Here is a 271030-nt window from a genome sequence, read left to right on the forward strand (position 1 = left end):
TGTAAATCTTTTATTCCAGCAATAAAGTCTGATGTCGAAAATATTTGAGAGAAATATCACGGATAACTTTGCAATCGTGTATCAGCTGTAATTATAGGTACTATGCTTTTATACATTTGTTTATATTGCAATCAATTTTAATGAAAAAAGTGCAAAATTCATACAGGTTTAGGCATTAACTATTCGCTATGAAATAACGGTCGATAATTCTTTATTACAAACATCATCCACTGCAGCAAAAAGTTTGAAAAACACGTAATATTCCTGCTCTTTTATGTGTGTTTAATTGCACATAACTTTTTTTTGTCAATAATCGTAGAACTTAATTTAATCTCAAATTGCAATTTTCAACTTTACGCGATCTCCTTCGCATAAAAAAATAAAAATCTGCTTAATACTTTTATATTCTCCTTTTCACAATCAGTTCAATGGAAGTAACTTTATTGTCCATATCCATAGAAATATATATGCATGTATATATTTCTATCTCTATTCTAAAATATATGGATCGGTGCATTAATAAAATGAAAAAATCAAGTATCGTTTGTGTAATTTATGAAAACTTGATTGCATGTCAAGCTATCTCGACTTTCATCCAAAACATTCAAGACAAAGGAGATGTAAGCTAACAATAAGCATGGATGGAAGAAGTTCTTCCTTTATTTAAGAAAACTTACAGGTGACGAATCGTAATCGATGAAGACAAATTCCTCTTCACGTGGAATCTTTCTTCTGGAGATTCGAAACAACGATAGGAGTCCGGAGAAACGAAAACTGATGTGCTAGCAAGAATAGTATGGATTTTCTATTGAATCGTCCTTCCAAGTATATAATTTTTCTATCATTAGAAACTGTTTCGTATAACTTATTTCATAACGGTGCGATGGTATGTATCAGTTTCCAACAGAGACAGTGATAAATCTGAGCCGTCGAAGTTTTCAAGTTCTAACAAGCACTAGAATTAAACGAAATTTTGATAAATACTTTCATGAAGATAAATAGAGACAACGATAGTACAATATAGCGGAAAAAAGAAATCTACAGTGATACAACTAAAGAAACCGAAAACAAAAAACGAAATACAAAATAGGAGGTCTCATTTTATATTCAGACGTGTATGTATCTACCTTTTCAGCGTTCGAAAAAAGTAAAAGCGCTTTGCTATGAATGCATATAAAATTCTTTATTGCTTGAATGCACATTTAAATATAAACATATAAATATGCATTTAAATAAAACCAATCATTTGCGTAAAGCATTTTCACGGAAATCAAAGAAATCTTTTCATCTGGATATGTCAAAATATTGCTGCGGAAACGATAATGAGACGTTTCAACGATTATCGAAATTTTCTGTGATGAAAATCTCAGCTGATCTTCGCGAATTCACGCATTCATAATTTGACGCGCTTCCAAAGCACAAGCAATCTGCAATCAACGTTTATTGTTAAACGAAGCAATGCGCGGCAATCGAAATGCATAAAATTTGACGTTCGAATCGAACGAAAACAAAGAAGTTGGAGAAACAATGAGTGAAAAGCAAAATAGAGAAAAATCAAACTGTATCCTCTCCTTCGATACAGTGCATCATCAAGTATTTCAACGGTACGTACGTGACAATGTTACGGATCGTACGCAATGGTGAAATGTAATCGCGCAATGTCGCTGCGAGAAGAAGCTAAAGGTCAGTTTTCACGGTGAAGGGAAATTAATCGGTCACTTATAGATAACTAGAGTCATGTAAAAATGATAAGCACCAAGAATAGCGTGAATTCTGGAGCACACTTCTTTAATAACATTTTTATATCAAATGCGATAAAGTATCTCACGAGATCGAGGATTTGTGTCGGAATTATAACTTACGTCGCAAACGTCTCGTCTCCGAATACGGAACTTATATACGGAACAAACTGTCGATTTACGAGTGACACAGTACGGATAACCGCGAATCAGAGAAAACACACGAAATCGCATAGAAACGGACGAACATCAAATTCACGGAACAAGTTGCATAGCTACCATGGATGGCGAAAAGAACTCGACTACCGGTTTTGGATTCGGCGAACAGAATTCTTGACAGTTCGAGGCTAGAGACGGTGTGACAGACTCAATGACACTTTCCGAAAGATAGAAAAGTATACACGAAGAACCTCGGACGGAATGTAATGGTACGCGCGCGTAGCGCCTGCTACGGAGGATGCGGTACCACTGAACGCTAAGGGGTTGCCGCTTCATAGGCGTCCCCGACTCGCTAGGGGCTGCTAACCGTGAGGCCAGCCAGGGTTGTCGGTAGTTGTAGTGGTGTGGTACTAACGTCGGTGGTGGTGGAAACGAGTATCGAAGAATCACACTGCACGGAGCCACCTGCCGATGCGTAACATGTACCAAAGTTTCGCTTGTCGAATCGTTATCTGTTTACACACAAAATATCGTCGTAGAAAATTGCTTGGAAAATACCGATTATCTCATTGTAAACGAGATGATCCACACTCATATATTGAATGCCGGATATTGTTGTTTTGTTTTTGGCACAGGATTAGTGTCTATATTATAAGATTTATCAACATATGTGATATTGTATCGATGTTCTTGTACTTTTAACGATTAACCCTTTGATGGTGTAATCAAATGACTAAGAATTCAGAATGAACGATTTAGAAAATAAGTGTTTATTTGTCGTCAACGTCATTTGGTGTCAAATACAAAGTATTTTTAATTCTCAATCTGACAATTTTCAGTCCTCATTCTCTTGCGTCGTTATTTTCAAAATTCATTTCTTCGTTCTCGCGGTTCATAACTCACAAGCGTACGTGCGATGATCAGATTGCACAAGTGCAAACAGTTTCCAGTTTTTCCCAATTTTCCATTTCTACTATTTTCTCCGGGTCTGTCTTTATCTATCTCAACTTTTGTCTTTCCTTTTCTAATACTATTTCACGTCTGGAATTGTTCCATTGCGACTCAGTAATTGCATCGGCACTGGAATCTTCGATTCTCCTGAATCTACGTCAGACTATTCCTTGATTTTTCTACTACGTCACTCTGTTACATGTACTTAGTTCATTACTACTGATCGTTATACAATTACGATATGTTCAGAAGTTAGACGTTATTAAAGATGGTGAACACGTTAAATGTTTCACTTTGTCTATTGTGTTTACGTGATAACAAATAATATATTAAAATATCAATCGATTGGATTAACCTTATCCAGATTAGATTAACATTCGCTGATTAGACATAAAATACATTTGTATATAAGATGTTAAATTAAAGTGTTCAATTTTATCAAAATGAGCAACGTTCAACGGTGAATTTCAAAGACTAAAAATGGATAATTATAAAAATAATTGTTGATAATTGTACATTCCCTTTGCCAACCATATGTGTTTAGTAAATAATTATTTATAAGCTCCCAAATAATTTTCCGCTTTTCCTGAACACTTATTTAGGTTATGTCACTTTTGAAATATATGCGCGATATATCTAGCCATACGCATATTTATATTTTAGTCAAACGTACCTTTATATTTCTAAACTTTCATAAATATATTTTAAAAAATAGTTTTTATGATTGACATTTTGCATAAATTGTTAACCAGCATCAAGGTCCCTTTGGCGCAGAGGATAGCGCGTTGGACTTCTAATCCAAAGGTCGCGGGTTCGATCCCCGCAAGGGATGATGTGTTTTGCATTCAGTAATAGAAAATTATCTTTCTGAATTGCTAGACACACTATATGTTTTTGAAAATGTCATCGTAAACAGTTTTAACTCACCCGTCGTAACTACATTCGTTCGTACAGCAGGTAGTAAATTTTATTTTATGTCTCAATCGATAAAATTACTTTTTAAAGAAACTTTTAGCATAAAATTGGAACGAGAATTCATACGTATTAATAACGATTCTCTTATATTCTCCTCAAACTTCAGAAGTTTTTCAACAATTTATGCTTTTCTCCTCCAAAAAGGGTAGATTATATTCATTGAAAGAAAAAGAATATTTTATTATACGAAAATTGAACCGAGGATTAGCATAAGCGGCAAACAATCTTGCGCTCGGTTTCCGAAACATACCTGCCATGTAGAAGAATTCGTATTTTATCTCCGGAACTTAATTTAAAACAAAATTCAGAGCACAATTTCCTACCTTTTCACATCCTTTATACGACGTCAGTGAGTGGAATCGAAAGGGAAAATGTGTGGGTGAAAGAACTGGAGTAGAGGTTTCCAGGTCAGGTTAAGAAGCACTCGTTATTGGACCGAAATATATAAACGTGTAAGGAAAGAATCAGATTTTATTGTGCTCAATAGCTACAAGAATCATTGTTAAATAAAGACCTAAGTATCTATTCGATATAGATGATATCTCACTTAAATCGAAGATTTTAATTATTTCTGCTGATGTTGAAGATGATAACAAGTAAGTTGTAAAGATTTAAATAATTTCGTTTATTTAATTCTTGGGATATCGTTGTTGATATTTTTTATGCGACGATTAACGATGAAACACTCTAAGAGATCGTAAATATGACTAATAATTTAACGCTACTTAAATTGTCCATAAATGCATTCAAATCTTCGCTCTAATAATAGATAGTTAATGAAATATGAGAAGCTGCATGCACGCAGGAAAAGTAAATCACAAAAGTGAACATTTTAATCGTTTTTAATCTCATTTCTCTGACAAATGGCACGAAGAGAGAGTAGGTGGATTTCATCGGTTCGCAACGGTTCTAACGCGACCATTCAATTTTCTCTCGGGAGGATGAAAAACGTGCGCGTAACGTTGTTAGTACGAAGTAGAAAATTTCATTTGGAACGGCGAGAAGTAACGCAATCACAAGCGTACGCGCCTCCAGGTTCGAAGGTAGGGTCGTAGGAACTTACCTGGTGGGTTCCGCGTGAGCCTATCAGAGGGATGGGTTTAAAGAGGCCGCGCAGCATAGCTTCGGCTAGCGTGTGCCTTGACGCGGAAAGCCGGTTAGTCGGTCTCAATCCTGTGTGTCGCTCGCATATACCGAAACGTTCCACTCCGCTTCGAAAGTCTATCCGTGCCTTTTCCGAACTTTCGCCAAATTTTCCTTCGACTCGATCGGTGAAACTTTGTACTAAGGAAACTTCTCTTCCACTAGAGAAGAAACCAGCGCCGTTGGTTTTGTTTGTCGTTAGTTGATCAATTTGTCTAACTAGTCGCGAACAAATCGTTTCTTCCTGTGAATTTTTCTGCGATCCAAAGTGCACGTGGATAGGATTTATAGCGATTATCTTGGAATTTGCGCATCAGAGGGTATGTTGATTTTCTTTCTACGCTAGTCCTAGAATAGCGCAAGCGCCTGTACAACAACGTATTAAGTGATTCGATTTGGTTTTGTAAACAGTCACCACGTGTGAACAACGCAGCTTGCGTATAAATAATTCCTTCTGAACTAGATCGGCATTTTTCTTTCAAGTTTCTTTTCGCTGCTATTACAATCGATTCTTGTCGCGCAGCTTATTGTCCGTATGTAAGTTAAACATTGTTTTCCATATACGTATGGGAGATATATTGCGTGTGTATGAAATTAATTGAATGTACTTATGACAAATATCGATTGTCAAATATCATTTGAATGATAGATAATTTTCATTCTAGTATAATATTAGATACAAGTGTAGAAAATAAATACGACGCAAGTGTAACGTAACTCTGGATTATGTTATCTTTCACGCTTTCAAGAACGTCCTATATGTCTTATATATGATACATGTACGTACATTCCATTAAATATGCGTAATTTAAAATTAATAATAAGTCGGTATCCATTTTCGAAAGTTTATTTCAAAGTATTATTACATTGTGCGAAATTCGATCTCAGCCTTCTATTTGACATCGTTCAACAATAGGTGTTTCGAACAATTACACGGACAAGTTACATCTCATGGAGTTTGAAAGAGCAGCTGTTTTCTGGGAACAAGCAAGCCGTAATTGTGAAACATATATATCAAAGTCAGTAACCAGATATTGTGTGAGTTAGATCTCACACCTTTTCACAATAGCTTTACGATAAGTAGATTATGTATACGCAATTATTTTTCCAAACTCAAAACCTTTTTGTTCATACTATCAGATCTACGTATGTGCAATTGATCTCTAAATGACTATCTTACAAAGCTAATGATTCTAGTAACAATAACTGTAATGATACAATTATATCAAAACATCAACAACAATGATATCAAAACATCTTACAGGAAAGTGTTTTCGGACTATTTGTTGATACACCATGTTAGCCGTATCGCGTCAAATCTAACAGAACCTTATACCAAATGCCTATTTACTTTAATTATTAGCTATTGAATTAATGGAAATATTCAGCAAGATAAAGCAATCTTATTATATACGACGTTCTTGCAAAGGAGATTTTTTACATACTTGTATCTTTCGTACTTTTGCTTTGCTTTGCAAAATAAGCATATCAGAGTATGGAAAGTTTCAACAATAGAAAATTAAGGAAGATGAAATTAATTGCACACGTGAGCTGCAACAATCAAACATCCTACGCGTACTTTTTCCCACCCTGTACGTAATATGCACTAACAATAGCAAGCTTGTTTCCTTTACATCTTCAGAGTTTTTACACTTACGATCCATTAGTATCGAAACGATAATGTTACATAGAATTGAATTCATTTGTATCGAACGCTAAACATCGATTTTGTAGACAGAATCATTCGTTGTCTTTTTTCTTGCTACAATATAATAAATATTGTGTAATATGTTCTATTGAAAGTTAATAGAAAATATGGACAATTCACGCGTGTATTAATCGTTGTGATTGGGCATGAAATAGCTGAATCGCGTGAGTAAATTTGGAGTGACCTAAATTGGCGTGCGAAGATTCCCAAAGAGTAATCAAGTCCCGCAAGAAAAAGCGAATTGAATGTACCGTTAATCCGCCATTAATTTTATTCCAAGTACTGTGTTACATCGTATGCAAATGCAATGTTTCGTGTGACTATTGAGATTTGCGCATCGTGAATCATTTTTTGTTGCAGAGTTCACTAGCTGTTACACACTGTGCAACGTAATATGTACGTTGTACAATGATAAATCGATCGACGTGTTAATTAATCACTGTACAACTCAATCAACGGGGAAAGCAATTCGAAGAATTGTGATTAATCGATATGAGTAGCCTCGTAAAAGTTTTATTTTCTAAATTACGATGATCAAAGTTAGTCGAGTGTAATTGTAAAGAAATCTGAATCACATTTGTTTGTTAAAATAACAGTGGCAATACTTTGTTGGGTAATTTCCAAACAATTCATATCCTTGTAAAGTAACGTTGAACAGCGAAAGCTCGACGAGCCAGTCATGGAGAAGGGATCAAAGAAAGAAGAGACGCAACAAGATACGACGAAAGTAAGAGATTATATCGCGAAGCTACGACGAAGTAGTCGCAATCGAGAATCGTATGACGAGATCGCAGAACTCGAAGCTGAGCTGCGAAGGGCGTACATTACGAAGGAGCTGCAAGCGCAAATCCTAGAAAGGGAGACCGAGCGTTACATCGAGAATGTACGGAAACAACAAGCCGCAGAACTGATGCGATTGGAACAGCAGGCGGTCCTCGAGGATGATCTTCGCCAAAGATCCGAGAGCCTCGAGAAGTCGGAAGATTACAGGAAAGAACTGACTATTCAGATGAAACGGAAAGAAGAAGAGAAGAGTTTGATGATGGAGGAAGCTCGCCACGAGAGAGAAGTCTTAACGGAAATGGATAGAATAAGAGAACAGCACGAAGAACTTAAAACGCTTGAGAGAAAAAACCAACTGGCTGAGACCTTAAGGCGAGAACGTTTAATTTTTCAGGAAATTAGGCAGATTCGCGAGGAAGAGGAGAGGGCAGCTGAGGCGGACAAACTTTACAAGGACGAAAAATATTTAAAGGAAATCGATGAAAGAGTTAAAAGAGTGAGAAACCTTTACGAAGAACAATTAAAAAGAAGGGAACGAACAACGAGTAAGATTGCCAACATACTGATAAATGCAGAAACTAGAAAAAAAGAGAGAGATATTTTGATAGACGAATTGATAGCTGAGGATGTAAAGTATGAGTCGTTGCTGAAAGAGGAAATGGAAAATATTCAAAGAAAGAGGATGAGAGAGGAATTGGCGGTTAATTTGAAAGAACAAATTGTTTTCACAGAACAGTGTAAGTTACGATATGTTGAGCAAGATAGAATGTTCGCAGAAGAAATTATGAGAAAAATTGTAGAGGATGAGAAAACTGCCAGACTGACTGCTGCGGCTAGACGTAGAATGCAGCTACAGTATCGAGAGGATTTGGCTCGATTGATCGAAGCCCGACGTAAGATTCGAGAAGAAGAGATTTTCAATACGCAGGAAACTGCTAAAGAAGAAAAGAGGCGCGAAAAAGCCAATCTAGAACGTATTAAAGAAGATAGAAAACGATTGTTGGAAAAGCACGCGTCGAATGTTGGTGACTTTATTAATAAAAGCGCTCTTTCTGAAGAGGAGCAAAAGATTATCGAACAATTCGCATAATTTCACGAGTTTTTAACTCATAACCTTTAGCTAACTAATCCTTAATTGTCAATTAATTAATAATGATTTACACAAATCGACAATCGTCCATAAGTTAAATGATATTATTGTCAGGAGAACTTAGTTCTACAGTTTGAAAGTTCTTGAATATTTAATAGAAGATAGAACAAATCTAGATCCCGGCACCTGTCGACAGGTGTTGCTAATTATTAAAATGTTTCACTTCCTTTGTGAGAGTTCGCCTGAGAAATCCAGAAAAAGCCAGATGCTTAGTTGCGTCGAATTTAGCACTATATCTGCAAGTATTTGATTCGTGTAAATTATTAAATTAACATTAGAAAATTTAATCTTGCCAAATCTATAAAAATGACGAGCGTGAATTTATTATGCAACAGGATAACAAAGAATGGAGTGTTCTGTTCTTTAAAAGAAAAGACGAAGAGAGCACATAAGTACCTACATATTGTCACAGAAAAAGATCGCGTTATGCGGACTTGAGAAGCGTCGTTTATGAATCTATTAAGTTAAGCTGTTGTAAGATCACTACATATGTTGCTACATAAGCAGGACTTGCTACCTGAAATTCATAGTTGTACGAAATACCGTCAAATAGAGATCTTAAATTCAAGCATCAAGTAGCGACGTAGATTAATATTATGACATCCAGGGCCGCACATAGAATTTTATGTGGTCTGACTGACCCAGATTTCAAATCCTTACTTTCTTAGATTTCTGTCACTTCGCATATCCAGATGCCTTGAAATATCTAGGTAAATTTTGACACCTGACCAACTTTACGATTTTTCTATATCGCGAAGACTACTATAAGTATTGTGCTTAAAAATGACTAGCATACATACATAGAAATAAACGAGGTCATTGTGACATATAATGTTCGGTATATTTTATAATTTTATCTTTTACATCTTATTTAACTAGTTAATTGGGTGTGACATGTATACTCGTCGTATGAAATAAAAAATTGCCATTTATTATAAAAACTCAAAATTTTAGTAAACAGTAATATAAATGACATTTAATGGCATGTTTCCTTTATACTTCCAGTAAACATATTATGTATTTTATAAAAAAGTTTGATTATTTGATTATGCGTATATCGGCTATTCTCAAAACTCTTTTGTGTTTTGTATCAGCTACACCATCAAAAGCAAATCCACTTCGAAGATGTGCCGTCTGCTCAAAAAATGGAATCCGTAAGGAGTCACGTTACTCGTACTCCACTTGCGAAGTTTCACTTTGTGCGGTACCTTGCTTTATAAAATACCATACTGAAATCAACTGAATTTCTTAGATCTTTTTTCTTTAATTTTTCTTGTTTATGAATTTTGTTATTTTCTGGCAATTTTTAAGTTTTTAATAGCAATACCTTTTTCAACGATGAATTGACAACTTTTTATTGAATGAAAATGTAATCCTTCCTCGTTCTGCTTTATTTTTGTCGTAAAATTTATAATAGGAGTATGTGCCCTGCGTTCGACCTGTATACTCGTCATTGCTTGATTTTAACTACGCACTCTGTAAGGGATTTTTAAAACTAAATTCCGCTGTTAACAGATTGCAATTTCGGGACTATGAAATATTACGAATGATTTTTCTGATTCATTTAATTTTATTACTATTAATATTATTATTATCCCTGATAATTATGAAGGGGGGGAGGGGGTGTACGTCTGTTTGAAGCAAACGCACAGAGTTAGTTAAAAGATTTCTGATTTGATTAACGAGATTAACGTCGTTTCGTGTTCGATGCGTAACTAGCGGAATGCAACCGTTTAAGTAACGACAGAAGCCGATTATCAAACGTAGACTGTTACGTTCTCCGTCTTCCGATTAATGCGCCCGATAAATCTTAAACACGACTGCGACTAAATTAAACTAGCTAGAGAACAAGCCGGTTTAAAGGTGATAGCAACGTCAATCGATTGCACAGTTTAGCAACCCAATCGATACCAAACGTGAGCGTGTATTTCCTTGAAATTGGGATTTGACGTTGGAAAACTCGATCAAAGGCTTATCGAAACGAATAGACTTTGAAATTTTGCCAAGCTTAGAAATGTCGAAGGACATTTCTTTTCATGAAATAATATAAATTGAAGAGAGTGTTAAAGAAAAGTAATTCGCAAGTGAGCAGATTTTGTAAGACTTGGAAGGAGAGGAAATAGTTTTCAATTATCCTCCGTACAAAAGGGAAATGAAACACTTTCAATGCTAAATGAAAGAATGATTATTTGATGCTTACTCGTAATGGTACACCGTTATTTCAATTTACTTGCACGTTACGTGTATCTTCGTTTTCTTCTTGCTTGGAGTGGAAGAATCAAGTTTCTTGATCGTTAAAAGCAATGGTAGATATCTCGTTAACGCCTTTTTTTCGCAACGTTAAATTATATAAGCTTACAGACTGCAAATATTCCTTTGTTTATTTAAAACGTTAAAAATATAAGTAGAAACACAAAAAGGTTTCGAACTAAAAATAGATATGTTTAACCAAATAGTGAAATAAGAGATGCGAGGGAAAGAAACAACTTTCATGAAACATATTTCTGGCTTTAGTGCGGTTAGTCTCTACGCACTGGAACGTATAACATCATAATCATTCAGAAGACAAAATTACGCGCAAAACGGTATGATGTAAATTAATTGTTTAAGAAATTTGTTAAAAATATCAAGATATCTATTTCAGATTATTCCAACGAATCTGCACATGGGCATAGAAACCTAACCAGTTCGTAAATATCGCCTTAAACTAGTTTCAAGTCGTGATATTTATATATGCAGAATGTAGAAACATTTAATCCTCTACTTTTCCGTTGAATGAACTTTGTTATGATTTTTAAAAAAATTGTAGTATAATTAATGTTTTCATAAAAAAATGATTATCTTACCACGTCCAATGCTTTCAATGCTTCAACATGTTTCTATTTACATACTCGCCATTGTACATGTGCAAACTATTTTTTCACTTTTTTTGAAATTATTATATAATGTTTTTTTAAACAGTAAATAAAGTAGAAATACGTGCATGAAGCATAGAATGACACGTGCAAGAAATACGTAATGGAGTACTGTTTCCACCTTCTTTGTAACATGTAATTTGTTATGGAAAATAATCCTTTTTTTTTTTTCTTTTATCAATTGACGATCGCGTGACAACCACAAACTCAACACGTTTCTAACAATTGACTGTTTTATGGCCTTGTATCGAGTATACTCCTCGTTGTAACGCTGCTCTTTCTTGTGCTGAGTAACTTCGTTTAGTTCTCCGGAAATAAATTGCCTTGGAAGCAGAATGCAAGAAGCGAGAAGTCAGAAGTGCTTCGTTTTTTCGCACTATGTAACTGTTTCTCTGGCTAAAACGATAGAAAAATCGGGAACGTTTTTCGAATCGTAGGACTCCAATTATCGCTTGTATTCAAGTTGTATATGGAAGAATGAAACGTTTAATCGTAAAATAAATATTGAAAATTTGCAATATTTATTATTAATATTTATCAATATTTATCATCAATATTTTTACACTTGACATTGCGATATACAACATTGTACTGTAACAAGTTATTACGTTGGAACAGAAAATGATTTATGCTATTTTCCGTTTGTACAATAACTTCTTTGACAGTGGCATTTAGAAAAGTGTGTATGTATATGTATACATATGTATGACGACTAGAAAGAAACCATTTGAAGGGTGTCTATGCAACACGTTGTACGACGTGCCGTGTAGCGGAGAACTTAATCCGATAAGCGAAACAAGCAAAAAGACGTTCCGCTTGCTTCTTAAACTTATAATCTTCAATAGTATAAATTTTACGTATTTTGAGATAAGAACGGTTGGAGATATACGCTTCCATATCGAGGCAATTGACTCTGCGTAGACATATATTATTTTCTGCTATACATAAATTCCCGATTTTTAATCTTCCAGTATACAAATTATACCTTAGGCGTCATTACGTTATTTTTTATATATAAAGTGCATAAATATGTAAAATACGTTAAATAATCATCGAAACTAGCGAAAGTAATATTATAAAATTAACGCGGCTACTATTTTTAGTTATTAATTAAAATAATAGAAGAATCACAACGAGATAGACGATTCATAATGATGGAATTTAAAGTATACAAACAAGTGCAAATATTTAAATCTTAGAGAAAACACTTCCATTATGGATTTCTTTTTTACCAATTTTTAAATAAAACTACTAAATAAATTGTTTGTCTTCTCTAATTTGTAAATCCAGTCACATGGCAAACAAGTACAAGTCGATTATTTAATTTGCCAACTTGAATTTATTAAATAAATTATAAAAGAGTTAGAAGAAAGAAACAGGTTCTAAATTACAAACAATTAACAACTTCAGTTTAAACATTGAACTTTCAACCAGGAAACAAGCCAGAACGAAGAAATTAATCGTCAGGTATGCTCGTGGCATGATTTATGAAACGATCACGATTTTTGAGGTCAAGGATTTCTTTTTATTGCTTACATATATCAACACTCCATCTCGGCAAAGGCAGTTAGTATGGCTTAGGTAGTTTTTAGAAATTCGTGGCTCGTCCTCGGTGACTTAAGGATATGTCGTAAATGAGGACTTTCCAAAGAGTAAGTTTGGTTGTAACGGTTCGATGACCGAAGAGTCAGACCTGGAGGAAGTTCCACACCGTTGCCAAACTTCGCCTACCGCTCACTATAGGGACCGTCTTCCTCCCTCTCTGAAAAGGGCTCTAAAAGTACTTGAAAAGGGGACAAACAAAACTCTTTTGATATAATCGGTAATTGCAATTTTTTAAATGTAGAGTAATCAACGTACACTGTTGGCCATAAGTATTTGAACACCTCGACCCTCTTGCACGATTGATTAATACTAATAACGTTACAAATTAGAAGATATAGGTGACTACTATTAATAAATTTTCTCACGCAGCCATAACGGGATAAAACTCGTTGGTATAAATTCATGAGACTTTTTAATTAATCGAATAAATAGTGTTTGTGTCGATATTTAATATTCTTTCGAAGATTTCAACTTTCATGAGAGATAAAATATTTTCATCGACATATGTAAAAGGAAAATGCTTTTATACGAAGAAATTAGTTTTCGTGCCATATAGCGATTCAGGAAGAATTACACTCTGTTCACTCGTGCCTCGTTGTATATCGTGTATCTTGTTATCTATTCAATCGCATGGTGACAAATAATATGGTGACAGGGCTCATCCATCGTAACGTTACAATCTTATTGTGTCCCATTGTGTCGAAGCTACAGAATACCAAGAACTGCTACTATAAGCTACATAGTTATTCGGTCGCTTATTCCGTCCGCTTTTACAGAAGATGGCTTTGTAATACCATAAGCTACTGTTATACATATCGCCGGTTTGATAGCGGAGTGACATGCGAGAATGACACGTAAGATGAGGTTTGCATGATAACGCTCGCCCACGCGTTTCGCAAGTGATATTAAAAAAGTTGCTTGCATTAAAACACGCAGTTTTATGCTGTTCGATATATTTACCCAAACTCTCTGCTAATGGCTATTATTACTAGACTATGAAGGTTTATGTAAATACATATTTTTGAAGAATGAAATCTACATAGCTTATTATGTGATTAGAAGGTTATCAAAATGTGCTCTTTATATTCCATTTTCTACATAATGATAAAGACATACGTGTCATATGTTGTAAACGAACAGATACATACGAATACATAAAGTGAAAGCATTCGGAATGGTAACAGGCGTTTATACTCCATTTGTGATGGAATCAATAGAATCCCAGTGCACACCTGACAACCAGCTGTTCTCGTCACGGTATCGTCATAGCCTTTCCTCGCATATAACTCACGTTCCCCATCATTCTCCGGGACACTGCATCGTGTACCAAGCCATGCATATCCTCGTAAATATTCTACTTCCTAACTTCTATAGAGGTCAAAATAGAACTGACGGTTAAACGGTTGTACACTCTTGAAACTGCAATGTATAACATCTGTAGCACATCATAATAGTACAAAATTTGATCGATGACCTCGTACATTCTGAATATCAAAAAATCTTTGTGAGTGATATTAATTAATCGGGATATAGATATAAATTGTTATATTCTTATTGTGTAAAACTGGCAAAACTTTTTCAGCTACCTAATAATACACGGTATCTATAAACACAATCGTAACGCGAAGTATGATTAATTATTTTTGTTTTACACTGTTTCCTAAACATGAATCGCATTGCACTCACGAAACACTATTTGCATTCATGTACTACATCGTATATCTAATTATGCGACGTCTACCATCTTAGCGATTTATACAGACACTCACACTCTCCTGGCTTCGTCTAGACCTCTCTGGATATATGTGCATTGTTGGTAGTTGTCGCAGTGGGCGAAGGAATGAACTTTCTCGTGCATAACATATGCAGATCAACCGACCATTATGGAAGGTTACTTAATGCATTTACGAATATTACTCATAACGTTTCTTGGTCGATTGTAACGCGTGGGTTTACTCACTGAAACCGCCCTGGCGCCTCTCTGTAAACGCAAACCGACGATCGATTCCAATTGCTTTTAATTGTAAGCGAACTATAGCTCTAGTATTACAGTCTATCATCTATCATCTATCACCGTTTTTTTTTTTCGAATAATGGCTAAAGCAATTCAAACACGCTTTACTACGCTTTACACTCTTAATTAACGATGCTTTGAATCGCGATATATGAGATTATGATAAACTAAACACTTTTATGCATTTATAATATGTAAAAGCAGATGAAATAAATTTCAGTCTAAGCTCTATTTCTCTAATTAATACTCATAAAAATATAAAAATACTAATATTTGTGACTTTTAATATAAAATCGAACCCTACATCGAGGTTCCGTGGTGTAGTGGTTATCACGTCTGCTTTACACGCAGAAGATCGCCGGTTCGATTCCGGTCGGAACCATTCTTTTTTCCTTTTTCATGCGTACGTATTTTGTGTATATGTATATCATGTTCCAAACATACTTTTTGATAATTTTACAAACAGATAATTTTAATTGAAAAAAGAATAAGCGAGTAATGCATACTTTAAAAGTTGCATTAACAGAGATTGTGAAATAAGGAAGAGAAACAAAAATAAAAAATATAAAAATGCTATAAAAATAAAAAATATAAAATAATACAAAAATAAAAAATATAAAAATAACATCAGATTTTATTTTATTATTTCAGATGTCAATGCAGCGAACAAATTAACGTAGGTTGAAATGTTGCTGTTATTGCTGTTGTCGCTATGAACGAGAGCCGGTGCTACATCGATTCGCCCGTGCTCGCTGAACATCAGCTATTCAACCGGAATGGGAAGGCACTCAGGTGTGATTATCATAAACGCAGCCTATACTACCGTATTATATTACGGGTTCGCGTTTAATTGCTCGCGACAAGAAGGGCGTCGACTATATACCGTACATTGATTTATCGTTCATAATTGAAGAGTAGAAATCTGGAACACTTTTCTCATCCCAGTCAAGGGGCAGCCGATTAATTTTTAGTTCATTATTCGTCAATTTTCTTCGCAACTTAGCGTGCTTTCAAATATATTCTTAAATGTGATCTCTACCAGTTTTATCACTGTTAATTGCTGCTTCGAATAAATAATACATTTCGCATATGTAACAACGACAATGAACTTTCATGGGCTGGTTGCTCCATCAGATTATTCAACAAATATGCAATGCTCTGTTAACATGTTTGAAAAAATTCGAGATTACTTCACGTAACATTTTAATCGCTTTTCCGTATAATTGCGCAAACACGAGGTTTGATCTAGCTAGATAAAGATGTTAGATTTCGGTTTAAAAGTTTATACGTTAATAATCGTTAACAATTTTTGAAAAAGCAGGGTCCTATACAACTGAACTAGTTTCTAAGTTTTGTTTAAAATAAGTTCAAAATGGTTATAATTTTTGTAAAATTTCTATAAGTTGTAGGAGCTTTGTTTATTTTATGACTAAAATTGAGAGAATGAAAGGTCTTTCAATCTGTTTCAAACAAAGAATTTTCGAGCAATTAAAGTATCAAAGACAATTAGAATTATATGTATATAAAGAGAAATAAAAATAAAATGTGCCAACATTTTCTAAATTTTAGTATTAATCTTTAACACCGAGATGAAACGTTCAAATGCGTAGAATATAACAAAGATTTATTTAAAACGAGAGATTTGGAATTATTACGCAATTATTACTTCGCGAATATGTCGAAAGGAAGTAGTTAAACACGATGAAACGTCTGAAGGCTAAGCAAACAAATCGTTTATATCGTAATTGGATAAATTATCTCCTAACATGCAATTACGACACGTCCAATTGAACAGGGAGAAAAGCAGCAATCGTTTTAATCGTTATATATACACAGCGCATTAAACAGCTTTGATTTCAGGGGATCGAAAAAAAGTGTGTTACTTTATACAACCGACTGTGGTGACGGAAAAGAAGATCTGGGACTCAAGCTTCAGCAACGATCAGTTTCTCTGGTAAGTTTAGTAACGTCTGTAAACTAATTACTATTATGTCTTCTTTACGAACAGGTAAGAAACAAGATGGGAATATGAAATTAATCTGACAAGGTTTTATTCTAACTATCTCGCAATTTTAGATCGACAATAATAGAAACACGAAAGAGACATTCGATTAACTCGTCGGATAGAAATATCCAGAAATAAATTGTTCCTCATGGGTAGTTGCCAGCTAATCCTAGATTAGGAATTGGCGTATCTAGTATCTCTCGTATGTCGCCTTCCGGGTCTACGAGGCTGGTAGAAGCTTCCATCCCTGGCAATGATTATATGTTTCTCGACTCATGATACTCCTTCTTCCCGAGCACACCCACGATCTTCGATGATTAACGAACGCGAAGACGACCCGTGGCGAACTAAGGCTGCTTTTAATTGCTTCAATTAACTACGTTGAAGCAGCACGATCCGCCAGTAGGAAGTATCGTAGTGCACTATCCCGACGTCACAAAGCACTGGCCTTCGCCAGTTATAACTTGACATTCTTTGTTCGTCGATACCTCGGGGGATATGTAAGATACTGTGACCATCGATAACGCTTTCTGTTCTATCTGCTGCATTTATGATTCGAAGAGTCGTCAAATACATAACCCATTTGCATTATATCGAATGACAAATCAATTGTGCTTTGAGGGAGACGCAATTATGATAAGATACAGCTATATTGCCAGAGAATCAACTATGGCTCATTTCATATCAACGGTTTAGATAAATCATCGAGAATAAACCAGGTTTTAGAAGTTTCATGGAAGCGAAAGATGAATTAATGCAACGATTGAATTAATTTCACAGAAGCTTGGCTTTTATTAGTCGCGTGTATGGAAAGATTACATCGATGTGCGCGATATCGGTAATCGGTAATTATTGTCTATTACTGACGATTATCCGAAATATCTGAAACATTATTCGCTTATATAATTTCCAATATAAACAAATACACATATATAAGATTGATAATATGTATCAAGACGGAGCTAATTTCCATAAGTAGACCTACTAGGAGCATCCCAAACAATGTAAATTCAACCTAACCCCAACTCATTTCTAATAATAGAATGAAAAATGTCCCATTAATGCGATGGATCTCGTTTGTACGTTGGTCATCGTATTGAGATGGATCGCCGAGTCGAACGGATTTCGTAATAAAGCTTCACAATCGGTCTGGGCTTGAACGCTTTAAGAGGGTCGATGTACCCGCGCATTATACGATCATCATGCGTACATATACATATGTGAAGTGTCTCCCTCACACGCCTGATACGCGTATAGTCGTGAGAATCCTTGAGCAAGTCAAGAAATCGTAATTCTCACGAGCCCTACAATCGGGCCTTTCGCGTAATTTCTCGGCTTGGGTTGCAGTCACACGCCATTTGCCTGAAGCAACTAGAACAGCAGACACGCATCTTTCTAAAGTTGTATTTAGAACCGCTTCGTTCCTCTTCTCGACATTGAATACGCATTAACCACGCTTTCATAACTTTCTATTGTACAACGTTTATTCAAGCCGACATAACTTACGTAGTGCACATGTATATTGACGTTATAAATACAATAAGTGAAGTTTTCAAAATGATTAACAGAAAATCGCCACTTTTTACTTTGCAGTTCCCATAGGCAGTAATTAACATGATTTGTAACAATTTATACGAGGGGAGCATAATCAATTAAAAATATTGTATAAATATGTTATAGAGTTTTAGCAATAATAATTTGTGAACTTCCGAAGGATATTGTATTTTATTTTTTTTCATAATCGTACAAGGGGAAGTTTTTTGGGAAGACATTATCGAAAAAATAATTATTTTATTACGATCGTAATTATCGTACGCACGCGATTATTCTCAGTGTTGAGATCTCATCACCTGTAAAAAATCTTCCAAGCATCACGAGTATTATCTTACTGCGAAGACTCACGAAGGACGTTGATCGTAACAGGAAAACCACGACCCTAGCGTGTAACGTGAAATATGTGGTCAAGAAATGATTCCACAAAACTGACATTTGGTTTTTTACATCTCTGAATATTTGCAAACGAAGTGCAATCTATACGTGTGATAAAGTTTACGACCCACATACATATTTAAAAGTCCCATTTTATCTAAACTCTAAATACATAAACTGAAGAAATCTGAATTCGTATTGCTGATATAAATCTAACTTTTTTCATTTCAGACTGCTCTACATACAGGAAGTGGAACGCAGCAGCAATATCTGGAACCAAGAATGGCGCAATTAGAAACCTTGGAAGCAAAGGTAATAAAATAAAGAAGATTTATATCGTTTAGTATATAAAGTGAAAATAAACTTTTTAAACTAAAATTACATACATAATACATATTTTATAATTTTGTTAATAATAATACACAGCGAATGCACAAAACAAAAACCTCCAAAGTACGAGGAACAAAATCTTAGGAAGAAATTGCATCTACAATGACCCCATTGCACAATAATTTACCAACTAATAATACATTAGTGAATTTACAAATTACAAGTTATAGATTATAGATTTTTTTTCATAATTTTAAAATTTTACTTACTTCTTTATGTAAAGGAATTTATTAATGCTGTAACTTGTAACTCGTAAAATTTGACTAATAATACTACTTCAATTACGCAGCAGAGTCCATGTTACTTAAAAAATTTTGTTTCGCTATTCTAGAATATGAAATTCTTGCTACGCCCAGGATCATTCTTTTTTACATTTTTTTTTCTTTTTGAAAGACTCGCGCAAAAAGGTAGGTATATGGAAGTCGTTTTTAACCGTAACATCCCGTCGGAAGAAACCGAAGGCGATGTTTCGCGGTTATTGGCGGGTCCGCAATAGCCCCCAGCTTTTTAAGGCTGTCCAACCAGTGATTTATATGCAGATGCATGGACCAAACTGTGTTTCGTTCAGGGCCCTTCACTCGAGTTTCGGACTGAGGGACCGTGCGCGCGCGGGTGCCATTAAAACTGCCCCGAGTCAGCACACAGATACCCAATAGCGCAGCATCCTCAAAAATTCTTTTTTTTAATTCCACTTATGTCGATAAAATCGTAGGGTTTTGTTCCATTATTAAATTCTTCTATCTTTATCTTTCGTGCGTATAATAATTTAACAGAAAATTAAGAAAGAGACAGAGCAGTGAAAAGATAATTTTCTTAAAACTTCTAAAATACATTTTAGTAAAACGTACACGTTACTTTTGATTAAATTTATATTTTTTGTTTTCCTACGATATAGGAATATAGAAATAAATATGTTACATACTACAACTGCCTCCTTAATTTTGATTCACTAAGATATATCTGTTAGAAGGAAAAATCATGTATCCATCCGTCATCATACACGAAACAACTGTGATCTTTTATCTCACCCTTCGGCGTTAGCAAGCATATTTTCTTAACTTTCTTAAGACGCGATTAATGTACGTTGTCAGATTCGTTGACTTCTTCGAGCATGCTACAAAAATCCATTCCGATGTTTACGCCCGAACAGACCAGCGCGAAGTCATGTTTTGCCATCTCAGAGGAAAAAAGCAAAAGCAAAAGAAAGAATGGACGAAAGAGTAAAAGAAAGAGAAAACAGAAGGAGCGTGCTGTGCACAGGGGGCTCGATATGAATAATGAAGAAGAACGTCGACTTGAAAAGGTTGCATCGACGTCGATAGGATATCTTCTTACCACGAGCCAAAAACGTTTTTCAGATACGTAATGATCTTTGTCGATGGAAAGAAGATTTTCGCATTGCTTCGTAACAATTTTTAGAACTTTCTATACAAAGCTCAAAGTTTGCGACGAATATTCTTTCGTAAAAGAAATCAATGACTCGAGGACAGTGAAGTAAATGTTTTTATGTCATTTATAAATCCATAAATAACAATGAAAGTTCTTAAAGTTGGTAATGGTAACAATAAAATTCTAAAAAGTAATACATATACCAAGTCTTTATACTTTACTGCTAAATTTGTAGCTCGCTACAGATTAAAGATTATTATAAAAATACAAAATGACGAGCAACATTTATTTTCACGAGAATGACAGAAAATAAACTAAAACACCATTTCATTGTTTCAATTTACCGCTAAATATAGTTTATTTGTAAATGTACTAATCTACTGGTCAAAGGTAGGCTTTAGTACGTCCTTGGGTTGAAAGACTCAGACAGATCTAGTCAGCCAGATTGCAGATCCTGGAGTCAGTGCCCTTTACTGTCTGAACAGCAATGCGCCAAGCAAGATTTCGTCTTCTTAAAACGTTGAAAACACTGCCTTTCACAAATTTCGCGCTCGAATAACTGTTTTCAGAGATAATAATTTAACTTTATTGGAAACAATGGAAGTAGCAGCAAGCGCAAGAAAACTGTACAATATTTTGATCAATGTAGAAATAGACACATATAATATTTATCGTTATAACAGATACGTGATGATCTCTGCAAATAAATTTTATTCCATCTATTAAATTTTATCTCTATGTTGTCATTTGCTATAATTAAAAGAATATTCAGTATTATATATGATATATATAATGGAAAAATCCTGCACTGTGCAAAACTGGAATTATACGAAGTGATTCGTATGATTTCAGAATTATGTCAGGAATTTTATTGTTTGCGATATATTTCAGGGAATTTGTTGATACTATCAGAACACATGGAAAAGATAAAGTAAACGCGAACACGCGCGCTATTCTTTGGGCGCAACTATTGTATCGTACAGTTGCAGAAGAGGGTGGCAGGATTATCTCGGAAATGCGGATCTTCCCCATGCAAATTCCGCAATAAATTTCCGCTTCCTCCGTGCACACCGCTATCATCCTCCTGCAATGTAACGTGTACAGCGCGCTTCCACACGGGAAAAAAATTCACGGAATGTTCGTACTGAGATCACCGTCCATCCGTTCCCACTTTTACTTCTCAACGGGGGAGAAGAAAGTGTTAGATTTGATACAACTCCTCGCTGCGTGTCTCTATTACCTCATTATTTCAAAAATGTTATGTGGCACTATTTTGTTACGTTATGAGTCACCGCGTAGTATACTTTCTCTCTCAGTTAAAACGTCTCATCTATCGTTTTGAACTTTGGAAAAAGTTTCGTGCCATTATTGCTTTTCTTTATCCAATTGAAAATATTTAGTTCTTATTTCCTAACTTTATCCGTATAACTTTGTTTAAAAAGGTGAAAAACACACGGAATTTTAGATATTTCAACATATCTTGTAAAATCAAGAAATGGTAGATAAGGACATATTCGCGATATATAAGATCATATATAAGATTCAGTAATTCATAGAGTCAGATATAAAAGGAAAGAAATAGTACATACGTACAAGTTCGTTAATTTATTTCATCGCTATCGACTGTTTGACACTATGGCATCATTGGAATATCATGTTTATGGAAAGCAAGTACTTCACGGCTTGCACCCAAAGCCTTGAACTCGGATTGCCTTTTGTTTTCTACCACATACAATACAACGTGCGTAGTTGCTTTGTTTGATTCTGTCAACCTTCACCAAAGACTAAAAAAAAACGAACCAATTGCAAAACGATAATAATAATATTTTCGTATCCTTACGCAGATTCAGGCATTATTTGAATAAAATATTTAAAATAATTGATTATTTATTAAAATAATATTGTAACACTGCGCACGTTAAAACTTTAAAACAAAAGGAATTCCTAAAGTATAATTCTCTAAGATAGGAATACTGGACATAAAAGTAGAAGTTTCGTAACAGTAGTTTTATGTATAATCAGCCGTCTACAGTTCCCTTTCCAAGAAAATAATTTCCGGTCTTGAAATAATACCATTCTTAGAAACGGTGTAACACTACGAATCAGAATAATAGCATTCTAGTTATCAAAACTGTTTGTACTTAATAATCTTATTTCCTCTAACTTTTTTAAAAGTTTGTAACTATAAATCGCATTTATGATTTTTTAAAATCGAACAAATGTACAGATACGAACACTAGACGGTACGTTTACTATTATACTTTTCACTACGTTAGAATTGTTTTACGTTTTTCTTCTTAAGGCATTGACGTATAATCTTCCGACTTAAAACGAAATAGGATCGCATGGAAAGTTTTATCCTATAACCGTGAATCTTTATGCCGTAAATCTTAGTTGGAGATAATCTCATGAGCGGACGGCGAGTAGCCGGCGCGAAAAAGGCCCAAGCGAACGAAGAACGTGCGAAGCGAAAGGTGACGGTTAGAAACCGTTTATCTTACCTGTGGATGAAAATAAATGCGCCAAGACTTAACAGAGTCTAAATTAACTTATTCAGTAACTTCATTACGCAAACGGAATTCTATAACAATCTTGCGGTGCTGTATATCTAAAAGTAAAAACGACACGAGCTAAATATGACATATTAAGTATCACAATTAATTTAAAAAATTTCAATGCTTTGATAAGAGGTGAAAATACAAGCAGAGCGCAAGGAATGTTTGGCAATGGCTACGGAGGATATCCGGTTAGTTGAATATTTTCTGCAAGCAAATCTAGTTGGTGGTCTCGTGTGGGACACACTGGGCGTGCAAGGTCTCGTATCGCATCCTTCTTTCTGGTTGCTGCGCAGTCAAGGCCGGCATTGACCTTCTCCGTGTTGTATGCCAGCAGGAGAGACCAAGTGCTGCTTTCTCAAGGACCATCGGCGTGCAGTACCGACGTGGAACTCCATTAAGATCGAGACATCCCGTTCCGACTATCGTCGCAAATCATAGATTTACTAGAGCGATAAATTTATATTTACACCGTCGCTGTTTTACACCCCGAGTTTCAACCACGTTCAAATCACATCCTTAGGCTAAAGAAATATTGATTCTACCATATTGTGAGTTTAGCTTCCGACTATTAGAATGAATTATTATTTGGAAGATCGAAAGATTAGACAAGACTCTGTTTCTTTTTGGAAATTTGTAACTGTTTATATGTGCGTGTAAAATACGATATCACGATTGTAATTAAGAATATCTGTTTGTCCTCAGATGGCCAGTATCGAAGTATCTTTGTCAACTACGCCAAGAAGAAAGAAAGGTGGAAGCATTTCCGGTGGAGTAATATCGCCAGCTGGTCATCGAAATAGAGATCATTATAAGGAGCTAGACGCTCTTCGAATTGCATTACGCGACAAGGAAAATATCATTCAAACGTAAGAAACGTTTCACGAATATATAATAGTATAGTACCGAACAAATGTTTTCCAATAATCGCTTCTTGCTGTAGCGTTCTGATTTTTTTATATCATTTGTAAGAAAACGTAAAGTTTCGATCGCTTAGAGCGATCGGCTGGCTTTCGTCACCCTCCGTCCGAAGAAGAGAAAGCAAAGACACTTGAGGGTGCAATAAATTAAGCCCGCCGCGTACTGAATCGTGCGCTGGCAGGCTGCAAGGAATTTGCGACTGCTACGCTTACGATATTCTTTCATCTTTTGTGCAATTGTCAGCTTTTTAAATAAATCTTAACGATTCAGTGACTGTGTTCTCTTCGGCATAAATAAATCTATGGAAAACATCAAATAACATTTCAAATATTTCGGTTTCGTTTCTATGGTTAAGTTTTAATTTGGTTTCACAGACTGAAAGGGCAACTGTGCAACACACTGAGCAACAGATTAGCTTTACGTAATGGTGCTCCACCTCTAACCGAGGCTGACAGAAAAGCAGCCGAAGAACGACTTCAAAGGTTGCGACGCGATGCGGATAATAAGCGGCTAGCGATAAAAAATTTGAAATTAGCGCTCGAACGACTAGATATTACAGAGTAAGTAGAAAACTTGAATGATTCTTGTGTTGTCAATCATCGATTACGCTAAATAAATATATTTATAAGTGTGTCAATTATTGAAAGATTAGATTGAAACAAAATTTATATTGGAATAATAGAGTAAATAAAAATGGGAAATAAATTGTGAAGTGACCGTATTGTATATAGAACCCTATATGGTCTAGTGGCTAGGGCACATGGCTTTCATTTAGAAGGCTTGGGTTCAGTTGCCCGTATAAAAAAAATTTTTTTTCTTTATTTATATATTCTTCTCGTTTATTTTATATGCAATTTGTATATCTTGCGAATAATTATACCGTTTATTATATTTGATTGTAATTATCTAGTAAAAAAATGTAACTTAATTAATCATTTTTATTCCAGTAATATCGATGTTCGAATTCAACAAGCTGAATTAGAATACAGACTTGGACGCGAAGAACTCGAGCTTTTAACTCTTCGCGAAGAAAGCAGAGCTTTACAGGCTGCTTTGGAATTGGCAGAGACCCAGGAGAAACAGAAAAATGATACAATATTTAGGTATCTGTCTTAAAGCAATAAATACTTTAAAAATGACAACTCGATAAAGATAAAGATATTATATCGAATTTGTACGATATATGTTATAACTAGGTAAAATATATTTAATCGTATCTTAAATATTATCATTGACCTTATTACATTAACGAAATTTTAGGCCATAATGATTATGAAATACGATAGAATAAAGTATCTTTGATATTTGATTTATAGTTGTATCTCTGGTTCTACGCAAGTTACGATCCATGCAGTGGAAGTTAGCGCAGATCCAAAAAGTCCCCGTTTTGGTGCTGGACCAAGAGAAGACACACCTGGCTTGTATGTCGATTGGGCAGTTGAAGATTCTGGATTATGCAAGGGAGACAGGTTTCGTACAGTACAATATTCCACATTTTATTCGATAACTATACTATACACTTAAACATAAATGATTACTAAACTGCGGATATCTGTGTTTATGAACACAACTAAACAGGTAGAGTCTAGCTAGAGATTTGTTTCATTTATTAAATATTATGTAACTAGTACCGTATTTTGAATATTTTATATATTTTCGCATATTATACGCAGTCATGGTGAAATTTATAAAAACAATTTAATAAGTAATTCAATAAAAAGTCACAAAGTGACTCATTATCTGTATAACGGTATATTATTGTAAACAGGATTCTTTTCCCTTTATCTTTAGTCCGGATACTGACGACTGGCGGTGAACACGGTCATAAAGTATGTTTTCTACGCTTAGCAATTAGCACGTAAAAGGAAAAACGATTATTTCTTCTCGCTGAATGAAAAGATCGTACAGAATAGATCATTTGATTTCATTTATAGTCTTCATGACAGAACACCTGTCGTTCGTAATAAATTGTAACATTTCTCCAAGAGAAAGCAAGCAAAACTGGGGTAATAAAATTACGATTTGTGATCAAAGAACAATGAGGAAGAAGATAGACAACGAAGAAAGTAAATAAAAAGTAAGGAATAGGAAGAAAGGTGAAGATTATTAAAAAAGGAAGCACATCAATACATATAAATATAACACATAACACCAACTGCTCACACTATGTAACCCAGCTATCATTGTCGAACAATAGTGCAATCTTGGCATTTGGTTCCCAACAGGTCACTGTAGCGTGAAGCAGCACCGGAAGTTCGCCGAGTGCCCTCGCTAATTGCACCTGCGGCTTCACATGACCCTATCCTTTATCCTCCTTCCCATTTTCATGTAGATTTTTTAGCAGCGTTTGTTACAACTCACACCGCTGTATTTTACATTCAGCCTTTTATACTTATTTAAATGTATAGTAGAAAATAGTATAAATGATCAAAATTGTTTTAAGTTTAATACCTTTCATGAATGATTCGCTTTGCTTTATTTTGTTCTTGATTAGAATTATATAATTATATAGGAATTATATAAATTCTCAAAGAGAATAAATTAGTCTTTTCGCCAAGTCTCAGTAGAATAAGTCAGCCCTTGCTTCGAAAACTGAAAAATTTCACCTAATTAAGCGTAATCACGCTCATGAAACTCGTACTTATCGGTCAACATTGTCTACAGAATCTTGGAAGTGAATGGAAAACTTGTGGTGGGAGCAGGCAGAAGCGATTTAGCAAGGCTGTTGGCCGTTGCACCCGATGCAGCGCAAATCGTGGTCCTTCGAAAAGGCGAATCCCTGGCAGCACTCCGCACTCTTCGATCTGATAACCTTAGGCTGACTCACAGGATCGGATATCTCGAGGAACAAGTCAGGGATCTTCTCGCACCAAGTAGAGCCGAGGTTCCTGCAGACCCTCCACCGACCCGTCAAGAACAAGTTCAGGTATACGAGAGGACGACAAATACATTATTCTTCTTAGTTGAAAGCATTGTACAAAAAGATATAATACATTATTCTATATGTTAGTCCATAGGTCTTTATCATTTCTTCACAACCCTATTATACAGGATGCGGCATTTAAATGAAAACAACTGTACAGTAGTTCACAAACTATTTGAATATTCTTTTAGAACAGTAAAAAATGTTTGTAAATTCAAAAGCACCCAATTTATTTCGACATTTTGCAACAACTAGAATTTAATCTTTATTACTTTTTTTTTAGGTTTTTCAAAAAGGACCACAGGTAACTGCGTTAGTTGCAAATCTTCCTGGCCTTAATGTACGGAATTCGATGGAATTACGGCAGAGTTTACCAACAGTAAGAAGCAGGCACAGTGACCATTCAAAACGTTCGCTAGACGTAAAAATCTCGAACGAATTCGACTCGTCATCGGCTAGCATTTTCAATGGTCATCACAAATCACGAAGTAAACAAAAACATCAAGGATTTCCATTAACCAGGTCAACTGCAAGCTTGGATTGCAAACAAACGCAGATACAATCGCAACTACAACGTAGAAGACCACCGCGCGTTGAATCAGCTTTGGAACATTTATCTAAGAATCGTAAAAATTCATCTCAAGTACAACCGTTAGACTTCGATTCCGAACCAACCTATTATCGATTACAGGTATTTTGTTAAATTTTAAATTATGATTGAAGTAACTAAACGGATGGATAACATTTTCTTTCGCAAACATATTACAATGATTATTTGAAAGAAACGAATGTCTGGTAGACCAGTGATTAGTTATTCGTGAAATTAGAATTATGATTTTCGTAGCTTAGGATTCTTTGTCATTTCAGGAGACTCAGTCGCGAGCGTCAGAAAACTCGGATATATCGGTAGTCTATAGCTCCCAAGAATCGAAATCTCGCCCAGCACCACCGAAAAAGCCACTTCGATTGTCTCTACATCGAGCAGCTAGTCTTCAATCCGTAGAAAGTGCACCACCATCTGCACACCATGAAATAGCTAAAAAACCGATGAAAAGAAGTCATAAAGGTGATCCGCCGGAGAAAGGCATTCGGACGGAAACAAATGGAGAAACAAGTAACCAAATGCAAGAATCGCATTCCAATCCACCTCAACCTCCGCCGAGGACACCTTCCAGAGCAGAGTCTTGTCAAAGTGCGTTACGATGGCCTTCCCCTAAGCCACGACCTCATTTAGCACCTGTCACTATGGAAAAATGGTGTTAAACAAAAAAAAATGTAAGGGAAGAAAGAACCATTATGATATGAATGATATTTCAAATATCGACGTACACTGCATATTATACATATTTTTATGTATTATCTGTTCAGTGTAACATGAATATTCGAGTAGTATTAACAACGAATCTTTTAAGATCTCTGTTATTATAGAAAAAAATTGGGGAACTTACGAAGATTTTTATACGATGCATTTGTAAATACAAAATGATATTTTTATGCTTTTTACCTGTACTTTAAGAAGACTGAATTGTTCTGGATTTATTCGTACGCTATTTTTATACGTATTTTTAAATTTTATGTTTAACTATATTGGCTGATAATGTTTCGTTGTATACATTCATTTCATGTACTATGGAATATAAATGTTCAAAGTAATCGATTACGTAAAAAAATTTCGCTTTATAAGTTAAACAAATATTTCGTACAAAGTACGTGAAACGTACATTTATACTCCCTAATTTATAAGTATTAGTTCTAAAAATATGAATCTTTTTTTATTTTTATGTGATTAAGATAGCTTTATATATATATATATGTATATCATTACGTGAACATCAAATCCAATTTTTTTTCATCAATTGCTAGTCGAAGTATATGTAGTATTAATTAAAATATTAAAATAATCATTTTTTTGAAAAAATAAAAATTTTATGTAATAGAAATATATAAATAGTTTTATTCTGTCAAATTACATATTCTTATCGTAGAATTCATTCTTATTTCTGCATAGTTCTTTGACAAAGTCTAGCAAGAAGACTGTTCATTTGTAGTAAACTATTAATTCCATCCACAATTCCTAGATGAGTTATTCCAATCTCCTAAAATGATAGTTCCAAATTTGTATTTTCATATCTATATTGATATAAAATATTCATTACATATTCATACACAATATAAATATATTTTAACTTACTTTTATAAAATCTAATTTTAATGGTTCTTCGATGGATAGATTTGTACAAACTCTGAATATATTACTGATCAAATCTTCTGCAGAATATCCCATTTTCCATAAATGTTCCATTATCTATAAACATTTATCAAAAAGGGCATTTTATATTCTTATGGTATGTTAAATGGAAGTTTTTAAAAAGCATAATATCTTACCCCATATGCTTTGGAAATTTTACCCTGTGTACATAATTCCAACATTTCTTTAACAAGTAATGGATGTGGTTCGTCACAGACTTTAAAAACATTCTCACTGTTTACATGTCCAAAACCATTATAAGTTGATTGTAAATTATTTAGAGCCTGTCTCATATCACCCTGTGCAGTAAATACTATTGCTTCTAAACCATCATCTGTATGTGAAACCTAGTTAATTCATTATATATATAGTGTTATTGCAATACATTTTCATTCAAATATTTAAATAAAAATACAACAATTTGTTAAAGATTGATCGTACATCTTCTTTCTGACAAACTTCAATAATCTTTGCTAAAATTTGCGCATCTGATAATTTTCCATATCTTAACATGGCACAGCGTGACTGTATTGGCTCGATAATTTTTTCACTTGTATTACAAGCTAGTGCAAACCTAGTTGTATTGCTATATATTTCCATTGTCCTACGTAATGCTTGTTGCGCACCATCAGTCATGCTATCAGCTTCATCCAGAATTATTATTTTGTGTTTTCCTTTTGCCAAATTTACCTGAATAAACATGGAATAAATGTTTGACGAAGAAAATTTAAACAGGATATATGAGGGGGTTTGATATAGTATCAAACATAGAAAAAATACTTACCCTCTTTTGGGCAAACATTTTAATTTTATTTCTGACAACATCTATTCCTCTCTCATTTGACGCATTTAATTCTAATACTGCTTCCTTAAACGCTGGTCCTAATAAAATACGTGCCAAACATAATATAGTTGTAGTTTTACCAACTCCCGGTGGACCAGCAATGATAATATTAGGACAGTTCCCATGTTCAGCAAATACCGACAATCTGGATACTGTGTCTTCATTACCAACAATGTCAGAAAATATTTGTGGTCGATACTTTTCAATCCTAAACAATTAATGACCTTCATTTATTAAATTACTTTGTTTGCATTTTAACTTCCTTTTCTATTACTCTATGAATATATAAATCAATTATGGAATAAAAACATAACCTCAAAATTTGTTAATTTCGAAATTATATATTTATTTATACTGACATACCATGGCAAATTGGCCGATTTCTTATCTTTTTCTTTATTTTTTATATTATAACCACTCGTCGATGGCACAGCTTCAATATTCATAGGTTCACCGACTGTATTCTCAACTCCCATCTTTAAACTTTAAGTTAAAATCGCGGGAAAAATCGACCAGTTCGTTTAAACATGGATAAAATAGGAATATAAAGTAACAAGTTTTGATCATTTTTGGGACAGTGCAAACAGGAGAGTTGCATTATCGATTAGTAATGATTCTTGATAATAGAGGAACAATACCTACGTACTAAGTTCTTAAAAATTTATATTCAAAATATTTCATTTACGGAAAGTATTTATTATCTAAAAATACTATAAGAGAAAGATAGAAGAAAATACATATAGTAGAAGGAAAGAAAGATATATAATGTAATTTTGCGATAATATTGACGGGGTAACAAAATACGACGCTATGCCTTAAGAGGTCGCGAGTATCGATCGAATTTTGCGCATCTAGTAAATTTTACGCGATCGTCTCTCTTTCACTATCGTTTTGTCGATGGCTTATGGAATGAGATTTCAATATGGCAGCCGTCGTGATATCTGCACGAGTCAGTATCGCGGAAATGTTTTGAACTCGTTGAGTAATCGCGACAACCGGTTGACGTACAACGCATAGGTTAGTAGGACGAAATGACATTTTGTTCTTGTATCAGCTTTCTTCATCGAATAGATCAGTTTGTGTCAGGAAACCGGGTTTTCGTGAGAATCGTTTTTCTCGTAAAGTTGGGCCGCTAAAGTATATAGTTTGGCCGCAGTATCGTTCCAATGCAGGCATAGGTTACCTCGGCATTTTCATTCCTTGAATCAAATTCAAACGCATATCACCTTAAATGGGAATCCGAAGCTCGTTTCGTTTAACCTGACGATGTATGTGCATGTAACATCATGTATGTTTTGCGATTGTATGCTTGATGTGTGTACGTTTTTCTCAGCGAGGCTACATGTATGCGTGTACGTGCCAGGTGTGTGGATGCTGTTGTCGATGCGTGTATATTCATGAAATGTTTAGAATTGTCGCTTATCTTTTCTTTTCGAACGGGACATTGGTTGAGTGTCGCGCGTGTTTAAACGTCAAGAAAGAAGACTCGTCGTGTGTGTTTTTGACACATCTCGCCATGCTGAATGGACAGCATGGTGTTGCGGCCCGCTACGTACCGAACAATTCACTTGGGAACGGCATTTGGTAAGTTAATATAACTTCTTCTGTGTCATTTTTCCCCTATCATCGTTCAGTCATCGAAATTTTTATGACAAGTGCTTTCTATTGTATCGTTCTTCGATATCATTTAACATCCCACTGTATTTTGAATATCAGCGCCATGAAATTTCTTCATTATTTTATTTAGAAACTAGTGTCATTCTTAATTACTTACGTTGAAAATTAAGGAATTCTATGAATTGCTTGTTAATGCAAATACGTAGTATACTACTTTTATTTCGACATACTCAGATAATCGTTTCCGGTTCTTCTTGATATTCGAAATATTTAATCGTGGGAAGGACATGATTCATTAAATTTTGCTAAGTTTGCGTCCTGCTAAATGCGATTCCATTTTTATTTGTTCAACATTTTTAAATTTTATACACACACGATATTTTACATAATTGATAATAATAGAAATTAAATTGTTATTAGTTTATTCAAAATCGACCACTTTATTTATCGCATGTTATTAAATTGTGACATATTCATAGCTAAAATCTGTGTATATATATTTATAGATATTGGACATCTATTGCTTATTGCGTAATCCGTTCCTAATTTATTTTACATTTAAGTAATATCATATGCATAAATCAAACAATGTAACATCCGTTGTGCTGTGATATAGATTTCATCATCTTACTTATTAGCATAAAATCTACTGAACGAATTTTATATGTGTATATATATATATATAAAGCAATAAATTACAATTTTCTTGCACAAAATGTTTGAAAAAGGTTTGTAGTACTTACGTTCTTCATTTTAATATACTCATTTATACAGTAATTTTACAATTAGTTTTAATTAACTAGACAACCACGTTCAGGAACATTGATGAATATTGATTTGAAAAAAGCAGACATATATGTATATACGTAGATAATAAAGCGCAGCTTCAGCATGTAAAGTATGCAAGCATACACAGTTACTTGAACGTATAACGCGTGTTATAAGTTTACATTAACACGTGTTATTGAATTCGATTATTTCCCACGATTGAAAGAGCATATTTATTATCTTTTGGGGATTCATTTTTGCACTAAATCCGTAACTATATTAAATAAATCTTAATTCAATACAATAGTTAGACTGCGGATGCTTATGCATTTTTTAATAATTTAATATTTAATTCAATTCGCGATATGAACTATTATTCAAACATTGTTTTTTTTTACGGTTATATCTTTAAATCTAAAAATCTATTTTTAAATTCGCTGTCTAAATATTAGGACAAAACGGTGTTACAATATTAGTATTAGAACAGATTCTACTGGTTATTTAAATTCTAAATTTGAACAACTATCAATCATTGGAAACGCGTAAATTCTCTTAATCCGACAGCTATTGTTTTCTTGTCTAACTTTCTGTAGTGCATCAGTATAATTATGGTTGATTTTATACATATTTGTTGCTAGAATTCGGTCTAGATTATATATATATATATACCTTTGAAGCACCTATTTTCTGCTTTTCGGCCCTGACATATTCGGTTGACGCATTCTGTAGATTACATCGAATAATTAGAGAATACGTACTGGTATCAGTCGTGGTCGGCTGTTTTTGGCCCGATCATTTATACTCTTTCTGAATTTACTAGACGCTAGAGAAATATTACAGTGTAAGAAATATTACGCATTAAATCTTCGCTACTGGCTTTTCGTTTCGGTTGGCCAATCGAATCCGCAAATATCAAATTATCCGATTTGTCTAGAGTATATCCGGTTTAAGTATCTACTGCGCAATTCAAAAGATTACGTTAATATTGGAATCTCTGGAAATATCGATAAAAAACAATTTAAACGTTTCAGTAAGTTTCTCGTATAAAATAAGGCAACTTCGGTGCATAACCTTTTTTTTTTGTATATGTGTATATGTTTATTTACTTTCTGGCTTCGCAGCCCGGAGACAAGGACTTGGCTTACACATTTCCAACTCGCACTCATTCCCATACAACCGCCACGGTACTCGCCATATCCAAAAACCCACACTCCCATCTCAAACACACATATCACCTTTCATATCTGATACTAAGAACATAACATTTTTTGTACTTTCAATAATCGCAGTCTAATCCTGCTGTGTCGTTTTGGTCATTCTCGATGCCTAAGAATTTGTCTGCTAAAATGAGATCACGATTAATGTAAAAATTAGGGCATCGCGATAGAGTTAAACCGATCGTACTGTATAAAACGCTATGGAAGAATTAGTTAATCATTCGTGAGAACACTTTTCAAATTGCACCGTTTGTTATCGTTATAATTGTCAAAAAGCGATACAGCGTATCTCTATTATGTTTTCGGATGCTTAGATTAGCGGATTGTTGATATCAGTTCGTAGAATTGAACTCGAGCCTTGCTGAATGCGCTTCAGAGAACATTTCTTAACTTCTGTTTGCGTTTAGACGGGATTACTGAAATCGTCAAACAGCGCCGATGGCGCAGTAATAAAGTAGCTTTGAAAAAATATGAAACGTGCATTAATATTTGTAACGATAATTCAGATGGATATAGCGAAAAAAATTGATATGCTTCGACACATGTCGAGTATAGTATCTAATTAGTATTGCATACATGAAATGCAAAGTATTTGGGAAAATTATCTTCAGATCGTTGCTCACTCTGAAAATGAATTGCTTCTTGAATATCCTTAATTCAAGAGCCTACACGTATTCCTAAGCGTAATCTCTTCAGTGTATTCCTGTAAAGCTTTTAAGCGAGTTATTATAAAAATATGTATTAATAATAATAGGTTTATGGGCCATTACGTTTAGAAAATATCAAGCCACTGTCTTTCATGCGTTCTTTCTTTTATATAAAAAACTTATCGTAATTATCAAAGTTGATAAAACAAGATGGATTGTGTGTCTTTTAACAACGTTATTCATTGCTTCTTGCGCATAGTTTTTCCGCAGTCTGTTTATTATGCAAACATAGAGATTTGCTGATGAATTAGTAGCAGAACTAATTTCAGAAACTGAACGCATTAAACAATAAAAACTTGCACATGACTCACACAGAACACTCGAGATGGAATATTGACGTGTAGGCGTATCATTGCATATTTTTTTTCATTTGTATCCAAATTTACCCACGTGTGAGATCATCATAGATATCATCAATTGAGAAACGAACAGAGCTTGAAATAGACATCTTTATTAAGTATATTTATTAATCCAACGACAGCTACGGTTCCGTTAACGCAACATTTCATTTACAATCTTTTTCTTGTTTAATTTACAGGATCGTTGAATTCTATTTTCTAACATTACGGTTATGACAGGAAGTTCCAAGGACTTGCTTGATATTATTTTGTTATCGCGTTTTTATTGGACGTTAAAATTGCGTCAAAAGATGCATTAGAATAGTTACGGAAACGGAGAATTTCTTTGCTCTATAAATAACAATTTATTGCGATTGCACTGTCTTTAGAATGTCTAGGCCCGTATCTAAAAGAGGAACTACGTACTGTACGGTGTTCTAAGAAGGGAGAATACTTAATAAATTTGGACCTCATTGTGTGCTAATTTTGCGAATCGGTATAGATGCATTTACTCCTGCAACTGACGTGAAACATATCAGAGTTTGAACATTTTATGGCTTTAACTGCTTTCTCTTTCTTAATTATTTGACTTAAATATATTTCAAATAGTTACAAATTAAAAAGTTGGAACAAGTTATTACAGAGATTAATGAAATTAAAAGTTCCCACACTGGTTAACGAGAATTTATGTACCTTGCATGTTGTTTTTATCTTGATATTTTTGATGAAAAGTTTCTTCCAACGAAGAAAGATATTTTCGCCGGTTAAATATCTTTTCGTGTCAAAAATTTCGCCATATATCTATGTTAAGAATCGTGGATCTTAATTACCGAAATAAATGTATAGGAACACTTGGATTACGCTTAGAATTGATATCAAAATAGTTTCAGATTTATTTAATATGTGATTTACAAGATATTCGCCGATATACATTTGCACGCGTCTCAGCACTTTCTTTGTCTCACCATCTTCTATACCACACTACTAACGAAACAGTTGCATTCATCTGTTTTTCGAGACGCTGTGCACGCACATACTCCACACACTCATACTCATATATGTGCGTCACTACTACGCGGCTAATCTAACGTAGTACATAAAATTACACATATCTCGATAATCTATTTTATTTGACAAACATTAATAGAGATTATAAAAATTCCAAGATAAGTATTTTTTTGCGGGAATACCAACTAAATTGTTACTTTTCGCTGATCACTAACGAAATTCCTGAAAAATAAAGATATTCGCGAATAGGTTGCGGATGTCTATGGGTTTGTGAAACGTTTAAATGAAATATACGTGATAGACAAAAATTGTATAAAATACAAAGTATTGCGTAAAATATCAAAAGCGCAGTATCTATTCGTTATGATGTTTAACACGTGGAATAAATCTCCGCGTTGTGGTTCCATTTCTCTAGTTTAGCATTTACAAAAATACTAATTTGCGTAAACATCCGCAGTCTATTTATAAAACGACGCACGATTAAAAATACGAATCTGCGACAAGCGCAGTCTCGCATCAAAACGATTGTAATTATCGCGAGAAACTTTCAGGAATCGCTTCTTTGCATCTCGCGCATTTTAAAAGAGCAAGCAATGAAGAGATGGTAACGAGCCAAGTGATGATATATTGTGCGATTGCTGTTACACAATCCTCTTCACCAAATCTATAGATCAACTGTCTTGGCACTATTTCGCACGGTGCCCTACCTACCTAGACCTTATTTTCATTGTGGTTCCCATTGAAAGTTTATACTTTTTAATCTTTTATGTAATATTCTTTATGGCTATTGTCCACAGCGATTCGCGAAAGTAATTTTAACACGATTATTAAAGTTGGAACGTATTTTATATGCGTATAACGTGGCTCGCAAAAGTATTTGAATGCTTCTGCGAATCTTATTAGAATATTTCATATTCTATTTTTATAAACTACTTTCATTTTTCCAGTTTTACATGGCAGATGAGGAAACAGCATTACGTATATGTATTGTAATAACGTAAATCCTTGGGGTAAATCAGACGATCGATTCTGGAAAATTTTATTTTGGGAATAATTTTGGGATAATACAAATTTTACCTGGAAAATCGAGAATCGTTCTTCTCTCGTAATCTATTCTATTCAGCAAATGACTGCCGGTAGAACAAGACAAAAATAAAAATGTCGCTTGTCGGGTAGTTTGAATTCTATAGAATTTACATATATATATATATATATATATATATATATATATATATATATTTGCACTTTAAACTTAAGTTTGTAATTAAGTTGTATTAAGTTTGTACACGTATTAGATAATTTTAAAACTTTTATCGCTTACACTGCTCTTCTTCTTTATCCGTAACGATACCAAAAAAAAAGAAAAAAAATGAGGTAGTTACGATATCTCACGACAATATTAAAGATGACGACGAAGTGAATGAATCTCCGCATCTCGACTGATAAAGATAAAGCGCACAAAGAACACAGACCACACCCTCGACCACACTGGAAAAGAAGAGAACCTATTCGTTCTCATTAATTGAAGAATCGCTGAGTGAATAGGTATAACTAACTCTCTAATTAAGAACGGATAATTTTAAGTAAGTGTGTGTGTGTGTGTGTGTGTGTGCATGGGTGCGCGCGTGTGTCAAAAGAAATTGTGCTGTGGTTGCACCTAAATGCCACGCACCCGACCTAGTACAATGCATATCTTTTCGCGCGAGTTCATCCCGAATGTAAGATAGAATTGGGAAATGTTGCAGAAGACTGCTAATGCGTTTCCAATTAATCATTCGGCTTCTAACCGTTTGTATAATTTCTTTGCAAATAACACGCAGTGGCTCGTAGAGATATTCGAATATCTGAACCAGGAAATTTCTAGCTAAGTTTATAGAAAGCAAAACTATTGCAATTCGTTTCTCATCTGTAATTTTATAATTGAAATACATATGGTGTATCTACCATCGGTCGAAATACAACAATTTAGAGCAAAGAGGAGTACTTTTCTTTCATAGAAGAAGGAAACAAGGGAAACAAGCTGTGTAAATAATAATAATCTTTGCGGTGTTGATATTTGCCAAGATGGATTTGAGGAAGTCCGCGATAAAACTGTTTTGTAGTTCTCATTATGTAGCTCTACTTAGTGCGCTAATATTCGCCACGCGAATTTTGAATCAACGTAACAGAATCAAGATTTTTGGTCGTAGAGTATCGTTACGATGCTATCGCAATAACGTGATTAAATGTTCGATTGCTGTTGGTTACGGCGAGCTGTGTCGTCCTTTACCCAACATTTGCTGCACGTGTTCCGTTAAAACAGGTAGCTTGCAATAAATTATTTTTATAATTATTTATATCTACCACCTTGACCTTTTTCTTGAATGGGAAGGCGATATGGTGGAGGAAGACTGCTTTATCTCTTGCATTACAAGGTTGTTTATTGGGTAAACATGCAATGTATATGCGGTCTCGTGCGTATATCATCGTAAAAATTTCAAACACGTCTGCTCCATAAAAACTTTAAACGATTAATATAACACGTCGAATTAGAAATGTGTCTTCGTGGAACGTACAACAAATAGGTATTTCTTTTCACGGTTGGTTATTTCTGTTATTAATTTGTGGCAGGTTCTCGAAAATTGCCAGTTTTTCTGTATGTAATAAATAATAAATAAATAAATAAGACTGACAGGTGAAATTCGGCAACTTGAAAACTCAACAAATTTTGCGACCTTTCATAAATGTAATTTATGTGATGCTAATAACGGTCTAATTTTTTTTCCTACTCAAAAACGATCTTAAGAGTGAAAACTCCGCCCCCATACCATAAAGAAATCTTAATTTTTGATATTATCGTGAATATCTAAGGAACTTTATAAGATACAGAAGAAAGTTAAATAAAAAATTGTATTCTTTCTTATAGCCTATATCGTGGGTGTGAAAAATTTTCAAAAGAAATTTCTTCCCCATAATCCACTTCCACCTATGATCTTTCGAAGGTTCAATTCTTGGTGTATTTTTTTCGCCCCCTCTTTATTTACACGATACAATAAATCCACGATATGTACGTGATATCTCACTTATTTTTAGACACGACTCATTCTCTCTACTTATTGTTAGTTGGATATTAGCGAGAAAATGCTACCGTAACCGTAACATTTATTTATATCCGACATATTTCAGGATAAGAAATACAGAACAAATTACGTCTATAATTTAATATAGTTAATATAATTTAATCAATATAAGTAATTTACATGAGCTGCAATAGCTACACAAGAGCTCACGAGCAGCGTTGTACGTTGTTTCAATTCATTTATTTATTCGTAAGGAGCTGCTCGAACAGTATCCATACGTGTGACAACACGAAATAAAACAGGGGGTAGTTTTTGAGAAAAACATTCATTTTTGAAAATTGTTCACATCAGCAATACAGATCATAAAGAATACTTCAACTTTTAATGTAACTTTTTTCCTATATCTTACACATATAATTTCTCAAATATTCAGGGTAATATGAAAAGACGAGATTTCTTTGGCGTTTGTTTTACCCCGTTTTTCTGCAGAAAGAAAACTGTTCCGTTATTAGCATCGCATGAGCTAAATTTCTGCACCGTCAAATTTGTTTGAATTTTCGAATCGCCGAACTTCCCTTTTAAATAATTCGTGGTTTTATCGGTACTCGGGGAGAAAATATTATGTTTCTAATTGCATGACGTAAAAGTAATGTGTCTATAGCAAAGAAACATGAATATAGACAGTGTAAATATTCCGGGGCGTGTCTAAACTCGTGCACGAAGCCTTTTCATAAGGAATCCACGAGAGAATAATTATCTCTTTCAAGAAAAATGAGTTTGTATATTTCTCAGAAATTCAGCGATTAAGTTACAAAAATGTATGATTAAAACACGTCGGTCTCTGTAGATATAATTTCTCGTTAGGTATACAACTTTCAGTATATCAATTAATCTTTTCACAATCTAATTGCACAGAATAATTATGACTTATACTTACTCTCTTAAATCCAATTAATTCGATACATACTGCAACAAATATGTAACTCTGCTAAAACGACCGCATCAACATTTAGGTAAATCGATATAGTAATAAAGTATAATAACAAACAAGGCTTATAGACATTGAACAGTTAAATTCTGTATATTAACTTCCATTCATTCTTATTTTTAACTGCTGCTTTCGTAATAAAATAACATTTCGAAGTATAAAGGGGAAATATTTAAGGCAGCTTTTTTGTCTCTATTATCATCGCGATAAAATATATTTTCACAGTACCGAACGCGAATAATTAAATGGAATGAATTCCAAGCTTCATCTGTGTCATATAACAGCAAATATTTCAAGAGATTTATTTCAATCATTTAACGTGATACCCTTCAGCACTCCAAATGAAGCATGACAACGTAATCGATATTTCACTACCACGATCTTTCTGTCTTTTTTTATTTTATTTCGAAAATACGTGTCGGGAACAACGAGAGTAACAACACTGCACAGTGCGAAATGTCAGCAATATAGCACGAAAAAATTCAATTTTGATAATGAACCGAATAATGATTGGTGAAAATATTTTTGAACATTTACCACACACGATCTTTACGTGTCATATAAAACGTATTAGAATATGCAAGTTACATTCTTTTGTTAACCATGGGAATAACCATCGTTACTCCCAGCATTCCTTAAATTTCCCATCTACCAAGCAGTTTGCTAATTGATCATAGGTCGGGATTTTGCCCTGATACGCGGTCATTTCAAAATTCATATTCATAATGAAATGACATAATCGGATGACTCTTCCCTTTTAAAATTTTATGCAAATACAATTTGAACCTGATAACTTTCTATAAATGAATCACTATAATTATAAATATATAATCTGCGCTCTAGCTGTCTTGCCTTTACTTTCAGCGACATTATTCCAATATCTATATTTTTTTCGTTTTATTAACAAACATTAAATATGTATCAACGTCTGGTCGAATATAGATCGTGCCGTATGTTACTGGAAAACCCATGAAACTATTGAAACAAAATCCGCAATCACTTAGTTGGCAACCCAATATAAAAAGTTCGTATCTCCTTAGCGCAATGTATAATTTTGCCTGGTTGGATCGCTGAAACGTCACTAAGAACTATCGGTTAGACGCGAATTACGAAAGAGCAGCAAATCGGACTTGGTCGCAGGTGGAAAATGTAGAAACGACAAATGATTATGCTTCACCTTGTACTTCTTCCGCGTATCTATATTCAGCCCATCCGGTCACTGTGTTCGCCACTATTGATCCATTACAGCTACGTGCAATGCTGGAACCAACTTTTACACGCGACAAGAAGGTAAAAACAAGCAAAAGTTACTCTTTTTTTCCTTTTATCGTGTTTGCACATTTTCCTTTCTCGGCTTTTCCTGTCACATCGTACCGCAAGAAACTGAGAAACATTGTCGACCGCAGATAATATCTGCGAAGCCAGCGACCACCGATATCGTTTACGATCGAGACATCGCTTCATCTTTTATAAATTGAAACGCTGAAAAAGTTATATCGATAGAGAGCTGATGTTTGCCGATGTTGACAGCCGTAAAAAAAAATGTCAGAAGAAAGTATCGCGTCTCTGGGTAGATAGTCGTTTCGGTTTTGATACTCTGAAGAACAATTTGTTGGAAGTAGAGAATTACGTATGCTAAATTAAATTCGTTTAACTGTTGTTCCCAGTAGAGAAAATTGAGAATGATTGTTACGCTTATCAGTTGATAAAGTTTCGTCTCTTTAATTGAAGAATTTACAGCAATAACGGGGTAGCAGGAAAATGTTTATCTCGCTTTACATAAAATGGAATATCCTAAAATGGAAGGTACCTGTTAAATTCAGCCCAAGGCATAATCGTTAAGACCGTTTGAATATTTTTCAGTGTCATAATGTTAAAACAACAAGGAATTTTTTTTCTTATTTTTACACTTATCGATGAAATTTTTATTTTGCTAGAACAAGCGTGCCACGTGAAAATTCCAAACGTTGTGGAAACAAAGTTGAACCACAATCAAACCAGTGTTTAACATCCAAAGGACAAAAGTTTAAAAATATCCAGTTGTAGCGAATTTCCGACCAGCTTAGGGAATATTTTCAAACTGATACACCCCTGTTCTTCTTCCTCGTTATATTGCACTGTAATTAATTTACAGGTCGATTCGATTCGGAAGAACACGAAAAGTAGTACTGCGAAAATAGCAGCACGAAACCGTAAAAGCGATTTTTCTAATTCAAACAATAGAATGTAAAAGTAAAATGTAGAGAAACGATAAAACCATAGACGATTGAAAGTTTGTATTAATACTATTATTTATTTCACCTATCTCGAAGCAAATTTTTCAAAATCCGGCCGAAGATTAAACATAAATTGCTTTTACGACTTGAACTGCATAACAGTAAACGCTTGTTAAAAAAAAAAAGAGTATGGCGTTGAAGGAAGATAGCAACACGAAGCGCGTTAGTACGATATTGATACTAATTTCATGAGTCCTTTGCCCTCGGCAACCGTTGTTGCCTGTTTTTCATTAACTCGGTAATTAAAAGCTGAATTCACGAGGAGAAATTTACGGTTACTTTATTTGCGTATGTATATTTTATATTTTTATATATGTATTTTACAGGAAAATTTACGGAATTTTTAACTTTCATAGCATAATTTTTCATTAGTGTAAAATTTCAAAGCTTATGTAAGAATAACAAATTTTTAGGTGGTTTTATAATTACGAGACACAGCGAATCCTCGCTAATGTAGCGTGCGCAAGGTGCGAAGCTTTTTACGAGCTGATGTATTTAGCGCTAGCTTGGTCACAGTCGCACGATTACTTCATGATTTCCGGCATACGCGATGACGCACAGAAACTGATTTGGAGAGTGTACGCCACCGGCCTACCTGTTGAGACGACGTACAAGTAATTTTAAACAGCGTTTTCATTGCGCTTTGTACGTCCGTCAAACAAACGGGACTCCGAGTTTCGATCCGATTACGCGTTTAGTTCAAATTGCGAAAACTATCTTTTAAAAGCTTGTCGAATTGCCTGTCGCTTCTGCGCGAAGATTACTCTTTCTTTCGTGCGTTTTTCTTTTTATTCTTATCTCATCGTTGTTGCCTCGACTCCCAATCTCGACTATAAACTCGTTAAACGCAATAAACTGAGCAACGCTGAAGGTTCACCTAATGTCAATTTATTTTTGCATAAATATTCGCGGTCTATCAATATTTAGTAAATTAATTAGTATCTGTAGGATGTTCGATATGCCTAACTTTATTTTGTCTTAAACCTCATGTGGATTAGTCGAGTTACCTGAATTCGAACAACTCGAGACCACTTTGTCAGTATCAACTTGTTAATTTATTAAACTTGAAATACATTTTCAAGTTATCCTTATTCTTAGTAGTTTTATAGCTTGGATTCGAGTAACTTGACCGATCTAACGAGTACTTTGTTACGAGCAGTACTTTTAGCAAAAATTCCCTTTGAACTTAAATGAAACGAAATAAATATTAATTCAATGAAACTTCTTTTCTTTTAATATCTATAGTTGCATATGGTTTCTTTATATTTATTAAATGCAAGGATTATTTGATTTATAGATACTATTATTTATCATTTTTATCTGTCGTGTACAAACAGAATGAGAGGAACCACAACGAAAATAAAGTAACGATTACCCTCGGTTCTATGGCTCGATCCAGTTCTCTTTGTTTTGCTTCCTAATTTCCTTAACCAATAACAAATTATACCTTCCTATTTGTACTTTCACGATGCATCTCTTTTCAGTACAGAAAGAAATATCTTTTTCTAGTGCCGATTATATTTTATTTATAGCTGTGTCGGTTAGAAGTATGTGATTTTCTTTGTTTACATTTTTTTATACGTTTACTTTAATTACTTAATGAATTTGTTTTTTATTAACTTCTCCTGTCTTTGTAATTGTATTCGATGAATATCCGTTCAAACGTATGTACATCGAGTGGAAGGTAATTCCACCGATTTTCATTCTTGGCGCATCTGCGAAATCTTAAAAAGGTCTTATTTCGAAAGAACAAGGTACTTAATCGATACTTGGTCCATTTTCTTGCAACGCCATCATGGTTCAGATTCTATAGAGTAGTGGATAACGTAGATGTCTGCAATACTGTCGCAAACTTACGTTATCGATTGTACTTAGTCTCGATTGTGTCTCTAGATGGTGCCACATATTTGAATTCAGGATTCAGGGTTGCCTCGTAAAATTTCAATGTCTCGTTACCTCACTACGTATTTCTTTATTACTAATTTCTCTTTTCCTCAAAATACACATCTCGTTCTTGTCATAATTCGATGAAAATTAAATTTCTACAGTATGCGATGTATGTTAAATATTGCTTTCGTATTTTATGCGGCGATTTTGTAATATTTGAAGAAAGAAAGAAAAACGGACAAAGTGTCGTTAAGATTACAGTAGAAGAACAAAGAAACGAAATATTAAGGCAAGCTTCAGTTTAATATATATGTGTGTATATATATTCATGCGCACGACTTGGTGAAAACGACGAAAAGGTAGAAAAAGAAAACGGAAGTTGGCAAATACGAACGTTGCAGATATAATGTTATTGATTCTGGAAGTATTAGCTGTCCCGTTCCCAAAAAATAAAAACGAGAGAAAGGTGACCCGAAACATGCGAAACTCTGGAAGCTTATAATTTCATTCATTTTGAAAACATTTTATCTCGCGCACATATACCTACATTTAAGTTTATATATTTGCTACGTTTGTTTTTAAATCCTTCGCAGGCAGGCATATTTTTTTATACTCTGTGGGCAAACTGGATCGCTTAACCTCGTCTCTGACTTTTTTATTTTTATAGGCTTTCAAAAAATGTACGAAAGTTCCGAAATATTTTAATATTTATCTTCCTACTACATTATACAGGCGTTCGTTAACTTAAAATGTTCGAAACTTTTTTCGATACAGATAAAAATTCAGGAAAGAAATTTAAGAGTGAACTTTTTTTTTCATTTAATTGACCTAGTTTTACCGTTAACGTAGTTAACGATATTTTTTTACGTTCGTCGTTTATGATATGTGAAGGGTTTAATCGAAAAGAAACGTTTGTTGAAATTTCGTTTCAGACAGTTTTCACAACGCGATAAATTTCATTTTATTTCTACTCTCTCTTCCTTCCTCGAAAGGATTTCCATCATTTTATGTTTTCAGAGCATGCATGAAAGTTTCAGAATTTTCTTTTGCTTACTTAAAAGGTGACATTTTTTCCCCAACGAAATAATTATTCACGTAGCGCAAGAGACGCGCGTTTCCCATACAAATGAGCCATCGCTCCGTTATTGGCATAGAGTACATAGAAAATATGATTAGTATGATGGGATAATGTCTAAAGGAAGTTATTAAACATAATTACTTGCAGCTTCCAAATAGAATACACAACCGGCCACGCATAAGGCGTGGTATTTCAAGACGTGATATTTCGCTTGCGCTATTTAATTTATATCGTTGCGTTCCTGAACAAATTTACAGTTTCAGTCGCTTCCCACGGAACGGGATATTTCGCCGGGTCGTGGAACATTTTTGTAATTGACGATACAGCGAATTTAACATAACTAACAAGAATGTATTACATATTTAACGAAGTCCAGGAGCGAAGAAATAAATAACACAAATAAATGTCTCGAACCGTTTAAGATAGACGAGGTTTAAATATCTAGTATGTTTTACTGGCCAAATCGCTAAGGTCTATCATATATTAACAAGTATAGACAGTTTTATGCCTTTCAGTGTAAGCTCTAATGTATGCTTGAAGGATATACATTGATGTTAACTCTACACGTTTTTATACTCTGTGTCTGCAATTTTTTTTTTTTTTTTTTCTATTATGATTTATTTTCGCTCGCACGAGCATAAATCGCTATTGTACGACGGAGAAAAGGGACGAAACAAGAAATATAAATACCATTTTTTTTTTTATCTCTATAGTAACAAATCAGCGAAACAAAATTTTACTGCATTTCAGAATTCTACAGAACGTACTTTTGTGTTTCGAATAAACCTGAATGTTTGTTTCCTATTAACCTCTTAAAGATAAAACTAAGCAAAGACAAATTTTGTTCAATTCTGATTCACGTCGTAGACACATTCGAAGTAATCAATATACATTTTTATCTTTTTCTTTCGGATAACGTCTAGAGACGATAATTAAAACGTGAAATACGTTATTACGCGTATTATGTTTTAATTAAAAATTTATCTCTTAACGCGAGAATGCTTACTCTTATCTCATCGTTTCTTTACTTCGCATTTGAAGTGCAATTTAATACTTGCTCTAGGTAGATGATGTAATTGTTTATTTACATTCTGTAGTTATTCGTGTATCATAACTATTACTATCGAGTTCCATCTAGGATCGAAGAATTTGAAGAGATATTTGCTTGGCTTCGAATAGAATCTATAAATCACTCTGTTCGTGATAAAATCCACAGCCACAGAAGTTCCAAGCAACTGCGGAATTGAAAACAAGCAGAAGTCATTTTAAAGTATAAGTATTTTTAATGTCTACTAAGCAAACAAATACTAAAGTCTCAATTTTTAGAACACTCGATAGGATGTTTTCTTCTGCAGATATAATCCGTAGAAAATCTTACCGATTCTTTAATTGTAACTATTTTGGAATTCCTTCGATCGAAAAATAGCATGATCTAACGCTCCATTATTTAACGTGAAAACGTGTAATAGTTACAACATTCGATTAATATTATATTATTGTAATGTTAAATTAAATTAATATTATAGTATTATCGGTATGGTTTAAATATATTTATGCATTTTCCATTCTGTTGGACAGTTGCGTAATCTCGTGGGAATACGAATTTTTCACAAGCGAATAGCGTGGATTTTTTTTATTCCTGCACCTGTTAAATTGATCTAACTTTGACTATGCAATTTTTCGTTTGAAAATTCAATATTTCGGCTTTTTTCCAGTTGGAAATCATGTTTTTACAAATTTCATTGCACCTCTTCCATCATCCAATCCCAGGCCGAATCATAACGATTTCTCTGTACATTTATCAGTTTAGTATCTGCGCTTGCTTTCGCAAATTATGAAAATAATACGAAATAAATTTGATTAACGATTGAATCTCTCTTCATCCGTAAAAATAACTTTTCGCAATTTTGCAGAATATTATTTTTGAATAAAATTCGGATAAAGATAAGAACATTTTATGGAAACTGTAAATAAGTCTTTTTATACTTGATAGGATTAATAAATATGATCTAACTATTTACATGCAATCGGGAAAGAATTCGAAACTTCTCTTAAAATAGCAGAGATTCTATAAGAAGTTACAGCTTCAAGTCGGTCCGTACTTTTTCATTTACATGTATAGCTTCTGGATTTCTTAGTAAATCGTAAATTGTATCATGGCTCTGATATAAACTGTGTGAAATTCTTTAAACAGAATGCTTTTCACTCTTTGACTGTATTTCATCCTCGATTAATATTTCTTTCTTCTCCATTTTTATTCGACATTAAAATTTTATAAAACGAACGAAACCAAATTCGCTGTCGATGGTATTACGAATTAAAATATTGAAGTGGTTATTAAATTAATTACTGGAATGCATAAAAATCTATATAATATCAGTTTGCTTATGTCATAGAATAAATAAAAGGTAGCAGAGGTATCTACCTGTGGGAATCGGAGATTTAATCAAACTTTTTTCGATGACCCGCACCAAAAACGAATGAGATATAAAAGACAAACGAACGACATTCGAGACTTTCGAATCCATCGGCAACGAATCACAAGGACAGTTTCTAGTAGTGATTAAATTGTTCGCTAATGGAAATTAAAATTTTTATCTTTCTTTTTTAGAAGGTATTATCAACGAATTTCTAAGATTCTCTCAATAAAATGAATTTCCCAAACGCAACTTCGTTTAAACTGTTCTTATTGTTTATTTATATGCAAATACTGTATTTTTCAATTATTGTTTCAATAACATTGGCGATTAAAGCTGACTCTTCAATTTATAGTTATAGAAAAAATATTAGCGATCGAATCGTGGCATCTCCACAAACACCTAATCGCGAATATCAGAATTGAGATTTTTAATGATAAATGTTTAATCGAGCACGCGAGATTACCCCTTTAATTTGTCATCGACGGATTACGCCAGGCTTCAACATCACTCCCTGCTGTTCGTGCTGATTCATCAAAACAAAGTATAGGGCTGACTCCACAGAACCTTAACCGCGGAAAAATCTGATTATGTGTCCGAGAACTACTACATTTGTTACTCGAACGTATTCCGAGTTTATTAAAAAATAACGGTTTTACTCGTCACTAATTTTACTATAAGCGATCATTATACACGTTACAATCAATTTACATTGCGACTTAACTCATCTTCGCCGTTTAATCTACCCGCAAACAAAGCTAACGCGCTGAATGCTGCCTAAGAGGAATGAGTCGATTGGTACACAGCCAGCTGCTGCGCTATCTGACACATCGATGTCTTTTCGCAATAGATTAGACTTCGCGTTAAAGGGCTAACCTTGGACCATCCAAAGATAGATAAAGTGATTTCTTCCACGAGTAATTATAAAAAGTACAGACTTCTCCAGATGATATTAACAGTTTGTATCTTTACCTGCTAACCTCTTCAAAGAAAAAGTTCCATACAATGGAGAATTTATTCGCTGTGTAAGAAACCTTTTCTTTTAGAACATCGATAGATAGACACCAGTTCCGATAGGAACTGAACAGTTTAAAATAAAAAATTTTTATGTCGGATTTTTATGAAGAATCTCAATTCTTTATAAATGGCAGCAGTTTGGCAAAATTGAAAATTTTGAAGAAATTGAAAATTGAACAGAACAAAATTGTCTACCACAGAAACAGTCAACCTTAAACATTTCTAAAAATCAAATAATCCAAATATAAAAAGAAAATTGTTATATCGTTGTGTCGTAGAACCTCTGATATTTTAGTTACGCTTTGACGAGTATACTGTAAAGAAGTTATAAGGCAAAGTTGGCAGAAGCGTGGCACCTTCGACATATCAGATTGTCGATTAGAAATTAATACATCGATGAAGGAATCGTGCATCGAAGGCTTGATCCTTGATTGCTGGTTCTCGTCGCGCTGCCCGCATTGCGTCGGATTGCCCTCACGCCGGCGCCTTGCACCCTTTGCTTTTCTGCTGCCGATTCGGCCTTCTCTTCATCCCCTCCTTTCATCCTTTTCGTCGACAACGCCCCTTCCATTGCGTCCTCTACGCAGCCAAGATGCTCGTTAAGCGTTTCATCCTTGCAGATGCTTTCATATTTGGCAATATCGAGTATTTCAAATATTTCAGCCACCGATCCATTTCTTTACCGCTCGTACGAATACTGTTTATTCATACCGTCCAGTATCCACGGAAATATTATTACTGTTACGTCTCATCTATTTGTCAGATGATCAGCAAAATAGAATTATACAAAATTTTATATAGCTATTGAATTTTATTCAATTTGTTTTACCTATATATAGTAAACTTATCGATACCTATGTCAGTCTTACGAAAAGTTTACTTTTTATTTATCGTTCGAATGAAAAATTGAAATTATTAATTTTCGTCGCGATTAATTTGATATACAACTCCTTAAGAAATTTCGGAAATCCGAAGAAATATAAGAATATAATATTCTTACCGTAATTGTAGGTTTGACGACGTAAATGATCTCACAAGGAAGATTAATTTTGCATACGTTATATCTTCCATCTTTCTCACCGAAGCTAAAACAGGCTAAACGTTAATTTCGTTTTATACTCGACGAAAAGTTTACTACGCGAAACTATAGTTAACGTTACTCAGTGTAATTAAACTTCAATTATACCACATTGCCGCGTTTTTACGTCCTATTTGGGCGTGGGTTGTAAGTACTTACTTTCATCGCTTTGGTTTGTATTAGGCGTCGTTAATGAAACAGTTGATAAATTACTCCTCGAACTGAAATTTCAAAGAACTTGCGTTAAATTTCATTTATCGAATGTCCAGATTTCCGTGAAAATAATAGAACGTTATTTTGCAATATATCTCTCTTTATATCTATATGTCGTTCGTTAATGTTTGAATAAAAATCGACTATAATTAACTAGGCTTTTTAAGTGTTTACTTCCGTCTTACTTCATGGTCGAAAACTGGAGATTCTTCGATAGGCGGTTGAACGGAAAATTTGCTAAGTAAGGCCAATTTAAAAGACTCTTTGAGGTACGACAACCATTTTTAACGAGCTAAAATAGTTTGTTCTAAAATTCGACTAATCTAAAAGCGTTCATAATTATATCTATGAGAAACTGATCATTAGTCTGAGAATCTCTATTTAACGTCAGACATATAATAAATAATAAAAACCAACATTAATTGTAAAAAGAAGACTGCAGGTTTTCTTCATTTTCATTAAATTGTGATTTTTCTTTTCACGTTCAGTCTCATTCTCCGTGTCCCTCGCTTAGATTATTTCCAAGAATTGGGGACGATGACGAAGCCGATATTAACGGGACATCATTGTAATTCTGTTCAGACAAACACCGCTACATGCAGACATTACAATGACCATGCATGCGTTATAGCTTATCGGTCATTTTCATTAAGAATGCTTTGTTTGACTGACACGGTACGTATCTGAAGCTGTCAAAACACAAACAGTTTGACCAAGTTAGCTTTAGCAGTCAGCTGCGTGAACGAACCAAAAGAGACAATCAATGGCGAGGGAAATACGACGCCTTGCGTTCTATAATACAGGGTGTTTTACCCTCAATCGAATAACTGAACGTCTCTCTGGAATATTTTTAAATTACTTCAATCGATACTGAGAAACAGTTTTAAAACAGTCTGAGCGGTGTCAAAGGAGAGATATTGTGGAAAAATAATTTCTTTTAACACATTCGCCGCTGCTACACTTGTAGCTGCACATTCTCCTTTGTCACAGAAGCAAAGACGATCTTAAAACAAATGAAAGAAGACCTTGGAAGGACAATTTTCTTCGTAAAATTCTTCCTTCCAAACCATTTAGGCGTTAAACGTTTCCCAGTATCATTAAAAATAAGGAGAGATACTTAATTGTTCCCTTAAGGATGACAAATCCTATTTATATGATATAACATTATATAGAACATCTAGAAATCCTTCGCGTTATAGCGGGGTATCGAACGCGATCGTACGATAACTTTGTTCGAACGAAATTGTCACGATAGCGTTAGAAACCCACAGAATGGCGCTATAAACCAGCCTTAATTCGAACGCTCCTTTGAGGTACCATAAACTAGCATCATCACTTTTCAGATCGATATAATATTTTATTAACGAAACTCTACCAGGTGAACACAACGCTGGTTAAACACTTTGTAGTCCAAGCGTAAGTGATCGTAATGGTGCTACAGTGCATCCTCGAGCGCATAGGGAATAAATGAGTGGATGAGTTACTGTCATCGTTTCCTCCTTTGCTTCGTGCTATAGTCATACTCCACGTCTGAAAAAGCCAGACGCGATTCAATTAATAACATCGGTGAAATTTTACGAGTCACAAGTTACGTGTTACAGAAAAGATCCTGATACACATATACGAAAAGAGTTTGAGTATAAGAATGTACGCGTTTGAAACAATCAGAGTTACGATCGAAAGAGACGACAAAAATTTCGAGCGATATGATTTGGTTTGGTAAAAAATAAAAATGCAGACCGTCTAAGGTTTCGTTCATTTACTTTTGATTCTCAAAGGAAAAATCGAATAAGAGGCTGCTCTGTCGGGTACAATAAATCTCAAACCACACAGGCATTTCCGCCGACGACGATTTATTTCATGGCAATTTACTTTATCCCGTGTGTTCGTCCAACCATGTGCCGTCACGGTCACAGCCACAAAATTAGAGCCCTTCGCTTGATGCTTCACTCGATTACAGAACCAGTGACTTTTTCTCTTTTAAATATTTCCCAGCGTAGTCACGTGCATTCGGTACACGCCTCTCCTCATCATATACGTATAAAAATAATTCTATCCGACTCTTTCTTCTCTCCCGATAGCTTTTACGCTGTGGAATTTAAAATTTACGAGAAAACTAATTAAGCCATACAAATACGAAATGGCTTTAGCGTACATATAGGATTACATATACACGTGTTCGTAATTAATATACGTTGGCCTGTAAAAATATCCGAGCAAACAGTTTTCGTACTCCTTTCCGTAAAAATGAAAACTAAAAGAATTTTAATTTATCCCAGCTAAGCTTGAGTAAATTTTATTTCGAATAAAGATAACAAATGGCAATTTGAAGCAACGAGTCATTTCGACTATATACTTTGATTTATGAATAGTGCTATTGAAACAGTGTAATCAGAAATATACCTTTAATACTGTAAGCAAGATTCACAACATCCGACATTCATCCTTTCATAATAAAGGTACAAATAAATGATAAGCCTGGACGTAATAGAGAATTGGGGAAAATGGGGAAGAGGAATATGGCCTAAAACAGTGAATTTGAGATATTATGTATTCTCTTGGTTATCCAGTAACGAAGGAGTATTTATAATTTATAAATGTAAATTAAAGAATTAAATAGATGAAATTCTTTTCGTAATGGCCGGACAAGTCGACACTGATATAGATTCTTATATAAATTCTTTCCCTTATACCAGTTTTAAAAATAATTTGCGAGAATATTACTGCCTAGAGTCTTAGCCAACGAAGACAGTATTAGAAAATGGTTTTAGGAACTTAATACTTATATAATATATCGCGGTGTTGGAAACTTTATTAAGAATTGGATTATTTCATCTATAATAAGTACAAATAATTAATATTTAATAAAGTTTATACTTTTCATTTGATTAAAACTTAAGCTGAACTATTTCATGTAACTGTACAATTGGAGAAAATTGCGTAATTAATCCTTTTCTGGATTTGCAAGGAGATAGAAGAGAAAATGAGCAGTCGTCACAGTAGAGTTCTCCATTGTGCGCCCGGCACTTTTATGAACTAGAATGAGATCGTAGCAAAGAACTTTATTGAATTTAAATGAATTCATTTATATGCTAATTGACGAGGGAGTGTAAGCTAAGACTGAAGTTGCTGGAATTTCGGGTGTCTAAAAGAATCTTTAAAAAATTATTACACGCAACCTGAAATTTAGTAGCTTAATTCTTAATTCTCTAGTTGTATAATAATTTTATGAGTTCCATACGTCCACTATAACTTTTCGAAGATTTGTTTTTAAGATTTGCAGGCCAGAACGTTAAGTGATTTTATGGGATGATTCAGCGCTGACAGCGTTCGAGCCTCTCACAATCAGCGGTTCGATGAAACACATAATTTTAGCTGCCTAATGTTTTGGCACACATTGCTAACATGGTTTCTGACACGATCGAGAATTTCGAACTATTTTCGAATAAAAGCAGATTGTTCATAGTTTTATATCTTGGAGAATTTGAAACTAGTCTGTCAAGGTTTCGGTCATTTTTGTTCCCCTAGTTTTCGTGTTCTACCACTCTCAGAACGTGTTGTATCCTCAAGGTTTCAGATAAAACCATTCGACTGTTATTTGAAATATTTTTCAGTATCATCGACAATTTCAAAACTATTCGTGATGTTGGATGGATTTAAATGAAATACCCTGTATCTTCGGCATAATTTTAGTATAATTTTAAACAATCTGTGAAAGTATTGGTCTTTGCATAGTTTTACTAAAAAAGTTAATCGAACACGCCATGGGAAAATATTTCTATACAGATCTCTGTATAATTTTACAAATTGAAAAATAAACTTCGATTCAACTGAATTTCAGTTGAAATTACTCGTTGGCACTAATTAACTAGTTATCGAAGCACGTTAAGATAATTTGTCACTGTACGGCATGTCGCGTACGTTTCCTTCCGGTATTGGAATCGATTTCGGAGTTTAATTAACGAAGCTAGTTTGAATTCGGCTACAATTGATCTTGCCATGTATCACGGCCGTAACGACAGTCTTTTAACGAATAAAATTATAGCAAAGAATTTTTTAAAACCGCAACCAACTTCTGCGATTCGTCGTCTGAATGTACAACTAGATGCAGTGTGTATTTTAAGTATGAAATGGAGAAACATGTGATTGCAAAATATGTGGAAAAGAGTCAGCATGTCAGCTACCTTACCGTTGTAAAAAGCTAGCGGAAAGAGGAACATATCCGCACGAGTGGTTCCATCAGTGAGCAGCGCTTTGCTGTGTAATACGCGAGATTTTTCATGAAAGAGCACGTACTACGTCTAATCTGAGGAGCGTTAGATGGAGTGATAGTTGATGACCAACGAACGAGTGTTTTGCTTATGGTAAATTAAAAGCATACCGCAGTGTATACACGTGTGCTATCTATGCGGAGTTTAAATTAATATAATCTAGTCTAACCATCTACATAGCTAGATACTTTGGCCTAATTTCAATTTGTCACTCCTCAAGTTTTTTGAGGAATATCCATGTCACTTTCTAAAGTAATTCTACGAAATTGAAAATATTTATATCGTTAATTTGCAAGAAAAAAGTGACACAGTTGGACATCTATTCCCTAATCTAATCTGTTCCATTTTTATTTCGTTTCACAAGTTATAATTAAATTGCGGATTTTTATGAAAACTCATATTTTTATAAATATGATTTGAAAAATGGATGCTTCGATACATCGGATATTTTACATACTTTGTTTGTTTCAGGTGTGCGGCTCAATACTGGCAGAATACGCGCAGAGAACCCAATAAGGTAGGAGATCGTGCAATTTAATATTTCAAACTTTTCGTCATAATAATTGCACTTCATAATTTAATATTTAAGTACGATATATATGCGAGCGTGAAGTTGCAAAATATTTTACGCCGTCGTGTAAAATTTATTTATTTCATGCATACAAAATTTTCTACACACGCATAATAATCGTTCATAATCGTTAATCGACATATATTCAAAGACTAAAAATAACATACACATGCAAGGTGACTTTATTAATTGTGATAGTGTAAAACCACCGGAGAATTTTCAACTTTTGTACAGTTAAACTCTTAAAAGCTACTATTGTAATTTCATTTTATATAAATATTAATTATAAGTATGTAAAATATTAAAGTATGTTCCTTCTTTTAATGAAAATATAATACGATTCGTATAACTGTGAATTAATTTTATATAAATTTTTCTAAATATTCTTTGTTTTAATATAAAGCTTCGTTTAGTACAGAAAGCTGTTATAACGGAAGTTAGCATCTTGTGCTCGCTATGCATTTGACCAATAAGAGGTCAAGCAGCTCAATTTTTCGATTAATCGCTCTCACTGATCTGATTTATAAGTCCTTAGTTACCTTGGTAGCAAATACGTCATAACTTCACTACGTGTAGACTGTAGACACGTCATTGAGACGTAAAAGGATATTGATTTCTTAGTTCTCTTGTAACTGTGGCACATCAAAATCCAAATGTTATAATGAATTAATTCTCGCCTCTATTCACCGTAACCGCATCGTCACATTTGTACACATCATATCCAGAACTAACGTCATTCCACATGATGTTTACACGCATACCTGGATATGAATGCTGGGTACCTAATGAGGACATGTGCGATTGAGTTTATGTCTCTAAAACAAAATATACAGACGTAGAATAAACAGTTAAGTGAAAAGTATTGATTTCAACGTAATGATAATAATAATTTAACGACTCAATTCAGTTAAGATTGAAATTTTCTTGCTTTATGAAATTATATATTTTGCTCTTTAGTACGTAGTAGTAAATACAAAGTTACTTTTTCACATTTTCCATATTCTGTGTGAAACATGGAAAGCAAGATAATATAATATAATATAAGATAGTATAATATTCATAATACAGAGGAATGGGTGTGTATGTATAATGTATATATGTTAAAACATGTATATGAAATTAATGATAAACCACCGAAAGATGAAACGGCGCATATGCAGATTGCATAAAAGAATTATTCGATACACATTTGTAACAAATATATGTTGATAGGATGTGAGTAATAGAATAGAAATGGTCGTTTCAGAATGATTAATCTTCACAATGTTTGCACGACGTATTTCGAAGAAATAGAGCATACACGAAGTAACAAACGACAAGTTTCAAGAAAATTGGTCGATTTGAAAACAAAGTTTTCGACAACATCAAATGATACTAATTTGTCTTGTCGTGCGTTCGTTACCCGATTTTGTGACAAGTTTTATAAGACAGATATTCTGTTGACTACATCCTCCGTAAATGTTTCCATTCTACTTATTTTTACTCCTCCGCGTTCCGCGCCATTCAAACGTATACGTAATAGCGAAACGTGAAAGAGAGACGAATTCTCGTGCACAAGATCACCATAGCTATTCTAACACATCTACGTGTGTAATCCTATAATCGAGTAAAATGTATAAGCCCAATTATTTTCAATTCACTTGTCTGTATCTGTTTGAAAGCAATTTGACATTCAAGTTGACCACTTGATCGATTACTATTGTGTCCTTTTCAATTATACTCAAAACGTTAAAGATATAAGAAAAGCGAAGGAAAAAATTGGAATGACACGTTGATACTAACGTTAAGTGGAAAAGTTTTAATCGTACTCTTGTATAATTAGTCTGAATATATTTTCTTCTTTATGACACGTTGCATAACTTTCTTTTCATGATTTAGTGTAGCTCGAAACTAGGACAAAGAAGTTCTTTCACACGTCTAGAAATATAACAAATATTTTGGATGCTTGTTATAATTAGATCGCGGGTTTTTATGCATTTATGATAAATTTGAAGATGCATATTTTTTTTTAAATTGCATTTTTAAATTTTTTTAAATTGCATTTTAAATGCATTTTTTTTAAAATTGTATTCATAAAAATGTAAAATTACATATACGTATCAAATGTGAAGATACAATATCGGCATTGTAATTATGTTTTGCGCGTTTTTAGTTGGTCGTCTTTCATTAATTAGAACAACCACTAATGTTCTTCTGATTGTCTGGAATTATTTATAGCACCTTTGTTAGGAACGATATATCGTTCCCTTTTGTTCCTGCTCGTTGTATAGTCTTTATTCGCGGAGAAGGAATAATGACGATAGAAAATTCGATTTGTTTCTCGAGCAACGAGGAAAAAGGTTGAGTAGAAGGAGAAAAGAGCCGCCGGTGTAAAGGTTAGGAATATGTCCGATGAGCGGCTCTTCGTGAAATAGTAAGCTAGGCACGAAGTTTGCCATCTCGTTTCGCCTCGTTTTTTGCCATTGTGCGCGCGTCACTTTCCTCGACTTGCCGGCGAAACGCTCATTGTTGTCTGAGCTTTTTCTCGTAACCTTTGTGGAGGGCGGCCGGTGTACATAAGCATGTAGCACACTCCCTATAAGTATAATACGTGCAATCTTTCTGCTACGTAGCCCTCTCTGTGTTCTGCCTTCCTTTTATGTCCTGTCACCTCTGCCTACACCCCTCTATCCTTCTTTTAGGCCCAACGTTCATCCTGTAAACCATCGAGTACGAGCCAGAGGTAGAGAGAGGTCTCCAGGTGGGCGGAGATCGATAGAACCGCGACCCAGCTTTACCCTAGCAGGCCGGGGAACCTGGTACTACTAGTTTCCGCGATTCCTATGTACGCGATCTTCGTGTGTACACTTATATTACCCTTCATGAGTATTTCGACACTTCCAAATTATTGCAAATATACATATATACAATAATACATATTTTGATCTAATTTTGGTCCCTGACCTCATCTTAGCTAGTTATACGTATTCTTGGTAGATGTTGACAGATAGTGGTATGTCGTATCGACGAAAACAACAATTCATATCTATTAGTATAAATAAAGAGACGATTGGTTGAATGTGAATAAAACTTAAAGGATTCATAATAGAAGCGATTCTTGTTAAAAATTCCATGACTTTAGATCTCTGTTCAACGTTGCTTCGTCCGAATGTTTCTAGTCACATCCTAAAAGTTTATACATATTTTATGAAGCCTTAACTATTCATTGCGGGTATACGTAAGACTAGAGCGATACAAATATATTTCTTATTTCAGCTTTTTAGTAGATCATTTTATTCCAGTTATAAGAAGAAGTAAAGAATTAACAGTAGAGAAAATATGGGGGAGAAAATACCAATCTTCTGATCAAATTGTACCAGGTGTTCAAATATTTATGATAGTCTACACATATACAACCGTAACAACGATGTGTTACAAAATATAATTAGTGTTTCATACGCGATTTGCTTTCTTAACCACCCTTCTGTTATGCTCTGCAAAATACAGCTTTGTTTTTGTTCTTAACCAATTGTGTTATGTTTTACCGACGATTTTTTTCTACGTTTATTTACATCTTTACAACTCCGATCTTCCTATCGTTTAATGATTTCTTTAGATCGAAAGAAACTTTGTTTCTTATCGAACTGATAGAAGTAAAAATTGTAATCAGAACTCAAACTATTCGAAATAAAACTTAATGTTTGAAAAAAATATTTTGCTGTGTTTTAGCAATTTTGAGCTATTAAACCGGTTTAATTTAATATAATAATTAAGGGTTCGTTTTTCTTTTTTTGGAAAAGGTATATTTGTTTCTGCAATAACTTCCGTACCCAATTGCAGCGATTTTCTCGAATACTCACGTTTGTATCAAAATTATTATCACCCCTTCATAAAAATTTAATAATACTTTGGTACAATTAAATAATTCGGTTAGAAATAATTTTAATGAAAGAAATATAGCTATAGGTCGCCACGATTTCACGCACTACTTCGTCCCTATTTACACGAATCGAGAATATTCTTAATAAAAAACGTCCTCTTGAGCACGATCCTGGTCACCTCGCATGTTACTATAAAAGATAAAAACGAAAATATTTTATATTGTGATATTAAAACTAGAGCGCGCTATAATTATCTAAAACTTTTAAGAGAAACTAAATTATAGTAGCTTTGTGAAATTATATTTGTTACTATTTAGTATATAATACAAAATGTCTTTCTTCTCAATTTGCATAAGTCATTTAAGCATGCAAGAAGTTTACATTATGTAGAATAAAAGAAGAAGAAACATATTTCATGTTGTGTGACGTTTGTCCGTTTTAGAACAGTACCTACCACGAATGGGAAGTTGGCGAAACAGGAAATGTTATTGTACATACAACCACCATCCTTCGTTTGTATTCTACGAGACTTTGCTGTTAAAATATTTACATTGCGCGCAATTGGTGCTGTTGTGTTTGGATATGCTAAAAGACTTAAGACCAGGTTTTAAAATAAAAATACGGTCGCTATTTCAAATGATCGATATATACATCTATTTACAATACTGTGACGATCATGAAAATATAAATACAACTGACTAAATATACGGCGATAGATCGATTACTTTAATATTATAATTGTTTTATCAAAAATCTTTTTGTTTAGCTATTTCGTTAATATTTACAAATATTGACTCAATTCGGATTAACGATCGAAACGTGTTTAAGAATTAAAAGATTCGATGATATTTACACCACTTGCTTTTAAGATTTTAACTCGACATTCTCTTGTATTTCACATGCCTCGTTTATATCGTACAATTTTAACATTTGTCACAACGTCGATTTCACGAAATTTCATTAAGCTACCAGGCTGCTACTACCGATTTGCCTAACGTGTGAATCATGTAATTAATATTTCTGCTTGATATGCAAAGTTTCTGCAGTTGTAGCAGCTGTCTTGGTAATTTAATCAACAATTACGTACGCTCTGTGTCACTCCCTAGTAACATTTAAAGTAACGTAACGGTAAGTGCAGTTATACAGAATGTTTTAGAATTAGTGATATGGACCGAAACGAAGTTGCATCACGATCATTCTATGTGAGAAAATTGATCAAAAATGTGGAGTGACATTTTTCGTGTAGAAATTTTTTCAAATAAATTTAATTTGTAACAGTTTTACTTCGCCAAATTCGACAAGAGAAACATTGATATATGCAAATGTTAAAAAATTGAAATTGTATAAGAACGAAAAAATTCTGAGATTTAATGGAGCATACAGTGTGTAAAACTTTATTAGAATGCACTATGGTTTACAATTATGTTCTGCGTATTGTACGTCTGTAAGCGTTCTTCAGGGTATTTCCATTTTTCAAACGTTCCAGTGTAAAAAGAATCTTCTCTTTGAGCGGTTCTCTACTCGTATTCAGCTCGCAGTACACAAGAAATTTGACTCCATAAGCAAAAATCCATCAATGTACGTCCAGGGATCATATTGGCTATTTTACCATAACGATCGATACAGCAGGGATATTGGTAACGTTTCTGAACACAAATGCAATAAAAAACTAGTCTATAGTGTACTCTAGTATCGATGAATTTTCAACATCGGTTTATTCAAGAACAAAAGAAGCATAAGTATCTTTGTACGAAAAGATGTTGCTTTATTAGTATTTTCAACTTGCCTTTTCATGTAGATTCATCCATTTTTAAATTATCATATAATATCAATTCGGAAACATCCTGTATATTATTCACTGGAGTAACTATACAAAAATAAAAAGAAGATAATAATCGTTATTAATCCTTAATAGTTACGATATCTGCAAATGTTGTCTGATAAACTGTGTCGAAAATGTCAAAATAAGAGCACTCTTGGGTTATTCTTCATTAGCGACACGCACGCACTTGCGTGACCACTAGAATGTAATTAACTTCACCTTTTTATTACACGCTCACACATATTTTTCGGTTTAAGGGCCGTAGCTTGCAGCCTATTTATTCTTTAACACCTTTTATAGTTCCTTAAACTTTTCACGCGTTACTTGAACATGGAAACATTACTTTGAATATTACCTTACGAAAATTTCGTTGAAATAATGGTAACATAACGAAGGATTAGAATTTCTTTTTAACAAATTAAAACATCTGTCACATTCTCCTGGGGATTAATATTACCAAAGACACTTGTGTATTTTTAGTAACTGCGAAAACAGAAGATTTGATGGTCATATTGACTGGTTTGGTAGCTGTAGCTTCGGTATCGAAAACTTGTATATATTTCGCTATACTTAAAGAATAATTTTGGACAGGTTTTGATGGTATCAGCCAGATGTCGTAAAACGTGCGATATATATGTAATATTATGCATATATTCACATTAGGATACGCCAAAGTGATATTAATGTTTTATGTAGAGACGTAACTGCTGGCTACAAAAATCGATAATTCTGGGTTTCGAGCTGTGTCGCGTGAGGTGCACTCGTTACACTATAACTATCATCAATCTCTCTTTTTTTCTTTCCATTTCAATCTGTTTTCTCCCCTTTCTTCCTCTGTCTCTCAGCTTCTTGCACAACCTAAAGGTAAAGTGTATGATGTTGGATATTTTTTTTAGTCTATTACATTGTCGTCTGATAAATTCTTCTTCGTTAGTAACGTTAGTATTTATACCAAATTAACCTAGGAAGTAATGTCCATTTTATGAACATTAAAACATATTAATTTGCTACAATCTTCCGCTACTTCGTTTAATCAGCTAATGCACGTTGCTTTCTATTACTTTCTCCCTACTAGTTCTCTATTCTGGGAGCTTTTTAATGTTAGTTTCATTAAAAAGGAATATGAGTTTTGATTTGAAAAGACCTTCGATGTATTCTGCTTTCACAAATGTGTCTATCTTTTATCCATTTAAATAATTTTACAACATCTTGGGAAACTGATAATTGGGATGTATCTGATAAATACAAAGAACGAGAAAGAGTTTTTCTAACCGAAGTTTTTAAACTGTATGAAGTTAACTTCCTATTTATTAATTTTCGTATCTTTTCTTTTTTCCTGTTCCAAGTTGTTTTACGTTTGTTCTACATTGTTCCAAAGCGTTATTTCAATATCATATTTAGTTTAGGAAATAATTCGAAAAAACTGTACCCAGTAAGACAGTGGACGCTTCTCTTCATTTTGACAGCAATAATATAGAGGGTTCTTTTTTTTGGAATATATGTACACCCTTGTATTCGTGTTCCGGTCTTCAAATTTTTTATTCTGGTTGTTCTACAGATGAACTGCTACTAAAAAAAAGAACCTTTTACTGTATACTATTGCTCAAAATAATGAGAAATGTCCAGTGTCTTATGTGTACAGTTTTTCCAAATTCGTACCTAAACTAAATAGGATATTGAAATAATATTTCACAACAATATTCAAAACAACTAGAATAATCCAGAACAACTATTACATGTTCGATTTTCAAGAAATAGGGAGCTGGTGAAATTTTCACTTGTTTGGAATTACTTCTGGGAATGTTTTTATTATTTTTATCATTTTAGGCATTTTCCGAGATAAATCATTATTTCTTTTTAAACGATGTATAACAAACATGTGTGTGTATATTTCGAAATGAACTTAATGGAGTTGTTGATATGTTCGCAAGGAGTACAACCGCCTCGAAATAGAAATATCCCTGAATTTATCATCCTAAATCCTACCATTCAGGTACTGAGTAACAGCAGCATGGTCATCCGCTTCGAAGTCAAAGTAAACATCTGTGTCACTTGATGAGCGCTTTCTAAAGACGGAATTAAAGGTTGCGACGGAAGAGGTGGATGAAAAGCAGCATAAGCCAATAAGAGATCAAGCAATATTCATTAACGAATTTACATTGTTGGTGAAAGTACACTGCTCAGAGTAATTAGAAGCTCGTTCTCCGATGTTACTTTGATTTTTATATCCATTTCTTGTATCTATTCATATTTTTTAACATTATGTTTCTTTCCCCCGATTAGCAATAACTTTCATTTTTAATACTTCGGTAATTTCATTAAAACACCGTAATAGACTTCCTTTTAACTAGAATTCCTCAGAGAACACTGGATATAAAAAGTAAAAACTCGATATAATTAATTGAAGTTTCATTTCGTACAAGCGAGATTGGATTACGTTTTATTCTTAGATTTAATAATTGGAAAAAAGTACACCGTAAGTACATCTAGGAAGAGGTTAAGTAATTCCATTTTAACGAGCAGATACTCCCACCGCAAAGTGATAAATTGATTGATATGCTCGATAATGATTTTTTGACACCATTCAATGCTCTTCTGTCGCGTGAAAAAGATCTCATGTCCAGATTTCCTTCTATGCGATGAATTATGTAGTGATTCATGTCTAACTTCGTATCAGAGAAACTCTCATTGAGTTACATTTCAATGGAAAATAATGATGTTATGTAAGAGAGAAAATGATAACGTGCAAATATAAAGTGAGATTAATAATATACAGCGTGGCTCTCATTTCTTTCCACAAAACCATGCAAGCCAAATTCTATGAGTAAAATAGTAGCATAATGCAATTTATCTAAAGTTTCCTAGTAAATTTTGTCACTTGTACTTCACAGACATTGAAGGATTAAATGATTGATGATCTACTATATTCGCTAAAATATTCTATAAAATTGTATGGTTCTGCAACGTAACGTGGAACTTATAAGCCCGCAAATCCTGTATATTTAGGTCAGCAAGCTCGTCCAATTTTCAAAATTTGAAATGAAAAATTTATTTCAGTGTAATTTGCGATTTTTTGTATAATCACTTACTTAGTATAACTTACTTTGTATCACAGTTTTATTATTTGGAAATAACCAGTTCGTTCTTATTTTTAACAATCAGAAATTATTACAAATCGTTAACTATAGGACAAAGCTTTTATTTTCTATAATCATGGTATATCTTTGCCAAAGAATATAACGATTTTAGCAAATATGAAAAATGAAAAATTAGTGTACACTAAACACGAATACCGAACGTCTTTAATAATTTTAAATTCTTAATGAACTTCTAAACCTTTAAAGTTACGAATTTACGATGAGTCTTAAAGGTTTTTGAAGTCTTAAAAGACTTAACGTTTTAAAGTCTTTTTAAAGAAAAGCTTATTCCGAAATCACTCGTTATTTTTTCCTTGTTCTTTTTATTCAAATATTTCTATTAATTGAACCTTCTAACTTTCGAAAGACATTAATTTGCTTGAAAAATTTTCACAATTGTAATGTTTAATTTTTATAATCGTGTTTCATGTAAACACAATTAATATTAAAGTGTCAGTGTTCTACTAAATGATTATAAAATCTTTAATGGATCGCAGTTAATTGCGTTAATCTCAACTCGGAGATTGAAATGGTTTCACCGGGTCAATAGAGATAATCGTAAATACGATCGATGTACGGGCCGCCACATTGATGAAGCGATAAGTGAAAATTCGTGCACTCGTTAAAACGTAGAAATTATACGATTAATATGACGTTATAGCGATTCCTCGCTCTAACAAATAATATTCGATATTCAATTAGATGGAAGCGTAATTTGAACATCATGTAAAAGAAAATAATTTATGAGTTTTACGAATGACGTGAGCGTATTTGCCAACCAAGAAAAGCACGTTTCAACGAGATGCATAAATTTATTAACGAGCTCGCGTGCTTCGACTAGTTGATGGAAAATTTCCATTGTGGAAATTGCGCACTGCGTCTTTCGTAGGAAAAAATTAAATCTTGCTGATTGGCCAACTCAACTGGAGAGAGTTACTTCCGAAAATGCACTAACGAGTTCTTTTTCACGATGAGCAGCCCACTCGTGCAATTATGGGCCGCGATTGGAGTCCTTGATCCTTTCTAGTCGATATGTCGCAAACAGTCTCTGGTCCAACCTAGAATAGGCAAACTACGATTCGCCTCGTAATGAGTAGCGCTGCTTGCTAACCAGTGACTGAATTTCAATGAAGTGACTAGAACGAAATTCTGTAGATATTATAGTTAAAGTATTTTACCTGAGCGGAATTATGAATCTTTTATTGAATACCTATTATTTCGATAAAGCTAAATTCGATAGAATGAAATTTTGTACATATGCATCTATTTACACATACAAAATAAAGTTTTTTATATTTAATCTGTTTTCTATCTGTGATTAATCGATTAAACAATTCCGACTTGAAATAGCGTTCAATACAACATCGAATTCGGGGAAAAAGACTTATTGTGGAAATTCATAAAATAAGAACGAATTGACAACAATGATCTTCTTTAATTGATATCCGACACTTGTACGCGTAGCAGCTAGTTAACGGTAAAAGTTTGATGATATTGGTGACCGTGTGACACGCGAAGGGATTTTAGTTGCCCTTTGAAATGCCGGGGGTCGCTGCAGGCATTATCCAACTTGCCGATCTTAATTTCTTCTTACGACGAGCGCGTCAAGGCTTTCACCTTCCTTGCAAGTGGATATACATAGGTATATTGTACGATCTCGTACGACACGCGACCTAAACTCGCGTTTCACCACGATAAACACGAAAATAACCGGATTGTACGCTACTCGATATGCATTTTTCGTGACGTCACGAGATTCATCTGTGCCTAAAACTTGGTACGTTCAACACATAACGTCTGCAATTAACATACACGTTTATACAACACAAGCTGCTACAGAAGCTTAAAATAATGAAGACGATCGATAATGTCAGGTTGTTATTGATTACGCACAATTTTAAAAGCCTGTTTCTCAATGGTGAATATATTGAGTTGAAAATCCTTGGTAGTGGAATTTAGGAATTTTCTATTCATTTTTTAAATATAAAAACTGCAATTACACGTTCTTTTTTTACTGTAGAATGTTTTATCGTTTGTGCAGAACCATAGTGTTGTAGCTATAGAACTTGCATAATTTAATGTCGTATCTGTGTTTCTTGTATTTCACACACTGTCTACATGTATGTCTACGACCCCACTGCGATGGAATTTATCGGTAATTCATCAATGCAAAGAATTTCACTTGAACTGTAGCACTTCTCGAAATTCTTGTTGAATTTATCGACAAACATTTGAACCTCATGTACGTATACGTTGTTACATTAACTCAGTTCAGTTCAAATATCTCCAGTATTTCAAGGAATAAACGAAAATATTGCAAAAATTCGTTTTATCGACCTGTGTCCGATATTAAGATTGACGATAATGGAATAGCAATTCCATAAATAAGAAAGATATGTTGATATTAAGGTCACTATAAATAAATATTTAAAAAGGAGTTTAATTGTTGTATCGATTTTCCTGTAAATAGAATTTAGCTAATAATTATGTAAATGGGAAATGTACGAATTCATTCCGAAAGTACGAGATTATTCGTATCGAATTGAAAAAATATTAAGTGAAAAATCGAGCGAAATCCGGAAAGTATTTTTCTTCGTACGAACGTTCTGGATTACGAAAGATCCAGATACGCGAGATGAAGGACTCGACTCGGTGTTTGATTGCGTCCAACGTACCTGACTCTTCCGGATGACCGACAGGTGCAGATCCATATTTATCTAAAAATTACAAGTAAGACGATTTTTATTTAAATAAACTAATACTATAATTATATGCTATTACATAGATATTTAAAAAATGCAATGCTACATTGAATAATTCCCTTCAGCGACTATGTCACGTTTCTTCCCGGTTTTGAAAGTTCTCCTTATAAGCACTGTTAGAAATCAGTTTTATCGAATTAATCGTTACGATCATTGGCTGAGACAAGCAACCGGTAGTCATCGGTAATTGTGGCCACTAGTCAGAACCACTGATGGTCACGAGTAACCAAGTCTGCGGACAACCTTAAGACAATGCATCATTGAACTACTTGCGATCCCTAGGCAGACCGCAGACGTAACCAATCATCGTAACCATTAATGGTCGCGATCGATTTTGTTTTGAGCACTGGTCACAACGACCAATATGATCGTAAATTGCAAAATCAGTTAACATAAACCGTAGGGGAACGTTAGTTATCGACAACAGACACTTACAAAGGTTTCTCATTGAAGATTGTTAGGAGAACAATCTCGCTGCTGGTGACAGCCGTGCATTCTTTGTCACATCAAGTTAAATGGTTTTTTAACTCCTGATAGTTTTGAAACAAATATAGAAATCGTTCTAAAACTTTTTATAGGATTGCACGTATTGTAGGTACTTAATTCGGAAAGTTCTATCTCACACGGAACTGTGAAGTTCTCATCTTAATTTCCTGTACAATGGAGCATTGCTCACCTCAATTACAACCAACTTGTTCGAAATTCAGCATCTTGTTCTTCTCTTTCACGTTTTACTGTACATTTCTGCAGCACAGTTATCCAGAAAATTTCTTCAGAAATTTCTCCAATCAGTTAATAATCATCGGCTTCTCGTAGTTCTTAGCGTCAAAGTTAGTTAATTTTAAATTAGGAACTTGCCAATTCATTTGAACATATTTAACTGTAACTTATTATTATTACTCTTAATAACAATAAGGTTTCTCGCAGAAATGGATCCATGCAGGCAATTATTTAACATTATACTCGCTTATCTTCCAGTTCGATCATTAATTTGACACAGAGGATGCTGAGAAAGCTGTGGTGCACTGTAATTGTTGTGATGTTCCGGTATGAGAGATTAATGGACTTGAGCGCAGAGTTGTAGAGAAAAATAGAATTCCTATATTATTATCAAGAGATACTTGATCGAAACTAAATTAAATATAATGTCACGGCAAAGGAAATAGTCAATTTAATCAAAGATTACAATAAATTGATAAAAGAAGACAGTAATTTAATAAAGAATAATTCCGTTAAGAATACATTGAATTTTGTAACTGCTAATGCCTCGCTTCTAAAAGAAATAATGTATTTTAAATCATGTGGAAAATTTTATTCTACTCCATTTTTCGCCGAAAGCAGAATGTACGCTGAGCAGCACAGCGGTCAAATGGCTTTGGCTTTCACGATAATAGCTGCAGGGGCTATTTCATCGCGATTTTTGACAGTAAAGGTATTGAAAGATACGTTAAGCACCAATAAATACAATAAGAAGAAGGTCAACTACAATAGACAGCTAAGCATCTAGCTAAAAAATGTAGAATACTTGGCACACTTTATATATGCGATTTTGCGTTAAAGTTTCCGTATTACTGGAACATTTATCTAACCTGGCCGATATTTTCTTATGGATTTAAATCATTTTGGAAAATCTCAACAAATTTGCACTCTCAATTTTGCAAAAAAAAGAAAAAAAAAAAAGAAAAAAAGAAAAAGAAAGAAAGGAAAGGAAAGCGTCATATAACAAAACTTTATTCCATATCTTCACGTGAACTCATGATCTTATCGATTTCATCGTGTTTACTACGACATCTCATATATGAGAATCTTATAAAAACTCAAAGATGTTCAATGATAGCAGAGCTATAAAAGTTTTATGTTCGCAAAGAAGATTTATTGGTTTAGAAGTATGTAGAGAAATGACAGTACGAATTTATCAGTAACGCAACAAGCACGGTCTTTGTTCGTTTTTCAACGCTTCAATTTGCAGAACGAACGGATGCGTATACTTCTTGTGGTTGCTCTCAAAGCCAAAATCACGCATACATGTTATAGACAAAACGCACAATTTTCTTCCCTTCTTTCAGAGAATATAAAGAGTGAGAAACAATAGCGACTCTGTCCCAGTCGATTTCAGTATCCATGACCTGATTACTCGTACCTCGTATTGACGTTACCTACAGTTTTCACTAACGAGTCGTTAATCGATATTAGTACCATTTTATCGTTTTAAATTCACAGCATTCGAACAAGCGGTCTACCAGCTCAAAGCTGACTCGCTTTAATCGGTACTCATTCAATAAAGATTTATTGCTACGTTAAATCCTCATGCACAAAGGTACATTCATTCCAAGAATTTGCGAATTCTTCGATCTTTAACAAAGAGTGAAAGGAGAATGTGTAATATTTCGAAATTTACTCGGAAGCGTATTTACATAAAAACACCCGCGTTTTAATTATATCACTGATTATGGGATTTTATATTTAATTCTGAGTGCATAAATGCTTTGTCAATTGCTTGTTTTACGCGACTGTATTATTTGTAAAACAAATTTAATAATTTAGTCATTTTCAAGTAATAAAAATTAATAACAGCAAGTAGATATAAAGATGTAACAAGAAGGAGTTATGAATAATTATACACGTGGATGACTAGTATAAATATTATCTGTGTACACGAAGAAAGAGCAATTTTCCAGGGTCGCTAGCTTTATCTATTTGTGTAAATGGAAAAACGCACTCCTAAATGTCAATACACTGTATGCGTTAAAAATTGAACGTCTATGTATCGTATACACTAAAAGATGAACTCGTTGTATCCATGAAAAGCATAGAAGTGAAAAATATAAAACGCGAAACCACGAATACTACACATTTGTCGTTCTTTGGCTACGTGCAGTTGGTGAACGGTTCCACGAACAGTACTTTGTTTTTTTCTGTGACTGTTCTCCCGCCAAGAAATCAGTGTATGAGAATTTAAAATAAAACTGTGCACGTAATGATGTAAACGGCGATGAGCACGTAACAGGAAGGAGAAAGATATAGAAAGGAGGAGAAGAAGGAAAAGAAGGTAACGAAGGAAGAAAACGGTAACGTAGCGAGCAGCGCCGTCGGTGGTGGATGCGGTAGAGGTTAGAATAGCGGTGGGTCGTGACGGTGGTGGAGGCCGCCGTTATGCTGTGGGTGGGATGCGCGAAGTTGGGACTGGGGGTTGGTGGGGAACGGACAAGGAAAAGGTGGGGGCCGGGTGGCAGCGGAGGCGGCTCGTTTAGCACGCAGGATCAGCTTCAGGGAGAACCTCGCTTCGTCTCTTTTACCTCGCGCTAGCTAGTAGCTCCGCCGCATTCGTACGTGCTACCAAAGACACGCGTTCGATAGAGTTGCGTATAGATCCATAGAGATTTCCTTCCAAATCGTTTCTGTGCGTCTATTTGTTCTTTCCCCTTCGTACTTTCTTCTCTTTACTCTTTCTCCTCTTTCCTCTATTTTACCTCTCGCTTTATCCATCCGTCTCTTTCGTTTACCTTTCTTCTTTTATGCTTTTCCATTCACTCGTCTACAATTACTTCTCCCTTTTCTTCTCCCTGTAATTCTGACTTTTTTTTTTATTATTATCAATCACTTTTCCTTTCTTCTCTCTCTCTCTTTCTCTCCCTCTCTCTCTTTGTCTGTCTGTCTCTTTCTCTGGCTGTAACGACACGTAAAATCAGGAATTATGGTTCGATCGCTGTAAGTGCGATCAATTTCTGTACGTATGAGCGTACAATGTCGATGAGTCGGAAGAAAGGACAACGAATACAGACAGGAAGCGAGAGTGTTCGTTGTGTGTCCTCGACGATGATCGTCACCTAGAGAAGCGAGTACGCACGCTCGTTCACGGAGAGACAAAAATGAGGCGCGTCAGGACGTTCGTCGGAACAATCGACGCCGATGTTGTTGTCGTTAACGTACCTTCACAGACGAGTACAAAGAGAATAGAGTGAGAAAAGGGGAGAGATAAAGAGAGAAGGGGTGGGGGTGGGGGAGAGGTGGCGTCTAAGCCGCGGAGTACTACGGTTTAGGTTTGGGGTAGGGCGCGATAGTGGTATGGTTCCCGTTGACGTTCGAGTGCCAGGCTAATTGCCTTTGAGACTTGTGTAATTGTTCTTGAAATGGCGAAAAAGTGAACGAACAGGGCTAGTCCCTGGTGAAAAGAAGGGAAGAAAAGACGAAGGAACAGAGATAAAGGAAACCTCGAGTGTACTCCTAGCACTTCTGCGAACAATTTCAGCTTCGAAGAATTCAGAATGTAGAACAATTCGGACTGTCGTAGTATCTAACGAAAATAGGGATGATTCTCGGTAAATTTGAATCTTATCTTTTCTTATTTTCTTCCTTTCTTTTGTACGGGACTCCTGATCGTCGGAACGTTAGATCGGAAAGAGGAGATTGCCTGACCGCGGCTTATCGACGATGCATAACCCTCCCGTACTCTGTTTCTCCTTATTCCGTCTGCCCTCGATGTCGTCGCACATTGCCATAAATACTATTCAAATTATCGAAATAATATAATTGCCTTTTTTTAATTGGTCGTTCACAGGATGCGTGAGTGTTTCGCGTTAGCCGAGTCGTCGGTAAATTATGCGTGTACATAGAGGATAGCGGAGGGGATAGGCGAGAAGAGTGGAGACCAAGTGTCGTAGAAACTAGAATTCGGTCGTGTGTTGTGAAAAAAAAGGTGGGTGTCTTTGAAAACTGCAGGAAAAAGCTACTCTTATCGGTTCGTCGGATTCGTTATTGCATTACTCACTGGCCACAGTTTCAATTCGCGTGCACGAGTTCGCGTATTTACGTACGTACTTTACCTACTTTACCGTTTTATCGTGTTATCTCCACAAGGGTCCGAAGTATCACGAAGGAGAGAAGCCTGGAATTGCCACGAAACAGCAACAAGGTCTCGTGCATCGTAAAACTGCCTACGTAGATCGTAGCCGGTAAGATGATTCAAATTATTTCCAACGGCTTGCAAAGCAACAGACTACAAGACGAACCTACCGCTTTAACGTACGAAATATCATCGGGTGAAACGAAAGTAATTGTGTGTTCATTCTATTGTTACTTTGGTTGCTTCGCCTAACCACTATTGTTTACCCAGGAAAGATCTGTATTTTTCATTATTTTTACAAAAGTATAAATTTGACGTTAATTAATTGTATATAAGGAAAATTGAATTGTGTGTAAGGAAAACAGTATTGATATAATACACATATCCATTTTATATTATCACGTATCTATGTTTTTATATTTATTGCCTCATTAAACATTTCTGTAATGAAATATGTTAGATAGAAATTGTCACCTATTCTCGTATCTAGCAATAAAAACTGATGTTATCGTACAAGAGATGCATTCGTATTATGAATATTTTATCGTCACGCATATGTATCGTAGCTTGTTTGAGTATTTCTCTACGAAGCATGCCTTTTTAAACAATCTTTTTTTTACTATGCAGATTGTTCCATGATTATGCATAATAATACCCTTTTACTTATAAGAGGGTGGCGACGAGCCTAAAGTGTATATTTGCTCGCAAAGCCGTTGCAGTTCTAGATAGATCGATATATTACTTTGAAGAAAGTCGAGGCGTTGCTAGTTTGATTATTGTAGTATAACCGAATTCTTAGAACTGTTGTCAGATACCACGAGAGAGATGCTTTGTATACTATATGTAATAATATGTATAATATATATATAATGGTATATATAATACCATTAAACAAAATATATCAAAAACGAATTATACTTAAGTGCAAACTTAATGTAAAAGCGATTTAAAAATATTCCTTCTGTTCAGTTCAATCTCCGGTACAACTTACAGTGCTTATCCTTGACATTCCAATCAGTTTCTATGCTATGAACTTTCGATACAGATGACTATCTGTCACAAATCGATCTTGAATAATTCATCCCGGCTTCGCAGTCAGGAACTGGGTACCTCTGAAATTACCGTCGTTCAGAGTTGCTTACAAAAACAGAGGGAAGCATAAGTGACTTTGATGGTGTTTCTGATTGTTTCGTACAGATTTACGATGAAAGTTTAATTCGGTCATAAACTTGAAAAATAAAACGATTACGTTAGAATAACAAAGTATTATTAGAATCAGCTAAATTTTAACATTTTAAAATTCATCTTGAACTTTAGGCAGAATAACCAAGCTTGTTTATGTAATGAGACATATATATATATATATATATAATAACGAAAAAATATGGTCAGGTTTACGATGAAAAGATACTAAAATTAGGATAATGACTCGAGTGACTCTGTGGTAGGATTGTTTGTGTCAGCGAGAAGGTAGCATACATATAAGAATTGTTATGAATCGTTTAATTGTCTTATGAGGAAATCACGAAACGACGGGCCTTTGCTGCTCGAACTATTTAAACTTGGGTAATGTGGTAGAAGCAATAAGACGATAACGATAAGATGATATCATCCTCAGCGGCATTATATTGAACATTTCGTCAATTCGATGGCAAAGTAATCCAGACTCGTGAACACCGTTTAATATGGTTTAATATCTGATCGAAATCGAATTGCTCGCCGAGCAAGAACTCTCCGCAAGAGCAAATCTCTCCCGATTTCTCCTGCCTCGAGAAAAGTAATCGGACACGTACGATATCGAATCAACCTAGATTATGGAAACTATTACCCAAAGTAATTGCGTCAAAAATGTTTGTTTAATATGTCCGTCCACCTAACAACTAACTTCGTCAGGTGAAATTTCTGATATAGATGAAAATGTCATATTTTTAATATTTTTCAAATCAAACGAGTGCCTCGTTCAATCCAAAAATAAAATTGTTACGAAAAAGAACACCTCGTGATATTTCTTGTATAGTATAAAGATTATCATTGAGACTGGCACAGAAAGAAATCTAGCAATTATGTAATACCGACCGGATTGGAATGGCATGACCAGTTTTACGCCTTCTTTGTTTGTATCAAGCACAACGTATTCCGAAGACGGTATACTTGAATATGTATAAATGCCATCGACATCGTTTCTGCCGCTCGTGTTCTAGATCACCTTTAACGTCCCGGTGCCATGGCGTCTATTAACGTTGAATAACGTCAACTTGTGCTCGTTGGTGAAACAAGCGAATGACTTCAATTAAAACATTACTTTTATAGAATAACTACAGATAAAATTAAGCGGCCTAAAAGAATCAATTAATGATCGATTCGCTAAGAGTTTGCGTTATTGTGTTAAGAATTTATTAATAAATGTCAATTATTTCACAAACAGAATACTTTTGGTAATTGTAAAAGACAGAAAATCTGCAATGCTTCATTTTGGTCAGTTTGGTATCTCAAAGTTAATGAAATATACATGTTAAATGTAGTCTAATCATCTTTTATCTAGAAATTTGTGTCTTTAGGTATACATAGAATCTTTCGTTTAAATATATAATGATCTATATACGTGTACATTCTAATACAAAATTGGTGAAAGGAACGTTGCTACGCGATTCAAAGTAATCTTAAAACATAAACCTGTTTTAACAAAGCGGATTCTTTGGTATTTAGATTGTGATTGATAGCAAGTACAGAATATGTATGTTTGTTCAGGAAAGACGTTTACTCTGGCGAAAAATCTTTTTATATTACCATGAAGTACCACGCGTTCTAAAGTTAGTCGATGTTCTCAAAGTCAAATCATAAGTCGCCTTTACAAAAATAGGTCGAATATAAGGGAGGATAACACCTATATGCGATCAAAAGCTGAACATTGTGCGCGATGTTGAACTAACGGCCACCCATTCATCGACATTTCTCGTCCTTTCTTGACATTTTCAGACCTTCTAAGAATGTTATGGAAATCTCGGTTGCCTTTCTTGAAAAGCAGCTCTACTTATCCATTACAACCAGTATTCAACGAATCGTGTGTTATACGAAATTATTCAGTTCATTAATGGTTCGAAATTTTGGGAGAGACAGTTATTTTCAAATCAAAAAAAAACTCACGATCACGAGTTCAGTTCTTATATTTTATGGTCCTATGTTTACATTTTTTCTTCTTATCTTTGCTCATAGAATAAAGAAGCCTAGTTTGACGGAAGAAAACTGGAACAGTTTATATATTGTAATATTGTTTTTGTTTTCATGTACTTTTATTTCCCATGTGAAAAACATTTTCTCATATTTGAACTTTAAAATTCCTTCCTTTTACCGAGAAAATGAAACATTGAAATTCTTTCTTATCTGTCTTTTTCACTCGATTTCCTTCTCAATTCCAGTCCTTTCATACTTTCTGAAAAGCTGCGCATTCGTGGATTCATTCACATACTTTTTTTCGATTCGGTAAAGAGTGATTCCTGCAGAAATATTCTTATTCTTGCAGAAATAACAAGTATCGAGCAATTAAATTTTCTTTTTTAAAGGGTTTAATATCTGTTACTGTCTTCATATTTATTATCCATCAACAGAAACAAGATCACAAATAAATGGCGAAATTAGTCATTCTATTTGACCTGCATATGTTCGAGCATACATGTACGGCTATACCGCTGAAAGGGTTAAACGTGACGTGAAAAATATGCGACCGCGGAACATGCTGGCAAAACCGCGTCACTGTCTGCAAACAGCACTGCTATACTACTTGTAACAAGGACCTATCTACGAACTCGGTGCATGTACCGAAGAGGTTTCTCCATTCTGACTCCAAATTGGCCATTATGCCAATTATGCGGTTAAAAAGTATCACGCGCGCGGAAAAAAATGCGGGCATATGGAAAGCGTATAAACATCCCTTCTTTTTTTGTCGTTAACAAACGATTTACATATTACAAATGATAGAGGCTGTATGGCGATAAAGGTTCCGCTGATAGAGAAATCTACTACACGATTTCAATTCTGTTAACTCTCTGATACTAGAAATCTGTTTGTTTTCTAAAAGAAAATTATCAGCGAGTATTTTTACTTTCCTAATCTTTTTTTTAAATCGACGTTTAATGTCACAAGTCACATGTACACGACAACGAAGATTGTATTAAACAGAGCTCTCTGCGTAATTTTCATTTTGTTAATTCCTAAAAATGTACGTTTGCATAAACAACCGTGCTATAGTAATTATTCGAAATAAATAGAAACGAGACTCAACTACTTTGAGTTAGGAGACACGAAATTGTTACGTACTGCGAAATAGACTGAGCGCGAGATAATTTATGTATTACACATAGATTTGTATTTCTTTGACAATTTTACGGGCTTCTATGATTACTTACCGAGGCGTTTGCGTGTTAAATCTCTGCTCGCACTTACAGTCACTTGATGTTTTTCCGCACCAAGGCTTCCCAGGTGTTTAGAAAAAAGCATATGCAGCTCGTAATGAGATTCGTAATTGCACTCTCCTAGAAAGCTAGTGCGTGTATCCAATTTTCGTTAATAATTGCGCGAACGTCATAAAGTACATAACAAACAAAATCGCCGGAAATTCAGACAGAAATATCGTTCCATTGACAAAGCACTTTTGTTAAACCTCTGAAATTTTAACCAGATTTAATGCGATATAATTTAGAACTTTTTATTGATTTTTTAACCTTGATTTATGCTCTATTAGTTTAATTGTATTTAATCCGGCAATTGTTCGTATCTCACTTTTTGAAAGTAGGTGGACAGAATTGAAACAACTAAAAGCTGTGTCTTTCTGGAAACATCAGATTCATAAATCTGGAGCTTGCGTACGTGCAGTGAATGAAATACTGTCCGAAAGAGAAAGCGATTGAAACTATCAAATAAATGTTTCTACAAGCAAAGTTTTGAGTTATTTTTAACCAGCTGGTTAAATGTCTAGTTCCTATACCGTATATACTACCTGTATTCAGTCGTAAATGAAAAATCTAAATAAACGTATAACATTACGAGGAACTATTTTAACAATTCATAGAAAATTATTTGAAGCATTGAGAGCAACGGGGTTAGTTTGCTCTTAACAGCTCATTTTATTACGTAGCTAATCAAAAATATTAATGTTTATGAAATATAAAGCGTTACAATATAAACATAAAATATGTGACAAATTTTTTATTATTTTTTTTATTTATTTCATACTAGAACAATTTAACTGTCTTGTGTGCTTCATAATTATACTGTAACATTTCACATTTCAAAAACTTTAGTTAGCCTAGTGCTACATTCTGGTTGGAAACTTATTGGGACAATATGTATACTGAAAACTTGGTGAAAATTGACAGCTCGAAGTAATATTGGCAGATATGACTTCGTGGGATTTTTATACTTTTTACGAGACACTCGAGGGTAAAACGGGGGTTATATAACGAAAAAGGGACGGGAGGAAGGGAAAGTCCCAAGAGAAACATTTGAGGAGGAACCATCCGATTCTGAGGAAATTCATGAACGTTGAGTTGACGACCCTAGTGAATGAAAACTATAAACAATACTATGAATATTACAAACGGTGATACATATCTACCAAATATGTTCTTGTAAATATTATATGATTGCAAAGGATAACCAAATTGATAATCAAACTGTCACCGTTTACTACTTTCTCAAAAATCATATCAATCAAGTAATGATTCAACAGATTCGATATCTTTTAACACTTGTAAAACAAATTTATAATTATCACAATTAATATTCTTAATTGAGCCAATGAAATTTACATCACTATAGCTTAGAGTTTTTCATGCGCTACACTGGAAAGATTCAAAACATTTTATATATTCGTATAAATATTTAAATTTATATTGTACATAGAAAAATATCACAAGAAGCTAGCCGTGTATTTTTTAGCACTAGATAGAATTCCACACGGAATCTGAGTTTCAGCCTGTATTATATAGAGTAAAGAGTATAGCCAGTGACGAAAATGGTTGCGTTCGCATTTGTACGAGTACACAAGAAAGAAAATACGGTATCGCGGACGTGTTGACATACTCATCAAAACCGTGAAAGGGTCGGAAGCTTGCGGATAAGCAATCTACAGGGAGTGTGTATCTACAAAAGGATCCGGGACACGTCTACATGGTGATTTTGTAAGATTTGAAACAACCGTTTCGAAGCTCGAAGATTTTCCAGAACGAGCTCCGGGATCTTTTATCGGAAAAAATTGTGATCAGTAAAATCTTATAGTTTGCGAGAACTAGTCTTGTTACCAACTTTAAATCCCACTTGGACCAACGAAAACGAGTAGAACGAGGCGTCGAAAGTTGCTATTACGTCTCACGAACGGCAGATTACATTTCTAATTTTAGAAAACATCTCGTCACATAATAGTTTTCGTCCAGAAAAATATCTTCAGTGTCCAATTTTCAATATTTTTAGAATCCAAGCATGGGTAATGTCTATAAAAAAACAGTTTTAGCCAGACTATGAAATCTATTTTCGTTAATTTTCAAAACATAAAAGTACTATTTTATACTTATTTCGAGTTGGAAAATAAGAGTGTAGTAGCACAGAAAGAAATCACAGCAACTTTCTGGATCATCTGACAGAGCAGTACAAAACCAAGTGCTCTTACATAAACAAGTGATAATTAAAGCGGTATATCACGATACTTTCATTAAAATACGTATTATATCCTAACAAAGGGAAACTTTAGTGTTCTATACCGAGAATCTTAATGCACATAGACGCTATATTGCAATGAGAGGAGGTGGTGCTCTCCCTCTCGCAATTGTTCGTGGCTCACTTCATTTCCTTATTCGCTCATCACTCTTTCTCTTTCCTTTTTTCTTTTTTCTCACTTTCACAGTTTCTCACCGCGAAAATTTAATAGAACAATGACTAACGAATCTCGCTATTTATGCCTCGATCTATTATTATATAACGCGTAATATAGCCCCCTTTTCTTTCTACACACTATTGGTAACGTTCGTACATTTGTGCAATCGTTGAACGTATCTAGAAAAGTCTTCTTCTGAAATACCATTTACAATCGTTAGTTTATACTGCTGTATGCACCAATACGACGAGTGGCTTTTGTTACACGATAATGCCTTTCTTACACCTCAATGGTTGTCTCTTCATTTTTGGTTTGCAAATCGATTACTGCCATCGACCATCGGTTTCCTCTTTCGAACTTATGTATAAATGTAGTCATGGAAAGAACTCGTTTTGAGGACGCGAAATTAAATAATAGCATAATGTATATAGTATATACCCTAAACAGTGAACAGTAAATTTTTCTCTATATGGCAACAGTCTGAGGACTTTTTGAGTGCACTGTATAATCCTATATAAAATAACGAGAGATGCATTAACTTGTATAATAAGGTCGTTCGTTTTTCACAAAGAAGGCTTTTAAATTTAAATTGGTAATAGAATCGCATTCATTTTTTGACATGGTTCGGAGGGGTAGGTACTCTACGAAGTTCACAGAAATATTAAAAAAGAATGCCATTGACAATTATTAAGAGATAGCAAATTAACTAATTGTTAACTAAGTAGATCTGGTATAAAAATAACGATCCTTATCGCTCTTAAAGGAATTGAAACAAACTTATCATACAACCTAATGTGAACTTGTCTGCATCGCGATGTTTTTTATTTGATACGTAGTTTATCGGAACGTTTTTCAGATGAATATTTTACAGTTTCCCACATGTCAAATCAAATTCGAATACACGTTCGATAAACACGTCCGCCCTATTTTTCAGTGGCTGTATCGATCTCGTCACCACTATCGATGAAACACAGAGTTCCGATAGCAAACTAACGAGTTTATTTTTAACGTAGTTGAAGAAGAACCTGCAGAGCGGCCGTGTGCATGCACTGTACCGGTAAATTATAGCGACTCCCGATGACTCTTAATTGGTTGAAACAAGTCGGTTTTGCGGTCGATCGATCGAAGGATACGATAAAACGATTCGGCTTGGAGTTTCCTAAGTAAAAACAATCGAGTTGTATCTTGTTTTATTTCTTCTTTTCCAGGTCGTTTAGTATCGTAAAAATAGCAAATTTTTTATTCCGAAGAATGAAAAATAACAAAAGCCAAGTATGTAGACACGATGCAGCGTGGCTCCTGCTCCGCTGCTTTCCTTTTAAAACTTTTCTGAAGCGTTGCACTCTTATTGTAGAAACTTCTCAACTTGACATCAACAAAATCCGTTGTTCATTCGTTTCTTTTACAAGGATGAATTAAAGAATTAAATTGCAGAGTTACACTGCCGAGAAATTGGTGCTTCCGACTCGGAGGAAATTGGAATATCTCGAAAGCTTCGCTTAAAAAACTTCTGCTATGAACAGATATACTTTTTGCACGTTAAAAGGGAAGCAATCGAGTTTGGTGGTAAAGTAATTTCACGTGTCGGTATAAAAGCATTCGAATCTATCCATCTGTGACTGTTGTCCTATATACAGAATTAAAAGTAGAACAATCCTATCAAATTGAAAACAAATTTGGCAACCAGATAAAATAAGATAAATAAAGTAAAAAGATGTCCTATTTTGAGTATAGTTTCCAATGCTGGTTACCTCGTACTATTATTTATTAAATTCGAAACTACGAAAAAACAAAATTTTATTTATACAAAATTTTATAGAGAAACAGATGAATATAGAAATTCAAGGAAGGCATTAAACTGTTTTTGTAGGTATTGATCCATAAATTTGTACCGTTAAATCGAGTGCAGTTCGATTGACCATAACGCGAAGCGAAGATTTCTATTAAACTGCGGGAAGTTTTTTATTTTCATACGGCAGCTTATCGATTACCGTTCAGCTTTGTTATCTACATGTGAATAGACCCAGGAAATGGGAATGGCGATACATGCTTCCCTGTAAAATAACGTGCAACTTGTCGAGTATGCCAATTTCTACATTGTTTCTCTCTTTACTGGCACAAAGAAAGCTGTTTAATTACTTCAAAATCTTGGGCAAATAATTTGTAAAATTTCCTGTATAACGAGAATACAGACAGATGGCAAAACGCAGATATAAGTTACTAAATGTTCTATTCTCTAAGCTAGAGAAGTCTTTTAGACTAGAACTCATCGATCACAACAAATTTTTATCAAAATGCCCGCTAAGATATAACATTTAACTTGAAACGTAACTTTTTGGGCGTGAAACTTGGTTAAGGATCGTAGAAACAATGTTCTTCAAAAACATCACCAAAAGAAGAAAACGTAACGAATGCTTCAATTCGATATCTTTATATTTTTAGAAATTCCAATAAAATACTCTAGAAGTTCGTTTTAAATAGCTTAACGTATCGGAAAATAGAAGCATAACTTCCTGTGAAGTATTTAGCTGTGAATATCCAGCTGTGGTATGCCACTCAAAAGTCATAGTGGGTTTACGCTGGGTTAAAGGTCGAGAGTTAAGAAAGTTATCTGTTCATCCATTGAGTTAGGAAACCAGAGGCCAAAGTAGAGTATGTCTCCAATCCAACGAGTATGTCTTCAATGCTATCCGATGTGACTTCCCACGATAGACCATGTTAGTGCAACGGTGGACATATCCATGATATGTCTGTTTATAATATCTAGTGCTTCACTGGAGCTACTGCTTGTATTGTAAGCGGTAGAAATTCATGTGACAAGACCCAATGTCGACGATACGTGTACTGACTATCAATGACTATTCTAGGTCTGATATTAATACATAATTTTATGATTTTTGTGGACGCCCGTAATACTAATTTGCCAGAAGTTTACATATATAAAGGATTTGTCTAAAGGATCGTTATTTACGCGTAGTTTATCATTTTGATTGTGTATTAGGGATCTTCTAAAAATATTAAAATGTTTCGTATCAAATAATGTTATCGTAAAGTTGTTATCGTTATCCATCATCTACTTGAACGATACTGCTCTTTTTTTTAACGTAATCGCTCAATATCTCAGTCTTTTCGTATTTTTATACTTTTTCTTTTTCCTTCGATATCAAATATCATCCACGTGTTAACGGATTTGATGGTATCTGGATTTAAGGCTACAGATATCTACATGTATATTGATTGCAGTTGCTGCGCGTCTGCGTGCGCCGGCCAATGCAGATCGCTGTCGCATCATTTCCTTTCCAGCTCAATCTATCTTTCGGGGGTTGGGCAATTGCTTTAAGAGTGAAAACCGGGGCTGTCGATCCTTTAGTATTTATGACTTTCCGCATTACCACCGTTCACTGCTTTGCTACAGGTCATTTTTATCCCAAACAGCTTGGTTCCGAGAATCTACAAATTGAAAAATCAATTACCGGCAACCATAAATCAACCGTGACCTTAGCTCACAAAATTTGGCGACTCTATTTACATGTCCCTATTTATCAGTTAAAAATAATTTTAATATAAATCGCGACTGTAGTTGGTGGAACATCGTATGTAAAAGACATTTTTGTTTAAACAATTTTCTGAAATTTCTGCATTTTCTTCAAGGCATGATTGCATCCCCTAAAATCGCATTATGACCCTGAAAAAAGTAGATTTGTGTTGCGGTTGACCTACTCTACTTGCACACAAAGTTTCGTACTTTTTTCAATTTCCGGGTTTCCTAACTGTCCTGTCTGATGCTAAATAATAATGCTGAGGCAATTACCGTGTATTTGCAACGAGGTAATAAGCAATGTGTTATCACTAGACTGTGGATGTTTTTCCGTTCAAATCTACATATATTTTTGTCAAAATGATTAAGAAGATTTAACAATAATAAATAAAGGTTTCACCTAGTGAATATTATAACATGTGTTTTCCTCTGGTAACCTGATAAATTACTTGGTAAATTAACTGTAGCGCTTGAATTTATTGTACTTTTTCTGGTAATCCTATTTTCTCTTTGAAGTAGTTCCAGTTAGCAGTGGAGATTTACAAAGCGACAACAAAGACTTTGCTGCTAATTGTCTGAATTTTACATGAATCTGATACCCTACAATTCAATAATTTAACTGTAGAGAATTAAATACCGCAAAATGGACGATACCGCTGAATTTAACGTTTCTAAATGTCTGTTATAATCGTATTAATTGCAGAGGTTATTTCAACATAAATGATTTCTACCCTGAGAAAATTAGGTTTGTGTCTCTCTATTGTTCCTTCCTGGATCTTCAGAAAACTGGTGCTAATACCACTCGTGTAGCTAGATTTATGAAAGTTCTTCTGTAAGAATAAAATAATGGATGTGTATATTATACAAACTCCTAGTCCCCAATCGATGAGATTGAAGTCAAACTTCAGGAGCGTGTATTACTTACCTCAACAAGTAAAAAAGTCTTAATGAATGTGGGTCGAAATATCATTAGTTTTGCAGTTACAACAGTTTTTATCAGTGAAGTATTACTTGCGTCTGACTACAGCATATGTTCAGTTCGGTCCATTTTAACACACACTTTAGTGTGTTTCTTTGTGAAAGCACACACACGTTGGAAGATTCCTAACTGTTTTCTCATTTGCAGCCAGCAGTTTCCGATTCTTTGTCTCAATTCGCTTACCAAAGTAAGTGGTTCACTGGACATTATATTTTTAAAATGTTCCCACAGATAAAAGTTTAGGAATTTGTACTATCGTTTATGAACCACAAAGAAAGTAACCCAGCTATTAAATTAGTTTAAAAAAAGATTCATTGAAAATAAGCGTCACTTGTTCGAAAAATAGCGTCAAAGTTCGCCATCCGAAAATATCTATAAATGACATCCTTTTTGTACGTTTTGAGGATTTTATATAAACCTACTTTATTGAATCTTATGCTCAAAATTCGCAAGTTTTCCGTGATTTATGGGACGGCAGTGTAAATCTGCTGAACATAGCAGCTATGTCATGGGCCTGACACGCCCAACCTACTTTTCACGAAGCTTAGTGTTCAAATGTTGTTTCTTACTTCTACAAAAGTAAGGAATGGTGCATAAACCATTTGTTGCCTACATTGGAGAGATAAGGGTTGCGACAAATCAAATAACGTACTTTCTAGGAAGCACAGATATGCTGCTTCTGTTAATCGATTTAGTAAAACGAGTGGCCCAAACAGTTAATCGCCGAACTTATGCTATTATAGGGTCATAGTCGAAAATGTTTTATAACATCGAAACGAACGATTAAATTACGGAATTTCTTGTAACGTTGCTTATCAGTAGTTCCTGTACGACTAGTCTCAGAGATTCATTAATATGGTCATATTCAATAGTTCCCTCGCAATAAGGATATTACTGCCCACTACTAGTCATTACAAGCTAGTATATATTAAGCTCCCAGAGGTACAACTACCAAAACCCATACACTACTCGGAATCGACAGTATATTATTGGTCAGCTAACATCCAAGACAAGGGATATACCAAAATATCTATATATCTTACAAAAAATATATTATACATCTATTTGCGCTGTAAGATATTTTTTACTATAAAAAATTTATTCATTCTTATTAATGAACAGCGTATATCGTATTCACGAATCAAATCGTATGATACGCGATCTTATAATGAATATTGCCCACTAAATTAATCTTGGGTAATTGGTTTGATCGGATGAGCGATGAACTGGTTTGATATGGAAGGTCCGATTTATCGACCATAAACTCCTCCATTCTGATGAGAATCCGAATGTGACTTACTAAATTATTCGAATTGATTTCTTGTGCGTGACTGGTTTCTTTTTGCGTTTTATTTCAGTGTTTGAATGTGAGATTCCTTGGCATATTTCGTTAGTTTTCTTTCTCTTTCTTTTTGCCTCTTATTCTGCTGATTCTCTTGCCTCTACTGCTCTTGATATCTCCTTAACATGCTTCAGATTCCCTCTCAATTTTCGTTTCTTGTCACATCCGTATGTCGCGTGTGCTGATAGACGAGAATCTTTATCTTTGTTCCTTTCATATCTTACTAGATATTGGTTTGCTTTCGAGGATTCAATGCCCCAATGAATTCTCTTTCTTGACTTTTATTTTCTTTGTACGATTTCTATATTATTGGTGTCTGAAGCATCTAACTCATTCAATAGGTACATCTTCGTCATTCGTTACTTTGCCATTAATTTTTATGCTTACGGAATTTCCTTTATGTCTATGATTATGCTGTTATGCATTCTTTTATCGATTATCTACAAACACGTGATCTGAGAATATCTACGATATGTCTATCGAACATAGAAGATATGAAAAATTCTGTGTCAGAAGTTTCATACAAAAAGCTCCTCAATTGTGAAAAATTGTTAAAATTTGAAAATATTATTAACATTAAATGTGAATCGAAGTAAACTATGTAAGATTATCATTTAAATAGAACATCACGTGCTATGTAAATGATGAGACGAAATTATATCCGAATACCTGACCCAACGTAAGGTACACGAAATTGTCATTTGAATAGAATATTACATAAAACGTGTTCAGTAACAATGTACAGTTGTCGTAATAATTTAACAATAATGGAACCATGAAAGTTCGTCTTATTAAGATCTACCTACTGGCTTGATTAACTTATTGTGTTCCTCTACTTTCCATCTACTGTTCTAATTTTACAATTTGTCGTCAAGAAATTCTCTAACATTTAGACAACCAAGATATGTATACGTATTCCCATGGAACGAAGAGACAGTGGATCGTGGAATACTTGATTTCCTTTGACACGTTTAAGCTTGTTTCTTTGGTTTACAGAGTTAAGATTGCAACGTCCATTTGACGCTTTAATCCACTTCACGATTCTCTTGGGTAGAAAATAGAGAACGAAAGACAAGAACAGCTGGAAGACAGTGAGACTCAAAGAGGACAAATAAAATTTGCCGGGAAATGTACTTAACCAATTAGTACTAACGATACTAAATTTTCAAAGAATCCAAGAGCCAAAAGCTGAGATTCTATCCCGAGAATGAAAATTGATAATATACGTGGCGAAACTAAAACCTGAAACTTGGAATTGTTAACTCCTTGCTCCATAATATCCACTCATACTCGCGACATAAAACTTTTACGACTTGAAAAGTACTCGTAGAAAATATCCTTGTCAACAAAATTTTCTTCGAAATTTTAATACGTCCGTTGTTTCTCAGATTATCACTTGTTTCTAAGTAATTTACGATCGCGTTTACTCAGCCATTCCCATTCATAAATTTTATACGCATCATTCTATAAAATTACTGTCATTATAAAGGTATATGAAACGGCATGGATAAATTCAAAAATTTTAAAAATTTGTTAAGCTTTAAAAACGTCCTTGATTTCGTTACACTTACTTAGTCTAAGACGACTGTCTTTGTGACTGAAACCAACGAAAGATTATGTCACTCGAGAATAGCGACTCGTCACGTTGATGGTAGCCAGACCGATAGGAAACAATGGGATTTCCTAACGGCTCTCTTCTCCACCGATTCGTCGATTTTCTTCTGTTCAACTATGGCGCAAACTGTGTCACTTTCCCTGCGTCCTTGTGTGCTGCTATAATACATACCAATGATACTCCCGGTATTATAAGCGCAGTAATACGGCCGTAGACGTGAATGTAATTGCCAATACGCGACGCTCTCAATGGTGACACGTTCATTGTTTACCGCTGTGATCCTTTTCTACGAATGATCGACGAACGATACGAAACATCAAGCCAGACTTGAACAATGCTTCTTTGTTGCTTTTTCAAACAAAAGCTTTTAAGCATTTGTGTTTACAAAGATTGATTGCTTTCTTATACTTTCTTCTCTGATAAATGCATACATTTTTATTGTCTTTTATGTAGATAAATATCTATAAGATGAATTATTAATTAAAAAATAGGTGGTCCATCATATCTAAGAAATTTGGATTAATAGCGTCGAATTAACTCGTCTTTATCGCCCAACAGGTTGAATAGACTCAGGGTCATTAAAAAATATCTTCTACCATCTAAAAATTCATGTCCACGACAACTATTCGATCTAGGATTTCTGTTATGGCGTAACGAAATTTTACACCAAATTTGGTTATATGTTGCTTGTTCGATTTTTATAAATTATATCAGACGTAGCTATGTGTAAGACAGGTAATTAATCTCTTAGGCAAGAGCTTAATCCAGTAAGTAGCCGAGGAAACGGGTGCAATTCAATTGACATAGATCGGTGTCGTCTTTACAGCGAGGTCTCCTGATGTGTGCGTTGTGTTAATTATGTCCTACATTTACTTCGCGTTACACGAGGCCTCATCGTTGGTCCGTCGTTGCACGAAGGACCTCCGATACGCGACGTGTTAGCGTGCCATTAAATCCTGCTAGAGTAGCGTAATCGTTATACGGTAGACATACGTATTTATGATAGATCTTCTCCTATATCTAATGAATAATAAGTATTTGTAACGAGTCTTTCCGATCTTTTTTTTTCTCATTCCCTAACTCTTTCGCAAGGACGAAACTGGTTGTTTATCGACCATTTTACCAACTAATATTTTTAACTGCTGCGTTGTGTGACGTATTCTAGTAGATCATGAGTTGTGCATGGCTAATATTTGCACGGCCATTGCTAACTAGAAGATCAGTAATTCGCAAACGTGAACATAATTTACGCGTTCAAGTCTCTTATTTATGAACAAACTGCGGATATTTATGCATTTATGATGATTTTGAATATGCGGAAATAAATAACGATCTGCACAGATGAAAAAATATCTGAAATAAAAATACGTATATTGCGATATTTTTTTTTTTTTTTTTTTTTAGTAAAAAATAAAGTATATTTTAAAATAGCGCACACTTATCTAATAGATACAAAATGAAGGTAATTCTCTGATGCCGCAGTTTATGACGCAAGCAGAAAATACACAGTTAACTGTCTGCCGGATTCTAATACCATTTTAAGATAGCCTAATTCTTAGGCAAGTCACGAGCTGCCCCAACTTCCTCTCTTCGGACGTGGAAAACGAAACTCTTTCAGCCGACGAATCAACTTGCCTTGAAGACTGCCTCTTTCTTAAAACTTTTTATTCGGATCGTGTATTGGCTACTCATTACGACATTATTTTACGTTTCTGTTCCTCTGCGGTTTTGCGCGTGCTTATGCTTTCAATGACGTTCTTTCTATATAAATACACTCATGGCAACTTCCTCTTTTTCTCTCTCGTTTACTTATTCATTTACATTGCTCCCTATTTACTCCCTAGGACACGTTTTCTATCTCTCTTCGTTTTTATGTTCCTTCTTTCTCCCTCGAGTATTTTCCAAAAGCTTTTACGACACAAGTTCGACAACGATAAAAATTCTATTATTAGTAATAATACAGAAGAAAATTACTAATTGGTAATAATAGTAGCACGCGTTATTCTTTGTTGTAGATTTCAAAATGGGTTGTTTCGGCAGCAAAGATAAGTTGAGCAAAGAGGATATGGATTTCCTTAAATCACACACAAGATACGATGAAGCAACTATAAAAGAATGGTACAAAGGATTCAAAGTAAGTGTACATTTATTTCATATTAACGTTATAGATTTATTCTTTCTACGTTTATCATTATGTATTAACGATAACAATATCATGTCCCTGTCTAATCTATACTTTAGGTTGTTACGTTTATCAACATTCTATCATGTATAATCTGTTATGCGCTCAAACATTTTACGAGCTATGAAAGTATCTATTGTTAGAAGTAAAAAACGAAGAAGAAAATATTAATAGAAACGTAAATCAATGAATCTTTGATCATTTATGCTATTGCGGCCATTATCGATCGCCAAATGAGAGCTATAGAAAGAATATGAAATATCTTTAAAGTTCGCTCTCTTAAACGGTTTATTGGGTATAAACTCGATTCTTGAAAGATTCTCTTCTTGTCCATCGAGCCAGCCCCTTGAGTATTTGCTCGAGTTTATTCAATCAGATAAAAATAAATAATCCGCATTAGTTTGGACTGAATAAGTTTTCATTGGCTTCTTCGAAAAGTGCATAGTCCTAGCCTTAATTGGACTTTAAACAAATTCTATCAATCCCGATCAAAATGTCCAATTCCTCGAAAAAGTTAATTGCTCGAAGTTTCTCGGATAGTTTAAACACTTCAAGCAAAACCCATACACGTGGTACGAACAAATTAAACTAAGCAAATTGTCCGTTACCGTTAGACATGTTTCAACCCATTCCATATACGTATACCTACCTATCTCACGCAAACTTTCTTGTTCCTCAATTGCAGTACTTGAGTTTTCCAATCGAAAATTAAATAAACGAGTTTTAGTAGTTTACATGTTCGATCCTCCTACTATTCTATCAGTAACGAGCAATTTCGTTCGAAAAGTGTAAAAGACTTTGGCCTCAGAGCTTTGTTGCATTCCCTCTCATTCTCTTCTCTTTCTCTCTTTTTCCCTCGTCCTGTAAATGCGTACGCGTACGCGTAACCACCAGGGAAAATCGGTTTTTCACACTCTATTTCCGTTTTTAGCAAAACCATCAACGTCGATATAACTGTAAAACATCGTCTAACTCAAACCATTTCACTGTTAGTGTATAATCTCTTTACAAAGAGTGAGAAACACCATTTAGTGCAAACGAATTCTGTATTTTTAAGCGACGAATTTGACTGTACCATTAGATTTGACAGAAATCTATTTGCTTGAATAACAATTACCAATTACGTTGGTTTTTCTTAGCGGATATTTTACCTATTTGTATGCAGATATACAAAAAAATTGATTTTGATTTATAAATTACCAAGTCGCAGAATATCTCTCGTACAAAGGAACCAGAAATACTTGACAGAAGATAGATCCAAAGATTATTCTACAATTATACATGTATAGCTCATACGTGTATTCGTCATATATATATATATATATATATATATATAGTAGAATCATTAAAAAGGACGATTAAAATGTTTTTTACACTAAGAGGATTTTAAAATAACTACATTGCTATGACATTTGCTTGCGTAACAAATAACACGTAAAGTGTTACTTAATTGCTCATCTCGACGCTAATTTCTAACTATATTATGCGCAAACAATTTATGTATACATTACGGAACGAATTGCGTATATAAATAAATTTCTGTACTTTTTTAAGAAAATTGCTTAAAATTAGTTATTTGACTTTCTAAGTAAAATGAGAAAAAATTATATCCTTGCAATCAATATGATAGTTTTGGTTTTGAAATAAAATTGCATAAGCATAACAATATTTTTCTAAATAAAGGTACACGCAGACACACAAACACTTGTTTTTCTTTACGTTATAGCAAGATTGCCCAAATGGTAGATTAACGCCAGCAAAATTTGTCGACATGTACAAAATGTTCTTCCCATCTGGCAATGCGGAAGAATTCTGCGACCATGTTTTCCGTACATTCGATATGGACAAAAATGGATACATCGATTTTAAGGTAAGATGAGATCTCCTCAAATTTATTTTTACTATTATGTTCCTTCGCGAATGGAGAAGTACGTCTTTCGTCGAGGATAATACATGCAAGTATATATGCTAAGAATAGGACTTGAACGCTTCTGATACCGCAGTTATTCTGCATGATTAAACTTTCTCACTTTTTAAATCGTTTTGGACTATGAACGTTCCGTTTCTAAAGAAATATTCTAGTTTCGATACTTCGCTGACTACCGTTTTTCTGAAAAGAATTACGCGATTTATCTTCATGCGTGGAGTGCAGAAGAGTTTGCGTTTATAAGCGAAGCAAGTAAGTCATTCTTATATAAAGTAGAAGATACAAAGCTGACGAATAGATTTGAGTAATGTTTATTGTACAATACAAAATTATCGTACACAAAATATTATTACAAGATTCGGTTTCATCTCCATTCATATTACAGAATATTCTAATTGTTCTTTCTGCTTAATCAACATCTGATACACCGATATTCTCAATTTTTTGCCACGATACACGTCGAATTTGATATTCCACACTGCGGCTCCCTTTATCTCTAAGATCGTTTAGGTGAAACTGAAATCTCTGGATCGCCATTGCATCAGACACAGTCGTGGACAAAACCATGGACAAGTGACATTAACAGTCCTTACTACGTAGTAGGAGGCAACGACAATTCTCTACATCCACGAAATGCCATGCTAACCACACATCCCTTATTCACATAGGTATGGCTTGCCTACCAATCTCTGAATACGCAAACACACTGAAAAATATTCAATACTCAACGAGTTCAGTAATTATTTTATAGAAAAGACATGTAAGAGGTGTACGACCAGTATTGAAGTTTTTCGCGAAGACGATATACAACTGATATTTTAGAGATTAAATAAATTCTCTCATCTTTCTTGGAGATAATAATTCTCGGTTTCGCTTCGAACGGTGAAAGACTGAAAAAGAAGTATACGAGTTTTATTAAATTCAAAAGAGTATAGAGCTAAAAGTTGCGATTCTTAATATACGAAAAGGAAAAAAGGTACATTTCAGTAAAATTCTGGTAGAATAAATGGTTACGAAATAACATCAACGACCTATCAACATTGCCGTCTGTAGCAAATACATCTGCAAATACAAAGGTCTTTAGAAAAGGCTACGCCAGTGATACATAGTATAGAGAAGTAGCCGATGGCAGAAATTTGCCAGAGGGGCCAGCACGTCGATGGGGTCAATACGAGAAGTGGAGACACTTCGGAGGTCAGGAAGAGCAAAGAGCCGACTCGCCCTCGACTTCGTTCTTTAAAACCCTCGCCGTTTGTCTACCTCAGGCGTCAGATGACCTAGTTCAACTTTACTATATCTTCAACGGCGATGCTCGAAATTCACTGCGAACCTGACGTAGAAGCGTCAAGGTATCCAAAGATTAGCGCATCCACTTTCTTAATACTGTATTCTTCCTTAAAAAGCTATTTTTTCTTTAACCTCGTGACCAGTCGTTCCATCTCTACTAGCTTCAGGGATATATCAGAAAATGTTTTTTCAACTTCTGACAATGAAAATAGACAGTTCTCAAAGTGAGATTATACGTCTCTTGAGCGTTAATTGTAAAAAATCTACTTTGATTGGTAGATGAACAGTGTCTTGAATAAGATCAAAGGATGGAGGAACGCTGCAGGGTCGAGCGATGTTCCTTACGCGAGTGAAACAAACATTTAACAAACTAAAAATATTGAATAGAGCGTTCTTTCGAGCCTCAAGAGAATTTATCGCACTTTACTATGTAATAATTTAGTTACCTTAGAAGCCAAGGATGATGTCCAGAACCTCGTTGAAATTGGACTGATATCTTGAGTCTACATTTATTTCTTGGAACTAAGAAACTATTGCCAATAACTTTTCTATCATCTACGAAGAGTTTCGAATTATTAACAGGACAACAGCGAGGAAAAAGAAATACGCGCACATCAATTGTATTACGAATTTCAAATGTACAGTTGTGCATATTTTATTATCAATATAAATCGTGTAACATGAAGTGTTATGAAGTCTACATTATTGCTCGCCGACAAGAAAATTAAATTGTGTTATTACACAGAAATAAAATGTCAGCATCAGTGACTACACGGATATTACCTACCTTTTATTACAGAAATCGTAATGTTTTATTGCAGGAATTTCTATTGGCCATCGATGTAACGTCTAGCGGGACGCCAGAAGAAAAACTAAAGTGGGCTTTCCGGATGTATGACGTTGATGGAAATGGCGTCATTGATATTCAAGAAATGACTAAGATCGTTCAGGTATTATGTGTTTCACATTAATATATATTTCTTTTCTAGCAGATAATAGCGAAATCTTTTTCCTTTTGTTTTACACTGGTCGTACGTTTACAGCTTAGAGATAAGATAGCGCAAAAAGACTACGTCACTTCACGTTAAATCGTTTAGTTTTTACGTCGATATCAATGAATTTTTCAAGATGAAATATGACACTAAATACAATTAAAAAGAGAGGTTCGCCGTCAGTTTGCCAATTTCAAATTCATTAAAAAAATAAAAAGCTTCGAATTTTCCAATTGTTGCCTATTTTTATGATAACGGGCTCTGCTTACGAACTTTCATCTCGAAAACGAAACAAAAATTAAACAGATTATATTTTTCTATTTCTAGGCAATATACGACATGCTCGGTGCATGCTCGAGCAACAGACCAGCAGACAGTGCAGAAGAGAGAGCGAAAAACATATTTGCAAGAATGGATGAAAATAATGACGGTCAACTTACCGAGGAGGAATTTTTGAAAGGTTGCCTTCAAGACGAAGAGCTTTCAAAAATGCTGGCCCCTTAATTCCCGTGTTTTGTTTCGGGATCGATTATTAATAGTACACTGTTGTCAAAAAACATTCGTAAAATACCAACCGACCGAGCAACAGCGATGAAAGCAATTTCAGATACATCTGTCTTTCATACGAAACGTATTTGTTGTAGAATTATACATACATATACAGACGCACGTATTCGTACGCGCCCGTACACATGCATACACGCACAAATACACGGACACGCGCGTGCGCGCGGATACATTGCAGCATTACAATGGTTAATACGAAAACCTGATAGAACACCTTTAATTCCCAGAATTGCAATTGGCAAAGAACAATAACTAAAGAATCGTTGTCTTTCTACGTTCTAATTTCGAGTCGAGTTACCGGAATCGAATAATTTCTCGAAAGAATTCGTCGACAGATTACTTTTTAAGGAATCGGATTTAAGTGCTGTGAACGCGAAAGGAGTCCACCCTTGATCTGAATTTACAACCGGTGATACGAAGGAACTCATACGTTGACTACTTGGAAAGTATCCAGCATTAGACATCCAAAAAATACCCAACTTCTCAACAAAAAAAAAAAACAAAAACAAAAAAAACACTTAGACTGTGAAGAGGACAACATCGGCAAGCAACGCTTTGCAATCATGACCATTTTAACATTTTATATAGTTGCAATTTCGTTGTCGGATGTAAACGCAAAAGAAATATTTCAATGAGATTGCATCGAGGAGTTTAAACTGATGCTTCCGCGGCAAGTACCTTAAGATTGACGTTTAAGGTGAACGTTAATTACTAGACGTAATTTGACAGGATTTTTCAATGTTTCGTGATCAAACGGTTCAGACAGTTGCTCTCCCTTTATAATTTGAACAACGACGACAAAGTGCTAGGACATTTCGTGAGTGATGGTAACACAACGAATTGCAAGAGAGTACTGTCGAATAGGTAGAACAAATTTTCAATCGAGGAATGCAGTTTTATATTGCACGATATACTTCAAATGGTACATTTCACACCCAAAAAGGTATGTCATATTAACTAGTCAATAGTTAACTGATTAACATTTTCATTGAAATTTTTCTCGATCTATCTGTATAGAGTGTCTGGCAATGAAGAAAATATTTTCCAGGGTGATCGTACGTTATAAAATACTATGAAACTTAGAAATAAACAAATTATATTTATATTTGCCGAATTACTAGGTTTCAAACATTATTTCGTTGGATATTCAAACTTCTATAATCAAACAATATTGTTTGCATTGTAATTTTGTTTCTGTTTTTAATTGCATTTTATTTGACAATATAAAATCATTCCTTCAAATTCTTCCTTTCAATCCTTTTTGTCAAACATTCTATACTTTTCAAAGATTTCACTGATATGTCTTATACCAGTCTAAATACCGTAGGTCCTGAATTTATTTTTTATTCATTCTACTAAGAATACATGCTACGCTATTTAAAATTTTCATGAGTGTCACTGTATAATTTCTCATATACGTATTATAGTGAGTGTATAAAATATACGCGCGTCGTCTAAAACTAGAAGATAAATACGAAACATTTAAGTTGGCAATGTATATGCGTGCAATATAACATGTCTACAAAGAATACTTAGTATTATTGTGTAATATGCATCAAGCACTACGTTCCTTAAAATTAGGGTAGTAATGGAATATATTCGACAGATAAAATCTATAGTTTAACGGAGATTAAGGAACTTCATGTTGAATAAAAAATATGTCAACGATGTTGTCCCTTTAAATTTACTTGCAATAATTTAAGATGAGGGCATATAGATAATAATACATTCATCAGCTGGTAATAAGGAGATATATTGTGAAAATTATAAAGTTTGTAACTCGTTAACTTCTTTGTGGTAAGGAAATATGGAAGCAAGGTAACCAGCTCTGAAATTTATACTACAACTGCTTACCAGCACGCATGCAATTTTTTGCTTTTTTCATTTCTAGGATCACGCGTAATAAGATGAAAATGCACGAGACGATTTTTCTCGAATCGGCAGCCAATCCGACATTCAGTTATTTATTGGCACGAAAATATAAATGATTTATAAATTTTATTTTCAATTTAATTTTTTAATGAATTTATACACGTTGGCCGGATCCGCAACTGAATCCCATAAAATTGCCTTGTGCATTTTTAGCTTAATTCCGCTTATCCTTTTATGCATCCATGTGATTTTTCAGTTTCGTAATAAACTTCGATTTTACGCTTAATGTAGCTCAATGGAAATCAAAAGTATACCCATAAGCAGATTAATAATTTTATACAAAATCTTCCGCTCGACAAAATTAACTGTACAATTTTTTACAAAATTTATTTCTTTTATTTCTAAACGAAATAAGAAAGCAGAAAGCAATTCGAACGAAAGGTATGGCGTTAATGAACTTTATCCATGGTATTTCATTATTATTTTGATTCCTTATTTTTGTTCTTCTTCTTTTTTACATCAGAGTTATCTGTGATTTTTAAAGCCTATAGATCATTCATTACTATTTAGATAGATGAAATAAAAAAATAATTTTTCTTCTTGAAAGAAAGGTTGCCGACACAATACTTGAGATTTTACGAATTTATATAAATCACGGGTAAAATATCGTTTCATTAGGATTTGCTCGGAAGGTTTGTAAACAAGAAGTAAGTAGGTATCTATGTACTAATATGCAGTTCGTGCAGTTGATGTAAACAAAAATCGCTCGCGTTATCCATATAGTTACATACATATTATGTATTGTATAGTAGACTAAGTACATATCATTGCCTCTTAAACGAAAATCGACCTGACGAAGTTTTCTTCGTGTTTTTACAACTTCGTGCTTCGATCATGCATACTACGATTTCAGTCAATTTTAAACGTGAACAAATTTTGTTCGTTAATACGATATTGGAGAAAAGATGCGACCTCACCCGCGCGCGCGCACACACTCCCAAAATCTTTAAATACATAATTATACGGAGTGAATATATTATTCATTCGCGGTATGATAAAAAAAAAGAATGATCTTTATTCATTCGTTGCAATTTATATAATCAGTGACATTCGTTCATTTAAATACATCGGCACAATATTGATTTTTTTAAAAATGTCCTCAAATGGTGGCATTGTCCATAAATAAACGTGATTTTGTATTGCATTATTTCATTTTGTTTCATACAAATTATAGTCGACTAATTACGTAACTAATTGTTTAAAATGATAAGACAGAAAAAGATGAATAGAAATAGGCAACTTTCGTATTATTATTAATTTATAGACATATTACAAGTATATGCATACATGTATCTTGAGATACTTTTCACGTTCTGTGTCCCTATTCGTGATCTTTTGCTTTGTCCCCAATAAATTGAAGGATAATGCGTAACAAAGCATCGCAATTCTCCTTAAATCGAAAGTGCAGCATTGACAATCGAAATAACAAGTTTCTTTATTGAAAGAGTCAATGGATATAGACGAAAAATTTTATAAAGCTTAAGAACAAACCCAAAGTGCATTATATATTACAAACACGTTGTTACATCTCAGTTTCCACCTTTGATTTTTGCAGCGTTCAATAATGAAAAATTAATTGCTCTCATAAAAGAATACATTAATAAAACCATCTAACTCTACGAGTAATCTGTTTTCTTCGTAAAGAAGTTATCTGTATTTTTTCATTTTTTCATGTTTTCTTGTACATACTGACATACGAAATACATTTTATAAGCCCACGTATAAAACATTTTATTAAACATCTTTGAATCTTGTCAATACGTACGAAATACGTACGTTAATACGTACGAAAGGGGCGTAACTCACCGGATAGTAAAAATATCACATTCAGTACGTACTCACATTTTATCTCCAATAAGTATTTTACTGAATTAATCTTAAGTTACAAAAGTTCAGTATATTTGTATGTCGTAACAATCCCAATAATTTCGTAATATGTGTCAAAGTTATTAAAACGACAATTACTGTTACATCAACGTAATATACGAAGTAACAACTCAATGAACAATGCTTAATCACTTTGATGGAATATTCTACCGTTAATATATACCCCATAGAGGGATATTTTATGAAATCTACTATGAAAAATATCCGAAAGTATAATCAATTGAAACTACGAATCTTTCAAGCTAAACATGAGAAATTCAAATGCAAGCGAAAAATTGAATTACCTACGCTATTTCACAAATCTATACTATTTTATATTTTTCTACGCCATCCATTCTATCCTCCCTATACATTCAATCACACTTCCAACCTGTTAAAAGGCACGCTTCTATCTTTTTTTTTTTTTACTAATAATTATCACTAGAATGCGGATTTCTATGCATTTGTGGGAAATTTAAAGGTGCAAGAAATGCACAGAATGCGCATGACAGGCAAAAATATATAAAATATTCAAGATACAATATTCTTCCATACAATTATAATATTTCGTAGGGGAAACAAAGCTTAGCTCCCATTTTTTAGTTGTATTCTTAAAAACATGGATTTTCATAAATATCAACAGTCTAATCACTCTTTCTACAACTTTTTGATAAATTACGCATTACAGCTATAAAACAAAACATTATAATACAAATATACTCTATGTATTGCGCGATAAAGAGATTCGTGACAGTCCTCGAATGACATGGTAGACATTTTTTATTTTCAGGCCTTCTTCGAAAGTTAGGATCACATGAATCCTTTCAAAAGAAATGTGGTTTAGACCAGTTTTGCTTTCAATGTATAAAATATCATTGTTGCTTTTAGCGGTGCGATAAAAGTGTCTTACGTGAAATGATTGCATTCAAAAGGGACATATTACGATATATAGAACGTATTCCTCTTCTTTTTTAAGTCTTTTAAATATATTTTAGGATAGGCAGCTTCTTTTATCATATAATCTATTTTTTTACAATATTATTGACGATATTATGACAAAATTTAGCAATGTATTTATGCTTATATCTTTACATTTTGTATAAATACTTTCATGTAATTTATGTATTCCACGAGACTAATCTCCCATATATCTATTAATAAAGATACATTGATACCAATATATGGATATGGGTATGAATATGGATATAGGGATAAATATATGATGATTATTGTAACATGTAAACCCTGACGAAAGTCGAACTCGTTTGTTCGTTGTGCTGCTCGTGTAATAATCCGTAAGCTGTTGAAACATTGAAGCGAGAATTTCAATTCGAATTATACTTTTAAATAAATGATTAATTTATTTAAAGAATCACCAATAAAATCCTGTTGTCATAATAATACGCGAAATATATTTCGTGACTTTCAATTGCTTTGTATGTAAACAAATTTTCAAAACACTACTCACAAATTTTATATTCTTATTCCAAAAATTCTTCTAATTGAATAAATATTTTAATGCTTTTCATTGCATCGAGTTACACGTAATACTTGTTAAAACTCTCCAAGCGGTGTAAATGAAATTTTTTAAATTTCATAAAACAAAATAAACTTCGCTTTCACATTATTATCATAAATTACTGAATAATTGAAATTAATTCAAAATTCACATTACAATGATATACATTCTACAATTTATTATGATAACATTAATTTCAGAATTTCATTGTATATTTCATTTCGAACGCAATGGTACACGTATCATCAGTGACGGTATATGGTCTGAAATTAAATGTAAAAATGATATGAAGATACAAAAGAAAATATCGTTATTACATTCATGCTTATTTTTTTTATTTATAAAAATTGTTCTTTTTTTTTAAATTATATTATCACAAACGGATTTATGCAAATTACATTACTCAAAGTAGATCTGTATATTGCTCGAAAATTCGTTTAATTCTCATAGAATTGCAATTGCTAAAAACATAATTATATATGTATATATTTGTGACAGACAAAATATACTGCCGATTATTATTTCTGATTTTACATACTTCGACGTCGTTTCGACAATTTATTTAGTATATAGGCTCTTTAGGACCAGTAGTCTTCGATATATTTGAAGAATATATAGCCTTTGTAGAAATCTAAGATTAATAGATTGTAATAATGAACATAATTTGAACAGATACTTCAAATTTAAAATATCTTCTCTGCTATTCTTTCTCTACTTCTTCTCATTTGATGCTAATGCTGACGTTGTATAATGCTGCTTCTGCATCTACTTTCCGTTTTTATGCTGACTATTAAATATGAACTTGATACTAAAGAAACAATATGTATAAACTCTTCTATCATATTATGTAAATGAATTCCTTGTTGTTCCCTCAAAATCTTAAAATTCATACTTCGAATCTTTAAAGCAGTCATTAATTTACCATCAAACCAGTGAATAGATTTCGAAATATAATCGTAATAAAATTATTAGTTTGATGTTGTATAAATAAAATTGTTTAGAATCAATGTTTTCGAAATTCACCAGACTATGTAATTAACAACCAAAGGCTTTTAACAACTTAATCTGAATGTAAGTTAATTAAGTTAAGAAAAATTCTTTTCTTAGGAAAAAGCAAAATCTGTAAAGAGATTTATTCGATAACTTATTAAATTTTTGTATACTTTGCTGGTGTCCAATCATATTAAATAGAACATTAAATAAAAAATGTAATAAATTATATGTAATAGCGTCGTAAAGTATGTGATAGTTATGTGTTACTTTTTATTTTCCAAGAGCAAAAAAAAGACTAAAAAATAAATAAATATATTTCGGTGGAAAGATTTATGAAATATATAATAACAAGTAAGAGGTAGTTCAATGTGCAATTGAACGATAATTATATTCGTATCGTTTAGTATAAGATTATTAAATAAGGTTGTAAATTTATTTGAAATCACGATCGACGATTTGACAAAATCTTATGACTGTATACTTTATGGCCTTGCTATCTTATAAATTGAAAGGTTTGAGATATACGTACTTCTTCCAAAAACCAGCATGTTTACACAGTTTTATTATAGATTATTTTATAGTCTTTAGATTTTCGGATCTCTGTGTCTCCTCAGAAACGTGTAACTAAAAATTGTATATGCATTCGTTATACTCATTAAATAATGTAAAATGTATGAAAGGAAACGAGATATATATATATATATATTTGCTAACGTAGTAACATTGATTTTGCTGATATTAAAATACTTATGTAACCTAGCTAATGCGCGCCACAATACTGTATGAATTTTGTATATACAGTATATTTCAAGAAGGGTGCGAAATAACGTCCTTTAAGAAAAGTTTTACCGACTTTTATCTGTAGTTATTTAATATACATATGTATGCGTTCTTTTAACGAGAATCTTGCATAGGGCACAAACATGTTCGATTTTCAAGAACACTGTATACAAGGTCTAAGAAATTCATTAAGTTGGTTTTTTGCCTAATGATTAAAAATCTTAAAAAGACATGTTAAAAAGAAGGAAAATAATGATTCAAAATAATTTAAAGAACTATAAAAATGATATATATATGTTCTTTAGAAATAACCTATTATTTGAATAAACCGAATTTTGCTATTATGTATTTTATTCCAATCATTAAATTACAAATGTAGTATTATGAATTAATGTATGTTACAATTAATGCGTTACATTTACCAAAAAACTTATGAGACAAAAAGGCGGCTGCTACACTTGTTATGTATGTGCGTGTGTGTGTGTATACATATACATATACATACTATATATAACATTTCTTAATGTACATTTGAATCTTTCCATAAGGAAAAAAAATTTTTTTTTTTCAAATCCATTTGATCTAATCGTAGAACTTACTATAACAATGTAGCTAAACGCAATTAATTCTTTTTTTTTTCGCAATTAATTAATTAATTGCGAAAATTAATTCGCGATTTTAAAGAAAACTGGGACGGGTCACATATTGTGGAAAATGAAATCTACCATATTTTTGTAACAACCTATAAAATAGTTTCAAGGATATTTTTATTTTATCGCACATTCATTTCATGCAATAAACTGTTTTATCGTTAACAAATATCATCCAACATAAAATACATGGAAGAAATTTCTGTAAACAGATAATTTTGCAACAAGTACCTGAATTTCAGTATTCGATTGTAGTATTATTTCAGACCAATCAACCCATTTTTCTTTGAAATCTCAATACAAATTCGAAAAAAATACCTTGCATCTTGTTACATACATAAAAGTTTGTTCTAAATCATATTTGTCATCGCTTCTGCGTACTTTTATAATCTGTTAGAGTCGCCGCATAATCTTTGGATCACAAAATAAGAAAATTCGTAGTTCAAGTTACGTATTACGTACGTAATATGTAATTACATATAAGATGCAGTTAATAAAATTAATCAAACTATGACCGATAGTTTCTATTCATAACTTACTAAAATAAAGTATTAAAACTATTATTCAGTTTCAGAGCGGCAAGAAATATTCGTGATCCAATGATTAATCGTACTTATAAGATCGGTAGTTCTCTTCTAAAACACGCATCTTGAAATTGACATACATTATGCTGCAAATTAAAGCGTACTATTGCATTTATTTTGTGATATTTTAGTAGTGTGAATTATTTCTGAGATATGAGTATATCGATTAATTAATTGGTATTAATAAACATGCGTATTTCATGATACAGGTATATGTAATGCGTCAGTATGAACATTATACTATGGGTCGACATAAAAATAGATACAGGAGAATGTGTTTTACAAGAATTACTTGACGCCATCCATACATTTGCTTAAAATTATGTAGATTATCGGTGGTAAGAATCTACAGCACATTGTCAAGCGCAACGGATAATATTATGAGTCTAAATATCATTAACATACATTATTAATCATGTCTAATGACCATTTTTGATTCTCGTTTACTTTTAAGTGTTGAGAACCAAATGAGAATAATAGAACTTGCTAGAGACAAAATGATATTAATTTAAAGTTGACATACTACAATACTCTCGAGATGATTGCGTTACGACTCAGTCACATAATTTTTATCCTTCGCAGAGAAAATTTTAGATAACATACAAATTGTAATCATAGAACTACAAACTATTCATGGATAATTTATTATTTTATTATTAATCGAGTCTCCCTTTAAATCGAAACTAAATGAATGTCTTTTTTAGATTTTAGTTCTTTTTCTTTAAATAATCTAAAATACAATATAAAATATTGTGCATACATAGATAGAAATGCTTTCAGACTTGAACAGACACCGACATAATTCCAGAAACATGTTTTTTAAATTTTACACCTTTAATTCACGTTCGTAATACACGTGATTGGTCTAATAAGATCTAATATATATGTACTTATTACGTCAGCACGATACCTATTAGTATTTCGTTTAAACAATCAAACATAATTTGTTCGTAAATGGTATGCACCGCGAAAAAAAAACGAAAAATATCGACATTACTCATCATTACTAATAATATTATAATAATAAATCACAGTATGCTATAAATGTATTATCATTCTTATTGTTGTTGTTGTTGTTATTGTTGTTGTAATCATTGTTGTTGATGTTATTATTATTATCATCATTATTATTGTTGTTGTTGTTATTATTATTGTTATTGTTACTATCATCATCATTGTTATTATTATCGTGGTTGTTGTTATTGTTATCATTATCATCATTATTATTGTTATACTATCATCGACGTTCTTTTATCAAAATTGCTGTTTCTTCTATATTTCTTTTTACCATTACTAGAGCCACATTAACATTTTATTTGTTTTGTAACAATGGTGTGAATGTGTATGACTTTATAGGTGCAAATATAATGTTAACAGTTCGGTTTTTGTGGTGTATGGTGGATCTACACTACCGTTCAGAAGTATAAAAGAAAAAAATTACTGCGGTTAATTAAAAATCATTTAGTCAGAAATCAGCAGGTGTGCGGGTACTTTTGAACGATAGTGCATAAAGAAGTGCACGTTGCATAGCTGTTTCATCTCGCCGCCTCGTCAAGTCGATAAAGGATTGAAACAATATCAGCGAGTCCATAATCTACTCCGTAGTCATATCTCCTTCTCCTTTCTCCTCTTCCATCTCTCTTTGAATATGATTCATGAATGTACACATGTTTTCTATGGCCAATGAAGAAAACCGCAAAAGCCCGGTTTCCACTGAGATCATGTAATTCGACAATTTTTTAAACAAATAGGTACAAACACTTATGTACTCTTTCTTGTTTACAGGCGTGCCTGGTGGAAACTACCAGCCACGAAGTGCCTGTTTTAAACGGCACCAGTAGAATAGTAGACTAGTTAGTGCTTAATTATCCACTAATTGAATTCTGAGACCCCTTGACGGAATTTTAAAAGGGGACTTCGAATAACCATGGGAAAACAAAACAGCAAACTGAAGCCAGAAGTATTAGAAGACCTCAAGCAAAATACGGAATTCTCAGGTAGATTTTCATCAATTTTGTTCATATATGTATTTCATTTAACATTCAATTCAATAATAAATAATTCGAAATTCAGTTAACTAATATTTTTTTCACTTTAATTCTATCTAACAGCTAAGAACAAACTCAATAAATCTAAAACTTCTAACAAAGAACTAGGGGGAGAAGGGATTTAACTTTTTAATTTTTATTTGCACATCTCATCGTCAGGCAGATTCATTCAACGTAATACCAACTCAATGAGAAAATGTATGTCTTTTTAAAGATGCTGAAATCCAAGAATGGTACAAAGGCTTCTTGAAGGATTGTCCGAGTGGGCACCTCAGCGTAGAAGAGTTTAAAAAAATATATGGAAATTTCTTCCCTTACGGTGATGCCTCTAAGGTAAATTAAATTATTGATTTATAAAATTTATTGAAGGTATACACGTATTAATTAAATAAAATTAATTCATCTGATAAACGATAAAACTTTTATAATTTTTACATTTTTTCAAAGCATTAATTACTATCAAGCAGTCGTCCTAACTAATTTTCAAAATGTCTGGTTCCAATTTTCTTCTTCTTTTATTACTAAAATTACTAAAAGCACGACTTTCATTAACATTGAAATATGCTCATTTATATACATTTTATCGTAATTATAACTATTTATTTGAGATTGTTCTATCACAACTGTTGTTATTCACAAATATGTTACGCGTAGTTTGCAGAACATGTATTCAGAACATTCGACGCGAATGGGGATGGAACAATCGACTTTCGAGAATTTCTATGCGCTCTCAGCGTAACATCTCGTGGTAAACTGGAACAGAAATTAAAGTGGGCCTTCAGCATGTACGATCTTGATGGTAATGGTTATATTTCGCGGCAAGAAATGCTGGAAATTGTGACGGTAAGGATGAAACGATTACGAGGAATGAAAGCTCAATTTTGATAATTTTGCGATACTGGACTGTGAAGATCTCAAATATTCGATTAATGTATCCATTATAATCGGAAAACGATTTACCAAACAGTAAAAAACAAGATCACAAATATCTTAATTCATTTTAATGCAACCTAATGCCTAGTTAATAGTGGCTTGAAAAATGACAAAAGAATATAATAATAATAGTTTCTTTTTCTCAGCCTCCAGGCCATGAAAAGGGACTCGGTTTACAATTAACTCTTAAATTCAAACAAATACTCGTATTTAATTTATTTCTAAATACTCATATAAAAATACTGCTCTACTTATCAGGCAATCTATAAAATGGTGGGGTCCGTAATGAAAATGCCGGAAGATGAATCTACGCCAGAAAAAAGAACCGACAAGATATTCCGACAGATGGATAAAAACAAGGATGGCAAATTATCGCTCGACGAGTTCATAGAAGGGGCAAAAAGTGATCCGTCTATCGTGCGACTGTTGCAGTGCGATCCTAGTGCACAAGCTCAGTGAGGCCCTGGGCTATTACGCAAGTATTACTGTGTCATCTATATAACAAGGTCGGGACCCGGTCCGATAATGTCCACTAGAAATAAAGCAAATAGAAAAGTTACGTTCATAAAGAAATATCCTGAATCTGAAGGATTCACTTGGAAATCTATCAAAGCATTACTGTTATAATTTAATTCTCTTTATTTAGAAAGATATTTACTTACAAAAATTAGTTAATAATAAACCAGAAGAATTCTATTCCTTTCAGAAATTATTACAATTAATTTTATTTTCTTATGAATCGTAATAAATGGTATAGAAAACATTTGATAGGTTTTCACGTGCAATGTCTTTGCGTAATTATTTACTAAAAAATATAGGTGGTAGAAATAAGAGACATTTGTAAATTGGACCGGAACCCGAATAAGTCCAGGGCCTCTGGGCCCATGGCGCTTGCGCATACCGCAAGCTAGTCTACAAGACTAGTCCAGTCGCTCCGTCTCGTAAACGGATCGGTTTTAACACAACAAGTTTCATATATTTCGATAGTACTATGCTGCGTAGGGACGAATGACTTGTGAAGCTATCGAGAGATCCCGAGAACTTTGATTCGTAATAATTCTAAACAAACGTAGAAATATAGAATACAAAACATGAAATACTACGTATTTCTACGTACGTAGAAATTCTACGACGGACATACTACATATATTACCTGGATCTTGTGGTTGATTTTTCTGATAATTCTAACTATATGTTCCTTTCCGTTTTTGTTATTCGATCACGTTAGTTAAAAGATTATTTAATCTTATATTATTTTTTCTATTTTTTCGATGCTCGCAATCTTACGGAACACTCGTAAAAACCGATTTTTACAAAAGCTCGATGTTGTTGAACAATATTTTTTACGATATAATTGCTTTTAACTACTGTTGACCTTCTTTTAACGAGGTGATTATATATTAGCTATATATTATCATATATTATTACGTATATTAACGTTATCATGTGTTCGCGACCTTCAGTTAAAATTAAACATTATAAATAATGCCCCTCGTCGACACGTTCTCGAGTAATCGTTTTTAGCACAAGTCCCCGTCATACGCAGCTTAAGGGTAAATTAATCTTTAAATGCGTTACATGATTTTTGTAAGCTATTTGCAAAAGCATATTTTATATTAAAAGATAGTAAACGTTTATAATTTTAGCAAAACGCCTTTGATTTTTCAGTACACGCTGTTGTAAAACTGTTAATTACCGAAAAGACTTATTTACGTGGTATCGTACTATATTAGCAACGAATTTAAGCAATTAATGGTCATCGAAATAACAAAGGTCATTGGAAAAGGGTATAAAGCGAAAAGTCTCTTGTTCAACGAAATATCATGCTTTCAGAATGCATGTGTAATATGAAGTTTTGTTCTTCTTTATAGATACGTAACATTTGCTCAAATAGCCATTATGTTTCATTTTATTAACAAATAGCAAAAATGTATAATGAAAGACTGTGGAAATATTGGTATGTTAACGTTAATTGAAATATAATACAATTAAATATTTTTGTAGCTTTAAACACATATTTTTTTCTATTTTAATATTCTACATTAATTTAAATAATCACCTAAAATTTCCGTAAAATTAGATAAACGTTTCTTCCAAGAGCTACACCCCCGTGACCTTTGTTACAATTGCTTTATTAATACACGTTAATTTTGATAGAATAAATTCAGCTAGAAGAATAGAGTAAAATTAATCATCTTCTCGTAAAAGAAGGAAAAAGTGTAAAGTATCATTGCCTATTCAAGTAACTGAATTCATGACGATTTTCAGTTGCTTTTGAGCTACTGAAAACCTACCAAGATTTCGAGCCGAATGGAAGATTTGGACAAAAAGAAATGATGGAAAAAGAAGCAAATGACGAAGAAATGGCAAAGAAAATAAAATGAAAAATGGGAAGCCGAAAGAATCACGCTCACGCGCATAAACTGTTTTAGAGATTTATTTTTACGAGTGCGTATGTCGCGTGTACGTGTGCGAACATGCTATGTGTGCGACTAAGTATTTTAATGTGCATTTGCGCGTATGCATACGAATAGAGAAGAAGCAGCGAATAGTACAGAGTAGCAAAGAATATGAAAGGAGTAATGAGATACAAAACTTTATATAAGGACGACAACAAATTTAGACTTAAAAACAGATGCAAAAAAGAAATAGCGAATAATATAAAATCTCCCATTAGCTATTGTTCAATTAGAATCAATTTATTTTATCACACATTACATATATGTATACGCGACATTGTAACTCTGTTCATTTTTTATCAGTGATACGACATAACAATTTACTGGTTCCTTAATTATAACATGATCGATTTATAACAGAATTTCCATTAATTACGCAAAATAAGATATATATTTGTAAATTTCAATTTACATTTCGACAAATCTTGAAAGATTCGTCGTTGTTCTTTATACGTTATCATTTTTTTCGATATATTAAAATATGATAACCGTTGTTTTATTAATTTTTCTGCCCTGCTTGGTATCACTGGAGAAAATGACCAATACACATATGTTATGATTTTGCACTTGGTCGTTACACTGGCAGTATTGTTTTACAGGAGAGCAACATATTATAAAGATACAAATATGTACATATATACACCCCACATATATATATATTTGTATCAACACATATGTATACCTATTATACTTTCTAAGATGTACATTCTTTCATCTTGTGCTCATTAATAATTAAGGATAAAGACTACATAGTTATATCTTTTATCCACATAGTCACTGTATAAATTAAATAACCTCATTAAAATTAATATATAAGATTCTAAAATAAATCTTGAATTTTTCTCGCTATTCAATAGGACATAAATAGCAACACGAAAGGAGAAAATTAGTAATTATAAAAAAGAATGATGACTTTGCCTTCTGAAATATACAAAAAGAAAGAGAAGGGAAAATGAAGAAAATTCTATTTAGGTAAAGTAGGATCGATATTTTACATTCAGTACTAGTTGACACAAAATGTAATTATTGTATCTTAAAACAGGAGAAGCAATAAGCAAGAAAAAAAAATAAATCGCGACTAAATTAGCACGATTTTAAAATCGGTGATGTCGTGTAATTTTTATAATTTCACAGTCGCCCAGTATTTAACAATTTTCTAACAGTTTTTTTATGAAACAAGCACTTAAGATGGATATTAAGTCGTGTCAATTCGTTAAAACACGAGTAGTATTAGTCAGTTAATATAATTCATGAATTGAAAAATAGAAGGAAGAAACATTTTACGATGAATTAAAAGCTATTGAATTGTATGTAATTAAAAAGTTCTCCAAACGTACCGTTGTATATATTAATTCTTTCTTCTCATTACGTATTCTTCCTTTAATTTATTCCAAAAAATTTTGTTTTCTATCTTATACTTTATAACGATTTTAATTTATTGTTAAAATCATTTTCAAATTATATTATTTTATATGTGACTAGATAATATTAAATTTATATTAAAAAAATGATTTTTTGTTAATTTATTTTTAACTTAAAAGATAGTTTCATTAATTTTCAATATAGTATTAGCAAAAATTTGAATACAACATTTTGTTTATCCAATATCTATTAAATTGCTTAAATCATTTTTAGAAAATTTTAGAAATGAGCCTTTAAATAATCAATTAAATGACAACAACAGATATATGCACAAAATAATTTCAACAATGTAAGATGTATGTATTTAAATACGCAAATATCAGGAATGTGACAAGTGTATATAAATATATTTAATTGTATTGTAAACATGAAAGTTTTAAATTGTGACAAATACAACAAAAGCAATTTATTTGAAATTACTATTCTTTCCATGATTATTATATATGTATGTATATAAATATATTTTGTTTCTGTCAATAGCACTTATCAAATGTTCTCAAGTATTATACACTCAAACTAAAAAAAATGGAATGATTTGTAATTAAAACACAAAAGTTGATTTATTTGTTGCAAAATTTTCATTCTTATATATTTAATATGTAATCATAGTAGTAAAGAAAAAGTTATAATAACTTCATTTACATTTAAATTTTATAAATTTTCGAAAGATAAAATATTCTTGAAACCTTTAATGGTACAACTATTTTATTAAATTTATTTCTTATGATGAAATTCTATATTTTGTTGCTAATGACATTTTACATAATTAATTTATTAAAATGACAAGTATCAGAATGTACTTTTAAAAAAGAAGAAAGAATGGAACATTAAAAGTATACCTTCTATAAGAAAATGTATGCTTAAGATGAAGGAGGAAAAAATAAAGGAAAAAATAATACTATGAAATGAATATGAAATATAAGTTCAAAATGCTGCAATTAAGAATGTAAATTTCAACATTCAAGAATTCTCATAAAGTAGTTATATGTACTTCATTTTTTTAAACATTAGATACAATACATATATTAAATAATATAAATTTTGTTCAAATTTATTTAAAAAAAGATATCAGTGATGACAGGAAAATTATAGCCATTAAGGGTTCCTTTGATATTCTAAAGAAAACTATATCTTACGAAAGAACATTTATAAACTTCGTTAAATTTATTGCTAAAAATTTACTATACTGCTATACCATGCTGATTTATTATAACCCAAGTCAATTGAGAAATCACATGTTACATACTATTGTTCAAATATATGTTATATATTGTTATCGAAAACAACATTTTTATGAATTTCTATGCTGGAATAAGGATTGCAACTAGTAAAATAATATTGAAATAGCATTTACTGCTCGTGTTTATCGTGATATTTCTTCCTAAACTATATAATTTCTTCCTAAAGATAAGATGTATAAAATTCGAATCCAATTACTGAGTGATGATTTTAACTCCTTCCAATAACACTTCATGATTTAATGGTTAAGAAAAAATAAAATTTATGCCAGAGCTATATAGTAACCTTAACACTTTTTCTCTCTATCTCTTAGCATGAAAAGAAATACCTAACACTTTTCTTTCTGTGGGTTTAATAAATGTCAACATTTGTTGCATATTAAAATTTATCTATACTATATTATGATTTTTGCCTAATATTTTAATATTCCTAATAAATTAGAGATTGTTCTTTAGAATGTCAACAGTATAACAGATTACTAATATTTCTTGTACCAAGAACCTATCACAGAAACTTTAATAATACTTCTAACATAGTTGGTCTTATTAATAACTCATGCCTTGAAAATTTTCTGCACTTATAAAAATCTTCTGATACCTATCTTAATAATGATCACAATGGAGTCGTATAGTTTCACAATTAAATAATGTTATACATGCGATATATACATTATCCAAAGCAGTATTGTTTTAATTCATAAAAATCTCATTCTTTTCTTTGTTACTATATCGTCATTATTCTTTATATAACAAATTATTTATGCCCATATTTGAGTAAAATAATTCTGTACTCACAAAAGTGATATTTTTATAGCAAAAGATAAGAATACCTACTGTGTGTGTTTAATAAAGAACATAATAAAGAACAATAAGTGTGTTAATATGTAAGGAAATATGAAAATTTAAAAATAGTCATATAAATAATTTTTTAAGTTATTTATTGTTGCACAAGTATTTGTTCCATTCATAAATGGTAGAATAATAATTAAAATTGATAAACAAACTATACGGCTCAAATTTTAACAAACAAAGGAGGTAATAAATGAAATCCTTCACCAAAGATTATAATCCTCTACCGGTGTTTCTCTCATACATTAAAAATAGATGTTCTCCTATTGATATTAATATTGCATCTTTCTTCTTTTACCAATTACTTGTTCATGGTAACTCTGTAATCTTTTGTAATTCTTGATGTCTTCAAAAGTTGAGTATTTTTTAAATCTTTCATCTGTTTCTCTTATGTAGAATTTCACTTGATTGTCTATGGCTCAATATTTTTTATCGCTAGGGATTATTAACAGATTCAGTTTAAGTCTATATATTTATTGGTGCTAAGTGTGTATGTGAAGTACAAAATGTATATTATTAATATTATGTTCATCATTATTACTAAAATCGTTTTGTCAAACTTTTGCTTAACCACTTCCGTGTCAATATCTTTTTAAAGAAATCTATGTAAACCATTGATTATTAAATACAAGCAAAAATTTATCTAAAAGATGTCATGTTAAAAGTAATTTTATTACTTTTATTATTTTATAATTAATAATTCCTGATCAGATACTGAAATGGCTCATGCAAAAGTAAAATATTACATTTTTATATTGTGGTATCCCCAATTATAACAAATAATTAATTAGTTAATTCAGTATATAGTTAATTTACAATCTGTGTAACAATATAATATAAGATACTAATATTGTACAAAGCAAAAGAATTAAAAATCAAAGCACAATTCATCATTTTATTGTTATATTGAGACTAGAACACCGGTACAATATTTGCGTACAATATTGGTTATAAGACATGAAATATTAATTTGCTTTATGCCTTAGACATATTTACTATAAATTAAAATAATAGTTTGTCATAAGTAATGGTTATTAATAGTGATTTATTATTATATATAAGGATAAAATAATTTGTGTATCAATTAATTATTACATTAAAGTGTTGATATTATACTCGTTCAACCTGAGTTTTAATATATCTTAAAATATTTCTAAGTCACATTTCATGACGTTTTTCCATTTTTATAAAATGTATTTTTAAAATGTCATTATATTATATTCAGTCATAAAATGAACAAAATTTATTACGTAAATTATAAAATTGTATATTCTTATTTTATACAGGAGCATACCATTAATTTACTATTGAATAATATTAAAAGAAAAATATTCCAGAACTTGAAGTCACTGCATCATATATAAAGGTATTATGAACTGGTTTATATTGATTTGTAACAAATTTTATAACTTCTTGAGCTGCAAGGCCACCTAAAAATGCTGATACCGAATGCAACTCTGCTCCACCAAATCGACAAAATTCATGAACATAATCATCTTTTACCAATGGTCCACATCCCCATTCATTCAGTAACTTTGTTATGCATGCCTAAACAAAAAGGACAGTTATATAATAATATTCATACTTTTTTCCTATTAAAATAATTATTTTATATGAAACATACCTTAAGCTTAACTATATCAGGTTCTACTTGATCATCAAATTCTCCAGGATATGAATTATATTCTGTTTGAAATTTTTCAACCCCCCTAAGAACAACGTAATAAATCATCATACTCTCAGGATTTTCTAAACATTGCACTGAAAAGAGTAGAAAATTATTAATTACTAATTTATGTCACTCACAGGATGTTTAATATTTTTAAAACTATACAATTATTTTTAATCATTCTGCTTCCAAATTTTATAAGTTATTATATAGTACCTATATTGCTTGCATCAAAAATTTTAGAATCATATTCATTTGCGATACACGTTCCCCTTTGGACATGTATATTCAAAGCATGTCTGCAAAACAACTTTACATCTCTTTCAGAAATGGAATCTGAAGATTTTCCTAATTGTCGTAACAGTTGCAATGTACGTCGCCATACTGCTTCTGCATCAACTATCGCTTGTTTGTGATATCTACAATAAACAAATTTATCTAAATATACTAGAAAAACGATATCTTTATAATAAATGTCTTATAATAAAGAATCTCACATTTGCTGAAATGTTATATATTTTTCTGTATCTGCTGTCATATCTGGCAAAGTACCTTTTAATGGTAATAATCCACCTCCCTCATTTTCAACAAAATCTTTTATTGCTTTAGCTATAATCCAAAATGAACTACTCTAAAAGTATATTAAATTAGTTTAAAGTAATATTATTCACTTGCATGATAATACTGTTTTGTTATACCTTAGCTGTTAAATTGATGCATTTATCATCATTAAGAATATTCATTACATTCTCTGGAATCTCAGTACATCCTACACATGTATTAACAGCTCTAATAGCTTCTTCAAAATTTTCTTCGCTATTTGCAGTATCATTCTCATCTCTCCTCATTCCTTCTTTTATCATTTCTTTTAATTGACTTTTTTCTTTGTAAGTTTTTGGTAATTCCCCATTATTTAGAATCCAATTTTCTAAAAATTTGTACAATATAACTAAGTATGGTATATGAGAGTGATCTTTAAAACTCAGTTCATCTAAATTTATGGTATCAAGATGCTTCTTTAATGTCTCAAATGGTTTATCTAAACGCAAATCTGGAGTTTCATTGTCTGGATGTGTTTCTATGACTGTATGTTCCTTTATTTGAATCCTCATATATGCAATAAATCCTATACTTCTACACACTATTAAAGGTATGTTTAATTCCCAAAGCCTTTGTGACAGAAGAATTAAAGATCTGAAAATTTTTTCTTTTAAAATATATAATTTAAAATAGGTCAAGTTCCTACAATAATTTATTATTTATAATGATTCTTACTTTTCAACTAATGAAGTAGCTACAACAACAGTAAAATTGTTGAAAAAATCAGGACTATTGCATAAAATTTCTTCAAGTTCCTCATCTATATAATCACCTCTAACATCAGAATTTAATTCTAACAACATTTGTGTTGCTACCTGTGCTCTTGATTTCCCTATACAGTCTGCGTCTAGAAAGAAACTATTTAAAAATACGCATTAAATAAATTTAAAATATTTTGATACAACTCTTTTATGTATAATTATTAACATCTCTGCATATATACTTTGCCCCAATATCTTCATTAGTAACCTTTTTTCCATCTACGATTGTAAATGCCCCAATGCCTGGTAAAACTAAGGATTTTAAAATTTCTGTACCAAGGCCTGTAGCGTTTATGACACAAACATGTGCACTTTCTAACGCAGTTTGACCATGATCACCCCATAACCTATTGGTAATTATTAATATTATTAATATATATAATAATATTAATATTATTAATATATTAATATTATAACTAAATTAATTAACTTATTATAAAAATTTAATTATTCGTCAGGCTGATTAAAGAGAATTATTTTATCATAAATATACAATTACTTCCAATTACCTTTCTGATCCTGAAATATATCTTTTATTTTTATATATCTATATATCTATATAAGTATATGTATAAAATCTATACCTTAATTGTCTATCATATTTTCTGTTTTTTTCAGATTGTTCTGGTGATTTCGGTGCTGGTGATGCCATAAGGATAGACTAATAAAAATGGAATAATAATACAACACTTTAGATCAGATGAATTACACTTCTCATCAAACTATTAAACTGACATACACAAAACAACCATAAGCGCAAGTTTACTTATAAACTTTCACAAATCGTCATGAATAGAGCAGTTTCATAGATAGAACATCATAAGAAAAAAGAAGTAACCCTTTACAAACTGAAAAGTTCAGTTTAAAATTTTATTGTACGATTTATTGAAATAAATAGTAATTAGCCTACACACGTATATTATTACAGTTGTAATACTGAGTTATTGCAGATAAAATAATCATATATATCACGTTGATTAAATTGATGTATATGTATGTGTTTGGTATATATAATTTATACTCCTGACAAATATAAACAATATTGTATGTAATTGATATTTTGTCGTAAACCTCATTTATTATGTTGCGGCTTGATCGTACATTGTACACCATGCTTTTGAACAAAAAGTTTAAAGTTATTTTTATTGCACTATGAAAATTTTCATTTTTTTATAGAAATGGTAGGTAATTAAAATATTGAAATGCAATCAAAAACATATCTTCAATTAACTTTGGCAATAATTAAACCACATGTTGTTAAATCTCCTTTTGTGCTTCAGGTAAGAGGATATAACCTAAATTTAATGCAAATTTGAGACATATATACAAATGTAAAACTTTTAAACGGCAGCAAAATAGGGTTGGTGGAACAGTTGATTTCCATTTCTGAATAAGATTATGGTAATATTTAAATATTATTGTAATTTCAGAAAATTCGAGATTCAATAATTGACAACAACTTAAAAATTGTCAGATCACGCAGGACAATAATTACTCAAAAAGAAGCAGTGTTATTTTATGAAGAACACAAAGAAAAGTTCTTTTACAATCGTCTTCTGACATTTATGTGTAGTGGCCCATCAGATATTTATATTTTAACAGATCACAATGCTATTGCTAAATGGAGACAATTAATGGGTCCTACAAAAGTTTATCAGGCACAATATACTGCCCGTGATACAATTCGAGGAATGTATGGTCTATCAGATACAAGAAATGCAACGCATGGTTCTGGTATACTCTTCACTTTATAAATCCCCATCTATGTTATTTGTGTATAATATAAAAAAGTGTTCTTTTAGATTCAGTTGCATCTGCAGAGAGAGAAATAAGAATATTCTTTAGTGATTTTAATTTTAAGAAATGGTACGAACATGATGAAAAATATTATAATTTAGGTCAAATTCATTTTGATCCAGTAGCTTTTGTACATACTATTAACACGAGTTTCCCTAATAAAGAACAAATTACAAAGTAAATATTGTAAATAAAGTATTACTAAATATTTAATAATATAGAATTTTACAAAAGTTGTGTATATTATATACAGTTATTAAATGTAAATATACATACATATATATGTATATCTATATAGATGATGTATAATAATTCAGCACCTGACAAAGAAATATCTTCAATATTTAGGAACAATAAAATAAGTTGATATAAATGTATATATTGTAATCTTGTTTTGGTTTGCTCTTTACTTGAGATTTAATAGAAGTACCCTTTGCTTTTATACGAACTTATCAAGGATTAATCTTGATTTTCTCATATTACCTTTTTATATTTAATTATGTATTATCATTAATAAATAATATTTGAAGTTATGAGACATTAAACTTAGTTTCTAAATATACATATAAAATCGATATACTTTCTTTTTAGGGATATTGATCAAAAGGTTTCTTCTTGTTCTTTGGTTAAATATGTAGTTGAATAATCAAGTATACAAGTATTTCAATTGAAAAAAGAAAACTATTATACGTATATAAACTTATTTCATCACTTTCGAGTGCTGCTAAAAAGCATTTCTTAACTATCTTTTTAATTCTTTATGAAACTTCATCAGTTTTCGAGATAAGCTTTTAGGATATTAATGTTTGATTTGATGAACTTTGCAAATTGGTAAAGCTCCATTGAAAAATAAGGAAAAATAATTCCTGTTTCTTATACATTAAATTATATAACTGTATATAAAACAATAACAATTTAAGCATTCATTTTTACATAAACTTTTGGTCTTGAGAAAACTTTTATCCCTTCTTCTAATTTGTTCAGTTGTTTCTCTATTTCAATTTTTCGTCGTTGCGCCCTAAGGGTATCCACTTTTATAGGCATCATATTTAATTCAGTTACATAATCTTGGTAATCTAGAATAGTAATATTGATTTAAATAAACCACGATTTCACTTTAAAAAATTTAATTTTTAAATTACATACTCTTTTTTAACATTTGCAATGTCTCCTTACGCTCATTATCAGGTAATGGAACATGTCCATTCGGACAATTAGGATCCAATTCTTCTACTTTAGCTCTCTGTACCCTTTCTTGAATTTCCTTTCTGTTCTTAATATACCTAATCAAATAGTTTTTCAACAAAAAAGTTTTAGTCAGAAGGTTTAAAATCTAAGAAATAAAATTAAAAATGGTATGTACAAATTATAGATCACTGATGTAATAATTGCTATTTGTAGTAAAAAATATAAGAAAAAATCGAATCAATGAATAATAATAAATATATGTATAATACATATTTACATACCTTGGAACTACACCCATGCGATAATTTGTAGGAAGATTGTTATTATTACTATTATTACTGGTGTTGTTATTCATTTGGGTTGCTATCTTATTAGTTACAGTGGTATGTTCTTTGTTTAATTTAATAAAATTTACTTCTTCTTTAGATAATACAGATTTGGAACTTTTTGTATCATTTTTAGCTTGTGTATTTTTTTCAACGACTCGAATATCTCCTTGATCTAAAGGTGAATTTGTTATACTTCTTGAAGATACATTAATTTCTTCATTTGTATTATCTTTATTTATTGATTCATAACGATTTAAATATTTTTTTGAAGGGTATCTACATAGAGAAATTATTATTAGCAAACTTTAGACTACTATAATAACAATAATAATGATAATGACCTGTACACAAAAATAGCAAATAAAATAACTCTGAATAAAATATACAAATATACATACTTAACTATTCCTTCAGAAAATAGATCATCAATTTCCTGTGTGTCCAGTGTTTGAATACCTTGACTTTTAACTTTAATTTGAACCTTTATATCATTGTCAGTATCTCCAACTGATTTATATGAAAAATTAGGATTTGATGAAATATTCTCATGTAATTTCTGCGTACATTTATGTAATCCTTTATTTTCCTTTTTTCTTTCTTTAATTAATAAATTATTACTTGTTGAATGTATTGTCTTTTTCATAAAAATATTATCTTTGTCTAATGTTGACGCACTTATTTTCTTACACAATTCTTGATGCTGATCTAATTTACTATTTACACTTGTATTCACATTATCATCCTTTTTTGTTCGAAGATTTGTATTAACTTTTGATAAAACATTATTATTTTGATTATTACTATAATTATTATTATTAATTTTTCTACGGTTGGATATTTGTGATTTTTGTACATCTTTTGTTCCTTTATTAATATGTAAGTGATCTATACGACGAAGATTTTTGACATTTTCATGTATGAAATTTTTTCCTTTTACTGATTCTAAAAAAGAAAATATTAATTACTAAATAATTTACAATAAAAATATAGATAACAATCATTATAAATACTAGTAAATATAAAGTTACTATTTTAATATTAATAAATAATTTTGTAAAAGACATACTTGAATCAGGAAAAATGCCTTTTAGCGTTGTCATGTCCAATTGTTATTTAATACTACTGCCTAAAAGTGATATTTTTTTTCTTCGTTAATCCATAAAATAAACAATTACGATTGTAATATTTCTAACTGAATAATTTTTAATGCATAATTTCCTTTACTATTAGCGTTACTAAATAAACAATGTTGTTTATAACTCGAAATATACAATATATAAAAATGATTAGAAAAACAGTATAGCCAACACAATTATTAAATTTATTCTGCTGGGAATTTGTATAAGGTATTAAAAATCATTTTTGTATCCATTTTATGAAAATATACAAAATAATTCTTAGAAGAAAACCTAATTGTGATCATTTTAAATGAACAAAAAAGAAATTGTATAAAAAGATGTTTACCTAATTAATGAGATTATTATTCAGTAATATATTTTTATTAAAACGGATAAGAACATTCAGAAAGCACATTTGCTTTTTTTTTAGTGAGATTACACAATGCTTCTACATGAATTGATTTCTTAAATAATTTTGTCATAATTAATAACATATGTATTTATAATATGATACACATTGCAATCATTGTTTATAGTCTATTCAACGTGTTGAGTTGATTGAAGTAAATAAAACCACGTGATCGGGATCCAGATGAAACAGGATTGCTTCACAATCTTGAGATATTATAAAATGAAATACTCCGAAATAGCTTTTGAAGAATGTCTTCCTTCGATGAAAACTACAACTTTGCATACTGAAGGAAAAAATAAACTATAAAATAGGAAATATAAAATTACATTCTCGAATGTTAAATTTCTAAATAAAGAAACCGGACTTATTCGTCAAACTAACTTCAGAAAATATATCTATTATCCTTTAACCAAATATATTAAATTAGGAAGCAGAGACAAATCTTTTCTACACTAACGAATATAAATCTATTCTTGAAAATCATAATTTGTTAGTACTATAGACTAGACCACGATCGTTGCATATGACTGCACCGGCCAATAACTAGAGTTCCATATACCTTGTGACCAATATCTTTTCCCTTAATAATTTAATTCGTTAAATTGACTACAGTAGATCTGCTGCATCTTTAAATTAATTTTGGTAGAATAAAATCTTGTATATATATTATATCCAAGTTAAAAGGATTATTGTATATAATAAAAAAAATATTAGTGGAAGGTATATTATTCAGATCACTTTTTATTATAATTTTTTAGATAATAAAATTTTATTATTTTGTATTGTTTTAGTTACTGCGTTAGTAAAAATATTTATATATTAAAATAAAATTAAAAATGAAGCTACCTTTAAAATAGTACAATTTATTATTTTTTATACTCATCTTTACTCGAAAATACGATTAGAAACAATAATACCAGATTATATCAGTAATTATGATGAAATTTATATATGGAAAATATATATGCATTTCAAACTATATACTTTCTGTGACTTATTGTATATTATACATTTTTATATAAATAATTGATTACGAAATGATTTATCAAATATGTTATTAATTTTTAAAAATTGTTATTTGAAAGTGAATTATGTAAAAAACGTATTATAGGATATAAATGACACATGATCATGTATTTAGAATTAGACTTGCGAAAATACCAGTGTAGCTTCTTTATTTAAATTGATGTTAACATTTTAACAATTATTAAATAATATGAATGAAATATAAATAATAACACGTGTTTAAAGCGAACGCTTTGATTTAAAAAAGGACTTTAAAAAGTACACGGTATCCTTTCACTTATTCTCTGTATCTTAACATTTCAAATTTCCATTTCCCTGATATACTCTTACATTGATTTTTACATTATTATGTCATCTTTAAATAAATAAGTTATAAGATCTCTTTTTTAAATAGATATAATACAAGTTGTAATTGTTTAATCAAATAAAATAACATTGTTTGGTACGTTAAGTTTTGATGGTCTTTTGGAACAGCGTCTATACTAAGTGACTTTAGCCGTTTGGAGATGGATAGTTTACCGTGTAGACATCAATTTACGGTATAGGCTTGAGACAAAGCGTAGGGTAAAAATAATATTTTTTCTGCAAGATCAATTATTCAATTGCCAATTGGACAATAAAATAACAAAATAGTGCGTTTGACAATTAATTAATTTCAGTCATTTATCGACAGTGGTGTTAATTCATAGCTGTAATCTTGACAGACGTTTTATACTTGTGAAAATTTCTGTTGCCGACGCAATTTTGTATTTTTATTACAATTTTATTGCAGGTAAATCATGAAAACGATTTCTGACTTAAGGTTATTCTTAAAATTTCTTTTATTTTTAAGTATTTTATGAAACACTTGTATTATTTTCGAAAAAAGGGATTGTATGTCAAACCATCGTCTTTTGTTGCGTTAGCCAGTTACACAGAAAATGTTTTCCCGCCATATTAGTAAAACTTGTTTCGGGTATGAAATTTTTAATAAATATCAGTTTTAACTTTTAATAGAAATGAAAACTTTTATGTCACGTTTCGAATATACTTATAGTATCTTCCCGTTACGATTATTTAACTTTATTTTTATGTTATATTTATACTTATTGCTCCAAATTTAATTCAATTGTACTCTAAATTTTGAACAAACGATCTATACAAATTTATATTAAAATTAGTTGAAATAAAATTTTATTTATTTTAAAAGGATAATTTTATTATTATTTTACAATTATATCAATAATATCCTGTCTATTTAATATGTCAATAATACTAATAATGGAGCGTTTATAACATAACATGTAGTTTGGTTATATAGAAATTTTCTGTTTAATAAACAATTACGAATAAGGAATGCTATACTTGAAATATTTTTTCATACATGGAGAATGTTATTAATAATTAAAATTAAAGCTCTATAATAAATAATTCATATATAGATTTGTAAAAGAAAGAATAATAATATTGTAAATATTAATCTGAATAATTAGTTATCGATTTCAATTGTAATTTAAGTATTTAGTGGATACATAATAGTAATATTAATATTAAGAGAAAAGCATATTCTTAGAAGCTATGTATTACGAGCAAGTATTTCTTCTCGTTATAAAACAATGCTTTCTAATATACCTAAACATTATAGTTCATATACCTTGAAAGAAAGAATTGTTTGATCACCTTCACGTATTAAGAATTATAATAATGTATATGAATAAATAATATTTAGATATAATATGTAATTTGACATCAATTGAAATTGTCATAGTTTATTATATATATTGCATTGAAATTTTATAGTTACATAAAAAGACTTTCTGCAAACATGAGTAATACAGTAGAAAATGGAAGTGGTGATAATGTATCAAAGAAAAAAACTATTGAAGGTATATATCAAAAAAAGTCTCAGTTGGAACATATTTTACTACGTCCCGATACTTATATTGGTTCTGTTGAACCAATGACGGAAATGATGTGGATTTATGATAAAGAAAAAGAATCAATGGTACAAAAAGAAATAAAATATGTTCCGGGATTGTACAAAATATTTGATGAAATATTAGTAAATGCGGCAGATAATAAACAGAGGGATCCTAAAATGGATACAATTAAAATTGAAATTGATCCGTAAGAACTATTTAATATCTATTACGAAATGGATAATGTATAATAATAATTATATGAATTATAAAATGAATCATAAATGATAAAATTAATGAATAATAAATTTTATTTGTAGAAAAAATAATGTTATATCTGTATGGAATAATGGTAAAGGCATTCCAGTGGTAATTCATAAAGAGGAAAATATGTATGTTCCTACAATGATATTTGGCCATTTGTTAACATCGTCTAATTATGATGATGAAGAAGAGAAAGTAACAGGTGGTAGAAATGGCTATGGTGCCAAATTGTGTAATATTTTTAGCCACCGCTTTACTGTGGAAACCGCATCTAAGGAATACAAAAAATGTTTAAAACAAGTAATTATCTTATAAAAACATTTGAAATATTTGTTTTATAGTAATATGTGTCTGTAATTATTTAAAATAAATATTTATAGACGTGGAATAATAATATGGGAATTGCAAGTGAGCCTAGGATTAAAGACTTTTCTGGCGAAGATTTTACAAAAGTCATATTTTCACCAGATCTATCAAAATTTAAAATGCAGTCTTTGGATGATGACATAGTTGCTCTAATGTCTAGAAGAGCTTATGATGTAGCAGCTTCAACTAGAGGTGTTAAAGTCTATCTTAATGGTACTAAGATTCCTGTCAAGAATTTCAAGGACTATGTTGATTTCTATATCAAAGGTAGGGAAGATGAAGGTGGTAATCCTTTAAAAGTTGTATATGAAAGTTGTGGAGCTCGCTGGGAAGTAGCCGTTGCTTTATCTGACAAAGGTTACCAGCATATGTCTTTTGTAAACAGTATTGCAACAACAAAGGTAATAGATATAATGAAATAGAATAGATGAAATTAATGTTTATGTATAAAAAATTGAACAAACTCTTTTGCAAACAGGGTGGCCGACATGTAGATCATGTCACAGAATTAATAGTGAAACAATTAACAGAAACATTAAAAAAGAAAAATAAGGCTGGAGTAGCAATTAAACCATTCCAAATAAAAAATCATTTGTGGATTTTTGTTAATTGTCTTATTAATAATCCCACATTTGATTCACAAACTAAAGAGAATATGACATTGCAACCTAAAAGTTTTGGATCAAAGTGCACACTTAGTGAAAAATTTATTACAGCTGTAATTATTAAAATGCAATTTTATTATTAATATAATACTTGTCTATATATGTATTAAATTTTAATTTATACTTAGGTAACAAAAATCGGAATTGTAGAAGCAGTTTTGACATGGGCGAAATTTAAAGCTGATAGTCAGTTACAAAAATTGGGCCCCAAGTCAAAACAAAGAAAATTGCAAGGTAAATTTCGTGTATATTCATATGATACAAATAATTTTAGTTATTTATATAATCTTGTATTTCAGGTATACCAAAATTGGAAGATGCTAATGATGCTGGAACTAACAAATCATTAGAATGTACACTTATATTAACTGAGGGAGATTCAGCCAAAACCATGGCTGTATCTGGACTTGCGGCGATAGGTAGAGATAAATATGGTATATTTCCTTTAAGAGGTAAATAGTGCAAACGTCATGTAAGTGAAAATTACTTAAATTATATATAATACTATTTATAAATGTTTTCAACTTTAGGTAAAATTTTGAACGTAAGAGAAGCAACACATAAGCAGATTTTGGAAAATGCAGAAATTAATAATTTAATAAAAATTCTTGGGCTCCAGTATAAAAAGAAATATGAAACTCGAGAAGATTTAAAAACATTACGTTATGGAAAAATGATGATAATGACTGATCAGGATCAGGTTAATTTTCTATTAAATTTTACATTTCCATGTGCATATTTTAATTGTGTAATAACATAATTTTGTCAAATGTATTTATTAGGATGGTTCACATATCAAAGGCTTATTAATTAATTTTATTCATCATAATTGGCCGTCATTATTGAAATTAAATTTCGTAGAGGAATTTATTACACCTATTGTTAAAGCTTCAAAAGGAAATCAAATATTAAGCTTCTTTTCAATGCCAGAATTCCAGAAATGGAAGTCAGAAACGGAAAATTTTCATACCTACAAAATTAAGTACTACAAAGGTTTGTATTTCTATTATTTTAAAAATTTTGTTGTTTTTTTTGTTGGGAATACATAAAAAGATCTGTTACTTATAGGTTTGGGTACTTCCACTGCTAAGGAAGCAAAAGAATATTTTGAAAATATGACTAGACATAGAATTCGATTTAGATATGATGGAGATCAAGATGATCAGAACATCATCATGGCTTTCAGTAAGAAATGTGTTGATCAACGTAAAGATTGGTTAATGAACCATATGGATGAAACAAAGAGAAGAAAGGAAATTGGTCTCGGAGAACGCTTTCTGTACGAAAAGGATACACGGACTGTGTCCTTTTCTGATTTCATTAATGTAGAATTGGTTTTATACAGTAACTATGACAATGTTCGGTCTATACCAAATATGATCGATGGTTTTAAACCTGGACAAAGGAAAGTATTATATACATGTTTAAAACGTAATGACAAACGTGAAGTAAAAGTTGCACAATTAGCTGGTTCTGTAGCTGAACATTCAGCATATCATCATGGTGAAGTTTCTCTTATGTCAACTATCATTAATCTCGCACAAAATTTCGTAGGAAGTAATAATATAAATTTACTACAACCAATTGGTCAATTTGGTACGAGACTCGCCGGAGGAAAGGATGCGGCGAGTCCTCGTTACATTTTCACAATGCTCAGGTATACATGAAATTGCATATACAGAATGTCTGTTTTATCTGAACAAAGTAGAGTATCTCATGAAGAACTAAAGTATCAAAGAAATGTTTTTGTAAATGATATTTGGCATAATTAAGGACATAATATAAATTGTTTTTTTCTCTAAAATAAACAATCTTCCTTAAAGCATTTTTTTAATACTTTCAGTTATTTATTACCTCATCAAAATAAAACAGATATTTTGTACAAGAAACAATCTATATATATGTAATCTCCTCTGTTATTCACAGTCCATTAGCAAGATATATATTTCACAAACATGATGATCCTTTATTAAAACATGAATATGATGATAATCAAAAAATTGAGCCTGTCTTTTATGTACCAACTATACCAATGGTATTAGTGAATGGTGCCGATGGTATTGGTACTGGATGGATGACAAAGATACCAAATTATAATCCTAGAGAAATAATTGAAAATTTATATAGAATGATGGATGGTGCTGATCCAAAACCAATGGTAACATTTTTTTTAAATACTTCTTTAATATTCATTGTACATGTATTTTACCATATTTTGTCACATTTTCTACAGGTACCATATTATAAAAACTTTAAAGGGGTCATAGAAAGTTGTGGAGATTATAGATATGTTATTAATGGAGAAATCTCAGTGATAGCACCAGATAAAGTTGAAATTACTGAACTTCCAGTTGGGACTTGGACTCAAACATATAAAGAAACAGTATTGGAACCAATGTTACATGGAACTGAGAAAATCCCAGCTATTATTACGTAAATATAATTGTTATTTTAGTATCAGTGCTAAAGATAAATGATAAAAAGATATTTATTACTTGTTTTCCCTTACATTATTCTAGTGATTACAAGGAATATAATACAGATACAGCAGTACACTTTATAATAATGATAAATCGTGATAAGTTAGTAGAACTAGAAAGAGATGGTCTTCATAAAGCATTTAAATTGCAAACAACAACAACCGTTACATCTATGGTAAAAGGCAAATAATATATTTAAGGTATTTAAAACTCAAACTCATTTATAATAAATTCATTTTTGCAGTGTGCTTTTGATGAGAATCTATGTCTACAAAAATATGATAGTGTTCTTCAGATTTTAAAAGGTTTCTATAAAGTAAGGTTAGAAACGTATCATAAAAGAAAAGAATATTTGGAAGGTATATTACAAGCAGAGGCATCTAAACTTTCAAATCAAGCACGATTCATTCTAGAAAAATGTGATGGTACTATAGTAATAGAAAATAAAAAAAGGAAAGATATGATTGCTGAATTAATTAGGCGAGAATATGAATCTGATCCAGTCTTGGCTTGGAAGTTATCACAAAACAGGGAAGAAGTTTTAGTAAGTATTGCGTCTTTATTTTAAAACAACATATTTGAAATGCATTAAAATTTAATTGTTATGCTACATTAGGAAGCTCAAGTAAGTAATAAAAAGAAACTTATGTAAACAAAAACATTTATTACAATTATAATTTTTATTTTACTCTAAATATTTAATATGCAAATTTCTGTAACATATTGATAGGAAGAAGTAGCAGAAAATGTTGATGAAGAATCAGCTACATCATCTACAGCTATTGGAAAAGAGAACTTCGATTATTTACTAGGAATGACATTGTGGTGTTTAACGAAGGAAAAGAAAGATGAACTATTACGCCAAAAAGACGATAAATTAGCAGAATTGAAAAGGTTACAAGCTCGTACACCTATTTCTTTATGGAAAGAGGATTTAGATAACTTGTTGAATGAATTGAATAGAGTAAGCGTAACTTCTTTTTATTTTTAATAAGATAATATTTAATTTTTCTCATATATACTATATTTTACTATAGTTAGAAGAAAAAGAACGAAAAGAAGAGCAGAAGTCTAAACAATGTATTAAAAAACCACCCTCAAAGTATTACACTTCTGATGATATTCGTCGAATAGTACCCATAATTGATACTGAATTAAAAAGAAAGATTGAAAAAGCAGAAATTGTATCTAAGGATAAAAAGGAGGGCATAAAGAAACATCAAAGGGTAAATGGAGTACACGTTATTAAGTCTTTTCTTTTTTTAATAAAATCGCTTCTATATTTTTTGTGGAAATATAATATAACGTTTTATGTAACATAATAGGTAAAAAAAGAACCAATAGAAGATAAAGATGAATTTGACATGTTGATTGAATCAAATGCCAAACCTATAGACGATAGATTGGGCAATTCTCCAGAAAAGATAGAAAAAAAAGCTGGTGGCAAAAAAAGTATATATGCTCATAGTTATAATAAAATAAAAAATTCTATGAAATTTATCAATAATAACCATTTACTATATTGATTAGGATTGAAACAAACAACATTACAATTTAAGTCCAAAGTGAAAAAAGAGAAAGATGACAAGAAGAAAGATAAAGATTCTGATAGTAATGATGATATTGATTTCGGCAGTATTTCTCCTCCTCCAGCACCTCGTACATCTCGTAGAGCAGCAGCAGGTATTAATTTCCATTTGATATTTGTCAAATTTATGTGTATTTTTAATATGCTAATATTTACGAAGTTTGTTTTCGACATTACAGCTAAAAAGAATTACAACTATAGTAGTGCAGAATCTTCTTCTAGTGATGAAATACTCAGTGTTTCTTCAGACATGGAGCAGTGAGTACTTTATTTTTAATTATATAACGTTATATATGCATACATAAGCAATATATACTCATTAAATTTATTTTTTAGTAAAACAAAACCTACTACAGCTGTCATTAATAGCGATTCTGATGATATTCTCAAAATACATAAGAAACGTAAGTAAATGTTACTGTTATGGACTATTAGTTTAACATATTAATTATATTGCTATATTGATACGCTAATTTCATATAAAAATTATAATAATTATATCTCTGTTCAAATAATAGCTAGTTCGGAAGAACTTTTTGATTCATTAGTTGGTAGTACTCCAGAAAAACAATCAACAAAAGCTCCTGCAGCATCTAGCGAAGAATCACCTTCAATATTCTCACCTCCGATGAAAGGTAAAGTATTCAATACTTTGTTAATTGCAAAATATTACATTTGGTATTCTTAGTTTGTGTTTACATATTTACAAAATATTTTATACAATGTCATTAATTTATATCTTCACTAATATTATAGCTATCAATGTCACTAATATTATGCCTCATTATTTATGTTTTAGCTCCGGCTAAAAAGAAAACTGAAAATGGTGGAAAGGCAATGAAAAGGCAGTTAAAGAAAAAAGTTGTTTCTTCCGATTCAGACTCGGAGGAAGTTATGTTTTCAAATAAACAAACTCCCGTAAGTAACAATGCAATTGATAATAACAAAATAAAAACTATTAATAAAAATTTATGACATATCACGAAAAAATAACGCAAAAAGACATTTATCAGTATTTTAAATTCATTTGCTATTTAATTGCACAAAAATTATTTAATTATACAGGTAAAGAAAAGAAAGAAGAAGTCTGAGTCGGAGGAAGAAAGTATTCTTAGTGCAGTAGATAGTTCTCCGGTACCACCTCGAAAAACTGCCGGTCGTGCTCGTAAACCTGTTTCATACGCAGTTTCGGATGATGATGAGGATGATTCCAACTGATCGATTTTGTACAATATTTTAAAGGCATAAGCAAATAAACACGATCTTAATCACGATCTGTGTGATCACATTTGATATAAATTTTAACAGATTTTGCCTTCATTAAGATCAAGGCAATACAATAATTTTATATGATATTGTACATACATATACTAGAATATATAAATTAGAATATTTTAAGAAAATTACATTTTACAGTGATAATTAAATAATATATGCATAGTGTGCAATGCGATAATACATTTGAGTCATGACTGACTGTATAACATTTGAGTATCTAAATATTTAAATAATATTCAATTTTAAAATATCTATACTATCTCTGTATGTTAATTTTCTGGAGAAAGATATTTAAATACTCATTGTTTTGTAAAAAAAATTAATAAAATATTTTTGCACATGTTAGAATATCAGCTCATTGGAAATGGAATAATGTGTGATTTGTTGCAAAACTCAGTATCAATTAAGAGAAACTTTTGTTATTGTAATAATAATGTATATATATAGAATGAAAAATTTAGTTCATCTTCATAAAACACTTAGTCACGTATTAACTATTACACATATTAACTACTGATCACATACCTTCTATTAATAGTATTGGTATTGAATGAAAAATATAATTGATGTTCTGTGTATGCTTAATAACTACAAATGTAGAGATTCACAAACATATGACAGTAATGAAATTTTTGTATTTATAATACGGATAGACTATTAATTTAAACATTAAGACTCGTTATATTAATTAACTTAAATTTGTTTTTATTTATTTTTTCTTTTTGTATGTTGGATTAATTTTGGAACAAAACACATTTTTTACAGACATCTAGCTGTGACATATCATTAATAAATAATGTACTTACCATAATATATGAAGGTAATTGTATTAATTAGCACATTCGTACGATTAATTATCTATATTCTGTGAACAAATTTTAATAAAGATAAATGATCTAATTAATCAAATAATACATAAAGAAAGAGAATATTAAATCTCCTTTTCAATATATGTTACTAAACATGTTAAAATTTTAATTTACAATATTTAAATATTGTTAAAAATAATCTTTGAATATTAAAGTTATTTTAATTCTTTTTTTCTTAATACGGATATTATTCGTTTGTTCTACTATACCACTACATTTGTTCTCAATAAAAGAGGGCATAGAATAGTGAAACTACATGATATAAAAGTTATTCGCTTTTTTTTTTAGGAATAATGTAATGTGCAGCTAATAATTTTAGCTGCTCTACCTTTAAATTTTATAGGTGCCAAAGCATTTTAATATGTTGAATTATTATTATCTAATATTTTATTGTACGGGATGAAATAAAATTGATTTAAAAATTCCAAATGAAAACTTACATTAAAAAACAGACAGTTTTTATTTAAAATATTTTCCATTGGAACTATTTTTTCAAAAATTCTAAGCGCACGTTTCAAACACATGAAACAGAAATGAATACATCATTGAACACAAAAATTTCAAAATAAATGAGTAGGTCAAAACAAGTTCATGCAATCTCCTAAGTTTTCACTAGTTGATTTTCTTTATAATGATGTAGGTATAAAAATAAAATTAATGTTTAAAGAATCAAAAGGATCGATAGGCAGCGAAAAAATACGAGGAACATATAAATGGCATAATTCTTGAAATATTGTTTTGTTTTAAAAATCAAATTGTTCTTGAACTAAATAAATTTGTATGCTATTGTCAATATGCTAATAGTCAATGAAATTACAGATTATGAAAGTGATTTGTTTTTTTCATGTATATATAAATATCATCACAAGATATCAAATCAACCAAATGAATAACTTTTGAGTTTTTTGAACTGTATGATTGAAAAATACGGGTTTGAAAAAAGTGTATTATAAGTAACTGTTCAGAATGGAATTATGTAATAATTGTATTGTACTTTATAAACATTTATAGTTTTCTTAATTTTGCCAATTTTGTAACAAATCTTTCAATACATTATACTACAGGCTTAAAACTATTAATGAAAAAAAGGAATTTGATTTCATGATTCTTTAAAATTCGATAAATCCCATAAAAGCCCTTGAGACTAGAATGATTAAAATCTTTCAGCAGATCATTCAGTATGTGTATGTATATACTTCTTGAAATTTATAGAATTTACTCGATAAAATAACATAATTTTATACTATAATTAAAGTTAAGTATAAGTAAAAAGTTATGTTTTGTTCTTTATATACAAATATTCTAATCAAATTCAATGGAAATAATATTTTATATTATATTCCTATCCAAAAATTTACCTAATGAAAGAAAATAATTTTATATCCACACATATGTATTGTAGGAGAAATATACACTGTTATATGTGATTCATATTTAATTAATAAGTTTACTAACTTTAAATTATACACAAATACGTAAATTTATTGCTATAACGTTTCATACAGCATCCTCGACGCAATTCCTGTTGTTTATGAGGAAGATCGTGACTATGCTGACACGCAAGGGCGATAAAAAAAAACTTTGTTTATTAAAGAATTATTTAAATTCCTCTTTTTTTAAAATGCATAATAATACTCCAAACTCTAGCATGCATATAGTTATAAAAGCACATAGAGCAGGAAATATTATTATGTAATGCTTTTCTTTTCAAGTTGACCCGTAGTTTTTAAAGAATATATCTGATCAGGCAATATTTGAATATTTGTGCAATGAATTTTCTATGAAAAAAATCTTATTCCTTGGATAAAAATTTGTTTTCGATATATGCATTTAATAGTTTTATTAACGATGCATTTTTAAGGAGTCTTCACTATATACAAATGCAAAATTGCTTCTATCGCAAAACATATAAACACTGCTTGGTGCAGATTTGTTTCATTTTTTATCATTACAAATAATCCCAAATGAGATTTCATAGAATAAATGCTCGTTAAATGATTTTTTTTCGTTCTTTCATCAGTTTGACGTCTTATTAAATGATTTAATCTTTTCCTGGTAGCAATTTGTTGTGGTAGCAGAACGATATCCCTGTTTTTTAAAAGAAGTGTTTTTCGTAAATTTTACTGGCCAAAGTATATGCTATTTTTTGCCCAAGAATAGTATGCACCAATTGTCATTTTAAACTATAATAAATATATTAAAATATAATAAAACTAATCGCGATTATTTTAACCATTATGTTCAAGCAAAATTTCTGAATTAGGGAATTTTTGCTCGATTACAGTTAATTTTTTAATTATATGAAAACGATGATTACATAAATATACCGAAAAATTGAAAATTTTCAAATTTGACAATTATGCATACCCGTCCTCGGAGAAAAAGTAAATGAATTTATTCATTTTCTGACTAGTTTGTCTTCGAACTTAGTTTACAAAAAGCACTTCCTCGTAGAGGAATTTTAAAAGTATACGCTTTCCTGTTTAATAAATTTGAAAACCGCAAGAGAAATAGGAGAGGGAAGCAGGAACGGTTGGCTTTTAGAATAGAAGCGATGGATCTAGTAGTAGACTCTGTTCAGACTTGTAATGTATTCTCCTCTGACCATTCTTTGCCAATCACGTTGGTATTGATTTATCAACCAATACCGTGCCCACATTGTACCAACAACTTACAACATTTTAACAACTTTCTAGTACTCCCAAAAGCTGCAGGTTGTCGACAGACGCGACTATAATACAAAGCAAGGGCACTTGATAAAATAACTTAATCTTCTATTTCATAATTATCTATATATAACGTACATATATAAAACAAATTATGAATAAAGAAATAGCAACCAGGTCGGTACAGTATCATGAATCTTACTTTAAAAATTTTTAATGCCTGATTATAAGAATTGTTATATATCACGAAAATGTAAGATCATAATTATCGCGCCGAAGTCCACTCTAGAAAAAAATGAATCACTCTATTAGAAAATCATGGATTAAAAATGTACATGTGCATGGAGCATATAAACCGTGGACTGCGATTCTGTATGTTCTTTTTTTATTTGGGAGCATCGCGATTCTTTTACTTTCTTTGCATTCGAACCTTAGACCAATCAATCCGGTGTAGATAAGCCCACTCATTTCAGAATAGGAACAACCAACCAAATCTCCTCGTGTGTGTATGTTAATCGTTATTAGTCATGATATAAGTAATAATGTTAATATTTGAATAAAGTAACATGATGTGCAGTCAAATATTCATGGAATACTTGGCTGCACGGAGGTCATGCGAGGATCCACCACAGTTGTCTTTCCACTGTCAATGCTGTCCTGTTCTTTACACCATATATATATATTATATCGGATTTATTAGTATATATATATATATAGTATAAATATATACACGCACACTAGTTTTAACAATCTTTCGTCACACTCATTCATCCATACGTAACTTCAGAAGAGAGGAACGTCTCCATAAAAGCAAAGTCCCTCTACACTGCTTTGACGCGCTTTGCCTCGGATACTTTATCTTCCGTTGCTCTCTTTATTTTCACCGAGTAATTTTCACTTGTAATGATTTCCGTCGCTATACTCCTTTGTTTCCTTTTCTTCTTAATTTGAACTTCACTTTAATTCACAATGACTTATCACATGTTTATCTGTTTCTCTCATTTCTTTTTAAACACTATTATCAAGTCAGCCCACTGTTTGATACAAGGAACGATAATACAATTGAATATTTACGAACACAACATTTTTGTCATGCTGAATAATGTAGCTTGTATTGTAGAAAGACGCAAGCTTCTGGACTTGCGACGACCAGTCTCGCATCTCTCTTGCAATGTCCTATGTAGTTGGCCTGTAAGTATAGTTGTAAAGGTGTGGTGGAAGTGGTAGTGATGGCGGTAGTGGTAGTGGAGTGGTAGTGGTAGTGGTAATCGTGGCATTGGTGATGGTGATATTATCCGGTTTTTAGTATTTACAATTCGTTATAGCAACCGCTATGTTCCTAAGATGAGATGGTGTGCAATTCAATGTTCAAGATTTGGCATGTATTAGTATATCGAAGGTTTTGTCTTTAGTTTTTTTCCACTACGAACTGCTTGACGCGTTCATACCACTAAACATGCCAATATTAAATGTGGTTTGTTGCTGCTGCTGAATCTGTTGTTGTTGTTGCTGTTGTTGCTGATTATTCGCTTGACGGCCATGTTTTGGCACTGGAGGTTGTAGATATTCATGTCTAGCTAATGTCAACACATCTATGCGCTCTTCTTTCCTATATGCTAGGCAACTTCTTATGAAACTCTGTGAAAGTAAAAACATTTACGAATAAATTTAGGATTTTATTTTCATATTGACAAATACTTAAATTTTTCTAATTCATATGAATTGATACTAAAATGGGGTACCTTTGCTTCGTTGCTAACAGTTGGTTTATTTGCAAATTGAACTTCAGTGGCTTTCAAAATTGTATTCTCTTCTAAAATTGTTGCTTGAGATTGATTATGTCCAAAGGGCTAAAAACAGTTTTTAAAATGTAGATCTTTAGTGTCAATCTAATAGCAAATCAATGTTATATAGTTACTATAGTATAATAGTCATTATACCTTTTTGCCATATAGACATTGATAAAATATAACTCCTACACTCCAAACATCAACTTTCGATGATATTTTTGGAGGATTTTTACCAATAACAAAACACTCTGGTGGAAGGTACCTACATAAAATATGCATTTTACTAATCAAGTTTAACATAGAAAAATATAAAAATGTTCCTAATATCATAAAGTATGTCTCTAAAATGAGGAAGTACATACCAATAGGTACCAGCTCCTTGAGATGTTAAATCCATTCCATGGTCTGGATTATAATTTTCCTCATCCATTACTTTACTTAATCCGAAATCTGTTATCTTTATTTCTCCACAAACATTACCTTCAGTTAATAATATATTACCTGCAAAATTACAACAATAATAGTATATAATTTAAAATTTTACTTTATATAATAAAAATAACATAAGTTATATACAATACAAATTTACCAGGCTTTAAATCATAATGTATGACTGGGGGTTTTATTTCATTGAGGTACTTTAATGCAGATACAACTTGCATAACAATAGATCTTGCTTCTCTTTCAGGTATAGTCTTATGCTGAACATATTTAATAAAATATTTAATTACAGTAATACATAATAAATGTTATGTGAAAAATACGTTAATACACACACCTGCTTAAGATAAAAATCTAAATCATGGCCATCACAATATTCCAAGACAGTACAAAAAGAATTGGCGTCAATTTCAAACACATCATACAATTTCACAACACGAGGATGATCAAGAGCTTTATGTATATTGTATTCTCGTAACGCATGCCTGCATAAAGAATAAAAAAATATATACATATATACATATATAACAGCCAAGTTATATATATACATACATATATATATATATATATATACATACATACATACATATATATATATATATATGTAAAACAATGTAAAAATATATCCTTATATAAAAATAATTAATGTCACTTATGTATAATTAAAACTGGTATTATTTCAAATATGTATTTTGTTGCGAAACTGTAATTACTTTTATTTTATTAATCAATTAAACTGCTTAATTCCAAAATAAAAAATTTCATTATAAAAGTACTTACTTAATATAATTAGCTTTCTTATCTTCTTTCCAGTCTTTATTTAGTTGATGCACTTTACAAGCGACATATCGTTGCTCTTTTAAGTCAAATGCCTGTAAAAAGCGAAATACTTAAAAAATAATTAATTAATTGTTTACTAAAACAAATGTTACTTTGAAATTAATAATTTCGTTTCTATACCTTATGCACTTCGCTGAAGCCACCTTTTCCTAACAACATTAATAAAAGGTAACGTTCATTCAATACAGGATGAGAATTGAATCTCGATTGGTCCTCGTTGTGAATACGTTTCAGTTCTCTAATGTGCAAGTTTCGTTCTCTTTCGAGTTTTTCCATTTCTAATTGCAGATCAGCGTCTTCTTTTTTCAACGCACTTTGTCTTAACTAAAAAGACAATATTAGATATGTAATATGTGTATATAATAATAGATTATGTCAAAACTACGTTTATTGCAAATAACAATCTGAAAACTTTGCTACCTTGAGTATTTCATCAGCTTCATAATACTCTTGCCACGTATAAGATCCAGGTACTGCATCTGGCTTTAAGAATGTAGCTTCTGTGCCATTATGCAAAGAAGGTTGAGGCTGACTACGTTTCCTACCAGTTTCACTGTTCGATGGCCTTTTTTTGAGTAGTAGCTTTTTTTGTTTATCAATTTCTTCTCGTTCAGTTGCGATTTCTTCTTGCCGTCGAGCTAATTCTTGAAACGCATAACCATCCGTCCAATTTTCTTGAAACGTTGCACCCACCCTTTGAGTTACAAATTGACCCAACCTCAGTCTATTTTGCATACACTTTTGCCTAGCCTCCTTTTTTTCTATGTTTGATTTTTCTTTTAGTAGCTTCTTTACAACATCTATACACTTATTTATATGAGATTTGTGCTGTTCAATTAATTTTTGTTGATTAGCCATTTGATGCCTAAGTTCATCAGTTGTCTGAAAAAGAAAATATGTACTGTTAATTATATGAAAATACAAATACTAATAAATCTTATTATAATAATAAATAATAATAAAAACATTAAAAAATATTTTACGTTTTATGCATTTTTCTTTTTGGAAAGAGAAAGAGAACTAGATGCTTTCCCTATTCTATTTCTACTACTAATGTATAATTTTACACTCATAGCACATTTCAGAATTTATTTTACTTACTCTATTTAATTCATCAATTTTGTTGTTACGTAATTCTAAGTCTGAAGAGGCTTGAGTTTCAAATTCTTGTATCCTCTGGCAAGTAAGTTCTGTCTGAAATGTAAATAACACATTTTATAATAAATACAAACAAACTACTGTAACATCTGATACATTTGTCAACATAGTTCATAAATACCAGATACCTTGTTGCACCCAAATGGATGTAACATGCAGTTTCAGTTTTAGTGCAATTTTTGATAATTTCATTTAGAAAAACGATCAAAGTTCCATCTTTGATAGAAATTTGTGATAAAGTTAGTTCTACACGTTATTTAATTTAATAGGCCAGCCCTTTTGCTATTAAAAGTAAAACTACAGAGCAAAACCCAAACATATAGATAGAACAGAACTACCACACAGGCAGCAAGGAAAACACCAAAAATGTATGCATGATTTAAGGTATGCATGTAAAAAATTGTAGGACATTGTATATTTTATACATATTTTTTTCTATAATAATTGATACATTGTACACTATAAAACAATTTTTTTTTAATTTTATCACTTTTGAAATATAAGACTATAGCCAAATACCAAGTCAAAGACGGCAAACATGCACACCTATTTTTAATTTAGAAATTGAAATAAATGGAAATAAACAATTTTAATGACTTAAAAGCAAAACAAAATTTATTAAATAAGGAGTGACATTACAAGGTAGCCTGCACTCCTATGATAACAAATGGATACAGCGCTACAGTCCAGTCAGAAGTTAGCTGCAAATTTACTACAAACATCTGACAAGAAATGCCCATTACGAAACTAATTTTAGAAAATTAAAGTATATAAAAATGTATAAAATGTACTCTCTTATACCAAGTTGCAATAAGAGATAATAAGAAAAATGTAAAACGTGAAATAAAAGGAGTAAATAATATTTGTAAATAAGATATCTTCTAATGAAAAAAAATGATATTACAAAGGAATGCAGTTATTTTTTGAGAGATAAATAAATTAATTTTGAATATTTGTATGCTCTAGATACATAAAATTTCTTACATAGTTATTACTCCTAAATTATGGTTAAGTATTTGCTACATGAACACACAAGATCAAATTTTTAGTTTAAATTATATAACTTTTTTACCATTTATGAAGAAATTTTAAAAATTTGAACAAAAAATTATACTATTTATAGCCAAGATTTTTATGGGTCGTTTCTTATAAAATGCTTGCAGGAATTACCGAATTTTGCTTACATTTGGGGTGTTAGTCTTCGCTTGCCTGACCTGGCTTGTCCTACTGAGGTTGGTAGGCCTTACCTGCACCTGCTTGCTGACCATCGAGCCTGCAGGTTGTGTTGAGGCTGGTGGAGGAGGAGGTGGAGGTTGAGGATGAGGTCTTGGCGGCTGCATCAGTGAAGAAAATTCTGCCACTGAAGAATTGGGTGTTGTTACTTGTGGTGAAAGGAGTTGTTGAGGCGATGGTGGATACTGTTGAAAAATAATTACACAAAATATCAGAAAGGATGTAAAGGAAAAAGTTACAGAGTCATAATTATATTATGGAAATGAAAAATTCTGTTAGAAATGATATAAGTAGTGTATGTCTATGTATCTATATATGTATACTTTTTATATTTACCATAGGATATCCCTGTTGAGGTGAAGGACTTTTAGCACCCCCATGCCGAATGGGGCTATTACCCAAATGATGCTTTGAAAAATACTCATTTATTTTTTTATTTTCAAGAGCAGCAACAGATCTAGACCCCTTGCTTCCTATAGGTCCCCCAGTAATTCCCCCACCTCCATCGTCAGCTTTACGTTTCCTTTTCCTCTCAGAAGGAGTTCTTGGTACCTTTTCTGGAGTATTTGGATCTACCTCCTTATCACTATGTGATGAGCCTAGTTATTGCAAAATAATCAAGCTTATAAAATGTTTTTGCTATTTTTAATTTACTTATTAGGTGGAAATTTGTCTTTATCATTAAATAAAATAAAAATATACTGACTTACCAGTGCTCATGTTCGAGTCTTGACTATGAACTGACTGACCAGAGTTTACAGTTGATTGAGGTGCCATCTGAATTTGTGACCCAGCAGACATCTGAAATGAAAAAAAGAGAAAAAAATATTGATATAAAATAATAGCCGAAATATTCTTATTTGCAGATACTTCAACAAAATAGAGAAACGACCATTATGATGGTAAATTAAAATAATAGTTATTAAAATATTACCATACAGAGTAAAAGCTATTATTTCGTACAATTATTTATATCGCAAAATTTAATATAAACCTCCTAGAAGAAACAACATGGAGAAAAATATCGCAACGCGAATCAAGATTCGTTACTTTCAGTAGAGGTTACACTTCGAAAATCATACCGGCGTACAAAATACTAGATTATAAAAATCGCATGTTATTAAGACACGATTTATTATACAGAAGGAAACTTAGGATAGAGAAAGACTAATAAGAAAAAAGAAAAACAAAGGATGTCCAAAGGAGAAAGAAGTAGGTTCAATGGGAAATGAAAAGAGAAAGAAGAGAATGAAAAAGACAGTGCAGGAGAGAAAGAGAGAGAAGTGACACCTTCCAGGATAGCCTATGGTGGAGCCCCATAGTCGTATTTGCTATTTGAGCTAATAGACAGTATGTCAACCATAGGCACGGTTCCGCGCACAATTTGTATGTAAATGACAATAGTACAGTATGAACAAAATGTCCAATATATGTTTAGAGCTAGAGGAATCACGACAAAATGGAGGACCCTAACAGAGGGGAACGACGGAAGGGCAGGGAGTTACAGAGCTATAGAAGAGGTAAGAGGAAAGGCGATGGAAAATGGAGAGGGGGTGGAAGTAGAGAAACAGAGAGAATGGGAGATACAGAAGAGGGGTAGGAGGTAAGAACTCGATGGCAGAGGAGTGGTTAGATTGGGAACCACGGACGCGCTCCGCAAGGGGGCAGTTTTACTCACTGTTTCACATCCGAACTCTGGTCAAGTCGGATAGTTAACTGGCTTTCCTATCGTACATACTTTTCTGCATACGCACCAAATGTAGCCGCTAGGCAAACTGCCTTCAATGAACAACAACGATAACCGCGACGACACATACGTCATCCGATTTGTGACGTCGATTCTTCGATAAATTACGCACTCTTATTATTATCATCGGCGGCGTGTCAGCCACGTTTACTCCGCGCGCGGTTAAGAACCCGGATTAATGGTAAGTTCTCATGGACGCGGTCACGCGTTTGCGCGTTTGCCAGGCGGAACGCACACGTTCGAATTCCACGCTCTGTCACTGATGTGCACACGTTATTATAATTAAAAGTATTGCTACCACAAGGCATTGTAAATATAGATGAATCGTTTATAAGGTTACACTTCTGTCATCTTCATTTTATTCGCCAGTATTAGAAGTATTTCTTTCACACTTCAAAATTTCCGATTTACTCAAATTCATATCGTTCATTAATCATTAAATGTGTACGCATTTGATATATAATATATTAGTACGATAATCGTAAATATAAGCAAGAGCATGTAAACTTGAGTATCACAAAATTGTAATATATTTATTGAATAAAAGAAACACTCGCATTCTACTTATATACGTATGTTTTCATCTTATTGAAAATGTAATACTTTGCTATCTTCATATGAGATTTTTAAAATTTTATCAAAGTAAAGAAAAAGAGCCAAATGAAGCATATAAACAAAGCAATAATAATAATAATATTCTTGAATACTTAAATTAACTGAAATATATTAAAACTGTATGTACTTAAAATCGTATTGTATTAATAATTAATAAAAATCAAGATACAAATAATAAAAAAATAAAAGCGCAATTTTTATGAAAATATCACGTCTTCGAAATATTAGAAATTAAAACTTATGTTCAAATTTTATTTAAATGTCTAAAATCATATTGAATTTTAGGGGAACAAGTGTAAGCAGATATGTACAATCGTAGTATATGAATAAATATAATTTCCTCCATGAGATTATCGAGTAACAAGATTGTTTGAAAATAACAGCAGACGTGTGAAGCTTTAACGTAATACTCATGGTATACGCTCATCCTTGCTTCATCACAAATACTACGAAGTAGAAGTAAGAAGATGAAGAATCGAAATTCGATTTAAATTACAGTCACACATAGATTACAAATATTGAAACCTATGCCTATTGCAATGCAGAAAACTTATGTGTATCTAAATTAGGATAACGATGAATTACAAAGGTAAGGATTTTATGGCTTACGGGTGATTCGTTTCACTTTCTTGCACTTTACTGAACATGCCAGCAATCCAACAAAAGATAGGAAACTTCCTTATCGATGGATCAATGTCTGTGCCCGGAACTGGGCTAGAGGGCCGGGGAATCGTTTCTCCGGCAGCGATTTGCCTTTAAGTTAGCTTTGCTATGTGCGCTTGCGTTAGTGTGCGTAAGCAAGGAGGTTACATGGGAAGTAGTAACATATACGAACCCAGTGAATCGGGACATGCGGATTTTACAGTACACTCCTCTATGCCTCACGACTTGACCCTTCTATGAGCATAATCACCAAGTCGTATCGAACGATCCAAACGCCACACGTAAGCTATCCTTTGAACACTCACGAAGTTGGTTCACTTCGTATCTTCTTCAACTATGCAGTTCCTCTTGTAAAAGCGGCGTGCAGTTAGCGCGCCGGGTAAACAGCAACAGCACCAGCAGCAGCACCAAGTGCCGTCAATGGCCACGATAAACGGCATTACGCGTACGTTTCACGGGCCACAAGCGAGCCAAAAACCCCAGCGTAGTCTCGCCTAATCGAAACGGAACTGGAACTGTCCGACCACCGTACTGTTCGCATACTACTACCTAGCGGAGGTTTCTCTTTCTCTCTTTCTTGGCTGCTCTCGCACTCCCGCTTTCCTTGCCTCTCTTCTCCTCTCCTATGTACGGCAAATGAGCAACGCGCGAGATTCCGAGATGCGGCAAAAGGTGCAACCTCCACCTCCCCGCGACGGCGCTACTGCCCAACGATCACAACAGACAGGGAAGAGAGAAAGAGAGAAATTGCCGGAGTGCGAGAGGGAAACCAAGTGAGATCGAGAGACCTGCGAGAGGAAGCAGAGGAGAGGAGAGGAGGAGGAGAAGGAGGAGGAGGAGAAGGAGGAGGAGGAGGAGAGGGCAAGCAGAAGTTGGCGAGCTTGGTGGAAAGGGATGGAGGACAAGTTAGAAAGAGAGCTAACTGAGTGACGGAGAGGTTTTGTAGGGGTAGGGTCAGGAGAGGTAAAGGGGAGGAAAAGGGAGTCGGAGGGAGGCATATGAGACATTCCTTCAGTGAACGGGTCGACCGAGTGTGAGTGCAAGCGAGCCGGTAAAATCGATGTGGCGAAGTGTAGCTGTGCCACTACGGCGTGCAAAGGGTGTGCTGTACCCTATACGTGATCAGTAATTTGCCTTGTGACGTTGTGTCGTACAGTCAAATACATTACAGTATTAGGTGTTCAATTTTATGTATCGACCAAATCAGATACGTCTATGTAATAAATATCCACTATGTATCTAAGAAATATGAAGCAAAATGTTTTTTTCGAAGTAATATACGCATATGTTCATTTTTTAATGTCGCTAACATGAATCAAAAGTAGGTATTAAACTGTATATATTACGGTGGCGTAGTGTTCTTTTATATATAATACAATATGCCTGTGCATAAATACATATTATTTATTACTTCCTTCTCATTTTCATTCTTCGCTTATTTAATTATTATATTATTGTTCTTATAATAAATATAGGATTTTAAAAATTATGTCAAGAAATTTTTTTACATGTGTTCATTATATTATGATAACGTATTTGAAAACCACTAAGCATTTGAAAAATTTTTCCGATGGCATATAAATCTCTCAATAAAATTTCGGTATCGTAATAATGAAATGTCAAGATTCTTAATGTTGGCAAAAGTACATACCTAATGCGTATATATAAACCTGTCGAAGCACGCTTGAAGTTAGCTGCAACATTGTTTTATTTCGTAGGATCTTGTACTGACTTGCATAGTCGTATTAAGTATCGTGTATTGAGAGTGGCACCTGCCTCGGAATCAGAAGAACAGAGCGCCCTCGCAGTGATTCTACTAGTTACGCTCCTGAAATACGCCGTGCCGACGTGTGTTTCAGCCAGTGCGAGGGCGTATTAGCGAGATGTAGACCTAGTGGTGGGGATTGAAAGAACGAAGCGTACGTATGAGATGACGGCTCGACGAACGAACATAACTGGTCAGACCAGCGGCCTGGCGAGAACGCATAATAGGTTTAGGTTGAATCACGCAGTGTTTCTTGCTATGTAATCGCGTTTTTACAGTGTATAGTGCGGTTCTATGCTATTTATCATAGTGTTTAGTTTTCATTTTATTTTCACGATCGTTTACTAATTGCTCAGATCTGGATACATTATCAGTACAATTTGTCGATTAAAAATTGTTGTGATGTCTTATTTGTGTGTTCATATTTAGAAGAATGTTTTTGAGCGATTTTATATTCGCATATCTGTGATTACTATGATACATATTTTTTTGTAATTTAATATGTTAGTTATTTCATTATACACAACTTGATATTGTGCGCACTTGATATCGTGATTTGAGATTATATCACTTTTGTTATTGTTATCACTTTTATTACAATTGCGAACTTTGATAAAATTATGAAATATCGAAGTGCGGAAATCATTACTAAAATAGTGTCAGCGTTTATGCGTGTCTTCTGTTTTCTGACGGCACAGTTGAACAAGACGACGAAATAGAAGTATATACCTCATACTATCGATGTGATACTCAGCAAGGAGCAACGTTGCAATATTTCGGATACTGTGACAACATCGCATCAACGCAGTGTTTCCATTTTTCGATGTATGTACTGAATAGTTCTAGCATATTTACTTAACGGACGTACAGTTCGTTCTCAAAAATTCGCTTTCTCGAAATAGAATTTGTGTTGAAGTATTTTCACCACGTGTTCGATATTAGATTTAAGCATACGTGATTCTTTATAATAATCAGATTTGTAATAAAAACTATTAAACTCAAGAAATTCATAAATTAATGTGTTTTAACAAGAATATTTCGATAATAAAATAATATAGTATATCTTTAAAAGATGTTTCGATTATTTTATCACATAGCTAATTGCATAATTAATCTAACATTTGGTTAAAAGATTAGTATAAATATAGCACGTACGATTAGCATAATGAATAAGGGAATTTCTAGATATTCGAAAAAACATTTTGATTTCGAAGTAGTCTCTATACTTTTCAAATAAAATAAATGTCTTGATAAAATGTCATAATATTTCTGGATATTATGAACATCCTCTTCGATATTAAATTTTAACAATTTAGGAGGTACACGTGACATGTATAGACATCTTGGCATAAATATAAGCATGAAAAATAGGAAAGAGCTCAAGAGCACATTAACGTAAAAAAATAAAGTGAAGGTAGATACACGTTTAGCTCCTAGACCTTGCAATGCCATTCGATTGTAGAAAACAGTGGCGACAACAGCCAGCAATGTTCGACGTGACGGCAACACAGCAATGACTACCCCCACTCTTTCATGGACGGAACCACTGTTTTCCCCTCCATGTGTTGCCTTAGCCCCCTCCAATGAACTCCCAATAGGTCGCACGCTCATTAGCCCAGTCGCGCACGATTCTCCCTCTCTGCCCCGTGTAGTCGCATGTCTCTGGCCGATCAGCTGGTCGGCCACGCGGCGTTGCCTCGTTGCCTTGGCTTGCGCTTTGCTCACTGTTCACAGCCACGCGGTTTTCTGTGTACACCGTTTCAGGAAAAGCTAGGTATGTTCCGGTGCCCCGAGTAAACGGCGTGTGCGCATTGCACACTAAGAGTTCTCTTCATTTTGCTCGGGTTAAAATATCCTTTTAAATATAGCGCAATCGTTACCGAATATTTTTATTAATTTTGCATTTTCAACATGCTTATTTATTTATTTATTTAATTTTTAAAATATTTTCATAACCGCTTTTAAATGCTGTTTGTTACCTTCCTGGTGGTGTACTATTCAATGTATTATTTTAAATAATTTTTAATCTAGATTGGGGTTAAAGTCTTGCTACGTATATTCCAAACTTTAACTAACTTTTACTTATTCCGCTGTTTGCAATATCTTTCACACATTTTAACTCTTTCGAAACCACCGAGACTATTTCCAAATTGCAAGATCATTTTTTGAAAGACTGATACCACGCATTTTTCTGAAATTATGCAGTCCTATTGCAACATAGAATTCGATTAATAAATGGGATTATGCAATGCATGCAATGAGTAGTAGTATTTTCATTAAATATATCACGAGAATATAGATTACATAATGTATCTACGAAAACGAGGGAGTTGATAAATAATAGGTTATAAAAATAAGTAGTGTTCTCTTCCTAAATCTAAATTATTGAAAGCAAAAGTAAAATAATTAAATATTTGAAAGTACTGATTACTTGTAAAAATAATAGCTACATAATCTCATGGAAAGTGTGATAATCGATTTCGCAGATTATTAAATAATAATTAAAAAAATATTTAATTTTTCTGAAACGAATTTTTATGAACGTTTTTTATGAAACGAATTCTTCGTTAACCTGTCAACCGGTAAAGTCGAGTTAATTCGTTACTTAAATTTTTACAATACATACAATAATTTCTACAATAATTTCTTTACTTATGAATGTTATATTTTTAGTGCGTTGTTTTATTTCTGCTGAAAATAAATTATATCATATTTATATTTGGAAGAATTGACTTATTGAGTTAGATTGATTTATTTTTAAGTTAACTGTTGATTTTATGATTATAGAAATTTCTGATTAGAGGACGATCCGGTTATCAGGATAAGATCTACTTTCAATAGTTTTTTCTAAATTTTCATTTATTAGTTATGATATATTTATCTATATTTATAATTTTATCTGTAAGTATTAATATAGACTTGAACATAAATTCCTAAGTTCATGATTTAAATATATACATGTAAACACTATGTTTATTATACGTTAAAAAGTATTGTGCAGTAATAAAATTATTGTTATATATACATATATACAGATATATATTGGAATTATATTATTATTTTACTATATTATTATTTATTATACTATATTTTATATATATATATATATGGAATTAAAAAAAGTGTCTTCGATAAAAGATCAACGTGTACTTTGATATATCACATTATTTTCTTTTTTTAATATCGATGATAAAAGAATGATGTTTTATCAATTTTTTAAGTATAATTACTGTGATAACTTTATATAAAACTGGCGCAAAATTTTATTAGTGATTTATACAGCATGATTTATTTGTTATATTATGTATGATATTTAAAATAAAACTTAGGGTGGGGCTCAAATATATGAACCTTAACCAAATACTAAACTAGGAAGATCAGTAACGATCGAATGCTCTAGTTCTTCTACGTGGCACTAGATGGTTGTTGGTAGCGACCTCTTTATTACGGCCAAAATTTGTTTCCTTGACGATTAGTAATTTTGAACAAAATGTTATAGATTGGAATAAAGTTATATTTTAAAGATCTTTCTTCTATTTTCTTACTCGATTAATACAGTTAAAGTACACATTACCGAAGAGATAGTGGATAGAAGTGTTTTGATATGCTATTTAATATAGAAAAATTATCCGTTATCATCGGTAAATATATAGGAAATCACTCAGAAATTATAGAACTTATAAACGTTCATAGGGAATTCATTAGAAACTCACAAGGATGTGGTAACTCTGAAAATTCTGTGAACATTAAATAACTAATGTACCGAATAATTTTTTAGAACTTTATATGCAACGCACTTCTCTTCGAATTTCTTTAACATTTGTTAAAAATTTTCAGAACATAATTGACGCATTTTCAGAAAATAATTGCAATTAAAGAAATTTGATCAAAAAGGAACTAAATAATTGTATTCAAAGATTGTATTTTAAATTACTTAACTATAGAATATGTATAACAGATGTATGCTGCTATTTTCATATCTTCTTTCAACTAAAGTAATTAATGGTATAATCTAAAGAGGACTAATTCCAAAAAGAATAAGACAACAATTTATAATAAAATTATAATAAATAAAGCTTATAAATACTTATGCATGTGAATAATTATTTAAATATGTATTTAAATGCTAGAAAAATGAAACAAATGACTATGTAGACAAGAATAAGACGTATAAAAGAAACAAATAGATAAAATTAGAAGTTAACAATAAGAAGACACACGAATAAGTAATGATGGAAGAAAAAGGAAATATGTACATACATGCATATGTCTATTTTTCTTGTATGCACAGATATCAACGTATCAACAGTCGGCGAAAGGTGTTCAATGTGACGCTACATGCGGATGGTAATGTAGATTGCGGGTTGAATTTTAGGTGTCGCCCCCTTTTCCGTGCTGTATCATAGATGTGGTATAAAATAAATCTGACATTCTGTGTATTTTTGTGTCACTCGGTTTGGGTCTTCGCGAGTACTCTTATCATTTTCATGTCGTTACCAACATTACCGATTTAACATCAAATAAGATTAGAACACTTATAATGATATAAAGTTAAAATTAACTATAGTGAATCACGTGTTTTCAAAATAAAATTTGGAGCATATCACTGTGTTTCTTCAATATCTTACTAAGCTTCATCAACAGCAGAAGGTCATGAATGTTATATCAAAAATTAATAAATTACATACCTGAATTTTATTAACTACAAATCTCTTATTAAAATTACAAAATCCCAAATATCCGTTTCTAAAATAGATGATCAAAGTGAATACTTTTATACGAATCTTTTCTTTAAATCCTAGTAGGTGATTTTTTGTGAAAAAAATAGAGAAAATATAATACTACATTTTTTGGGAATCAAGTTGCGCACATTTCAAATGAATCTGAGTATAAACTACTTACTTATTGTTAAATCCTTTTTTCCAGATTTAGTCACACATAAAACTCTACTTTAGTAGTGAGAAAACGAGTGATATTCTAGACCTTTAGTCCTTTCATTTTTCTTTAGCAGTTATTTGATAAAGCTCTGAATCTATGTTTACATAACATTTTTTCTTATTTATATCCATAAAATACTGGCAACGTTTGGCTAAAGAAACTTAAAACAGCCTGTATATAATTTAAGTAAAAAATTCTTATTACAAATTTTAAATCTTTATGATATTTACTTGATTGAATTGAAGAAAAAGGAACTTAAAATTTTGTAATTTTAATAAGGGTTGTTTATGCTATAAGAGTTACATATATCTTTTGGTTGCTAAAGTATGTGTGGTAAGGCTACTTGAGTGCATTAACAATACGCATATAGATTGAAATACATAAAGTGTGACAAGCCACTTTCTTCGAAACCGTTGCGCATATCGATTTTTAAATTAAATGAACTAGGATAATTATTTTGTATGCAATAAATTTTATAGTCTCCTAGACTTGAATTTTAAAGTTTCGATAAGTATTTATAATATGATAAGTTAGAATAATTCGATTATTAACGATGTGAAGTTCAATTAAAAGTTTAAAGTTTTAATATCAGATGCGTACGAGAACCAGTCAATATGAGATAGTAATTCGTGAAGAATACATTACGATACCAGTTTTGCAGAGTAGATCAGTATGTAAACACAATAGTCATCGAGAAGAAAACTGAAATATCACTGATACAAGACAGGACGAAGTTACAAGCTTTTGAAACTCGAAAAGGTTCTAGGATCGTTGAACACAGGTCTATCTATACGTGTTTGGTTCTCAAGGTTGGTAGGTAGGTATGTATAAACCTTCCATGCAATGTGCGTAGTACCTACTTACTATCGAAAGGATCAATACAGGGGACATGCACCAGCAACTTGCTTGTTTTCATGAATCTCCCTCGCTAAGACTGTTGGTTACGAGTCAATCTAACCCATTATACTTTTACTATGAAAAAGGTAGCTTCTTGCTTTAATTTTTGATAAGTCATATGATGACGAACTATTATATGACCTTCATATTTTATATTAACCTAACCTAATTTCCTCTTTTAAACTTTTATTATTCATTTCCGCAATTTTTAATTTTTTAATGAATTTTATCCAATTTCATCGATCTAATACATTATCATATAGCGCAATTATTTTATGTACATGCGTGTTATTTGAATGGGTTAAAATCTAATTTAAGATTGCCAAATTATTTGCATATTTTATGAGTTTTGTGAGCGTTATAAATATAAAATGCATCTTGCATTTGTAAATATAACCATTTATCGTAACTGAAATTATAAAATTACAGAACTAATAAACTCAGTCAGAACAAAATATAGGCTAACGGATTTATTTTCAAAAAGAAGAGGTACAAGAAAGGATATACCCAGAGATGATTCGCGTATCCTTTAACCTCTCTGATCTCCGGCATCCTATGATCGGTCTAGTTCGGGATAACTCGTGTACATTCGTAAGTCTTGACCGTTCGGGAATATGTCGAATTTTATAAATGAAGTATTCTTATAGTTATAAATTATGGTCGTAATAATATTAAGGTCATACAGAAGTTAATGAAACACACGGAATTCGAGAATTTAATCTTTTTCTTTTTCGAGAAGACTAAAGAAAAACCACTAAATATGTACACCACTTTTTACAACCGTAAAAATTACTCTAAAATTTTCAATTTTTGCACAGTTACGAAATACAAGATATGACATAACAAGATCTAAATAAAAGTATACGAAATCAAGCAGTCACGTATATGATCGAATGTCACCATGTTCTTGGACATCGTGTCTTTTTAGATTGTTGTTGTCGCGACCGTTACTTTATCGAGGGATGATACCACCCTTGTGTGACCACGTCTGCCGGGCACGTGGCAATAAATCAGAACGAATGATTATGATATGAGCGAATGCGGGATTGAAATTGCGTGTCACATGTCCCTGGTTGATGATCGAACAGCTTTATCCCAAGGAACTATTAGATAATCCTGAAAATTTCCACGACATTTTCGTATTTAGTTTTAATGGCACAAAAATACCTATTTCAAGCATATCAACATAACCATATTTTAAAGGTTGGTATCTTTTGAAATAATTGCCTGAACGATTACTAAAAAACAAAAGGTAACAACAGAAAGAAATTTATTCTTTTCTAACAACACTGTAATAAAACGAATAAACGAATTGATCAATTTTCCACTAGAATAAAATCCTCCGTGAGTATTTTGTTGCAAAAATCAAGACAATCGCTGCCTGCCTGAACCCTTATCATCATATCACTTTCATATTTTATATTTTATTTCTATATACAGGGTGATCTACGAATTGGTTGACTTTTTTAAATGACACTACGTAACTTTGACTTCATACCGTTGTAGTGGACGTTAAAACGAGTTCAACGACCTGTTACTATGGCTGTAAAGTGATACTGAATGAATGTCGATTTCATCAAAGGACAGTCATCGTTAAAAATTATTTTATTTCCATCAAATTATACGTTTCAACATGAGCTTCAACACAAAAAATATTAATTATATGCATACTATAAAAAGGAGCACAAACAGGCTACAGAAATAGACAAGCCTTATTTAGTATGATATTAAATGTTTAGAGAACGTTGGTTGAGCACTTACGGACCTATTTCTTGACCACCTTTATTCCCGATTCGTTCCCATTAAATCTTTTTCTATAGAATCAGCTACAATGGTCTACGCTATTGCAATTTATAACATTGATTATCTAAAGCACCGAATCCGAACAGCATGTCAAAACATTCGTTATGACAGCATTGTAGGAGCAATCGATACAAATTTACTGCATCTTTCGGAATCATGTTTACAAGATTATGAGCTACAGTTAGAGCATTTATTATAATAGGACGCACAAACGTACTGCAACACTAAAGAAGGTGCGTTTATTTCTGTACGTTGTTCATGTTCCTTTCGTAAGAGTCCTTCTGTGTGTATGACTAACATTTTTCTTGTTGAAGGCTAACCATTTTGAAATGTGTAATTTGATCGAAATAAAATTACTTTTAACGATAACATCTCCGTTGATGAAACCGATATTTCAAGATTTTGGGTCATTTCAAGGTCATAGTATAGCAGGTTGCTTAACATCAGCTACAACAGTATAAAGTAAAAAATACGTAGTGTCATTTAAGAAAGATAAGGCGACTTTGACCTTTTATCGGAAAAACAATTTTTTGGAAATGTCTTATATTGAAATTTGTAGTCGATTGAAAATTGATTAGCTTTTATTTAAAATATTTCTTTGTCGGACCATTGGAAGTGTCTGAAAAATCGTAGCGACCGATTCGAAGATCGCTCTGTATATAATGCCCATAATATATACATAAATTGATCACGTGCGAATATCTTTAAGAAGACAAAAAATTTTCTTGGATACAAAGTTCACGTCTAATATGTAGCATTATAAACTAGACATTTATGAGATACGTGTGATACTTTATAAATATCATATAATATCGAATAAATCCTATCAGCACAACTGTAATTCCGAGTGCAAAGGGTTAAGAAAATACTTCATCAAACTATGCTCATCATCAATGATGAGCATCGTGTAAACACTTGTTCAGTAATTTATTGTCACTTTATCCCCTGACCTGATCTTAGCGTCTAGTTTGGTAAACATGAAATCAGTTATGATCTGTAACCACAATATGAATCACAAAATGTTAATATGAATTAAAAGAGATATTCGCAAAGATAACTTATAATATATAATGTACTTGATAATCTATTTGTGAATGAAATTGCAGCAGAAGATTAGAAACGGCAAAATCTATGTGTAAATTTCTTTAACAGGTAGTAAACAAGAAAAATATTAGTCTTGATAATACGTTGATAACTGCAGCGAGGAAGGTTCGAAACTATCGATAGCTGCGTTTCAAGTAACATCCGCCGGAGGCGAGCAGTGTCGTTAATGGTAGGTAGGAAGTAGAATTGCGAGAGAAGGGGAGAAGCAGAAGGAACGGACGTGCATATTCGGCTTCTGTAGGGAGCATAATACAACCCGATACGATTTAATACGATCCGTCATGATTCGGCATAGTTGTCACAGCATACCGAATGATATGAGGCGTTGTATAGGAATAAATTGACCGCTTATTTGTTCATTAATATTATTTTCAAAAATTAGTTAAGGAGGACAATCGTTTGAAACTAGAATAAAAAAAAGAAAGAAAGATTCGTACACTTAGTAGTTGCGAAGATAAGAATTCTTATTTGAAGATAGTTTCGGTAAAATTCGACAAAAGGCGGCAAGTTTGAAGATCTGTATCTTTTCTAACAATTCCGATATTAGCAAAATAATGACAAACTCCCTATTTTCATATGAATTACAATATACATGTGAATAAAATTCAATTGAATAAAATTTGGATTTAGTTTCGATAAGATTCCGTACATCGAGTAGAAAAACAATCAATTTGACGTGGAATGGCTCATACACCTTTACAATTATTTATAAAACTTTAACATTAAGTATCTGATAAATTCTCAATGTTTTTATAAATGTTGAATTTACACGTAAGAGTTTCCCTATTATTGCCATAATCGCGCTTTTTTAGCTTCCGGTTAGCTTCGAAGACTTACAAGCTTTTCTTTCTATGGAATAGTATATCTCTTCTTTATCTTCTCTTAGTGTCTTTTAATTTTAATACAAATTAAAACGACCTTTGACGGTATTATTACGGTTAGACATTCGTACACAGTTTAGGTCTCCTCACGCGTCACTGTTATAAGATAAAAGGAGGTCAGAAATAGGTTAATAGTTCAAAAGTACAAGCCAAATATGTTGGCCGGTCAAGGTCATTTCTCTATCGTCGATTCACCATATCAACGAATCTGATATAACAAAACCTACAAGCGTGGTAGTTTGACGGGCGAATTACAGAAGTGACTTCAATTTTTCTTCTTACGACAATATACTTTATTCTATCTTATGCGTTACGAGACTCTTCATTTGTTAGTCTGTTTTTACTTATAGCGTATGCTTCGTCTTTATATTTACGATGAAAATAGAACTTTAAAAAAGCTGGGAGAAAAATGTCTTTGGCCAGTCTTTACATCAATACAATGCAGTGCAACGTGAAAGGCAGAATTTATAAACAACCCTGATATATACACCTGACTATGTATTACAATTAGAGTTCGAAGATACATAATGTAAAAAGGCCTGGCAATAGTATATAAGTGTAAAGCTCTGTAAGTGAATTTCACAAATTACAAGCTATCTGATTGCTCTATTCGATGTGAGATAGCAAAATTGTACAATAGAAATTGATAGTATAATCTACAACTTGTCATTTGTCATTTGCTATTATGTGAGAGGGTTCTGAGTATCTACATGATTAATGTCCATTCAAGTTAAATAATGCATTTATTATGTTATAATGTGATCTGATTATGTGTTATAACGTAATGCTACTGACTAAAATTTTGTGCAAATAAATGGATTCATAAAGATAAAGGCGGTTTTACCGTATTTACAACCTAATTCAACGACCTTAAACCATCAAACAATTGACCTTAAACCATGAAACAACCACTATTATTTTTTCTAAGATAGAATTCATCGACTGCCTAACGGAAAGAATGAATATATAGAAAACGAAGAAAACTGTTTCGAAATTTGAGACCTACTTTATTTTTTCTCTAAATAAGTCTAAAGCTTAGTGTAAAAAGGCCAGCGAATTAATTTGTACACTAATATACTAATCTCCACATAATACACGATATCGATACTGCTCCAAGAGGCAGATTAGGGTTGCGACTCGAGACATCCGTGAAAGTCATCCCATCGTCGCATAGCCTAGGAATACAAGGCGGATCAGAAGGAAAACTGGCCCTTGCAAACTCTCGAAGTTTCGCAAATGTTCGACTGCACGATATAATCCAAGTTTGGTAATAGGGTGGTACACCTGAGACGGAGAATCTCATATCAAACAGCGAATTGTGTACGTTTGCAAAAATATACATAGGAGTAAATCTTCACTTTACATTTCACTGCAATTGATGCATGTTCCATTAAAAACAATTCGTTAAATATGTATTTTTTACTATTCATTTTTATTGCACTGTTAATTGTAATATAGATAGATTGTAATATAGTTAAACTTTCGATTAGAAAAATATATTTTACGAAAGAAATTCGATGAACGATCGTGTGTTTTACAGATTTACATAGGACAATCTGCAGTTTGCCAATACTTTTATTCGTCACTGTATTCGTTCGCAAAAACAGTCGCTGTGACCTAAAAGCGGATTCGTCTGCTCAGAATATGTAATAAGTTTGCTATGACCTAATGGTGAATATATTCTCTCAGTAATTATCACTTCAATTTTAAAGACACACAAATTTTTCCATCTCACATAATGTCGAAAGATATTATCGTTATATTGAAACGATCTGCAATCCACTTTAATCGACTTATAATATTTGCTAAATATGCAAAAAGAGTGAACAGAAAGGGAAACAATGCAGAAGAAAGCAAGGAAAAAGAGAAAGAAAAAGTACAGGCGAAAAATAGCTTACCCGTGCTCCGAGAAAGCGGGCCTCCAATAACTCCTGCTTCCTTGGGTCCAGGGTGGCCTGAAAGTGCTCCATCTTGACGCCAGCGCCTGAAAAAACACATCGTGGTTATTAAATCAAACTGTATCAACTTGATGAGAATTCTTAAGGAGAATTGTTTAAAGAAAATTTACGGATTAAAAGCAAATTTCGTGGTTCGAAACTAAATTAAAGTTTGGGTAAAAATAACATTCGCAATAAAGAAAGTAACACGTTTTAAGCATATAACAATTGGCAGGACAGACAATGGAAAGGAAATAGCATATACAAAACGTACAGTAATTCATAAAATTATTTGAACACTTAGAGTTAGTAGGAAACTTTTACGAATATGTTATGATATTACATACATAACATATTGTATTAAGTAAAAACCATTACCATTATAGCGGTGATAATGAGTCATACTTCATTACAGCGCTAATTAAATTTCAAAATGCTTTACATAGCACGCATAATATGCTATTCATGAAAGATTTCCATAAGTATCCAAATACTTTTGCGAATCAGTGATAATGAGCGCCAATTTTTGTTAAACTCTGATATAAAAAACAATTTAAACAAATATTTCATGTCTACTTCCTCCTTCTTTTCCCTTTCTCAAGAAAAGAGAGAGAAAGAGAAAGAAGAAAAAGAAAGGCAGAAGAATGCTATATGTGGAAACATTTTGTATCGTTGAACAATCTTCGGTTTTGCTTCGTTTTTATCCTCATTCAAAAAGCAAATATTTTCTGTGTTGATTATGTCGTATTTGTTTAATAAACTAGAAGGACACTTGTCTCTAGTTCGTTGAGTTTGCCTATTTTCCTAATGTGTACCCCGATTTATGAAATAATAAAGAGAAAAGAATTTGATACACATCTTCATTCATTAACGCAAAGTCTTTAATATAAGGAAATTGTATCTTATTGTTAGTTATCTGAAATATTTGAAATAAATGATGAAATATTTTTTTTTAAATTTATAATTAGAAATTTTAAAAGTTGAAAAATATTACAATTTCTTAACGTAAAATTGTTCTTTTTCTTACGATATCCAAAAAAGAATAGAAACAAATCTTTAGGGAATATTGAATAATATTTTGAATATTCATATCTTATCTTGGGTTGCTCGGTTAAAAATATTTGGAAAGTGTAACAGCGTTGTTCTAGAGTTAATATCGAAGCAGTAAAGTATTTAACTACTTTTTTCACTTTCGACACAATATGGCACCAGATCCATTTTCATGACTCTATTGCCTACCTTACTCGCCACTTCACCACCCGTCAGCCACGGACCTACTCTACCCTTACTCTTAGCCCTAACCTTAGTCCTTCTCAAGAAACACAATTCCTATAGTTTTTACCACTTAATTTACTACCAAACTCCGCCATTTTCACACATCTCCTTTCCAATTAAAATAAACAAATATTAAGGGCACAAAGGATTCAATAGATATCACACACATATCCAATTACTCATCGTTTAGTTACAACTTGTGTATTCGCAGTTATTATTTTAAGGTTAAGCTTTTGAGGAGTCGAAAATTATAGGTAGATTTTTAATTACGTGATTAGTTAGCAACTTAAACCTTCCTGTTGTTCAAAGGTTTGTTATATTTGTATTAAATATAATAATTTCATACTTGTACATACTTCTCTCCCAATAATATTAAAGTAAACTAAATATATTTTTCAGATGGCGCTGCTACTTAATACAGAAATAAGAACTTTATTAACCTTTCTCAGATCAGACTGCAACCGTGAAGGAATTAGTCTGATATGCTACTAGTAATATCGGTAGCATAACACAGCTTTGTAATTAGGGAAATCTCATTAATAACGAATTAAAGATTCAATGCGATATTTACTGATTTGATTTTTATTAGATGAATGTCTCCAAGTTGGTAATAACCTAATAACGGTGGAAATCAGTTGGGGGCGATGGGTGATGCAGATGATAAAGGAAATATGCGAGAAAACAACAAATAATTAGGAACAATACGAATGTATGTATGTATCTTTGTTGCAGATGACACACAGTATTGTGCCATTAATCCGCTGCTGTTGATTTTATTCTTAAAACATTCGGAAAGAGATTGGCTGAGAAACAACGAAGATGGGACTGGAAATTCATTTGACTGTGAAATTTGTGATCGACGTTTTAACAATTGTCGATGAAGATATCAAGAAAATCTTCAAATCGTTAAAAAGTTATTCCAAGGAAAATTAGCTCGGCGTAAGTATAGATTGTTATATGTTAACAGTATAGGAGAAACGGACCTATTGTTAGAAGTAGCAGAGTGTTCTAAATACGTAAGTATTTGGTTCTTTTCAGATGACTCTTTTTCATTACCTGGAAAAGAAGAATATATCTCTTGGACGTGTTCATCAGCCCGATGTTACTTTATAGAATCGAGATGTGGCGACAGTAAAAAAAGGACGAAATGGCGATAGGATTGTATAGAAATATTCCAGATTACACGTGGAGATTGGAATCAAGCATAGCGAGAATAAGTATACAGATCAAACAGAGAACCGATAAGTATGGCATACTGATCATAGTTAAAATGAAAGAAAACGATGATTTAGGATTTGCCTAAAAGAAGATTTGGGGGTACAAAATGGCAAATCTTTAGAATGGGAAACAGAGTCTATTAAAGCTTTAGAAGTAGGAATAAAGCTATCGTCATCTGATCAGGAATATGACATCCTGGAGAATAATGAAAACTAAAAAATGTAATGGCAAATATATCCGAACATATAAAAAGATATTTAGATTGTGATTAGACTACGGATATTTATGCGAAACATTCTTATAGACATAAATAAAAAATTGGAATAGAAGAGTAGTGTTTTACTCTTCATATATAGTAATCTTATATATTATATTTTTGCATATCTACACTTGTCATAAATGCATGCATATCTGCATTTTAGTGATAACGAAACGGTTAAGCGTCATAAGTTTTTGAGGAAATGAAATATCGCGTGAAGTATTCGATAGTATTCGATAACTTTATCTTACTACTTTTATTCACTGAATAACTTAAGAAATCAATTCATGGAAAAAATTTTCCAATTTACAAAAAATAGTGCAATTAACATTTTGAGAAAAATATTCTATTACACGATTATAGAGCTCGTCAAACAGCACGAAATTTTCCGTTAAGATTTTTTCTAACTTCATTTAGGGGAGGGATAATATGATTTGGCTGAAATGTTAGAATTCAAAAGCATTATGTGTTATGCATTATTCCCAAAATATATCATTCGACGAAATCATACATTTCAGTTTCGTCATTGTTATTAAAATAGTATAAATTATGTCACGCATTATGAGTGAATATGTGTATGTGTACATATGTATATCTAACAAAATTCCAAACGGCATTATACTTTATTTTTTGCCCGAAATACAACGTATAAGGCGCATTTTTCCTGGGATGAATAAAAGATTGCATGAATTGTATTATAATATCTTGTAACTCGGATGGTAAGGTCGGAATATTCGCCTAGATATTCGATATATAAAGTAATTATGTCAAAATATTTATCTATAACTCTTCATAAAGTACAGAATGTTACATATAAAAATATGTCTCCTTTTACAATTTTTCACATATAATAGGAATTGTAGGTATATTTGTTAACTGTTACCAAATACATATATAAACATACATATAAAACTGAAATACTATTCAATATTTTCATTGAATGTAATTATACTTTTGAAAATGTTAAATAACTTCATACAAATATAGTATGTCTATACAAAAATTAGTGTACATCGTTTCAAACGATAATAAACAATTAAAAGGGCAATAGACAGCAATAAATTTCTTTTACTTTTTTCAGTCATTTAGAAAAAGATCCATTGCCCACTTTTATTAAATTTAATTATACGATCTTATGCTCAAAATGAATACTTTTATTTGTGTATTCAATTTAAATATTTAATTTGACTTTAGGTTTTTAACAAATCTTAACTGAGACCTTTAACATCATATCTCAGTTAATAACAGAAAAAAAATTTTGAAGCATTCTCATATTATATAATCAAACCAACAGTTACAATTAACAATTGTTGCATTAACATAATAAAGCAAAAATTTCTTGTATATTTTTGATAATTTGGTTTCATCATGCTTGACATAAATATAACACTCGTTGGAATAAGATAAAGGGCATTGGAATAAGCTTAGACTAATTTTTACAAGCAAAAGATTGTATAATTATATTTATGTCGTGTATAAAGCTTACTGTTAATGTCATTTATGAAAATAAACATGCCATATTAATTCATCTACATATACATATAGATCATGACGGTATCAGCCATGACATGACATTAATAATATTAATTTTTAATTTGTCAATATCTAATATAACATTTTTATATTGCGAGCAAATATAATATATTACATAAAAGAATAAGACTTGCCATGCTTTATAGGTTATTAAAACATATTGATAGCAAATTGTTAACCTACTAGTTATATTGTAGTATGATAAAATAACAGTGGGGCTCATAGTATATTACATTCTATACACAATACTTTATTTTATTTACCAAATTAAAGAAAGTGTAAATTGCAAAAGATTATTTATTATCTTCTGCTTTCCAAAAGCAATATTATGCAGAATCCTGATTACCACTGACATTTTAATGATAAAATGTAAAATTATAATAAATAAAATGTGTAATTTTATAATTTACTTGTAATCATATTTCTTTGTCATTTTCTTGTTACTGGAATATAATATAATAATAATAGGTGTTTCAATTTCAGTATGCTAGTAACTTCATGCAATATAGTAGGGTGCTCGTCTAACTTGGATTAAAAAATGTGTACTCACATAATATAAAATTTATAAAACTTACCACCACCAGAATTCCAACAGTTATCAGTCATCCCTGTTTATCCATCTGTAAAGTTGGCACTACATTATTACACTGACATCCAATTTGTTCTATTATATCACATCACAAATATATTTGTCAGGTATATGCACTTTCGATGCACTTTTATCTGTCTTGCAATCTTTAAATAAACTCCTAGTTTCGTTGAGTCTTCTTACACCAATGAGAGCAAATATTACATTAATAATTTCACAACACTATCAGCACACAATATCAAATACATTAAAATAATTGTAGATTTCCATATTCAATAAAATTTCTGTGACTTATCTCTTTGAATATAATATATTTGCAAAAACTATTTTATATAACGCTTAAGTAAATGTACCAATAATTAAATGTAATGTATCGACATGTAATTACTGAATTCAACAATTTTCATTTATTTCATTTTTAATAAAAACTATATTTGGGAAAAGAATATTAAAACTTTTAATATTATTTAATATTAATTGTATACCATATCCCTTTTGTATTTCAATCAGATACTCTAATGCATTATCTTATATATATATATATATATATATATATATATATATATATATATATATATATATAATATTATTAAATTTTATTAAATAAATTCAACTGAAAGATAAATTATTTTCAGGGTATAGGCAGAGCGTTGGTATCAGATGCACAATAAAATATTGTTAGTTAAAAATTGGAATCACTACAAAAAGAATTTAATAACAGTAATTATTTAAAATATTAGATTTTTAGATAAATTAATTTCCCAATTTTATGATAATATTTTAAGTGTAAATTTCATACAAAAATTTAGTATAAACATATGTACCTGTATAGAACAATACTATATCATTCCAAAAATCTAAAATCACAATTTAAATATAATCTTTTAGGTAAAACGACTCATATTTTTCTTTTTCTACAGTGATAAATTTCTTGAATAATAATCTATATTGCTATATAGTAGTAACAGTTAGAAAAATGACTGCCATATTAACCCCAAGTATATGTTAGGCAAACAAGAACACATCTGAATGAGGGATGATTGGTCAAACGGCGTAATAAAATACAAAATAATTCATCAAAATTTCATCGTAATTATATTTTGAAATGATCGAAATTCACGTAGATAAGAGTCTTCATTAAATATTAAGGAGAGGTTATGAAACCTTGTAAATAAAAACCTTGTAAATTCAGAGCAAAAGCAGTATGATATTACAGAATGACTAGAAATTTGTACAAGTTAAGAGAGAATCGAATCAGTCGAAACAAGATATTGAACCTGTTGTGCGGCGAAATCCTGTATCATAGCCATAACAGTTAGCTTAAAACTTGAAATGAAGTATAAAGAAGTACGAAGTATTTTTGTCGCGCGATCAAATCAGTGAGCCACCCCTCGCATTTTTTCAACAACGTATTGAGAATGTTCGTTTGACAATTTTAGTATGTTACCATATATGGTCGACAGAAATTCATTATCATAACAAATTCGTGCGATAGTATTTAATGAGCTAAAAGATTTCAAAGGAGTAGGTTACTTGGAAACTAGACTTGACATCATGACGATTCTTACGAAAGCACAGAAATGATCGTGATACATGTTTATGAACGATTTGTTCATAAATGTACCACAGGGTATCTCTGTATTGTCCGTATTACACTGTTTCCTCTCCACCCCTCCCTACCCTTATTCTTTCCATCGCTACTTCCTTAGATAATTCTATCTTTTTCGTACTGACCAACAAGGTTACATGCTCATCGATGTGAAACAGTATATGAGTCGTGTTCGTGAATTTTAGTGGTCAGTTAACAAATGCTCTGTCTTTTAACGTACCTTGTAAAACATAATAAAACACCGTTTCTTCCTCCTACTTAGTTTTTGTTTCTTTCCTTTTTGCTCTAACTAACTACCTCTTTCTTTCTCTTTCACGGCATAGCGCATTTTGCTTATCGAAAGAAAGGGGAAAACTCATCTGGAAAATGGCTGCCACCAGCCAGTTACCGATTTATCCCTTTCTTGCATAGCTAGTTTTAATGTGGATAGTAACAAGTAAGAAAACATAAACGTTGCGAATACTCTTTGCAACTAACACGGCAGATCGTTGTTATGATCAGAACACCGATTACGCGACAGCACAAACGTATATTCTAGACGCCGGCACATACACGTAATAATCGCACTACTTGCTACTCCGAGAGAGTATACGTACTAGTTTTTTCCTCCAGAAATCTTACGGGAAGTTTATCTTTTGTCACTTATACATACGAAAACAACGCGCCACTTGTTAACACGATGATTTATCACAAAAAAGTCACTGGAGCGAACAATAATCATCAGCGTCTTAAAATCACTCCAATTTTCTTTTGCACGTATTTCAACGACAGTGACGTCGCTTCACCATGGCACTCGCACGAGTTTGTCTGTCTCACTCGCATCAATAGTCTCTTTCGCCACCTTACGACTTCGGGTATTATCGGTGAACTACGATGTTTATTCGGCACATCGGCTGACCAGTCACTGTTCACACTCAGATCGTCTCTGCTCTCTTCGTTACCTATTACTTAGCTACTTTCGGATAGTAGGCACTGCTGTCGCTAACTAGTCTTTTAATTAATGAAAATATACGTAAACAAATTATTTCTAACGATCATAATCTACCTTCCTTTTAATTTATTATTTTGTTCAAGAAAGTTATTCGTTTATCTCTGAATAAGAAAAATTGTCCAATCTCTTTTATGGAATTCACATCATACCCATTAATCTATTGTACTTAAGCACATGCAATACAATATATATGTATATGAATGCCTATGCATACGCTGCCGTATTACGTTCATAAAAGAACGATATGTGTTAATCTTTTACAATGAAATTGTATCAATTATGTATATATACATATATACAGATTCATTCTCATTTCAAATTACCATGTACCTCCTAGTATCATGATTTATAGTATTATTGTACTGTGGCGTATTAGTCTTTTTGATATCGAAGATTTATTCCTTGATACAAGAAATCCTACTTTTTAACACAGATACACACGAAAATATACATTAGAAATATACATAAGATCATAACCATAACATTAAGATTCGTAAAAACTTCGATGAATATAAATAATTGTATTTCTTTATGAACTCAATTCACATTTTTATTTAAAATTCTACAGAATTATCTGTAAAACATGATTCATACATAAGAATATAAATATAAATAAACTACATCTAGTATATAGGTGAAACGATAACAAGATAGCCTTTATCAATATGAATTATTATACTTAATCTTAGTTTTTCGTAAGGGTATAACAAATTGTATAATTAAGTCTTTGAACCTGCAGTCCGCTTAAAATGTTATTTAGATCGATATTTCTTTTTATAGATGTTGATGTTCCCTTTCTATTAATTATTGTTTTAAAAATAATTTCATACGTAACTATATACTCTGAATGCATGTATAGTTCTACTATGTGTAGTTCTTAATAGCGTTTGATAACCTCGCATATTCCTTTAAAGGTTTATAAAATAAAATAAATTTGATTACACGCATTTGTTAATCTTGAGGAAATGCAAGTTTAATAATAGACTGATTGAATCCAATATATTTCAAATTATTTTTAGAAGATCATTATCTATTAATTACGAGTAATTCTGTATGCTGATCAACTCCAGTCTGATTTGAACTTCAACTTTATCTTTTTATAGCCGAAAATATCTCAAAAAAATTTGAAAGTAAAGTTTGTTATTTTTAAGTGATGTTTTTTATTATGTATTTTTAAATAGAGTTCGAATAAATACAGTGATCCTGTTTTATTAGTATTCATTTAGAATTTAGTTAGAACTTTACCTTACCTCGATTGTCTATTGTTACGCATGATTATTATAAAGAGAAATCATAATGTAATTTATTAGTAGTGAAGGATGGAATTTTTTAATCTGTGAACAGAATAAAGACGCAATAAAAGGTATGTATGAAAATTCTGGCTATGTAAGAAAATTCTGAATAAAATCAATAAAGTTGTTCGTAAACTAGCATGACATTAAATTCGTTTCATTACTTTATATTATTTTGAGAAAAGTAGCGAGCTAAATAAATAGAACATGTGTTTACATGAAATTTTTAAATTATTTTTATGTTTAATTTATTTCCGAAGTTATTTCCACACATACCGTATATATAGAGTATTTAAAAGAGTAAATGAACTCATTTTTGAAAATGTTTTATTAACGAATTATTTAAAAAATTGAACATTTATTGTGTCAATTAAGAAAAATTGTACAATTTTATAACTTTCGAGCTTTGACTTGTAAACTAATAATTATCATTAATTATTATTCAATTATTACACACATGATTTTTCAAGTCATTACGTTTAAGCTACAACAGATGTTCAAAAGTTTCTTCTTCTGCAACAATGCAATGTAAACTTTCACTTATCAAACTATTTGTTGTATATATTTCTAGCGTACTTTGGCCTGTTATAAATGGATTTGGAATATATTACTACAACTTTTTCTTAACCTCTTACCATCAACTATTTTATATCGTTTTATAGATAAACATTATGGAGTATTAAATCTAATAACAGTACCCTATCAAGTGAATTAATGTTCAAAAAATTCATCATTAAGTAAGATCATATATATACATTTTTTTCAACTAAGAATTTTCTATGAATTGAATTGCTAGCATTGACTACGTTTGAACGTTTCATCATTGATCTGTTGTAAAATACTAACTCTTGCCTGGATTAATCGAAAGATGATATTTAATGGCTTGTTATCGGGCTATTTTTCAAACGAATTATTACTCATTTACTCATATATATTTTATCTTTTATAAATGATTTATATTTCTAAATATAAAAAGATGAAATTTCACCTAAAAAGCTGTAAATCAGGAAATTATTTACAATTTTCGGGCGACAAAGGAATTTAACATGGTGAAAATGTTAACAAGAAGTACTTAAAGTTGAAGATGCTATCTTTCTAGTTAAATAAAAAAATATTTCTTCCGTTTGCTCTTAGAATAGAAGAAATTCGATGATATATTTGCGTGGTATTTTATATCCATAATTTTTTGGATCGAATTAATCGAATAAAACGCCAGGGCAACGTTCGATATCAGACATCTGGTTTATATAATAATTTCTCGTACAATACACAATTTACCAGCCATTTGAGGTAAATATTACAAATTAACAAACTTTATACTTTCTCACTCATTCGTTCTAACATTTATACAGTACATCATTTTTAATTAATATCAAATAATATGTATGTAATCTCTTCTTAGCTTTAATATTAATAAAGATTTCAATGAATTAAAATTTGTATAAAGAACAAAAAATAAAATAATAAATATATGGCACATATAATACATTAAGAAATTAAGATGTAACTAAATATTAGACTAAATAAAATGCAAATACTATCACATCTGGGGAACCCTGTTTTATGAATAAATAACTAAATAAAAATTAACGAAGTTTTTACTTTACACATTATAGATATCTATGTATATACACAAACAAAACGTCATCGTTTATAATTGTTGTAAAATACAATAGATTCTGTCATATTATGCGTGTAACACATAATATATACATACACTCATACATGCGGCGACTAGTACAATACAGTTTTATAATGTGAAAGCCAAATACATACATACAAAAAAGATTTCTTATACTAATAAATCTCGCATAACTCACTTTTTTCCTATTACAAATTTTAAACCTTGTGCCAGGAAATTTGTCACGTATACATAAATGAAAGTAATTATTTTTGTTTATCATATTTCTGTGTTAATGCGAAATTCTGATAATTATAAACAAAATCTCACTATTTCCAATTTACTTATCGTTATAACCAATTTGCGTACATACATCCATCATCAATAACCTTTTGTAACTTCTGTAACAAAATTGCAATGAATATTAATAATTATATGAAGTTTACTAACAGGCAATGCAGTTTTACTTAAATATTTTATACCTCGCTATTACTATTTAAACTCAATTGGCGAATATTTCTAATTGTAAAAAATTATTTTAAACGCTTGAATTAATTTGTTAAAATATTGCGGTATAATTAGTTAATGAAACAGATTTCTAATGAATTTCCTATCTTACTTAAATACATACATTGTTGACTGCTTATCTATTAATCTAACATAATGTAAATATTCTATATATTTGTTATAAGCGTGGAATTTAGGTTCTTTATATTCCGTATATAATTTATACAGATACAGTAGTATATTATAAATGATACATTACTGTTTTTGGTTTCGAGATTATAAAAATCATTAAATTGTTTAAACATTTTTGCATAGAAAAAGATTACAACTATTACACATATCTTGGTTTTTCTAGTTTAATTAGATGTATAAGATTAACGCGCGTTTTATATTTTGTAAAGAATTTCTAACATTTTATACTTAAAATTAAATAAAACTTTTTATATTTTAAAACAAAGATGGTAATCTGCGTAAAAAGTATAAAATATATGTACAGAGCACCTTATTTTAATTTCTCCGTGAAAGCTAATCACTATTAAATAAAATGTGGACTGCCTTCCGAAAAAAAAGAAGAAAAATATAATGTGTATTGAAATATTATAAAATAATGTTATAATTATAATATTATTATAATATATATATATAATAATAATATATATAATAATATTATTATAATAGTATCGGTTTCAATCGGATATTTAAATACTTTCTTCCATTTTGTCTCTCTCTCTTTCTCATATATTACTACACACGCATACACACATACACACAACACACACACACACACACACGAAATAAAGGTCCAGGTACTTGTCAATAAAATATATCTTACCGCATGAATAAAAATAAATATTGTTGCAAAATAATTTATATTTATTTAATAAGGTTACTATTACTCGATTAGAAAGATCACAACAATCGCGGGAAGAAAATAATTAACGAGCTAATAAAACGAAATATTAACATAAAAATATACATTATACCTTTCTTCAGCACATTTATCACATTGATACATTCTATTATTCAAAATTTTATTACAAGTACTTATACTATCTGGTTTGTGATTTATACTTTTTCTTACATGATCTATTTCTGAGAAGTAGCTAACTTCTCTGTTTTACATACATGCTATCTGCATAGTATGAATAAATTACTTTTATTCTACCATATTTATTTAGAGATAGTAGATGTACTATCACTCTTGTAGGAGTCGAGAAAAAATGAGAGTCCTGACAGCAAAAATCGAACCCGCCTCATTCGTACTTTGTCGGCTAGCCAACTGCAACCTATACAACTCCGCTAAGGCACCCTCGATGATTCCTCATGTTACTCCTGTCTATTAGATATGGAGGCTCCGATCTCAGACTTTTTCATCTAGCAAAGGGTCATCCCGAAGTGAACTACAAAATTCTTACGTGTACGAGTTTTATATTTTCGAAGTTAATTCACGCGTATTAACTTTTTTTCAGCTGTGGATGAGTGTTTAACGAGTGAAGTTAATGAAAATGTAATAATTTTCTATATATTATTAAGAAACAATGGCCTTTCTCAGATTTTATTACCGAATTTGTCTATTTTCACTATTTCTCTATGTCTACTAAATGTGGATGACTTCTGTTAGAGAAAATACAAACTCTTCCTACTAATTTTTAATAGTCACTTCGAGATGACTCCTTATGCGTTTCGAAAGAAATGTTAGCTTCATAATCATTTTAACAAATAACTGGAATTTGTATATCGTTTCGTATTAATCCGCAACCATCCCGAAATTTGTATTATTAGTAGATACATTAATTTCTTCGTTTTCAACAGCAGTTTTATTAGTTATATTTGAAAGTGTTTGATGTATGGTTGAGGTTTGATTGTCAGCAGCCTTTCCTTCCTCTACTGGTTGAACTGTCGTTAATGTACTCCACCAGTTAGAGAAAGCTCCTTTAGCTTGTGACAGTGCACCACCTAACAAATAAGACAACTATCTTTTAATTTATCTGAAGAATTGAGATTTCTCAAAAAAATGATCCTCAGAGGAATTTCTATCCTGTTGTATCATCTCGTGTGAACAGGTTCTGAACAGGTTTTTCCTATAACCATTGGTGCAAAAGATATATAATGAATATGATTTAATGATTCAAGTGGTACAATCTCTACAGACAAATGTTGAGAGTTTCAGGAATTTCAAAAATGTATCGTTTGTTCTCAGTATTCATATGTCGCATATTTTCCATTCCATTTTGGAAGATGCGGATGATGTCACCGTCTCATGCAGTAACTTTTGTCATGTCCTTTAATAGCAGTGGTAACTTGCAAAGCGGTCATTAAAAAAAGATGACAGCCTTGAAAATAATCTTTGCCACATTTCATGCAATAACATTGAGTTATAATTGTGATTTTACAATTTCGTATGGATTTGAATTTTATTTTTTTTTTTACTTTACAATATTAATGTGAGCCTGCAGTCTGCGATATCAAATACTGGTTTCGGTATCTCTCGTGCCTCTATTGTAGTAAAAGACTCAATTTCTAAGACTTCTTTCTTTCTTTCAACTTAAAAAAAAAAACTTGTTTGAAAAATAAACATGGTTTGTTGTGAATGATGGATTTAATATCCTTTGGAATTGTAGACGCATTACACATAAAACTCGATGATAAAAGATTTCGCAGAATATTAATCTTTGCAAATAAATAATACACACTTATTTCAAAAAAGAATTCATTGTCTTTTAACAATGTTTTCATGACATCCATTCGATGTTTTGTTACGGAGTCTTGGAAATGGAATTTCGATGATTCAGCGAAAATTATGACTTTTGTTAACGAAATGTTTTAATCAAATATTTCAATACGTTTTAATAGAAACAGCATTTCTCTCCATTTTAGTATATAAATATTAATAATTCTTAGAAATTATTAAGATCAGACTGATCGTAATTGTGATTAATGTGCAAATCATAATATTTTTGTACCGGTCGGTGATTATCGAAAACGGAGCTGGTTTGAAGTATTTCTTGAGAAATTTCTTTACGATTAATGTAATCTAGATCTTTACATTGCTAGCATTGATAATATGAATATTATTTCTTAAGTTATTTTCACAAATAAAAAATTGGAAAGGGAAGAAGGTTATTGTATAAATAAATTTACAATCATTTATAACCTTTTTCTTTCCGAAAGCAGGCTATATCACCTTTCTCATGCAAATTTATTAACGGCTTAACAAGTTTTTAACAAATTTTGTATACGTCTTCAATAGCAACCAATTAGTCCTGAAAATTGTTTAACATTCTTAAAAGTACTAAAAATAAACAATTCCTATATTGCTTCAAATTCATTTAAGAATGCAGGAAGGTTTGAGGTAAAGATACGAGAAGAAGAAGAATGAGAGTTACAAATGGAGAAAAATGGACACGGCAAAAAGAAATAAACGAATAAAAAAGAGAATAAAAAAGTGAATGCAGAAATGAATAGACAAAAGCATGGAAGAAAAAGAAATATATATAAGACAGAAATAATATGTATAGTATAAATCCATACTATACATTATGCAAAAGTTGAAATAAAATTTATTACTACGGATATATCTTTTCTTTAAATATGTAATTGAAACGCAAACAAAAAAGAAGTCCTTTTCTTCGAAATTAATACACAAGGTTCCTTGCAATTCGATTGATACTCTTCTGCCAGTTCTGATTGCAACAATCGAATCGAATTCTGTCGTACTACTCGTGCGTTTTCATTAGTTAGAATTTGAAATTTACTTTAGATTGAAATAACGAGATAATTCTAATTATTAAATTGCAAACGAATATTAAACACAACATTGACTATTTTATTGTATAGTATTATAATAATGTAAATGCACGAATATATAATAATCAATATAGCTACTACAATTATCTTAAGAAATATTGTAATCCTACCACTGCCATCAATTCAGTTATACATGTATTTATACTAGGGCCTTGCATTATGATCAGCCCCTAGTAAATACGCTAACGTTCGTTAATTCTAGTTATAGAAAGATCGAAATGGTAAAAATCAAATGTTTAAAAACCTTAAAGGTTTGATAACCGCGAAGTCGACATATATTTTTATGTCGATTAATAAGTTATTAGTTCAACAATAAATGTTGCAATTTATCCATCAGCATTGCTAGTAACGCATATTTTTAATTTTACGAATTTAGATTCTTATATAATGGTAAATATGACCTTATAGAAATTTATGAGCTGATTATTAATAAAACATAAATAATTTAGTTTTTCATATAATAATAAAATTTATTGAACCCTCATTTGAAAAATTTTGTAAAAATTTGTAAATCTTTTTACATAGTTCTATTTAAAAAAATAAAAAAGGATCGCAATTCCTTCCCCAAATATATTCTTATATTATATGGAGATATTTCTTATTGTTATCTGAAATGGAAAGATCTGTATGCATAAATGGACTTACCTACTGCTTTCCCAGTTGTTGCAACCGCTCTTCCAGTTGATGCCATTGCTTGATTTAATTTTCTACCACTTTCTGTATTTTGCATTGTACTAGAATGAATGTATTACTTTAGTTCTATATATTTATTATCCCATTTTTTATTACCGTGATTATTAGATACTTACTGTGATAATCGTAATTTCATATCTTGCACTGATAATTGTCCTGCAAATGGATGACCTGGTTCTATATTATTAATTTCTGGTTTATTAGAATTACTCCATATCTTATAGTTATTCGTCGAGCGCCAAGCAGCTATAAATGCAGAATTGTAATGATCAGACTGACGAGTATCTTGCTGCATAGATGTTCTCAACATGCTCAATAAGTAAACTCGAAATTGAGTTCTAATCCATTCGTCTCCACCTTCCCATCCTACACCATCCAAAAATATATCTTTGCGTGGCTCTGCTACGTGTCTGACTATGTAATCCGCAAATCTCAGATCCTCAGTTGTAAGATGCAATTGCCTTCTTAATTCTGGATCGCTTGTTTCTATCCTCGTATTTTCAACCTTAACACGTTTTAATAAAGCAGATTGTCACTAGTACTATATTTTTTTTTCGAAACAAAATACTCCATTTAAAATTTACCTCTACTAATACATCAATAAGTTGTTTTTTTTGTTTAAATAAAACATTTGTTGCACCCACTATATATCCTCTGACATTAATATCTGCCAAAAGATCTAAATATGGTAAAGACAGGTATGGCAAACATAGATAACCCTTAAATATATTAATAGATTATTAACAATTTATCATATTTTACATATAATATGGATTATTGATCTATATCCTCATACCTTTGTAAATATGTTTAAGGGTAAACCGCACAGTTCCGGATTTATATGAGCAATTTGAGTAATATTATTTGTCAAACGTGCGTCCGAAAGTGCATCGTTACTTGTATCACGTGGCAGTGTATTATCAGTGTCTGTTGTACTTAATGTAATTGTATGTATACTCTGTACCCTGTGTATATTGTCATTTGGCTTTGAAGAATATATAGAATTATTTTCTTCTGCATAAGATTTGGTACATTCTTGTGCTGATTCAACTTCAATAACTTTCATATTTAAATTTTCATTTTCATTATTATTTTTTTGTACTGTTATATTTTTAAATTCATCCATACATTTTCCTTCCATAGTTTCAATATCTTTATTATCGTTTATGCATAATGAATTCCTATCTGAATTACCGTTAATATGCACTGCCATTCTATCAGATATGCTTTCTTTGACACAATTTGTAGAAGATAGATTGTTATCAATGCTGTTTATTGATATTTCTTCCTCATCAAATGTAGGAATAGGAGACATGGGTCTGGATGGTCTAAAAAAAACAATGAAATATAACTCATGAAAATAATATAATTAAAGGAAAGTAGTTCTTTTCTCTTTTCATATTAAATATACTACCTGACACATGCAGCTTGTTGTAAGCCATGTTCTATCATGCCAGGATACAATGAGAGTAATGTTAATATTGTAGCACATAATGGTTGAACTGGTGATTGATAAAAAACTATTTTTTTTTCTAGTAGAAGTAGTTTAAACAATAAAAGAACTTTATGGCGAAACTGCAATATAAAATCTCTTGCAGATAATCCTATAAATATAAATTTTTTTAATGTAAAATATTTCTTCAAGCTATCTTCATTTGAATTGAAAATGTTTGAATGAAATAATTTTGATTCTGATGATACTTGTTGACAATTGAAAATGAAAAAAGTAGTTACCAACAAAGATTTGTGGTGGTATTTGACTCTCACAACTCATACAAGAATTAAGGTGATGATAAGTATCTTCCAATAATGATACTTTACTAAAGTCACCTTCTTCAAAATATGCATGTGTTATCAGTGCCATTTTTACTTGAATATGACCGTATAATGGTAAAGTGCTTAATACACACACAGATTTTTGAACTGTACCTCTTGTTATATCAGATGTACGATTTTTTAATTTCTGAAAATACATAAATGTTTAAGTAGTATAATTTTTCATAATATAAAAATACACAGTATAGCAAATATACACAACATAATTGATAAGAATGTAGTTCCTTTATAAAAGGAGAGGTAAGGAAAAACTCTTTTGATCAGTTGTATAGTTTTCGAGAAAAAAAGCTTAAAATTTTATATTGCAGTACAGATATTTTACTGCATACTTTTTTATAGAATCAAACTTTAGACATTCATTTACAATGCAGTTGATATATAAACAATATTGACATATATAACCATCAATTAGCCATAGAATTGTTTGGCCTCCTACCTGAATTTGCACATTAGATGATGTTTAATGGTTTAATGTGATGCTAACTTCCAAATGAACCACATGCAAGAAATTGACATGTTGTAGGGAAGAGTTTAAGTAAATGTAATGATGCTTTTCTCAAACTTTTAAAAACAAAATTTCATCTGGAGAACTGTAAAATAAGAAATTACTTAAATTTTTTGATATTAAAAGTATTTGCCAATACTAAAGAAAACATATATCTATATATATATATATAATGGTAGTTAAATATATCAAAATCAAATGTTAACAAATTTTGTAGATAATATCTTCTGAATTATTGAGTTTCCGAAATATTTTTGTAACTTTGAAATACTATGTAAATATATAAAATCAAGATTGATTAAGTACATTTTATCAATATATTTGTCTTTTACCAATCAGGACAAGACTGATTTATAAAAGAAAAATATATATTGGTAAAAGACAATATATTGATAAAATATACTGATAAATTTTCCTATGAGCATCATAAAATTTGCAGATTTATTTAATTACATAAGGTTTATTTTCAAAACTATTTTTCTCGAAAATTACACAACATGTAACAAAATATATTGAAGTTTGACATTTGAACGTTATTAAGCTTGTAAAAAAAAAGATATTATTACAGTTGTTATTATTCTCTATTGGAACTCATTTTTGCTTCAATTTAAGATTTTTACTGTACTTGTGATTGCCACCAGAGCAATCTGCCAAAAAAATAAAACAAGTTTAAGACATATAGAAAATAAAAGATTTAATGTTTTAGTTACCTCAACAGGAATTTGTCTAAAACATGAAATACCATATATTGTACGTTTTGGATTATTCAAACTAGGTAAATGAAAGTAAACTGTATCTTCGTCATAATTATGAGATCCATCTGGTAAAGCAAGGGTTGGTAAATATTTCCAACCTAATGGACATTCATTCGGAGCTCCAGACACCAAAGGAGGAAATGAATACTCTACCTAATAATAACATATAATACCATCTATAGAAATTATAAATGTAAAAATGTTTATAGTTAATTAATTTTGAAACATTATTTAGTAAAAATACGATTATAATATATTACATCTAAAAAGATGACAAGATTTAAACATTACAATACACCACACAGGATTTTATTATGAAAAATACATAATACAGTGTCTCAAAAGACAAGATTACTAAGCCTTTTTAACTAAAATAGCAAGTGACTTACTTGACATCCTTTTTTATGATGAAATCCAACGACAATTACATGAAGTATTGGTCCAACTGATTCTGCCATATTTTCAGAATGCGTATTACATAAAATTTATATGTGATGCAGAATGTTTTTTCGTATTAATTTATTTATTTATTTAAAATGAGAAAAATATACTTTTCTGTTATCAGTCGAACTACCCACACTTAGCACGCGTTCTCAACCACCATATTAATTTCATGACTACCAACTACACTATTTATTCACAATCTAGTTTAAGTACAAACATGGTACAAACCATAGTGAAAATAAATCTGGCAACAATGCTTTAATATAAACATAACCTCTCCGTAAGGCCTCCCGCGACTTTATGAAATATCCATGAAAATGTTACATACTTCAGACGTAAATATCTTGAAATAATACGTTGGGAAAGATGTGGTTATGGAGGTCGTTGAATTTATTTTTTCACACTCTACAAAGATATTGAACAATAAATATAAGATTCTATTAAAAGACATGCTAATGACCTTGGAGTCTTGTAAAAACAAAAGTGACCATGAGTAAAAACTATTTTCAGCCTCGTATGTAGTATGTAGACCTTGAAATACTATACCTTTGTCCTAATAAGTTTGTGATACAACAATAAATAAGGCAGATTTAGGTGATCCCATTTAGCTGGGCTACCCTGTATGACAATATGACAGTAATGAATATTACTATGTGTTGTTGATATTTATTAATTTTTTACATGGTAAAAGTAATAAAAAGTGTAAATATCTGAAAAATTTCTGGTAAAATTAACTGTTTCATAAAAATATATATTTAAAAATTAGAAAATTATATATTTATAAAATTACATGTTTTCCGTTTATAATAATAACACTCCATTTATAAAATGGAAAAAAATAAAATTATATATGTATATATCATATAGATTATATATAATATATATAATATATATATATATGTATATAATTAGAAAACAAATAACTACTCAAGTGTAACGAAGAGGGATATAAAGAGAAATCTTTTATTATATGATTAGTTTCAATATTTTGAAAAACATGTACAATTGTAAAAAGCAAAATAATTTAATTTATACCATATTGCAATTAGACATTTCGTTTTAATGCTTTTAGAATGAGAGTTGTAGATTTCAATTAATTCAATATTTTCGTTAAACATAGTAGATATTAACAAAACTGGTTATATTATGCCAGCAAAAAATATTATCAGTTCTATAATGACTTAACTTCGCCAATTTATAGCCTTGGTCTTTTTATGTATATAATCTGTCTATAACAGTGTCCTGTAGCACAGTTCTTATTATGCTCCATTCAAAATTGTAAGAGCATTCTGCTCATACTTGGTCAGAAAGATTAGTTTGTTTTCTGCCATCAGCCTCATAGCTGCCTCTCTTCCCTATGTTAAGGTGAAGGAAGAGGAGGAAAAGGATGGGTGGAAAGAACTGAACCCCGGAAGACGCGCTACCTGCGTACATTAAATCCCCGTGTTCCATCTGGTCCAATAGGCATACGAAGAATATTACTTGGTAGCCCACTGCTACTTGGAGTTATTGGTTTTGGTTGAATTTTATTTATTTCTTGCATTAATTTTTCCTCTGGACTTTTCTCTTCGCCTAAAATTCTTTTTCTTGCTTCTGCGTATTCTTGTTCCCTCTAAAAAATTTTTAATTATACAATTTTTGTAACACTTTTCATATTAAAATAATGAAAATATACCTGTTTTAAAGATTTAATAGGTTGTTTTGGTTTATCCCCATTTACTAATGGTCCATCACCACTACCTTGTGAATCTCTTGTAGGTCTTTTCAATATTTTTACTGTTGGCTTTGGAGGTACATATTGAGATCGCATACCATCTTCGCCTAACATTATCATCCTGGTACTCGTATTGTGACTGGTTTTGAAACTAAGGCATTACAAAATGATATATTAAGCTATAACTATTTTTATACTATTAACATTTTTTCATTTGTAATACTTCACATCAAGCAATTAAGTAATAATTGTAAATTAAAATTGTGCATTGCAAATATCTTTTTATGACATTAGTGCTTTCATGCTAGCAGTTTTTTATCCATAGAATTATATATTACTTTATATATTGGGTTGAGTGGAAAGTTTCCACTTTTTCTGTTATAGACAGCATTGTATTATTTTTATACAAATTGAATTGTTCAATCAATGATATAATCTCTGATATTTTCTATTATGCTCCCCTAATATTCCACAGACTTTTTGATTCCTTCTCTATAAGAATCTCATTCCTTTCCCACCTAGATTTTACAACAATCTGAATGAATGGCAACCAAATGACACTATGTTTAATGAATATGGAGCATTGGAGTATAATTTCCTAGCTTAATTCTTTTTACTCTTTTTCTGAGTTCTAAATTCATCACATGTAAACAAATATATTAATAAAACATGATTTATTTCATATTAACTCTTGCTTCTCCAGTGCTTTTTCTCCAGGTATTCACTTACTTGTGCCAATTATTAATAACTTATTTCAAAGTCTTTAATTTGTTTACAAAACTTTGTAATAGATTATTTCCTGTGTGTATTTCCTGATCAAGTGTTTTGTTTTCCATTGGTTTGTAGTACTATCTTTTTCAAGCATTATCATGAAATATTTGCCTTTTGCTATATGTGACCATTGAAAAAATAATTTCCATTATTGTAGAATTTTCAATGTATATTTTGTTACACAGTTTACTTTGTTTTCTTTTCTTTCACATAGCGAATACAGAAAGTATATACAGAGTTCATAATCATTCCAAAATAACGGAGCATTTCAACAATACATATTTGGAACATATTAAAATTTCATTATAAGGTTATTTACAATCTTAATATAAGATTATTTACAATCTTTGTCATTTATAAATCATCTTTATTTATTAATTTTAGTTTCTTCGATAATGGTTCATCATATATATCAACATCTCCTGATTGATATTTTTGAAATCATATTTGATAGGTTCAAATCTTAACAATAGATTCTCCATATATTTCACAAATGTTCTTTATTGTATATATAATTGTAGTGCCCTTCTGAAACTCATAAAGTAATAAATATCGAATATGAATTTGAAACATTTTTTAATGATTTTTATAACAAAAGAATAACTGAATAAATCAAGATATAACTTCAAGCATAGAACATGTATTAGATAAGGTTATGAAAAATAAAAGGATAATGACTAATGAATTACATAATAATGTTACAACAATATTTTACAGCAAATTCAATAACTTTTCATTCAACCCAATATTTAACACATGATAATTCTAAATTCCAGGTTTATATTCTTTTTAAACTTATATATATTTTCATATATATATTTGATGTTTCTAAACCTACCTAGAAGATTCTATTTCTTCCAATGCTTCTACTGCATTCAACTGAAGGGCATCTAATTTTTTATCAAGCACCTAAAATTTATTGAATATTACTTAATTAATTTGACTATTATTAAGATATAGAAGTATTTAATAAAATAATGTTACTTGATACAACAGTATTGAACAAAAGTATTAATACAATATGCAATTCAGTGTACAAATATTTAAACTATTAATATTGTCTCATTTTCTAAATATTCTGTTTGAATTTAGATTTTTGTAATACTTTTATGAATATATCATATGTTATTTACTTTCTCCGTGTAATTTCGTTTTCATATTTAAATAAGAAAGATATTGTGGATGAAGATCTATATAAATTCTTTAATACATTTTTTTAATACTTACAAACTTATGCATTGAACCATGTATTGTATCAGTGCTTTTGTTCTATGTATATTTCAGTAATAACCTATTTAGAAGATAGAAGTCTAAAATATTTAATGTTCTACATTTTACATATCTATAAAATTAATAGATATATCAGTATTTGAAAGTAACATACTTTAATTCAATCAGGAATATATATTTTCAAGTAAAATACATTTTTATTTTCACTATTATCATTAACCACATGGATACTTATTTATTTAACAGTAAGTAGTGTTATATAAATATAATTCGCAAAGATAATCTATTTTCATGGTAGCAATATGCAAATTCGTATTACTGACAATAATGAACTTAAAATTAACATTTTAGGTACGTCTGCCATAGTATAGGTTAAGATAATTATTTCATTATCAAATGAAGTTTAAATAACACGATCTCAAATATTACGTAAAAAACAATTCACCTCTGATTCTTCAATTTCTTCCCAACTTTCAAGAATGTCATCCATCGCTGACATTTTTCGAATTATGCACTTATTTTTAACTCTTATAAATCACCTTGAAGAAGTTAACAACGTTCGCATGAATCGAGGAACGTATAAATGTACATAAGATTGGCATATGTATGTATCTTATGGTAAGAGAAAAATTAAAATATTTGTCTTATGTCATATTTGCCAAATAAAGGGATCAAATATTTCCTAGACTAAACTTCTTTTTGGCGCAACGTTCAGGGTACTTACACCAAATTGTTTATAAAATAGTTTATACGTGTAATGTAAATATTAATTAATAAATATGAATTTACTTCAATTGATATTGGTAATAGACTTAAACATGATATTGAGAAGGCAGAATGAGACAAAATTAAAGACAAAATTAAATAATCAAGATCTATAGAATATGTCTAAATAAATATGTTTATTCAAATTAAAAATTTTTTGTAAAATTTATATAAATAAATAAAATCTATTTGATAATAATATTGATTATTAAACTTTTATTTATTGATATATTATTAAATTTAAAATATTTTATTGTTTTTAAGAAGCAATCATTTTTATTGCAAATATTAATATAGCAGATTTGTACAAATTTTATAAGTACTTTGGTTCTGAAAATATTTAATCCCTAAAAAGATTTATTTAATTTATTAAATTAAGATTAAAAATATTTTTTATATGAAACATATCAATATTACATTTGATTATTACTTGATTTCCTAAATGATCAAATGATAAAGGTTTTTGGCAAGGAGTAATAATTTTCTTATTTTCTTTACTTTATAATATGCAAATAAGGTTCAAAATTTTGCAAGGACATAGATTTCAATGAGATTTTTTATAATAATACATAATTACTAATGTATGTGGTTATAAAATATTAGTAATAAAATATTATTTATAAGACATAAAAACTTTAATCATTTTTAAGAAATTTGAACACTATTTAAAAATTAATATACAGTAAGCGCTGTTATGATTGCCTATATAAATAAAGTGTATTATTTATTCAATGGCTGTTTCTCTATTTCCTATACATATGATATTTATTATATTATATAAGAATTCCTTTTATCCATTTTAGCCTTAGCTGTTCCCGGATAGTATAATGATTCATCTTTTTTACAGAATTCTTAAATTCCATTGTGGCTTGGTAACGTACAGGATCAAGTTTTCCAGTATTGTAAACTGTTCCATTTTCATGTACATAATATTCCGTTAAATCATCGACTGTATTTGGTAAGTTTTTGGGTAATTTTACTGGAACAATTTTTACTAGATGTTTTACTCTCCAAAGCATAGCACAAATTTCTGGCGTATTTTTTACGAATACTGGATCTCTTTTCTGCAAAAGATGATATAGAGCACAAAGTTGAAGAAAGCCATAAATTAATGTTAAAATTAAATTTAAGTTTAATTTATTACTCTCTCTTCAAATCCTAAATCTGTAAGTATATCTTTTTCCCAATAAGGATTGCCCTTCCAAGGTTTTACTCTGTGAACCATCAAAACTTTTGATGGTGTAATTGGAGGATCTACATGATCTTTTTTACTGAAACAAAAAGTAATTTTTCATCAACAATTTATAAACACAAGTAAAACATGATATATTCATAGATAAACAATATATTCATATATATAAAACATAATAAAATCTTTTTTCTTACACTGGATAATATTTAACTTTCTCATATGTGACAGCATCTTTATGCCATGCTTTTGAATATTGTCGATGACCACGTACAAATGTTAATAAAACGTTTAAACGACTTGCCATTTTCTACAAATCTAAACTGCGATTATTATTAGGTTATGTGAGGTAAAATTATAACATGTGAAGTACAGAACAAACCTGACATCTTACGAGACTTCGTATCACCACAGACGTGGTACAGAATAGATGTGACATAAGATGCTTTTTCGTGTGCAACGTTTTGAGGTTCAACTGATTTATTTATCATTTTTGTGTTACATGTGACATCAATATATTTAGCAGCGATTTGAATTAATGGAAATCACAAACGAAGCATAGAATTTGATACTTCTGTTCTAAAAACTTGCAACACGATTTATGGATGACTCAAAGAGATAAATTATGCTCAATGAGAAGAACAAAAGACCAACGAAAAGAGCAAAAAGTCCATACAAAATTTGCTTCTGTGGACAGATATATCGATTAAATATATCGATCTTCATAATATACTAAAATTAAGGCTTCAGACTAACAACGCAACTTAAAACTCAGAGTTAAAAGGAAGGCTTGAAATTGAGATTTAAATGTAAGACTTAACTAAAACTTACAACTAAAGCTTGAATCTTAAAGATAAACAAAAAATAAGTTCCTCGCCGTTCCTTGTCATTCAACAATGAGGTTTAAAATAAACTTAATTTATGTATGATGTGTATCTTAATTTAGAAGATAAACATTTTCAATTATCGAGCAATAAGTATCGAGCAATATCTTGTGCACACTAATTAACTTTAACATAGTTTTGAAAGATCGAAAATCTAAAAGCCATGCTTCAATTGCTATATATATCTTATGGTAAATTTATTTAGGTAGCTTCACAAACATGACCGTGCGGTATTTGAAAATTGTTCACAAACTAGAGATGCCGGAGAGCATGCAGCTCGTAGGAATGCATTGTATTTCAACGTAATTTTCGAACACGGAGGGTTTGTCGAGCTGTAGAGCGACAGCCAGGTCAGGAACGGAAGGAATATTTGAATGCACCATGTAAACGAGCTTAGCAGTTATACATGAAACGCTACACTCAAACATCCTTTCATTCCAAAGCACTGTTGTATTTTTAATGATAAACATCCTGAAAATTCAATGTAGGGATTCGACTATAACCGCTCACGAAGCTATAAGGACTACAGAAAATTTTGATGTAGATGGTATCTACTCTTTGAAATTTCATTCACGCTGTAATAAGGCACGTCTACCGTGATTACATCGGTAAAATATGAAATTAATCTGAAAATACGAGTATATGTAGAGGTTACACTTTTAAAGAGTTTCTGTAAGTGTTCAAATGCTTTCACCAGTCACTGTATGTTTTCTGGTATTTTAATATTTTTATTACAGTTGGATTCGTAAAATCCACACGTAAATGGAGAGAAATTTCTGGGATTCTCTAATGTAAATAGAAGATCGAAGTACGGTTTGTCATACGTATTGACAGTGCAAAGTCCGAAAATTTAACATGCGCACATTCGATTCCTTACGTATCATATTTTCCACACGACGATCTTCAATGGATACGTACTCTTGCGGAAATGATAGCCGCGTTATGGTTGGCAATAGCGAGAGAAAAACGAAGGAAAGGAAACGAAATAATCCATCTTGAGGTGGAAGAAAAATCTTCGTGTCTTTGCGCTTGAAAATTTAAAATAATCTGTTGTATCCTTTATATACGGATCAAAATATTTTTCGTCGTTTCTCATGGTAGCTGTGTACAAATGCTTTATTTTATAGGGCTTTTTGGCATATTCTTCAACGAGATAACAGATCGGTCTGAGTTCAGCAAATCGAGTTTGCAAATTTCTAAAATGACAAAAAGGACATTTTTACAAGTGAAACATCTGAAGATCGAAATGCATACGTTCATAAGAATCTGTACCTGTAGATATTTGATTGTTCCGACACCTCCGTGTTATTCACAGCGATAGTTCGTCAGGATACGTATTCGTTGTAACCATAGCCTAAAACGAGAAAGAGTAACGTAATTATTGGCTTTTGTGTCCGATAAATTGTATTAATTACTATCACGAGAATCTGAATCTGCCAGTCAGCTGTTTATCGCTATACCGATACGATATATGCCAGTCGATAGCGATACACCGCGCGCAGGTGAAGTACCCGAAACATTCGCGAACATCGGCGAAATTATTCAACGAAACGTAATACGTTACACGTTTCCGAACGTAGTTGCGGTTAAAATGTCGATTAGATTGTGATTTATGGGAACGGTGGTTCTAGCAGGTTTGTGGATGCGACACTGTTCAATTACGCAATGTCGGTCTGGAAATTTCGCCTGGCGGATCTCCAATGTGTCGCACAGATATCGAGAAACGCTCCACCGACTGTATTTCGCGTATTGTTGGACTAAGTAATTTCAACGGTTCGCTTAATTCGTATCGCGGAATCATTCTCAAATAGTTAGCGTTGTTGGAAGTTTGAAGCAAGGGGATATAGCTGATAGACAGAGACTCTTTCTGTCGGATAGTATCTACCCCTGATGTTTTTCGATTTGATTGTTTATTCTCGAGGAAAAAAAGGAGTTCTTTTAAAAAAGTTGAGATTATTTCGGAAGATATCCGTGTACACTTTTCGTTTCTAAGATTTCGATCAAACACGCTTTTATCGTATTTTTCGAGCAATTTGATGTTTCGTCATAGTAAGGAAGTAAAATAATTACTACTTTTCCCGTTGCATGTAATGGCTACCTAAGATGGAATTTGAATTCTCATTACATAAGGGGCGAGTGTAATTCAATCGAAGCTAATGGACTGTGAGCACAGCACCATCGGTAATCTCGTTTTGATGTCTATTGTGGCCTACATCGCATAGCTACACATTTACGCGTGCACTATGTATCAGGGTGCATCAGTGGACCATTGCATCCGCCTTCGCAACTTAGAAAATTAATTGACTACAAACCAAATGTTACCGAGCAATTATGTTACATATTCGTATTCTTTGAGAACACACCCATTAATTACAAAACGATGAAGATTATATTTAATCCACCAAGGATATGTTTCTTGTTTTTGACTGACGAGCAACATATGAGGGACATATGAATTGAAAGGGAGATGAATGTGTATATTCTCGTACCATACACACGCGTGTGTCAAGTTGATGAAAGTTGCAGAAAGTTTTGGAAAAGATCACGAAACAAGTTTCGAACGAATGTATGTACTTGAAAGATCTAGATCCAGGTCGATGGGAAGCATTAGCGTGGTGAGGCGCGATATCGAACTTGCCACGTTAGGATATTAAAGTTCTTGTCGCAAGGCGAAGGGTTACGAAAGTTTCGCGATTCAATTTCGCGCGGACCCCATCGACTCGAGGACCGATGTGTCGGAAGATCTCGCCGATTTGCGAGATTTGTGTGAAAACTCTCGCCAACCTTTGAAAAACTTTCTTTAATATATGTATCCACGATAGAACCTAAAAGTTATGTACGATGGAAGATGTATCAGTGGCTATTATATTTTTATGTCAGAAACGAACCTATTCTTTACCTAGAAAGCTATTCCAAATTTTGACGAGTTTCTTGTTACAAAAACTAAACAGGTCGTTTAGAAATTTTATACTAAGTAGCAAATGAGATAGTAACGACAAAATATTGAGCAGCTTCTTGGAATTCTTTTCCTCAATTACAGCGTGAATGGACTAAAAAGTATTATGGATGAAATGTTCTGTAAACGGTTCTCGAACGGTTAAGGTGCCAATGAAAACATGTTATTCCTATAAATCTTTATTCAAAAATATCCAAAATACATTTATCCAAAATATAATGTTTTGAATTATCCTAGCAGCGATAATCGCGAAGTAGAAACAGGTAATCATGAGGATCACAGTGATAACAATACGTTATTACCAAACACTAAGTTGTTGCATATGATATAGTCCATTTTATAAACGTGTAAAATCGTCCAAAATTTAGTAATTAAAAGTACTGTTAAATAATAGATATTTATTAGATTAATTTGAAGCTTTAAGTTGGCCAAACACAATACGATTGGTGTTTTGTCAACTTTTGAAAAAATTGTTCCCTTATAAAACATTTGAAAATTTAACAACGGTCGTATTTGCTGCGAGCCCGTTAATTTGTTTAAAGCATTTGGTCAGAATATAACGTATCATTTATTAACGCGTGCGGTTGGTGTATTGAAATGCCTTCCAGTAATATTCAAATTTCTTTCGCAAGAGTTTTAACAAAGCTCGGGAAAATTTTAGATAGCTTCGCCTTCTACGGAATAATAGGTGGCTTAACCGAAGTGGCTTAAACTTTGCCCCTACTCTCGAATGTCGGTTCCTTCTGCTACCAGTTGAGAGGAGACCACGAATTTTAATCGAGAATCGTGTCGAAAACTTGGCTCACCTTCAACTTTTAAACCCCTATTCGCAAAACTCAACTTCTATTTTCTGAAATACACTACTTTTTCATGATAGATTGACCAACTTGCTAAGTTGTACGATCGCTTACGAATTACCTGGAAGTTTACGCGAATTAAAGCCAATGAATATGCGATCATATATGAATAAAACGTTGGCTTGCTGTAAGGAACCTCAGCGAGTCAAGTCGTAATTGAAATGCAGACGATGTTTTGAATTGTCTTAGCATTTTTGAAGAGCGTTTTCCAACCAGCGGTAATCACGAAGTAGAAACAGGTAATCATGAGGATCACAGTGATAAGAATACGTTATTGCTAAACACTAGGTTTTATAAACGTGTAAAATTATTCAAAAGTTAGTAACTAACAGTACTGTTAAATAATAGATATTTATCAGATGTTAATTTGAAGCTGGAGGTTAGGCAAACACAATATGATTGGTGTTTTGTCAACTTCTTATTACAAAAAGGCAAAGTATGTATCAGAGCAATGAGCCAAATAGACGAACGTCAAGAATATACAAAAAGATTATGAACAATAACCAATGTTATAAAAACCAGAACTTTGTCTCATAATATTTAAAATGTATCGAATCTGACGAATCATAGATTGATTAATATTATTTTCAAGAAAGCTGTTTCCTACAACCTGATAGATCGGTTTGGTGACTCTGGTTTGCGAACATTTATTCCGGAACAGATTTTCTTCTCGTAAAGGAAGGAAACTAAATTGAATTCATAACTATTGGTTTTATACTCTTTTATTTTTATTTTTCGCACGACTACCTTCATATTTGACGATAGGCAAGTATCGTTCTCGTAAGTAAGCAGATCGAACTGGTTTGAAAAGAGATCGTTCAGACAATCCCAGACCATTTTGAGTCACTTGCAACGTCTATACGGGTCTTTGACGCTTTACCTTCATTTCTTGCATTTCTCTTCATCGCAACTTCGAAAACAGCTGTAGCGATTTTCTCCTGGCAGCTGTCGAAAGTTACAACGAAAATCGCACTGGATTATAAAATTCTGTTTACAGAATTGCAATTCAAGGTACACAGTTAGATGATGGAACGAAAATTTCTTTTCTTCATTTCTAAAGACATGTATTGTATCGACAATGATATTATACTCAGTTTTGTTGTTTTTTTCCTTCTAATGGACGATGTACGAAAATGCATTCGTACTTAAAGGGTTGCTAAGAACCTCGAGCCTCCCATGTGCGTTCATTTCCTCGAGACAGAACTTTGTACGCGACGTCCAACTGTGGTTTCGAGAAATTTCGTGACGATCCAGTATATAAATGTATTTTATGAAACGAAAATTACAAGCGATTCTGAAAATACTAGTTCAAAGCCAAATTGAAAAAGCGATACGCCGTAACAATGGTATCAAATACAGAGTTTGGTTCGGATTTCGGCTGGGCTAGTTTAAAAGTAAGCGATGAGCTGTCGTTAGCTGTCAGTTCGGAATAGGAGGTGTAAAATTCGAGAGATGAAGCGTGGAAAGATCGAACCGATGCCGAAGCCGGTCGAAACACGGTTTGTCACTGTGATCGGGTGAGGAGTGTCGAGTATCGAACGTTGAACGGCAAGCACGCGGGACTGTGAGGCTCGTGCTCGGTTCCCCTTGTAAAAGTCGATAGTGGGGATAAGTGGAAACGCGTACGAGTCCGACGAGAAGAGTGAAGCGGCAAAGTCGAGTAAGAGGCAGACAGAATTCACAGACGGCTCGTCGTATCCCGATGTAAACCAGGAGACGGCATTTCGAGCTCGTTCGTTCACGCACGAGGGCGGTTTTTCTTCGAGGCCTTCGATCGAGCTTCGTGATCGGCGATCGTAACGAGCTACCCGACCATCGCGCACGGCTAACGGCAATCGATCGAAACGACCACGAGACCACGGAATCACGACAAGCATGCCGTTCTTCAAGAAGCTTAGGAGATTCTCCAGGCACAAAAGTGAGTTGTTTATTTCTCCAATTTGTCCGGCCTATTCAACACAAATTAGATAGAATCCTTGAAAAATCGTCCTTTCGTCGTGAAAACTTTGTAACTTTGTCAACCGCTGTTGTCAAACTTTGTGATCATTAATATTTTGTTGGCGCGGGCGAAGATCGCCGCGTCGATTGGGAGGTCGAAGCAATCAAAGTTATTCAAGTTGAAAAACTCGCGGACTGTCTGCGAAGTGGAGAAAGATTTTGCAGCTTTGTCCTCAAGTTCGAACTCGTTCCACGAGTAATTACATTTTCGTAAGATAGCGCGTCGTTTCAGGCCGAGTTTCGCGTAATGGAATTCCAACGCCGAGGGAAGTCTCCGAGAGAAGAGGTTGCAGTCGAGCTCCCGTTTGATTCGTCTCTCCTGCTTAACGTAGTTTCAAACTAGTCGCGACGTCCTGTTTCCTCGAGAACGAATCGGCTCGATCACCTATCGTCCTAAGTATTTTGCGAAAGGATACCAGGATGATACGATTTTCTTCGTTCTTCCGCGAAAGTCTTATCGAAAGCGTCTCGACCATCGAACATCGAGTACATACGCGTTTTTCCTGTTGTCCTAGTTTTTCTAATTGTGAGCAATGACTCGCGAAAAATGGAATAACGTCACTTACCTTTTTCATCTTTTTATCGCGTTTGAATATTTTATCTAATGTACACGCAATTGGAATCGTAGCGAAAATGCGCAACGCTCGTGAAAAATTATTCATCGAACGAGACATTCGCGAACAGATGAATAGCGTATGTAGCGTTAAATTACACTGTTTCGCATGCAATATGTCGCACTTGGATTAAGTAAACGTGTCGAAACGCTTACCTCTTGGTACTGCGTTTTTCCTTTCCACGCGATCTATGTTTCTTAATTATATCTTTGTCCGGTCCCGCGTCTGATTTCCTTTCACTTATAATCATTAAGTATCATTTTCTACGTCGATTATTTGGCGCCAAGAGCTTCCCGGTGCGTGTGCAATTTTCTCAGCATGCAATTCTCGATTCGCGTGACGCAACATTTTCACTTTCCTCTCGAGCACGATCAACGAAGAAGGAGACGTATCAACCAAATGCGTCTCGCCATTAACGTTCGTAATCGAACGTTTCATCCCCTTTCCGTTTGTTTTCTCTTCCACGAGCTTTACACGTTACGAGTGACTTTCTCCTTTTTAGCTGACGATGCATGGTCCGCTAGACAAAAATTTACAACTGTACCGTCCTCGCAATTTATTTAAATTCTCCCCTGTTGAAAATTTCGTCTCTTTCCCAACGCTTGCGCGCGGCTTCGTTAACAGCCGTTATTTGACTATTCTTCACTCCACTTGGCTTCGTGCTTTGCGAATCACATTAGTTCCGAACACAAAACCGAACTATAGCGTTTTACGAACATTACGATTGAATCGTTGGAACACTTGGATTACACTACGAATTAGAATCGCGTGACGTTTAAGTGACAAATGAATGGAAATTAAGGAAATTAACAGACTGTCGAAACCGATGGTTTTCGCGATTGTTACTGCCGATTTCTTCGGCGTACGACGAAAAAGCGAACAAACAAACGAAGTTCCAAGTATCGTTAACCCTTTATCCTTCAATCCGGAGGCGTGGCTCCTTGAGATAAAGCGACCGGTAAACCTACGCTTCGGATACTCTTAAATTTATACTATATATCTTACCCGAGAGGCTTTTTCCTCTACCAAATTATGCAGCTTTCTTTCCATATCCTTCAGGGACAAGCATTTTCGACGCTGAAATTTATTCGAGTATTTTTCTTCGGCTTAAACGCTAGACCTTTAGTCGTTAGGTAAACGCGGAGGATTACGATTCGTGAGTTTTTTACGAGAGGATTTCGTTAAATAAGAACCATATTAATACTCCGGTTGTATATTAATCTTCAATTTACGTCTATCCGATGTAAACGTTGTTCCATCAAAGTGCGTTTTCTTATATCGTTAGAAGCAAAGAGCGATCTGCGCACATTAGTACCATTTCTATATTTATGCTTGGTCACTCTTCTCATCCGATAATAACTTATTTCGAGAATTTATAGCGTCACGATCATGTACTTTGTATCGGTGTCAGAGTGTTATGCAATTCTTTCGATGACTCGTATGCGTCAATCGGTCGCGATCAGATTGATCTTTGTTCAGTTTCGAGCATCGACCGGATCGGATGCGCAGTAACAAGTGTCGTGCCACCGGCGCGACGGTTTTCCGATCGCGGTGTCAAGTTCAGAATATAAAGAGTCACGTTTCAAAACCAGTTTCCCTGCCAGCTTAAACGTCGTCGTTAAAAAGGTCGAAAGCTGTTGCGCGCCCCTGGTATCGCCTAATTTTCACTCGTAAACGCGATAAAAGATTAGTCGATGTTGTGATCTCCAGATCCATTGGATTACAGAATATTGCAACAAAGTAACGAGTAGACCGCGAATCTTTATGTATTGATTGAAAAATTGAACGCGCAGAAATACGTTAAATATACAAAGTATAATACTCGTTATAATATTTAACGGTTGAAACAAACCTCTACTTAGGTTTTATTTCTCTAGTTATCTTCTAGATTATTAAAACGTTACATATATCGATGTGCAGAACGCAAACTCTTTTGCAATTATAGATAATCTCGAAGAGATTGGACACGGCGTTTTTTATCTATACTAATATCCATGTAAAGAAACAAACAGACGACTAAGGGTAAATCAACGATGTTCGTTTCGACGCGTCATGACGAAAAAATTCGTACTGAATTGTTGGCGGTAACGAAAGATCGGACATGTCGTCGTGCAACGAGAGGAGACTGCGTTCCGGCGAGTTTCACCGCTACGATCGACGACACAGAACATCGCATACCGTTTCTCGCGTTGGGAAAACGAATTTAATTTACCGCTGACACGTTCGCGATGTCGAGTTGAAGATGTATGAACGCCATGAGCTTCGTCTTTTGAAGAGAAAGAAATTGAACGTGCATAGCGATGCCAAGCTCATACCTCTTGCTAAAGGGAGAAAATAGAAAAAAGAGAGAGAAAAGATTCCATGTACGTACTATGAATCGAATACAAGAATCAAAAGGCAAATCGGGTACGGCCTTAATTTTCCTTTTCGAGCATGTTTTAATACTTTCTACTTACCATTTTTATCGTCTTTTTATTCTCTCCGTGATTAAAAATTAATTCACGAGAAAAAGTTTACGATTACTTTATGTACGTTTGTCGTCTGTACATCGATGTATGTATTAGTATACGTCTATATTTTCTAATGTTTGCAATATCTTCTGATAAAGAAAGGTTATATACCTATACATATACATACACATATATTTCAGTTTAATCTTCTTATCGAAACTCGTTTCGAGGTTCACGAACAAAGATCGAAGATAAGGGTTTCCCCATCGAATTTCATTCGATCTTTCTTAGAGTCAAAACCTTGTGAACGTTCGGGCGTCTAATTTTACAGGATGTGTTTGCAATTTCTAGGTCGGCGGAGTTCTGCAACGAAGCGACACCATTATGTCCTTCGTCCTGGCATCCATCGTGTTTAATTTCGAGATGTTTCGGTTCTCTCTGTTCTTTCCACGTTTCCAACACTCAAATATACGTTCTACATTCCCGCTTGACTTCGTTCAGCGACCACAGTGAAATTCCAAATGCAGAAATACATTTATAACGATATTTTAATGCGTAACTTACGCGTATAGCGTCTCTCAGTGCCGCCTCGTGTGCTTTTCAACCTCGACTCTGCATTCTCATCAATGTTAAATCTACAATTTACGAAACTGTAATTTCTCACATTGCAAACTACAGGTAGCTAGCGCGGTTCAAGTTTTTCTACAATTTTTAAATTCCACTGGTAATTTCTACTTTTATCGTAAAAATTCATATCGCCGGAAGAAATAGAACCGCATAAAAATAATAAAATAATTCTCATATGTCACAGCTTTGTTTCCAGTCCGTCGTTTTCCAGCGGATAAATAGAGCTTTACGCTGACAAGCGATGTGCGATATTTCTTCCGCACTGCAAAAGAAGATTCCTGACGAGGTTACAAATCACATCTTCGCTATGGTTCTCGATCTCGCCAGCCGCCACAGAATTATCCTCGCGCGCATCCTACGAATCTCTGGATTATTTCTCCCCGGCGAATGTGCGTTTCCATTGAAAATTGCTCGGTACTTTCATCGTGAAATGAGGGGAAAACTGGCCTGCGATGGTGATCGATGACTTCTTCTCCGTGAGACGTCGGAAAGGAAAGAAAAGTCGCAAGAGCTCGACCTACCTTCGACCAGGAAACGAACGATTGTTCCCACCACGATTTCGTGTTAGAAATTTTAAGGGCGCTAACCGTCAACGACCTTCTTCCGAGCTTATATGCTTATTTCTTTCTTCAGATACACATTACATACTACACACATTATATCTTGCGATATATCTACATTCTTCACGGCAAGTCTGCACTTTTTGCCAGCTTGAAAAAACTATGGCAAATATTAAGGCAAGATTAAAATCGATTTATCAAAGGCAAAATCTACTTACGCGCGATGCCATCGTACCTACGTGATGTAAATTGAAATTCACTTGGAAAATAAATGCGAGGGATGGTGCGCGTTCGCGGATATCGAATCTGGAGAGCCGGTGGCAACCGAGAGGAATGTCAATTATGTAAATTTCTCCGAGGAGCAAAGCGGAATCGTAAAAAGCGAAAGAACGCGCTGTATGCTACTAGCCAAGCTGCGCTATACGTGTATGACGATCTTCTTATATCTATTGTAATCCAAAATGTCAGTCGCCATGTTCGTAAGTTTGCGGACACCAAGCATGGATAAGAGAACAGTTGGCTCGACTACGTTCTGTACTCGTGAGACGAGGAAACAACGCTATTGACCGCGTCGCCCTGATGTTCTCTATCCCTCGAGAAATTACTCGATCTTCATGCGCGGCTTTTGCCTTTCTCTCACCTCTACCTCCATTTTCCTGGGTAAAGCATTCGTTGCTTTCCACGAGATTTACGACTTTTTCGTGGCTTTTCAAGATCCGCGTCCTAGGAAAGATTCAACTCGCGAAGCAAAGGGAAATGCGGCTGTCCTCGTCCGAGTGCGTTTCCACTTTTTCTCCGTTGCTCGGCCGCCTGTTCACGCTTTAACGAAGAAGAATGACGAACATGGTCTGCGTCGAGCAAGGGCAAGCGAATTTTTTAACCGGTACCTACAGACGATGAATTATCGCGTACATTTGATCGCCGATTATTTTGAAACGCTTTCAACGGACTCCTCTATCCTCTATGAGCTTCGGAAATTTTCATTTCTATTTTCCATCTTGCAGACTAAATGGGGATTTTATACTTGGCTACTGGTATTTTTGAGAAGAAAAAAAAAATAAAACGATACCGAGCGATTTTCGACAATGTTCGATATGTAAAGGTAGAACGTCGATGAAATTTCGCGATCTTGAAGCAATCAAGTTTGAGTCGACTAGCACTAGCTAAAAAAAACAGATTAAACGATTTTCGATAATGCTCGAAGAGGGAAGGTAGAGAATCGTTGAAACGATCTCGAAAAAACCAAGTCCGCCGTTAGTTGGAAATATCGAACATCGTTCTGACGAAAGAAGCTTCTCACCAACGTACTTTAGTTCGGAGCACCAGAATGTCCGCAGGAGGTATCGAGGTATATCGTGAAACAAAATCGGCGTCTTTACGATTCACGATCGCACATTCCATGTACTTACATACTCGCGAGGTAATTAGCGGCGAGGAAGGCGAGACGACAGGAGTCAATGCACCGTCTGTCGTCGCGATCGATCGAAAAAAAATGTCTCGCGATTGTAACATAAGGACGGCGCGTGTGACCTCGAATGTTAATTTCTCAACTTCCGAGACGTATTTCCGAGAAGGAAATGCCTGGCAGAAACTCGATTCTTGCATCAGCCGAGTCCGTATTCGCATTTAGCCCAATTACTCCCTCTGCACGTACCCACCTTGCTCGCCATTCTTCCCTCTCTCTGTTCATCATGTCCCTCTCACCCTTTTTCTCTCTTTTTACCTCCCCGCCGGTTCTCTTTCTCTTCTCTCGATGCACTGTAATCAGCCTTCTAGACAAGACACGACGACTCACGTTATACTTACACACTTTCAGCCCTGAATTCTTTCGCGTGCCTTTCCAATACGAGAGACTGCATCAAAGTTGCATCAGCCGATTCCTCGGTCCAGCTACGCGATATATCCACCTGCAGCCACCTAACGGTTGGCTACTTTTTCTTATTTCCCTGATCGATCTTTTCCATCTCCTTCCTCGTCCCGTTCGTTTCGATCGGTTATGAAATCATCGAAACTCCCCATCCAGGACTCGCTGATTTCGTAACGCGTCTCCCGACTACCGCACAAAAAGGCGAAACGACATTGTTCGGACAATTACGAGACACGATACCTGCTACGGTCTCGATTTTCAACGGAATATTACGCCTGGGTGTATCGAACTACGTTCGAGGACCAACCGGGTGCAAGGACGGTCGATTTTACTGCAACCACAGCCAGTCACCGGCTATACTTCATTCGATCGGTTGACTTATCATCGCTTCGGTGCTTTCTGTGTTCGATCTTCGACAAAGAAGTTATTATCGCGCTATGTTTCGATAAAGAAGCGGGTACGATAGGTGAACAAGTTGCAGCTTCAAAGAAGAAGGACGACAAAGAGACGTTTTTTGTAGCTGCAGGACCTTTGGTCGGCTCTTCTCGGAGAGGAGAGGTTCGTGCCGCTAGCCGAAACAACTAAAAGGGACCAAAACGAACGGACAACCGAACCGGATCGTCGGCGAAGAAGAACGCGATGAAGATGAAGAGGAACGGAGAATGGCAGAATGGCGGAGAAGCTCGGACCGTTGGTGAAAAAGAAGAAAAATGATTGGATCGACAGGGAAGAACCAACACCGTCATAAAAGAATGAACTACAGGGGAACCCGAGTATACGAGAGGGAGAGAGAAAATGAGAACACCAGTGGAAAATAAGAAAAAAAAAAATAGCAGGGGTCTTGGTCACGCGAGACGTCATTTTTCTTCAATTCCATCACGTTTAGATGCTTTTGTAGAGACAATTTTGACACTGGCGTTCCATGTATACGTATAAACCCTCGTTCATAGGTATTAGGACGCCTGCTCTGCACGTATTAGATGTTATAATTCGTTTCTCAAGTCTGGGTATTAGGCGATCGTTGAAATCTCGCAAGGAATGAGTCTAAAACATTTATAAATTACATATATTGTTTGGCAATATTATGATTATGATTCGAAATATTGAGATCGAACAGGAGCTTGTTCCTCCCTTTTATTCGACGCTCTTTTTCAGTCAGCTCGTACAAGTTTCGAATATCGGCAAACTTCACTGTTGGCTAAAGGCATCTTATAGTCGATCGACAGGCTTTGCCACGATCGGATTTTCATTTCAAAGAACGTGCCAATGTATGCCTCTCTAGAAATTTCCGATCAACATGATAACGAGATTGCGCGTATATCGTATCACCTGTAGAATAGGAAACGGCGGCTGCGCCGCTCGCAGGAGTACTCGTAATTTCATTTGCCGGAGGAAAGCATTTCTCTCTCTATTTCTCTGCAGCCCTTTTCCGATTAGCGACAAAAACGAAATCAGGCTAACGGAGGCAACGTGATTTCCGCCGCGAATCCAATCGATGATATTTTTCGAGGACACTAAAAGTTTTTACCGAATTTTAGTATCTCGAACGTAATATCGAGTTATGAGTTTAATATCTTTTTTATCGAAGAAAAATCGAAGAAAATTCTTGAAATAAAACAACTTCCACGTATCGTCCAAAGTCTAAAAATAATTTCCGGAGATAGATTTTCGAAGGGAGAAAATTTCATTCGTAAAATTTATAGTTTCCAGAGTGAGCGAAATTTCCAAATATCGAGAGCTGTTTATTACGGCCGAAGAGGTATCGAGGAGCTTCGATAAAGGAGTAACTTTACTACATAAATATTCAATGTCAGAATACCAACGTATCAACGCTCTTTGCCAGACTATAAACTAGTTTTAGCTGGGATTATGTTCTATCTCGGAAGACATCGTGGTCTGTGATTCGTGTGTCCTAGGTTTAAAGGGTCGACGTTCCATCCGTCTCACCGTCAGACAAATTTCAATATTCCCGCATCCTGTCTCCGTGGAAAATCCCTCTGTTACACGGCGTTACGTGACAATACGTTGTATCTTTGCTAAATCAAAAATACACAGCTGCTATAGTTGAAATAATTCACGCGTGCATCGATCGAGATATGTGTGACTATACGATAGAGAAATTCCATACAATTCATATTTCAGACTGCTCCGATGGCTGTCGCGTCACCTGTAGATCGGACTTTACGTATGCGACAACCTCTTCCGGCGGAAAATTAAATCAGCGACCGCTCCGAATTATCCACCCTAGCGAAAAACCCGTGGACGTTCGCGTTTAAAAATTACTTTTCGCAAAGTTACGCGTTTATACTTTGACATCGTTCTCGCAATCTTGCTAACAGAATGTTGCTAAGTTTCGAGCAAAGAAACGATCGAGACTTGTTTGTACCGTTACCAGACATCAGTCGGCAAGTCACGATGACATCGAAACATCGATCTTACAAAGAACCTGAAGAACGTAATTTCCTATCCTCTGCATCGTATTCTCGTACCTGTGTAAGAATTGGACGTTTTAAGCTTGTTTTATAGTTACGAGATGCAAAGTATATGTGCGAAATTTATATAATAAAACGAGAGTTTCGTTTAAATTGAAATTAGATCAGTTGAAATGGTACGGATGAAATGGGATAGACAGACGAACTGTTCTATCTTTTCGATAGAATTAAACTCATCGTGTTATTACCGTTTACCAGGGCAATTCTACACTGGAAGTTCGAAACTGGATATCAAACGTTCCGTGCATGCTACGTAACAATGTTTAACCACTCTTGATGGAATTTCACAGGACGTATTAGTAATAAGTAGGTATGTGCATGCATATGTATTTATATGCTGAGCGTTAGATAGAAGACGCGAATAGGAACGCGTTACATAATTCAAATTGTTCCGGAAGGAAAAGAAGCTAAACGAAGGGTACTCGTGCGAAGTAAAGCAAAATGGTTTTACGTTTTCATATTTTTGCTGTAGTATATTCACCTATCGATCGCGTTTCGTTCACGCCTCGCGATACTCTGCCAGCGTGTCTAGAATATTATCCGAAAAATGAAAAGGCGATATCGCGATTCGTTTGATTCTTTGATATTTCCATTGTTTTGCGGAGAAACCCGGCCAATGTTTTTGCGAAATATCATCAAACGCGAAGAACGAAAGTCTTCGAGAAGCGGAGAGAATAAATTACATTTGACATTTCTTGTATTTGTGCAGCAGCGAACGTGTTGTTCGTTTGTTAGCTTGTTTTTATTCGCGTCACAGATGTTTCCTCCGAGGAACGAACGGGAATCTCAGTTCTATGATACTCTGCGAACTTTCTTCGTACAGATATAGATATGTTCGGTCTTTGGTCGATCGAATTACGATCGGATCCAGAAATTTTATTTTTCCAACCAGAGTATGACGTATACGCGCATACTACGTCGGATAAATACTTCAAATTATTACTAAAAAAATATTTGACTATTATTAAATACAGAAGCATCAAACGGTAGTTAATAAACTTTGTTACTAGAATTCACTCATGTTTCATAATTTTGCTAAAAGAGTGGAATTTTAGAATGGCCTTAATTTGATAGCAAGGAACTGTACTTGCTGTTTGAGTATCCGACATTGTCGATCATGCAGAAACAAATGGAGGCAAACGTGCAGAGGCAGATCTCGATAAATTTTCGAGGACGGAGCAAAAAGTTGTAGCGGCTTCTGCTCGAAGAACATTATGCCGACAGTTTCTCTTGCCAATCATTTCGCGACGCGAACCGCCGCCGCGCTGCGCTGAGCCGCGTGACGCAAAGCGGTGGCCTCGGCGGCTTCTCCCCTTTCTTTCGAGCTTTTTCCTTCTCGAAGAACGAATCGCTACCTCATCGATATTCGATGCTTTTGACACAGCTCTCTTACCGTTCCCTCGCTATTGTTTTCTCTCGATGGCGCGGTAAATTTCTTCGCCAATACTCTGGACAGTTTCAACCGCATTTTCTCTTTCGAAAGTATCTCGTTCGATCTTCAGTCCCTTGAAAATTCTGATTGAAATGTCGTTTGAAACTTTTACATTATACGCAATTCCGCCAGACGGTGTTTCTAATTGTTCAAACTTTTATTTCATTAAAATGAGTTCCGCTATGAAAGTTTCGCAATTGTACATTGGGACACAAACAGTCTCGATTAGTGTATAGTAAATTGTATTCTCTCATGCGATTTCAAGTACTAACCGTTCTCTTGGAATTGGATCGAACTCCAATATTCACGAAGATACAATAGCAGCTTGCAATAGTCGCTTTGCTTATTCTTCTCGTCCATTCTCGGTGTCTAAATACGTCTAAACATTTACCTTCTGTCTGCCTATTTTTTCTATCGCGCACTAGTTCCTTTCACGACGTTTTAAAACAACGTCATTCGATATTTTTTAACGTCTTCTTAATCTCACGTTCAATTTTCTAAAATTTTTATAAAGAAGCAGAAGAATGTGGGACAGCGGCAGGCGAGTTAAATCGCGTTAGAACTTCCGAGGATCATCGTCATGGGAGATAGAAGGGCCAAGTTCGATTTTAGTAAGTTCACGAAGACCACCTTCCATGAAATTAGAGCTTCGACCTCAGTGCGCTTACCTCTTATCCATGCGTGGTTCGCATAAATTGGCATGTACAAATAAAATCTCATAATTCCGAAGAGAGCGGAGCAAAAAACTGGTTTGATTAATCTCTGGGTTTGATTGCAAAGCTACGCATTAAGCCAGGATCAGATGGGATCCTTTTGCGCCGTTTTGCGAAGGGAAAAAGGACAGGTAGAAAAAATAGGACAAGAATAGAGCTAGGACGAATATTATAGGGAAAATATTGAAAAGAGGGATAGCATGGCGTGAACCGCGAATGCGTGAAAATAATCTTTATCCTTTCGGCGGGGATCCGGTTCGGAAGCGGAACCGGAATCCAGCAACGGGGAAGGGGATGAAAACGGGGATGGGGATGCGCATGTACACGACAGGGAAGCGGAATAAACTCTGTGTGGACGCGCTCACATCGCGGCGCACAGTCTTCTCGATAGCACGTTTCCACGTAGCTCTCCTTCGGAATCTTCGGCTTCGTTTATTCGTTCGGAAAGTTCACAGGCCGCTCTTCTCCGACGAGTTTTTAACTTTTTTCTGGTCTTTCGTCTCGAAATGGCAGCTGGTTAGACGGTCTGCAACGATTCTATAATCTTTCCGATTCATCGAGCATAACGTGGACGGTTTCTCGTGGTATAGTCACGCGTCACATGTCATTGAAATCGAGGATCGCGGCAGCGCGTTTCGCGAGTGAAGAAGCTTGACATTGCGGAACATCCATCGTGCATCGACCGTCCCACCGAAGATTACGATCGACGAAAACATTTCAGTTTTGTTGGATTTCGTGCTGCATTGGGCAGCAAGAATGTCATTCTTCAGAGGGTTGTGGAAGAGCAGCTCTAAACATAAGAGTAAGCTCCTCTCCGATCATCTTTTAAACACTTCAGTTGCTCGCTATTTTCATTCTCGCTTTTATAAACGCAGGCAACTTTCGTTCTGTTCCGTTTCTGTTTCCAGCGATAGTATTCCTAATCAACGTTAAATTTAACGCGGATACGGGAGCCAGAGTTCATGGTTTTCGATAAGCTATGCGTTATCGTGTTTAGAATTATGTACATGCGTGCTAATTTTTTTCTGTTTATTAAATATCGTAATCATATTCTCTTTCGTTAAGACGCTCTCAAATGACCGTATGCCAATGGAACTTATAGATTATGAAAGTTTTCACTTTCATTTAAAAATTATTAAGGATTACGTATCTATCTTTAACAAAATGCGCAGTTCCTCGACCGCGTAACGCTCGATTATACACAATCTTGCATCGTTAAGTTCGTTATCAAAGAAACAGAAGTATCGTTTTAAGGGAATTTTTTCAAATGACCAGTTAGCAGTTCGAAAGGTCACAGTACGTGTACGTATAATCGAAATTCTAGTCGGATGCGATAATCGATGAAATTGCATTTTCTTGGTTGGCGGACAGAGGAAGCTTATTTACTGGAAGTTATTAGTTGCTCGGAAGATTAACGGTAACACCGTGCAGCTGCAAAATGTCGGGAAGCGATAACAGAGAGGAGGCAGCGGCGGCAACGCGGCAGTTAACGCGATTATTCGCAATAAGCGGCGTAATAGAGAGCCGCGTTTAAGATTATGGTAATGCATACCGGTTCGTGTTATAGGCGCAATGTGACCCCCTTCAGAGCACTGATTATTGATCATAAAATTTGCATAATCTCGTGGCACAGGCCGCATCTCGATGCGACGATCAAAGAATGCCAGTCCATGCTCGATTTTCACTCGAATCCCGGTATCTCTTTCTATCTCACCCTATCGTTGTCGCGCACAGCATGACATCCTATCATCTTAGACTCCAAAAAGACCATCTCTCGTTCTGATTAACTGAAGAATGCGAGATGCTTGCAAAATTGTTCTCTCGAAAGTTAGCTCGAACGGTCGGACGTTCTCGCTTCTAGGGGTTTAACTTTCAATTTTCAAACGCGCGAAATCGAATCCTTCGGCAGTAGAACATCCCTTTCGTTGCATTGGTGCACGCGAACCTCATAATTTGTTTTATCGATCGCTTCGCGAATTCGTACTTCGTATTCGGTATACAGTTTGAAAAGGAAAAAAAAATTCCACGTTCGATGTTGCGATATAGAGGAACGAAATTAACCATCATAAAATGTAATCGTAAAATAACAACACGGAATACTGATTTCACGGAAATCTGATTTCGTAATGATGCTTGTTTGAGAATGTTTCGTTCTTTTATGCGATTTCGCGAGAGATTTTATCAAAGTGCTTAAGATGAAACTTTTATCAACGATTCGCATTATACTGGCAAGTGGTGGTAGCTAAGGAAAGTAAATTTTGTTTAACGAAACAACAGCAGAACAGAAGTTACACGCAACTCGAGTCTCGTTGGATCTTCGGTTTCTCTTCGAGTCGTGTCTGAATCCGCATCAAGATTTTGCGAAACGTACCAAAGCCTGGAACACGGTTTTGTTAATGCGATATAAAACTTTTATATCCGCGTTTAAATCGTGAATCGTAAACAACGGTGCTCGTAATATTACGTCGTTATACAAATAGAACATCGTGACAAATTAAAATGGGCCGCGTGTACCACGCTGGCGATGCCAATTCATTGTCAACGTAAGTACATCCGTGGAATGAATTCTTTGCGCCGTCCGCGTTATATAATTATGACAAAACGATTAATGGCGAACCTTAAATTAATTTCAATTTGAAGGCGCATTTTAATTAAAGCGCGGAGAGAAACAAGTTTGCATTTGTAGAGATGCACGGAGGACTATGCACATCGAGAATACGCTGATTAAGTTCGAGAGAGCGAACCAGTGGTAATGAACTTGTCGCGCAGCAAATTGCGCGCGTAACGATTAACAAGAGACGAGAATCGCCTCGCCTCGCTCGCTTTGCCTCGCCCCGCCTCGTTTCGATGGCGAATCGACGTGATCGGATTAAATTTTACGACGATCAATGACAGAAGAAAATTACCGCTGATGGAACTGTATCGAATTTGCGTCCAGCTCATTATATTTGTTCGTTACATGCGTTGATTATGTACAAGACGTTCCTTCTATCGTCTACCAACGATGTAAACCGTTGGATATTTTTTCGCGCAGACGATACGCCTTTTTACTGCTTATTTCGCGATTTCACAAATTTTTCGCAAAAAAGCTTGGCAAATTTGTCGATTTTACGCGAAACGTGGAATTAATAGAAATTAATGAGACTCGGATAAAAATTCGTGGGAAGAATTCGCGGTCTGTTTACGAGTTTCGGGAATCGAATGGAATCGGGGAAATTTGCACCGAAGCGGCAGGTGCTTTTTGACGTCGAACCGATATTGAGCGCAACGAATACCAGTACTCGCGCCAGTCTATTCGTTCCCATTTCCCTGCAAAAGAGGAAGAGAGAACGGGCAGACCCATTTGTCTGACAAATTTATCGCATGATCCTATAAAGGTCCACGTTTTAATTCGAAATGTTTCGCTGATGATAGATGCAAAATTATGCATGTATACGTGGTGGTTGACGTATCGCCGTAATGGATAGAATGCGTCGTAAAATACTGCGCAAAAATCTTTACAATTCTAATGTGATTTTATGCGATTACAGTGCAGAATGCTTTTAAAATTTGAAACATTGCGGGTACCTATACGGGTACAATGGGATTTGAGTTGTCGATATAGGTTGGTAACTTGGTATTCCGGGAAATACGTTAGGCGACAAACTTTTCCCAGTAGAAACTAAACTTTCGCTGCATCGTCTGAAAGTTTTGTTTCACCGTTCGCTTTTAATGCACGCGCACTTTTTAAAAGCTTCGATGCGACGCCGTTGCAATTTCCTTGCTATCAATGTAGAAGTTTTAATTCTCTCGGTGAATGAAACCTGTTACTGTCCTAGAGAGCAAAGTAAGAATCGGTGGAGACGAAAGGCTCGATCGAAGTTACATTAGACACGAACGTTGCGCGATAATTGATACACGGGATCCGTATTTGCAATTAACGCTAAAGTAGGTTTTCCTGACTATCATAAATATTCATAGCGGTTGGTAGCGATTGAACGATTCGCGGATGTTAATGCAAATGACCTTGCCACTGCGACCGCTGCGAGTTTAAATTTGCCGGCCGACAATGATTTACAAGCTTTAGCAAATCTCTATGCATTTCGTTAACTCATCGAGCGATTGAATCTTAAATATTTGACTCTCGATCGCATTAAGAATTTATACAGTGTCATCGAATCGATATGGACAGCCGCGAAGGGTAGAATGAGTATTCGACGTTTCGTACGAGCGGTTTAAGTGCCATTAGGTTCCATTGAATTTCGTTTGTCTCGCAAATTAATCCCCATTGACATTGTCTTCTGCTTGGCATTAATATAGTTGCGAGAATGCCCATAGGGGACGAATCAATGATAATAATTATCGTACCATCTTCTACGGAGATTCGTCGATGATTATCGGTCACAGATCTCTCGCATAATTTGTTTTTCATGTCGCTCTTGTAATTGTTACAGCGAACGAGCGAAGAATTTATATTTAAGATGAATTTTACTCAGACTCGTGTTTAGTATTTTAATCATTTCCGGCTGTAATCGAGCGACATCCAAGAGAAGCTTATCATTTTCTGTAATGTGGCAAATGTCAGCAACGTTTCCAGGGTTGAGTTACCTCTGACACAAATACACGACCGTGTCGTGATGAAACTGCTATTGTGCTAGTGTTTGCACCCGACGCTACCTGTTCGCGCGACTGCCGTTTCTAATGGAACAACAGCATTTGCTGCTTCGCATTGAGATAAGGATCGATCGGTCGGCACTATCCTCCAAGATAAGATCAATCATTGGACCAACTAAATGCATGCATAAACTCTCGAATAATTTAAACGAGCTCTAGTTTTATAAAAAAAGACACGAAGATCATCGTGAAGGAGTAGAACTTATTGAAATTTTGAGAAAATAGAAGGTCACGTTATGCAAGAGATTTTATTCCAGTTGTCCGTTTGGAGAGCCAGGATACAGGGCAAACGGCTCGAAGGCCGATTTAAATACAAATTAAATGGCAATCCCCCACACCGGTGCTATCGGTATCTCTTGGGTTTTTGTCGAGATTTCTAGCATGGAAATTCGATTTGCCACGATTAACTACACTCGTGGGATTCGTCAATACACGTCGACTATGTATACTTCTTCTCCATTTTCCGTTAGCAAAAATGAAAAAATAGGGCAGAAAAAAGAGAAGCATGAAGTGAGGGAAAACTTAGTTCGCAAAGATTATTTGATTTTATTTTGTAAAACTGAGAAAAGCAATCTGATAAGTTAGTAAGGTAAATATAACGTGAAAAATAGAGGAAAAAGGCTTATCGAAAATAAACTTCCGCATCGCTGATAGATCAAAGGCAGCTTGTTAAAACGCGTACGTCAAATAGACGTACTTCTTTCGTTATTCGATTCAATTCCGTACTTTCCATTTGGTCGTGTAAAAGCATTCTTTGCAGCGGCGCACGTAGGTATCGACGACGACGACGAGCTCGCGATAATAAGCATAGAGAGATGAAAAAATTCGATTCAAGATAGGAGAGTTGTTGAAAGAGGTGGCCGCGTTTATCAGCCAATACACATCAACCTTATTCGAAAGATCATGGGTTTTGGATTCCAGCCAAACGGATTTTCCGTTGACTTCCTGTCAGTCCTACACACTTCCAATGCAAATTTTATCATTTATTCGCTCCTTGCAATTTACGTCTGCCTGCCATCAAGAAAAACGTCCACGACCTCCCTTAAAATTTTCCTCTATTTTTCAGGTAAAATTGATTTTATAATTAATCAATCATTTAGATTCGATCCAGGTGATAGAAAGTCGTTTGTTTGTTTGGCTAAACAAACTCGCTTGTTTTCCATCTACGTCGATTTTAAGATGATTTCTGTTTCGCGTTTTCATGATTCTATTACGAACCGCGCGCTCTTGAATCGTATGTGCTATTTCTCACACAAAATGATTACTTTTCATCACACTTTTTCGCAACCGAGAGTTTTCTTTGATTAGCGTGCATTACCAGTCCCAGAAATGGGAAACTTTTCAGAGGGAAATGAATTTCACACGAAAGCTGTGCCACAGCCTCAGAGTCGATGAATGGGAGGTTAGCGGAAAAAGAGGGCGAAAGAAAGCCAGCAGCCACTGGCGACGAAAATTCTAAAGCTAGTCATCGCTCTCAGGAGTTTCGACGATTCGTGATTTACGATCGAAATTGCGATCAGGACACGTTTAACTTCTGTCAGTAAGATTAAGCGTATTTCGTACGAGCGTTTAGTTCTGTTAAACGAAATTAGTTTCACGGTTAAGCGTTTCCCTTTACGTACATTCTCATCGCATCGTCGAGCTTGATTTCACGAACATTTGGTATAAGGGCGTGGAAAGTAAAAGAAAACAGCATAAATAAGCACTGTTGTAGATATAGTTACACAGAATTAACATAGAGTAAAAGTTAGTCAAAAGAAAAATAAAAATAATACGATAAATCTATCGGCTGAAGTATATTCTATAGATACAATGTTTCTTCATGATTTAAAACATTCAATGCGTAATAACCACTCAAATAGTACGATTGTACATACAGAAACTGTTGACAAGGTACTTGCGTATTCCACAGAGCTCCCTTCGGTACCGACATTAATGATTTACGGTTCGGTTCTCTGGTGGTTATCTAAAATCGATTCTTGCGTAAATAATCTATCAACGATAAAGCATCATCGTTGTTTTAAGGATGCTGTATATGTAAATGGTATTGCTTGCGATGGGAAATATCGTCAACCGCAGTTAATCATAATTGTACGTAATTCAAGTTGAGCGATAATACCGAAGATTGATTAACGACTGCTTGAGCATTGTAATTGCGAGCAAATAGCTGAACGCGTACGTCGATAAAGCGCAATATCAAACCTTGGACAGATCGTTAATCATAAAAAGGAAAGGAAATTAACGAGCATGGTAGATAAGATGAAGATCGCTCGAACTTGTAGTTATTCGTCGGGTCGCGTTAAACGTTTACATTTGCCGTATGGCCCGGAAACACATTCCACGCTTACCAGTTCCTGTAGATTTTTCTAGATTTACGGTTTCGGTTTCGAAAGAATAAAGTAGGGAGAATGCACGGAACCTCGGGATGGTAGTTAGGCGCGAACCAACAAGAATAACGACTCGTATAAACGTTTTCACGAGTAACTGAGACGACTTAGGTAATGGTTTTCGTATAGCGTTGGGATTCCGTATTTTCTTGTTTAATCGATCGTTAGAAAAAAACAGTTTTCGGTACCTGCGATTTTGTTTCGTGCAAAAAGCTGCACGTAAGCGTATCTAAAATTTATTTATTTAATTTAAATTTATCTAATTTATTAAAAATTTATTTAATTTATTAACTATCTATATGTATGCAGTCGCTTCATCTTGAGTGTTATCTTTATTAAGATTTCAAAAGTATGCCTACGGTTACCTGAACTCGCATATTTTTGCATGCGTGAAACGGTAACTGATGACTATTAATTACACATTATCATTTATCTTACATACACCAATAACGAATAAGTTCAGATTCGTGATGAAACTGAGGATTGGTGCCATTCTGGGGATAATCCATTCGTTGTAATAGGATTCGTCACGGGCTGTTCAGCTCTAACATAACCATTCCCTGCTTCCCTTAGGATTAGTTTCGACGAAGTTACGTAGCCACCCCCCGTTCCCACGCCAACCTTTCTGGCGTCTGAACACGGTTAATAAGACGACAGCGCAAGCGACGAAGGCCGAGGATCGAAGATTCATAGGTTACCGGGGAAACCTGGAAAATTTCAGGGGCGACTTGTCGGTGGAAGCTTTCCCCGAGCTCCGAATCCAGACCTTTGGCGAACGGAAATTAACCGTGTACGATAAAGCAAAGTATTGGAAATGATCTCCACTCCGACAGACCAATTAGCCGCCTATGGTGATTCAGCGTTTAATTTGATTTCTAAAATATGTGGAAATTTATATGTGGAAGCTAGAAGCAGATCCTTTCTTTCCACGAGCTCGATAGAATTACGCGACGGGAGAACGTAAGAGACAAAGCTCTCAAACGGGGACGTATAATATTTTTAAAATCAAATCCTCTTACCATTCTATACGTTTATTATGAACTGTTTTATAATAGAACTCTCTTTCAAATACATATATTGCAGAATCTTCTTTCGCGATACGGACATTCACTCCAACTTAATCTCAATCATTGAAACATTCGCGTTATAATATATGATCCTCTTATGATATTAATAAAGTGGAAGAACGTATCGCAGTGTACAGTATAATCTTTCTCGTAACTGATGTAACTTGTATGATGTTTCTTAACGTAAAAATTACGTAAAGTGCAACTGCGGATTAAAGCTTCGTACATGGCTGCTCTACTGAATTTCAATTTTTAACGTTATTTATGCTTTTGACTGTGAGCCTCGATGCTTTCCAATATGTTGTTATTTACGTTTGGAAAAAATGTATTATCAAATTATGTAAAATGGCATTTAATTTCATTCACCGCGTCACCGTATCTGGTAATTGCTCACTGCACTGATTGGTTTATCGTAAACGGCTACAACGTTAATTTTGTTCCGTCGTGCATGTCGGTGGAAATTTCAATAACAAGTACCCACTTATCTTCCATGAACGAATTACTATTCCAATGGCACCGACTCTCCAGTCTGAACTGTTGAAAATAAGCCTGCGGATATAGGAGCAAACTGCTTTCCATCAACCAGACATTTCCTTTCCGCTATTTTTACGTCAATATCAAACTCAATCGAGCTCGTTTGCATTCAAACGTTAAAAAGTTCCAGTCGAGGGAGTCCTTGTTTTAATATTAGAGAGCGGAAGGAGGAACAGTTTCGAGGAAGGGAAAACATGTCGACAAGATATCTCCAAGGAGAAAGAAGAATAAAGTCAACCGCGTTCGGTTGTCATTTCGAACACACGATGTTTTGCATGCAAATCGCGGCAAATGCGACCCGAAGCTGGAAGAGAGGAAGTCATTACTGGCGCTAAAATTACTTACGATGATTTTATATTTCGTCGTTGCAAGTAACCTCGCATAAGGTGTCTTACTTCTTGGCAATTTAGACTTCGTTTAGACTGGATCGATGTAGCAGACGAGAAGAATCGCTGAATTTTAACACCGCTTGCCTTGATTGATTCATACGACTCATTGAGAAATATAAAATGTAAATACATACAACTTTTTAAAGTTTCAAAAGTTCCGTTATGAATGTATATGACGCGTTCCAGAAAATTTCAGTGAAATTTCATCGAGTTTCATCGCGTCAGCGCAGCTTTCTGAGGTACATTTTATGTTACGTGTAATTACATTTTTCAGTATAACAGGCTGCGCGGTAGAAGAAACATCTAAAAAGGTAGCGAATGAAAATTTGAATTATTGACACCGCGACGATAAAAAGACGACTAATATTCAGGCAACTGGAAAGTAGATTCTACGTCGGCAGACAATAATGACGTTAATTGGAAATTTGCTCGTTCGAACGAAAAGTTCAGTTGAAAAATAGAAATAAAAGGTCCTAAGGGAGGAACACGTCCAAGTGACGGTGGAAAGGAATCTTTCCTCCCAGGTGTCCCACCAGAAAAAGAAGTCGTTTCGAGCTGCTGAGTGACGTTGTTGCTATCCTTTTCGTCCACTACAGTCTCCGATGGCCCTTTCGTTCGAATGTCTTTCGCCTCCCCGAACAAAGAAGAATAATTGACACTTTTTCCGAAGAAAAGTGTCCGAAGCTTTTCGGAGAAGCCTGGAAAAAGCAAAATTTCACGGACGTGATCGGGACCTACTTTTCTTCTCTTAACGCCGATTCGTTTCTGAAATATATCTCGAGCAAGGTTTTGGTCGACGAAAATTGAAACGACAACCGTTCGTGCATTCTAATAGAACACGTTAATGAAGTTCATTAGCTGGTCATAGAAATATGGGCAAGCTCATTTGCAATTTCATCCTCCACTTTCTGTCTGCGAAAGCTTTTCCAATTATCTTGCAACGTACGTTCAATTACCTGACTACAGAGGGAGTGACATAATTGTAACTGTTCTTCGAGATCCTAATGATCCGACCGAGTCGATTGGAACCAGGAAGTTAAAGAAAGGAAAAGGAATACGCGCAAAGAGATAATAACCTCGAGCAAATAGAGTGGTTCTTGTTTTCTCGAGCAGCGGAGGAGAACAACGCAAAGTTGGCTGAGAGAATTCTTCTTATCGTATTTTCAGTTTAATATTAAAAATGCTAAAACTTTTGCCCCGAGAAAGTTTATCGGCTTGTTTCTATCTGACTAGTATATATCTGGTAATAATTATTTGTATTGTAGCGAAATTGTTTGCGAGGTCCGGACGCAATTAGTCGGCTCGGTAACGCAACTTTAAAAAGTTGTCGGTGCAAGCATACCGGAATTGGTGGCGTGTCCCTACCTTTCGCTGCCTTTTGTTCCCTTCGCATAATCAAGGAAAATGTACCTCCGACGTATCTCCTACCTTGGAAAACCAGCCCAACCAGCCATTATTCTTCTTCGCGTAACGGCGGAAACCCAACAAATTATTGTTCCAAGACGAAAACGCCGCATGACTTATCGCGAACCGTGAACTCTCGCGATAGAAGCCAAGTTATCTTTCGATATTGTTGATTTCTTACTGGTTGGCTTGGTTTCGTAAAGGTTCGCAGGAGTAGAAGAACATAAAGAAACAACAAGGAGAAAATTGTTGGAATGGTAACTGTAATTTATGTAAAGGGATATATATATAACTGGCCTTCTCTAGTCATAGAAGTCCATAGAGTTAACGATATGGTAGCGCGTCTTCCTATTTGCTGGAAATAAAGATCTCGAGTTTACCGAAGCTAGCTTTCCCAAGCTTTGAGGATTTTCACTCCTATCCCCTTTGCTGCTTCCAAAAAGGGCGGTCACCGAAACTCCTTGCTACGGAAGCTTCCGTTTATGCCTTGATTATACTTTAATGGTCGAACCGTTAACACCGCATAATGCACAGGATAAACTCAGTGCATGGTTTGAAGATTATTTTCGCGATATTTTTGAGGAGAAGACGCTGTTGAAATTTCAACGCGATACATCCTGCTTAATCATGAACTCAATTTGCTATTACATTGCTGTATAGGTACAAATTCGAAAAAGATAAAAATTTGTTAGTACGAAATCTGTTGTTACTAAATCCTTTCCGAATGTTTCATCGTTAAGGGATTAAAATATCTTACTTCTCTTTTCCGTAAGCCTATTAGAAGCAAGTTACATATATCAACAGTTATATTTATTGTAACATTGACAGCCTATTTCATTTTAGCTGCTGTGTATCGCATAATAATTTATTCAACGTCGCCACTCCGTTAACATACAGCATCAGTGTATAATTCATAAGAGAATTATCTTTAATGAATATTTAACGGCCCGCTGGTGTTATCGGTTGTATGTTTTTATTAATACCGGCGTATTTTTAAATTAGACAACCGTGCCCTCGGCTTATAGTCGTGCTTGTTTCTTGTTAATCGATGCGACACCGTGCAGAGTTGATTTAGTAGCAGAGGTGTTGATATCGATGTGCATGAGACGGTGAAGATACGCATTATTATTAGGCGTGAAATTTATTTTTTAATGCAGGAAAGTAGATTGGGTTAGGTTTAACAACATGGAACCCTTTGTATCTAGTACATTAATTCTATATCAAAATATTTACAAATAAAAATATCGAATAAAATGATGAAGTCGTTGAAGATACATATGTATGTACGTGTATCTAAGATATATGTATGTACATATACATATATATCTGTCAGAAAAGGTACTACCTGAAGCTGGTTTTTGAAGAAAATGAAATGAAAGAGCTCTCTACACAGGTATACGCACATACACAGATGCTTTCATTTTGAACTTTTGTTGAATACGAATCTTATGGTATATTGCGGCTGAAAAATACGAGAAACGAAGGGTTACTCGCCTCAATGTCGGCGCTTCTTTCTTTGGGTATTTCCTGCTACTGTTAACAGAATCTATGGAGCAAAATATACGCCAGAATGAGAATAACGAATCTAGAAATATACATACGTACTTCGATAAAAAAAATTGGACGTGTTTCTAAAATTATTTGTGTACACGGGACTGTTATTCGGTTAATTCTATCGAATCAGTCCACGTGATTAGCTTCGTTTGCATAATTCAGGGAATTTATGTATCTACCCAGGCATCAATTGAGAACGATCAATGTTGCATCGATGATGCACGAATAAACAATGGTTGCAGGTATTAACGAATCGTAATAGGCGCTATCGCATTACCGTGGATACGAGTGTTACGGTGGCGTTTATTTATCGATTGTGGGTTGACGGAAAACAAGCAATGGTTTGCGGTTTTCTATAGCACGCGTTGTTCGAGATTAATACCGATCAGCGCATTGCTTCTTCTTTACTATGCACATCTTTCTAACTATGTTTTCTCAGAAAGCTGTAAATTCAAATTGGCTTATAGTTAACTTTGTGAACAAGATAGCTTCAGTTGATAATACAGTCGAAGGATTCATAACAAAAAGGATCCTTTGTTGAATATTTTATGAAGTTTGAAGAAACTGCAGTATCTTATAGCGCTATGATATACTATCAACTAGAACTTCTTTATGTATTTCCGACTTGTTGTAAGCTGGATTCAGGGTTTAAGGTATAGAAAATTATTCAAGTAATTCTTTTCTTATGGACCGTATTAAGCATTTCTTGGAAAATGGAGTAAGAAGCAACAAGGCTATGGCGATAAGCTGAAGTCCCTATCGAATGAATCAGGCCAGAAGTAAAAGAGAAGTAAATCCGATATCCAAGGGTCACGTGGATATCGTGGTAAAAGGCCTGGAAGAAGATTTAATTTGCGGCTCACCACTCAGTGGCCGGGCTAACGGAAAAGCTCGATTCGCTATTTTTCACCTTCCCTTATCGTTTTTTTTTTTTTGTTCCAACAATTCGCAACGTTTCACAGAAATTGGAAATTGGCAAATTTAATAATAACCGTGCCAACGAACCACACGAGTTCATACAGGACAGATAGATATAGAAAATATTTTGTTTTAAAACAAAATTCAATTATTCCTTTTTCTTTATTTTTTCAAATGAACATATTTTCCACAGCTTTTTCCGAAACTCTTAATGGTTTGTAATCTGTAAAAGTGTTCCGCTGGTAGCAAGAGGGTAGCAATTCTAAGACAATGAATTTCTTATGCCTAAAGAAAATTGGATCCTTGTGAGTTAAAGCATGTCGGTTGTGCAAGTAACTTACTTTTGTACACTAGACGGTACACAGCACCAGCAATGCATAGTAGTTGCTGAAAAACCTTACGTAATTACTTTCAATTCTTTCGAGACGCTGCCAGGTCCAAAGACCGTCGTCTTGTATTTGTGAAGTGCTTTTACTTGAAAATCTTCAACAGTGCTCGTCACCGTCGCATCGATATCAGCCACGAGTTTCTCACAAGAAACCCAACGCGTTAATGCACGTTTCGCCGCATAACTATTCGACCAGTTATCGATTGTATTATAAAATATGTTTAATGTTTATTTTATTCGCACTTCGTTTTTTCGCTCTAGATATATACTCTCAGTACCATTTAAAGATGTCCAGACGAGTCAAAATAATATTTGGATGGTTTGTAACGTTATGTGAATAAAAACAAAGAACTCGACGAGTATGGAAAATATGCGAGCATAAAAAATTAAGATGGATCCTTTGTTAATTATCTCGCGAGATAGTCGTTTAGAATGCTAACCTTTTCGTCGAAGAGAACACCAGGAAACTGTTTCAATGGACGCCCCGTTGCTTTGTGCGAATTCGTAAGAACAAAGAGTATCGTTGGACATCGAAACAATCGTCGGATCATCTAATTGAATCGTAGACGTGGGAAAGCTGTGTGAGAAACTTAATTGGAGTGACGTTTGGACTGAAACAGAATTGGAGGACGTGATTATTGAACGAACGAAGTTAAAATCCAAGTAACGCAAGACAAGTAGAAATTTTTCGAGTCACGATCAAGGGATGTTTTAACAACTTTCTGTTTATTCTATCTATTCTCTCCGAGGAACTAAAGGAAACAAAAATTTATCTGACGTACCATATGGTATTCTTTTTAGAAACTTGTGACATTTATAGAGAAGATTCGTTTCGGTCAAAGAATTGAGGAGAAACATCGTTAGAAACATCTGAAAGTATCGAAACCGATTTTCCTTCGGCGCAGAAATGTCTGAAGTAGAAAAAACTTCTCGTTCTACTCTTGAGAAACTTTTACAGCTTCTCCAAGGAATACTTTTGTCGTTTGCTCTATTGCACGATGCCACCATGATATATTTTCTTGCCTTCTACGTGAGAATTGCTCGTAGAGTTTTAAAAGTTTATGAAGTACAATAATACCGAGAACTGTTCTCTCGAAATACAAAAATGGTTGTTCGTGGAAGATTGTCGAAGAATGATAAGAATACACTGCGTCCCATATAAAACTACGCTAAAATTTCAATTTTTATACAAGTTCGTGATACAAGATACAACACGATAAAATCCGATTACGCGTATACAATACTAAACAGCTAAATTTATTAAAAATGGAGCAGATCCCTCAAGAAATTTATACTCTGTATATGACATTTCCAGGTCAGAATAAATATACAACGTATTGTAAAACCATGTCCGAAACTGTTCGAACGTAAATCAAATATTTCTAATTATCCTATCTGTACTCAAAGCTCCTTCATAATTGGTACGTAACACGATACAATTCGCTTGTGGAATGGAATCGGTCTATCCTTGGGTGATCGATAGAAGGTGTCTGAACTGATAGGAGATGCATCAAACGAGAATACCGATTGCATGATGCTATGAGCATCCATTATTGGCACACGTGCCATTCCCGACACGACGCGGTCAGAGAACGAGACTGGTTTACGTAGTTGTATGTAGCAAGACTAATGTTACACCGATCATCCCCCATTCCATTTACCGACGTATTTATCTCCAGCGAGCTGTTATATGCTCGTATATACCTGTTTCGATTAGAAGATATTTTCCTTGTCTGTTATTTTATTCTATTATTCTATACATCAGTGTCTGTACGCATCTTCTTAATGTATTAACCGGGTCATTCACTAACCAGAAACTCCTATTAATAAATTAAAAAATAACATCTTACAATGTTCCGAAGAAGAAATGTGTTTCGATTTAATTCACAAAGCAAATTAATGACTGTCAGCGGGGAGGCAAACGAACGAATGTTGTAAGATGAGTTTGTATAATGTGTTCGACGTTAATTTGCAGAACTATGCGAGGAATGGGCTCTAGCGAATAGTCGCGAATGCGTAGAGGGCAGCGGTTCTGCTGGTACAACGCACGATGAATCTGAGGATGCATCGGAAGCCAGGTTCACCCTCAAATATTTAGGTAGTACCCTAGTCGAAACACCCTCGAGCGAAGAAGCTACGGCTGAAGCCATCAAAACCGTCATTACTATGGTAGGTACACTTTGATCCATGACTTTTATAATTACACGTTAACAGGCTAAAGCGTTTTTATGTATTAGTTTGCATCGCGAGAAACATTTCCCCGAGTAAAATTGCTTTTTGCAGCTATTTCGAGCGCGATCAAAACGTTCTTGAAACGGGCGAAGAAGACGACATGTAAAATTACGCATAAATATCCCCGGCGTACAACCTCGGTAACAGCTAGCTCATTAATTTCTCGACGAAATAAATTACGACGTTAGATAAGATCGATAAACGTTCTCGACTTGGCAGCTAAAACTTGCCGTTAAACCTTATAGAGATCAACAACAAATTTACTTTCTAAACTTTTTTAATTTTAACTAGCGATAGTTTAAACTTCACCCTTGATGCGCTGCTTTTTCTGTATCATTTTAACAAAGTGATTGATTACAAGGGGCATTTTACTTGTATACGGCACCGATCTATCCATTGTTCTACGATGCAATTAAACGAAGTCAATACATTTAACAAGTTAATTAATTTGGTTTAACGCGAAAGTTAATAGCTTCGTTAATGACAAATTTTGTCCGTTTCCCTTGAATAATTCTGTCCGTTTTCAACGATGTTCCGCGTAAATTAGATTTTTCCGTTTTATTAAACGTCAAATTATTTATAACCCTATCCTCTATTTTATCGCTCTTCTGGGAGACATAGTTACCGTACAATATGTACAGACCAGCTGTCTTCAAATTTTTTAGAGGATTCAAGCCAGCTTAAATAATGTTTTGGGGAAGTTAATTCGATGATTTTACTCCGACGTTTATTCTGGCCGAGTTTCACGATTACATTACTGCAAAATGTCACGGCAAGTTTACCGTTGCTCGAGAAGATATTTCGTTTCTCGAAACGGAATTAGCCCTCTTTCTTCTCGTTTACTTTGAACCGTGTTTCTACAGCGAACTGATAAAGCCGTTCATTAAACAAATATATTTCTCCTGTGACGACAATTATAGTGTCCCAAGGCCCTTGGGCCGAAATGTTCATTCACCGATGAAACAAAATTCGCCTCCCTTCGTTTGTACCAACAATTTAGCTTCACAATGTATATCTACATATATTAGGTGGTCCGAAAGGTTTCTTTCGTTTTATAAGGAAATAATGGATACACAACATTTTCCGTTTTATATTATTTTATCGAATTACGTATGACTCATTTTGTTCTATCAAAATAAAGATCACACCGTTCGACAGGTTTAGGTTTCATATTTGTACAAAGATGCATGGTTGCAAAAGACGTGTATGTAAAAGAAAGACACTTTTTGGGCAACCTAATATATATATTAATTACTTTTTTAGAGTTAACATAAAGAGAGTTTACGAAATTTTATGATGAGATTTTATGGCGAATGAAAGGTTCTTTTAATATTGTAGGCAAAAGCAAGCGGTAAGAAGCTGCAACGGGTCTCTTTAGCTGTGAGTTTAAAGGGTATTAGAATGACGGACCTTGCCACGGAAGAAGATCAGCTTCAAGTGTCTATATACAGGTACATATGAAACAAGACAGAACTCCATGAACGTATCCGAAGCATTTCCTGCTTTGCGAAACGCGTATACACACGTCAGTCACGATTGGAGAGCTGTAATCGGACGAAACCGGATTTGTTGGTTCTGGCTTGTTGTACATTTCCCTTTGCGTCAGCCAACGTAATATCCGATATTCAGGCTAAAATATATTCGAAATATCGCGCAATGGCGACGAGCAAACGTTACGTGATTCGATTCTGGAATATTATTCTCTTTGTCAATTTGAAACTATGATTTCCCCAATGGATCTTCCGATATCTGAATTCATATCGAAATGAGAAACCGTATCGTTGTTTTTCCTCTATTTTTTAACCTTTTTGCTTGTTTTTGTGATTGTGTTTACATCGTCAAAATATTCTCTTCGGAAACAATCATATGGGAAAGCAATTACAACCAACAATGCTATTTGTGTTTTCAGTTTTGAATATTTTAATAAACGAACGACTTTTTTTCGATACTTCTGTTTGAACAACACCATTAGAAATAGATTAAAGATAAGAAAGAAATTGAATATGATATTAATATCATTTCAATTACAGTGTTTTTTTACATGATTGTAATGCGTTTAAAAAGCATTCTGGTTGTAATATGAAATTATACGGTTCATAAAAAGCGAAGAAACGTGGTAACGACTTAGGCTATATATTTTCTTAATCACACGACATCCTCAAGTTTCACTGTAATACACCGAGGCTGTTAATGCCACTTTGATTAACTCTGGGTTCATATAAACGACTAGAATTTATACACGATTAACAGATAAAATTTAAAATTATGGAATATCGCTTCAATTCACACAAGATACTCTTAATATTTACTCGTGTTGATATTATGGTATAGTTTTATTTTACAAAAAGACACCTTTTATTTTAATGACTTTTAGTGACTTTTAAGAGAGTTTGTTATCTTTGAATGATCGCCAGGCTTTTGTTCTTTAATCTCGCGCAGTTTAAACAATAATTCGAAATGTCCTTCACGTGTGCTTTCAGAGCAACTTTTCTTTATAATTCCATTGTAATTCCTTTGGTACGTATTCCTTTGTTGCGTAGCGAAAATAATTGCATATTCCTGGTTCTCATACATTTTTACAGTTCGCGAATATTCGTGTTTCTCGTTTCATCAAGATATTCACGTTATAAAGGCCTCGATTGTAATTATAGCAATTATGATAACTGTATCATAATACTATTACTTAGTACTGTATAGTACTACTTAGTACTAGCAGTTGAAACAGTGTTATGCTCTGGCATTTGTGTAAATTTTAACGAAGAAAATGGTTGTAGTAAAACATGCCGAGGAATCATAGTTTCCTTTAAAGTGTTTGTTGTGTATATACGCATAAGCAATTCTTTTCAGAATTTCATATTGTTCGGCGGACGCCGCTCACGATCATGTGTTCGCATTTATCGCAACAAATTTGAACGAAACTATGGAGTGCCACGCGTTTCTCTGCCCCAAAAGAAAAATGGCGCAAACGGTAACGTTAACTGTGGCTCAGGCGTTTAACACGGCTTACGAAGCTTGGCAGCTGTCCCAAGCCGATCCTAGAATCCATCACGCTCAAGATAAAAGCCCCTCGTTAACTGATGATAGGAATGGTAGGTAAATTATTTATTCTTTATCGTAATGTTTTAACAATACCACGCTGCGTTGGATACATTAAAGCACTACATTCTGTGCACTTCTGCAATTTTTAATTTCCTGCAAATGTCGAAAATCCGTAGTCTGCACATTACAAACGATTTATATCGTATAGCTTTTTCTTTTACACAAAGCTTTCGCAACAAGATAACCGATAACAATCCTGTAACTAAGAAATAATCAAATAATAAACCGAATGATGAAATTTGTTACACGAGGAAAGAAAGTCAGCTTCGATCTAGAAGCTTCTGATCTGTTGTAAAAGTCCGTGCATCGCGTCGGTGCGATGCAGTAATATCTATGTGGTTGTGCACTTAACTCTCCGAGAGTGCGGATATTGCGGAGAGCTTCGGAGAAGGTTACGAGTGCACCCTAGGAAATTGTCCGGTAATATTGAACCTTGTGCGCACCGAACTACAACGCCGTGGGAAGCTAGAACAATTACAACTCGCGTGTTTCCTTCATTCGCCCAAACATTGTCGAGCACGTTCTCCCCAAAGAGAATTAGTTATGATTATTCCTTCGATAACTATTTACGTATTAAGTTATGGAATTTTGGGATGGAAGCTATGGTATTAAGGACAGAATTTTATTTTAATTTGGAAACAAAGGTACCTGTACTCAAATAGATACCTATTGAAGAACGAACACTATTGAAATATCACGCATTCTTTTTCCATGATTTTTACAGAATTTTACGCCCGAAATGATTGACTCCTTGTAGAATCACCAAACAGTATATTTCAATTACTTGTTCAAAAATTGACTAAAGGTATATTAAAATTCAATAGACGATCAATCGACGTATTTAGGTATTGGTTACCACGAAATTTGTTAAATGTTACTGCTAGAAAACCAAGAGCGATGCTCATGAATTTAGAACATTTCTTATGTTACCTAATACATATTTTAGAAACCAGGTGGCCTTTCTCAGAATGTTTTGTTACAAATTCTATTAAAAGCTCGTTTCGTAACTTGTTTCTCTTTTGAAGATATTTAATTGCAATATCTAATAATTTTTTTAATCAATTCTATCATATCATAATAACAAAATAATGATACAGAATGTGGTCATTAGTTATCAACACATAATCCTTATTTGTATTTTCTTGTAATTAAATTATATCTTGTCAAAAATGAAGAAATATCCAGGTATTTTCGGGTGGTAATGCAAGCATAAGGATTAAAATGTAAATCAAAGCAAATAGTCTTCGGATTGAGCATTTTTTATGAATGCGCAGGTATTGGTCTAGTGCTATGTCCTGTAATTAACGAAGCGTTCCTGGTTCAGGACTATGAAATGTCTCGGAGTTACCAATTAGCGATAAGCGAGAAATCAGTGTTTGTATGCGAAGATTCTACTTGCACATCACAAAGACTCGTGGATACTGGTGTACATGTGGGTCGATAATGAAAGTGTATCTAGGAGACCGTACCGTAGAGTTGCTGAAACAGGTTCTATTTCGCAATCTATGTAAACTGGATTTGATAAACCATTATTTATTGATTATTCCACGTGCGAAGCGCTCTGACAAGGAACTTTATTCAATTGACTGTTGACGTTATTCGATTACAAGACTCGTAAAAACATTAAAAAAAAATGCTATTGGATTTAGGAATTAACTGTATTAAATATTCTTCGATTATTTTTCGTTTTTAGAAAACAACGAAAAGAAGAAAAACGAAGAAGAGGCAAAATCCGTAAACAAAGTTAACGAACAGAATAAAGACAATGCTCAGCGGCGTAATGCGAACGATACGCCGAAAAATCTTCTAATTGATTTGTCGAATGAGACTAAAGCAACCGGAAATTCATGGGTAGGCAGTTCATTTTAATGTGTTTCACGTACTGTCATTATTATGATTACATTTTTTTGTTATATAAAAATATTTCAATAAAAATACTTCGACGTACGAAGATATTGATGTTTCGATATTTTTAGGTTTGCTTCGAAGACGAAGATGGTAAGAAGATACAGAAAAAGAGTAACGCTATTAGCATTCCCATGACGACTTTGAGACACAGCACGACGTCTGCGTCGCACCACGTTATGCCGAAGCCAACGACAGGCTTCAAAATTCAAAATGCTTGGGGTGAATCGAGATCTGTAGACTTGATGTGTTCGTAGCAGGCGTAGCCTTCGGCCGATAGCTTCCGAGACGTGCCATTAATCACCGATCTCTGGAAGCATCTATCGAATAACGGCCAACCGAGGAAAATCAAGCAATAGACTAATTATTATCGTCGAACTCACGATATACCATTAAACATCAATGAATCGACTCGTTGGAAGAAATATTCTGCAGCAAATGCCATTTCGAGAAAAACAAGGTGCTGGTCGATCGATTCCAACGTAACGCTCGGCTGATTTCTAAACAAAATTTCCTGTTCTGTTGTGACAAGACTACCGAATACGCTTACCGATATTTTACAAATATCACGGAGTCGACGATTGAACGGTGATTTTTGTTGTGGTGATTTTTCCATACATTTTACGTCCTCGGAGAACTATCGATATCGAGCGGTGCTCGGGAAAACAAATAAATCGACAGAAAGTGGGTTTTGTTTCATCACCAAGAAATGGGAGCAATTTTTGGAACCTTTTTGTATGATGCCTGTATCCGTGCCAATTCTTTCACACATATCGTATACAATTTTATATTACTGTATCGTGCGCGTGCGTTTACAGCAAGTTTTACTATTTTAACACTATATGTATACCAAAACCATTTATTTCCGAACGATTTTGCGTAAAATCAAAGGATACTTAAGAGACGACATCAAATTGTCCGATCATCCACGACGAAACAAAACGAATTCCTATAATTCTCATTAGATATAATCGAATTTTATTCGTTGTTAAATAGCTGGGCTATTTCTTAGTCGGGCGTTCTTAAATTTGTTTCTACGCGAAAAATATATTTAAAGCGTATTTTTACGATTAGGTAATAACAGAGAATATACTAATTATACTTTTTATATTATCTATTTGATTTTTTGATCTTATGTTGTAATTTCTAAGAAAGAAATATGTCTTGATATTAATTTTTGTCCGTTTTCCTTTTTTTTGTTAAAAGGAAAATTAGTAGAAATTAGTTTTATTTTTTTTTTAAATACATATTGATAGATATTGTCAGCAAGACGATCTTAGTCAAGTTTATGAAATAAGAGTAATTTGACATTAAAAACATGCATTGGTACGTATACTGTGAAAGCATGTATCTATTTAACACGTTCATCATCAAAATTCGTAGATAATTTATGCGGAATTTGCATTGAGTGTAAAGTATGTCGCTTGAAGGCTTACTCGCGATCTCTGAACTACACGTCTATCTACGATAACATATTTGTGATTAATCGCGAATATAATTAAGCGGTCAAGGAGTTGCTTTCAAGAGTTTCAAATCAGACTTTGAGTTGTTGCAAGTTACAATCGTTATCGTATCGTTATTATTATATTAAAAGCTTTTTAAAAGAACTCTTTTCCTTTTATCGCAAGAATATAATATACACCGCATTGACTTCTTTTTACGATATTTGAGCAATTTTATATTTATGTTACATGAAAAATCATATTCATCCCCGAAGAACGATAGCATTTATGACGTACGATGTTACATTATAGATATACGAAGGTTTGTTGTCTGATAGTTGAACGTAGTCGGCTATTTTCGTAGGAAATTCGATAGATGTATAGCGCAAAATGATATTATACAATCATTGCTGTTCGTAACATTCACACTTATTTGTGAATCGATGTTAAAATTGCCGGCCGATTTGTAGCTAAACTTTAACGTTCAAACCTTGTCGAGCTTCGTGTTCGAAAACAAGTTAGGAAGCGATACGTATTTGTTGTTGGATTGTTTCGTTGATTTGTTAAACAAACTATAGGAGTAATTGATATTTTGTTGGTGAAAATTGCCAATAATTTTGTATGGTCATAATACGATCGGCGGGGTGCGTTTTTGCAGTTGTGCCACGGTTGTGCAACGTCGCTTAATATCACTAAGTGTTTGAATATAATTACACGTTAAATACACTCATACATATCCAGTCGTACGTTATCATTGAATAATTCTGGCCTATCCTATTTCCTCGCTCTTGATCTTAATGACTGAATATCTACTTTAAACATTGCGTGTGTTCTTGTAGATTTTGCAGAAACGCATTAGCTATTTACAGTATAGCTTTTATTGATTTTATGTTTCATAAGAATGTTTCTCTGCCTCCGTAAACACATTAAAGATGGCGATAGATATCAGCTGCAAAAATACAATATTCTAACGTAGATATGAGAATAGCATCTTTTCTAATCAAATGGAAGTCAGTGTACTGTTACGTTTAATCTAAAATAATTCGAATAAAGTTCTCTCATTAAGTAGTTGTACTACGTACCGAAAGATTACACGATAAGGTAGTTTGCTATCTTACTGTCACACTAGATGGAGACGCTTACACAAAGTAAATTCCTTTTCCAAAATTGATTATATTAAATTATATTAAACGAACTGATTACAAATACTATTATCAAGGGCTCTAGCATAACTGAACTATTATCATTAGCAAAATTTTGCAAATTACCGGTGCTAATCAATTCTTTTGTAGAACTGTAACAAGTTTGGCAATAAAGCAAATAAAGTCGCGTTGGTTAATTTTACAAATTGCAAGCCAGCTGATTGTGCTATTCGGGGTAAATAATTTTAGAGCAAAAATTGGAGTAGGTTAAGTTGAGTAATTACGTATAGATATAATCTGGTGACACATGAATATGTATTTTGGTGGGCTATTCAGAAGGTAGCAAACACTGACTACCTATACGAAGCACAGGAGAGGACGTTAATGCAGAAATGTTTCGAGGTTACTCTATAGAGAGGAGGTAAACGAGCGCGTTTCAGACGAAGAAGAAGAGAGGAAGCGTAGAAAGCAAAGCCGGGAGGACGAAAGAGGAACGTGCGCGTTGTGCGAATAGAAAGGGCTGCCTCGTCGACCAAAAGACGAAATAGACTACTCTTCAATGTAACTACCTAGGCGCTGTTCGGTTCTATAGGTGTGTCCCAAATACGAAACTGCTTTCGGCCAAGTTTTTCCAAATCTAAACTTAATTCTTTTTCAACATATTTAATTACGGAAACAACGAAATACCCATTTATACAATAAAATCTCAATTATTAGAATACCGATTAACGGAATTGAACAATCAAACTTTAACAAAGATCTATATCTGTATACTTGAAGAATTTTTTGAAAAATATTATTCTTGAAAGATTTGAAAAGGGACCTTGAGCGTTGAAACTTTAATAAGAGTCTATATATACAATTGAGAAATATATTTAATTAAATAAAATAAAACGCAATGATCATTTGAAATACTTTTATAGGATTTTCTAAATGAAGCACGCAAAGCAGAAGGTCTGTTCGTAAGTATCGATCGAGGCTCAAATAAAATAGTCTGACTGTGCAAATTTAATCACGGTACAGATAATATGATGGCTAAGAAAATAAAAATACTATGTTCAAAGAGTTCAGTATCAATAGAAGCGTGGAACGATTCAAGGACTGACCGGCTACTGAATTCGAAAGACTTCCTTTAATAGATTTCCTCTCGTAATACTTAAACTGCTTCCGAACGGTTGAAAAGTTATAATACTCGATGGTATTTCGATAAAAGTTGGATAAGCTATGAAAGAAACGAAGATCGAAATCGTCAATTTAAACATTAAAAACGATTTATTCTTTCATTCCTCCTACTTGTTTCATCTTTTCAAATTTCTAACCAAACAAAATTGTCGACAATTTACAAATACGATACATCGATTTCTATCAAGATAATGCGCAATGCAATTTCCAAGTATAATCGGTCGTTTAAAGCAAAAATAATGTTTGCATAATTACGTTCCCGCTTTTTAGTCTAAAACGACAAAACGATCGGTCTATTAAAATGTAGTACGGAAAATGGTGGACAGATGTCGCGTCAGGTGCGTGTAAGAGTAACAGTCAATATGGCGTCTTTGAACAGTAATAAACCGCGTTCTCGTTTTTGACATGAAAAGTTACTAGCATCACCGCATGTAGGCGCTGTCGAACGTGTATCTGTCTCCGTGAGAGCTTTTCCTCAAGGATGTTCGCGGTAAAGAGCTTCGAAACCGGAGACTTGCGTCTTCCTCTATTGTCCAAGTTTCCCGCAGGATGGTCCAGCTGCAACGACAGTGACTGGTCAACAGACAGTGACATTCTTCTCTTCTACGTGTCATCTCGCCGTTTATCCCGCAAGGACAGTGTCTGTTTTACCGTGCGATCGTGCTTCTGAGAAGGAGTGGAGAGAGCGTGCTCCTGCAAACTGTCCGTGTATAGTGCGAGTTCCTCGTCCTCTTTGACGATGTTTTTTGCCAAGAGATATCGATACAATCACATGGTTGACTCTCGTTGTTTACTTAATTATAATTCACCGAAATACTAATAACCAATCAGTTGACAAAATGCGTGCGATAACGTTGGAATTCACTGCTGAATCTGATACTCGTGGGCCTAGAATCTGACGTGGATTAAGGAAGCTGTGCTCGGTCGTGCAAGTAGAAAAATCCCAGGAATCCGTAGCCACTGCAAGCATCGAACGATCGTAAGTACTTTGCAGTCGTAAAAACAAAAGACTCGCGAAACTGTCAAGCGGCTTCGATCGCGTCCTTCGCTATTTTTTTCCACTCATTCGCTCACGTGACAGCTGACGGCGAAAGGGCTGTCACGATGCCACCGAAATGACAACGTTTCTTCGACACTTTGTAGATTTCTCGAAACTGTTCACTATTTACGTTATATATTATTACACTGTAAAATGCAACTTTTTTGCTTGACTTTGATATATGATTTAAATCTCCATCATCGATATGTAAATGGGTGTTTCCAGAGGTTACATCTGCACGCGAAATCGTTCCGCTCGCCGATATCGAACAAATGTTTACAGAATGCAAAAAGCAAAGTATAACTGGCATTTATTTGTTGCATATGTATGGCTCGTTCTTTCTATGTATAATATGTGATTTCAGTCAGTCGGAAATTCGTTATTATGGGGCTGTAATTATATCTTTTACAGCTTTTTGCCCCATAATGGAATTAACATTTTTCGAGAGATTTGCATAATCTTCAGGATACGAATCGGAATAAATTTCTGCTACGTGAAACAGGTTAAGAAAATGGCCGTGAAAACGTTTCAAAGATTTGGAAATGTCGTAAGATAACGATATCTGCAACATATACTCCTGAGACATTAAATAAGGCAAGCCAATGAGCGGAATCGTTTGTTAGACAAATAACGCATCCTTTATTCTTTATCGGCGCAGTCTCTTCAATGCGATCATTGTTGCCACGTCGCTATTGTATTCTTTCATCCATAGAGTACCGGAATCGTTTAACTGGAATTATTTCAGTGCGAGATGTTTTCGTTTATTGCAATCGAGGTTTAATTAAACTGCCGCGTAAGATACATTTTGCCTGTATTGATAAATTTGAAAGAAGAATCGCCATTCGACTATTAGATTTAACGAATGACGACGCGACAATCAAACGAATTTATAGCTATCCCAAAAATATTTGGGCATGATAGTAACAAAATTTAAATATCGGCACATACTTAACACAGGCAACGGATCAAAAATATGGTAAGTCACATTTTCCATTTTTTATACAAGGACCATTTTAAAATTCAATACATTGCCGTAGTACATAATCGACAGTATATGTCAATATGCAAAGACTGAAATTCAGGGGAATCCGTGCAAATCCACTCTCAACAACACATTAGGTTAAAACAATGGGGACCGTGCGTGCGATGACCTAAATGCGCGATAGTCCGCTTTTAATCTGCCGAGATGGAATGTACGCATCTATAAATGTCAGCTTGTCACGACTGACAGTAGGTCACCAATTTTTTAGTTGGTCTTTTCCCCTTACTCTTTACATTTGATCTACGTGATCGATTAGTTAGATTAGACATCCTCCACCATCCCACTACGAGAAAAGCGCAAATCAATCACGCGTATCTATGTATTTCTCTACGTTTCTTACGTGGTTTCTCGCGTAACTTTTTTTTATTGTACTGGGTCAAGCAAAGAATACAGCGTCTTGTGCACTGACCTGACTAAAACGTGACAACAGGAACGACCTTGCACAACCAGTTGTTTGACGTTTCGAAGCATAAAAGAAAACCACATAAAGGACACTTATCTTTGCTAAGCAATGTGCTAATTGCGTAACGTGGTGTGAAATTCAAACACAGATAACTAGTGGATTTTTTACGCGTTCTAGCCGTTAAAAATTTCGCGTCCCAGTCGTGATGGACAAATTACTTATCGTAATTATTGATATAGATAGCTCTAGTGATATAGATGTAGTATCGTGGACGAAAGGCCTAAGAAATATCGGGCGAACTACAGACAATGTCGCGAGAGCCGAGGCGCTGTCGGCTCCATCAATGCATTACCGGGTCCTTCAGGTAAATAGGTAAATAGCCGAAAAGACCTTCGTGACCCTGGCTACGAGCGTCTGTAAAACACGTGTGCGGTGGGCCCAGCAATAGACAATAGAGCGCTACAACGGCCCAAGAGGCAGTCGAAAAAGCAGAGTGCGAGTCGAAAAGCAGAGAGTGCGAGCCGAGGAGCCGTGTGCGAGTTGAGCGGAGACAGAGGTTGCGAGTGGCGTTGCCGAGAGAGTGTGGTTTGCGCTGTTTTCTGTGCGTTTGGCGTGAATAGTTCAGGTTGAACAACAATCGTCTTTTTCTGTCTGATTAACATCTCTATTGTCCACTCTTTGTAAACACATTATTTCACGATATTACATAGATATAGATATAGTGCTTTGAAGTAGCAATATGAAACAAGAAAGATAAAAATTCAATCTGTCGAACAACAGATTGCGAAATTAACTCATTCCTAACTATCTTTTATCTTCGAAATTAATCATCCTAATTCCTCGATTGCGAAGGATTTCTGTTTCTAATCTAGCCGGATCGCAACTTGCATTTCTCGATGCTCTCGCTTTCAATTTCATGCTATTTTATTAGAAAAAGGTTTGCCGGTAGTGTATAAATTTTCTACGTATAACCAAATGACATTTTTATATTGTGAAATGTACTATAAATTGCAAAATCGCATTTAAGGATTAAATACCGAATTATCGGCTTTCATAAACTGAAAATGCAATATATAACTATCTTAATATAAAATCTCGGAATGGCATGAAATCCTAATCAAGGTCGCAGCCAATCGGTTCGATATAATTTATAATTATCACAATTATCTACTGCCTACATAGTGATGTAATTAGAAGAGTTCTAAGAATTCTAATATCAGACAAACCTAAAAAACAGATACAAAAATAAAATATACGTGCTATGGAAAATTGAGTACGTTTAATTTATTCAATTAAATACTAATTATTTTTAATTAGTCATAGACTAAATGATTAAAGATGCTTACGACGAAGTCACGATAATTACGGCAAGAAATTCCATCGTGCTCATCTCGTCTCTCTTACCTTCCACCCTTCCGCGATAGTGCATTCTCATCACTTTACGAAACAGGTTCTCTCTTGGTGGTACTGTAGACATTTTCGCTGTAAGCTTGTTTCCTTTGTTTTCTTCAGCGTTTATCGTCCACAGATTATGATAAGAAACGAAATTACTTTGTTCCGCATCTTTTTAAAGGTGTCGCTGTAGCTTTCGTGTATTGCTTGTAATCTACGTTCGAAATACGCTACTGTTCACGAAGATCCGGACACTTTTGTAACGACAGTACATGGACGTTAATAAAATACACAATGAATAAGAAACTCATGAGTGAAAAGAATATCTGTCATCTCTTTATGGAATTGCACATATGTGTTTTTATGTTTTCGGCCGAAACATGTGTTAGCAGTAAACGAAGTACGTATCAAATGTTTTGTGATCTATATTAATTAGAGGCGAAAGATCGAGCAGGGCGAGGAAGAACATGCGAACATAATAGCAAACAAGAAAGAGACCAGGGCACCGATGAGTTATGAAGCTCGTAGCTCGTTTATTATCGCAACGGCGGGGTTAATCACGCTCCGTCTAACGATTTCCTTGTTAAACCGTGCACTGCTGACGATGCGGGGCGGGGGATTTGTGCTATTTCGCGGTACCTTTGGTAAGATGGCAAGTTAACTTTACTATCCTGAGTTTTGCGGAGCGAATCAACCGAAGAAGCAAGAAAATTGAAAGGAACAGGCAGAAACACCGTACTCTGGTATGCCGTAAAGCTATTTCACCGACTAGTTATCTGACTAGTTAAGCGAATCCATAAATACCACATAACATTGAAAGAACATTTTAAAGAAATTTTGTAAACAGACTGGGGAAATATGGAACCGAATTTCATTGTTAGCATTTTTATTATTCTCGATATTATGTCTATTTCAAGGACTATTGTGACCAGTCTCGAAGCTTGATGAACTTTAGCTTCTTCATACTTTTACCAGTTACGTAAGTTCTGGTAAAATCTGGTGGATCGAAAGAAAAAACTCGTCCGTATAAGATACAAGTGTTTCGTTGAAAGGATAAAACCCTCTCGCTGGCTTGCATTTCTACTACCATTTAATTAGGTGCATTGATATTTTTGGGTAGTTACAATTTAGCAAATGTTTCTAGTTTCTCCTCATTGAGGAGAAGCTAACGGTAAATTCCGCCACATACAACTCCATGGCTTTCGGAAAATATGTTCCTCGTTCTAGGAACTCGCGCCTCTCCGTATATTACCTTAAACGAGTTTGCCGCAGATCGATGTGAACTACGTGTCTTGCATTGAAAGTTAAAACTCTCAAAAATATTTTTTCAAAGCACAGATGTATACTGTCCTCCTTAAATAAAAAACTAAAGTATTTTATCACTTCTTCTTCGTTCGATTTAAAGAACAAAGCAATTGGCATTGTTCCTTGTTATTTTTCGTATCGCAATATGTAAATTGCATTTCTGTAACAACCAAGGATAAGACTGATGTTTGATATTGGTTGCGAGCAGCATTTGCGACTCATAAATCTCGGAGCAAAAGGAGAAGCAATTTCAAGAGTGCTGTCATAACGACTTGTCATAAATAAACGTATCGATTGCTGTTTGGACAATTCTATTCGTATCGCGAATGCTGTGATAGAATTTTCATTCGGTACAGATTTACATCTTCCTCACGAAAACGTTATATAAGGAGTAAAGGATGCTTTACTTCGCTTTCTAGTTCCCTTCGAAAAAGTTGGAACTTTGAAGGACTGAATGCGAAAAATTGGAGAAACATATACATATATATATATATATATATATATATATATATATATATATACACGTATATGTAGTTCAAAATACTTAAATGACCATCTCTTACGTTAAAGCAAAATTATTCTATTAGCGGAATAGCGTGTGTTATGATTAGATCGGATAATCAAGCTCCTATTGTACATATCACTAGAATTCATATAACAGGAGTTGATAATCAGATAATAGCATTCAATCTGCATGTATTTGGTTAATTGGGTATTAACTAAAATTTCGTTCCAATAAATAGAGTTCAAATGGAGTATGTAGTGACTATTATATTGTATCAAGCAATATGATACAAATTACGTTACGATATGAACATAAGAGGTCGTCGATTTCTTTAAACTTACTTTTAGCATGTTGATACTTGTGATAAATGTCATCAAACAGACTATAATCATTGATTCTAGGTTTCTAATGCGAGTGTACATGCAGTGGTTATACACAGTTATTTTCTGTATTCAATGCAAAGCACAAAGGTAGTATTGGTATAAATGTGTAATAGGAATATAGTGTGTGCAACACTATACAACACAGCGTTTCGGTTCAATTCTCGATATTACCTCTTTGAAATATGGTCCTTTCAAACGTAATTACACTTTTTGCATACACGCAACAAACCGTTACAAGTTAAATTGCCACTGTGAATGAACATTATTGCGATGCAACAAGGTGTAGCAAATATAGGATTCTTAGTTAAATATGAAATACAATATCACGACTATGCGATTACTTGGCAAATTCTAACGTTAAATAACGATTAACGGTTAGTCAGAGTTCTTGATCAAATGGTTCAAAGTAATTTCACTTTTTGTAAAAACATTATTGTCTAGTAAGTAACACACTTCCGATTTCGATCGGTTTCTGATAAACGAGGAAGGCGTGAAATTATTTCCACTCGTGCTGGATCATCTCCTTTCAGTGTCGAGTACAGACAACTGATTATGATGTAGCTACTGATTATATTAACTCTTCAATAAGGTAAAAGAGATTATATAATGAACATAACGAATCGGTAAGATAAAAGATTATCGAACAATGAACAAGCAATATAAGTAAATAGGAAATTTGAATGATCAGTGAATTTTTCATTTGGCAGGATATTATTTATAGTTCGAAGGACTGCGATCTGCAGCAGGAATAAAGAGATTATTTCAATAGCGTTTTTATCTGATTATCCGAAAAGGAGTAGGGTGTAAATTGGCCAGGTTCCAAGATACCTCGTCAGCATTCACGGAGTTTAAGGGAGCGCGAAAGAGTATAGAAGCCAAGTCGAATGGGAATATATATTTTCCTTATCAGTTTTTGCACGGAGAGCTCGAACGGTAGCTGCCTTCCGTACTCTTTCCACGAACACAGCAACCATAGGTCGTCGGCCGAATTTAAAGGCTCTGTTACACGGATCAACGAGATGTTTTATGGGAGAGAGAACTAATTGTAGTCGATTAGCCTCGGGTCCAGTCGCCCCGAAATGAATCTGTCGCATCGATAACGAGAAACAGCAATTTCGAAGGATCTACTCAAACCGGCTGCCTAAATTATTCAAGTCACGTAGGGAATACTACGGAGACTCGATATATTTTGGCTGGTAACAGCGGGATATCGTGTTAGGGCAGTGCAGTTTGCTCGTTAAACATCCCGTAGGTTGCATGGTGCTTCACGGTAACGGAATATTCTATGAAACCGTTTAAGCTCGTTCCGAAATTATCGAGGGAACAAAGACACGGTACGTTAACCAATTATGTCCGCCGTATATATTTAACGGCCATTAAAGAAGTTACGCGGTGAAAATTCCGTAATGTTAAACGGAAGTAACTGGTGCCAATAACTTGATTCAAAGCGGCGGATGCCAGGTTCCATTGTCTTTCAGAAAGATGAGCGAGAGACGTCCTCTCATGCATCTCACGCCCGCGGCAAGAAGCTCTTCCATCTTTCCTTTTCATACTTAACACCCTAGTCATGCATAATACAACGTATGCGCACATGTCTGAGGAAGACAAGCGCACCGGACGCGAACTAGCGCGTTACACGTTGACACTACCGTGAGAAGATCGCAGTGCCAAGGTTAGCGTGAAATCTGCGTCTCGCCTGAAAGCAAATATAAAGGTTTGGCCGTTTTAATTAGATTAGAAATGTAATTGTGTAGAGAAAGTGAGATTCGCCTGTGCTTAAAAAATTACTCGGAGCTATAATTTTCACTGCGCTTCAACGATTCCAATTTACGGAACAGACTTATCTTACGATTTAGAAGTTTTTTAACAAAATCGTGGAGAAAGCTACGCCACGTTAATTGTGCAATATAGTGTTACACGATCCGATGCGCAGTAAGTTCGTTCGTTTACGAACGAGTCTTTGTTATCTTCGAAACGCTACGAAAGATTAACGATGAGAATTTTTATAATATCGACTAAAAATAGAGCTATAGATATAAATATATTTGATATTGCGTATATGAATGAAAATTATGGGTACTCGTGAAACGGGTAACCCGTATGCTTGACATGGTTTGGCTATGCGCCAACAAGTTTGCAGGTAGCGATATAACTGGTGATTACTATATCTTTAAACTATACTACCGCTCAAAGTTACGTGAACAGTTGCCTACCTTTGACAGAATTTGATTTAACTTGATAATTATTATACAAGTTGTGTTTGCTATGAATTCTTCAATTGATTTCGTTATTTAGATTTGATTTGGAAGCAATAAATTCCTCCGTTTTTGTAAGATTAATACAGTATTGGAATAAATTAATGCTATAAACTGTCGTTCATAAAGAATGTGACTTAGTCCACTTTTCGTCTCAATGGCTTGTTTCACTTGACCGGATGTCCTATGGGTAATCTCGATTAAATTCCATTTTTAGGACAAGTTTGCACTTTTATGTGACTCGCTTTTCTCATTTAAATATTGTACAGGAAATGCAATGAAATTCACCAGACCGAAGATATCACGTGTCTCGGTATCATGCGTCCGCACGAACTTTAATTTTGTTTCTGCGATCAAAAACGTCGGTGTCCTGCGCCCACTCGTCCAACGATATTCATTATTCATCCTATCCCTCAGTCCTTTTTTGCAAAGCCGCAGGCTTTTGTGATACAAAGCACGATACGAACTTTTTCGAAATAAGTAGCTATATACATAGTACGCCGAGTTTTTCATCGCTCGTTTACATCGATTCTTATGTTATCATTACAATGGACGCGTCTTTGCGTGAACGATGAAATGAATTTTTACTAACGCGTAGTAGATATACAGTACCAGGTTTATTATGGTTGTATAATCATGTCTATGCTATTGGCGCGAATCTCGCTCACTGTAACCATAATCTAAAGGTTATCACAAACGGAGCGATATTTGTTCGCGCGAAGTTACAATGATCGAGATTCACTAATGCCGCGTGAAATTAACTGTAACCTTGGTCGATATTTTGCGGCGCATTTTATCAATGCATGCAAATGGTTTAATTAAAAAGCGCATTGACTCGTGTCGACTCGCAAGTGTCGACGACGACCAATGTAGCGAGCAGAGCTCGCGCCTCCGGCCAATCACGCCTGCTGTCATTGACTCGGTCGTGCTTTAGGTCGACGTCGACGTCGGCGTCGCGTCGTTTCGCGGCCGGTCACCTCGCCAGTCTTTGCCGAGACGCCGCGCGGGTCGTATCCGTGTTTCTTTCGATCCTTCTCTGGGTTTCTCATTCACGAGACGCGACGCAACACGAAGAGCTGGTTTTGCGATTCGGCGTTGTCGATGTACGACGCGGATAGCAACACGATCGCTAAAGAAGAAAAAGAAACCGAGCAAAGAGGCAGGAAGAATTGGCAAAAGGACAAAAAGTAGCAATCGAGTGAACGAGAGTCGTGACTGCAACGCGGAACGTTGCGGCGAATGTCGAGTGAATGGTGACGAGATCTTGTAGGCTGACAAGGGGAGGGCCAAACGTGTACTTACGCGAAAACCAGTTGCGTTGAGAAGGTCAGTTACTGGCTCGATGCGGAGAAACGCTCGATAGAACCGATAGTTTTCACTGTGGCCGTCCAGAATATGCAAACAGGTAGTGCGTTTTGCTTTGGAAAAAAATACATTTTTCGTGATCGCACGCATCGTTTTTCGACTCGTACGAGTCACGTTTGAAGCGTCAAAGGCCAAGGTTGTCGGTTTCGCGTAGGTTTTAGTCGACGAACAGAGACGGAAAGAGAGAGCGAGAAAGGAAGGAAGCGAGTATCTAGCACGTGGGCGAGCACGGAAGAGTAACCGGCCTCTGCGCGTCGTCGTTGACACAAAGAGTAGAGAGAAAGTGGGAAAGGTAAGTGTTATGTAACACTGAATACGAGAATGCCGATTCAAGGGGAACTGGCATTAACTCTTTTCCTTTTCTCGAGCATCTGTGTGAAACGATTAAACCCAATCGGCGATTCACTGCTTCTGCTCCGATCGTGGTCTTACTCCTGGTTTGATATCATGCCAGTGTATTTATACTCAGTAATTTATATCCTAACATTTAACGTATCTGTTTTATTTGGAAACAGTGTTTTATTTGGGCACTTAAATTAACCTGTTATTCCAGTTAGCAGTTGAAAATTCTGTCGCATCGGTAGTTGTAATGGTATTCATGATTATATATAACATGGTGTTCAACTAGATTAAATGTTCTACTATTCCGATATTGCATTTCGTTAGAAAGTAAAATGTTTTTACGTCTTCTTCTTTCTTCAAAGCAAAATATGCATTACGCAATCATTATACAATACGATTACGCTCGACTAGTTGGGAAATTTGTATTTCCAGAATTTAATATATAAATTAGTTTTAAGATTAGAAGATCGATGAGATTATCACTGAAATATAGTCATTCGACGTCTGGTGCGACCGCTACAACGTTTATGGATCGTGAAAAAGTTTGATAGAACTTTATATTATTTGCAGAATAAATTCGCGCGTAATATGAAATTAATTAGTAAATAACGAATTGCCGATGGAGGAGCAAAGAGTGAGAGAGCTGATTATTAGAACGACTTGAGTGATTATATGACTGCCATTGACCTGCTGTCGCATTAGCTCAAGTGACAGTAGGTCTAACTGTCATAAATTGCAACGCCCCCAGAAATGTCACGGTATCGTGACATCGGTGAATGTATGCGTTCGATACCGATACTTAAACAATAAATGATAATGTAGCGTTTTTCTGGGTGGAACTTATGTTGACACAACGATTTGTTTTTCATCGGTAATTTTCAATGAAAAATTACTCTTAATTTGCCAGGGGCGACTGATATTCGTGACAGTGACTTGTCACAGCACGATATCGAAGAAAGTATATACATATGTAGTTATTTACAAAAGTATTGGAATATCTATCATAAAAAGCTTCTATGGATATATTACGTATATTATGTAAAATTTGTTTAAATTTTATTTCCCCTAATTCTTGATGATATATTTGATTGAAATATGAAACTTATTCTTAGGTATTATACAGGTATTATGTAATTATATATTAGGTATTATGTAATGAGTAATTTGCGTATTGTGTCGATTTATTAGTGGTGAATAAATAAGTTAACTACACGTGGTCGAGTTTTCTTCGTGATCGAATCTCAGTCAGAAAGAGTAGCTAAATTTTGTCCTTTCAGCGATGAATATTACATAAATGCGTTAATTCAGCTGAATAAATAAAATTCGGTTTCATTCATTTATTCATACATTTGCTGTTCAAGTGTTCCCGAAGATATAAACCATTTTGTAATGAACATAATTATCGGCCTGTCGTTATTATTATCTTGTCATACCTATACACATGTGCACATAAGATTAGTTAGCGAATGGAAACGCAAAATCACATAATTTGAGTCAATTAGATAAAAATTCCAGGAATCTCTGATATTTATTTTTTAAATGAAGCGATAAACGTCTGTTAACGAACATAAAATTCTATTAACTATTTATACTTTGCGAAGTTACCTCACATATACTTTGCTGTATTATTTCAAAACACCGACATTATAACACACGATCAACCAACGCTGTTATTCTGCGATCTCTCTGTGCATTTACAATTCGATGTATTCCAAACACAAAAATTGTTGGAACTTCTGATCTGTTGTCGTATAAGAACCTAAAATGTGCTTGAATAAATACTATAATTCGAGTTCCTTAGATAAAAAAACATGCAAAAACATTCAGCCGACGACGTATTGAGAGTCATTAAAATTCACCAGACTGTTTTTATTCTGGGTTAATTAATCTCGATGTTATTCTTGTTTCACCATTTTCACGACATACAGGTTTTGTGCCTAAAACGATCTAAGTGCGTAGTAACGAAACGCGTTTTCATTTGCTTGGTTAGCCCTGTTACATTTATGCTCGTTTAAATGCTTTGAGCTGGTCGTTTTTATTCGAGGATTGAAATTCATCCGAGAGCGAGTTTCCATTTGCGTATTCTCAACTATCTTTTTCTCATCTTTCCTCCCATGTGTCGTGTTTTTTCTTTTTGGTATAAACAGTAAATCACGCTTCAACGATGAAACTCATTTAGTTTAGTTTCATGTATTAGTCATTGTGCGATTTACCATATTGATACGTACATTATTGTCTATAAATTCTCATATTTTTTAAAACCAACTTTATCATTTTTATCAGCCTTTTTCCCTTTATCTTGTTATTTCTGTCGAGTGCAATATTTTAAGAATATTTACTATATCTCAAAAAATCGTCTTTCGTTTTAATGCGTAAAGCGAAACAATTTCGCTCTAAATAAACTTTTTTCCTGTCAAGGATAGATCTGTATCGAGGCGATTCCCGACGGTGAAGTGATACTTTGTTCATTTCATTGTCTAATAACGTTGTGGTAAGCGTATATGTGCTTGGTTAGTTTAAAGGTCGATCGATTTTCGACTTGGACTTGCTCCAAATTCAAGCTACCGTAAAATCGCTTTTATCGCCATACGTAGGATGCACCCTTTACGTTTTATAAAGTGGATTCTGTTCGCTTGGACGAAAATATTTGGTAAATAGGAAGGATACCTAGTCGCTAGAAAGAATAAAAAAGAACGAAAATTGTTCGAGCTTTTTCAATTTAATTTTGTTAGAATTTTATCTGTATCTGCTATAAATTTGTAATTTCAATAATTTACGTACAGAATTCAAAACATGTGACTTAAAAGAAGAAATAATATTCTTCGTTAGTAATAAAAAAAAAAGTTTCCACTTTCTGCATCAACTTAAAATTAATGTATGATTACTGGTATATATTTAGACCCATTTTCCATAACTTCAGTTTATCTTACCTCCTCTTTTTACCTACCATAGCTGAAAATTTTCCATTATAATTGCTTCATCATCAGTATAACGTGGAAGCTACTCATATTCAAAGTTCGTCGGTGAACTTTGAATTTTTCATTTTCTTTTCCGCCTGTAAGTTCATAATGGCGGTATTCATTATCTGATCACTTATTATTTATCTATGAGCGAGTAAGAATTGCTAAATAAGTAGAGGAAAAGAACAGAATAAATAAGAACGATTCGAGTTGTTTGTTTCAGTTGAAGGAGAAATATACAGTTGACGGCGTAATTGAATCGAAATTGTAAGTGAAGAAAGATTCAGTTCATCATAATTTATCATGCGCTTTCACAATGATCTAATTCATTTTATTGATTACATTCGACATAATAATAGGAAACAAATTAATTTTTTGTCAGGTTTTAAGTTAACTCTTTGATACCCTGCGCACCGTGTTTGCAGTGATATTATCTTGATTTGTTGCTAAAGTCTGCGTACGGTGCAAATAATATTTGTATGTTCCATAAATTGGACGGAATATTTTATAGGATCGGTGACATGTTCTCGTCCTCATTATTAAAGCGCGTATGATTATCGTGACTGTACTCGTAGGATACGTGCAATTTATGGTAATGTGGTATCCTGATGTAATTCGAATTTTCTTGTGTGACCGTAGTGGCGTAATCGTGTTACGCATCAGGAACACGAAAAAAGAGACTGCCTTATTACGTATAATAAAATTAATATTCATTTTCATTACGTTTCTCTTCCCTTACGGTTATTCCTATATCTCCATATATCGAGAAAAATATTATAGAGAGATAAAAAATATTTACAAAATAGTGATAACTGACTACGTGAAACTAAAAATATAAAAAATACAAAATGTATGTGTTTCATTCTAAAATCTGTTCTGAGGTACACATTCAGATATTTTTAAGTAACTGATATACGTTCAGCGTGAAAGGTATTCGTACAGTAATTAATTTCAACAAAAATATTGTAGAACATCGTTCATTAACAACATTTTAACAAATGAAAAATATGTATATATTCTTACAAGTTTGTAGAATAATTAAAAAAAAAAAGTGAGAATATGCGACACCTTCTCCTGTCGTGAAAATAAAGCATTTATTTGTTAAAATTTTGTTACTAGACGAGGTTCTACGATAATTTTGTTAAATTTAAGTATTGCACGAATACTTTTCGCACGAACGGTAGTTACTGAATTTACTGGTAAGTAACGTTTAAAATTATCAGAGTAACAATTAAACTCTATAAATACTGCGGGCGTCCGACTACTTTATTTTTAAACGTTGCTTATCTGCAAATTCGGTAACCGTATCGGTTACTTGAAAATACCTATCTGAATATGTATCTCATATTTCTGAGTGAAACTCGTATATCTTGTATTTTTTATTCTTTTAATTTTGCATAATCGAGTATTTTTTTAATGTTAATTTTATGTAATTCTTTTTAGATTAATCCTGTTTGACACCAGCGAGAACCCATAGGTAAATGAGCTATAATAAAAAAAATGTCACATTTTCTTTTAGAATTTAGCGGTTTAAGCACATGAACGTTTCTTGTAGCTGTTGTATCTCTCGCAATTTTATTTGTCTCAATGTGCTACATAGCCTGCAAAGTTAGAATCGGTCAAGCCGTTTTTAAATTACAAGAGCACAAACAAACCTACATACATACGTACATGAAGACCAAACACAATACCATTTCTCTGTCGTAGTCGAATAAAAGAAGAATGTTAGTTTAGAAAAAAGTAGTTCCTGGATGGTTAGCTAATAAATAGATATAAATCGCACTAGTTCTCGTTTATACAGCTAACGTGTGCACGTGTTTATCGCTGTAGACAACACACACTAGGTTGTAATTCATAAATAATTTACGTGGCGAGTTAGGCAGTCACGCGATCTCGATCGTGTCATCCGGTTTTTATAGTGCCCCTATCGATGAAGCCAGTACGAGAGGCACAACGTTTTGTCTCGTTGTCTTTCAAAGTCAGCGAGTAGCGCGGTGAAGTTAATTAGAATTTGATTGATGCTCAGCTCATTTGTAGGAAAGTAACTGTATCCTCGGAATGTTAGTAATGTTGAACATTATGATAAATCGCGGGATAAATTGGTTTCTTAGAAGGAACATATTTAACCGTTATCTCTGCCTAGAAGCATAGAAAGTATTATGGGAACACACGAGTAATAGATTGGGTACTTATAGTTCCGTTTGACAAACCGAATGTCGCGACAAGAAACAGTAAACGCATTTACATGTACTGATATTTGGCATCGTGCCCAACGGTTCGACAGAAGTTGGCCATGTCCTTGCTTGTAAAGCTAAAGAAGCAAATTTCCCGAACGGTGCACGTGTAGTTTGTTTTCATTCGCAACGTTCGTGCAGAAACTTAACGCAAGAATAGGCTCCCGGTTGCTAAAAGTACTCCACTCGAGATGTCTTACATACTCGACGTTCGTGTATCGCGAATAAGTACGCGTCTATGTCATGATGATGCTACAAAAGCCCTTGAGCATATTTTGTGGTAACTACGCACGGCTCTGAGAAACAAATTGCACGTCCAACCAACCTTCGTGTCACGTTTGTATACGCAAGTTAATCCAATTCACGAGGGAACTTTATTTCCTCGGCAAAGTTCGCGACCTCCTCGAGCTAATTGCAAGCTGACCCTTTCGAGTCATTCGCCAGCCAACTCCGAAGACATATTATTAAGCACTCTAAATCGGTTCTTCTCTTCTTTCTTTCCTCTTCAGTCTTTCATTCGTTGACGTCTACTCTTTTATATTCCGATAATTTTAATCTTTCTCTTTTCTTGTCTGCGTAAAACGTGCGTATTAAGTACAGGTACTAAATATATACTACTACTGTTCGTCAATTAATAATGAATTAATAATTGGAAGTAACACTTAAGTAAATATCTTTTTATGAGATCAGCGTACTATAAATTCAATACTAAAAACAGTTACTGAATGTTCATAAGTGTAACAGTAGGTTTATATTATCGTTATTGCGGTTTCGGTGTTACCGCTTATTTATTTTGATAAGTACATTTGATAAAAGTATATTTCCGCTTAACTCACAGATAACACGTCGAATATAGTATACCTGTATATGTAAACAGGATGTATACTTAACTACGATTATTGCATAAATAATGATTTTAACGAAAAATGTTTCAAATAAACGTAGATGGTTTCGTGGGGGACATAATTTGAGGCGATTAATTTTTTTGCAGTAGGAGGCGTAGAAGATATAATATGAAGATATGTTTTCTTTTATCTTCTTTCACGAAGTTATTGGATATTTACCTTGGTTCGTACTTTGTCGAGTACCATCTTTAATGAGCTCATATTTATATGACGATGTTAAGGATACTTGTGTTGGAGCCAGTCTTGCAGCATTGATTTTCTCATTCTGTTTTCGTTAAATTTTAAAGCTGCTATCAACCATCAACCACTGTTCTTTGATATATCTTCAAGAATCAGTCCGTTTGATTAATTTATTTCAACTGCAAATTTGTCGATAATTTATTATTATTATTATCATTATTATTGTTGTTGTTGTTTTTATTGTTATTATTGTTATTAACAATTTATCGCGTCGCATTTAAGGAAGTAGAAGGTTTTTAAAATTCTGATCGTAATGTAACGTAAAGTATCGAATAACTGGGCGTAGCCGGTAACTTCAGTATTTCGGCATATTCACGCCCATTTGATAAGACTTATACATACTTGATACATACTTATGAGAGAAAATAAATATTCACGTTGTTTCTCGTCTAACTTACTGCTCAGATTCATAATAATATATCTTAAATGTGCACACGTTTGAAAATAAAATATCTCTGTTTCATAATCTTTTGATCGGTGTTTGCTCTTAATTGTGGAAATCGCAGCCGCGAGTAACAGTGCCAACTACCGCTAGTGCCATTCTGAACCATCTGACCTAACTTCGAGTTAACTTTGGCAAAGGGTCTTATTATATCTCTGTGCGAGTTCTATCTTGGGTACTTCATTACGCACTCTGCCATTTCGACGGTAGAGAATAATATTGAAATTGCTAGAATTTCTCAAACAAAGATAATTGAGGTTTCTAAGAGAAGAGCCTTGTGGTAAATATATGTGTATCAAATTCAATTTAATTTAGCTTGTAATTATTATTCGAAATAAAAGTTTCAAATCCGTCCCATATTTATCCTTAGGGTTCTGTTTGTAAAAAGTATTTTAATTCTTAAATTCATCGCTTTTATCACACTTTCTTATCTTATAATATTTTTGGCAAAGTACAGATCTTTCTTAGCACATTATTTTAAAAAGTTAATCTCTTTCTTGTTACGTTTTTAAAAGAGTTCAGGATGAAGGTATTGCAACTGTTTCTATTGCTGATGCAAACTGTTTTAAAGTACAAAGAGATTGTCATAATAAACTACACAAGAAATTAAACACGATTATCTTGTAACACCGTTAAATATACGGAAAATTGATATAGACGGATAATATACGGATAATATGATATATATATGAATTATTAATTAAATTAACAATTAATCATAAATTGATAAGTTACAAATTAATAATTAAATATATAAATATTATATATATATATTACATATAAAATTATTTATAAACAATGTAGACAGATGTGTACATTACTCAAAAGGTGCAAATCGTTTTTCAGATATCGTAAATTTTTACTGCCGTTTTGTATCGGAAGTACTTGTAGTTTCCTCATTTGCTTCTATATTTGAACGCTAAGCGCAAAATACGCAGAAGCAGTTTCCCTGCAGGTTACCTAATAGTGGAAGATTTATTAATAGTATCTTTTGGTGAGATCATAAGGTTTACGAACGTATTCTAGATTTCTCCAAACCAGATTATGCCAATTCAATTTCTATATCGGAAGATAGCGAATGTCTATATCACCGAAGTCACGAAATTTCGCTGTAAAATAAAAAGGACAAAAAGAAACGAGTTTAAGGTATACTATTTATACAATTAAATTGATTAGATTAAAGGTATACAATTTAACGAGAGCTAGTGATCTATTGCCCATAGGAATTCAGTTTTTCAGTCGTGCAACTACTCTATATGCAAATACATTGCCAAATGATGAAAAAGCTACGAATTAGCAGTGGCATTTAGCACTGGCATCTAAAGGCAAATTACGAGTCACAGGAAATCGGGATTACACGAAAATGAAACACGGGACATGGTCTTTTCAGCAAAGTTCTCTTTTCAAGCCTGCCGTTTTTGGAGCTCGAACGATCCGAGATTCGCGTGTCGAAGTTCGCAGGAAAAGGCAAGAAAGAGTTGTGGTTGGCAACGGTTGCAAGGGAAAACTGAATCCAGCAGGGAAGAGAACGTCGTGCATTTTAATTCGAGGTTCAAGAACCTCCTCCTACTCCTTTCCACCCTTCATTCCCGCCCTTCGTTCTATGTCCTCTTTGGGGCTTTTGCCCTTCGAGGAAAGTTTACAAAATGAGTAGCAGCAAGCCCCTCAGCATTTACTCGTTTGTACTTTTCTCCGTATAACGGACCTCTCCTTCCGCTTTTACACTTTTATTCTGATCCTCGCCTCAGTTTCCGCTTTTTGCAGCTTTTATCTTAATATTTTTATAATTCTTGCTTCGCATAATTTCTTACTCACCACCCTCTCTTTTACAAGCGACCGTACGTTTTCCTTTCGCGCTAACAACTTTCATTTACGAATTATGGAAGCCTCATCACGTTTCGCTCTCGCGTTTCCCTCCGAGATACGTATTTGCTCTCTTTTATTAATCTCTATGAAAATGAGTTATAGCGCCGTTCCTCTGCGAACTTGTTGCCGAGATTTCTTTTCGTACGATCGTTTTCAACCTTGTCTTGTTTAATCTCCTTGTCCATCGCGTTTATTTCTCTCTGGCTCGATTTCCTAGAATTCTGAAATCGTATCGCGGCATATCTTCTGATTAAAATCCCATAGGCGAAGTAATGTTGGCGAAAAAATCCCATTCAATTTCCAAAGTTTAACATCGCATATATTATAATGACTTACGTGGTAGGATGAAAATTTCTCAAAGAATCGCAGAGAGAAAAACGATTTCATGCAAGTTCTGCCGTAACTCGCTCCTTCTCAAAGCTCTTTTCGGAATGTTCTTGAACTACATTCTTCTCTTCTCATGAATTTAAAGAGATCTCGACCGCATTTGGAACGCGTTTCATATGTCTGTGTATGTAACTGCTTTGTTGGCGAATCGAGCGAACTAATACACGGTAGAAATGTCTCGGACGAAACTTTAATACCACACGTGTGCAAAATATTCAAAGCGATACTCAGATGCGACACTGCCCAAATATAACTTGTTAAAGTTTCAAAAATTACGATTCTGAAAACATTAACGAGATAACGTTAGAAAATTACAATGGACGTAGGATTAGAAAGATCGAAGGTTTTCGCGTAGCATCGTGTCGTCGCAGTATCTGTAGTTTTATGCCTTACGATTAAAGCCTCACAGCTGCAGACTCGAACATTATACTATCTGCCACCTTTGTCTTGTGACTGCTGATGCAGAAACACTCGAGAACCCCTCGAGATTCAAGCCAGGTTGCATCCATCCGAACACTTTATCGTGCTATTAGTTGATCATAGTATGGAAACAGTGTTCCGTTATACTTCCGTTCGCACATACAGAGTTTACTGGGCCATTCATTTTTGTCGTCTAAGCAAGTATTTTTTACATAGAAGTCAGCCGTTCGATGATTTAGAATCTACAGACGACTGATTCGTAAAACGATGAAAATATAAAGTTGGACAATTTATTTGAAACGAATATGATGAATCAGATGATCAAATAATTACTCCAATTAGAATAGCAAATAAGTTTATCTCAAAATAAAGTCGTTTGCAAATAAATTCCAAAATCTCGTTTGAGAAATAAATTATTTCCAAATAATTATCTTTATAATTATTTTAAACAACAATAGGAGATAAAGGATATGATATAATAAAGTAATAATAATAATAATAATAAAGGTATAATAATAATAAAGGAAATGATCGTTTTCCACGTGAGTATGTTATTATCTCCAACACTTTCCTTATTCAAATTTACAGTATTATATTTGATGACTTGTCCGAGTCTCTCTCGTGTTGTACTATTAAAGTATGAATAACAAGAATAACGATTACCGTATAGACTTAAAGAAGGTCTAGGTTGAGCAGAAGCCTCGCTACTTATCAGTCTTATGTTTTACCGTCGTATCCGAATCGATCATTTCGTAAACTTAACAGGATTCATTGAACTCATTTTTCATTTGAACTCATTCATTGATTCATTTCACAGTACTCGACGCTGCGAGTGAAAACATCTAAAATATCATTATTTCCTGTCACTGTATCTTCATGAATGCTTCGTCGATAAGAAACCCAAGAGAAATTATATCGAATTACATAGGAGATCTGGAAACCATTTTAGTGCTCGATTCATTGACGTGTCTGAAGGAATAACTACGTATTACGTCGCAATTTTATATAAGAAGATCGATAAAGTCTAAATTAAGAGTAAATATTTAATGATAGCTGGTTTAAATTGTAACTCAGTTGTTCAAATAGAGGAAGCACATCGAACTTATGGAATATTTAAACGAAACATGTTTTCAAATCCATTCATTGACGTCACTATTAAAATTTATCTCGTCCATTAACAACACATATAGAGTACGAAATAATTTACTCCAGTTTCGGTTTCGCCGTTCCAGATAAAATTGTCTCGAAACAATTTTCTATAGTTCGGCGAGCAAAGAACAGTCAAAAGCTTTTATTCGATTTGAAATTCCCGGTCAGTTTATCGGACGGTTGAGTTTTTGATACATATATTGTAGTTATCGAGGGATTTATGATGGCTCAGGTATTCAGGATCCCAGGAACTTGTAGATCGCGATACTCGAAGAGAAGCACGAGAGAGGAAGAATCTACCGGAGCAAAGACTAGTTGATGCTATGGTCGCCATGACGATGGTTATCGATCCCCCGTTTCGCAACCCCCGTATCTCTCTCTCTCTCTCTTTCTTCTCTTTCCTCTCCGCTTTTCTCTTTATTTCTGCTCTATTCTTCGAACTCTTATCTTTCCGCATAATGTTTTCCTTTCTTTCTTCCGATATAAATCGCGTACTTTAACGCTTCGACACCCGACCTGATACTCTGTAGCTTCTATAAAAAGCTTGAAAAGATGCTGGCCTCGTTTGACTCAATGTTCTCAAATCGCCGCGACGCACGGTGATAGAGGAATGTTGTAATAGAAAATATGTAAAGCTACGTAAAGATCGAAATCTACAAGCGGCCAATATCGATTCGTTTAGAGATTCAAAGATTCACGAGCACACGAAGTGGAAACGATATCCTTTATTGGCCGTATAGATTCAATTTTTTACGAGTATAGTCTGCCCACCACGGCGATTCTGATTGCTCGTACATTTGATATGTTTTGGCGATCGTCCGTTAAGCAAACCCGATACTCTTTCACTTTGCACTCGTATTCATCACGATGGTTCGTTTCGAAAGGTAAAGGCTGAATTTCGTTTAATGTTGAAAATTTCGTACGTTGGTCGAGGTTATAATTAGGAGTAATGGATGATAAGGATATTTCGTTTGACCATAGTTATTACATGATAGTGCATTTATTGATGCGAATGGTAAAAGCTTCTGTAATCAAGGAGAAGTTTAATTAAATAGTGGGTAAATATCCTGTTTACAAGTGCACGTTTCAGTTTCTATCATCAAAGTTATGTACCATGCCAACGATCCACGTTTCTATGTTTGTGTTACTCTCTGCAGCAGTTTAATTGTGTTCACAGTTGGCTGAAATAATCAAAGTGCCGCGTATTAGATTATAATTATTAAGTTTTTCGCTATTTACATTCCTACCTTGATTACATTTATTGTTAACGTCAAAGATTTTCTTTGTTCCTCTTTTTACTTTTATTTTTATTGGATGACGTGCCAGCCTCAAACTCCGAAGAAAGTTGGAAGGTAAAATTTCTTCTGGAACATGTTAGTCATAGAAAGTAGGAAGTTTCTCTAGTTAGTGTTAATTACAAAATTATTCGATTCTTTCTTACTTAATCCTTTCATAACAAAATGGTCTTGCGTTGTGCGAATGTTACATTATCCATATTACAGTTTAATAGATACAAAATCCATTTGTTAGGACGTCCGTTTTCTTTTTCGTAAATCTCTAGATCATTTTCTGTTTAATCAGGAAGAGAGATAACCAAATCAACCGGTTCGCCATCGATGATAAGAAAGATTGCGTTTTGAAATTTGCATAAATACTGTATGAAAGTTGCTCGGTTATTTGCAGAGATGAAGAGGGGTCGAGCAAATTTCCATAACAAGATAAACCGTCGCAAGTGGTACTACGCTGAACGCAACACAGCTCGTTAATAACAAATATGCTTTCTGATAATATGATTATCTGAATTAGGCCATGCATAAGTAACAATTGGCCGATCCTTTGTATCGTTCAGCCGTTCAATTAACTTTACTATCTTGAGACAAACCATCTTTAAAGTTACTAATACTTGTCATATTAATTTAAGTAATAATATCTGTAGTAAATGTTTCACGTAATAATACATGCCATGGCTAAAGTGTTACAACTAGTGACCATGAAACATTTCAAGGTACTTCCTGTTATCGATAATCTGGCGCCGAAGCGATTAGTAAACATGGAAGGACAATTTTTCAGAGATAAACGGTGCAAAGCGGATATTGTGGTGCAAAAAAAGAAAAAAGAAAGAAGAAAAGAGTGGAACAAAGCGCTGAAAGGTATACAATGAGTACTTATAATGGAGAAAATTATGAGCGTGGCCGAAAAGCGGTGTGCAATGTCTCGTATTAAAGAATTAAAATGTGGAGAGACAAAGTTAACAGCGTTGGGAAACAGTTGGAATATCCGGATGATAGAAAATACAGTGATCTCGAAGAAACAACCGTAATTTATACATCCGGAGCTTGCGACGTGCGCGTCCGTTTCCGACATAGTTTACCATCAACCAGAAACTCGTTTAAATAGTTAAATATTTAAAAGGTTAAAGAATCTAGCTTCCGTATTCTTATATAGGACTAGAAACGCGCGAGTTCTCACTTTTCGGAAAAAAAACTTTCTTCGATGAATTATTTATTTATTGTTGCATCAGCTTATAAGCCAGTAATAATCGCTATTGTATTAAAAATTATGCATGCACATTACTCAGCTTACGTGGAAATCAATTTCGAAAAGACGGAATATCTTGAAAGAATTTAAGATGAAAGCGTAATCTGAATATTTTCGGACGGATGAACTCATCTGTCTTTACATCTTCGATGTAGGGTATAAAATGATGGAAAATAAAGGTTTGAACGTAATGCGAACGGCACACCTTACAATCTCTTTGATAGCGTTTCTCTTTTGTCTCCAGGTCTGCGTTTCGATGAAAGCATACGACATGCATATTGCACGACACTCGTTTCAAACGCATGCCTATGAATCGCTTTTCATCTTAGTATGTGCATATACGCTACTTTAATCGAGATGTATTCGAAAGAAGTCTCGGAATAAGATGGAAACCCTTGAAACGTTGTGTCGCTCGGGTGTTTATCGAGTTACCGAGTTTGGAATGTGGCCGGTTTCTAGTTATCGTTTGATTCACGGCACAACTCTTTCAACAGACTCGGTCAATCGAAATTTAGGTCACGAACGAATGAATGTCTGTCGTCGAAAATTCTATTCATTTGGGGATGGTCCCTTGTAAGAAATATCGAAACACAAGAATAGAAATTGAAAGAAATTGCTACATTCTTGTAAAAAATTCTATTCTTGTTCAATACTACTATTTGAGAATCACGTATAGAAAATGTATGTTGGAGGGACTTTTATTGATTTCCCTCTTGATGAGATTCCGGTAAACATGCTGACGTAATGTTTTATTAGACAAAAATCGAGATAAACTGTGATATGAAACGTTTGTATTTGCTACGCGCGTATAGAAGAAAATAACTATGATTCAAAGTGGAAGCAAACAAGAGACGACAGCGATATAAACGCACAGAGGTTGTTTCGTTCAAGGCTATGTATCGAACATGGATGATTCCGCTGCAGCTAGTATTTCGTTTATATACCGTGAATTTAAATATCGAGGTACATATATCGAAATACACACAAGACATAACGATTGTTATAAAGGATGAACGCGATAACATACTATCGAGTCTGCTTAGGAAGAGTTGACGATAATATCCTCTTTGACTATTCCGCCCACGCAACGCAATCGGTGCACCGAGGAGAAAATCGATACGCGATCACGCGGTGGAACTTATTCGACGCGCCAGAGAAAATTCCGAATGGATCTTCCAGAAGAATTCCACACCAGTGCGAACGCTGTCGCTTCTCGACGGAAAATAATACTGTAGTTTTTCAACGTAATATCTTTCGCGTACCAACGTTTTACTTTTGCTCGATTTTTTCAAGTGCTTTCACCTACATCGAATCACGAAGGTGTTTGAACATTCGCCATAGAAAACTTGTATAAATACATAATGCGTGTTATTAAATTTTTCATTAGCTCTATCATCGGATAGAAGGATTAATCCAAAGCTATAATTTCTTTATCGAAGATCGTGTATTTCACTTGTCCAACTCTCTAGGACTTCTCATTTATAAAAATACCGTAGTAACTGTTCTAAATTTATCAGAAAAACTCATGTATCGAGCTATCTTAAAAGAATCGCACTCTTTGGAACATTAAGTGGATGAAACGTAATATGTATATTTCCATAACATCTGTGTTAATGCTATCGATTCGATCTAATTTGTTTGACACGCGACCGAAGAGAGATGCGAACGTTTGGAGAGGCTCGATGCCGCGATGTTATGATATCGTAATAACCATTGTAATTGTAGATTTTGCAATAAATTACACGGCCAACAATCCATTCACATCATCGAATGTTATCGATCATATATCTCAACCGTTCTTATAAGTAGACTAAAATATCAATACCGAATGTTGCAAATTTTTTTATACGAAAGCATTTTTATCGAAAGCATTCGGTTACTTTTGCATATTATATTTGTGTATTTGTGGCGGTATAATGGGAGTGACACAAATTCTGAATTGCAACTTAATTTTTCTCCAAGGTTCTCTTTCCTGTGTACAATCTAACATTGCCGTGATGGGGCAAAGTTTCAGTTACCGACAAGTCACGCGGAACTTATTTTCTAAATTACGATATTTTTCCAATTTATTGAAAATCTCACTGATGTTATCTAATCTTTCAGCTATTTCTCGGATTGTTGAATAAGATTCTCGATTAAAGCTTTAATGCATCGAATGTTACTGATTATCTGTATCTTCATCAAAAGTCAAAGATACCATTTTGAAATTCTGAAAACCACTTATCGTGACATGTCATAGCTGACACACGTTCTCTGTACGCTTCACGATTATTTTTAACCGTGTTTGTAGTCGTATTATCTCTGTTAAATTTATTACGCAAAAATTCGACTAGAAAACAGGTTTAATAGGTCTGTATTGGAATAATCAAACGCGCGTGTGCGACGCGATCGATGCTGGCCTTCTAATATCTTTCTTTGTCCCTGACTTTGAATGTTGTTTCAGGTGTTTCAGGTGTTTCAGGTGTTTGCGCGTGTACTGTTTGCGAAATTTACGTAATTACGAGCCTTTTGCGATTACTGTTTCGTTTTATAGCAAGTGATAAAGCGTGGCTCGCATGAGCGCAACAACGCGTTACATGATTACTTACTTTCTCTGATCATGCAATACGCGCTAGAAAACTAGACTGGATACGATATCTTGGACAGTGACATCGTACGTGATGGTTCTCTAAAAATATACGTTATCGGTGGTGATAATGATTTCTGAGATTTTTAAATTTAATTATATTCAAAAGCAATCTTTTGACGAAGTAGTGGTTCGTTGACTGCCACACACCGGATGCGTTATCTAGTCTCTATCCGGACCATTTATTATTACGTAGATGCGTACGGAATGTTTACTCCGTGTTTTCTATGCGATATTCTAAAGATCTATCATGCTTCCTTTCAAGTTCAGATTTACAGCTTCCTCTCTCTTCCTTGCAGAACGTGGGTACAAATTAAACAATGCTTCGCACCACACTTTTTTCTTCCCATTGAATTTTTCCGTTTTCATAGAAACGCGTAGAACGCTAACGTTGCTTCGTTGATTAACATCTTCTCAACGAAGATAGTTGCTATGTTCCATCTAGTTTACACGTTCCCTAGCACAAACGATTGCAGCAAAATGTTCCCTACGTTTAGCATTGTAGTCTACATTTCATGAAAAGATAATAAGCGTTTTTCCCGATTACTGATTCATCGATAATTTGAGCGAATTAAACTCACATACTGTTCCTATAAATCGACCGAAGTCTTCGGATATTTATGACACTCATATATCCGACATTGATTAACGTTAATCCAGCAAGGCCTAAGCGGTGAAATAATACGTAAAATAATATACACGGATCGACGTTATTGCAAAGTAATAAATTTAGAAATCTAACAATTGGAAAATTTTGAAGACCTTAAGATCTGACAATTTGAAACTTTGTGAGATGGAATGTTCGTCAACGCAATATCGGTCCTTAGTAGATTAATAAAGGATTGTTCGAGAAATTGCCTTTAAACGGCTTTTATGCTCTGCAATCGATATTTGAATCGTGCGATTCGTGTCAATGTCGGTAGTAGGAATTAGTTTCGTTCGCTCGATTTACGGACACTTGAAACGATATTGGTAATCGATTGTCATATCTGCGATTTGCGGTCACTCAGTGGAGTGACAAATACCAATGTAAAAACAGAGTGAAAAAACACGAATTGTGCAAGGCGAACTGGTTTTTTCTATTTGTCAGGATACCGAAGGTGTCGTTACGCTGAGAGCACTGTTGCCGGAGGGTAATGCGCTTGGTGAGCGGAAGTGAGAAGCTCCGGGCGGCCTTTTCTTTCTTCGGCCCTTGGTCCTGTTCCGCCGGCTGTTTCCACTCGTTCTCCAACAAGTCAACCACTGCTTGGAAGCAGAGGGGACGAATACAGTTCGGGGCGTCCTTCTGGATCTCGGAGGAGGAGGCGTCGAAGGCGTGGAAGAGCGAGCAGGGCAGAGGAACAGCAACAACAGCCAGCAGGGAGCGCCTCGTCCAGTACGGCGCTCTTCTAACGGCGGCAGGAGGGAGTTATGGTGTCTCGTACATGCGATGACTGTGGCTGCAGCCGTGGCACTGTGGCATCGTGCCCACCTTTACAAGGCGATCGCCTGCGTCGTCCTCGCTCTTATTGCCATTCAGTATTTACTTAGTGGCGTGATCGATCGTCGCTCCATAGAGACGATTTTCACCATTAACGCTACCAGGTACGTACGTCAGACGTTTCCCATGATAATTAGACCGCGAAAGCTTACGCAAATTTTTACAGAGATGCATCGCAATGAATTAATCGATAATTCTGTATATTCGTTGCATATACACTGTACACAGACTCACGAATCCACTCGAACTATCGTCTTTCGGTGCTAAAACTTTGTCGTTTCTATTTCCTAAAAATTGAATCGTATGATTTGCTTTAATCCTTCGGTTTAATTGTAGGATACATTTTTTCATTGCATCAGTTTTTAATCTTTTCAAGGAGCGAGAAGAAGGGAGAGAAGCAGAACGAAAGACTAAAGCGCTGTTTAGGCAACTTTTTAAGACGAACAGTTAGCGAAATTTATGACGAGAGGTCTGCAAATCAGTAATGTTCCGAAAGAACGCAAATTAATAAAATAAAAAATTGCAAAACGCTAGAGACGTTTTGAAATTAACATAGAATCTCATACATGGAGTATGTCGATGGAATTACGAGAAAAGTTTGAACATTTTATTTCCGGGCGAAAATCGTATCAAATTACCATGATTATGTAATGGGAACCGACAAGTTCGGTTTGCTCGCATCCAAGTAAATTCCCGAGAAAATTTGTCATTTCGTCCAATCTGCACGAATATTCTAGAAGCGTACGTGATCTCGTTACTTCGTTAGTGGTCATTTAGATTGTCCGTTTGCGGAAGCTACTGACTAACGATCCTTTAACATTCGTATTCTCCGGAGTTGCAGTTTCACGGATTTACTCGGCACCGCACAATTCAAGACGAGTTTCAGACGATTAAACCAGTACGATGGAAAAAGAGAGAAGAAAAATGTTTCGGCGACGAACGAACCCGTCTAAAGAAACAGAACTCTGGGGGGTGATGCAGCTCTTTTTTTGGTTATAAAATACAGAATATCCTGAGGGCAGTGACGCGTCGCTTTGAACTTTACCGCGTAAAATAGTTTGCCGTTTGCTCGAAGCGTGTACCCAGCGCGGCGTGCAGATATCAGCGAGAAAAATGAGAATGAAATGAAAGGAAGCAAATGCAATTTCAGTTCGCTGGTTGTTCGCGTACATACGTTTCTTTTACCGGTCAAATGTTAAAATACAACGATACAGAATTATATCCTTGAAGTTGGATTTACTCCTTGCAACGATCACTTGTCGTCAAAGTGAAAACATATACAGGATGGTTGGTAACTGGCGGTACAAGCGGAAAGGGGGTGATTCTACGCGTAAAAAGAAGTCGAAAATATAGAATAAAAATTTTTCGTTTGAGGCTTTGTTTTCGAGAAAATCGACTTTGAATTTTCGCTCGGTACGCGTGCACGTTATCACATCTCGTTATAACGGATCTCAATGTAGATTTTTAAAAAAATTAAAAAAAAATTTTTCTTCTATATTTTCGACTTCTTTTTTCGCGTAGAATCACCCCCTTTCCGCTTGTATCACCAGTTACCAACCACCCTTTATATGTGTATACCGGTACTCTAATGGGTTGTTTCTCTTCGACCAACAACATTTACTTCCTTTTATACATAACATATCGTACTCTGAATATTTTCGTTATTCACTGTATCGCGATGTAATACGTGTAATTAAAAATATTTGAGCGTTAACTTGTCAGATTAACTGCTACTTTCACAAAGTTAATACAATTACCTCATAATAGGTAGCAAGGGGCGTTCTGAAGAATGGCATTCTCGATGCGTTAACAATTTGTAACGCGTTACGAAACGATCGTTCATTTCGCGTAGAGAACACACGATTTTCCATGGATTAACGCGACACGTATCGTGTCACAGTGCACAGGTCGCAGATACGATCCCTCGTATCGCATAGCGCCTCGTACATGCAAACAAGCAATCATTTGAATAGCTAGCTAGCCATTCCATGGACGCACGATTCTGCATCTAATCGCGCTGACATTCGCTGTTACTGTTAGTTGCGATCAAGCTCTAGCTTGTCGCTCTATGTCTCGCATATTATACCCATATTTCTCCATGGTACATATTGTTAATTCGATACCCTATTGTCAAGAAGTGTCGTCATTGCCTCGGACGTCATGACCATACCGTTATTCATATATGCACACCTGCGCCTCCTCTTTTGGTTGGAATCTCATTAGTAGAAGTAGTGCTTCCGAGAAACCTAATTTTTTTTAACCTGGCCATATTTAGCTCCGGTATGAGAACCGGAGTTTCCGATTTTTCTTACAAACAAGCAATGTTTGCGCTTATTAATTCTTTTGGAATGCTAATACAAAAATCAAACAGTTACCTACAAACTTTTATTAGACGTTTCCTTTTAGTTAGGTATCGACCAATACGAACTTCCGTTGCTTCAGGACGTTCAGCACGTCGAACGTTTCCTTATAAAGTCGTTCAGGGAAAATATTTGAAGCTTATTTGGAAATTATTTGGAAATAAATTAATCGTAATATTTGCTATGTTCTATCTATCTATCTATCTATCTATCTATTTGATATGTTCTATCAGCGCGATACTCACAGATTGCTTCTGAACGTCGGGGGGATTAAAGATTAACCCCTTAACCTACAATTACGGGCATAGCCCGTAGTACGATGATCGGGTCAAACGTAAATATTACGGGCATACCCCGCAGTAGATGATCGGACCAAATGTAAATCGGCCCAAAATTCTCGAACGTAAATCGTAGGTTAAGGGGTTAAAGGTGCAATATTACGGAATTAAAACGAATCTCTTCTATCTCCAATCAATATTGTCTTTTTGCTTGAACTTTATATCTCATATTCTAGTAAGATCTTTTTGCAAATATGAATATGATTTTAGAATATTCAAAATATACAAATAATGGAGATACGGGTACGGGAGGCTCTGTTATAAAATGGATATTTCATATTCCCAGTCTCTTCTCTATCTTACAATTGCATCGCTTTAGAACTTGCTCGTGACTTACGACGCGATTCTTCGTAAGCCCCCATACTGGCGGATACAACCCCATTTAAATGCAAAATTTCTTCCCAGAGATTCTTGCAACTCTATTAACGCATTTAGCTGTGAAACTAGCAGAGAAACAGTCACCGGCTTTGCTATGTTTGGAGTTATATTTGGAACAAAATGTAACTCTGTTGACCTCGGTTATCGCGACACAACGAAAAATCGGCCAAGCGTTTCACAACGACCACGGGTGCACATGCAATGGAATAACACGCATGCATATGCATGAGAATGCACGTTATTTGGACTTTCCCGCCGATCCCGTGGCAAACAACACAACACTGTTTAACCCACTAAGAATCAACATTGCATTAATGCAACGTGTCATTTGTCATTTTTTCAGATAATTTACGTTATCGAATTTTATGTTTGAATATTTGGTCAAAGCAAGGAGCATGGATTTACGTCATATTTCGTTCAATTGCTATTTCTTTTTCCATCTCCCACGATTCAATAAAGTTCACGCGACGGTCACGATTTTTCAGGTATTTCTATTAAGGATGGCAAGGAAATATTTCGAACAAGTTAATCAACACTCAAAACAGTGATAACAAATTGCGATAATCCGTAAATCTGTGAATTATTTACGACTGTGTAAAGTGTTCCGTAATACGAGATGATTTTACGCGAAAAAATAAATACAGTAACTGGAGTTACTACAAATATTGTAGTTAAGCTCCGGGCAATGTTAGTCTGTACAGTATCCAATAAATTTTTCGCGATTAGGCAACCATCTTTTTTCTGATTTACTGCGCAACACGACGCGACCCACCGCTACATCGTTCTACCGGAACGTATCGATTTTTCAACCGATTCACGAACTGCAGTTAGTTTTCAAATGCGTTATCGAAATTAGCGACGATCGTTGTTTGCAAATGCGATACGCGCGCACGCTGCATGCATCGCACTCTATATACAGGGTGCGGCCGAAAGTTATGTACAAGTGGGCACGAAGCGATTCCTTATGAAAAAAACAAGAAAAAAATATAAAATACAAATTTTTCCTTCGAAGCAATTCCAATGGAACTTAACGCAGCCATGTAATTTTCAAATAGAGCCGAAACTGAAAGTCATTTCGGCCGTCGCGTTGCGTCGATTTCTCAAAATTACTACCGAGGTTCGATCGAATTATTTGTATTTGTAATCGAAAGCTCCCATTGCGTTGAAATAATGTATTCGAAAGAAATTGCTTAAATTATTCGAGTCGTGAAATAACGTAGGCGTCGCGTCGATTCGAACACTTTTCCGTAGTAATCGTAAGATTCATCATTTAGCAATTGAATTTACCAGGTCAGTGTTTCCAAGCACTAGGATGGAAACCTCGTCGAGATTAGCCGGAGGCTGAGTGGCAGTCGAATTCCGTTAATTTCGAGTCGAAATGCCCCGTTTGCGTCTTATTAGGTTCGCTGGGAAAAGGAGAAACGGTAATCGGTCGCACACAAAGCAATTCGGGTCGATTCGAAAATCTCAGTTGGGAGCACGACGACGTTATATCAGTTCGGACCGGGTTTCTTCAAGCGGCGATATTACCTTGGTGATAGACGGAGTCTATCGGTTTCCTAATCGTCGTAGAACGTATTAACGAGGTGAGTGAAATCGGCTTGCAGTTAGCAGTCGTACTCTAGCTCACACGGTCTAGGCACAATTGCATTGCACAGTTGTTAATTGGTTCGTTGCGTGCGGAAGATATTCAAACCTGATATCAATCGACGTTCGATCGTGGAATTTTTATGCATTTAGAGATCGAGTGGAATTACCGGTTAGTCGGCTGGCAGCGAGTGGTGTATACGTGCACATTATGTATAGGAATGTTAGGTTGCAAGTTTCTACTCGTTAAACGTAAAATAATATAAGAAAGAACGTAATAAGCTACAGAGTTACAAAACTCGATACTACTCTTTTAGCTAGTAATGCATCGGATAACAGACGATCACTTTTCCGATATCCGATTTCATATATATTCAATATATATTCATATACATATTCGTATTCAAACAAAGACCAAGAAAATTATCAGTTTCATTAAAGGAATTTGGAAATAGAATCCGATGTGGCAAAATCGCGATATAATTTTGGCTTAAAATTTATTTTATTTCAGGTACGCGGATCGTACGTACAGGCATCATCCACGAGGGTTGATCATATACGGGCCTGTAACGGTGTCGAGTATATTTGGTAACAACAATGCCACCTTGGCGACCTTGTATTGGGGCGGCAGAGATAATTCCAGCTTCTCCAAACTGGAAACTGACTTCTCCACTCGAGATACGTACATCGTAGGAAGTTCGCAGGAATCTTTGACCACAAACTCGACAAACAGTACCGTGGTACCGCGATGTCCGCTTATTCCACCGAATCTTGGTAAATTTTTCTCCGTTTTAGTGAGGCGTTTCTCAACGATCTTTAGCGAAATTTGCCGCGAAAGACAACGTCAACGTTACGGAGCGTTGTAAAAATAGAAACGAGAATATCCCATAGAAAGGAAATAAAACGATGACGAATATCGTGGAGAAAAAGCTCGTTTCGCAAAGGCACTCGGATACAGCCTCTGCGTGCTCATTGATTCATTCTACTCGCCGATATGCTCGTGGAATTTTCTTGCATAGAAGGAACACAGTGACGCCGCAAGAAATATTCCCTTACTTGTCTTATCTTTAGATTTCCAGTGCTATCCAAGGTGAATGTAAAATTTCTAGCATCCACTGTGTCATTCGTGCATTATTTATCATTTAGATAGTTTTCCGCTGGCAGTTCCATCAGGCTTAAATAGAAACTATACAGTTCCTATGTTATATCTACGGATGTGCTAGCGATATATAAATTTTTACATCTAACTAAAAGTTATATATCAACGTTCAAAAGTATCTGCCTTAAAAGATCAGCGTTAACATTGTATTGGACATTAACAGTGGGCCCATTGACCGTTATCAAGTCTCCTCCGGAGTTGGCAGAGATGGAAAAGACGTTCACCGAGGTGAAGCCAGGAGGCAAAGGTTGTCCAGTGAATTGTACAGCCAGACATCGGGTAGCCATTATCATTCCGTTTCGCGATCGACTGATACACCTTCAAGCGTTGCTTTACAATCTTCACCCGATGCTGCTTCGCCAACAGATCGACTATCAAATATTCGTGATCGAACAGAAAGGTAAGCGAGCTTTCACAGGAACGTGATTCACCTTCGGTATCCTCGAATCTTGTTCCTTTTTATTTTGTTAATCTATTCGTTACGCGGCACAGTACCGTGCAGGACATGTGGCGTGACGACCAACAAACCGCGAGGTTTTTTTATTTCACGGATGTCGTGATTATTAACAGTAGCAACGACCTATCTCTCGGTACAAATTCACTTGGGGAAATACGCGGAACGGTTGCCCGATGTCAAGGTCTTCGAAACACGATGATAATGTTTTATGTAAGAAGACTGAAGCGTAATCTAATTGGTAACGCGCGAACTATGATAACTGTTGTACGTACCGCATTGCGGTATCGGTAGCATGAGCTCGAGAGAAAGAGGGAGAGAGAGAGAGAGAGAAAGAGAGACGTGCCGATCAGTTCGTTGTACTGTTTCGCACTGTCAAGTTTTGACCAGATTTTGTCGCTCACATATCTATTCTAGTCAGCACAGTGACGCCGAAGAATACTCTCAGGGGAGAGTAAGTTATAGTACGAGAGTGGTTCGCATTTTGGAAGCATTCGATAGTAACATTATTTTGTATTCACTCGAGAGAAAGTTGGAACGCGAGCGATCTCCGGTAATTGAGCGTCGCTTTCGCGTGCTTGCTCTCAAGCGCAATGTTGACTTCTGACAGATAACATATGCGACTCGCGATAGCATTCCTCTCAGATTGATACTCACCTCTACACAGCTTTAATCCTTTACACTCGAAATACCAGTTGTACTAGTACGATTTTTCCGTTTCGGAAAGGAATCCGCGCGACATCGTTGAAATCCCACGTCGCGAAACCCGTCAGTTTCGCCGCGACTCGAGCATGACTCGAGTGTTGCGAACAAGATCGAGTAGTGGCAGTTACTTTCAGGCGCGATTAGTCATAGCTGTCCTCGATTTGCCATGGTACCGTTAATATAAAATTAATCTTTTCTTCGTCTATTCCCTCTTTGTGCTCGTTGAATTGCGTCAAGCTTGTTGTACATAGCAATGTTGTACATAGTCATCGTTGCCGTGCAATCGCGACGACATGTTTTCTCGTTATAAAGTCTGCGAAAATCATCGTACAAAGTCAGAATGTAAGAATTAGTCAATTAGGATTATCAGGAAAACGATTGATCTATCGGAATTTTAGAAAATTAATGTAAGATGCGAAACAATAGCGAAGCCCGAGCTTGTTAACGCAACGATCGTCACTATATTCATAGAACATCGAACTGTATTAATAGTCTTCCTTGGTGGTGCGGAGTACGCGGGTGTCCATTTGAATCGAATCAAACCTATTGATCGGCGAGCTTCCATTAAACGTAGACCAATCTTCTCGAGGACGCGAACTTTGTTACGCGGACTTATCTAGACGTTCACGTCGACAAACTTGAAAATCGAGTTCTCCCGCTCTCAAGAATCTTCGTCACGATAATAAACCCGCGTACAAACTTAATTTACGTTCATCAGCGTAGAGCAGCGCTTACGGATGAACGAATTTCAACGAAAGCACCATCGCTGGCCTTCGATGTGCAAAAAATGACAATGAATAACTGAGTCGAAACTAGGTAACGAATCGCCAAAAATGGAATAAAAGTCGATCGATCGGTCCGAAGGATCAACGATCACGAAATGATAACAGTCAGCCGAATAGACGAAGAAAAGATTGGTGAAAGAGAAAAGTGTCGTATCTATTATAGATGCTGTCGACGGTAAGCGTCTCGCCTTTCAGAATCTGTAGCTCTTCTTTACCCACGACCCTACAATTTTTCCTTTTGACGCGATCTCACGCGTTATGTTGTTCCTCGGTTGACCTAGATGCAACGACCGCGTCTCCGATGCATCGCACGTGTCCGCTAGCGACAGGGAAACTGTCGATACCTGACAAACATACTTCCATTCAACCTATTTGCATATACGCGAACAAATCGCTCGTTTACCGAATTTGGTTCCTGGAGATAGATGACGCATCGTGTGAATGGCCATTCAAAAAATGGGATGATTTCTGGCGTGTAAACGAGAATCGTTTCGCGGTAAAGAGATGATTACGTTTTGGCAGAAACTCTTTACGCCTGCGTACGTCTGCAAGATGTTAAAAGAATAGTGGAACGAGCGCAGAGTTGACCGAAGATAGAGCTCACGGCCTACTTTTTCGCCAGCTTCTCCAGTCCTCTCGAGGCCTCCTATAAAGAGATAAGATGCGAAACTTTTGATCGAGCCGTACTCGTTTCTGAATCGCGTCCTCTGGCCGAGGACTAAGGTACACAAGAGCGTGAATCGTATCTCGTTGGAAAGAAATGACGCGCGAAATCGTTCAAAATCTTTCGCTTCGCTTTTGCGAGACGATCGATCGAGTAATTTTCCCCGTTTTCCAGGTAGCGACGCCTTCAATCGCGCGATGCTCATGAACGTAGGATACGTGGAAGCCTTGAAGGAACGACCTTTCGACTGTTTCATTTTTCACGATGTCGACCTACTTCCCGAAGACGATAGAAATCTGTACACGTGCCCGGAACAACCGAGGCACATGTCCGTTGCAGTGGACAAGTTCAAATACAGGTATCGCGCTAACATCGAACCAGATACGTTGCTTCAACTATATATTTCAACTTCGATTTCTTTCGTCACGCGTGTCGTCGTTGTTCTATGCAGGCTACCATATGCCGATTTATTCGGCGGCGTGTCGGCGATGTCATGCGAGCAATTTCACCTGGTAAACGGATTCAGCAACGTGTTCTGGGGTTGGGGCGGCGAGGACGACGACATGGCGAATCGAATCAAAGCGCACGGTCTTCATATCTCCCGATATCCAGCGAACGTGGCACGGTATAAGATGCTTACGCACAAGAAGGAGAAGGCTAATCCGAAAAGGTGAGCTGTCGACCGATTCGATCCGGTATTCGCGTACAAATACCAACGCTTAATCTTGAATTTCTTCGCCTTACGCAGATACGAGTATCTAAAGACGGGCAAGAAAAGATTCTCCACGGACGGACTGAGCAATCTTCAATACGAGCTGGTCGACAAACAGAAGCCAAAGTTGTACACGTGGCTTCTGATAAAGCTGACGCCTCCGCAACCTAGCTGATGGCTATCTTGGATCGGATAGCGACCCGATCTGCTCGAGATCGCTTAAGAAGAATATCCTTTCGATCCAAACGCGAAATGTCGCGGAGTAGGAAACGAGTTACGCTCCGACGACGTGTCGCGTTCTCAACGTAGCAAGGTAAATCTCTTAAAAACGAAAGACGGAATAAGAAGAAAAGAGGCGAAGACACTTTTTTATTGGGTTCGAGGAACATGGATTATTGAAAGAAGTCAGTGTTTCAGCCGCTTTAGGATACCGACGAGTTGGACGAGTTGTTTCTCCCGTGATTTTGTCATCAGCGGCGAATGGGAGAAACGTTGTTACGTGATATATTTTTATTCCTCGTATTTTTTTATCGCAACGATAGATTAAAGACCACGTAGAATGTAGCGTACGAGCTAACGTGCCAAAGGAGAGTGAGAATATATGTATGCGTGTGTGTATGCAAGTGTGTACGCGCTACCAAGAGTAAGCGAGAAGGAAAGCGTAAAGCGAGAAAACCGCGTAAAGAGAAACAGGAGTGGCAGCTGTGCCATCCTTTCCGGATCCCGCTACTATAGTTATATAGTACACATATGTGTATATGTACACTTTACACGTATGTATCGGTCTATATGCGTACGCGAGTACATACGTACGAACCATAGAAAGCTCGAGGCTTCTCCGACGGCAGGCCGAGTTTCCGGTTGTCCGCTGTGTATCCAGGACAGCTTTGTAAACGACCTTTCAGCCGGTGTCGTAGGTGGCTTCCTTCGAGTTACATACCTACCGCGAACACCTTCCCGCTAGTTTCCCCATTGAATAGGACAAACAGATCCTTTCCTTTGTTTTCGACGTCCCGACGCAATTTCGTTTTAATCGTGCCTTGCGACTTCCTATGTTACAAACCTATTGCATATTGCAACTGTTGCGAACTCGAATTTTGTCACAAGTTTTGCTCCTTATTAGAAATTCAAGAATTTCGGTACGATGGAAATAAAGTCTGTGCTATCGTCTTTACGATTCGTACGACTCGATTAAGGTACTAACGAACGATTGATCTTCAGTCATCGTTCGGTGTCACAGCTTACGCGATTTCCAAAGAAATAATAAAATGAAAAAGATTGTCGGAAAACTTGAATATATATGTTTTTGGTCGTTTGAAGATAAAAAGAAGTCACGTAAACAACGGTCTCTAGCACGAATCACAGACAAAGCATATTTTTATAAGATTCATGCGGAGCTGCGAGATTTAATTATTACGTTACGCTGGTTAATTGTGTCGCGAAAGGTTTATTTCCGCGTTAGGGGCTTGTGTAATCGTGTAGACGAACGTGCAACGGAAACGGTACTTAAGCGTATAACGTGAACTAATGTCGGAACCCCGCGTATTCGAGAGCACTCGTCGTTTATACACGTTTCCTCGAAATATGTTAAAAACCGTACACGCGTTTACATATACACGATACACGCATAAACACACATTTGCTACGATACCGCCAAGGCAATTCGCGCGCGCTGCTTGGAAACACGCGATCGTGTATAACAGATGAAGGAAGGGGTAGAAAAATTTGATGAAAAAATTCCAGTAAATTTTCGTTCGCCTGGAACGAAACTGGGCTGTCGCGGTTGTGTTTTTCAAACGGGGCGTGCGAGAATAAATGCGCAGGCGAAGAAATCAGAAACAAAGAAAAAAAGAAGGAGAATGAAAAAAGTTTTCGGTCGAATCGAGACACACACAAATACATATCACGTGTAACGTAAAGTACGCGGTTGGATGGCGTCACACGACGTTCGATCGTTTGGGTTTCGATGCTTAAATCGTTAAGGGTGAGAGTACGGGCTGTGAATAATGCACCTTCCTTGCGGCGACAAAAATCTCGCGGAACAGAATACGAGAACGAGCACGGTAGAATTACGCCAATAGGCAGACGTTTTCTGCGCGTCGCGCCGCTCGTGTTTGTAGAGTGAAACATTGGATACCGGGAGAACAGGTTTCGGAATCGAACACAGGCACGTAGTCCTCTGTACGCTCGGTATGCGCCTCGTTAATCGTTGTTCCTACCGATCGAATTTCAAACGGTGTTACTCGAGATGAGATCGATGTTGCTCGTTTTTCATGGCTATCGAGTGTCCAGCGTCCTTCCTTCTACCGTGCTCTTGACTCTTACTATTTCGAAGAAGCTCGTTAACATTAAACGCGAAGTTAACGTTTAAAGGAGAACGATACACGCGAGACGATTCCGCTTTATTGTAAGGATACTGTGTACAAGGCATTATCGAATAATCGATAATAGGTAACAATAAGAGAATAAGCAAGCGGAAGGTTGAAAGACGTCGGGAAACGTCAATGAGTTTAACCGATTCGTTGAAAACGAACGTCCTTTTTTTATTATGATTATTATCATTATTGTTACTATTACTACTATTCTCGCTATTACTATTACTATTTACTACTACTGTCACAACAACAACAACAACTACTACTACTACTACTACTATGTACTGCTGTTGTTGCTGCTACCACTATTACCACTATTACTACTATTACTACTACTACTGCGGCTGCTACCTACTATGTACTATTTTCTTTCTTGTTTCGATCGTTGTTCCTTCCGAACGGTTCTCCGTTGTAACATTATGTTCACGCGCGTCTCGGATGACGATCGAGACAAGACATTACAAGGAAAGGAATATTTTCGTAGATACATTTCATCGACAAATACGAAAGAAATACAAATTTTGTTGGTTAAACGTTTAATCCGTACTCGGTTATACTCGTCTCGCGCAACTTTGTAAAAGGCACGACGATTGAAACGAAGGGAGTAGCGTAAGCAGATTTTAGCTATTTATACGAGGGTAATGAAGAATGCGGTGTGTAATATACGTACGATTATTCGTAATCCGTCGCTTATATCGAGAATAATTATTAAGGTATCATGGTATTAAGGTGCATATTCGCGAATGAACACGGATACGAGGACGTGGTTAAATCGAAATAGAAACGACGAAATAAATAAGGCGTAGGAAAATGTAACTCGTATCTTCGTACACGATGTGTTTGCAGTTTATTTGGAAGATTAGAATTTTTCACAAGTTACGCTCGTGATGTATCGAAATAATAAATCCTGTTAAAGCTTCTCCTCGTAAATCTCTCGGGTCTTTCTTCAACAATTGTCTTTAACGTTTTATCTCGTTTTGCCATTATTTTGTTTTGCAATTATTATGCATTTCAAACGTTCCAGAAAGTGGACTTTTTTTTGCAGAGATCTAACCACAAGACTTCACGTATCTTGCCTTTCCCGCAAGATTTCCTGAACCATGTTCTCCATGTTCTTGACCGTAAATTTGGCGGCTGTGCTTAAAAATTGTATCATAAAATCGTGATTTAAAAGTCGATGCGCCAACACGATGTCCTTCTCGTCGTTCAGATCCACGTCTCTCAATTCTTCGTATATTGAAGCTAACTTTTCAGGGAAACTCTTGCACTTGCCGATAAGTTCCGAGTGTAATACATTCCATGACAATGCCGCGGCCAGTACAGTCTGAAACGATCGAGCAAAAGAATGAAACTGACCGGACGAACGTGAGTATTTCGATACATCGAAAGTACGGTGACGAGTTATAAACAGAGAAAGCCGTTTTTGTATTTACAGTGCTTCAAAGTACAAGAAAAGTATTTTCAAATTCTATATCCTATACTTTGTAAAAATGTAATATAATATATCGTAGTACAATCGGAAAGCTTCCCTAAGAAAAGATCTACAGGCTCATGATAGACATGCAGTCCGAGGCACCTATTATTGTCTCAATTTCAGATGCAATTGACTCTGTTTATTATGTTTCACGATCTCCTTCCAGAAAGCTGTTCGATTAGTTGAATTTATCAACAACTATTTCCCTACTTATATACTCGTCGCTGTACAAAATAAAAACTGCAATTGCTTTCAAAAGTTCCTTACAAGGCAAATATCAAGAGTAAGCCAATAAATGACCACTTCGTGGTCCACTATGAAACATTTCTGCATGCTCTCAGCTGACGTGTGTTCACCGACAGCGAACGATTCGAGCGTTTCCACACTCTCAGGTAGGATCGGTTCACCAAAAAGTTTCAACGCGCTCGTTTCCTCCAGTTCCTGGTCCGAATCTCGATCGATTCTTCTTTGGACCTGATACATCAGGTACTCCAGGATCGTCTTCGCAACCTGAAACGTATCGTACTCGTAGATACTCCAAAACTGTTTGAATAATATGTATTCTAACGTAGAAAATTAGGTAACTCGGAAGTTGGAAAAATTCTGCATCTTTGGCTACGAGTAAAGTATATCATGCGGAATGCAACCCTATCTTTTTCTCGCCATAATTCGGTTTTATAAAACCGAAGATCATCATCGTTTGGAAAAAATTCCAAATTTCCTTTTTCGTGAGATATCTAAAAAACGATAAAACTGTCTAAGAAATGTTTAAATAAAAGTTCACCCGCATAACCATTCCTTGAAAGGAATTTTTTCAATGTACGTGTTAAAATACCTCTGGTGATCCTTTTATTAATAAAAACTGTTACTGTACACGAGCGCGATCAAATTTAATAGTAATTATTTTCATATAAATGAATTTAAAATCAGAATAAATTACTCGGTATCGTGTTCTAAAGTCGGTTCGCTAAAGAAAACTGCTAAAATGGACATCATATCTGATAATAATTGGTTTATTCGATTGAAAAAAAAGTAAGGCGTAGATCACTGACAAATACGAAAAGGAGGTATCCAGAGGTATCTTAACATGTATATTAAAAAAGATTTCTTCAGGAACGATGATTCCTAAAGAGGGTGGGGGTAACTCGAAGACTATGGATTTTTTTTTAATTTTTCTTACGCGATTCGGTAGACACAATGAGACGATACGACTTCTGTTTTAAGCTCGTTTTTAGATATCTTCCACTGATCTTGAGACATTTCAGGAGAAAAAATTTTGAATTTCTTTCGAGAGATGATTTCATTCTTAAAATCGAATTACGACAGGAAAAAAGTAAGATTTTATTACATAAAGAATGGCATACTTTATTTGTACCCAAAGTTTCAGAATTTCTCAAATTTCCAGGTTGTCTAACCTTCCCTGCAAGTATTAGGTCGTTCTAAAAGTTTCTTTCCTTTTATAAGGAAACAATGGATACACAACATTTTCCGTTTTATATTGTTTTGTCGAATTACGTATGATCCATTTTGTTCTGTCAAAATAAAGATCACAACGTTCGACAGATTAGGTTTCATGTTTGCATAGAGATGCGTCGTTGTAAAAGACGTGTTTGTAAAAGAAAGACACTTTTCGGACGATCATGTAGACGTGCAGGAGTAACAATGGTTCAAGAAAACCACAAAATTGGAAAAATTAGTTTCGTAACTACGATCGAGCTAATTGGAAGGTAATTATTTGTGACACCTACCTCGAGAGGTCCGTCAGAAGACGGCTGTCGAGCCTCTCGAGCCAGTCGCTTCCGCTCTAGAAGTTCCTCGACGTATCTTTCGCCCTCGTGCATATCGGTGCAGACACGGTTGCCTAGAGCCAAGGCCAGCGCTTTTGCAAATCCGTCTCGCGGAGTTTCGTCCTTGCAGAAAGCCAACAGCAGCGCGGTATAGTTAACCGAGTATCGATCCGTCATGTACATCCGACACAGCAGTTTTTTGGCCGACATTCGCCTGAGCGTTTCTTCGGGACTCAAGCAATGCGGCAACGACACGTCGACTTGCGAGGCAGGTCGGCTCGATCGCATGGAGAAAGTCGCGTCAGTGTCCAATTGGTACAGTTCCTCCTCGTCCAGGTCCTCTGAACCTTTTCGAAACTCGTCGAAAGGAAGCTGCTGTACATTGGCAGAACCGTCCGAGCATTCGAGAAACCACAGCGACGTTCGACCGTACTGAGCTACAGTCACCACTTCTCTCAACTCGGGATCCTGAATCCTGAAGCGATCCCTGGCTATTAACGTTTCTTGACAGTTCGGAATGGGAAGGTCCATCGCGCAAACGAGAAATTCTCGCCAATCGACGTATTCGACGGAACCGGAAAATCTAGCAAGCAATTTCGAGATTTCGCCCAGTCGAAGTTGGTACCAAGAGCATGGCAGCAACATTGGCTCTCCCTCTTCCTGGCCGTGGCTCGCTAAATCTTGAAAGATATAAACTAGGCTGCGTTCGCATATCATTCCACTTGGCGCGACTCGTTTAAATATCTCCATCAAGCGCGCGAGGCTGGCTATTCGGAATCGGGAGGACGACGCGATCTCTTCCACGCGCTTCGGCTTCTCCGGTTCTACTTCCATCATGTACACGTTCGATCGGACGACGAACCGGTCACCCTCTAGTAGCAGCTCTGTCTCCAGCACTCTACTCTCCTCGATCGCGAAACAGAACACATTCGCCATGTCGTTCACGCTCTTCATCTCCCGCCAATATCTGTACGATCGTAAACGATGAAAACGGTAACGGGCACAAGAACGGTGATTGACAGGCGCCGATCGATAGATTCTTATGTCAACGTTCGGATACTCTTTCGTTTCTTTTCAGTTAAACAACGGCGATAATTTCGACAAAATGATCGACATAAGAATTAAAGGAGAAAGTAACTATAAAACCACCGATGATTAACCTGTCTACGATGGCATCGTAAATGCCGTGGAAGGTCCTTTGCAACGTCCTCAACAAGAAAGCGACATCCAGTCGAGCCACGTTCACTATCGAGTCCAGTTTCTCACGAACTCTTTCTATCTCGTAGGTAATGGCGTAGCGCCATTCCAAAATTAGATCTTGACCCCTCGACGCCATTTTCCCAATGATCGAATCGGACGAATCGGTCGAAAAGTCTTTGTTCTTGGAAATTGCCATCTGTTCTCTTCTAATCGCTTCGTTGCTAGCCGCGAACAACGTTTCCACGATACTTTTCACATATCGAACGTTTTCTACGATTCTCGTAAACAAACTGTTGTTCTCCATGTTGTCGATAGTTTTCTGTCTGTCGACAAACGCGTCGTTGATCTCCATTCGAAGAGATTCGCGATCGAGGGCAGGTGGAGCAGCGGCGTATGTTATCGTCGACCGTCTGTCTTTGGTTTTCAGTCTTCCTCTTGCCTTTCGATCAGGCGATTTTTCGACAAAATTCGAAGGTTCGAACGGTGGCTGCTCTTGGAAATCCCGCTGTTCGTTGCCATCGTCCACGTCGTTTTCCCTGTCGTTCGTCTCGATTTCGATTTTATTCAGAACAACCTTCGAAACGCCGATTTCTCGCAGCGGCTTTTTCATCATTCCGAAATAGTAATCTTGCAACAAACGTATCGTGTCGACGCATCGATCGATCTCCGCTTGAACGATTCCGATGTACGTGTTAAACAGAACTACCGCCTCGTAAACAGCCCACTGGTCGTTGACGAATCGCCTCCGTTCCTCCTCAGCTTCGCGTCTTCTCCGATCGCAAATTTCCCAAAGTTCCGTTTGGAAATCTGCCACGCGACGATGCAGCTCGCACTTGACGTCCGCGTCGTTCCGTGCGTCCTCGTCGATCGCGTTGAACGCCTGATGAAATCGGTGCAGCAGATCCTGTTTGTTATCAGGTCGTTTAACAAACTCCAACGCGTTTCTCGTTATGAAATCTGCATATGGAACGATACTCGACGCGTGGATGCTCTTGAGGAGGAGCAATTCCTTTATTTCCTCCACGTAGATCTCTTCCAAGCTCTCCCACAGGCTTGCCAAATTTTCTAGCAACGCGAAAGGCAAAGGAAAGTCGACCCATTGCCAATTGGGTTCACCAGGTCTGGCTGGTCGCGGTTCGAACTCCATCTGGAAATCGTCGGATACGAGATCTTGCTTCGCCTCCTCTTCCATGGCGTCGTCGTCCACGTCGGACTCGAGTTGCGCGTACTCTTCCTCGGTTACCAGCTGTCGAACGACGGCTTCCTTCAAGGTCGCGCCACGTTTCGTCTCACGCTCGAACATATTCAACGCATCGCCGAATAATTCCTCGGAAGGTTTCCTCTGCAACGGGTCGCCTATCATAAGTCTGGCCAATTTCTTCAACGTGGCCAAATCGAAGGTGGAATAGTAGAGAATGCGAGCGATCTTGCGGGACGCGTAGAATTTGTCGATCGATGGCGAGTCCTCGTTCAACGTTTCGTAAGTTCGAACTCCTATTTCGAAGTATTTTGGTTGTTGCTTCACTCGAACGAAGAGCGTGGCGAATGTACGACTCGCGGGTTCGGCTTGTAGCTCCGCGCCCGGATCGTGTACCAGCTTTGCCTGTCTGTAAAATCGATGGAAAAATGACGGAGTTTACAAACGCGCAGTGTCCTTAGCGAGATTTTCGATTTACGATTTGTTTCTAATTGCCTGTTTAACGAGTATGGGTCGGACTTGTCTTCGAAGACGATTCTCGGAGTCACGGTCTCGATGTCCTCTATGGTAACGTCGTCGAAATCGAGCAACTTTGGGTCGGGAGGTGGAGCCGAGCCCGTCATCGCCGTCTCCAGTCGCGACATTTGCTCGTAAGTGTTGGGATAATCGAGCAGAACCCAACCTTTCGCGTTCACCAAGCTCTTCAAGTACTCGATCAAGATCTTGGTCGCGAGATCGTCCGTGATCGGTTCGCCCAACGTTAGAAATTCATAGGCCCACTTACCTGCGCGTATTCGAGAATTCAAGAATCGCGAATCTCTCGGTGCAAAGGAAAGGGGAGTTTGAAAGATTAGATCGCAAAGATTGGATCGAGCGCCTCGCTCGAACCTACCAATGTACGCGGCATCGGTCAATACGGGATCTAAATCGTCGTACGGTATGTTCCTCGGAGTTTGCGTTTGCTTATCGCGAGTGTTCGATTCTTCCTCCGTCTCTGATTTGGCCGAAACGAATAACTTTCTCTCGCCAGTCACGCCTTTCCTCGTTGTCGTTTCCGGCGAGGAAGTTGCCCATTTCGAATCTTTACCGAGTCTATCCATCCTGGCGCACGAGATTCGCCCTTTTTCGCTCTCCAGCTTCCTAATGACGTCCGTCGTCGCAGCGATTATATTCGAATCGATGTACTCCACATCGGACATCTCCTGCTTGTACCTGTCAACGACCACGTGTTTTCAGGTCGTCGGTACCAGTTACGCGGTAGAGCACAATTTCGGATGAGTACTTGGACTGCGTGTGACTAGCGTAAACACGAGTGAGAGTGCGCGAATGCCCGATGATAGCGAAAGTTCTAAAACTCTAAGAATCTCGTATCGATCGAGAAGCATACGGTACAACGAAGTAAGATCTCTCGACGTGTATATTCGTTGTAACGTATTATAGCGAATGTTTCGGCGAAGCAGTACTTCGTACCCATCCATAAAGAAATGTCTAACATACCGTTCCAGACAATAATTAATCGCGTCTTCCATTCTCACAGTCCGAATAGCAGATCGATCGAGCAGCGCTCGAATCGACTCGCAAACCGCGGGATTTCCTATCCCGAGAACGATCGTCACGTTCTTGAATTTCTGCAGCAAGGTTTGAGATCGGTCCACGGGATGAACATGAAGGAAGTTGAGAAGTCGATGCACGATGTATCCAAGCACCGCGCGTCCCAGCTTGACAAGATCTTGCAATTCTTCGGCCAGTTCCGGCAACGACTCGTTCCAAGGCGGGTTCGTTTCCAAATAATTGTCGAACAGAGCATCTCGCAGCAAATCCATCTTGTCAACCTCCATCCACATATCCGATTTCAGCAACATTTCGAGCTCCTGCTCCGAGGGTTGTTTGTGTTTTCCATTGTAAGGTACTTCTTCGTCGAAGATGGGCTGCGACTTGAGAAACAGCATCTTCCATTCGCTGAGAAGAACGAGCGGTACGCAACCGTCGTTCACTCGTCGGTGGTCACCCACGTTCAACGCGATGCTCGCCAAGTCGTCGACGATGTCTCGGCAAAATCGCCAGTGCTTCTCCCGTATCTTTCGTATCTTTTCCATCAAAAGCCGTTGGCGCAATTCGCATATTCTTCGGCATTCGATTTCGATGTCTTTCTGTCGCTTGCTCACCAGATCCTGAGCTCTTTCGTAGCTCGCGCGATGCTCCACCTCCTTTGCTTCTACGGTTATGTCCTCGACGACCTTCTGATTTTCGGCCATTATATTCTTCTGCTCGCGGACCTCGCACAATTTCGTCACGATCTGTTTCTCGTATCTCGACTGGTCCAACACTCGCTTCGCGATTTCTTCGTCGAACGTTCTTTCCTGTTTCTCCGCCACTCTCTCCCACAATTCCGAGAGCAGCGCTTTCTGCATCTTCGATTTCAGAGCGGTAGCAGTTGCTGCGCGCTTGCTACGATTCTTTAACCACTCGACGTACACTCTGGCCATTTCTGGATCATCCGCGATCGCTCTCATCTCCGCAGCCTCTTTTTCTCCTTCTTCTCTTTCTCCTCTTTTCCTTTGTCTTTCCCGTTCGACTTCTTCTTCCACTTCCTTTTCTTTGTCGTTTGGCCCGCCTTCTTTGCCCGGCTTCTTCCGAACCCGGTGCTGATAAGCAAATCGGTCCAATTCCTCGCTATGCTCCTGTCTAATGTCTAGCAATGTTTTCGTACTCTAAACGCACAGGGGCGAAAGGTAACTTGTATGACAAGGCGGTGTACGACGCACCCGGATGATAGACGATGCAGAGTAGGTATTCTTCGTGGAAAGGATATAGCGAGGTCGTAAATCGAAAATATTCCTCGGTTTCGTCGAAATTCAATAAAATTCGGATCTTCCTAGTACTCGTGTATATCGATACCTGACTGTTATGGCCTCGCTAGAGTATTCCACCAAGAATACTTACATAGATACCTCGGCTGGCCGCTGCTCTACGCTGGGTTGCGCCACGGTGTACGACGTGGGAACAGCCATCAACTTCTCTCGTTCTTTTTGAAACTTTGCTAGTATGATTGGGAGGTTGGTACGATGCCAGTCAACGACGTCCTTTCCCTTCGCCAACTTCTTCGACAAAGGGTGTTCCATCGGCTGATACGGTGGAGGGTCCTCGCAGACTTTCGTCACTTCGAACTTCTTCGACGTGGGTACGAATTTTTCCCTCTCTTTTTGCAGTGTGATAAAGTGCAACCTGTCCTTGGTTTCCAGGCACAGGTACAGCCTGTAGAACAAGCGCATCGACGTGGTACCTTTGCCGCAGGAAATTTCTTCGATGCTTTCATCGTCGCTATCGATTCCCACGAATCGCAACCAAAACTTCAAGTGCTTCAGATTTACTCTGCAGAGAGCAGGATCTTGGGTAACGACGATCGTGTCCAACTGATCGCGGTTTATTATGTCGTAGCTGTGCAGAATCTGTGCGAGAAGCGAGCCGTCCCTGGTGTAGTAACCAAACACCTCGGGTGTCAGATCGATCAAGATTCCTAGCCTCGCTTGTATCCAGTTTCGTAGAATGTCACCCATCGTCGAATATCTTGCGATTGATTCAAGCGTATGTCGTTGTCTATATGTCGGAGGTCTTACGACCAACTCGTTGTTCCTCCTGTCCTACCAAGTCGAAATATCGGTTCGCTCGTCTTCGTCATTTTCCGAATATTTGTCGCGAATATTTGGCCGCGTCTGAAGCTTGCCACCGATCGTTCGATCGATTCGTACGTCGTTCGTTTTGTACGTGGCAACGTGGACGACGCATTCCTTACCTTCGTCGTGGAATATACAGATGCCGTAGCATACCATGAAATTATATTTGAATTTCTAGGACATTCGTAAAAATCGAATGGAAGACGGTGAAGCGAGAAGAGTTAAAAACCGTGCATATAAAAAGTGTGTACTCTTTATTATTCCCTTTATACTCCACTGCACATACACGACGTGTTACAGGCCTATAGGTACAGACGGGTAAAGAAAATCTTGGTTTCTCAGCTTTTTTTTTATTCACTTTAAACCAACAGCGTTTGAGCATTGGTTCGGTTCTGCCAAGAAATAACCACAGGATGATCGTTTACGCCTAGAAACGTGGCTTCGAACTTCATCGGGGGAAGTTCCGTTTTCTCGACGGTAATAAACGTTAAATAAACGATAAATAAACGGAGAATGAACGCTGGGGCTCGATCGCGTTGCCTCTTTGTCGTTCGCCTATTCGCTTGCGGGACTAAAAATCGGGGGTCCATCGTCGGTGCGTGAAAAAAGAAATATCAGCGAAAAAGTGTCGGCTTTCTCGGCCGATCGTTGCGATCGATATTCATTCAAGACGGCTGTGCGAAGCCGACGCGATCCATCGCCAGGACGCGTACGAGCGCCGATTCTCTTCTCTTTTACTTTCTGTCTGCCTACGTCTTCCCGTGCTTTTTCTTTCGCTTTCTCTTTCGTTTAACTTCGATCTCTGATCGGCTCGACTCCTCGAATCCTCGCTCGTACGCTCTCCCTCGGATGTCGGCGAATCGTCCGGACAACATTTAGGAACCCCTTGTTGCTCGCGTTAGTCTACACCTACAAATAAGGTCCACAACGCTGCTGCTCGACGGATACATCCTTCTTCCCTGCCCCGCGACACTCGTCCGACGAGCACGCCAACGATACACGCTTTTTCGTTCTTTCTCTCAACTTTTCCGTACACAGCACTCGGTTACGGTTACCCTGCCACTCTCTCGTAACACACTCATCCGCGTAAGTACTAATCGTCGTCGTCGTCGTCGCAGCGATCATCGTAAGAAACCGTAATCACGGTAATGGTAATAATTATAGCAATAATAGAAAATCATCGCTCGCCATCGCGATCCTCGTTCTACGAAATGTATTTATAATATGTATATATATACTATATATATATACTATATATACCATATATATACATATATATATTTATATACATGTATATGTATATGTATATGTATACGGTGCCGTCGATCATGCAGTTACATCGTACCGCAGCGGTAATATAATTACATTACGACCATACTCGCTTCGATTGCTCGCCACGCAAAAAAGACAATACGCAACATCGATCTGACGTTCGCCGTTTCCCATCGTGGCTACGATAAATCGTAACTCGTTATTGTTGGTGCCGTTCAGCTGTATGTACAGAAGAGGTATACAATATGCTCGGTGATAATATTAATGTTTTCATATTTATAATAATTTACGCGCGACTACAATGGATACGATACTCTCACACACTCTCTTTCTCTCCCTCTCTCTCTCTCTCTCTCTCTCTTTCTCTCCCTGTTTACCATTTACCGTTTCGTTGACTCCCTTCTTCTCTATCTCGCGTTTTTCGCTGTTCTTTCCTTGTGCGCCCTAACCTTGCTGCGATTATTCGCTTCTGCGAATTACAAAACGAATTTTTTCTTTTTCCGCGCTCGTCGCGTCGATGTCGCTACCCTACATGCGTGCCATTCGAACGCGTTTCTATCCTGTGTTTTGCCTATTCTCTCTCTCTCTCTCTCTCTCTGTTTCCTTTTATTGCTGGGAAAGTCGATCTTCGTGAGAAAGATCCATTGGGAAAAGTCGCGAACGAAACGCAGCATGGAATGCATCGAGAAGAACGAACGGCTCGAGGAAGTAACAAGCGGCCGTTGTCTAACGCTCCTCTTTCCTTTCTTCTCCTTCTTCTTCTTCTTGTTCTTCTTCTTTTTCTTCTTCTTCTTCTTCTTCTTCGATGAGAAACAAAAGAAACGCCGTTGGAGCGAAGCTCTTTTCCACCAAGTCGGTAGGTGCAGACCACGTGTCCTCGTTTCGAGGCGTGCCGGGCATCTCTAACGCTACCATATCTAATAGGAAGGAACGGGCTCGATAACTTCACCTAAAATTCTATCTCCTAACTGTAATCTACGTGTCTACTATGCTTCGTGTGTTTCTCGCGTGTATCTGCGTATCTAGCTTCTTTCGTCTTCGTTTGTTTCTTCCTCCTTTCCGCTACTACCCTTTGCGTTTCTCAGATCCAGCCTTCCTCTTGCTCTCGCTCTTGCATTTATTCTTGCCCTCCGCGTTTTACAACACGCCTGTCCATTTGTTTGTGTATGTTTGACGTACGTGTGATACTCTCGATTTTACCACTCTACATATATATATATTTATATATATATATATATATATATATATATATATATATATATATATATATATATATATATATAAACGCGTAACCACGCGATAATTTTCGCTCGTGTTCTCTTTCGCGTTCACTCAAGCTCTCGCTTCCTTTTCCACCCTCTCGGTGCTCCTCCATTTCATCCCATCTGTTTCACTCGCACTACGCACTAATTTTAAACTAACACGTCGCTATACGCAAACTACTTCACCGCTAATATTTAGCAACATGGACATTGTTATTTTGCTTCATTTATTTCCTCTTTCCCTTCCCCTAAACTGGCCGACGATTAAATCGTTTCAAAATATTCGTCGCTTCTCTATTATGCCTGCTCTACCGCGCTAAGAAAAGGATTATCGTTAATTCGCTCATTACCCGACCGCTAGTTATCGTCGACTATTATTTTCTTATCGTTACAATCCCGGGTTCTTGTTCTCTTCCTACCTCTCGTACACGCGCACACACTCGCTTCCGCTCTCTCTCTCTCTCTCTCTCACTTTTTCTCCGTTTCTTGGCAATCGCTGGCGGTTGCCTATCTACGATCTACGTAGTGGGTTCACGACTCGAAACTCGGAAGATTCGTTGCCAGGTGTCGCAGATGCGGTGACTAAAGGATCGAGCACGATCGCGATTGCCGAAGGAGTCGAGTTTCCCTCGAAACGCGCAATACGGACACGTCCGCGGAACCGGGTTCCACGGACGGAAGTCGAAAGCTAACGGCGAACCGATCGTTTGCTTCGAAGAGTCTCAAAGGCACGTCACTTTGTAGGTACCCGGTTATTCTATGCATCGTTTTCCTTTTGCGACAGGCAATGGACACGATTATCGTTATTGTTATTAATAATATTATTATTGTTATCGTTATCAATTTTGTTCTTCTTTATTATTACTCTTATTATTAGCATTACTATTCTTTGTTACTTTTACCATTAGTAGTACTATTAGTAGTATCGTTAACATTAACATTATCCATAGTATTAGCGTTAAAGTTAATACTAGAGTAAACGTCGATTACCGTAAATCGTTATTAATATTATTGTAATTATTATTATTATTACTATTATTATTATTATTATTGTTATCGTTATTATCGTGATTCGTTATTACGAATTTCTTTTGTCGGCTGTTGCTTTATTAGTTCAACTTTAATTACGTTCTCGTCGTCTCCGGTCACCGATATTGCGCGTTCTAAGGTCGCTCCAAGTTTCTACAGGTTGGTTGTGCAAATATCGTATACGAGGTTGTCGTGCTATATGATTAAATCTGTTTTGAAAGTAATCGTGTCGACAAGGTCGTTTTACACGTGTTCTCCGGAAAGGATTGGAAAGCCCTTTCCATCCGTATCTACTATGACCGTGTAACAATTATTGTATTATCGCGTATTCTCTTTCCTCTAGCGCTCGTTTCATTA

At 34.4% G+C, this 271030-nt stretch overlaps 17 protein-coding genes, 1 long non-coding RNA gene and 2 other non-coding genes across 60 annotated transcripts; 11 read left to right on the forward strand and 9 right to left on the reverse strand.

Moving 5' to 3' along the window:
• Positions 1 to 3608: 3608 nt before the first annotated feature.
• Positions 3609 to 3681, forward strand: Trnar-ucu. Its single transcript has one exon. It is a non-coding gene; the product is annotated as a tRNA-Arg (tRNA).
• A 1247-nt stretch (positions 3682 to 4928) lies between these two features.
• Positions 4929 to 29103, forward strand: LOC117237560. 5 transcript variants are annotated; one of them, XM_033501644.1, is made up of 11 exons: positions 4929 to 5287; positions 15794 to 15934; positions 17003 to 17096; positions 19308 to 19388; positions 24116 to 24279; positions 24706 to 24891; positions 25279 to 25434; positions 25648 to 25800; positions 26996 to 27257; positions 27538 to 27945; positions 28125 to 29103. In XM_033501644.1, exons 2-11 carry the CDS (start codon positions 15855 to 15857, stop codon positions 28515 to 28517), a joined length of 1977 nt encoding a protein of 658 aa, XP_033357535.1. In that variant the 5' UTR covers positions 4929 to 5287; positions 15794 to 15854; the 3' UTR covers positions 28518 to 29103. The 5 variants fall into 5 exon arrangements, with proteins under 5 accessions (XP_033357535.1, XP_033357533.1, XP_033357534.1 ...); XM_033501642.1 differs by having other exon boundaries at positions 4930 to 5287; positions 28122 to 29103; XM_033501643.1 differs by lacking the exon at positions 4929 to 5287 and adding an exon at positions 14760 to 15151 and having other exon boundaries at positions 28122 to 29103.
• Positions 7355 to 8548, forward strand: LOC117237504 (meiosis-specific nuclear structural protein 1-like). Its single transcript, XM_033501529.1, has one exon. It carries the CDS (start codon positions 7355 to 7357, stop codon positions 8546 to 8548), a length of 1194 nt encoding a protein of 397 aa, XP_033357420.1.
• Trnav-uac lies at positions 15452 to 15524 on the forward strand. Its single transcript has one exon. It is a non-coding gene; the product is annotated as a tRNA-Val (tRNA).
• A 92-nt stretch (positions 29104 to 29195) lies between the features above and the next one.
• LOC117237563 (replication factor C subunit 2) lies at positions 29196 to 30969 on the reverse strand. 2 transcript variants are annotated; one of them, XM_033501651.1, is made up of 6 exons: positions 30710 to 30969; positions 30287 to 30554; positions 29944 to 30192; positions 29640 to 29849; positions 29446 to 29559; positions 29196 to 29350 (listed from the first exon to the last, which is right to left on the reverse strand). In XM_033501651.1, exons 1-6 carry the CDS (start codon positions 30820 to 30822, stop codon positions 29249 to 29251), a joined length of 1056 nt encoding a protein of 351 aa, XP_033357542.1. In that variant the 5' UTR covers positions 30823 to 30969; the 3' UTR covers positions 29196 to 29248. The 2 variants fall into 2 exon arrangements, with proteins under 2 accessions (XP_033357542.1, XP_033357543.1); XM_033501652.1 differs by having other exon boundaries at positions 29197 to 29350; positions 30287 to 30621; positions 30710 to 30797.
• Positions 30970 to 31213: 244 nt separating this feature from the next.
• On the forward strand, positions 31214 to 107723 carry LOC117237564 (neurocalcin homolog). Of its 2 annotated transcripts, none has more exons than XM_033501653.1 (5): positions 31214 to 31363; positions 102684 to 102895; positions 103161 to 103279; positions 103601 to 103789; positions 104138 to 107723. In XM_033501653.1, exons 2-5 carry the CDS (start codon positions 102826 to 102828, stop codon positions 104336 to 104338), a joined length of 579 nt encoding a protein of 192 aa, XP_033357544.1. In that variant the 5' UTR covers positions 31214 to 31363; positions 102684 to 102825; the 3' UTR covers positions 104339 to 107723. The 2 variants fall into 2 exon arrangements, with proteins under 2 accessions (XP_033357544.1, XP_033357545.1); XM_033501654.1 differs by lacking the exon at positions 31214 to 31363 and adding an exon at positions 93108 to 93517 and having other exon boundaries at positions 104138 to 107674.
• Positions 31381 to 95882, forward strand: LOC117237566 (neuronal calcium sensor 2). Of its 7 annotated transcripts, none has more exons than XM_033501655.1 (7): positions 69661 to 69795; positions 70996 to 71133; positions 71295 to 71389; positions 87635 to 87753; positions 89528 to 89671; positions 91837 to 91965; positions 92335 to 95882. In XM_033501655.1, exons 4-7 carry the CDS (start codon positions 87643 to 87645, stop codon positions 92509 to 92511), a joined length of 561 nt encoding a protein of 186 aa, XP_033357546.1. In that variant the 5' UTR covers positions 69661 to 69795; positions 70996 to 71133; positions 71295 to 71389; positions 87635 to 87642; the 3' UTR covers positions 92512 to 95882. The 7 variants fall into 7 exon arrangements, with proteins under 7 accessions (XP_033357553.1, XP_033357546.1, XP_033357552.1 ...); XM_033501656.1 differs by having other exon boundaries at positions 69721 to 69837; XM_033501660.1 differs by having other exon boundaries at positions 69745 to 69763.
• A 2581-nt stretch (positions 107724 to 110304) lies between the features above and the next one.
• On the reverse strand, positions 110305 to 114065 carry LOC117237561 (NEDD8-activating enzyme E1 regulatory subunit). 2 transcript variants are annotated; one of them, XM_033501648.1, is made up of 9 exons: positions 113949 to 114065; positions 113462 to 113538; positions 113060 to 113224; positions 112792 to 112974; positions 112215 to 112710; positions 112014 to 112147; positions 111733 to 111935; positions 111472 to 111608; positions 110305 to 111395 (listed from the first exon to the last, which is right to left on the reverse strand). In XM_033501648.1, the coding sequence occupies exons 1-9, from the start codon at positions 113988 to 113990 to the stop codon at positions 111165 to 111167; spliced, it is 1668 nt and encodes a 555-aa protein (XP_033357539.1). In that variant the 5' UTR covers positions 113991 to 114065; the 3' UTR covers positions 110305 to 111164. The 2 variants fall into 2 exon arrangements, with proteins under 2 accessions (XP_033357539.1, XP_033357540.1); XM_033501649.1 differs by lacking the exon at positions 113949 to 114065 and adding an exon at positions 113617 to 113726.
• LOC117237567 (nucleoside diphosphate kinase 6-like) lies at positions 113933 to 115051 on the forward strand. Of its 2 annotated transcripts, none has more exons than XM_033501664.1 (3): positions 113933 to 114058; positions 114308 to 114611; positions 114680 to 115051. In XM_033501664.1, the coding sequence occupies exons 1-3, from the start codon at positions 114056 to 114058 to the stop codon at positions 114853 to 114855; spliced, it is 483 nt and encodes a 160-aa protein (XP_033357555.1). In that variant the 5' UTR covers positions 113933 to 114055; the 3' UTR covers positions 114856 to 115051. The 2 variants fall into 2 exon arrangements, with proteins under 2 accessions (XP_033357555.1, XP_033357554.1); XM_033501663.1 differs by having other exon boundaries at positions 113955 to 114157.
• Positions 115052 to 115153: 102 nt separating this feature from the next.
• Positions 115154 to 118076, reverse strand: LOC117237562 (probable serine/threonine-protein kinase DDB_G0282963). The gene is made up of 6 exons (XM_033501650.1): positions 117656 to 118076; positions 117258 to 117317; positions 116590 to 117133; positions 116144 to 116467; positions 115821 to 115957; positions 115154 to 115750 (listed from the first exon to the last, which is right to left on the reverse strand). The coding sequence occupies exons 2-6, from the start codon at positions 117289 to 117291 to the stop codon at positions 115590 to 115592; spliced, it is 1200 nt and encodes a 399-aa protein (XP_033357541.1). The 5' UTR covers positions 117292 to 117317; positions 117656 to 118076; the 3' UTR covers positions 115154 to 115589.
• A 1171-nt stretch (positions 118077 to 119247) lies between these two features.
• LOC117237572 (DNA topoisomerase 2) lies at positions 119248 to 127978 on the forward strand. 3 transcript variants are annotated; one of them, XM_033501676.1, is made up of 24 exons: positions 119248 to 119519; positions 120527 to 120853; positions 120966 to 121209; positions 121290 to 121676; positions 121754 to 121993; positions 122069 to 122174; positions 122240 to 122392; positions 122471 to 122640; positions 122723 to 122933; positions 123009 to 123597; positions 123867 to 124098; positions 124174 to 124373; positions 124460 to 124595; positions 124665 to 124964; positions 125037 to 125045; positions 125151 to 125384; positions 125458 to 125646; positions 125746 to 125872; positions 125951 to 126103; positions 126188 to 126266; positions 126345 to 126412; positions 126527 to 126643; positions 126808 to 126926; positions 127074 to 127978. In XM_033501676.1, exons 2-24 carry the CDS (start codon positions 120552 to 120554, stop codon positions 127224 to 127226), a joined length of 4518 nt encoding a protein of 1505 aa, XP_033357567.1. In that variant the 5' UTR covers positions 119248 to 119519; positions 120527 to 120551; the 3' UTR covers positions 127227 to 127978. The 3 variants fall into 3 exon arrangements, with proteins under 3 accessions (XP_033357567.1, XP_033357564.1, XP_033357565.1); XM_033501673.1 differs by lacking the exon at positions 119248 to 119519 and adding an exon at positions 119575 to 119702; XM_033501674.1 differs by lacking the exons at positions 119248 to 119519; positions 125037 to 125045 and adding an exon at positions 119576 to 119702.
• Positions 127979 to 129582: 1604 nt separating this feature from the next.
• LOC117237573 (serine/threonine-protein kinase tousled-like 2) lies at positions 129583 to 159972 on the reverse strand. Of its 14 annotated transcripts, none has more exons than XM_033501681.1 (16): positions 159713 to 159971; positions 157494 to 157538; positions 152595 to 152680; positions 136994 to 137084; positions 136620 to 136882; positions 136235 to 136468; positions 134994 to 135086; positions 134313 to 134774; positions 134013 to 134216; positions 133833 to 133924; positions 133390 to 133537; positions 133201 to 133312; positions 132974 to 133112; positions 132762 to 132873; positions 132564 to 132671; positions 129583 to 132459 (listed from the first exon to the last, which is right to left on the reverse strand). In XM_033501681.1, exons 2-16 carry the CDS (start codon positions 157522 to 157524, stop codon positions 132244 to 132246), a joined length of 2391 nt encoding a protein of 796 aa, XP_033357572.1. In that variant the 5' UTR covers positions 157525 to 157538; positions 159713 to 159971; the 3' UTR covers positions 129583 to 132243. The 14 variants fall into 14 exon arrangements, with proteins under 14 accessions (XP_033357572.1, XP_033357568.1, XP_033357569.1 ...); XM_033501677.1 differs by having other exon boundaries at positions 159337 to 159971; XM_033501678.1 differs by having other exon boundaries at positions 157494 to 157682; positions 159337 to 159971.
• On the forward strand, positions 140146 to 155048 carry LOC117237574. Of its 2 annotated transcripts, XR_004494030.1 has the most exons (4): positions 140146 to 140629; positions 141027 to 141898; positions 154641 to 154847; positions 154947 to 155048. It is a non-coding gene; the product is annotated as an uncharacterized LOC117237574 (long non-coding RNA). The 2 variants fall into 2 exon arrangements; XR_004494029.1 differs by having other exon boundaries at positions 140146 to 141898.
• A 4631-nt stretch (positions 159973 to 164603) lies between the features above and the next one.
• LOC117237550 (late secretory pathway protein AVL9 homolog) lies at positions 164604 to 171855 on the reverse strand. 2 transcript variants are annotated; one of them, XM_033501621.1, is made up of 9 exons: positions 171513 to 171855; positions 171079 to 171276; positions 169762 to 169990; positions 169442 to 169631; positions 168824 to 169355; positions 168612 to 168746; positions 168144 to 168532; positions 167980 to 168068; positions 164604 to 165483 (listed from the first exon to the last, which is right to left on the reverse strand). In XM_033501621.1, the coding sequence occupies exons 1-9, from the start codon at positions 171579 to 171581 to the stop codon at positions 165275 to 165277; spliced, it is 2040 nt and encodes a 679-aa protein (XP_033357512.1). In that variant the 5' UTR covers positions 171582 to 171855; the 3' UTR covers positions 164604 to 165274. The 2 variants fall into 2 exon arrangements, with proteins under 2 accessions (XP_033357512.1, XP_033357513.1); XM_033501622.1 differs by lacking the exons at positions 171079 to 171276; positions 171513 to 171855 and adding an exon at positions 170300 to 170377.
• Positions 171856 to 172501: 646 nt separating this feature from the next.
• LOC117237553 (SUZ domain-containing protein 1) lies at positions 172502 to 176021 on the reverse strand. Of its 5 annotated transcripts, none has more exons than XM_033501626.1 (5): positions 175728 to 176020; positions 175280 to 175343; positions 174891 to 174961; positions 173243 to 173432; positions 172502 to 173179 (listed from the first exon to the last, which is right to left on the reverse strand). In XM_033501626.1, the coding sequence occupies exons 2-5, from the start codon at positions 175289 to 175291 to the stop codon at positions 172988 to 172990; spliced, it is 465 nt and encodes a 154-aa protein (XP_033357517.1). In that variant the 5' UTR covers positions 175292 to 175343; positions 175728 to 176020; the 3' UTR covers positions 172502 to 172987. The 5 variants fall into 5 exon arrangements, with proteins under 5 accessions (XP_033357517.1, XP_033357516.1, XP_033357515.1 ...); XM_033501625.1 differs by having other exon boundaries at positions 175280 to 175394; XM_033501624.1 differs by lacking the exon at positions 175280 to 175343 and having other exon boundaries at positions 175728 to 176019.
• A 718-nt stretch (positions 176022 to 176739) lies between these two features.
• On the reverse strand, positions 176740 to 177612 carry LOC117237507 (39S ribosomal protein L30, mitochondrial). Its single transcript, XM_033501535.1, has 3 exons — positions 177434 to 177612; positions 177192 to 177318; positions 176740 to 177111 (listed from the first exon to the last, which is right to left on the reverse strand). The coding sequence occupies exons 1-3, from the start codon at positions 177541 to 177543 to the stop codon at positions 176821 to 176823; spliced, it is 528 nt and encodes a 175-aa protein (XP_033357426.1). The 5' UTR covers positions 177544 to 177612; the 3' UTR covers positions 176740 to 176820.
• Positions 177613 to 183572: 5960 nt separating this feature from the next.
• Positions 183573 to 217404, forward strand: LOC117237506 (low density lipoprotein receptor adapter protein 1-like). 3 transcript variants are annotated; one of them, XM_033501531.1, is made up of 7 exons: positions 186603 to 186907; positions 186938 to 186951; positions 209956 to 210149; positions 211551 to 211663; positions 213060 to 213301; positions 215005 to 215162; positions 215288 to 217404. In XM_033501531.1, the coding sequence occupies exons 1-7, from the start codon at positions 186846 to 186848 to the stop codon at positions 215471 to 215473; spliced, it is 969 nt and encodes a 322-aa protein (XP_033357422.1). In that variant the 5' UTR covers positions 186603 to 186845; the 3' UTR covers positions 215474 to 217404. The 3 variants fall into 3 exon arrangements, with proteins under 3 accessions (XP_033357425.1, XP_033357422.1, XP_033357423.1); XM_033501534.1 differs by lacking the exons at positions 186603 to 186907; positions 186938 to 186951 and adding an exon at positions 183573 to 183851; XM_033501532.1 differs by lacking the exons at positions 186603 to 186907; positions 186938 to 186951 and adding an exon at positions 195031 to 195488.
• Positions 217405 to 219391: 1987 nt separating this feature from the next.
• LOC117237569 (beta-1,4-N-acetylgalactosaminyltransferase bre-4-like) lies at positions 219392 to 258707 on the forward strand. Of its 4 annotated transcripts, XM_033501669.1 has the most exons (8): positions 228268 to 228963; positions 233417 to 233450; positions 245871 to 246364; positions 251435 to 251697; positions 252246 to 252482; positions 254865 to 255048; positions 255142 to 255360; positions 255439 to 258707. In XM_033501669.1, exons 3-8 carry the CDS (start codon positions 246210 to 246212, stop codon positions 255575 to 255577), a joined length of 1197 nt encoding a protein of 398 aa, XP_033357560.1. In that variant the 5' UTR covers positions 228268 to 228963; positions 233417 to 233450; positions 245871 to 246209; the 3' UTR covers positions 255578 to 258707. The 4 variants fall into 4 exon arrangements, with proteins under 4 accessions (XP_033357559.1, XP_033357560.1, XP_033357558.1 ...); XM_033501668.1 differs by lacking the exons at positions 228268 to 228963; positions 233417 to 233450 and adding an exon at positions 219392 to 219961; XM_033501667.1 differs by lacking the exon at positions 233417 to 233450.
• Positions 258708 to 258819: 112 nt separating this feature from the next.
• LOC117237571 (sperm flagellar protein 2-like) lies at positions 258820 to 266003 on the reverse strand. The gene is made up of 7 exons (XM_033501672.1): positions 264934 to 266003; positions 264329 to 264648; positions 263932 to 264220; positions 262199 to 263845; positions 261000 to 262005; positions 259519 to 259761; positions 258820 to 259101 (listed from the first exon to the last, which is right to left on the reverse strand). The coding sequence occupies exons 1-7, from the start codon at positions 265947 to 265949 to the stop codon at positions 258841 to 258843; spliced, it is 4782 nt and encodes a 1593-aa protein (XP_033357563.1). The 5' UTR covers positions 265950 to 266003; the 3' UTR covers positions 258820 to 258840.
• A 322-nt stretch (positions 266004 to 266325) lies between these two features.
• LOC117237570 lies at positions 266326 to 267152 on the reverse strand. The gene has a single exon (XM_033501671.1). The coding sequence runs from the start codon at positions 266991 to 266993 to the stop codon at positions 266376 to 266378; it is 618 nt and encodes a 205-aa protein (XP_033357562.1). The 5' UTR covers positions 266994 to 267152; the 3' UTR covers positions 266326 to 266375.
• Between the last annotated feature and the right edge of the window lie 3878 nt (positions 267153 to 271030).

Source organism: Bombus vosnesenskii, unplaced genomic scaffold, assembly GCF_011952255.1.
Source record: "Bombus vosnesenskii isolate JDL3184/JDL3185 unplaced genomic scaffold, Bvos_JDL3184-5_v1.1 scf7180000013379, whole genome shotgun sequence".
NCBI lineage: Eukaryota > Metazoa > Arthropoda > Insecta > Hymenoptera > Apidae > Bombus > Bombus vosnesenskii.

Bases quoted from the DNA above. Each gene is read 5' to 3' on its own strand.
- LOC117237504 (XM_033501529.1), top strand. From the start codon at position 7,355: ATGGAGAAGGGATCAAAGAAAGAAGAGACGCAACAAGATACGACGAAA.
- LOC117237560 (XM_033501642.1), top strand. From the start codon at position 15,855: ATGAACGAGAGCCGGTGCTACATCGATTCGCCCGTGCTCGCTGAACAT. The intron at 15,935-17,002 runs GTGTGATTATCA...CTTTGATTTCAG, and splicing joins CGGAATGGGAAGGCACTCAG to GGGATCGAAAAAAAGTGTGT. The intron at 25,435-25,647 runs GTATCTGTCTTA...TTTGATTTATAG, and splicing joins AAAAATGATACAATATTTAG to TTGTATCTCTGGTTCTACGC.
- LOC117237563 (XM_033501651.1), bottom strand. From the start codon at position 30,822: ATGGGAGTTGAGAATACAGTCGGTGAACCTATGAATATTGAAGCTGTG. The intron at 30,555-30,709 runs GTATGTCAGTAT...TTAATTGTTTAG, and splicing joins AAATCGGCCAATTTGCCATG to GATTGAAAAGTATCGACCAC. The intron at 29,351-29,445 runs GTAAGTTAAAAT...CTATCATTTTAG, and splicing joins TAAAATTAGATTTTATAAAA to GAGATTGGAATAACTCATCT.
- LOC117237566 (XM_033501662.1), top strand. From the start codon at position 87,643: ATGGGTTGTTTCGGCAGCAAAGATAAGTTGAGCAAAGAGGATATGGAT. The intron at 89,672-91,836 runs GTAAGATGAGAT...GTTTTATTGCAG, and splicing joins ATGGATACATCGATTTTAAG to GAATTTCTATTGGCCATCGA. The intron at 91,966-92,334 runs GTATTATGTGTT...TTCTATTTCTAG, and splicing joins AAATGACTAAGATCGTTCAG to GCAATATACGACATGCTCGG.
- LOC117237564 (XM_033501653.1), top strand. From the start codon at position 102,826: ATGGGAAAACAAAACAGCAAACTGAAGCCAGAAGTATTAGAAGACCTC. The intron at 103,280-103,600 runs GTAAATTAAATT...TGTTACGCGTAG, and splicing joins CTTACGGTGATGCCTCTAAG to TTTGCAGAACATGTATTCAG. The intron at 103,790-104,137 runs GTAAGGATGAAA...TCTACTTATCAG, and splicing joins AAATGCTGGAAATTGTGACG to GCAATCTATAAAATGGTGGG.
- LOC117237561 (XM_033501648.1), bottom strand. From the start codon at position 113,990: ATGGTGTACAATGTACGATCAAGCCGCAACATAATAAATGAG. The intron at 113,225-113,461 runs GTATAGATTTTA...AATTACCAATAG, and splicing joins AAATATGATAGACAATTAAG to GTTATGGGGTGATCATGGTC. The intron at 111,396-111,471 runs GTATGTTTCATA...CTTTTTGTTTAG, and splicing joins CTGATATAGTTAAGCTTAAG to GCATGCATAACAAAGTTACT.
- LOC117237567 (XM_033501663.1), top strand. From the start codon at position 114,080: ATGCAATCAAAAACATATCTTCAATTAACTTTGGCAATAATTAAACCA. The intron at 114,158-114,307 runs GTAAGAGGATAT...TTGTAATTTCAG, and splicing joins AATCTCCTTTTGTGCTTCAG to AAAATTCGAGATTCAATAAT. The intron at 114,612-114,679 runs GTATACTCTTCA...GTGTTCTTTTAG, and splicing joins AAATGCAACGCATGGTTCTG to ATTCAGTTGCATCTGCAGAG.
- LOC117237562 (XM_033501650.1), bottom strand. From the start codon at position 117,291: ATGACAACGCTAAAAGGCATTTTTCCTGATTCAA. The intron at 116,468-116,589 runs GTATGTATATTT...TTCTCTATGTAG, and splicing joins TTTTCTGAAGGAATAGTTAA to ATACCCTTCAAAAAAATATT. The intron at 115,958-116,143 runs GTATGTAAATAT...CTATTTGATTAG, and splicing joins CGCATGGGTGTAGTTCCAAG to GTATATTAAGAACAGAAAGG.
- LOC117237572 (XM_033501673.1), top strand. From the start codon at position 119,668: ATGTTTTCCCGCCATATTAGTAAAACTTGTTTCGG. The intron at 124,596-124,664 runs GTAAAAGGCAAA...TCATTTTTGCAG, and splicing joins CAACAACCGTTACATCTATG to TGTGCTTTTGATGAGAATCT. The intron at 126,267-126,344 runs GTGAGTACTTTA...TTTATTTTTTAG, and splicing joins GTTTCTTCAGACATGGAGCA to TAAAACAAAACCTACTACAG.
- LOC117237573 (XM_033501681.1), bottom strand. From the start codon at position 157,524: ATGACTGATAACTGTTGGAATTCTGGTGGTG. The intron at 137,085-152,594 runs GTAAGCTATTTT...TTTTCATTTCAG, and splicing joins CCCGCTTTCTCGGAGCACGG to ATGTCTGCTGGGTCACAAAT. The intron at 132,874-132,973 runs GTATGTACTTCC...TATTTTATGTAG, and splicing joins CAAGGAGCTGGTACCTATTG to GTACCTTCCACCAGAGTGTT.
- LOC117237550 (XM_033501621.1), bottom strand. From the start codon at position 171,581: ATGGCAGAATCAGTTGGACCAATACTTCATGTAATTGTCGTTGGATTT. The intron at 169,991-171,078 runs GTAACTAAAACA...ATGTATTTTCAG, and splicing joins TTAGACAAATTCCTGTTGAG to AAATTAAAAAATCGTACATC. The intron at 168,533-168,611 runs GTAAATTTTAAA...AAACGTGTTAAG, and splicing joins TTATTGATGTATTAGTAGAG to GTTGAAAATACGAGGATAGA.
- LOC117237553 (XM_033501624.1), bottom strand. From the start codon at position 175,781: ATGTCAGCGATGGATGACATTCTTGAAAGTTGGGAAGAAATTGAAGAA. The intron at 174,962-175,727 runs GTGAATTGTTTT...AATAAATTTTAG, and splicing joins AAGAAATTGAAGAATCAGAG to GTGCTTGATAAAAAATTAGA. The intron at 173,433-174,890 runs GTAGGTTTAGAA...GTAATGCCTTAG, and splicing joins GAAGAAATAGAATCTTCTAG to TTTCAAAACCAGTCACAATA.
- LOC117237507 (XM_033501535.1), bottom strand. From the start codon at position 177,543: ATGGCAAGTCGTTTAAACGTTTTATTAACATTTGTACGTGGTCATCGA. The intron at 177,319-177,433 runs GTAAGAAAAAAG...TTTTTGTTTCAG, and splicing joins AAAGTTAAATATTATCCAGT to TAAAAAAGATCATGTAGATC. The intron at 177,112-177,191 runs GTAATAAATTAA...CATCTTTTGCAG, and splicing joins ATTTAGGATTTGAAGAGAGA to AAAAGAGATCCAGTATTCGT.
- LOC117237506 (XM_033501531.1), top strand. From the start codon at position 186,846: ATGCCAAGCTCATACCTCTTGCTAAAGGGAGAAAATAGAAAAAAGAGA. The intron at 210,150-211,550 runs GTAGGTACACTT...TTAATATTGTAG, and splicing joins TCAAAACCGTCATTACTATG to GCAAAAGCAAGCGGTAAGAA. The intron at 215,163-215,287 runs GTAGGCAGTTCA...CGATATTTTTAG, and splicing joins AAGCAACCGGAAATTCATGG to GTTTGCTTCGAAGACGAAGA.
- LOC117237569 (XM_033501668.1), top strand. From the start codon at position 246,210: ATGACTGTGGCTGCAGCCGTGGCACTGTGGCATCGTGCCCACCTTTAC. The intron at 246,365-251,434 runs GTACGTACGTCA...ATTTTATTTCAG, and splicing joins TTCACCATTAACGCTACCAG to GTACGCGGATCGTACGTACA. The intron at 251,698-252,245 runs GTAAATTTTTCT...GGACATTAACAG, and splicing joins GCTTATTCCACCGAATCTTG to TGGGCCCATTGACCGTTATC.
- LOC117237571 (XM_033501672.1), bottom strand. From the start codon at position 265,949: ATGAGAGCGATCGCGGATGATCCAGAAATGGCCAGAGTGTACGTCGAG. The intron at 264,649-264,933 runs GTATGTTAGACA...GGTCGTTGACAG, and splicing joins ATTAATTATTGTCTGGAACG to GTACAAGCAGGAGATGTCCG. The intron at 259,102-259,518 runs GTAAGGAACTTT...CGATCGTTTCAG, and splicing joins TTACTCTTGATATTTGCCTT to ACTGTACTGGCCGCGGCATT.
- LOC117237570 (XM_033501671.1), bottom strand. From the start codon at position 266,993: ATGGGTGACATTCTACGAAACTGGATACAAGCGAGGCTAGGAATCTTG.